The sequence below is a fragment of the Crinia signifera genome, chromosome 6, assembly GCF_055691185.1.
Source record: "Crinia signifera chromosome 6, ASM5569118v1, whole genome shotgun sequence".
NCBI classification, from domain to species: domain Eukaryota; kingdom Metazoa; phylum Chordata; class Amphibia; order Anura; family Myobatrachidae; genus Crinia; species Crinia signifera.
The window spans coordinates 36,360,059-36,564,468 of NC_139222.1; the positions used below are offsets into that span (position 1 = coordinate 36,360,059).

General features: G+C 46.3%; 4 protein-coding genes across 15 annotated transcripts; 1 reads left to right on the plus strand and 3 right to left on the minus strand.

Moving 5' to 3' along the window:
• Positions 1-8,268: 8,268 nt before the first annotated feature.
• LOC146007546 (glycine N-acyltransferase-like) lies at positions 8,269-35,844 on the minus strand. Of its 8 annotated transcripts, none has more exons than XM_083145987.1 (9): positions 35,733-35,844; positions 35,429-35,513; positions 32,458-32,503; positions 31,825-31,866; positions 30,380-30,458; positions 16,150-16,257; positions 14,726-14,802; positions 13,661-13,793; positions 8,269-9,535 (listed from the first exon to the last, which is right to left on the minus strand). In XM_083145987.1, the coding sequence occupies exons 6-9, from the start codon at positions 16,236-16,238 to the stop codon at positions 9,142-9,144; spliced, it is 693 nt and encodes a 230-aa protein (XP_083002113.1). In that variant the 5' UTR covers positions 16,239-16,257; positions 30,380-30,458; positions 31,825-31,866; positions 32,458-32,503; positions 35,429-35,513; positions 35,733-35,844; the 3' UTR covers positions 8,269-9,141. The 8 variants fall into 8 exon arrangements, with proteins under 8 accessions (XP_083002113.1, XP_083002114.1, XP_083002115.1 ...); XM_083145982.1 differs by having other exon boundaries at positions 8,275-9,535; positions 14,726-14,852; positions 35,733-35,842; XM_083145985.1 differs by lacking the exon at positions 35,429-35,513 and having other exon boundaries at positions 8,275-9,535; positions 14,726-14,852; positions 35,733-35,783.
• Positions 35,845-41,231: 5,387 nt separating this feature from the next.
• On the minus strand, positions 41,232-44,121 carry LOC146006913 (uncharacterized). The gene is made up of 2 exons (XM_083145351.1): positions 42,343-44,121; positions 41,232-42,046 (listed from the first exon to the last, which is right to left on the minus strand). Exon 1 carries the CDS (start codon positions 43,758-43,760, stop codon positions 42,828-42,830), a length of 933 nt encoding a protein of 310 aa, XP_083001477.1. The 5' UTR covers positions 43,761-44,121; the 3' UTR covers positions 41,232-42,046; positions 42,343-42,827.
• A 20,234-nt stretch (positions 44,122-64,355) lies between these two features.
• Positions 64,356-189,467, minus strand: LOC146007545 (uncharacterized). The gene is made up of 14 exons (XM_083145980.1): positions 189,246-189,467; positions 180,441-180,519; positions 179,193-179,300; positions 175,311-175,437; positions 174,119-174,251; positions 102,721-102,799; positions 98,952-99,059; positions 96,952-97,078; positions 96,058-96,190; positions 83,089-83,167; positions 80,789-80,896; positions 79,424-79,550; positions 67,298-67,430; positions 64,356-64,974 (listed from the first exon to the last, which is right to left on the minus strand). The coding sequence occupies exons 2-14, from the start codon at positions 180,516-180,518 to the stop codon at positions 64,581-64,583; spliced, it is 1,734 nt and encodes a 577-aa protein (XP_083002106.1). The 5' UTR covers position 180,519; positions 189,246-189,467; the 3' UTR covers positions 64,356-64,580.
• On the plus strand, positions 98,941-151,965 carry LOC146007547 (glycine N-acyltransferase-like). Of its 5 annotated transcripts, none has more exons than XM_083145993.1 (6): positions 98,941-99,075; positions 137,644-137,722; positions 145,456-145,563; positions 147,439-147,565; positions 148,965-149,097; positions 151,462-151,965. In XM_083145993.1, the coding sequence occupies exons 2-6, from the start codon at positions 137,645-137,647 to the stop codon at positions 151,853-151,855; spliced, it is 840 nt and encodes a 279-aa protein (XP_083002119.1). In that variant the 5' UTR covers positions 98,941-99,075; position 137,644; the 3' UTR covers positions 151,856-151,965. The 5 variants fall into 5 exon arrangements, with proteins under 5 accessions (XP_083002119.1, XP_083002121.1, XP_083002118.1 ...); XM_083145992.1 differs by lacking the exon at positions 98,941-99,075 and adding an exon at positions 127,553-127,630; XM_083145990.1 differs by lacking the exon at positions 98,941-99,075 and adding an exon at positions 127,802-128,022.
• Positions 189,468-204,410: the final 14,943 nt, after the last annotated feature.

Genomic DNA, 204,410 nt, shown 5'->3' on the forward strand with positions numbered 1-204,410 from the left:
ACTAGTGCTTTGTCTAAGGCAACCCGACCGTAGGTATAGTTGCCTAGGGAACGATCTAATTCTGCCTGTTTACCTGGGATGTATGGGGAAGAGAACATGCTGTGGTGAACTCTCCCGACCTCTTATCTTTGCGGATATAGTTATATCATTCTCATGATCTGTATTACCCCATTAGGACCATGTTTTAGGATCAAGACTAATTATATCTGATCCACATCATATTATAGAAACATATCACATAAATGTCTAGTTATATCATGATAATTGTATATAATTACACTATGTAGAAGGAGTATTATGTAATGGATTTAATTAATCTACTATATGGCCAAAATTAAATATATGTGCAAGAGAAAGTGTTTTATATAAAAAAACTGTGAAAAAACCTGTGCATAAAAGTGAAAAAGAGTGTGAAAAAATAGTGAAATATTTATAGAGAAAGGAGTGTGTATACATACCTACACTAGATCCGATATATAACGGAATATAGGAAGGAAAATATATGAAGAAAAATATATGTAAATATATTGTAAATTAGAGTGGGGAACACAGGTATGTGGGATTTTAATGTCCCACTGACCTGTGCTTCCAAGTGATAATGTGCATATCTCTATAGGAGGACAGATTCTTAATGGTGGGTCTGTCTTTAGAAGAGTTTTGGGTGACTGTTAGTGCTGGGGGTATGGAAAGTACCCCATTCGTGGGTTTGTGTTATAAATTTTATATACTAATCCAGATTTTAATTAGGTGGTTGTTTATCCATTATTATATTTGGATGACTTATAGATTTTGAACTATGGTACAATGTCAGATGTTAGCAAGGGTATTTACAGGAATACTTGGTAGTTTATGTACTCATTTAATCCTGACGGTGAGAGGGCATCTAATTTGAATGTCCACTCACTCTCTCGCTGTAGGAGGTTCTTCTGGAGGTCTCCACCTCTAATTCCCAGTTTTATTCGTTCCAGGCCAATGACCTGAGTTCCCTTAAATGAGTTCTTGTGATGGCGATGGTAGTGGCGTGCCACTGATGTCAGTTTCTTGAATTTAGCTATACCAGAGATGGAATTCCGTACTGTTCCCACGTGTTCCAATATTCTCTGTTTCAGGGCTCTGGTAGTCATACCTACATATTTCATTTTGCAGGGGCATATAATACAGTATATAACCCCTGTTGAATTACAATTAATAAATTGTTGGATTTTGATCTTATTGCCATATTTGTCTTCCACTTCCCCGCATTTATGCATATATTCACATGCTTTGCAGCTCCCACAAGCAAAGGATCCCTGTGCAGTATCCGGTTTTTGAGTTTTTTTATAATGACTATGGACTAGTTCGTCCCGTAGATTTTTTGACCGGCGCCAGCTCATGGCTACTTTGGGGTCGAGGACTTTAGAAAGGTCTTCATCTAGTAGTAGGATCGGCCAGTGTTGCTGGATGATTTGTTGTATATTCCTCCACTCTCTGCAGTAGTTTCCTACAAATCTGATTTTATTAGTATCTTCTTTTGCCTTCTTTTTGGAGAAGATCAAGGATTCCCGATTAACTTGGGTTACTGCTTTCTTGGCCTTTTTTATAGACCTTCTACTGTACCCCCTTTCCATTAGTCTAATAGTTAGATCTTGACTCTGTTCTTTAAAGATCTTGTTATCAGAACAGTTCCTTCGCAATCGTAGAAACTCCCCTTTAGGCAGGTTCTCCACTGTAGGGGGAAAGTGGGAGCTAGTTTGATGTAATATAGAGTTTGTGGCTGTTTCTTTGCGATATAGTTGGGTCTGAATGATTCCATTAGGCCCTCTATATATCTCCAGATCCAAGAACGGAACTGATTCAATACTTAGGTGGTGGGTCAATTTTATATTGAGATTATTATGGTTCAAATGCTCGATGAATTTGAGCAGCATTGGTTGGTCTCCTTCCCATATTAGCAGTATATCATCGATATACCTCCACCATGCTATCACATGGTTGGTATATCGATCATTTTCCTCGTTGAACACATATTCACGTTCCCACCATCCTAAAAATAAGTTTGCATATGTGGGGGCACAAGCGGCCCCCATTGCAGTGCCCCTGGTCTGCAAAAAATGCTGATCACAAAATGTAAAATAGTTCCGTGTTAGGATGAAATCCAACAACTCCATAAGGAAGGTGTGAAATTCAGTAAAACCTTCCATCTGGAGGAAATATTTGGCAGCAGATAGGCCAAATGAATGTTCTATGCTCGTGTACAGGGACTCAATGTCCAATGTCACGAGTATGTGGTTTTCCTCCAATTTTATATCATCCAACTTGCGCAAGACATCAGATGTATCCTGGATATAGGATGGCAATCCCAATACATGATGGCGCAGATGTAAATCCACAAATCTGCTAGGATTTTCTGATATGCCACCGATCCCCGATACTATCGGGTGACCGGGGGGTTCCAATAGGTTTTTGTGAACCTTTGGCAGCAGATAAAATGTAGGTGTCTTAGGATACTCTGTTTTTAGGTATCCATATTCTTGTTTCGTTATGACTCCATTATTTAGAGCTCTGTCTAAGATTCTCACCAGTACTGTATTGAAATTCTCCGTGGGATTGAATAGTATTTTTCTGTAGCACCCTGTATCTTCAAGCTGTCTCAGAGCTTCTTTTTTGTACATGTGGGTTGGCCATATCACGACATTACCACCCTTGTCTGAGGGTTTGATCTGTATATCTTCCCAGGTTTTTATCTCTTGTAGTGCTCTGATTTCCTCTTTCTGAAGGTTACTCTGATACTGTCTTCTATTGGTTCTTTTATATAAGTGGTCGAGATCACGTGACACTAATTCTTGGAAGACTCTTACTTGTGGACAGGTGGTGTCTTGGGGAAAGAATTGAGATTTTTTTCGGCATTGTGGTCTTGTTGTATTAGAGGTCTCACTACTGTTATTTGATTCTTGTTGAAGTTCCTCTAAGGCTGCCAAACATTCAATATCTCTGCTATCTAGCACAGTGGAGGTTTCACGATCTTCATTACTAGTAGCATAGAATTTCTTTAGCAACATTTTCCTGCCAAATAATCTCAGATCTCTTTCCCAGTGAAAGCGATTGAATGATTTTGTAGGGGAGAAGGAAAGACCCCTTTCCAGTACTGTTATCTGAGGTGGTGTGAGTTCTCTGTCTGACAGATTGATAATCCTGAGGTTGTTTGGTATATTCTCTACGGTTTCTTGGTTCTGGCAGGGTACTTTGATGTCCTTTGATATTCCCAATTCGATCGGTTTTTTCGGTTTCTTCCTGCCCCTCCGTAATTTCCTCTTGTTCTGTATCGGGAGCTGCCTCCCGGTCCACCATCTAAAAAAGAAGATGCCTCAGTACGGGATTCTCTTCTGTATTCTCTTTCAGAATTGCTTGCTTCACTATTGTCAGATAGGTCTTCTCCTCCTGATGATTCAGTTTCTGTCTGACTATAACCCCTATTACCGGGTTGTCTAGTTGTCCTTTTATCCAGTGTTCTTTTCCACTTGAAGATGTTACCAGTTTCAAAGTCCTTGATGTCCCGATTGAACTTTGTCCTTTTCCTGTTAATAATATCCTGCTTGTAATTGTCCAGGTCTCTGTTAATTTTCTCAAAGTTTTTTTGGAATATTTCATCCTTTTCCCAAGCTTCCAACTTGGTACTTAGGTCTTCTAACTCCTTTTCACATGTGCTTAATATAAGGTGGTCATGTTTAATTAGTAAGGACACAAGTTCTTGCGAGCATCTCAAAAGGGCATCTTCCCAATCTTTGACCAGACCTTCACTGGCCAATTGGAAAGTGGGGAAGATCTTAGGTCTCAGACCTCTAGGTGTAATTTGATTTTTAAGATAATTTTCCAGGGTGGTCATATCCCATGTAATTCTTGCTCTTTTTTGAAGTTTATATTTTAGATCCATCAAGTCCTCATTCCAATTTTTTGCACTGCTAGTGCCACTTATCATGTCCGGAAAGATGTTGCCTACATCATCCAAGTTTTTACGTCTGGATGATATTTCATTTTTTAGGGAGAAGGTAGCCATTTTGAGGGAGTGAGTTTAATAGGCCTGGGTACAGTCAATAATTTGTTGGTTGTATTAAACAGCTTTATCCGATGTTAGCTATATGTGGCAAGTTGAGGGTTTAGGTCAGTATTCTTATATTCTTTTAATTTATGAAGTTTATTTCCCTACCTTTGTCGTGCTAAAGTCGAAACTGAAGTATGAATCAGTTATTTTAATATCAGAAGAGGACAGGAAGGACTAGCACAGACTCTCAGCAGGATATTTCACATTACAGTATTCAAGACCAACATATTATATATCACAGGACCTGATGTCCCTTAAAAAAAAAAATTCTCGTTGGTGGTGCTCCCATGAGTCACTGTTTGCTATGTATCACAACAGAAGAAAAAAAGGGGTGACTCTTTTTGTCGGGGCACAACTTAATAAATTTCTATATATTTATAATTTACTGACTTCACCCTATTACCATTATCGTTGGGGAGAAATTATTACAGAAAAAAGATTATAGTTTTTTTCATTTTTTAATGCAGTGTTAGTGTGAGTGGGTGTATATCTAATTTTACTGATATTATTGATCACAGAATCACAAATTAATGTGAATGTATCGGCCTGGATCACTTAATGATCTCAATAAAGGGATATTCTCCCATGAGGCATCAGATGGCCTGGCTGAATTTTTAATGGAGTGACAATAATAAAAATAGTATAAGTGCAAATAAGAAAATGTGCAATCAATTATTGATTGGTGTGAGTTAAAAATTATAACGGCGAAATATCTGTTTATCAGGTGCTTTGTCACAGAGGGATTACCACAACATATGGATCTGTGGTATTTAAGGGTAAATACCCTGATTTACTGGTGCTTAATTCTTGAGGATTTATCCAGAGGTAAGTATTAGTAGATAGAAATTTTAGCTGATTTCCCTTAGTCTCCAATCTTTCCTGCTTTCTGGCCGTGTGTCTCAAGGACAGTGAACGGACCAGATGAGGGGATGATTGTAATGGAGACCTGTGGTCGGATCAGTGGAAGGAAGAGAATAGGGATCTGCTGTTGTGAGCCGGATCCAGTTTCACCCCTGATGGTTTAACCAGTGCAGAGGATCACCCTGGTGCCGGGACCAATGAGAGTCCCTTAGTAAGAAGAGGTGACAGTCCCAGATGGGAAAAGTATATCCTCCACCTGCTTATTACCAATAGTATACAACTATAGAATATGTCCCTCACATAGGCACTGATTGAATAAAGATACTCTTAATTGGTATATTACATCCTAACCACAGGTTTAGTGAAGTCAGTCGTTATAGTGTACATGCTCTAGCATAGGGGGTCAATCCATTAGTACATTGTATCCATCACATAATCAACAGGGTTAATTCCCGCAGCTTAGCTATAACAGCAATAAGAGAAATCAAAGCAAAGAAATTGATACTCAAACAACTTCCACTGGATCATCCTTCGTGCACCAGATTCCCCATCTGTGACATTCAGCCCTGATGCTGGACGCGCGTTTCGCCTGGAGGCTTGTTCACCAGTACATAAAGGTGACTGAATAGCGTGTGTTTATACTAACACCCGTTCGCGGGTAATTCCAACTCCCATTTGATTGGACCTTGCCTCTGTCCTGGCGTCTATGCTATTTGCTGTATATCCTGTCACTCAATACAGAGACAGATTCTAGTAGGCTGCAGTCCCGCCATCAGCTGAGACGCACAGCCACTCCTCCTCAGTGTGGATTCCGTCAGCGTGTGCACCATGGCAGCGGGCGGCGTACCTACGTAGCCAGCTGTCATTCAGGCACGTTAGTGCTCTGACGTCTTGACTCCTCCCCGTTCGGGCGGACTTCATTCATATCCTTCTCATAGTAAATAGTGGTTTGCTATCGGCAGTGGTACGTATTTAAATCATTAAGACACGAAAATACGTGCTGACGCTACTAGTGCTTTGTCTAAGGCAACCCGACCGTAGGTATAGTTGCCTAGGGAACGATCTAATTCTGCCTGTTTACCTGGGATGTATGGGGAATAAAGATAAGATAAGAGTTCACCACAGCATGTTCTCTTCCCCATACATCCCAGGTAAACAGGCAGAATTAGATCGTTCCCTAGGCAACTATACCTACGGTCGGGTTGCCTTAGACAAAGCACTAGTAGCGTCAGCACGTATTTTCGTGTCTTAATGATTTAAATACGTACCACTGCCGATAGCAAACCACTATTTACTATGAGAAGGATATGAATGAAGTCCGCCCGAAAGGGGAGGAGTCAAGACGTCAGAGCACTAACGTGCCTGAATGACAGCTGGCTACGTAGGTACGCCGCCCGCTGCCATGGTGCACACGCTGACGGAATCCACACTGAGGAGGAGTGGCTGTGCGTCTCAGCTGATGGCGGGACCGCAGCCTACTAGAATCTGTCTCTGTATTGAGTGACAGGATATACGGCAAATAGCATAGACGCCAGGACAGAGGCAATGTCCAATCAAATGGGAGTTGGAATTACCCGCGAACGGGTGTTAGTATAAACACACGCTATTCAGTCACCTTTATGTATTGGTGAACAAGCCTCCAGGCGAAACGCGCGTCCAGCATCGGGGCTGAATGTCACAGATGGGGAATCTGGTGCACAAAGGATGATCCAGTGGAAGTTGTTTGAGTATCAATTTCTTTGCTTTGATTTCTCTTATTGCTGTTATAGCTAAGCTGCGGGAATTAACCCTGTTGATTATGTGATGGATACAATGTACTAATGGATTGACCCCCTATGCTAGAGCATGTACACCAGTGATTTTCAACCTTTTTACCTTGCGGCACACTAAATAAGATTTTAAAATTGCCAAGGCACACCATGAGATCCACACAGGAAAAAACACATTGGCCCCCACAGGAAAAAAAACAAACCTATTGCCCCCATATAAAAAACAATCACACTGGTCCCCACAGGTAACACAAATAAAATACATTGGCCTTTTAAATGAAAAGAAGAGACCAGTAAATAACACTTGAACTGGTGGTGGCTGTAAACTAGTTTGGGCATCTCTAGATCTGGGGGCACACTTGAGAACAGCTTAAGGCACACTAGTGTGCCAAGGCACAGTGGTTGAAAAACACTGATGTACACTATAACGACTGACTTCACTAAACCTGTGGTTAGGATGTAATATACCAATTAAGAGTATCTTTATTCAATCAGTGCCTATGTGAGGGACATATTCTATAGTTGTATACTATTGGTAATAAGCAGGTGGAGGATATACTTTTCCCATCTGGGACTGTCACCTCTTCTTACTAAGGGACTCTCATTGGTCCCGGCACCAGGGTGATCCTCTGCACTGGTTAAACCATCAGGGGTGAAACTGGATCCGGCTCACAACAGCAGATCCCTATTCTCTTCCTTCCACTGATCCGACCACAGGTCTCCATTACAATCATCCCCTCATCTGGTCCGTTCACTGTCCTTGAGACACACGGCCAGAAAGCAGGAAAGATTGGAGACTAAGGGAAATCAGCTAAAATTTCTATCTACTAATACTTACCTCTGGATAAATCCTCAAGAATTAAGCACCAGTAAATCAGGGTATTTACCCTTAAATACCACAGATCCATATGTTGTGGTAATCCCTCTGTGACAAAGCACCTGATAAACAGATATTTCGCCGTTATAATTTTTAACTCACACCAATCAATAATTGATTGCACATTTTCTTATTTGCACTTATACTATTTTTATTATTGTCACTCCATTAAAAATTCAGCCAGGCCATCTGATGCCTCATGGGAGAATATCCCTTTATTGAGATCATTAAGTGATCAAGGCCGATACATTCACATTAATTTGTGATTCTGTGATCAATAATATCAGTAAAATTAGATATACACCCACTCACACTAACACTGCATTAAAAAATGAAAAAAAACTATAATCTTTTTTCTGTAATAATTTCTCCCCAACGATAATGGTAATAGGGTGAAGTCAGTAAATTAAAAATATATAGAAATTTATTAAGTTGTGCCCCGACAAAAAGAGAGTCACCCCTTTTTTTCTTCTGTTGTGATACATAGCAAACAGTGACTCATGGGAGCACCACCAACGAGAAAAATTTTTTTTAAGGGACATCAGGTCCTGTGATATATAATATGTTGGTCTTGAATACTGTAATGTGAAATATCCTGCTGAGAGTCTGTGCTAGTCCTTCCTGTCCTCTTCTAGTATTGTACATGCTAAAGCAGCTAGTATGGACCTATGTCCAAACATGGTTTGTTCCACACACAAAATTGTTGCTTTTATTTATTTACTTACAAATATGAATCGGACCCAATCTCAAGGTGTCTGCTAGCTCTGCTTGTCAACTTTGGAAATGGCTGGCTTTTTGCTTGCAATGCATCTCACCATTTTTACAAGCATAGTAGCATCTAATAATGCCATATGCTTAAATAAAATCTCAAAAGGACAGCTCTTTTGGTAGGAGCCATCCTTTGCAATGATAGGATTTCAGGTTTAGGATCTGGAATCCAATCTGTGCATGCATTGGATAATGCATGTGTCATGGGAGGTGCTGGATCCCTCTCAGTGGAGAGGCACAATAGAAGCCCATAGGTGCCCACCACATGCAAGACTAATAATCTATTGCATTCTGGGGTGGATGCATATGCAGTAAACTGCCAAATCTCTTTTGTATTTTTAACAATGCATTTTGCTTTGGCAAAGTGAACTCTGTGACCTTTATGTTATAGGACACTGTAGACAATAACAAATCTTCCTATATCTGGTACAAAAAATATATTTTGGATTTCTGTGACTTTTGTTCTTGATTCAATTCTGAATCAACATTTATTAGTTCCAGGTTTTGTGGCTGTACATCTTAAATTGGCAATTCTGCTTATTATGATAGGGTCACACTCACATATCTGGGTAAACCCCTCCTCATTACAGCTAAAATGCCTTCTTGCTCCTGAATTGATATACCAGCAATCTTTTCTGTGATTATCTGTAACAGTGCTCAGTGACCTCTTACATTTAATTCGATTTTTATTTATTGCAAATCACTTCAAATAAACAAAATCTTTATCCGTCATATTTTTATGAAAGCTAGAGGTATTTCATAAGAAATATAAAGAACTAGGAGGGATGTCACAATGGCTGGAACTTCCATTGTTGCCACCTGCCCACTATCGAGAATCCTGCTGCCAGAATAGCTGCTTGACTACTCTTATTGTCTGGAGCTACATGGCCATAGAGTGGGGCTCCCGTGGAATACACCATAGTAGACAGCCTAACTATCATGGTACGAAACATTCCTTGACTCCTGTAGTGTCTGTCTGTGTACGCCATACGCATTTCCGAAGACTGGTCACACACTATCCAGGCAACAGGTGGTCCCACGCCTCCTTTTCTGGCACATATGGTAGGGAAAGCCTGGATGCATCGTTCCACGTAACGCTCACTGCGGTCATTGCCACCAAATGCCCAGGCTGCATTAACAAGGCGTGCTTCATCAGGGCGGAGTGTAGAGAACTGCAACTCACTGTGTAACATAGAGATAAAACTGAGAAGGGATATAGTAATTTGGGAGACGAATAAGTATTATGATGTTACCGTAACCACATACAAAAAGCAAATGCATCTTTACCTGCATATACACACAAGGGTACTTATTCTGGTTGACACGCTGCGATGCAAAGTTCACAATGCTGCCTGTGTTTTTAAGCCTGTGCGCCATTCGCATTGCCGCACAACCCCCCCATTCGAATGGCACTGGGAATGGATGTTTTGCATAAGCAGCCATTCGCAGTCTGGGGGGGCGGGACCCACATCATTTGATGGTCACCGCCTTCGCTTTCCGTTCACCCTGTGCGAGAACAGGGCAGGCAGCGGTCATCCGGTGATATCAGCCACCCGCCCCTGGCAGCCGCGTCACTGCATCACTTACCTGGGAACGCCCAACGGTTTCACAGGAACACTCATGAAATGCTGGGCGTTCCCATGGGCGCATCTATCCGCCACCACCCCACTCCCCCACCCGCACTGTTGGGAGCGAATGGGACGGCAAACTTGCGCAGGCGCAAAAAAACGCGCTCCCATGAGAATTTGCATGGGAGTGTGTAAACCAGAATAAGATCCAAAAATGCATACTATGTAATTGAGAGAAGAATATACAGTAAATGTATTGATATTAACTAAAACACTAAGAAGTGTGTTACTCTGGAAGGTATTATGCACTAGGCTTTGTAGAACATGGCCGTCATCTTCAGGTTTAACAGTTAAAGGGGGTTATTCTGGTGAATTCGCAACCTTGCGGGTCCACCAGATGCAGACTGTCAAAACCCGGTACGCCCACCCCCCTCGAACACTGTGTCTGCTCATACGGGCTGCAAATGGATGTTTAACATAAACATCCATTCACAGGCTGTGGGGGAACACCCACATCATTCGATGGTCACCAACCATCAAATGATGTGGAAGGACGCATATCTCTAAGGTAAAGGGGATTTGGAGAATCTAGAACTGATGTGCTGCATGAGGAAAGGGAGAACACTCTACAGAAGATCTCTGCCGCTGACAGGAAAACCACTCCTTTTTTACAGACACACATGGTCAGGAATGTTTTTTAGGTAGTGCTTAATGAGCCCCGGGTTCGGAATTAGGGGAATCCGGGACTTCAGGAAATTTTGGTTGGGATTTCAATCCCTGGATTGGATCCTCCAATCCTAGGATTTTGGGATTGATATGCGCATGCACAATTCATCCCTTTCTGCCGGCCAGCGCTGAGCACCAGATGTGCTTGGTTCAGGCGCTGCCCATAAAACATGTTATGCGGCTTTGCAACATTATGTTAGCGTCATACTGCCCAGCCACGCACTGGCCACCCTCTTAACACTTGTCCCTTGTGTCTGCCTGCCCTCTCCAACGCATCTACCTGCCCTCTCAGCTGCCTCCATCCGCCCGCTCTGCTGCCTGCCCTCTCCAACGCATCTACCTGCCCTCTCAGCTGCCTCCATCCACCCGCTCTGCCACCTGCCCTCTCCAACGCATCTACCTGCCCTCTCAGCTGCCTCCATCCGCCCACTCTGCCACATGCCCTCTCCAACGCATCTACCTGCCCTCTCAGCTGCCTCCATCTGCCCGCTCTGCTGCCTGCCCTCTCCAACGCATCTACCTGCCCTCTCAGCTGCCTCCATCCGCCCGCTCTGCTGCCTGCCCTCTCCAACGCATCTACCTGCCCTCTCAGCTGCCTCCATCTGCCCGCTCTGCTGCCTGCCCTCTCCAACGCATCTACCTGCCCTCTCAGCTGCCTCCATCCGCCCGCTCTGCTGCCTGCCCTCTCCAACGCATCTACCTGTCCTCTCAGCTGCCTCCATCCGCCCGCTCTGCTGCCTGCCCTCTCCAACGCATCTACCTGCCCTCTCAGCTGCCTCCATCCGCCCGCTCTGCTGCCTGCCCTCTCCAACGCATCTACCTGTCCTCTCAGCTGCCTCCATCCGCCCGCTCTGCTGCCTGCCCTCTCCAACGCATCTACCTGCCCTCTCAGCTGCCTCCACCCGCCCGCTCTGCCGCCTGCCCTCTCCAACGCATCTACCTGCCCTCTCAGCTGCCTCCATCCGCCCGCTCTGCCGCCTGCCCTCTCCAACGCATCTACCTGCCCTCTCAGCTGCCTCCACCCGCCCGCTCTGCTGCCTGCCCTCTCCAACGCATCTACCTGCCCTCTCAGCTGCCTCCATCCGCCCGCTCTGCCACCTGCCCTCTCCAACGCATCTACCTGCCCTCTCAGCTGCCTCCATCCGCCCACTCTGCCACATGCCCTCTCCAACGCATCTACCTGCCCTCTCAGCTGCCTCCATCCGCCCGCTCTGCCACCTGCCCTCTCCAACGCATCTACCTGCCCTCTCAGCTGCCTCCATCCGCCCACTCTGCCACATGCCCTCTCCAACGCATCTACCTGCCCTCTCAGCTGCCTCCATCCGCCCGCTCTGCTGCCTGCCCTCTCCAACGCATCTACCTGCCCTCTCAGCTGCCTCCATCCGCCCGCTCTGCCACCTGCCCTCTCCAACGCATCTACCTGCCCTCTCAGCTGCCTCCATCCGCCCACTCTGCCACATGCCCTCTCCAACGCATCTACCTGCCCTCTCAGCTGCCTCCATCTGCCCGCTCTGCTGCCTGCCCTCTCCAACGCATCTACCTGCCCTCTCAGCTGCCTCCATCCGCCCGCTCTGCTGCCTGCCCTCTCCAACGCATCTACCTGCCCTCTCAGCTGCCTCCATCTGCCCGCTCTGCTGCCTGCCCTCTCCAACGCATCTACCTGCCCTCTCAGCTGCCTCCATCCGCCCGCTCTGCTGCCTGCCCTCTCCAACGCATCTACCTGTCCTCTCAGCTGCCTCCATCCGCCCGCTCTGCTGCCTGCCCTCTCCAACGCATCTACCTGCCCTCTCAGCTGCCTCCATCCGCCCGCTCTGCTGCCTGCCCTCTCCAACGCATCTACCTGTCCTCTCAGCTGCCTCCATCCGCCCGCTCTGCTGCCTGCCCTCTCCAACGCATCTACCTGCCCTCTCAGCTGCCTCCACCCGCCCGCTCTGCCGCCTGCCCTCTCCAACGCATCTACCTGCCCTCTCAGCTGCCTCCATCCGCCCGCTCTGCCGCCTGCCCTCTCCAACGCATCTACCTGCCCTCTCAGCTGCCTCCACCCGCCCGCTCTGCTGCCTGCCCTCTCCAACGCATCTACCTGTCGTCAAATTCCACCCACTCCAGTTCCTGGCATGGAGCAGCATCGGGAGGCCGATCCCAGGATTGACAATTTTTCAATCCCGGGATTGAAAAAAATGGCCTCCCTACTTCTTACTCTCCAGCAGTGGCTGTTGTTGAAGCTCCCCCATTAATTTTGGACTGAACTGCAGCCCCACCTACAACTGCCATTGTCAAAGAAGTCCATGAACAGAGTATTTTGGACCAGGTGGAATCGGTCATGTTGGAGTGTATGCAAACTTGTGGTTGCACAACATTGTCTCTCCATGAACAAAAAGTAGCTTCATGAGTCAGGAGTGGGGTAAACTGCAAATCATCTGAACTTCATAAGCAAAGAAGATACAAAAGGAGATTGACGGCAGCCTACAACTTAAATCTTTTACTGTTATCCCATGCTCTGTCTCCAATATATCATCAATTATCTCTTTTACTATGACCATTTCAGTACTTTGCTTCACGCTTACTTGAACTGGTTCAATCCCCTCTTTCTTCTATGGAAACGTGGCACATGGAGATGAATATAAGTTTGGAGGCATATATTTGTGTGTCTGATAGCTATGGTGCAAGTTTCCGTGTTGATAATGATGATAACAGAAGATAAATTGGACCAGTAGAATATGGCCTGAGGAACATTTTTATATTTACATGCAAGGGATACCAAAAAAAACTGAGATGGTGAGTAGGGGAATTGGGGCCAGCCAGGAAGGCAGAGGGTACCAGCAATGTGACACACACCTCCCTCCACTACCAGGGGCCTACAACTTGGTGGTCCTCAAGTGGATTCGTGCACATATAAAAAACCTGGAAAAATTTGAATTCTGTCGAGATTTTGTTTAGACTTTTCAGTGACATCATTCTTCTTTTGTTCAGGGTCTGCTTTATCCAACTTGGCCATTTGTATGGTTTATTGTACCTTTTTGTACAGTTCTTCAGTTCCTCTTCCTCTATTCCATCCCTCATGGTTAGAAGGTTACTTGTTGTGTGCATTTTGCTTCCATAAGTGGAACTGACCTCTTGAAGCACCTCCCCCAACTGTGGCTGGCACCCTATGATAGGTATATTAATAAATCATTAATAGGAATACAATATTATACATTAAGTATTATTATTATTAATAAGTAAGCGTGGTTTCCTAAGCATTATCTTACAACTGCAATGATAGCTGCAGGGACTTTGGCAGTGGATTTGGATTGTACATGAAATGACATAAGCTAATATCTGGAGTCTATGAAATGTTGGTAAGATACAGTAGTGGTCTTACTTGTCTTCTTTCTATTCTTTATAACCTCTGTTGTTACAGAACAACCAAGATGACCAATGGTGCAAACACTGCATCATCTTGTTTCTGTGTCGAGTGATAGTGTGGTAGATCTCCCTCTTATCTTCTAGAGACCTGCCTCATATTCACAGTCCCATTGTTCCAGCATCCTGCACCTCTACTGGCATCTTATATATCGTAACCAGTTGGGGGACTGTAATCACCTCACTCAAGCACTAGTGAGCTGTACCAAACCCCCAAACAACCTTTGCTTCATTTCCATAACCAGTGTAACCACAGTAAGTATGGCAGTATTGTACCTACAACCATTGTAAGCTCCAACCTGTTTAGGGGGACTTTCAGATAAAGGAAAAGAAACAAAAGCAGAGACCGACATCTTTTTATCTCCATGCTCAATAGAGAGATGAAGTTGAAGCATATTTATTTTAACTCCAGGAATGTGCAGGAGGCTTCTGAATTGTGGTGAACCCTCCCTGACTCCTGGCATCTGAACAATGCACTCCCATCTACGATAAGTTGGCAGACCAGGACTTGATGATGTGTTTCATTGTGTATTGGTTCACTTAGAACTGGGTGTTCCCAGAGAACCTGTCCGATACAGGCAACTATTGAACTCATTTTATTTTCCTTGTACCAGGAGTGCTGAGGCCATGGTCAAGGCCCATCGTCAAAAAGTATTGATCTCTGTGCCCTACTCACCATGCATTTGTAACTCCTGCTTCCAGTTTACAGCCTGGGGATCGTGAAGCACCTGGTGCAGGCTCTGGGGGTCTTTACTGAAGAGAAAGTACATATTGGTGTAAGGATCCAAGGGGTCTGTCATTTCCTAGGGAGAGGTGCAGATTATAAAATAATCACAAATAAAAATCTTCAAATATATTATAAAACCATGAAGCTTTCCACTGTTGCTCTGTTAAAAGAAAATTATTACCACCATAAGCCAGAGGTGGATTTTCAACAAGGCCAGCCTAGGGCCCAGCAGGTCCCAAGGGCCCCCATAAAGATATCCTGGCCATCCAAAGCGTTCCCAAATTGCTTGACTACTGTGTGACATCATGACATCACATGGACCCGCTCGCACTCCCAAAGTCCCTTTGATGGGATGCTGAAAACGGGGGCTTTCTTTGTGGATGATGCTTTGCCTTTGAATGAGGCAGGTGAAGCAAATCCCTGATAAGCCGTGGCTCGTGGCAGCTTATTGGGGCTATTAGGATAGCCCTGGGTGAGACTATTACCGATGTTGTGCTGCTTACACCAGTGGTTCGCAAACTGTGTGCCTCAGAACACTTGCAGGGGTGCCTTGGATCAGTGGTCCAGGACCAATTCAAAATGATTTATGGTCAATATAACAGGCAAAACCAGTGCTGGTGGCTGCCAATCATATTATATGTGGGCAAATAGAAGCAAATCCTGACCCTTATCACATAACTGAACCTCAGAATGACATACAGTACAGTATAAACACAATTTACTTAATTGAATTTTTTTTTACTAAATTACTCAATAATTATTTTTGTCTCAAAATTTCTGAAACTAGGATTCAAAAAAGTTTGGGAACCACTGGCTTACACACATAATGCCACTGTAGTGCCTCTTACACATATAATGCCCCCTGTAGTGCCACTTATATATGCCCATTTATACAGTATATTTGTTTAATCACCCTTACACCAGGCTTACCTACTTTTAGTGGGATGCCGTTTAAATCCCGGCGTTCGGAATCCCGACCGCCGAAATCCTGACACTTTCTCCCTCCGTGGGTGTCCACGACACCCCGGGAGGGAGAATAAATTAGCGTGCCGAGCGTAGCAAGCCCGCAAGGGAGGGCGATCCACGTCCCCCCCTTGTCGGGATTTCGGCGGTCGGGATTCCGGCATCGGGATTTTGAACGCCGGGATCCCTTTTAGAGTCTCCTCTCCTGATAGGGCTGCTGAATTCCAGTGTCCCACAATAGTGATACCCACCAATGGTCACATTCATACTGATGTTTTCTATCAATGTAAAATACCGATGACACAATTGATGGATACCATCGATGTTGGACCAATCAAGGGCCATCCCTACAAGATGATAATCAAATAACTAACCATTCATATAAACCTCTTCCTTTTATTTCATCTCACCTCCAGTGGGGGGCGACATATGACAGAAGTGAAGTCTGGCCACTGGTCCACCAGAACCTGTAGCCCGAAAGGGTTCTTGTGGATGACATGATGCAAAGCCCCACACACCTGCGTGATGGAAAGGACATTTTCAGACAGGAATCATTCTATTTTATTTATTTGGCATTTATAATTGGTGCAATGTGTGTGGTGCACACGGGCCCCTGAGTGCTAGGGGGCCCCCCCACTGCACTCATTTTTTAAAAATGTACCTGTCCAGAATCCTGTGATGAAGGCAGCTTATATTTTTTTTGAAAAACTGGAGGGGTTACGTATCTGAAAGCGCTGTCTTTAGCTGCTGCTCAGGAGGGAATTGTGGAAACCCTCAAATGAAGCTAAAAGTGGAACAAGGGGGTTTGAGCAGCGCTGGGTTTCACTGAGAGAATCACAATGTAAATTCAAACAATTGATTGTATACAAATATTTTTACAAGTTAAAAACAATAACATATGAAAATAAAACATACAAATAAAATATTGTACGAAAATGAGTATATGGGTCAAGGTTGCAACCAATTATTCCTGTATAGTGGAAGGAAAGCAGAAGTCTCCGTTATATAAGTGGTCTCCGAGAAGGCCCTTGGGATCTCCAATAATTAGGGGTGGAGAAAGTTCATCTCAATGATGTGACAAATGAGATATATCAGTGGATGGGGGGGGGGGGGGGGGGGCAGGGTCCTGTGTTGTAGATGGAGTGCTGGTCCGGAGCTTGGATGGAGAATGGCTCAACGCATTTCGGCACCTAACTGGTACCTTCCTCAGGAGCAGCTTAAAAAAAAATGCACACCGCACCATTTTTTGGGAGGTCCGCGCATGCTGCGCGTCGGGGCGCTATGGCCGGAGGAAAGGAGGGGTCCCGAACGGAGGAGGCTGCACAGGGGCATACTCCACTCTTAAAGTGCTGCTGATTCTGGACACCAACCCAATGGGGACCGGGGACTGGCGGCCTTTTTTTGTGTCGACCATATGCCAGTTGTCCTAAAACTTACCGATCCATACCCTAATCTGCAGCGCTATGTCAATTCCTCTGTAGCAATAGTACCTGGTACACTATAAGTGCCATTGGGGCAGATGTATTAATCCTGGTAAAGTGATAAAGTGGAAGCGGTGATAAAGCAGAAGGTGATAACACACCGGCCAATCATCTGTTTCTGAAAAAAGACAGTTAGGAGCTGATTGGCTGGTGCGTTATCACCTTCCACCCCTTATAAATGCAGCCACAGTTCCGGATTATCCACGGGGCGACAGGGGCGGTTGCCCTGGGGCTCCCACACATCCAGGGGTCCCCACACCAGCCCTGCTGCGGCAGTGGCGGGTGGGTGGCAGGCAGCTGGGCCAGGCAGTGCGGGCAGGGGATCCTACTAGTTCCCATCCACCGCAGGGTCCCCGCCACTGAATGCCCCTCCACCACAGGGACCCCGCTGCCTGGACCCCACGCTGTGCAGCCACAATGCAAATAATACCCAGAATTCAGGAAAAAGTACAGGGATCACTACCAGTGGCTCAGCACTGGAAAGGAGGGTACCGAAGGTGTGGAAAACTTTGTGTGTGGTACCTGTGCCAAAATCATCATGTCCCAAGGATTCGATGACTATAGGCCGGTTGCCTTGACATCTCAGCTAATGAAGTCCCTGGAGAGGTTGGTCCTTAGCTAGCTTCGACCCTTGGTGAGATCTTCTATGGACCCATTGCAGTCTGCTTATCAGCCTGGAATTGGTGTGGATGACGCCATCATATATTTGATGCAGAGATCCCTACCTCATCTGGAGAACCGTGAGAATAATGTTCTTTGACTTCTCCAGTGCTTTTAACACCATTCAGCCCATGCTTCTGGGGGAAAAGCTGGTTGACTCTGGGCTGGATCTTCATCTAATCACCTGGATCCTGGATTACCTTACTAACCATCCACAGTATGTGAGGACCAGGGAGTGCCAGTCCGATACTATTATCTGTAGTACAGGGGCGCCGCAGGGAACGGTCTTGGCACCATTTCTCTTTACTCTCTATACTGCAGATTTCATATATAATTCTTCAACCTGTCGTCTACAGAAGTTCTCTGATGACTCTGCTATTGTGGGCATTATGGTAGACGGGGACGATGAGGAGTACAGAGAACTTGTGCAGAACTTTGCTACCTGGTGTGTGGGGAACCATCTTCAACTCAATACGAGGAAAACTAGGGAGCTGGTAGTTGATTTCAGGAAACGTCAGCATACACCCCCCCCCCCCCCCCCCCCAACTCCTGTGAGCATTCAGAGAATGGATATTGAGATCGTAAGAACCTACAAGTATCTGGGTTTTCATCTGAACAATAATAAAAAAAAAAAAATAGGTGTATTTGTATCCAGAAATACACTTATTTTTGACATTTACTATCCCGAAAATACGGCAATTCGTATTCGTATTGATGTGCTATTAATACGAATTGCCGTATTTTCAGGATAGTAAATGTCAAAAATAAGTGTATTTCTGGATACAAATACACCTATTTTTTACAAATTTCCTTTAGTAAATTCCCCCCTGTGGGTGAGAGGAGAATTATAGGCAAGATAACATCCTTATTGGATAATGCTTCACACCCGCTCAAAAATATTTTGACGGATCTGTGTAGCACTTTCAGTGATAGGTTGCTTCACCCTCGATGCTCAACGGAGAGGTACCGCAGGTCTTTTCTACCTGCTGCAATCAGAATGTACAACTGTCATGGTCTGTAGAGACCTACATGTTCTTACATTCTAGATTTATATTGTTTGGACTTCTTATCTTATCATGTGTGTTCTTATTATCTTATTATGCTCTTTTCACCCTTATCTGTACTTGAACCTTGCTGTAACAATTGCAAATGTCTCCATTGTGAGATGAATAAAGGAATCCAGTCATCCATCCATCCATCCATTCATCTATCTAGCACTACATGGGGCATGTGTAATAGCATTCGGGTCCGCCGGAGGTGGTCGAACTCTGACTTTTTTTTTGGTACTTGTTTCCTAGCACGGCCACACCGATTTACATCGGGGTGGTCGTGTCGGAAAAATCGCGTCGATCGCATCGCATGCGATTTGGTCGCATGCGATGCGATCGACGCGACCGACCCGATTTTTGGATTGAATGAAATGTAAATCGGGTCCCTGGGACCCGATTTTACATTGGATTCAATGTAAAATATTCCCAACCCCCCCAAATTTAACGGCGTAAACCCCACCCCACGATAGACGCCAACCCGAAGCGTGGCGAGCGCAGCGAGCCCGCGAGGGGTGGCGGTGCGCGTCCTCCGACCTTTTCATTCCCCTACTATCCACGTCGGCGTTGAGTTGAGAATAGAATAGTGTGGCGAGCGCAGCGAGCCACCGAGCCTGAAGCGTGGCGAGCGCAGCGAGCCCCTCGAGGGGACGCGTATACCTGTGAAGTTATACGCGTCCCCTCGCGGGGCTCGCCACACTATTCTATTCTCAACTACACGCCGACGTGGATAGTAGGGGAATGAAAAGGTCGGAGGACGCGCACCGCCGCCCCTCGCGGGCTCGCTGCGCTCGCCACGCTTCGGGTTGGCGTCTATCGTGGGGTGACGACGGGGACATCTATAATGTGAAATGGGTCATATTGGCCCATTTCACATTTTTCACAAAAGAAAAAAGTTTGGTACCGTGTTAGCCAGTTGATAAGAAAAGTTTTATTGTTCCTCAGTGAGAAAAACAAAATAGCAATCTAGCAAATATGATACCTTTTAATGGCTAACAAAAATAAATGTTGTTAAAATGCAAGCTTTCGAGACTTCTTAGGTCTCTTCCTCAGGCATGGTATAACAAGGTGTGTGAAGAACCACATATTTATACACAGCAGAGTGGGAACAAGATGTGATGGATGGACATTCTTAAGACCAAAACAAAACAAAATAACAGAATGAGCTTGTAAATTGAGTCCTTAATTAGTTTGTAGATAAGTAGTGTAAAAGTTTTATTGTCTCTAAGTTGATGACAGGCCAGAGTTAGAGCTCCGATGCCCTCATTCTCTCTGGGCCAGATTCCTCAGATGTTGTAGTGGGCCATAAATCCCTCGGATAGATTCAGTCCTGTGTTAAGGGTGTCAAACGTTGTCATTAATTTGTATTCCCAGACCCTCCTGTCTCTTTGTGATTTGAAATTTCCTTTTAGTATAATCACTTTCATATGATCCTGATTGTGTCCTGGGCTGCAGAAATGTTTGGCCACAGGAAAGTGTGTCTTTTTTTCCTTTATTGTGTGGCGATGGGACCTCATCCTTGCCTTAAGTTTTTGTCCTGTTTCTCCAACATACAGACCCCCAATAGGACATTTGGTGCACAGAATCAGGTACACTACATTGGTAGTAGAACATGTGAATGTCCCTGGGATCTTATAGTCCTGTTGTGTGTTGGGGATCCGTACACTGTCTGTAGTGAGGATATGGGCACAGGTTTTGCAGCTCCTTACATTGCAGGGATAGGTTCCTCTTTGTGTAATGGATGGCAGTGAACTTCGGATTATAATATTTTTCAGGTTTGCAGGTTGTCGGTAACATAGTAGTGGAGGGTCTGGGAATATTGTTTTCAGGCGGTCATCTTTGTGTATGATGTGATGTAGTTTTTTTGCAGTTTTTCTTAGCACCTCAAGCTGTGGGTTGTAGGTGACTACCAGGGGTACACGGTTGTTTCTTTCTCTTTCTTTATATTGGAGAAGTTGATTTCTGGGTATCCTGATGGCTCTGATAATCTGATCGTTGATTGATGTGGGATGATATCCCTGATTTAAAAAGGTCCCTTTAAGTTGTTTTAAGTGGACATCTCTATCTGCTGGGCTGGAGCAGATGCGATGATATCTGATGGCCTGGCTGTAGATAATGGATTTTTTGATGTGTTTCGGGTGGAAGCTGTCCCATCTGAGGTATGAAGGCCGATCCACGGGTTTTCGGTATAGGGTTGTCTGTATTGCGTTGTTTTGAATTGTTATAGTGGTGTCAAGGAAGTTTATCTCGGTATATGAGTAATTCATTGTCAGGTTTATTGTTGGATGAAATCTGTTAAATTTTTCATGGAAATGTATGAGTTCTTGTTCAGAATCAGTCCAGATGATCAGGATATCATCGATGTAACGGAAGTAAGCCAAGGGTTTGATTGAGCAGGATGCCAAGAAGTCACTCTCGAGTTTTGCCATGAACAGATTGGCGTATTGCGGTGCCATTTTACTGCCCATGGCGGTCCCGGTGCGCTGTAGAAATATTTCTTTGCCAAAGGAAAAATAATTGTGTGTAAGGATGAATTTTGTAAGCTGTATTGCAGGACCAGGAGCAATCCCATTGGACTCAAGATATATCTGGCATGCTGTCAGTCCATCTTCATGGGGGATATTGGAATATAAGGATTCCACATCCATGGTGGCAAGGATGGCTCCATTAGGGAGGGGACCTAGGGTTGATAATTTATTCAGTAGGTCCGTGGTATCTTGGAGAAAGCTGGTAGTATGTCTCACCAGTGGTTTCAGGACACCCTCTACCCATCCTGAGATTTTTTCAGTGAGGGTTCCCACGCATGAGATGATTGGCCTCCCTGGGTTGCCGGGCTTATGTATTTTGGGAAGCATGTAGAATATTCCAATTCTGGGACTGTCGGGTATCAAGTCCAAAAGTTCTGTAGACTCTGCTGACAGCCCCCTGACAAGCCTTCTCAACTCCCTTAAATATTTTTGAGTTGGATCTTTGTCTAGTTTGGTATAGTATTGGATATCCATCAGCTGTCTATTTGCTTCCTTAGTATAGTCCGATGTGTCCATGATGACTATGGCCCCACCTTTGTCTGCAGGCTTGATGGTGATTTTCTTGTTGTTTCTTAAGGTGTGAATAGCTCTTCTTTCTTGCACACTGATGTTAAAGTATTCCTTTTTATGTTTTTCCAATATTGTTGACTGGACCACATTTCTAAAAGAGTCAATATATAGGTCCAAAATGGTACTGCGGCCAGGTGGTGGTGTCCAGACAGAACTCTTCTTGTGGACTGGTCTAATTTGTGTTTGGCTATTTGTAGGTTCTGTCTCCTCTCTGTCATGGAAGAACTCCTTCAGTCTTAGTTTCCTAAAATATTCTTCCATGTCACTACATAGTTCTGTTTTGTCGAGAGGCTTGGTCGGACAGAATGTAAGACCTCTAGATAGCACACTGACTTCTACTTTAGTGGGTTTGTGAGATGACAAATTAATCACACAGTTAAATTTACCTGTGTCTTGCTGGGAGTTCTGTTCTATCCCTCCAGACTTGGGGTGGACTTTCTGTGTGCTTGAATAAAGTCCTGCTTTTATGCGAAGTCTGTGAAGTTTCTTTTTCTTGTTATTGATTAGACATAGCTGTAGTGTTTTATAATATTGTTGTAGTATCTGTATTGAGTCCTTTGTGAGGGAGCGCTTTAAAATTTGTATTTCCATTTGGACATTTCTCTTGGTGCTGTAGAAGACATGAATAAGGTGGTTTCGCAGTCTCTCAGAAGTCCTGTAGCAGAGATGATGTGCATATTGAGTTTTGTAGGTGTGCAGAATGGGGTTCTTAAGGCAAAGTCCTTTGGGGATTAAGTGTTCCTTCTTGCATCTGGTTAGAAAAAATAAGTTGCTGTCCAATTGAGCCAGTTTCTTCAATAAACCTTTTAGTTCCATGTGTGTGCGGTACATTCTGGTATCCTCCATTTAGTAAATTTAACTGTGTGATTAATTTGTCATCTCACAAACCCACTAAAGTAGAAGTCAGTGTGCTATCTAGAGGTCTTACATTCTGTCCGACCAAGCCTCTCGACAAAACAGAACTATGTAGTGACATGGAAGAATATTTTAGGAAACTAAGACTGAAGGAGTTCTTCCATGACAGAGAGGAGACAGAACCTACAAATAGCCAAACACAAATTAGACCAGTCCACAAGAAGAGTTCTGTCTGGACACCACCACCTGGCCGCAGTATCATTTTGGACCTATATATTGACTCTTTTAGAAATGTGGTCCAGTCAACAATATTGGAAAAACATAAAAAGGAATACTTTAACATCAGTGTGCAAGAAAGAAGAGCTATTCACACCTTAAGAAACAACAAGAAAATCACCATCAAGCCTGCAGACAAAGGTGGGGCCATAGTCATCATGGACACATCGGACTATACTAAGGAAGCAAATAGACAGCTGATGGATATCCAATACTATACCAAACTAGACAAAGATCCAACTCAAAAATATTTAAGGGAGTTGAGAAGGCTTGTCAGGGGGCTGTCAGCAGAGTCTACAGAACTTTTGGACTTGATACCCGACAGTCCCAGAATTGGAATATTCTACATGCTTCCCAAAATACATAAGCCCGGCAACCCAGGGAGGCCAATCATCTCATGCGTGGGAACCCTCACTGAAAAAATCTCAGGATGGGTAGAGGGTGTCCTGAAACCACTGGTGAGACATACTACCAGCTTTCTCCAAGATACCACGGACCTACTGAATAAATTATCAACCCTAGGTCCCCTCCCTAATGGAGCCATCCTTGCCACCATGGATGTGGAATCCTTATATTCCAATATCCCCCATGAAGATGGACTGACAGCATGCCAGATATATCTTGAGTCCAATGGGATTGCTCCTGGTCCTGCAATACAGCTTACAAAATTCATCCTTACACACAATTATTTTTCCTTTGGCAAAGAAATATTTCTACAGCGCACCGGGACCGCCATGGGCAGTAAAATGGCACCGCAATACGCCAATCTGTTCATGGCAAAACTCGAGAGTGACTTCTTGGCATCCTGCTCAATCAAACCCTTGGCTTACTTCCGTTACATCGATGATATCCTGATCATCTGGACTGATTCTGAACAAGAACTCATACATTTCCATGAAAAATTTAACAGATTTCATCCAACAATAAACCTGACAATGAATTACTCATATACCGAGATAAACTTCCTTGACACCACTATAACAATTCAAAACAACGCAATACAGACAACCCTATACCGAAAACCCGTGGATCGGCCTTCATACCTCAGATGGGACAGCTTCCACCCGAAACACATCAAAAAATCCATTATCTACAGCCAGGCCATCAGATATCATCGCATCTGCTCCAGCCCAGCAGATAGAGATGTCCACTTAAAACAACTTAAAGGGACCTTTTTAAATCAGGGATATCATCCCACATCAATCAACGATCAGATTATCAGAGCCATCAGGATACCCAGAAATCAACTTCTCCAATATAAAGAAAGAGAAAGAAACAACCGTGTACCCCTGGTAGTCACCTACAACCCACAGCTTGAGGTGCTAAGAAAAACTGCAAAAAAACTACATCACATCATACACAAAGATGACCGCCTGAAAACAATATTCCCAGACCCTCCACTACTATGTTACCGACAACCTGCAAACCTGAAAAATATTATAATCCGAAGTTCACTGCCATCCATTACACAAAGAGGAACCTATCCCTGCAATGTAAGGAGCTGCAAAACCTGTGCCCATATCCTCACTACAGACAGTGTACGGATCCCCAACACACAACAGGACTATAAGATCCCAGGGACATTCACATGTTCTACTACCAATGTAGTGTACCTGATTCTGTGCACCAAATGTCCTATTGGGGGTCTGTATGTTGGAGAAACAGGACAAAAACTTAAGGCAAGGATGAGGTCCCATCGCCACACAATAAAGGAAAAAAAGACACACTTTCCTGTGGCCAAACATTTCTGCAGCCCAGGACACAATCAGGATCATATGAAAGTGATTATACTAAAAGGAAATTTCAAATCACAAAGAGACAGGAGGGTCTGGGAATACAAATTAATGACAACGTTTGACACCCTTAACACAGGACTGAATCTATCCGAGGGATTTATGGCCCACTACAACATCTGAGGAATCTGGCCCAGAGAGAATGAGGGCATCGGAGCTCTAACTCTGGCCTGTCATCAACTTAGAGACAATAAAACTTTCACACTACTTATCTACAAACTAATTAAGGACTCAATTTACAAGCTCATTCTGTTATTTTGTTTTGTTTTGGTCTTAAGAATGTCCATCCATCACATCTTGTTCCCACTCTGCTGTGTATAAATATGTGGTTCTTCACACACCTTGTTATACCATGCCTGAGGAAGAGACCTAAGAAGTCTCGAAAGCTTGCATTTTAACAACATTTATTTTTGTTAGCCATTAAAAGGTATCATATTTGCTAGATTGCTATTTTGTTTTTCTCACTGAGGAACAATAAAACATTTTTCACATTTTCTCACGATTTCAATGTTAAAAAATATTTTAACATTGAAGCCTATGGAAAAATCGGGGGCATCGCGTCGGTCGCGTCGGGACCAATGTTAATGGTCCCGACCGACGCGATGCCCCCGATATTTTACCTTTCCCGACACGATCCTCACGATTTCAATGTTAAAATATTTTTTAACATTGAAGCCTATGGCAAAATCGGGGGCATCGCGTCGGTCGCGTCGGGACCAATGTTAATGGTCCCGACCTTAGCCGGCAAAATGGACCTGATTTCAAAGGAAATCGGGTCCATCGTGTGGATCGTGTACCTTAACTTAAAGGTACACGATCCACAAGATTGTGGCTGTGCTAGGAAACAAGTACCTTTTTTTTTAAAAGTGGCAATCATTTAAAGGGCACATCAATGTCTTGTGAATAATTGCCGCTTTAAAAAAACTGTCTGAGTTTAGCCAGCATCCTGCACCTCTGGCAAACTCGTATGCTATTACCTGTGCTCCCATATGGTAGGTGAATGAGGAGGACGCATCTTTATTTATGCATCATAACACCCCCGATTGTTCCATGATAATGACGTAGGAGAGCCGGGCTGTGCGCTCATCAGATGGTACTAACCCTTCTCATAAATCCCGGATGTCATAAGGTAGATCAGCGGTTCTCAAACTGTGAGTCCTGACCCCAAAGTGGGTCCCGACCTTCTCAGCATGGGGTCGTGACTCCATGTTGCTGACTATCAGGCTGGTGACTTTTCTAATCTCAGTCACTTATTCAAGGAGCCAGAAAATTCTGTTTCATTGTCTGTTATTTAGACTCCTCCCATCATTTTGTGCCTCCAAAATGCTGACTACACATGTGATGTGATGGGTTGTGGTATATTAGACTCCTCCCATCACTCTGTGCCTCCACAATGCTGACTACACATGTGATGTGATGGGTTATGGTATATTAGACTCCTCCCATCACTCTGTGCCTCCACAATGCTGCCATGCATGGGCTCTCTGCTGGCTACACATGTGATGTGATGACCTTCTGTAGTAATTTGCTGGGTTCCTGTAATTATTTTATTGTCTGATGGGGTCCCAGAGCAAATAGTTTGAGGACCCCTGAGGTAGATGATATGGCTATAAATAGAAAAATGTTTGTGTGGATGTGTGTGGTGTAGACTCTGCCAATGTATCTTGAAGAGGATGCGTTCAGCATCCTGGCGGGCACGATACAGGAAGTCATAGACAGATGCGGGCATTTCCACTCCCGCCAGGAGACTAGCGGTAGAGACCCAACTGCCATCACCCTGGACATAATGCTGTGTGAGTGTGTGTGTGTTTGGGGGGAGGGGGGCAGCATAGGATTAGGCACTTGTGGGGCAACTAGGGATAGGCTGTGGGGAGAGATGGTTAGGCTGTGGGGAGAAAGGGTTAACTTTATGCTACAGGGAGGGAGGGTTAGACACTTAGGAGGGAGTGGTTAGGGTGAGGCTGAGGGGGGTTAGGCTATGAGGTGGGAGGGTTAGGCTATGAGGAGGGAGTGGTTAGGGTTAGGCTGCAGGGAGGGAGGGTTAGGCTACAGGGAGGGAGTGGTTAGGGTGAGGTTGAGGGGGGTTAGGCTACAAGGAGGGAGTGGTTAGGGTTAGGCCGCAGGGAGGGAGGGTTAGGCTACGGGGAGGGAGTGGTTAGGGTGAGGCCGAGGGGGGTTAGGCTACGAGGAGGGAGGGTTAGGCTGCAGGGAGGGAGGGTTAGGCTACGGGGAGGGAGTGGTTAGGGTGAGGCTGAGGGGGGTTAGGCTATGAGGAGGGAGGGTTAGGCTGCAGGGAGGGAGGGTTAGACACTTAGGAGGGAGTGGTTAGGGCGAGACTGAGGGGGGTTAGACTATGAGGAGGGAGGGTTAGGGTTAATCTACAAAGAGGGAGTGGTTAGGCTACGGGGAGGGATTGTTAGGGTTATGCTACAGGGAGGGAGGGTTAGACACTTAGGGTGGAGTGGTTAGGGTAAGGCTACAGAGAGGGAGGGTTAGGCACTTAGGAGGGAGTGGTTAGGGTGAGGCTGAGGTTGGGTTAGGGTAAGGCTACAGAGAGGGAGGGTTAGGCACTTAGGGTGGAGTGGTTAGGGTGAGGCTGAGGTTGGGTTAGGGTAAGGCTACAGAGAGGGAGGGTTAGGCACTTAGGGTGGAGTGGTTAGGGTGAGGCTGAGGTTGGGTTAGGGTAAGGCTACAGAGAGGGAGGGTTAGACACTTAGGGTGGAGTGGTTAGGGTAAGGCTGAGGTTAGGGTAAGGCTACAGAGAGGGAGGGTTAGGCACTTAGGAGGGAGTGGTTAGGGTGAGGCTGAGGGGGGTTAGGCTATGAGGTGGGAGGGTTAGGCTATGAGGAGGGAGTGGTTAGGGTTAGGCTGCAGGGAGGGAGGGTTAGGCTACAGGGAGGGAGTGGTTAGGGTGAGGTTGAGGGGGGTTAGGCTACAAGGAGGGAGTGGTTAGGGTTAGGCCGCAGGGAGGGAGGGTTAGGCTACGGGGAGGGAGTGGTTAGGGTGAGGCCGAGGGGGGTTAGGCTACGAGGAGGGAGGGTTAGGCTGCAGGGAGGGAGGGTTAGGCTACGGGGAGGGAGTGGTTAGGGTGAGGCTGAGGGGGGTTAGGCTATGAGGAGGGAGGGTTAGGCTGCAGGGAGGGAGGGTTAGACACTTAGGAGGGAGTGGTTAGGGCGAGACTGAGGGGGGTTAGACTATGAGGAGGGAGGGTTAGGGTTAATCTACAAAGAGGGAGTGGTTAGGCTACGGGGAGGGATTGTTAGGGTTATGCTACAGGGAGGGAGGGTTAGACACTTAGGGTGGAGTGGTTAGGGTAAGGCTACAGAGAGGGAGGGTTAGGCACTTAGGAGGGAGTGGTTAGGGTGAGGCTGAGGTTGGGTTAGGGTAAGGCTACAGAGAGGGAGGGTTAGGCACTTAGGGTGGAGTGGTTAGGGTGAGGCTGAGGTTGGGTTAGGGTAAGGCTACAGAGAGGGAGGGTTAGGCACTTAGGGTGGAGTGGTTAGGGTGAGGCTGAGGTTGGGTTAGGGTAAGGCTACAGAGAGGGAGGGTTAGACACTTAGGGTGGAGTGGTTAGGGTAAGGCTGAGGTTAGGGTAAGGCTACAGAGAGGGAGGGTTAGGCACTTAGGAGGGAGTGGTTAGGTTGAGGCTGAGGTTGGGTTAGGGTAAGGCTACAGAGAGGGAGGGTTAGGCACTTAGGGTGGAGTGGTTAGGGTGAGGCTGAGGTTGGGTTAGGGTAAGGCTACAGAGAGGGAGGGTTAGGCACTTAGGGTGGAGTGGTTAGGGTGAGGCTGAGGTTGGGTTAGGGTAAGGCTACAGAGAGGGAGGGTTAGGCACTTAGGAGGGAGTGGTTAGGGTGAGGCTGAGGTTGGGTTAGGGTAAGGCTACAGAGAGGGAGGGTTAGGCACTTAGGGTGGAGTGGTTAGGGTAAGGCTGAGGTTGGGTTAGGGTAAGGCTACAGAGAGGGAGGGTTAGGCACTTAGGAGGGAGTGGTTAGGTTGAGGCTGAGGTTGGGTTAGGGTAAGGCTACAGAGAGGGAGGGTTAGGCACTTAGGAGGGAGTGGTTAGGGTGAGGCTGAGGTTGGGTAAGGGTAAGGCTACAGAGAGGGAGGGTTAGGCACTTAGGGTGGAGTGGTTAGGGTGAGGCTGAGGTTGGGTTAGGGTAAGGCTACAGAGAGGGAGGGTTAGGCACTTAGGGTGGAGTGGTTAGGGTGAGGCTGAGGTTGGGTTAGGGTAAGGCTACAGAGAGGGAGGGTTAGGCACTTAGGAGGGAGTGGTTAGGGTGAGGCTGAGGTTGGGTTAGGGTAAGGCTACAGAGAGGGAGGGTTAGGCACTTAGGGTGGAGTGGTTAGGGTGAGGCTGAGGTTTGGTTAGGGTAAGGCTACAGAGAGGGAGGGTTAGGCACTTAGGGTGGAGTGGTTAGGGTGAGGCTGAGGTTGGGTTAGGGTAAGGCTACAGAGAGGGAGGGTTAGGCACTTAGGAGGGAGTGGTTAGGGTGAGGCTGAGGTTGGGTTAGGGTAAGGCTACAGAGAGGGAGGGTTAGGCACTTAGGGTGGAGTGGTTAGGGTAAGGCTGAGGTTGGGTTAGGGTAAGGCTACAGAGAGGGAGGGTTAGGCACTTAGGAGGGAGTGGTTAGGTTGAGGCTGAGGTTGGGTTAGGGTAAGGCTACAGAGAGGGAGGGTTAGGCACTTAGGAGGGAGTGGTTAGGGTGAGGCTGAGGTTGGGTAAGGGTAAGGCTACAGAGAGGGAGGGTTAGGCACTTAGGGTGGAGTGGTTAGGGTGAGGCTGAGGTTGGGTTAGGGTAAGGCTACAGAGAGGGAGGGTTAGGCACTTAGGGTGGAGTGGTTAGGGTGAGGCTGAGGTTGGGTTAGGGTAAGGCTACAGAGAGGGAGGGTTAGGCACTTAGGGTGGAGTGGTTAGGGTGAGGCTGAGGTTGGGTTAGGGTAAGGCTACAGAGAGGGAGGGTTAGGCACTTAGGAGGGAGTGGTTAGGGTGAGAGGTGTAAGGGTTTGGCAGCGGGGAGATAGGGCTAGAGGGGGCAGGGGAAGGTAAGCATACTTTCATGACCCCTGTTGGGATTCCCTCTGTTGGGATGTTGGCATCGGTATTCTGAATGCTGGCATCCCCTCTGCCGGTCAATTATATGTATCCCTCCTGAAGAACACACAGTATACTCAGTACTATTTTTCTGGTAAAATAGGTTCAGGAACTCCAGGTCTGGGGGTGGATCAATTAAAAAAAAAAAAAACATACATAATAAAGAGAGGGAGGAAGAGATAGATGTATATATTGTATTTAGAAACAAAGGCACTCACATGTGACTTTAAAATAAAACATATTTAATTAGAGGTTCAGGAACTGAGTTCCTGCTGAAAAATAGCACTGAGTATACTGTATGTCATTCAGCTGTAGGAATCTACAATGTTATGTTACCTTCAGTGACTCAGGGAAGCTGCTGACCAGGAGTCTTCTCAGTGCGGCCAGCTTGGAGGAACAGGTCAGGTAGAGCATTCTGTAAACACAATACAGAATGTTACATTGAAAGAGTGACCAAGAGCCAGCAATCAAGGATTGATGATGGTAGGAAATATTATGTTTAATCCTCGGCACTTATGCCACCTCACTGATGAGAGTACAGTCATTCCATGTATTCCACCTGCGCACACAGAGGCACCATGACTGCATCTCAGAGGGATTAAGCTGGCTACACCTTAGCTGATTTGTTTTAAATTATATGCATGATAATGGTATCGTTAATGATAACTTCTTGCATATTGGCTAATATGTATGTAATAACCAGCACATGTGGTAATGTTATACATGTATATATAGTAAATACCGTAAGTTAATGAACTATGGTCCCTCATAGAGGGAATAAAATATTAGAAACCAGAGACCTTTTTACAGAAAAGTATGTGAGTGTCATCAGAGACTGTTAGGTGAACTGAAATGCCCCTCACTTTAGGCATCTTGGACTAGTCCGTTTGCTTAGTCCATGCGAAGGAATCACGGACTGAACTATTTCTCCTGCCACATAGGGGAGAAAATCTCTGAGAACAGCCACTGTGAAGTACTAATAAAGTTGGGGAGCTCATGCCACAAATCCGCATGCAGAGGCATAAAAAGAGGCAGGGGGCCGTTTGGAGGTGACAGGTGACCAGTTAGAGAGGAGAGAGACTGCAGAGCGGCACAATATAGCTGAAATGGAGAGCTGCTGTGTAAAGCAGAGTAACGCAGTATAGAGGAAGCGGAGAGCGGCTGCTGGGACAGGAAGGCCGGTGAGAACTTGGAGAGGTGATACTTATCTGCCCGAAATCCGGTGACCGGGTGCCGGAGCCTATCGCACTCTGGTCCGCCAGGAGGCGTGACACCGCTCGCTGAGCGGACCCGGAGGTGTGCTGACGAATAGCAGCATCAGTTAACCCAGCGGTGAGCAGTTGTACCCCTACCCCTGCCTCCATCCCCCTGGCTAGTGAGCTGTCTATAGAAGTTAGCAATTGCAATACAGTGAGGTGTTGGTGAGATTTGCCCAGCATAAGAAGAGCCGGAGTATAAGTACTATTCCAAATAAAGTAGCCAAAGATTTATAGTGCAAAACGTATAGTCTTGAGACCCTGCATAAGGAGATAGCAAAGTATAAATTGCCAGTCGCAGAACTACAAGTGTCATACTAAACAGTTGAGAGGCTGGAGTCCTAGAGAGGAGCACCTTTATACAGTTCACAGTTCCATAAATATTGCAAAGAGGCGAAATAGATAGAGATAAAGTGATGAAGCAGTGGAATAAAGAAAGACGAACTTTGCTAAGGATGTTATACAGTTAGATATTTATTCTACCTATAAAGGAAAGCATTTAGTGATGATTGACAAAACACTTGCCTGCAAGGAAAAGGGTTTTATACTTCAGGGTCTTCTCAGCTTCTGCAAATAAAAGTCAGACAAAGTAAAGCAAAGTCTTGTTCAAAGTGTGGGATTACAAGCTGGAAACAATAGGTTAATATTCCTTCTGTTGTAACCAACAAAGACTAGGAACTCGACATATTATAGGACAAGATAATCCATTGTTGCAAGAGTAGTTCTACCTTAAGGAGAGAATCGTTGTGAGGAGCAGTGCACAGTGTATACTCAGAACTTTGCGAGTTAATAGGATAGACTGTTACAAAATCTTTTGGGACTCAATTTATGCTGTTAGCAGAAGAGTGAAATATGCGTTTTAAAGTGGCAATGCCGACTACAGTATATTTGTTGTAAATGTGTATTGTAATTGAGACGTTAGATGTATGCAAGTGAATTTTTGTCATATTCACTGTGGGTTAACTATTGTTATTAGCTATTTGATCTATAAAAATTCTAATGTATTGCTAGAAAATGGTAAATTTAATTTAATTTGTTTTATGTTGCAATTTCTTGTTGCATAACCTGTTGAAGTGGAACTATTATATACTTCGCAAATATATAAATTTATTCATAAATAAATACTTCATTATAAACTAAAAACCTGTTTATACTTACCGACAATGGAATAATCCTGGAAGTGGAAGAGGAAAGAAGAAGTATCCTGCAAAATAGAAAGGCAGAGAAACATTAGAATAAAATTCCAGTTTATTACATGTACACACCATGGGCCTGATTCAGACCTTATCGCATGGCCGCAAATTCGCAGTGGCATATAAACCCTCCTGACAATGAGCATGTAACTCCACATAGCAATGAGCATATACTGTAATTTCCCCCTGGCAATGAGCACGTGCAGGACATTAGACAGGACAGAACTAGGGTTACCACCCGTCCGGGATTACTCCGGACAGTCCGGGAATCAGACCGGTTGTCCGGAGTCCGGGCGGGTGGCGTTCCCGGACTATACAATGTCCGGGAGCTGGAGGTGAGAGATCATGCGCTGTGACGAGCAGGAGCAGGTCCACCTCAGTGCCGGCGTAACGTGCGGGGATCGCTGGGTCCGGGATGCTGCTAAGCCGACAGGCATCTACAGGAGCTGCCTGTTTAAGTATCAGAGACAGTCATCAGCCGTGCGCCTCCTTCCTGTTCTCTCCCTCCCAGCTTGAGTGCCTTCTCATATGTCCACAGTCCCCCCCGCAGTGCTTGAAATTAACATGGAGGGCACTTGGGAAGCATTTCCCTTTTTCCAGTCTGTCTGTCCCCTCAGCGTAGATCTCCTGAGGCTTCCTGTCTGTCAGGAGTGGACCAGCCAGCACAGGACTGTGCAGTGCATCCCCGTGCCAAGTCCCTGTGGCTTTTTCAAATATCGTGCCTGCCCTGCTTGCGGTCAGCCAGCCAATCGGGTGCAGCAGCTCCTGATTGACAGCTGGACCACGAGCAGGGCGGGCGCGATATTTGAAATAGCCACAGGCAGACCTGCTCTGGTGTCTGATTGATATAGCGGCACCACCAGGCAGGCTGCAGAGCAGCGCAATCTCCGTTGCCCAGCTCTGGCTGTCTGATTAATTTGCATTTCCTTTGGCAACGAGCATCTGTACTCACCCTTAGTAACAGGAATTTGCCCTCCCCTCAGCAACGAGCATTTGCCCTTCACCTTAGCAACAGACATTTGCCCTCCTCCTTGGCAACAAGCATCTGCCCTCCACCTTGGCAACAGGCATTTGCAGTTCCCCTTTTGGCAATGGGCATTTGCCCTCCACCTTGGCAACAAGCATTTGCACTCCCCCATGGCACCAAGCATGAAGGCCCTGGCATTGAGCATAAAGGCTCTGGCATTGAGCAAGAAACCCCATGCAATTAACATGGAGGTAGGCAGCATTAATATGGCATAATATGTAAAAGCCATTATGGTGTGTGGCATATGTAATGGGCATTACATTGTGTTTGGGATAACGTGTAATGGACATTAGATTGTGTGGCATAACGTGTAATGGGCATGTAATATACTTATGTAATGGTTGTGTGACGTATATTAGGTATTCTGGTGTAAGTTTTTGGCACTGTCCCTGTTGTCCTTATTTATTTTAAAATTGTTGAGCCCTGGCATAAATAGTAATGGGCATGATGGCATGTGGTATAATATGGGTGTGTAAAGTGTAATAGTCATTAGGTTTTAATTTTTGAAGCACGTGTCTGGCACGCACTGTGCCTGTTCTTTTTAAGAAAAATTGTTGAGCCCTGGCATAACGTGTAATAGGCATAATGGCATGTAGTAATGTGCAATAGGCACTATGGTGTGAATTTTTGGTACGCGCCTTCGGCTATTATGTCCCTATTTTCTTTTTAAATTGTCCACTCATGGAATAACATGTAATGAGCATCACGGTGTGTGGCATAATTTATAATGGGCATCAGTGTGTGGCATAACGTGTAATGGGCATTACAGTGTGTGATGTGAAGTAACATGTATGTGGCATTACCGTGTGCGAAATCAGGAATAGATTTAAAGCAAATGAAAAAAAAAAACACACCCCCATAAGGCGGGTCAATGGGCGGGGCTGGGGGTCAATGGGTGGGCTGTGGGTGTGTCAAGGGGCGGGGCACTGTCCGGGATTCGCTCAACACAAAGGTGGTAACCCTAGACAGAACACACAGAATGACATGCAGGGCACCAGACAGGAGGACAGAGCACACAGAATGACATGCAGGACACCAGACAGGGCAGAGCACACAGAATGACATGCAGGACACCAGACAGGGCAGAGCACACAGAATGACATGCAGGACACCAGACAGGACAAACAGAATGACATGCAGGACACTGCACACAAAATGACATGCAGGACACTAGGCAGTACACTGCACACAGAATGACATGCAGGACACCAGGCAGGACAGAGCAGGACCAGACACCAGGCAGGACACTGCACACAGAATGACATGCAGGACACTGCACACAGAATGACATGCAGGACACCAGGCAAGACACTGCATACAGAATGACATGCAGGACACTCCACACAGAATGACATGCAGGACACCAGGCAAGACACTGCATACAGAATGACATGCAGGACACCAGACAGGACACCGCACATAGCCTGACATGCAGGGACTATGTAAAAACCGGACCCGGACCAAACTCCGGACTGCCGGACAGGACATCAAAATCTGCAGTCCGGAGCTTGAAGGGTCCGGTCCGGGGGGTGTCCTGTTCGGGGGTGTCTTGTCCGGGGGTCCCTATGATAGCTATCACCAGGGTCATGGGAGAGGGGAGATTAACAGCCTCCCCCTGTGGTCCGGACCGTCCGGTTTTTGCTACATGCCCGGACCATACAGGGAGGCTTTATTCTACCCCCCCTCCTCTATACCTGGTGACAGGTGTCACAGGCAGCCCCCCGGACAGGACACCCCCCGGACCGGACGCTACAAGCTCCAAAATGCAGAGTTTGATGTCTGGTCCGGAAGTCCGGGGGTTTTGTCCTGGTCCGGGTTTTACCATGCAGGACACCAGGCATGCACAGAAAAGAAGAACATATACACAAACACAGATCATAATATGCATGTGACACGACTCTCACATTACCTCTGTCAAATGCAGCCCAGCACCAGGTCACTTTGGTGGGGATCTAGCTCCTAATCCGCCAGTGCTGATGACAACATAGGCATCTCTTGTGGGGAATATTCAGGGAAGATTTTAGAATAATGTTCATTGACAAAAGCATTTGTAAAATATGAAACCAGTTTAAGGCTTACGAAATACCAAATAAGACCCATACACACTTGCCGATTTTCAGTGCAAAGTTTGAGCGATTTTGCGATGAAAATCGACCAGTGTGTATGCCTCAGTGATGAACTGCTAGCGATGATGCGCGCTGGAGCATACTCACGGTTTCACCCTGACAGATTGCGCCGCGCCGCCCGCTCCCCTGCCCAGTCACTCAGCAGTGACACCCACGTTCAGCAATGTGTCCCCCCGCCCGGCCATACATCACTCACATACATTGTCAGCGGGGCGGCACTGACTGAGAACGCCCCGCCCCTCTCCCTCCCCCTGCACGGAGACCAGCAGCAAGGTGTCCTACACTGCCCACCAATAACTGGCACCACTGCCCACCAATGTTTTTTCTAAATTATAAGCCTGCAATATATATACATTGCTGGCACCACCCACTGCCCACCAATGATTAATAGCCAGTTATATATACACTGCTGGCATATGCCAGCAATGTATATATTACTGAAACCACTGCCCACCAATGTATATTTTTTATGGAGGCATCATACACATGGCTGGCTCAAGCAAGCCATGTATACGTTACCGTTGTCACTGACCAAAAATGTATATTTTATTGTTGCGGTAACATATACATGACACAGGTGAATGGATTTCTCCTACATGCACGGCTGCAAATAAAATTGTAGCCGTACACGTGGGTGTGATTTTGCCCTGGCGAGGCGGGGTTTACCTGATTGCTGGGCTCCGAATGTACACAGCCCAGCGATCAGTTCTGAATCAGGCCCCAAGAACAGAAAATGCACTGAATACAATGCCCGCTACTCCCACCCTTGGAATTTAATCCCCGCCCATTATGTAAATACTCCTTTATATGAAAGATTTTCAGTAAAGTCTTTCACCTCCTGAAAATCTTTTGCTCTTTGGGGAAAATAGCTCAGTGTGTACGCACTACTTTGGTGACCGATATATCTATCAGAGATTTTGGCAAAGTCTTTTGAAATGAAAATCTTCTAATGTGTATGGACCTAGTTTAATTCAAATCTGTCCTGAAATCTGCGTAGAGCAATGGGCACATGTACTTGCTGATGTGTGTCTTATGGTTACATATTATTGTTTATTGGATTAATGCCAGTTTTGCTTGTTAAAGAGGATCACTCAGCGCTGCCTTTGTACTGGCCATGTAGCTGGCAGGCACTAGGACCTGGCGTGGCTCACCCTGGGGGCAGAACCTCAGACATATGCATTGTATGTGCTGCTACACTTCTTATCTTTTCTTCAGTGCCCTGAGCTAATGGAGATGCCCCTGACTTAGGGATGCAGTCGGCAGGTCGTCAGTCAAGAGAACGACCACTACTGGTTGACAGGCCATAGGTCGACACATGATAAAAGTCGACACACTTTAGGTCGACATAGTGAAAAGGTTTCCCATGTCGACCTTTTGCTTGTGTCAACCGATTGTCCATAGCCATGTTGTTCTTTTTAATGTGTCGACCTATGACCTGTCAACTTTGAGTGAACTCTATGACCCCTATCCCTGAGTTTCTGCCGTCTCCAGACGGCAGATCGACGGGGCTTAGATCAACAATAACATGGTCGAGCACTAGAGGTTGACAGCGTCTAGTTAGATGTCTATACTTGGTTGACCTCGTTACATACTGTAGACATAGACAGTGTCGCTGGATCGACAGATGGAAGGCATCGACGGGAACCTGGTCTACATGAGCAAGGTTGACACGAGTTTTTCGTCTTTGTTTGGTGCCGGCCCACTTGATTCCTACACTACCATCCAAGTGGAGGAATATAATAGTGTGATTAGTGTAGCGAGGCACCGTGGCTGAAGCACAGGGAGCCATGCGAGGGGACACTGTGCATATACACAGTGTCCACGGGCACCAATCTGACATTTGGCACCAAATAAAAAAAAAACCTGTGTTGAGGCCGTTTCTAGACAATTTAGCTCCCAGGGCAAAGAAATAAAAATGCCCCCCCCCCCCCCCCCCCAATACATAACATGACATAGAAGAAATTACGAAATAGGGGGCGTGGTTTATTTAAAAGGGGTGTGGCTTAATATAATGGGCGTGGTCTAGCAGCAAAACAATTACCTTACATCTCACTTTTGCTACCTGCATGTCCGGACATTGGTTACTGCAGGAATTGTCATTGTCCTTCTGCACTTAAGTTGGCCGGGCTGAAGGCCACACAGTGACATAAAAATATAAAGGCCCACACAGTGACCTAGTACGCCTCACAGATCAAGGCCAAACAATGACAGGCTACTTAAATTATACACTTTTTATCCGTGATGCCAATTACACATTACGCCGCACACTGTGATTACAATTACACATTACGCCGCACACTGTGATGACAATTACACATTATGTCGGACACTGTGATGACAATTACACAATACTCCCCACAACATAATGCCTATTACACATTATGCCCCACGCGTCACTGCCGCACAACTTATGCCGTTTACTAATATGCCCCCACAGTGCCAGATATGCCCCCACAGTGCCATACATATGTGCCCCCACAGTGCCATACATATATACCCCCACAGTGGCAGATATGCCCCCACAGTGGCAGCTATGCCCCCACAGTGCCACACATATATGCCCCCACAGTGCCAAATATACCCCCACAGTGCCACAGATATGACCCTACAGTGCCAGATATGCCCCCACAGTGCCAGATATGCCCCCACAGTGCCACACATATGCCCTTACAGTGCCAGACATATGCCCCCACAGTGCCAAATATGCCCAACTCAGTGCCAGACCTATATGCCCCCACAGCAGAGTCTGGGTCTCCGAGTCCCCCTCCACTCCCCCCGCCGCCGCGGCTTCCCAGGGGAGGGGAGCGCATAACGCCGCGCATCTCTCCTTCCCCTTCACTATGTCCCAGACTGTGACTGGGCTGTCAGCCAATCATACCTCGCGGGCTGGCTCCTGATTGGCTGCCGGCCGGCGAGCTCTGATTGGCTAACAGCCCAGTGACACAGCGAGGGGAAGGAGAGACGCGCTATGCACTCCTCTCCCCTCCAATCGGAATCATCTGTGGCTGGGGCGGCGGATGGGGAGAGGCGGAGGAAGGGGGGGGCAGCAGCGTGGGGGGAGCTGCCGGGCGCCCCGGCTGTTCAACAGAGGCGGACAAGCCGTGCCGCGCCCCGGGCGGCTGCGCGGCTTCTCTGCCTCTAGAAATGGCCCTGCTCTCTATGTAAGCCCAGTCAACCAAGTATAGACTTTTAGGGGTGAGAGTAACTTGAAAATTGAAATATGGGCGCTAGGTGTCAATACAAGGGAAACAGATAGTTTTAAACTGTTTTCAAAAAGAGGCTAGTACTCCCCTGTTAATGTCCTCCTTTTTGTCCTCCTCTCGATATCTCTTCCCGTATTCGTATATGAAAAGACAATACAAAAAGGGAGACATAGGGCAGGTTCCCTCGTGTAATACTGTTTTGACTAGTTTGTCAGATACACAGTTTTATCAGAGAATAAATTGATGAATAAAGTGTGGGGGGTGTAACCCCCTTCCAAATGCACTCACACGATATAGAATTAAAAACGGCTTGTAATATATACCAAATGTGGTCAATCTGGAACTTAAAACAGATGATAATAAGTTGGGGGTAGGTCCCCCTACCCAATTTACTCACTCAGGGTCAAATTATGATTCGCATATCAGAATATTCCTTGAGCCTTGTGTCCTCTGTTTTGGATACAGTATATACAGATTTCCAAAGCAGAGAAAGAAAATAGACACTGTGGGTACTGTATATAATAAAAACAGATATCCCTTTATTTAAATTACAGTGTCTTTTAAAACATAAAACAAAAAGATTTCACTCTGGAGCCACTTGTACTACTAAGGACCGGTGAGACCTGAAGGGTGACATTCTATGGGATGAGATTTGTGTTTTTTGGCGATAAATAGTAAACAAAATGGCGCTATCGCATTTTTCCGTCAAATCGCCAATTTAATAGGATGCGCTAAGGGACTGAAATCGCATATTATGTGCGTTAAGGCATGCGGACCAAAAGTACGAGATTAATTCGCATTTATATCGCATCCAGATGTTTTCGTACAGAAAAGTATACAAATCGCTTATTTAACCCCTTCCCGACATTTGACGTACATTTACGTCATGGTCGGGATGTACTTCCCGACACATGGCATAAATGTACGTCATGACTTTAAACTGTCACCGCGTCTATAGACGCGGTGACAGAGGGACGATGGCTGCTGTCCCTGGCAGCAGACATCTTCCCCCCCATCGGCGATCGCTGCGATTGGCTGTTCAAATGTGAACAGCCAATTGCAGCGTTTTCTGTGTTCTGTGTATAATTTTGTCTCTGCTGCCCCCTAGTGTCCAAAAAAATTAAAAGGAGGTTGAAATAATGATGGTAAAATAAAGTACACATATGGTCTTTACCACTAACTTAAAGTACAATGTGTCACGAGAAAACAATCTCAAAATCACTGGGATAAGTAAAAGCAATAAAAAGTTATCCCCACATAAAGTGATACATGTCAGATTTGAAAAAAAGGGCTCTGTCAGGAAGGCAAAAACAGGCTGCGGCGGTAAGGGGTTAATGCACTGCGTTTTCTCACATCGCACTTTTTAGGTGTCTAATAATCGCACTTATTTCAGACCAGGTTCTGTTTGGCGATTTGGCCCAGAACTCATTTTGGTCAAGTGCACACATGGTTAATTTCAGCACAGGTGCCCTCATTTTCACTCACAAACACCCCTACATAAACCCCAACATCATTAAGGACACCTGTGAGGGTTTCAGACATGGAGATTTTGCAGAGTGGTTTGGAGTTGCTTATCTGTGATGTGGCCCATTTGGAGGAGCTGCGCAGGAGGGAGGAAGCTGCGCGCCAGATCCAGGTAGCCCCCCGACTACTGCGTACCCCACGTATGTATCGTGCTCGGCTGTACCTGGACTCCCTCTCGGTTCAACAGGTTGTGGGGATGTTTAGGCTGAACCGCATTAACCTGTTGGACTTATATGAGCAGGTGAGAGATGATTTGGACCCTTTTGGGGGAGGCAACTATGCAGTGTCTGGGCTGCACAAATTAATGTAATGTGTGCCCTCTACTATTTGGCCACAGGCTCCACTCAGTCTGTGACCTCATGGTCTTTGGGGGTATCACAGGCCACTTTCTCTAAGCATTTTACTTAAGTGTTACTTGCTTTAAAGAAGTTGTGGCGCACATACATCAGATTCCCCAGTTCTGAGTTGGAGTGGCAGGACCACAAGTTGGCTTTCTATAGACTCTCAGCATTCCCGCACGTGAGCCCAACGGATGCAGCTGGTGGTGCTGACCTATCCCTTGCTGGTATCAAGCTTGTAAGTACATTTGATACATGTATGAATTACGTTTGCTGTCAAACATGGCTCACTGGTGTTGTGGAACTACACGTGCCAGCATGCCCTGACATACTATAACCATTACAGTCCAAACCATGAGTGTCAGAGCTTGCTGGAATATGTAGTTCCACAACCTTTGACGGGCCAGGAGTTACCCCACACTACTTTAGAGCAATCCCATTGTCATATACCATTACAATATGTCATAATTCACACAATAATTGTTTTAAAAATAATACACAGACACAGTGGTATGCGGTTAGACATTTTTACTGCAGTCTAATATGTGAGAACCAATCTGCATTTTTGCAAGTGAAACATAAAAACTGTCGGGGGATGTAACAAGATGTATTGCATATGACAAAACTATCAAACATATGAGCTATCTTCTCCCAGCATCAGGCAACCCTACACCACTTCTAGAACCTGCACCCAGCCCACCACGGGTCCTAATACTCCGACGGGGTGGGGAAGTGGGGGAGCCACTTATTGGGGTGCTAGAAACACTGCTGAGGGTTGATGCTGCGCCACCTCCGACATTGGCTTCTAGATGCTGTAGTTGGGCCTGCATACCTATTAAGGCATTGGTCTGCGCTGTGCATGATTGGCTTAGTGCAGCTATACTTTGCGCAAGGCTGCCAATATGGCTATTCTGTTCCCTCACAGCAGAAGTTAGATCTGCAAAACGGGTGTCAATGCTGTTAGCAATGCGCACATGAGTGCCTACACCTACCCGTACACTACGTGCAATTTTTCGTAATTGAAGAAACGTGTCACGCATGTACCCCTGGATGTTACCTATTTGCAGGCTTTGGGAGGCCATGAATTCTATTTGTTTGTCCTTGAAATTGACCAAGGAGTTAGCTACTTGGGAAGCCGAAGCGGCTGTATACCCCATATATGTGTTGGTGGGTGGGGGTGGGTTGGGAGACACCCCACTTGGGGGAAGATCACTCTGTGATGAGGTCTGTATTTCTTCCTCTGCCGCAAAGGTCTCCACCGGTTCAAGAATGATGTCCATTTCGTCCAACACCATCATTGAAGAATCGGTTTGGTCTGTCCCTAGTTGTATAGTACCTGTGGATACAGATGAAGAGGTAAGTACTGATGCATATATAGGCCAGACTCTCTTCTGTACTGTTTTAGAAAGGGCTTTAGATGCTGGACGCACATACCTAGGGGTGTTATGTACTTACACATGTACCCCGATAGAGCATGTAACATTGACATTAATAATAAGTCACATGCCTAGCTCAGATTACATTCATTTCCGTTGCAATGTAGCAGCAGGAGATGAATGTAGTGTGAGATATTGTTGATGTGACATGCGTGTGTGTACTGTATGTGTAATGGCGTGTTTTTTGTTCATTTACCTGCTTCCACAGATTCTGCAGCAACGGGCCTTCTTTTCTTGGATGCGTGAGCACTTCGGGATGGACAATCTGTGCAAGGAAAGATGGCCAGGCATTATGGACCTTGCAATGGATAAGCATTTTCAGCAAACATGCATTGAAATGACAATAATGGACAATACCCTTTGGATAAGGACTGCATTATTTCTTCACCACCTTTTTTTTTTTTTTTAACCAAAAGATTTTTTGGTTAGATTATTATTAAACTATTGTACACATGACAACTATTGGATAATCTGTGGTATGTAGGCATGGCAGCTAAACCACCAGTACACCTCTGTGTTTTTGGCCACATACATGTTAGGCTGCTAGAAAGAATGTTACAGTGTTAATCAATATGAGCAGTTGTGGAACTACAAGGGCCAGCATTATGAGCAATTTGAAAGTAGGAGCAGGCAATTTCTTGTGCATGACCTTGCTGGGCTATGTAGTTCCACAGCAGCACTTTACTTAGCATAACAATTCAAGTGAAGATTACAGTTAGAAAGCATTGGCATGTTTATTTTGGATTGCATGTGGTCACACTTACCAGCTCTGGATGGCGTTTGCGGCCTATCGGTATCCGCCACGTGCATGCCAGGCAGGACCTCAGGGGGTATGATGCGCTTCAACTTCACCTCATACGATGTGTAGCACACAGTGGTGGGGCTTCCTCCGCCAGTCTTGGTGGCCTCCTCCAACTCCATGGCCATTTTACTTTTCAGCTGCCTTTTGATGTCGTTGAATCTCTTCTTGACATTTCTGACCAGGCGCTTGTGCTGACTTACAGCGTTCACCGCCTGGGTGATGTCCTTCCACATAGCCCTTTTGCGCTGTGCAGTGGTCTTGTAGTGACTTTTCCCCAGTAACCCGTCAAACACTGGCATGATAGCCCGGACAAGTGCAGCATTTTCGTCATAGGAGAATCTGACCTTTCGGCCACTTTTTGTGCGGCCAGCTTCTACCTCCTCCTCCTCCTCCTCCTCATTTTCGACTCCAGCCATGTACCCCTCCTCCTCCATGCCAGTGTCTTCCTCCTCCTCACCACCATCTTCCTCCACCTCTGACATGTGGCCCTCCTGCAGCTGCTGTGGGGTATGGTCAAGGGCTTGGCTATAGGATGGGGATGCCAGCGGATCCTCCACCTCCTCCTGCTGAGGCTGGACGGCCAGGGCATGGACTGGGGCTGGCCTTGCTGTGGCCATGCTGCCTGCCACACTGCTGGCTCTCCCACTTGGCTGGCTGCTGCCACTGCTCCCTCTGCCACTGCTCCCTCTGCCACTGCTCCCTCTGCCACTGGTTCCTCTGCCACTCCTCCCTCTGCCACTGCTCCCTCTGCCACTGCTCCCTCTGCCACCAACACCTCTTCCTGTACTCACACTGCCACTGCTCCTCTCCATGCTCCTTACTTCCTATCAAAGAGTGAAATGGCGCCAGTGCCCCTTTATATAGGGGGTGTGATGCATAATGGAGGGGACAGAGGTGGGCCAATAGGTTGGGGGGTTCTTAGTCATGCGGAGACAGTTTTGTAAATCGCACTTTTTTGTGACTTAAATTCGCACCACTTCGCCGCAAATCGCACCACTTCGCACTTTTCAGCCTCCAAAGCGTATCCCATTAAATATGCAAATTATTACCAAAAAATGCGATTTGAAAAAGGGCGAATAGCGGCGATGTGGTGCGCTAAAAAAACATGCGCATTTATCTCATCCCATAGAATGTCACCCCATGTTTCTAGCTCTTAATGAAGTGGACAGGACATGTGGGGCCCCGTTTTACCTGACCACTTGAAGCCTCAGGTGTTTCCGTCCCGTAGACAATAGGCATCCAGGAGTTTGAAAATGTATCAGAGAGGATCGTCCACCGACGCGTTTCAATCCGGACTGGATCTTTATCAAGATGTATCCTCTCTCTGTAGTTGGCTGGTTTAAATAGCTGTCTGAATGGTACTGACTGGTACTGATTGTAGAGCTGTTTAGTCAATCTCCAACAGAAGGGAATGGCTATGGGCACCAGGTTTGCCCCTAGTTATGCAAATTTATTTATGGGACGTTGGGAAGATCTCTACATTTGGAACAACAACCTATATGGGGCAAACCTGGTGTCCTGGCACAGATATATAGACGACATTTTATTTATCTGGAGTGGAGATGAGGAGGAACTCAACCTTTTTTGCACATTTTTAAATAATAATCTTTTTAATATTAAATTACTTTTTAATATTGATAAAACCACCATCAATTTTCTGGATTTAACCATTTTTATCAAAGAAGGATGTATTTGCACAAAAACCTATCAAAAGCCGACTGATTCCGTAGCATACATCCAGGCAGATAGTTGTCACCATAGAAATTGGCTGAACGGAATTCCGGGAGGCCAATTTAAGCGTGTGAGAAGGAATTGCATGGAAAAAGACACTTTTGAAGATCAGTCCAGAGAAATGAAGGAAGCTTTTAAATCATGCGGATATGATAGCCATAATATAGAACAGGGCCTTATGGAAGCAAGGAATGTAGAAAGAGAAACTCTTCTAAAACCACAGCAAAAAAAAACAGAGAAAATGAAAGAATGAAATGGGTTTTTATAACACAATTTAACTCCCAACACCAGGCAATAGAAAAAGCCTTTAAAAAGAACTGGCCCATCCTGAAACAAGACCCGGTTTTAGGCAAACATTTACCAAATAAACCAGTGCATGTGTACCGAAAATCAAAGAACATAAAAAATAAATTGGTACGCAGCCTTTGTCCTACAGATGCTACTCGGCAGAGCTATAACCGCTCAATCGGCTTCTATAGATGTGGACTCTGCTTGGGATGCCGTAACATTAAAAGTTTCAATCAATCAAAATTTGAATCAATTCAAATAAATGGACACAATGTAAAAATAACTGAATTTGTCACATGTAACACTTGTGTATGCAGTCAGATGCTCATGTGACAAGTTTTACATTGGAAGGACATCCAGACCTTTAAAAACATGAATAGGGGAGCACCTAAGAAATATTAGAAAGGGTTTCGAACTACACTCCCTTTCTGCACACTTTAAAAAGGAACATCATTGCTCCACTGACCATATAAAAGGTTTCTGGGGGATAAAACTTGTAAAAACCACAGAGAGAAATAAAAACTTGCCGAAACTGCTGGCTCAAATAGAGAAGAAATGCATATTCAATTACAAAACACTGATACCTTCGGGATTAAATCAGGACTTTGAGATAAAGTGGTTTCTATAGTATAAAAAATCCCCTATCCAAAACCTGGTATCAAAGCTGCTATCCATTCCCCTTTTCCCCTATTTATTCAACAATACAGTTTTTTAAATAATTATTAAAATAATTTTTAACCATTTTATTAAGACAATAGTTTTCTTTCAACAGAGCCACATATTATACACTTTTAGAAATTCCCCCTTTTTTTGTACCGTTTAATTTTTATTAAACTGTTTTGAATATATAAGAACATGACAATGCTGCTAAATACGGTTCAATCCTTTAGGAAAAAAAACAGATGGATCCGGAACCAAGATACAAAGATACAGTCATGCGGGGAAAATTCAATTGAAACGCAAACAGGAAAACGAAGATGGAACGCAAGAAAGAGTATATACCGAGAATGGTCATCGAGACCGGAAGGAGGAAGAAGAAAAAAAGACGGAAGCCAGAGTGAATAGCCGCAATGGCAGAACATGACACGCACGGACCAGGGAATAGCCGGATCTGATGACTAAACGCCGTCAGAGAAGGCCAGAAATGAAGGAGCGTGACGCGACGGAAGTTCCGAACAAACACCGCCGGACACATAGAGAAGAGTCAGGGGAGGTCACGTGATAGAGACCGGAAATGACCTCAAACCATCCCGGGGAAACCTGTATTACACATAACATTACTAGGGATGGGATGGGTGATTTATTGACTAAACAGCTCTACAAATTATGGCGGGAATTTGAAAGGACCCGCCTCCAGTCAGTACCAGCCAACTACAGAGAGAGGATACACCTTGATAAAGATCCAGTCCGGATCGAAACGCGTCGGTGGACGATCCTCTCTGATACATTTTCAAACTCCTGGATGCCTATTGTCTACGGGACGGAAACACCTGAGGCTTCAAGTGGTCAGGTAAAACGGGGCCCCACATGTCCTGTCCACTTCATTAAGAACTAGAAACTTCAGGTCTCACCGGTCCTTAGTAGTACAAGTGGCTCCAGAGTGAAATCTTTTTGTTTTATGTTTTAAAATACACTGTAATTTAAATAAAGGGATATCTGTTTTTATTATATACAGTACCCACAGTGTCTATTTTCTTTCTCTGCTTTGGAAATCTGTATATACTGTATCCAGAACAGAGGACGCAAGGCTCAAGGAATATTCTGATATGCGAATCATAATCTGACCCTGAGTGAGTAAATTGGGTAGGGGGACCTACCCCCAACTTATTATCATCTGTTTTAAGTTCCAGATTCACCACATTTGGTATATATTACAAGCCGTATTTAATTCTATGGGCAGTATTCAATGAGGCTGATTCGCCATGTTTTATGGCGATTTTGTGCTATTTTCGTGCTGTAAGGCGATTTTTTTGACTAAAACGGTGAATCACCCTATTCAATGACCAGATGGCGAATACACTTCAAGGTTTTTATCGCCATGATTCACCGAGTAGCAATCGCTATCTTTTTATGGTGAAGTGGAATGTGAACTTTTAAAATAAAGTGTTTTGTTTTTTACATTTGGTGTCAAAAAATCAGGAATTTTATTCTGAGGAGGGGCATGCTATTTTTATTCATGTGCTGTAAGCACATGAATATATATTTAATTAAAAAAAATATATATATATTTTTTTTACACAGAGCAGCCAGCAGGGGGCCGGGAGCCGAGCCGCTCATTAGATATTCATATATTCACTGCACCCGATCATTACATATGCACGATCGGGTGTAGTGAATACCCGGTCCCCTGTTGGCTATCCCGGGGGACAGTCTGTGCTGCCTGGCTCCCGGGGAGCCCACCTCCCCCCCACAAACGTTCTGGGGCAGGCAGGGAGACTTCTATCTCCCTGCCTGCCGCCGTCCTCAGGCTCACTGCGGCATTGCCGCAGGAGTTAAAATTCGCCGGTCAGGGGCAGTGAGCCCCTGACTCGTTGAATACTGGAGACTGCGAGGCTCCGGAACGCAGCGGGCAGTGGCGAATGTGCAGCGAATCCTAAACAGGATTCGCTGCACATCGTCAAAATTCTCATTGAATACTGCCCTATATCGTGTGAGTGCATTTGGAAGGGGGTTACAACCCCCACACTTTATTCATCAATTTATTCTCTGATAAAACGTTGTATCTGACAAACTAGTCAAAACAGTATTATGCTGGGTAAACACCAGGACGACTAGGGCCCGATCCCCACAATCTAGATCCAATTCCGATCAATTGGATGTAGATTGTGTGCTGATTGGGCCCTTTTCTGACCTGCTGTGGACCGATACCGATCCGATGCGCGGTCCCGCGGGTCGGTCGGTCGTTATTGAGATCCTACCTGCTGCAGGAAGGATCTCAATGACGACCATACAGCCGGGTGCGGGTCGCCATCGGATCGGTCCCTCTCACGGTGCACATCGTGAGCGGGTCGTGCCCCCCCGCGTCACCGTGAGCGGGTCGGACGAGACACTGACGACCCGCTCACGATGTGCATCGTGAGCGGGTCGTCCTGGTGTGTACCCTACATAACACGAGTGAACCTGCCCTCTGTCTCCCTTTTGTTTTGTCTTTTCATATACGAATACGGGAAGAGATATCGAGAGGAGGACAAAAAGGAGGACATTAACAGGGGAGTACTAGCCTCTTTTTGAAAACAGTTTAAAACTATCTGTTTCCCTTGTATTGACACCTAGCACCCATATTTAAATTTTCAAGTTACTCTCACCCCTAAAAGTTTTCTAAAAGGTCCAGGTGGGCCTTTTCACTTGAATAAGAGATACAGGCAGCTTCCTCTGCGCAGATTGGTCTAGACCCCATCCCTCTTCTTTCCTTCCAAAATATGTTTTATTGAGCCTCATGTATCAACATTGTTACAAACATCAGAATTAGATATATAACAGTACTTTATGAGGATCAATTCACAATTTTCAAAATTTTCCAAAAATAAATAACATATAATATAGGTAAAAGAAAAAAAAAAATGGTACAAGGAACATGGCATGGCAGCTTCGGTAGTGGTAAAACAATAAGTTGAGCAATGATTTGCCAAGAATAATTAGTAAGGCCTTAGCATTCAGATAAAAATGCAAGCCACAAAAATAGTAACAATACTAATTCGATAGTACCTAATAGATATCAATTTCGAGATATCCAAATAACTAACTAAACAAATAACAAATAACAGCCCACCTTTAGCACCAGGCCATCCACCCATCCATGGACCGATCCAGCCATCCAGCAGGAGATATATGGGAAAGAGAGTGAAGAGTGGGAGCAGAATGTGGAGTAAAAGTATACAGGGAGAGGGGGTCTCAGGAGATATGGTGTCTAAATGGTGACAGGGGTCTTATTCTGGAGGAGTTGAAAGTTATACCATGAGGTGGATTGGAAACATAATTGGATTGCCGATTTAGTCCTATGTGGTAGGATTTAGATATATTTATCCCAGCATTGGAATAGGGTTGCGGTCATGGATTCCTTGTGGAGGGACGTCTCTAGCCAATCCATGGTAAATAGGAAGAGCAGCCTAGACGTCGCCATCTCTAAGGAGGGGGCCAAGGTGTGTATCCACTGCTGCAGGATGGCTTTTCTGCCAACAGCGGACAGGATCACCAAGAGTTTTTTGTCGTGCTTGGGGACAGAGGATTGGTCTGCAACGTATCCAAACAACGCCCATGCCTTATTACACTGAAAAACCAGTTTCAATGAAGAGGTGGCAAAGTTGTGTAGGGTATTCCAGAAAGCTTGGATATGTGGGCAGGACCAAAAGCAGTGAAGTAGGTCAGCATCATGGGAGTGACATTTGGGGCAATCCGAAGAGTCAGCGGTGCCCATCAGGTAACATCGTTTGGGGGAGAAATAGGCCCTGTGTAGAATTTTGTAAGACATCTCCTGATAGGAACTAGCCGGAATAAGTTTGAGGTTGGATAAGAACGTGTCTAAAATGGTTTCAGGCTCTAGAGTTGTGATCTGCGATGACCATTTGTGTAGTGCCTGGATATCCGAGTCGGGATCCAATTCGGGGCGTATGCGTGCGTATAATGTGGATATGGAGTGTGTGCAGGTGCGGATGACGGAATCAAGGGAATTTGTGATATCTTGGGGCCGCAATTTGGTGAGTATGGATTGCAAGTAGTGTGTTGCTTGGAAGTATGCAAATTTATGGTGTGGCAACAGGTGATAACGTGAGACAGCTTCGTCAAAGGTTAAACGGGGTATGTTGGGTGTTTAGTAGATGTCGTAATGACAGAATGCCATAAGAGCGCCAGGTGGTGAAGGGAGAGGTGGTTTCGCCATTCTGGAACTCCAGATTGCCCACAAGTGGTAGAGATAGGGAGAGGTAACACTGTAGGTGTAATGATTTCCTAGCACGTCTCCATGCGTAAATTGTGGAAGATAGAAGAGGGTTATCGTATTGAGCCGACTTTAGGTGGGATGGTTTAGCGTGTAGAATATAGCTGAGGGAGAGGGGATGGGAGAGCTGGGAGTCTAGAGAGACATCCGTGAATATGTTAGTATTAGCAATCCAATCTACAGCAAAACGAAGGATACATGCCAAGTTGTAATATTTGATATTAGGCAGGTTGACTCCACCTCTCTGAGTAGTTTGCGTTAGCTTGGAAAGGCTAATTCTAGGTTTTTTGGAGTTCCAGATAAACTTGGATATCATGGCATCAAGGGAAGACAAGTCAGATTTGGTGAGTAAGACTGGGGTCATTTGTAGAATATATAATAGTTTAGGAAAACTAGCCATTTTAAAAAGATTACAGCGGCCTATGAAATTTAGAGGTAAATTCTGCCATAAGGTAAGTTCCATTTTAATTTTTTGAATAACTGGAGCTATGTTATGTGTATATAGGGTATGTGGGTGTGGGGGAAGAATAATACCTAAGTAAGTGATGGAAGAGGTAGCCCATTTAAAAGGGAAAGGTGTGGACCATCCGTTGCGTGCCTGACCAAAGATGGCGAGAGCTTCAGATTTGTGGAGATTGATTGAAAAGCCAGCAAAGGAGGATAAGCTATTGATTGTATCAATAAGGAAGGGGACCGAGTGTTTAGGGTTGGAAAGGAAAAGGAGGATGTCGTCCGCGAATGCTACTACCCGTATCTCTCTGGTGCCTATGTTTATGCCCTGGATATGAGATGATGAAGTGATGTGGCGGAGGAGTGGTTCAAGTGCCAGGTTGAAAAGTAGTGGGGAAAGGGGGCATCCCTGACGTGATCTCTTTCAAGGGAGAAGGTGGGAGAGGCAATATTGTTAACCAATACTTGGGCCTTAGGGTCTGTGTATATAGATGTGACGAAAGCCCTAAAGGATTCTCCAAATAGTTGACTAGCTAATATCCTGTGAAGATGAGGCCAAGCTATCTGGTCAAAGGCTTTTTCGGCATCTAAGTTAAGGAGGATATTATCATGGGTTTGATGGAGCCGGGTATGAGTTATTGCGGCAATAGCTGCGCGAATACCCACCACTGACTGTCTTCCCTTAACAAAGCCGAGCTGGGCAGGTGAAATTAGGTGTGGTAGACACTTCTGTAGGCGGTTGGCCATTAATTTTGTTAAGATTTTAAAGTCCTGATTCAGGAGGGAGATAGGGCGATAGGAGCCGACCAGGGAGGGGTTCCTTCCAGGGTTCAGGAGGACTATAATTTTGGCTTCATTAAAGTTGGGCGGTAGGGTTTTGGAGGTCAGGATGTGGTTGAAAAGAAGGGTCAGGATTGGGGAGATCTCAGAGCGTAGCAATTTATAGAATTCAGCTCCGAATCCGTCTGGGCCTGGGCTTTTGCCGTTAGAGAGGGACTTGATAGTGGTGCATACTTCTTCCTCCGTAATGGGGCTATCTAGCATATCCCTTTCCTCCTGTGAGAGTGTGGGTAAATTAGCTGTCTTCAAGAAGGAATCGCTTTCAGTTACATTATCATGAACTCGCTACATATGTCGTTGGGGTCAGTAATGTATGTTCCCGATTGTTTAATAGTGTTTACCCACGTGCGAGAATGTGTCCCCTTAATCAATTTAGCCAAGAGCTTACCAGATTTATTCCCAAATCTATGTAGTTTGTTTCTAAAAAAGTTGTGTTTAGTCTGGGCTTGTTCTGTAAGATAAGTGTCATAGATCAGTTTGGAAGCAAGATACGCTTCTTTGTTAGCAGGAGTGTCAGATTGCTTATAGGTTCTATAAGTCTCAGTCAAGGTTTTACTTAGCTCTTTTAGACGAAGAGCAAATTTTTTGCGTGTAGAATGAACATAGGACATGATATGGCCTCTGAGCACCGCCTTAGAGGCGTTCCAGAATAGTGGAGGGTTTTCTACGTGAGCTGAATTATCAGTGTTGTAGTTTAACCAAGAATGTTTTAGGTGTAGGAGGAAGTCATTGGAGTGGAGGAGGTGAGACGAAAACCGCCAACATCTAGTAAATGTCTGGGGTAGTGATAATCGGATGGATAGTAAAATGGGGGCATGGTCAGAGATAATGATGTCGTAAATGGAAGTGTGTGTCACCTTAGGGAGAAGGTGGTCTGAGATAAATAGGTAATCAATTCGAGAATGTGTCGAGTGAGGATGGGAGTAGAATGAATAGTCTCTCTGTAAAGGGTGGAAGATGCGCCAGGGGTCAATTAGAGTGAGCTGGGAGCATAGAGGAGAAAGAAGGTGAGAGAGGGCTGGAAGCCGGTTTGTACTCACCCCAGACCTGTCCATGGATGGGTCGACAACTGTGTTAAGGTCACCTCCAAATATAAGATTGGTATGGCCCCAGGAGAGTAATTTCTGTAAGAGTAAGGAAAAGAAAGAATCATTGGGGCCTGTAGGAGCGTACACATTGAGCATAGTATAGGTGACATTGTCAATAAGCACATCTAGAAGGATAAATCTGCCCTCCGGGTCAATGAATTTCCTAGCTATGGAATATTGTAAGTTGTTACTAAATAAAATGGCAACGCCCCTGGTTTTGGTAGTGAAGGGAGCGGAGACATATTCTCCGAGCCAGGGAGCCCTGAGTGCTGGTTGTGCACCCTCTACCCAATGGGTCTCTTGCAGAAAAACAATATGTGGGGACATTCGTTGCAGATGTGAGAGAACTTTTCTACGTTTAACTGGGTGGTTGAGGCCCTCTACATTCCAAGATAAGATATTGAATGAGAGAAGAGGGATGTCTTTCCCAGAAGAGGTAGATGGGGGAAGCTGGTCAGTTATGCTAACCAACTCCTGTAGGCGGGATCATAAAGAAAGATAAACATGTTATGGGGAGTCCCCCTTTGTCCCAGCGAGCAAAGGGGGGGAGTCCCACAGAGGGGGTGCGCCTGGGCACCGAGCGGGCAAAAAGTACTAATAACATACAAATTATCAAGTATAACATTAATAACTAATTTCAAAAAAGGCCCAATGGTTGTCTGAACCTAGAACATTATGTTAAGTATTCACACAATACAGCTATTATCGAGTAAATAATATTAAACAGTGAAAGGTGGTATATGCAGTGTTAACTTCGAGTTCGCAGTGTGCATCAAGAAAAAAGGGGGAAGGAGAGAGATTGTCACGTCTTCACCACTGCCCAGCAAGAGATGAAAACGTTGGGTATAACAAATAGAGGAGAGCCTGTAAAAGGGAGGCTGAGCATGTTCAAGTGTCAGGGATGGAAAAATGGGATTTTGCCTCTTCCAGGGTGTCAAAGAAGATTGGTTTTCCATCTACGAACACACGCAGACGGGCCGGGTATAGCAGGGAGAACTTGATGTTAGTGTCGATGAGATGTTTGCAGACAGGTGTGAACTCCTTACGTTTAGCTGCTACCAAAGCGGAGAAGTCCTGAAAGATGAGTACTTGGTCACCATTGTAGGAAAGGTTAGCAGTTTTGCGGTAGTGCTCCAAAACTCTGATTTTATCTGCATAGTTGAGGATCCTCATTATGACAGGGCGGGGGCGCCCCCCGCGGTTTGGTCTTTCTGGGCCTATACGGTGAGCTCTTTCTATGGCAAGTGGAATTCCTTTGAGATCGAGGGCTAGTTGCTCCGGGAGCCAGGTCGACAGAAGGTTTAAGAGCTCGTGGCCCCTCACCGATTCGGGGATGCCCACCAGCCTCAGGTTATTGCGACGGCTCCTGTTTTCCAGGTCCTCAATTTTCTCTTGGAGCGCCTTTATATCCCTAGATTGGGAGTCGATGGTGCCCTGGGCCGTGGTGAGATCATCTTCCACAGTTGAAACTCTTTGCTCTACCTCATCCAGGCATTGAGAGTGGTGGGTCAATTGGGTAAGAGTGGTGTCGATGGCCTCCTTAATACCCGCCAGCTTCTCGTCCAGCAGAGGGCCGAGGACCGCAGCAATGTCGGCTGGTTTCATCTTGGGGTTTTTGGGTTTGGTAGTGGATTTGCGTTTTTTCTTTGAGGATGATCTGGTAGAGGAGTGATCTGAATCAGTGGAATGTCCACACGTGGTAGCCTCAGAGTGGACTAAAGCTGGGTCCACCGCGGACATTGGTAGAGGTATCAGGAACCTCTTCATAAACAGAGGTCCCACTGTAATCCAGATATCAGATGTAGGAGCACTATCAGCGTAGTAGGAGGGCTGTATGCGTGAGATTTAAAATATCAAAGGTTGCATATCGATGGTCACATCATAGAGCAGGTTGGGGTATGGTGGTATCAGACCCGTTGGGAGTCGAAAGATGCAGGCCTTTTACATTACATCACTACAGCAGGCCATAGTCTATATAAAGGTGTATATTCAAAACATGAAGGTGCGGAATCAGAGTCCTGGTAGGCCCAAGGCCTAACAGATGCGTGTGCACAGCGGTACTCCCAAAGAGGGATGCTGGTGGTTCAGGTAGGCTGTGTATTGCGAGGGGGGGCAGCCTTAAACTGTGGGTAAAGGAGGCAGGGTCCAGATGTAATGTGGCTGGCAGAGGTGGTTAGGCCAGGTGGCCAGGGGGGTATTGTATGAAGAGATTGCTGCAGGGTTGGGAGAGTGGAGTGCAGGATATCCCCCTCCAGACCCAGATTACTGGTGTGGTCCCTTCTAGCACCAGCCTGTTGGCCTGCTGCAGACAGCTGGGGGATTTGGAGGTGCCCCCTTTATCATAGGGAGTCACCTGTGCCCACCAGGTACCCCCGTGTGGGCTCCGGAGCAAGTGGTGGGATGTGTGGGCACTCAGTAGTGGAGAGTGTGGGAGGATTGGCCGAGGGCGGGAGGCGGCCAGGCCCCCCCACAGCACTTTGCCCTGGTACCTGTGATCGGGGCCTGAGTGGCGCCCGCAGCGTGTCCCCAGCAAGTGTCCGGGCGTCAGTGAGGAGCCCGCCGTCACCTCCGTCCCCGCGATGCAGCTGGGGTGAGTGTGTGGAACGCCAGCGTCTTGTCGCAGCCGCGCGATGTCCCGGGCGTGGCAGAAATCGAGCTCCCGGCTCTGTCCGGCGGACTAGGCCGCAGTTCACGGAGAGAGTCCCTGACCCCGCAGACCACGCCGCCCGTGTCCCGGAGGCAGAGGGTCCCGGCCGGAGGGCAGCAATCGGTGAGGCTCGCGGTCAGGATGGGTTTCTAAGGGGATTTAGGCTGGAGCCCCAAGAATCTGCTGCCGGTCAGAATGGCTGCCAAGCCACCATCCCTCTTCTTTCCAAGGTTCAACCAAGTATAGACGTCTAACTGGTTATAAAAAATAAGGAAAAAGGGAAATAAAAAAAAATAAAATTACAAAAAATAAAGAAAATAAAACACACATACCTGCACAACATTTTGACGCACTGTCTATGATAATAATGGTGAAATTTCTGATAGATAGAATGTTGAAGTTAATCACAAGCTGCAAATAAAGGTAGTGATAGGCCTAGGGAAGGTGTACTCATACTATATTATAAAATCGGAGTGAGTAAAAGACTATAATTATTAAGTGACGAAGTAAATCTACAAGTTTCCCGTTGTCAAAACCACATGTAATAGATCGATTAGTAGGTGCCGGGATGTCCTAAAAAAGTGATATGTCCAAAAAATTTTGTGTATTGTATTGTAACTGTAATGTATGTCATGTACTAGTAATGTCTAGAAGGAGGGGTTGTTATAATATGCTTTGTTATGGTAATTAACCATTGGGCGTTGTAATAAAACGACGGGAAAAAAAACGGGAGCATAATATGTAAAGCATATATGTTTGTTAATGTAATTTATATGTACGTGTGTTTATCTGCAAAATGAAATAAATTCAAATTTCAAAAAAGTATAGACGTCTAACTAGACGCGGTCAACCTCTAGTGGTTAACTATGGTATTGTCCACCTCAGATCCGTTTATTCGCTAATCTTTACTCCTCCATAACAGAGTCTACAGAAGTCTTATAGAAACCCCCTCGAGATGCTGAGAAGTGTATATTCCTCAAGAACACTAGCCTGAAATTTGAGCTGATGCTTTTTAAATGTACATTTTTTATTTGTTTTTATCTGTTTATACGTATCTCCTTTTGTTTTTATTGTATATTTTTTAATATGAGCAGTGGCGTAACTACTGTAAGGCAGACCCCGTTGCCACTAGTTACGCCACTGAATATGAGCTGTAACTTTGATTACAGAAACCAAATTATTTCTATTGGAAATGAGGTGGTTTAAGACTCTAATATGAGGGCTGGAATAAAAGATCACATGACTTAGCTTAGCCTGGCTAATGTTGTGGCAGGGGGTGTGTCTACGTTGGACATTATTTAAAGATTTGGTGCTGCGGCCCGAGCATTTTTTGTTCCAATATTCCCACTCTGGAAAGCATAGGAATCTTATTGAGGAGTCCAAGCTCCATGTTGGATTAGGAAATCATGATGGCATATCCTGACCGAAGAGTTGTGGATCGCATTTGAAACACAGCAGGAAACACTGTCAGCCATACTCAGGGCCGCATTAAGGTCTGTGCCCCCCCTGACGGAGGCAGCCAACTCCCCCTCCCCGACAGAGGCTGCCAACCCCCCCCCCACCCAATGGAGGCAGGTCGCTCCCCCCTCCCTGGACGGAGGCAGGTAGCCCCCCTCCCCTGGTACCTGGCGGGAATCTGGGCAGCAGGGTCCATGCAGTGCTGGGGAGGCAGCAGGGTCCCTGCGGTGGATGGGCAGTCAGCGGCGGGTTCCCTGCAGTGGATGGGAACTAGTAGCGCTACTAGTTCCCATCTGCCGCAGTGACCCCACCGCTGAATTCACATCGGCCGCATGGACACCTCTGCCTCCACAGTGCTGCACGGATCCCCACACTGGCCAGGTACCAGTGGAGGGGGGTGGACCAGTGTGGGGGCCCGGATGTGTGGGGACCGCCCCTGTTGCCCCGTGTATAATCTACCACTGGCCATACTGTTTCAGCTACCATGATCTAATAACCATATCCAATAACCCGCGGTGTTCAATTATGAATGAGATGAGGCTTTTTAGGGATATGAGGAAGTTAGAAGGGACAAGAGCACACACTTTGAGAACAAACATTCGCTCGAAACACAGACTGGATGGACCTTTGTCTCACTGTTGGTTTGGTCTGATCATAACATCTCCAGAAACCTTTTGGCGGGGGGGTGCAATATTTGAAGTTACGCCACTGGTTTTGCTGCAAATATGTTTACCTATAAAACCAGCAGAAGAGAACTGCTTGTAGATGTTTGGAGAACAGTCTGATGATATTAATGTAGTTGATGAGGATCTTAGCAATGTATTAAAACAACTAGAGTTTAAAATGCTTAAAGAAAATAGACTTTGGTGGGAGAAATACCAGTCTGGAGAAATACCAGATTGAGAGTCTCATACCAAAAGCCTTGCGTATTTATTTGAAAATATAGTCGATAGAGATTTTTTTTTGTTCCATCCGGCCCTTTTTTTCATACTTGCCTAGTCCCCCGATGTCCATGGCGGCCTTCAGGAGCTTCTTCGGCATCTACAGCGGTCCCAGAAGTGCATTGCGCTGGTGCACCGGCACACCTGCAAACTCACGCAATGCACTCCTGGAACCGCTAAAGAAGACCCTGAAGGCTGCCATGGATGCCAGGGATGCCAAGGGACCATCGGGGGACCAGGTAAGTATGAAAAAAATAAATCCCAAAACCGTAAAAATCCCTTATCCGGAATGCTTGTGGTAAGGGGTACTCAACCTGTAGTACCAAAATGGAGATGAAAAAATGCCCCTTTAAAACAAAAGTTCGAACCTAAAGAAGAAATATGTTACAAAACCCAGGATTAGGAGCATTATCCTAGAAAAGGCGACCAATTCTCCACCCCACTGTCTCATAATTATTATGAAAAAAAAAAGAGGTTTAATAAAGATAAGTATAAAAGATTGATGGTGTCCTGAAACCCAAAATAGGTATAAACCCCTGATAGATGATCTCTACTCCCCAACTTTTTTTTAATGGGACAGATGTCCCCAGAGTAGATTTTAATGAAAGCTAAAAATAAAATTAAAACCAAAAGGGGGAAAAAAGGGGTGGAATTAAAAAATGGTAAAAAAGAAACCAGAAACAAAAACACCCCTGAGTGACAGAATAGTTGAGTCATCACCAAATGATACCAATGAAACAGAAATGATTCATAGTTGAAATCATGTTGAAAAGAGTAACTTGTTCAATTTAAGCAATCGACTGCTCAGTGAAGTAGAAAAAATCAGTACTATTGAAAGGTTTTAAATATGCGCCAACCAGTACTGTGGGACCCTTTCAAATGCAAATAGATATACAAAAATTTCTGCGTAGAATCACTGTAAAGAAATTATTCTGTAATAAGGCAGAGACTTCAACTTTGAGCAGTGAGACTGGAGAGCCATCGAGAAACCACTGTTCAAAAATAAGTTGACATTCTATCCGGCTAACCAAAAAGGGAGCTACATAGAATGTTTTACTCAAATGGTTAGTGAAGAATCTAATAAATTGCTGGAAAAAGATACAATAAAAGCCTCAACCATACTAAGAAGGAATATGAAGCCATTCAATCTCTTAAAAATGATATTGATCTAGTCATAAAACCCGCCGATAAAGGCGGGTTTCATAGGCAATTCACTAAAGAGTGATCCGACCCATAGAATTATGGGCCTTATTCTGATCGGTGCGGCCGGATCCGAATATGCGGCCAGGACCGTGCGTGCGAAACCCCGCCTTCCATACGGATCGCCAACTCCGTCCGTACGCGGTAAGAAGCTGGCCGAACGGACCGCACGTGTATTTTTCATGGAATACGCCTCCTCCATCTCAGGGTACCTCCCCCATCATTCGATGGTCGCAGACCTCAGACCACACGGACATTTTTCCGTGCAAAAGCAGGGATCTGGGCGGGCAGCTGACATCCGGCGATGTCATATGTCCGCCCCCTACACGTGCGTCACGGCCGCATTACCATACGTACGCCCAGCGTTTGCATGGGAACGCCCATGAAACGCAGGGCGTATGCATATGGTAATGAGCCCAAATAGCCCTTCACGCCCCTCTTCACCCCCTGTTCGGAGTGTTCACATTTCAAGCGGGATTTGGCCGTACGCCCCGCTCGCACATGCGCAGAGACGCCTCTGCACATGCGCAGACACAAAACATTGGCGGCACGTAAGCACGCGGATATTACCGCACCAACCAGAATAAGGGCCTATGAGAGATTTAATACAGAAAGTGGTTAAAAATTTTTATCACAAGTCAGAGTATGAGTTTATCAATATTGTATAACCTTCAATTCGTACCTAAAAGACACTAAGGATGTACTAATAAAATTAGACCAATATGATTAGGGCCCTGACCAGATGTTAGTACTTTATATACAGTGATAGAAATTGAAAGTGGTTTACAGCCGGTTAAATACTTTTGTCATTTTACGGAGTATAATGAAGATCTTAAAGAATGTATTTAAAAAATTATTACTTTTATCCTTGTCAACAATTGTTTCTATTTTAATGGTAGCTACTACTTGCAGACAAGGGGGACCGCAATGGGCACTAGGTTTGCCCCCAGTTACTCCAACCTGTTTATGGCATATTGGGAATATCTAGTAATATGGCAGAGAGGCATGCTGTGGGCAGACCTAGTGTCCTAGGTCGGATTTATTAACAATATCCTCTCTTTATGAAAAGGTACGAGGGAGTCCTTGACTGAATTTTGCACAATTTTAAATGACAATAATTTTAACATTAAATTGACTTTTAATGTTAGCCAAACTGAAATTCTGTTTTTAGATCTGCTTATTTACATTAAATATGATAAACTATGTACTAAAACCTACAGAAAAAGTACTGACTCCATCTCTTATATACAAGCAAATAGCCAGCATCACAAGAATTGGCTGGAGGGCATTCCTTTTGGCCAATACACAAGGGTCAAGAGGAATTGCTTGGAACCAGCCATATGTAACAATCAGTTGGACAAAATCACAACTCGCTTTGTTAAGAAAGGCTATAATAAGCAGTTGTTAGAAAAAAAAAGCAGAATGAGAATAGATAGAGATAGAAAGGAAAGAACTATTAAAACCAAAAGAGAAAATTCCTGAGGGGAATCAGAGTGGGCGTTTATTAGTCAACATAATGCAAAATTTAAAGGTATGGAATCCATTTTTAGATTAATTGGCCCATCCTAAAAAAGGATCGTGTTATTAGGTCCTTAACCCCTTCAGTGGTGGGGTTTTTTTTTGGGAGAGCTCCCCACTGGGCGAGTTTTTTATGGGGAGCGCTCCCTTTAAAAAAAAACCACCACTACCCCCCTGGGTCCGGGCAGCGCCGCTGAACTGTCAATCAGCGGCTGCCCGGACCTGCGCCCCCCCCCACGCATCGCTGTCCCCGGCAGCCGGCTTGTCATAAGCCGGCGCCGGGGACTTCTATTGAAAACCCGAAGGGGAGGGGGGAGGAGGAGGCGACGCCGCAGAGGGGAGGGAGCCGGGCAGCGCGACGCTGCCTGAAATCAGAGTGAACTCAGCAGCGCTGCCCGACTCCAAACAGTGGCAATCCCGAGAATTTTCCGGGCTTGCCAGACTGGGCACTGAGGCACAGCCCGGAAAATTCTCGGGATTGCCACTGAAGAGGTTAATACCTGAAAGACCCTAAATAAATAAATAATCTATAGGAAGGCACCATCCTGAAGGATAAACTAGTAAGAAGCAGCTTAGAGGATAAGAAAAGATCTAGTAGCAGAAGTTTCGGTTTCCATCAGTCTGGGATGTGTATTATGTGCAGAAATACCAAATGCACAACAAGGAAACAACAGGATTCCACTGTAAATGGGAACATTTACAAAACAAATAATTTTATTACACGTGACTCCAAAAATGTTGTGTACATAATTACAATGTAAATGCGGTCTACTTTATAATCGACTGGAAAGCATGTGGAATGCAAATGAGATCCAGCAGCGGGACCCTCCGCCTGACTTCCGGCCGTGCCAACTTCCGGTGATGACAGCTTTTAGGATGATGACTAACGGCGGAAGCGGACGGTGAGCTCGCAAATTTCCAATCCACGCCATTTTGGCGCCTTTTTCGCCATCCACTGTGGGTGGAGTGATCCAATGCATTATGGGTATAATTAAGAGACCAAGTTACAGTGCAATATTACTTCTGATGGAGAACCCTTGTGGTTCAAAACGCATTGATACACTGTTATTTATTCTCCTGGACTGGCTGTTGACCTGCTGCAGATAGACTTACCTGAAAATCCTGGGAAGTACCTTGTTTTTCCTGGTGGAATTTCTATTCTTAGCCGGGATCCTGGACATTCTTCAGTACCACTCTAGTGGTAGATACGTATGCTTTGTTTCTTTTATCATTGTGAGTGCATTTGTTAATACATTTATTTTTGTTGAAAAGGTAATGCACCAGCGGAGGTATCTGTGTTTCCCTTTTCGGTACTCCTTTATTGGAGCCTAAAAAAACTAATGGGCAACGTTTCATGGAAATTTAAACAACCATCTTCCAATAAATTTTAAACAAGTGATTGGACTTCCATTATTGTAAGCACTTTGTTTATTTCTATGGTTTATATATTTTGGTCCAGGTGATTGTTTGAGCAATCACCTTGTTTCTTTAGTACCTCAGGGGTCTTGGTGGAGACCCATTTGTTCTCACTTAGGGCCTTATTTTGGTTCATTCTTTCTGACAAAATCCTTCTTAGATGGGCAAAACCATGTGCACTGCAGGGGGGGCAGATGTAACATGTGCAGAGAGAATTAGATTTGGGTGAGTAATTTTGTTTCTGTGCAGGGTAAATACTGACTGCTTTATTTATTCACTGCAATATAGATCTCACTTTGAAGTAAAACCCCACCCAAATCTAATTCTCTCTGCACATGTTACATCTGCCCCACCTGCAGTGCACATGGTTTTGCCCATCTAAGAAGGATTTTGTCAGAAAGAATGAACCAAAATAAGGCCCATTGTATTGCCAGTGACTGATTTATTGCACAATTTCACTATTGTTTTAGTTAGGCATATGCTGCTAGCACATAACGGTGCAGTGTTGTTTATATTGCAGATCTTACTGGAGCTTGAGTTGCGTTTCGTCCGTGTCCCTTCTGGCCCAGCTTACACAGTACTACTTAAAGATGGCTGCAGCATACTGGGTCCTAGTGCCTGGCATGTATGCCTTGATTTCTAACAAATAAGCCACAAACTAGGATTTTTGTCACCCTGGAGAAGGCAGTAATTTGAGTCTCTAATTGGAGTCTCTGCAGCAACCTGTGTCCCACCCGCTGGGGCCTCTATAACAGTCTGTGTATTCCCATATTACTGCAGCAGCCCGTGTCTCTCCCCTACACGCCTATATCTCTGCCGAGTGTGATACTTGCCAAAGGCATTTGCACATCAGGTCTGCACATGTGTATTTTCGGTACCCGGAACGAATTTGGGAGCCGACCTGAATCAGACCCTTCATAACAGTCAGCACTCTGTGGGGTAAATTTGCTCTAGTTTCTAAAAATGAAAAGAGTGATGCTGATCACCATAGTAACCAATCCGATTAGGTCTATCATTTTCTAGGATGCAACAGAGAAATGATAGACAGAATTTGATTGGTTGCTATGGGCAACATCACCTTTTCATTTGTAGAAGCTTTTTGAATGTCGATATTCTTTTGTCAACATTACATACCTCCCATCTGTCCCTATTTCCGCAGGACACAAGTTTTGGTGACTGTCCCGCATACCATCAGTTGGGTCTATTTACAGTAGACAGAGGGAAAGGGGGCATGGCCAGGAGCTCTCAGAGCGCTGGTCATACCACCTAGTGTCAAAACAGGGGCGTGGCTTTGCATCCGCAGTCATTTCCGCAAAGCAACGCCCCCTTTATACAAATACACTCCCCTTTTCGGGATCGCATGTGGCAGGGGCACGTGGACGTCCTGATCTTGCAATGTTGGAAGGTATGACATTATGAATGCTGTTAGCTCTATGGCATTGTAGTATGCAGAGGCCCTGTTTATCTATTTGTAGCATATGAACCAACTCACATTCAGCCCGATTCCTTCCAGTGGCACAGAGAGGGGGGGGGGGGGGGGGGGTGTGGTACAAATTACCTGGGCCCAGCAGCAACTCTTCTCAACCCAGTACATACTTCTGTGTACTGGGCTGCAGTGTGGCGAGAGAGATGTTTAAGGCGCTATTTTATCTGTATTTTCTTCTGCATGACCACGCCCCATGCAATTAGACTGCACCTCCTGTGATTAGGCCACACCCCCTGAAATGTACCTGTGCCCAGTCAGGCTCTCATGCTCTGCTTCCTTCTGCTCACACAGACATACTGCAGGTTATACTTTGATACCTACAGTATACATTCAGTGTGATTTATGTTTATTGTAAGTCAAATAAAATCTGGTTTCTGCCATAATCATTGCATTGCTAAAGAGGTAGATGATCAGCAGAGGCGTAGCTAGGGTGGAGCCGGCGGAGCACCAGCTCCGGGCGCCGACATGTCACCTGGCGCCGGAGCTCTGCCGCCGGCTCCCCCCGCTCTCCTCTGTGCCGTGGATCCCCATTGTGCCTGTGTAGGGGGGCGGAACAAGGAGCCCACATTAGCCGTGGAGAGATGTGCCTGGTCCCTGGACAGGAAGAGGAAGCCCGGGGTCGGGGGTCAGCGCGACGAGGAGGAGAAGGAGAGTGAAGCTGCATGGCGAGGGGCAGGAGGAGGAAAAGCAGCAGCGTGGCCAGCAGCGCGTGGTAGCAGAGCAGAGAGAGGACGGAGCGGAGATTGACAGATCCAGTCCCCGGCACCCGACAGCAGCATCACCGCACCAGTCCACGGCACCTGGCTGCCGGGTATCAGGCGCTGCTGTCGGGTGCCAGGGACTGGAGCTGTCAATTTCCGCTCCATCCTATCTCTGCTCCCATGCGCTGCTGGCCACGCTGCTGCTTTTCCTCCTCCTGCCCCTCGCCATGCAGCTTCACTCTCCTCGTTGCACTGACCCCGACCCCGGGCATCCTCTCCAGGGACCAGGCACTTCTCCTCTCCACGGCCAATGTGGCCTCCTTGTTCCGCAAGTCCTGGTGGCCACAGTAGAGAAGGAGAGCCCAGGCCCTGCATCAAGCCTATGTACCCAGCACCTGGCCGCAGTACCCAGTGTCGCCTGGGCAACAGCCAGAGCGGCAGGGAGCCAGCACCTACCTGGCCACAGCAACTGACCCCCCACAGCAGCACCCCACATCAGGCAGCGACCATTGATGGCCCCCAGCATCTGGTGGCACAGAATAGGAAGGTCTGGAACCAGACGACCCCAGACACCAGCCCAGGGCACGTGAGTTGGCCAGTGTGGCCCTATCTCCAAGGGTACCCAGAGGAACACAGGCAGGACTAATCCTTAACCCCATCTGTGCCTTTTACTAGGAGAGGGGAGATTTTCACCCTCATTTTTTACCGCATTATTTATTGAGCAGCTTTATTCAATTTTTTAGCACAGTGTAAACCCCGTGCACGTCTGTGGGGACAGTTAAAACCCGGCGAGCGCTCTCACTGCGCATGCGCCGGTTTGGGACGCAGCGACATGACAACGGGGTGGGGGGGGCGCCAAACATGCACTTGCTCCGGGCACCGTGGAACCAACCTACACCAATGATGATCAGACATATAAAGAACCAGGATAGATGTCACACCGGCTGGAACTCCCACTGTTGCCACCTGCCCACTATTTGGAATCCTGCTGCCAGTGTAGCCGCCTGACTACTCTTATTGTCTGGTGCCACGTGGCAATAGAGTGGAGCTCCTGCGGAATACACCATAGTAGAAAGCCTGGCTATCATGGTGCGACACACTCCTCGATTACTGTATAGACTGTCTGTGTACCCCATACGCAATTCTGAAGACTGCTCACTCACTGCCCAGGCAACAGGTGGTCCCACGCCACCTTTCCTGGCACACACGTTGGGGAAAGTCTGGATGCATCGCTCCACATATCGCTCACTGCGGTTATTGCCACCAAATGCCCAGACTGCATTAACATAGCGTGCTTCATCAGGGCGGAGTGTAGAGAACTGCAGCTCGCTGTGGAAACAACAGAGGGGAAACAGCGGGAAATTAAGTTAATAGTGAGCAGGGATAGGATAATTTGGGAGATGCTTGAGTATTGTGATGTGACTGCATACAAAGAGCAAATACATAATTAATTACAAATACACACACACACACACACAATAGATACTATGCATTTGAAATAAAAATATAATTGTATTGATATTGACCAAAAGCAAAAGGCTTTGGTTAGTGCAAGATGCACTAAGCCTTGTAGAACGTGGCCATTGTCTTTAGGTTTACCAATCACAGATGATTTTTAATTATAGTTAACCAATCATATAATGGAATAATACATGTTCTACAAAATGCAGTTCATATTGCATACATTGTGAAATAAGTAAACCCAACGATCCATAGTTACCTCCCCTCCTGCATTCTGCAGGAGACTCCCTGAAATAGCAGCAATCTCCCTCTCTCCCTGAATAGTCTAGCAATCTCCCTCATTTCACCTAGCCCACATTACACTGTTACATCATAGTTACCTCCCCTCCTGCATTCTGTAGGAGACTCCCTGATATAGCAGCAATCTCCCTCTCTCCCTCATTAGTCTAGCAATCTCCCTCATGTCACCTAGCCCACATTACACTGTTACATCATAGTTACCTCCCTTTCTGCATTCTGCAGGAGACTCCCTGAAATAGCAGCAATCTCCCTCTCTCCCTGAATAGTCTAGCAATCTCCCTCATTTCACCTAGCCCACATTACACTGTTACATCATAGTTACCTACCCTCCTGCATTCTGCAGAAGACTCCCTGATATAGCAGCAATCTCCCTCTCTCCCTGAATAGTCTAGCAATCTCCCTCATTTCACCTAGACCACATTATGCAGCTGTTACATTTTTGGGGAAAAAAAGGAATGAGAGATAGAAACATTTACGCTGAATCATCAGCGCCATTCCCAGCATTGGTGATAAAACACAATGATCCCTATGGCTACATGCATGTCTTGTGGCAAATTATATGGAACCATGTGTAAAACACATTAGATGAACAATCCCTGACACATACCAGTGTCTTTTCTTTACCAAGTATAGCAGCTCTTACTTCGGTCCCCGGCGCAAATAGGCTGGGGACAGAATGATCCTGAATCACCCCCTAAGTCCACTTTTTTATCTGGTTTTACTTTGCTACTGCCTGGCCCTCCTCCTCTGTAGCAGGCAGAAATAGCGGCAGTGATTCCGAACACTAGGTGGTGTGCAGGTCTCAGTCAAAATGGTGCGGCGGCCATTTTGTGGGCATATCGCTAAAGTAAGAGTGCTTCGCTACACAGCAAAGCACTTGCTGTGAAGCCAGGCGCTGTGGTCGCGACGTGGTCACAATTTCAGTGCTCACGCATGCATGTTCTGGCAGATGTATTAAGCCTGGTAGAGTGGTAATAAAGCAGTGATAAAGTGGAAGGTGATAACGCTCCAGCCAATCAGCTGTGTTTGATAGAGGACAGTAAGAAGTCGATTGGCTGGGGCATTATCACCTTACACTTTATCATTTTACCAGGCTTCATACATCTGTAGAAGTTGAGGTGAAATTATATCACCTGTCTGAAAAGTCTGAACTGACTGAAAGGGGGCGGGCGCTAATGTCATGTGACCTCCGCTGCCCGCCTCAGACAGTCAATGACCCGCCTGCATTCCCTGGGGAACGCGCAGCATTTTCATGGGGGCGTTCCCCTGCAGCTGCTGGAGAGGGGCTTGCGGCCTGATCAGGGTCATTTATCATATGCGCACAGCCCCGCATTTCATTTGTGTTCCCATGAAAACGCTAGGCGTGCGTATGGAAATGCGGTTGCGATGTGTGTGTGGGGGGCAGACAGCTGACTTAACTGGATGTCAGCTGCCCGCCCATACCCCTGCTTTTCTTCACTCATATGTACGAGTGGTCTAGACCACTGGTGCGTGGGTGAGCGCTTTCCACATCATTCGATGGTCGCTGACCATCGAATGATGGGGGAGGTTCCCACAGGCATATGAATGGATGTTCACTAAAAAAACATCAGTTTGCATGCCGACAGTCCGAATTCGGCGTGCGAATGGGGGACACCCGCGTTCCATTCGCTAGGCAGGGTTTGGAACATTCGCTTCGGCGTGTGCATAGGTACGCGCAAAGTGATCAGAATAAGGGCCAAAGTGTGGCCACCGCTATGTGGTTCCCGTCTGAGATTATGGTAATCATGGAAGAGAATTGGTTTATAGGTTTCTGTGACATCATTATGTGAGACCCTCTTTTGTTCAGCATCTGTTTCTATCCAACTTGCCCCTTGTATGATCTCGTATAGCATTGTCTGGTTTATTGTACCTTACTGGGCAGTTCTTGGGTTCCGCTTCCTCTATCCCATCCCTCATGTAGAGCAGGTTACTTGTTGTGTGCATTTTGCTTCCATATGTGGAACTGACCTCTTCAAGCACCTCCCCCAACTGTGGCTGGCACCCTATGATAGGTATATTAAAAATATATTAATAAATCATTAATGGTAATATACACAATTATTTACATGAATAAATATTTACTAAGCATTACGACTGCCATGATAGTAAGTGTGGACAAATGGGTGATCACAAAATGTTCAGGGACAAAAACAAAAACACACAGATACCCGTATGTAAGTCTTTGAAAAGTACATAAGGAGGTGGTCCTTCTAGTCATCTAACTGCCTGCCTCTATTGGCCGAGGAATATTAGTGCTCTCTACCATGCAACTATGTAATATTTCATGTACATTTCCTCCCTATAGCAGCAAGTCTGGAAATATGAACATTCAAAATCTCTCAGTATTAATGGTTTGTTCAAAGCCAGCCCTAGCTTATATGATGCCCTAGGCAATATTTTGGTTGGTTCCATTTCTCCTTATTCACATTAATCCACACCGTATTTCTCCTTATTCACATTAATCCACACCGTAGTGGTCCTTATTAACATTAAACCACACCAGATTGCACCTTATTAATATTAAACCACACCATATTGCTCCTTATTCACATTACACCACACTGTAGTGATCCTTATTCATATTATCCCACACCGTATCCTTATTCACATTACACCACACAATGGAGGTTATTCTGATCGGAGCGGCCAAACGTGCGTACGTTCGCCATTACCGCACGCTAGCCGTACGCGGCCGTTAGGGTTAGGTCCACCCACAAATCAGCCGCTTACGTACGGGCAGAAATACCGTAGAAGGGGAGTGGCGTACAAATGAGCGTACGGCAACGTACGCGGACGGCCCAGCCCTTGCACTCCGACAACTGGCGTACAACTGAGCGTACGGCGCCGTTTACGGACGTCTTTTGTCCGTCTTCCCACCGACTTCTTGCGGAGATCTGAGCGTACGCCAGCTTGCACGGACGGGTCCCTATTGTTTTCAATGGAGAACTCAGCTTATGTCACCGCTCGTGAGAGTGAGCGTACGTCCGTGCACGCTGGCATACCCTTCACATATATGGACCTGCAAATCTTGCCTCTCAACTACTAATCTGACAATTGATTAATTAATCTATTTGTTATTCAATTATTGTTTTCTATTAACTCAATTGTCTACCTTAATAAAGACCTAATAAAACTACATTTGAACCCTCATTACATGTATATTTGTTATGTTCTAATGTGGCATTTTAATCACTATCTATGTGTCCCCATATTGCTGTTACATCAAGTTATGTTGGTGTTTCTGTATATGTACTAAATTATGTCCATAATTACTTTGTCCACAATGTGTAACATGTATACCTACCCTGATGTTATGTGTGATGTTTTAATCTAACAACATTAAACATGCATGCATTTTCACTATGTGTTATTTTACTCAAAAGCACACACATTCACACATCAATCATTACCCCTCACCTCAAATTACAAGTATAACGTACAGTACACATCTGTATGTACCTACCCTTACAAGCCCTCTAACATATTTATTAGTAAAAACACAGGCAATTTATAACAGAATCGAAACTTTTATTTGTAACAAACATAATAAGGGGGGGGGGGGGGGATAAAAATAAATTGAGGGCCTCCAGTTGCCCAAAAAGAATAAATAAATAGAGGAGGGTCAGGAACATTTCCCTCATGATTCTGGCGACCTCCTCCTGGTGCTGTTCAGTGTCTGTAGTGAAGGGATAAAAAAAAAAAAATTAATATATAACATACACAAATGTTTGTTGTATTTGTACATAATAAAAAGTTCAGAGTTATGTGTGAAGGCCACATACATTTGTAAACTACATTGAAGATGGGTCTGCTGTAAACACAGTACTAAAAAATAATATGTTAACACACACATACTGTACATAGTAAATAACATTAATTCAATTACTCCTTCATCAATGAATGTATGCTGTATCCCAATTGGTACTTTGGTTTTGGGGGACTGTCCTCTAACCTCACAATTAGCCTGTGCTATTTAAGGGTTATGACATTGTTGTGGCTTAAGCACTCCTTAGTATTTTAAATTTAGGACATTGCTGTACAAATTATAGGCCTACAGCTATGTTTGTAAAGCATGCATCCGCATGGCCTCACACACTATTACCAAAACAATCTCTACATTTAAGTTGCACCAGTGGCAGATTAAGCCTTTGGGGGGCCCGGGGTACTTTAGAGCGGGGGGCCCCCTTGCACTTGTCATTACTGGCCGCACACTGCATGGGCGAATATTATACTGTCAAAACACAGAGTAAAGGCAGAATAAACTTGGTCAATGGTTACCTGCAGGGGATATATATATATATATATATATATATATATATATATATATATATATATATATATATATATATATATATATATACACACACCACATGAAAAGCCTGTGTTTGTCCCTCTGCCCCTTACTCTGGAGGAGACCTCACAGTCCTAGTGCTGCCTCTGATTAAAAACCCTCCTATGACTAAGCTGCTGCTGCTGTTCTCCATGGACCTGAGAAGCATGTAATGAGCTCCACCAATCAGAGCTCAGCACAAACTTCTCAGCCTCTGTCCTCTGGTGCAAAGTGTCATGGGACTTAGTCAACTCCCAGAAATGCACTGCACACTTGTGCAATCAGTGTGCCTTGGCTCCCGATGCTCAGCACCATAAATCATTGTCACATTGGCAGATAGGTGAAGCTGCAGCACTACCCCACCCATGCACAAAACATTTAGCTAAAAAAAAACAAAACATAACTTAAACATTTTATTTTTAAAAAATACATGACAACCACAGGGGGCCCCTAGCTAGAGGGGGGCCCAGGGGCACTGACCCCTTGCGCCTCCATTATAATCCGGCCCTGTGTTGCACATCATGCTGGGAACTGGAGTTACCCAACACCTGGAGCCACATAACTACCACACCACTAATGTCGGATATCTCATTGGATGTACTGTTATGTCAATTATTCAAGGGGTGAGGCATGGCCACACTCAAAAAAACCACCAAGGGGAGCCTTGTTCCTGGAGAAGGACAGGACACACCTCATGGTCGGCCTGCAGTGATATGTTGCAACTAATGTTGATGTTGGATACACATATGTGGTTGTTGTGATTGTTTATGTGTAGAAATGTGTAGGTCAACATTAGACACATTATTTACTTACGGCTACTTGAGCCATCCTGGTCGCCGCTGGTTGGCTGTGCAGTGGTTGGGGGGGTCAGGAGCAAGGGGGATGGTCCTGGAGTTTGGACCGAGGTAGTGGGTGTGAGTGGGGAGTGGAGAGGTTTGGGGGTGGGTGGTGGAGAGGTGTAGGGGGGTAGGAAATGGGGTGGGGAGGGGGGGGGTGGGGGTTGTGGAGGGGGTGGGGGTTGTGGAGGTGGTGGGGGTTGTGGAGGGGGAAGGGGATGGGGAAATTGTGTGGGTCCAAGCTGCACCCAGTGTCTCCAGTGTTGGGGAGGGGGTGTGGGTTGGGGAGGGGGTTGTGGAGGGGGTGGGGTTGTGGAGGGGGTGGGGGTTGTGGAGGGGGTGGGGGTTGTGGAGGGGGTGGGGGTTGTGGAGGGGGAAGGGGATGGGGAAATTGTGTGGGTCCAAGCTGCACCCAGTGTCTCCTCTTCTTCCTCCTCCTCTTCTTCCTCCTCCTCCTCTTCCTCCTCCTCCTCTTCCTCCTCCTCTTTCTTCTCCTCCTCCTCTTCCTCCTCCTCTTCTTCCTCCTTCTCCTCTTCCTCCTCCTCTTCTTCCTCCTCCTCTTCTTCCTCCTCCAGGGCTGCCTGGTCCCGGGCTGCCTGGTCCCGGGCTGCCTGCTCCCGGGCTTCCATGCGTGCCCTTGCCCGTGCTGAAATGTTCATGTTGATGGCATAGAAATCGAAGATTGGGTTTCATAAAAAAGGGGGAAAGAAAAATTCACATTAGTCATGCTCATAACCTTCAAAATTATCATTGCTGTGATATTTCAGACATTTATCATGCAAACTATTTGATATCCTACACCCAAAAACTGATCAACTACTTAAACCCCCCCTATACACCCCCTATACACCCATATACACCCATATACCCCCCATATACACCCATATACACCCATATACACCCATATACACCCCCATACACCCATATACCCCCCATATACACCCATATACACCCATATACCCCCCATATACACCCATATACACCCATATACACCCCCATATACACCCATATACACCCCCATATACACCCATATACACCCCCATATACACCCATATACACCCCCATATACACCCATATACACCCATATACACCCCCATACTCAGGAACATATTTATAAAAAGTACACAAAACATTGCTAAAAAATGCGGACATACTAGTAATCAAAACTTACATCGGGCAATATGGCGGCGAAGGCTGCTGAGTAACACTGGCTGCCGCCTGCGCAGGTCTGACCAGCGCCGCTCAACCTGCCCCAGGCTTCTGCGGACGCCGGTCGTCGAGAAGATCAGGCGGCGGGCAGCAGTATACGCCCGCCGCTTGTCCACATTACTAACATATGGGCCCCTGGGCCCCAGGTGACGGTCCATAACTTCGACCAGGGCCAAAAGCTCAGAGGTGGAAAAGGGCCTAGCTCGAGGACAAGTCATAGTGGCAATGGTGCAGTTATTAATTGCAGGTACATATATCACTTTTGGTGCTTGCTGATTGGTCGAAAAAATTGTTTGTTTGGTATTAACTTTATTAATCCCTCTTACATTAACAAACTGGATGCGAATAGAAACTTACGCGGACCGTTCCGATATACACACACACCACAACCAACAGCATGCATTCAATGAAGAGAGAAGTACTGTATTTACAGTGTGCGGAAAATAATACACGCAACCCTCTACTTACAACTACGCTGCTTAAAGGGGGCACGATACACCGATATCCATGGAGAGGAGTACTGTATTTACAGTGTGCGGAAAATAATACACGCAACCCTCTAGTCATAACTACGCTGCTTAAAGGGGGCACGATACACCGATATCCATGGAGAGGAGTACTGTATTTACAGTGTGCGGAAAATAATACACGCAACCCTCTAGTCATAACTACGCTGCTTAAAGGGCCACAATGCGACATGTTGCTGTATGACAATTTCCTACACATTACATATGTAAGGAAAGCATTGTAACGTGATGTTTTGAAATGTGACTCACAAGGCATACACGAACCTCAACAGATACCAGCTGACAACACTCATCATTGGAATGACAGGTGCACACATTTCACGATGTAGCCCACAATGCTCCACAACCTGTGTATGTGCATATACAGGTGATTGATCAGGTGCGTTGAGACCTGCGTAGTTTAAGCGGGAATTATCGGCGGGAAATATCGGCGTAAATTTGCATCTACATTGCGGGAAAAAATATACGCCCCCTTGTTCATGGCGGGAGATTAACATATAAATATTCAGTCAGATGCAGCCCACAATTGCTGCAAACATGTCTGACTCTGACGATTCTGCAGCTGAGGACGCTCTGCAGAGAGCTACAGCACAATCCCTGCTTGATGCACTGAACAAGAGGGAACAGGAGCGGAGAAGGAGGGCCCAAGAGAGGAGTCGCCTGCAAGATCAAGCGGGCCCCTCAGTAACAGGCCCTGGTGAACCTCCACCAGCTCCACAAGGGCCAAGCAACCAGCCAGAACAAGAGGTTGCATCTCTCCAAACAGGTGTGACCCAGCAGGTGCATGGTGAGAGAACTGGGGCCACCAGAAAACGTGCTGCAACATCTAGGGTGATGACTGAGCAGGATACCACCACCAGAAAGAGAAACCCTGCATTTGTAGAGGCCGAAATGCGAATTCTAGTGCCCAGGGCACGCGAATGGATTGAATTGGCAACCAGGAAGCCGGGTGCCAGTGCAAGGAGAAACCTTTGGGACAAGATCACAGAGGAAGTGAACCAGGTGGCACCAGTGGTCAGAACTTGGGATGCGGTGAAGAAAAGGTTAGTGTGTTTGTCAGGGCAATTTTTCAGCAGTCTCCAGCAGGAACTGAGGCCCTTATTCTAGTTCACTCTTTCTGCCCAAATATTTCTTAGATGGACAAAACCATGTGCACTGCAGGTGAGGCAGGTGTTACTTGTGCAGAGATAATCAGATTTGGGTGGGGTTTTACACCTGCCTCACCTGCAGTGCACATGGTTTTGTCCATCAAAGAAATATTTGGGCAGAAAGAGTGAACTAGAATAAGGGCCTCAGTTCCTGCTGGAGACTGCTGAAAAATTGCCCTGGTCTTTGTCCCCCTGATGTCATATGTGTGTACATATGTTACATGTATGTTTTGAGACTAATAGAAAGGTGTGTTTGTAGATAGTGCTACACTTCAATGTCACATGTGAACACAACCATGTCTAATAACCCACATTGATATATGAAACATGCACCATTGGTGTGATGTGAGGTTATGGGCACAGTTCTGCTCATGTGAAGTATGTGATGGGACAAGAGAAAGTGTGTTTTTGAAAGAGTTGTTGTAACATGTTCCATATGATGCTACTGAAACAAGAATGAGCAAACTGTGCACATGTAGCTGGTGAGAAACTACACATCCCAGTATGCCATTCCATAGTTAAATTACTCCATAATAACCACATTGTCAAGCTATGGTGGAATGTGTAGTTTCACACCAGGTGGAGGTGCCTAATTTGGCCATGGATGATGTCATTTCTGCATAGTGATGTATGTATGTGCATTTAGTGGCCTAATGAATGAGATGAGACACTGAAATGCCTCCTAATTGAGACATGAATGTGTGTGTGGGACACATATGGCAAAAAAACATAAGATCACCCACACTAGGAAATGTCACGTAGCTAGGGGTACCACATAGTACCGTTAATTCCGGACACATATTAATTACACAGGTTCTGTGGCTGGCTGACTTCAAGACTCCACTTCACCTAATTTTAAACTGCCACAGAACCTGTGTAAGTAACATGTGTCCGGAATTAAAGGGACTAGGTGGTAACCCTACACGTAGCACAGTGGTGCACATATCTCATGGTGATATTTGTATTTTTAAACTTGTAGGTGGACTGACTTCAAAAGTACACTGAAGAGGAAGATGACTGACCGGTACAACCACAGCATGTCCACCGGGAGAGGTCCTATGCCTGACCATTTGGAGTATACCCCCCTGGAGCTGGACTCCTGTGACGTGATTGATGTGGGGGAGATCAGGAGGATCTCCAATATGGACAGTGAGCTCCCGGCGGAGGTCTTTGCTGCTGCTTTTGATGGTAAGTCACAGTAATGCATTGTATTTAGAAAGATATTTTTTATTGCGTATGTGATGGTGACATTGTTTTCAATTCTTATCCTAGCAGAAGCAGAAAGCCAGGATGTACCGGCAGCATCTTCCTCTGCAGAGCCACAGGTGGAGCAAGTGGTCCAGCCTCCACCAAGACGTCGCCCCCAGCCCCAGCCACAGGAGACATGGAATGAGAGCCTGTTGGTGACGCTGGACAGGATCGAGCAGCAAGGGGTGGATGCTGCAAACGTCAGCAGCAGGTGGCGGATTTTCTGGCGGAGTGGAAGGCCACAAACCAGCTGCAGGTTGAGGCCTTGAACCGCATTAATGAAACTCTGGCGGCTGGCATAGTAAGCATTGGCCAACACCTCAGCCGCCAGAATGAACTTCTTGCGGAGCAGCTGTCCACCGCCAGGTCCCTAAGGGACAATCCCCCATCTGCTGCCCCACCCCAAGCTGCTCCCCAACCTTCCACCTCGGCTGACCCTCCTGTGTCGACTAGGGGAAGACGCCGAAAGCCAGCTGAGCCAAAGGCCCCTGTCCCCAAGGCCCCATCTAAAAGGGGCAAAAAAGGGCCCAAATGAGACCTGGTTCACTTCCTCTGTGGTTGGAGGCCAAAGGTTTAAATTGCACTGGACATCCGCTTCCTGAGTTGCCCATCGATCCATTTGCATGCCATGGGCATGAAAGTTCGTATTTTGACCTCTACAAATGCAGGATATTTTTTTTTGGTGGTGTGTATCTTGCTTAGTATTCACCCTGGTTGTTGCAGTACGTATTCTGGTGTCCCCATTTCTTTCACCATTGCATTTGCAGGGTAACACATGTTTGGAGATATGCAACCTCTTGTTCTGGCTGTTTTATTATTTGTGTGTCTATTTTATTTGTTTATTTGATTTCTCACATTAAAGTGTCAAGCTGTGATGCTGAACAGCAAATAAATTTATTTTACAAATTAAATCTAAATTGTGGTATGTGTCATTTCTTGTGTGAAACAAATACTAGATTTATGTGTACTTACTGACCAGGGTATTTTTGAACATTTGTTGAAGTGTGGTCGAAGTTTCCCATGTGTAACCCTCTCCATGGCCATTCCCATGTTCCTATCCAACTTTTCCCTGCTAATTAGTTTGTGTCAGCACATGTGCAGAGCAACTTAATAGGTGAGAAAGCAGTTTGTGTGCAGGTGAGGTAGCTCCTACAGTAGTAGGTAAAAGCAGGTCCAGAACAATGCTTTCCTCATGGAGTGGGTGAGGCAGACAAACAAGGGTGAAAAGGTACATTTGTGTAGGAATGCATATGTGTCCTCCCTAAAAAAAGATGTGTGAATGGGCCAAACATGATAAATTAGCTTGTGAACAAACATGCATAACTTTTTAAATATATATGATTTGACAGTGTCATAAGCAGATGTAGGAATCCTTTGTTAGAGAGATGAGAGTGCAATAATGTGATTGGTGGCATCTTACATCCAGAGTGTAGTCAAATCCAAATCATAGCAGATGAGATAGTGGTACAGGTCATTATTTTGGGTACTATACAAAGATTGTGTGGAAAATAGTGGTCATGGGCTTCAAACATTGCTGAAACATCCTTTGTAGGTGTTAGATGTGGTTTATGTTATTGTATCCTAAATACAAAACCTATGTTAGTATTAGAGTGAACACGTTGACACATGTCGACTTGTGTAGATTGAGTGTGCTACTGCGTAAAGTCTATGAAAGCACGTAGTGAATGTGTCTAACTGTTTAGCAAATACCTACCTTAGCGTATAAAAAGATTCTTACCTTAAATTAAACAAACCTTTAAATGTGGAGAAGTATAGAAACATAAGCTTCCAATGTGTTTGCGTGCTGTATGTGTGGCTTGCAGGCAGTGAAATCATGGTTTGGACTTAATAGACTGCAGCATTGCTTATTACATTCAGGTGTATGTGTTTGAGTAGTAATCAGCGTTAATTAGCCAACTCAGGCGCACGCTGGCATGCGGTATCTGTAGGGGTGGTTTGAGCTGGCGGTTGGCGGCCGCCTGTTTGGTGTCCGAAATGAACGGTGCCTTAGTCGATCGTGCGGTAGTAGCACCGCTCATTTTTGGTGCACACCCCCGTGTACGCCCATATTTACGCCCATTTTCCCTCATTATTTCGGCCGCTCCCATCAACACGCCCCTATGCCGCCCCATTACCCGTACACTCGCGTACAGGTTTTTTCGCACGTTGAGAGCCCGGCCGTGAGCGTTGTGGAGTGTTCGCGCCGGCGCATTAGCGTATCTGCACATGCGCAGATCATGAAAAACCCTGGGACGTACGCGTACGGCCCGGCCGCACCAACCAGAATAAGGCCCAATATTTCACATTCTGCTGGACTTTGCATAGGCCCATAGAAGGAGGAGCTGCTGGAGCTGGGCATAAACACCAGCCTTTCTCCAGGGAAGTTGGCTATTTTCATTACCACCTGCTGCTGCCCCCACTGTCTCTGCTCTCAGCACTGGTGCTTCCACTGCTGCTGGCTCAGTTGTATGAGCTGCATGACCCTAGGTATTCTAAATGCCAAAGGCATTTGTCTAGTTTGCCAATGCCTAGGGCAGGCTCTGGGTTTGTTAAGCACTGTGTGAGTTGCAGTGTGAAGTTGTCAAATACATAAATAAAATATTGTATGTGTTCAGGGCGAAGCATACTCACTAGGTGCCAGCCACCGTATTAATATAAGTGCTTTGAGTGAATATGAATGAGCAGGATCAGCAACCAAGTACAGTGGCTGCAGCCAGTAATGATAGTACTACAAAATCTAACAAAGGTGTCAGAAAGTTAAAAAAAGGGCACCTGAAATCTAAATAGTTCACAATGTAAAAAAAAAAAAAAACAATGCCCCCCCAAAATACTAAGGCTGAAGTACAGACTGTATATTCACAACTACCTGAGGAGAGTCTAGTGGATGTCCATATTAACTACAGTGTATATGAGTCTGACATTTATCACACTGTAACTCCTTCTGAATGGCATTACAAGTAAACATGGTTATGATGTCATGATAAAAATTGAGGATGCTAATGTGGAGGAACAACAGGATGAGTGGGATATTTGTGTGCTATCTAACAATCATACAGATATTGATGATGAGGAGGTTGATGAGGTTGTTTCTGTGTCAACCACTAGTGGCAGCAATTCTTTCCTGTGATTACAAAAAGAATGCCATTGTGATGCCTGGGCATAAAACCAAAAAGCCACTTTTTGGGTGTTGGATTAGTTCTATGCAAATCCTGACAACATTTGTAGCAATATAAAATAGATATTGCTTAGTCAATATAGTAATACCCCTCAGGTACTTAAAAGGGAGGGGTTACTCTAAACAAGATAAATACAGTAAATAAATCCTCCCAGCATACCAAGAAGTATTAGTAAAAAAAATGTTCGTCTGCTGATTCCCTTCGTCAGTCCTTCAATTGGTTATTGGTCATCTACTATATTCAATATAAAATACTTTTACTTACACACCATAAACCAAACTACACCAACATACATCTCTTATCTCACAATAGGCGGGATGCTCTAAAGCAAAAATGCGGTATAAACCCCATTATCAGGGATTTTAATGTATTTTTATATGCACTAAAGCCCCTCCGCCAGGGCAGCAGCCTATGGGCTTCTCTCCGCAGCACTGCCAGAGGGATTTGTTGATACTAGGGGCAGTGTTCAGCGGTGTACCTAGAATTTATAGGTCCAATAGCAAATCTTGAATGCCCTCCTCCTACTGCAGGAGAAAAAAGTGACTGGAGTGATAGGCAAAAAGGATGCCAGGGAGAGAGCGAGAGTAACAGCATCAGGGAGAGCAACAGGGAGAGTGAGTGACAGCACCAGGGAGAGCATCAGGGAGAGAGAGAGAGTGACAGTGTCATTAAGAGCATCAGGGAGAGTGAATTAGAGCATCAGGGAGAGAGACTGACAGCATCAGAGAGAGGGTGATAGCATCAGGGAGAGGGTGATAGCATCAGGGAGAGAGTGATAGCATCAGGGAGCAAAAGTCAGGGAGAAAGGGAGGGACAGAGAGTGGGAAAGAGAGCATCAGAATCAAGGAGTGTGGCTGTCAAGGAGAGAGTGACAGCATCAGGGAGATCAATTGACAGTGTCAGGGAGAGATAGAGGGAGATAGAGCATAAGGGAGAGTGTAAGCATCAGGGAGAGAGAGTGACAGCATCAGGGAGATCACCATGGAGAGAGTGACAGCATCAGGGAGATAGAGCATCAGGGTGTGACAGCATCAGGTAAAGATTGACAGCCTCAAGGAGAATGAGTGTGTCAGGAAAAATGAGTGAGAGTGATAGACAGAAGGGGAGAGAGAGAAGGGGGGGGTGAGCACTAACCAGACTCTGCAGAGGTACCTGATGGGGGTGGGCACTTCCCAGTATTCAGCTCCCTTTTAACATTGTCTGGCCCCCCCTCTAGTCCCCATGCCTCTACATCTTCCGTGGTTGGCAGTGCCGGCATCTCCCTCCCTCCCTTCCTCCCCCTTGATCAGCAGCAGCGCTGGCATCATAGCCATAGCAGACGCCTGGAGCCCACACTCCACTCTCCTTGCCATTGCTACGTCCCAGCTCCCAACTGATATCTCTTGGCATATTAAGAACTGTACTCAATAGTAGACTAATACTGCTTCTCATTTGTTTACTATTTTACAACATTTTATTTCTTGGTTCCAGGTCTTGTTTCAAGTAAATCATTAATATGCATCTCCCTCTGTGCCCTACTCACCTTGTATCTGTAACTCCTGCTTCCAGTTTACAGCCTGGGGATCTTGTAGCATCTGGTGCAGGCTCTGTGCATCTTTACTGAAGATATGGTATGTGTTGGTGTAAGCATCTAAAGGATCTGTCATTTCCTAGGATAGGTTAGATAGATAGGGTTTAGAAATGGACACTAAAGCCCCAAATAAAATTATTGAAATATAAACAATGCATTCATTATCCAGTGTGTGTTAAAGTAGCCTTGTAGTAGAATCACGAATCACGTACACGGATTCCTTCACCACTGTTTTATTTCTTTTTGATGACTACAAATCAGCGACTTTAATAGAGTATGCTGTTCAAAGCCCTGACACTCACTAACAGAGATCTACTTCCTAGTCATCAGCCCCTATTTGGGATCGGTTATATTGACAAATGGCTTGCAAATTGCCAGGCCAACCCTCCCAACACACTGGCATCCAATAACATTGCCCCACAGAAGAAAAACCACATATTGACCCAGGGACCACTACCACCACCACCCCCCCCCCCAACACACTGGCCTCATCATAACCGTGCAACTATATCACATGACCCTGCTGCCACCTGAATGCCGCCTGGGCCAGGCTACATGAGTGCAGCAAGGTGGGCATGGGTCAAAGTGGTAGCCACACTGTGCTCACTAAAGGATAGCACCCATGTGAACCCGCTCTGCTCAAATGGATAAGAAAGATTTCTTTCTCTTTTCTCTTTCTCTCGGGTTGCGGACATTGGGGAGTTCATGGAAAGTCTGCCCAATGTTACTGAAGCAAGCTAGCGTTTAACATGTCGTATTGGAATAGAACTTCATAAACCAACCATAGTGCCTAAGTATTTTAAACTTTCTTTGGTTTGCTAGTCATTGTTACTCCCCCTTTCTTCTCTGTTGTTCCCAAGAAGAGTCCTCAAACAGTTTCTGGTGGTAGCAATTTTGTAAGTTAACCCATGAAATGATGTACTGTGCTTGGATCAGTCTCTTGGCAAAAAAAAACCAGCATCAGTAAATATTACAGGATGGGAGGGATGGCTTTTGACCATCAATGGTCATCGATGGTAGAGGTACAATGTTTCTGCACCATTGATGTCAAATACTCGGCAATGTTTTCTTCTAGTTGCATGCTGCTATGTACTTAGCCTATCCCTGATTGAGCTGCTGTGTTACTGTGTCCCAAAAGCCCATCGATGGTTCGACCCATTGATAATTTTCATCAATGGTTTCATGCCGTCGATGTAAAGTACCAATAACACCGTTAATGGAGGCAATCGATGGTCAACCATTCCATGGCCTTCCCTACAAGAATATACTGTATAAAAAAACATTCATACAAACCTCTTACTTTGTTTTTCAACTCACCTCCAGTGGAGGACGACATATGACAGAAGTGAAGTCTGGCCACTGGTCCACCAGAACCTGTAGCCTGAAAGGGTTATCGTGGATGACATGATGCAAAGCCCCACACACCTGCGTGACGGAGATAACAAGAACATATTTAGATAAAATACATATCTCTAATTTATTATATATAGTACCAGAAGGGTTTTTAGAATGGATTTAGTGTGTTCAGTGCACCCAGGTCCATGGGCCAAAGGATTCCTGGACTGCACAGCCTAAAAACAGAATATACTTTGCTTGTGATGAGAAGCAGGTCCCTCTTCCTCCATGGTGCCATCTTCCCAGTGACATCTATGAGAAGATGACACCATGCAGTAAAAGCAAAGACTGGCACTGTACCACGTGCCATCTTCCCAAATGTAATCAAACAAATTTGAGTATTAAAAATAAGATATGAGGTAAAATTTACACAGCCCTATAGAATTAACACCTACACCTGGAATAGATCTTTCCAAAGTGTTTCCTGTTTACAGCTTGGTGCATGTCCATTAAAACCACTACTTGTAAACCCATTACACATTACACGACACATCACAAGACAACACAATATATGGTTACATGCTTGACACAAAACCGCATCATCTGTGGTATCTTCTCATTGGACGTGCAGCACATCCAATGGAACGATGAGTCCAACCAATTAGTCAAATGATGAATTGGGTGGATTTGAGGATATACACTAGTGGCTGAACTTGTGGGTGGTGAGCCCATGTACAAAAATATAATTTGTGCTCCCCTCCACCACCCCAAACCAAGTTTACAATATACAACATGGCAGTGGGTGACAGGGAGAGGCAGAACATGACAGGGAGAGACTGGGAGGCAGAGTGTGACAGGAAAATATAGTGGGTAATAGGGGAAGCAGTTGACCCCTTAGTCCAGTGGCGGATTAAGCACGGGGCAACAGGGGCGGTCGTCCCGGGGCCCCCACACATAAGGGGCCCCCACACCAGCACTGCTGCTGGTGTGGGGCTCCTTTCGAGCCCGTGCTTGAGCAGGGGGATCGGGGAATGCAGGTGCAGTGCAGACGGGCAGGGGGTCCCTGCATCGGTCTGGGCGGTCAGCGACAGGGTCCCTGCCACAGGCAGATGGGAAGTCAGCGGCGTGGTCCCTGCAGCAGATGGGAACACTAGTAGCTAATAGTAGCCAATACTGCTACCACTACTAGTTCCCATCTGTTGCCGGAACCCCGCCGCTAACTTCCCATACACTGCAGGGACCACGGCGCTGACTGCTCAGACCACTGGGACCCCCAGTGCTGCCCAGGTACCAACCTCCCCGGAGGGGGGATGTGTCTGCGTTGGAGGGGGGGGGGGGGGATGTGCGAGTGCGGGTGTGTGTGTGTCTGTGGGGGCTCCCACAATTTTGTTGTCCAGGGCCCCCACAGATCTTAACCCCTGCCTTAGTCCCCAGGGGCCCAGGCTGGTGCACTGCATCTGTGGCACCAATGGTAGTTCTGCCTCTGGTATACACTATACACAATAGTCACTGTGATCTGTCTTGGGTCCCAACATTATCTGATATAAATGTGGCAAGGGATCACGTACACTGGATAGGATGAAGTCTTGGTCTTTATTTTGTAGCAGGGAAACATCTTACCAGGTAATCAGCATAAGAAAGGATGGTTACAGCATTGCTGTATACAGGTGTCACAGCATAGTGCAAACACTCCAGCTCCAGTGGTCCCTACCATAGCCCACTCTCCCCGGCCTATCACCTGGGCAGCTATACCACCATCAGGAGCAATGACCCTCTGCCCTAGAAACCCTTATATCAGAAGAGCACAGGTGCGGCTTAATCAGCCCAACCCTGATTACATCAGTTTCCCTGCTGCTGCTCTAAAACCTGGACCGGGTCCTCCACATTATCTTCATTTGGTAGTATTCTGTCCCTTATTCAGGTCCGTTGGGTAGACCATATATGTTCGCACAGGGGCGATGTTTAGCATCTGCGCATGCCCAGAGGCATTTCTGTGCATGTGCAGACGCTGGGTGCGTGCGCCCACGATGGACAAACTGTTTACTGTTTGTCATTGAAAGATGTGGGAGGTTCCCACTGGCGGTGGGTGTTTATGTTAAACATCCATTCGCATGCCATTTGAACGTAGGCGCTGTGTGAATGGTGGGCGGGTTCTGGTTGACTCGCCAATATGCAAATTCGCATCCGAACGAACCAACCAGAATAACCACCATAGTGTATAGCATATACCCAGCATTACAAAACAAGTACGTCAGCCGTAGGAATCTACAATGTTATGTTACCTTCAGTGACTCAGGGAAGCTGCTGACCAGGAGTCTTCTCAGTGCGGCCAGCTTGGAGGAACAGGTCAGGTAGAGCATTCTAGAATCACAGTACAGAACGTGACATTGGAAGACTACAAAGAGTCAACAACAAGATGTAATTTTGAGATCAATTATTGGTAATAGTAGCAAAAACTTTGTATAATCTTTGGCAACTTGAACACTTCATTGCAGACATTGCAACCACTCCATGTATCCTGCACACACCAAGGCAACGTTCCCATAAACTGCATTTTAGAGTGTTTAAGAGGGGTGCCGAGCCGACAGTCATTAACCCGACGTCGGGATCCCGACTGTTAAAACACCGACGGCCGGGTCCACGACCCCCATAAAAGGAGAATAGAATAGGTGGCCAGCGTAGCTCGCCACCGTGCCCGCAGCGTGGCGAGTGCAGCGAGTGCAGCGAGCCCGCAAGGGGCTTTGTTGCACTGGCCACGCTGTCTGACACCAGCCAGTCGGGATCCCGACGTCGGGATAATGACTGTCGGGATCCCGACTGTCAGTGAAACATACCACACCCGTTTAAGAGTTCCATACAGCAGCGTTGCCTACTTTTAAAGTCTTCTCTCCAGGAGAAGCCCAGAGAGGAGACCGTCAGCAGCACTTTGGAGGGCTTGGCCTAATGTAGATGTCCCACCCCCAGTAAGAAAATTTTGTAATTCACGCGTCTTCGAGGAGGGGTGGGGATAAATGATGAAATTTGCATCTTTAGCCCTGCCCCTCCCCAGAAAAATGGCAAATCGCGGTAATTTACCGCTGTGGCCAGGGAGATTCGGGGGTGTCGCCGGTACCCTGGAGGGTTGCCCACCTTTCCGGGGGTCCGGGAGCTGGACTCGATTTTCGGGAGCCTCCCAGCCATTCCGGGAGGGTAGGCAACCCCGCCATACAGTGGTTAGTAAATACCCAGAACCATCTGCTGAGAGCCGTGTAATGGATATGACAGCATCCTAGCAGAGCATAACTTGGGCATCGGCAGATAAGTCTGCTTGGACTAGTAGTCATTTTTACTGGAAATCGAACGCACTTGAACATACCAGTTCTAAGTCTCATTTTGCATCTTCCCGTCTTGTTCAGATCCGAAAACAAGACAAAATGTCCTCTGCTGGCCTCGGATTGGCTCACATCTAGATCTATGCCAGATCCAATCAGTGGCCACTATCATGGTAACAAGCCACTGGTTTGCAGACAATGGCCGTCTCTCAGCCAACCAGCTGCCTGTTATCAGTGGGTAGCACCCACTGATTGTATATATGACAGATGGAAGTGGATTACTAAATTCTTACCTGTCACTCGGCGCTGCATTCCAAATTTCAGGGTGTAAACATAAAAAAGTGCTTGGGAACAATCTACGGTTTCATCTGTCAGTTTTCTTCTCATACTTTGTGTCACTTTGTCAAAAGTGACACTTTTCTGTTGGACCATATGAGGGATTTTTGGGAAGGCAGAACTCATGGTAGAGAGTGAACTTAAGCTGGCCATACATCAGAAAGATCGATCTTAAGATCGATTGCGCTCATGATTGTGTACAATTTCCCTTGAAATCCCCGGCAGTCCTTGGTGGTTTTTGGACACACAATCTACACACAATCGATCATACAATCAATCATACAATCCATCTACTGCATGATTGTGTACACAAGATGTGCACACAATCTGCATACAATCCATCTTACAATCAGTTGAGATTGTATGATTGGGTACAATATCTTTCTGATGTATGGCCACCTTAACACTTGGGGTGCCATGTAATAGGGTGTGATTTTCAAACATGTGCGGTTTTTGATCAAAAATGGCCAGAAGGTCACATTTACCGCAAATCGCACATGTGATATTGGGCGATTTGTGATAAAAACTGCACGTTTTGCAGTGACCAAAAAAAATCACACAGTAAAAATCGCATCTAAATGTTTTTTGGTACTTGTGTAGTTTCACGGCGCCAGCATGGCGCCGTGCTACTTCCGGGTTCTACGCTCGCCACAAACTATGTTAAAAAAGTAACTTAACTCCATGCCAACATGGATAGTTCATACCCCCACTATCCATGTTGGCATGGAGTTGATTTTAAATAGCGCGGCGAGCGTAGCGAGCCACCGAGCCCGCAGCGTGGGCGAGCAAAGCGAGCCCCGCAAGGGGACTCAGACGCACGGCGCCATACTGGCGCCGTGAAACTACACAAGTACCTGTTTTTTCATACAAAACATCAAAATCGCAATTGTAATAGGGTGCGATTTTTCAAATAACACCCTAAACAAAAAATCCCAAAAATCGGGAGAAAAAAGACCTGCTTCTGGCAGGCGACTTTGACAGAACCAAGCACAGATCAGTGAGCTCTGTGTATGGTTCTATTCTATCGTCACATGCGGCTCCTCCACGATACTGACTCTCCTCAACCAATTAGGCCTGAACACCAGAGGAGCTCCCCACATGATTGGATATAGCCATCCCCAAGGAGGACCCAATTTCTGAGAGCCTCCTGGCCATTCTGGGAGGGTTGGCAAGTATGACATGCAGGACACCAGACACCAGACTGCACATCAGGGTTGGCTACCCTCCTGGAATGGCTGGGAGGCTCCCAAAAATCGAGTACTTCTACTAGCCCACATGAAAAGGTGGGCAACCCTCCCGGATACCGGTGGCACCCCTCAAATCTCCCTGGCTGCAGGGCTAAATTACTGTGATTCCTGGCTTTTCGAGGGGCGGGGCTAAAGACGTAAGTCACGTCATTTACATGACATCTACATCAGGCCCCGCCCCCCGGAACTGCTGCAGACAGTCTCCTCTCCAGGCTTCTCCCGGAAAAGAGACTTTAAAAGTATGCAACCCTGCTGCACATACAGTAGCATGACATGCAAGTGACCAGACAGGACGGGTGTGGTATGGGACTCCGACAGTTGGGATCGCGACAGTCATTAGCCCGACGTCGGGATCTTGACTGCCTGTACTCAGACAGCATGGCGAGCGCAAAAAAGCCCCTTGCGGGCTCGCTGCGCTCGCAACACTGCGGGCACGGTGGCTCGCTACGCGTGCCACCTATTCTATTCTCCGTCTATGGGTGTTGTGGACCCCCACGAGGGAAAATAGTGGGTGGCCGTCGGGCACCCGGCTGTCGCCGTTTTGACAGTAGGGATCCCGACGTCTGGTAAATGACTGTCGGGAACCCGACCGGCACCCGACAGGACAGAGCACACAGAATCACATGCAAAAGACCACAGAGGACAGAGCACACAGTATCACACGCAGGACACTGCATAGAGAATGCAGGACACTGCACATAGCCTGACATACAGGACACCAGACTTCAGAGTTTGGTTGGATCCGCACCGACAAAAAAAACATATTTTATGCAATTATATGGAACAAATGTGAGAGACTACTTTTGGATAGTTCTTGTAGTCATTGATTGGTGGTGCGCCATTATACAGGACACCAGGCATACACAGAAGAAAAACATAGACAAACACAGATCATGATATGCATATGACACGACTCTCACATTACCTCTGTCAAATGCAGCCCAGCTCCAGGTCACTTTGGTGGGGATCTAGATTATAATCCGCCAGTGCTAATGACATAGGCATCTCTTGTGGGGAATATTCAGGGAAGATTTAAGAATAATGTTCATTGACAAAACCATTTGTAAAATATTAAACCAGTTTAAGGCTTACGAAATACCAAATAGAGTTTAAGTCAAATCTGTCCTGGCATCCAGATAGTAATCTGCGTAAAGCTATGGGCACATGTACTTGCTGATGTGTGTCTTATGGTTACTTATTATTGTTTGTTGGATTAATACCAGAATTGCTTATTAAAGAGGATCCCTCTGTACTGGCCATGTAGCTGGCAGGCACTAGGACCTGGCGTGGCTCACCCTGGGGGCGGAACCTCAGACATATGCATTTTACACAATGTGCTGCTACACGTCTTATCTTTTCTTCAGTGTTCTGAGCTAATGGACATGCCCCTGATTTAGGGATGCAGTCGGCAGGTCGACAATCAAGAGAACGATCGCTACTGGTTGACATGCCATAGGTTGACACATGATAAAAATCGATATACCTTAGGTCAACATGGTGAAAAGGTTTTCCATATCGACCTTTTGCTTGTGTTAACCTCTTGTCCTAAGCCATGTCTTTTTAATGTGTGGACCTATGACCTGTCGACCTTGAGTGAACCCTATGACCCCTATCCCTGAGTTACTCCAGTATCCAGACGGCAGATCGACGGGGCTTAGGTCAAAAATGCAAGGGTCCACCACTAGAGGTTAACAGCGTCTAGTTAGCTCAGTCGACCAAGTAGACCTCTAACTAGATGCTGTCGACCTCTAGTGGTTGACTATGGTTTTGCCAACCTCAGACTTGTCGATCTGCTAATCAATACTCCTTCCTAACGGAGTCTTACAGAAACCCCTTTGAATCTCGAGATGCTGAGAAGTGTATATTCCTCAAGAACACTAGCCTTAAATGTGAAATTTGAGCTGAAACGGATCCTTACCTGATGTTTTTTAAATGTAAATTTTTTATTTGTATTTATCTGTTTATACCTACCTCCTTTTGTTTTTCTTGTATATTTTTGAATATAAGCTATAACTTTGATTACAGAAAACAAATGATTTCTATAGGAAATGAGTTGGTTCAAAACTCTAAAATGAGGGCTGGAATAAAAGAAGATCACATGACTAAGCTTAGCCTGGGTAATGTTGCGGCAGGGGGTGTGTCTATGTCGGACATTATTTAAAGGTTTGGTGTTGTGGGCCAGATCCTTTTTTGTTCCAATATTCCCACACTCTCTCCCTTATAGTTGGTGATTGTTTGTTGCCTATTCTGAAGCAGAAAAGTATGCCATCTCACCCGTTTTGGTGCAGTAATTTATTTTGGGTGCATTCCTTTCATTGACTGATAGTTGGCTGTACCACCGTAATGGGGGCAGGGTGGAGGCAGTATCATCACCTCAATGGGTGGGTAATCAACCCTCCCAGAAAATACTGCCCCATAACTAATGACTAATAACAGAATTTGGAATGCATACGAATCTTATGGAGGAGTTGAAGCTCCATGTTGGATTAAGAAATGATGATGTCATATCCTGATCGGAGAGTTGTGGAACGCATTTGAAAAACACAGTAGGAAACACTGGCAGCCATACTGTTTCAGCTACCATGATGTGATAACCAGATATAATAACCCACGGTTTTCAATTATGAATGAGACATTGAGGCTTTTTAGGGATATAAGGAAGTGAGAAGGGACAAGAGCACACACTTTGGGAATGACCGTTCGCTCGAAACACAGACTGGATGGACCTTTGTCTCCCTGTTGGTTTTGTTTGATCAGAACATCTTTGCCAACTTTAAGTGACTTTCCTGCCATGAACCTGAATTAACAGTGTTCAATCTCTCCAAGCTTTTATAAATCTTGATCTTACCAATAATACCAATATGCTCATGTGAAAAGTTTGTACGAGTAAGGAGGTTTTTTTAAGGAACCGTTGTGTTTTTTCTTCTCTTCGGGATTCAAGGGACATTTTTTTCTCCCAGTATTTGCGCTCAGCCACATTTGGGTATAAATAATGTTGGGAATGATGTGTGTGCAGGCAGGTGTTGTTATCTGCAGAGTTATGTAGGCACACAATAGAGGATTACTCAAGCTTTGAACGGCCTATTTACTTAACAAGTGGTGTTGAAGTCAGCAGTTACAGCCGTACTCACTGTTGTATGCACATTGGTGATGGAGGAAGACGAGCGAGTGGGATTCTATACATCTCCCAAGCTGCTAAGTGTATGTTTTTGCTGCAAATAGGTTTACCTATAAAACCAGTAGGAGAGAACTGCTTCTAGATTTGTTTGGAGAACAGTCTCATGATATTAATATAGTTGATGAGGATCTTAGCAATGTATTAAAACAACTAGAGTTAAAAATGCTTAAAGAAAATAGACTTTGGTGGGAATCATGGGTGAGATTTAATAGGATGAGATATTCAGAAAGTGAGAGATTTGGGAAGAAATCTACAGGGTTTTTTTAAAGCGGCAATCATTTACACTTCAAAATCAAACTGGTTTTGCAGTGTAAATGATTGCCGCTTTAAAAAAACCTGGAGATTTCTTACCAAATCTCTCACTTTTTGAATCTCTGATCCTATTAAATCTCACCTCATTAGTCTGCAGAAATACCAGATTGAGGGTTTCATACCAAAAGGTTTGAGAATTTACAAGCCTCCCTCTTTTGCCTCTTTGAATACTACATTTAAGAAAGAGTGGGAAAGTATACTATGTAACTGCTCCCAAATAGTTATTGGGTACTTGGGTACTTGGGTATTTTGGCGGCGCCCCCGATTTCCATCGCGCGATGTTTTAATCGCATCGCATGCCATGCACCCGATGGCATGCGATGCGACGTGATTTTTGCCCCCTATACGATGAAAGATTGTATAAGCACCCTAAAGGGTGCTTTTAAGCACCGTAATGGGTGCTTACAATGTTAAATGCACCCCCACGCCACCCCCCCACTATAAACGTGAACCCGAAGCGTGGCGAGTGCAGCGAGCCCGTGAGGGGCAGCGGTACGCGTCCTCCGACCTTTTCATACCCCCACTATCCACGTCGGCGTGGAGTTGAGAATAAGTGGTACTTGTGTAGTTTGGCGGCGCCCATCGCATCGCATACCATAAGGCATACGATGGTATGCGATGCGACGCGATATCGCGCGATATTGTACAATGCCATACAATTTTAAAATTGTATGACATTGTATATGGCATACAATGCCATACAATGCGATGCGATGCGATTAAACATTGTATAAGCACCCTAATGGGTGCTTACAATGTTAAATGCACCCCCCCCGCCACTTCCCCACTATAAATGTGAACCCGAAGCGTGGCGAGCGCAGCGGTACGCGTCCTTCGACCTTTTCATACCCCCACTATCCACGTCGGCGTGGAGATGAGAATAGAAAGTGTGGCGAGCGCAGCGAGCCACCGAGCCCGAAGAGTGGCGAGCGCACGCGGATACCTTCACAGGTATCGGAGTCCCCTCGCGGCCTTCACAGGTATCCGCGTCCGCTGCGCTCGCCACACTTTCTATTCTCATCTCCACGCCGACGTGGATAGTGGGGGTATGAAAAGGTCGAAGGACACGTACCGCTGCGCTCGCCACGCTTCGGGTTCACGTTTATAGTGGGAGGGGGGGGGTGGCGGGGGGGGGTGCATTTAACATTGTAAGCACCCATTAGGGTGCTTATACAATGTTTAATCGCATTGCATCGCATTGTATGGCATTGTATGCCATATACAATGTCATACAATTTTAAAATTGTATGGCATTGTACAATATCGCGCGATATCGCGTCGCATCACATACCATCGTATGCCTTATGGTATGCGATGCGATGGGCGCCGCCAAACTACACAAGTACCACTTATTGAATTAAATGTTGAAAGAAAGGAGACATACCTTTGATACTCTTAATGAAGAAATAGAAAACGTACATGAGAATGTCATACCTTTTAAAAATGTAGAAGACTGTAATGAAAAAGAAACACAAATTATCAATAAGTTGGAAAAAGAAACCAAATTTTTGAGTGACAAAAAATCCCAAAAGTTTCATAGAGAGTCACTGAGTCCAAACAGAGCAAAAAATCTCCAAATAAAAAAGTTGAAAATATAGTCGATAGAAATACACAGTTTAGAAACAGGAAGTGGACTAATAATAATAAAAATCAAAATCGGGATACAGTAGTACCAAAATGTAGACGAAAAAAATGCCCCTTTAAAACTACAGTTTGATCCTAGGGAAGAAACAGGTTACAAAATCCAGGATTAAGCATTACCCTAGAAAAGGCGACCAACTCTCCACCCCACCGTCTTATAATCATTATAAAAAAAAGGAGGTTTAATAAAGATATAAAAGATAGAGGGTATCCTGAAACCCAAAATTGGTATGAACCCCTGATAGATGACGCCTCCTCCCTGATTATTTTTTTATAATGGGACAGACGTCCCCAGGGAAGATTAATGAAAACCAAAAGGGGTGGAATTAAAAAAATGGCCACCCCCCCAAAAAAACTGACCTGAGTGACAGAATAGTTGAGTCATCACCAAATGATACCAATGAAACAGAAATGATTCATAGTAGAAATCATGTTGAAGAGAGTCAATTGTTCAATTTAAGTAATAGACCACTCAGTGAAGTAGAAAAATCAGTACTATTAAAAGGTTTAAAATATGCGCCAACCAGTTCTGTAGATCCCTTTCAAATGTATATAGATAAACATAAATGTGTGCGTAAAATCACTTTAATGAATTTTTTCTGTAATAAGGAAGACACTTCAACTTTGAGCAGTGAGACTGGAGATCCATCCAGACCACTGTTCAAAAATAAGTCGACATTCTATCCGGCTTACCAAAAAGGGAGCTACATAGAATGTTTTAGTAAAATGGTTAGTGAAGACTCAGATAAATTGCTGGAACAAAGAAACAATTACAGGCCCAACCTTACTAAAAAAGAATATGAAGTCACATAGTGATCCACCCATAGAATTATAAGAGATTTAAAAACCTTGACAGAAAGTGATTTATCAAAAAAAAATTTATCACTAAGTCATAGTATGAGTTTATCAATATTGTAGAACTTTCGATTCCCACGATCTATGTGCTCCCAAAAATATACAAGGATGAGAAGAATCCCCCTGGGTCGCCCTATAGTGTTTGGTATGAACAGCATAACATCTAACCTTTTGGCTGTAGTTGATGTTTACCTACAGCCGATAGTGAAAACAACTAAAGCGTACCTAAAAGACACTAAGGATGTACTAATAAAATTAGACCAATATGATTGGGGCTCTGATCAATTTTTAGTAAGTGCGAATGTTAGTACTTTATATGCAGTGATAGAAATTGAAAGTGGTTTACAGGCGGTTAAATACTTTTTGGATTTTATGGAGTATAATGAAGATCTTAAAGAATTTATTTTAAAAAGTATTTAATTTATCCTTGTCAACAATTATTTCTATTTTAATGGTGGCTACTACTTGCAGACAATGGGGACCGCAATGGGCACTAGGTTTGCCCCCAGTTACTCCAACCTGTTTATGGCATATTGGAAAAATCTAGTAATATGGCAGGGAGGCATTCTGTGGGCAGACCTGGTGTCCTGGGTCAGTTTTATTGACAACATCCTCTTTTTATGGACGATCCTCTTTTTACGAAGGAGTCATTGACTGAAATTTGAACAATTTTAAATGATAATAATTTTAACATTACACCATCACGGATGGTGTAATGGTTAGCATTACTGCCTCACAGCGCTGAGGTTATGGGTTTGATTCCCACCATGGCGTAACTGTGCGGAGTTTGTATATTCTCCCCGTGCTTGCGTAGGTTTCCTCCGGGTACTCCAGTTTCCTTCCACAATCCAAAAATATACTGGTAGGTCAATTGGCTTCCAACAAAATTAACCCTAGAATGTCTGTGTGTGCGTGTACATGTGGTAGGGAATATAGATTGTAAGCTCCACTGGGGCAGGGACTGATGTGAATGTTCAACTATACTCTGTAAAGCGCTGCGGAATATGTATGCGCTATATAAGAAACTGTTAATAAATAAATAAATAAATAAATAAATGGTACTTGTGTATTATCTGGGCGCCCGATTTTTTCATTGCATGCCACTACTTAAGGCATGCGATGCGATGCAATGCAATGCAATTTTTCAATGTAAAAACCCAATTTTTAATTGTATAGTCAGCCATGGGTGATTTCATACCCCCAGTATCCAACTACGCATGGAGTTGATTTTATATAGTGTGGCGAGCGCAGCGAGCCACCAAGCCTGAAGCGTGGCGAGCGGATTACTTTACACGTATTCTGCGTCCCCTCGCGGGGCTCGCCACGCTTCTGGCTCACCACACTATATAAAATCAACTCCATGCGTAGTTGGATAGTGGGGGTATGAAATCACCCATGGGTGACTATACAATTAAAAATCAGGTCTTTACAATGAAAAATCGCATTGAATGAATTGTATGCCACTATATTGCATGCATTGCAATGCGATGCGATGCGATGCAATGTGATGCAATACAATGACAAAATCGGGCGCCCAGATATTACACAAGTACCAAATAAATCCCTGAAGGATAAACTAGTAAGAAGCAGCTTAGAAGATAAGAAAAGATCAAGTAGCAGCAGTTTTACAATTTGCAAAACTTATATAAATGATTTTATTACATCTGACTGCATGTGGAATGGAAATAAGATCTGACAGCTTGTCCCGCCGCCTGACTTCCGGCTGTGCCAACTTCCGGTGATGACAGCTTTTGGGATGATGACTAACGGCGGAAGCAGACGGTGAGCCCATGAATTTCCGGTCCACGCCATTTTGGCGCCTTTTTCGCCATCCACTGTGGGTGGAGTGATCCAATGCATTATGGGTATAAATAAGAGACCAGGTTACAGGGCAATATTACTTCTGATGAAGAACCCTTGTGGTTCGAAATGCGTTAATACACTGTTATTTATTCTCCTGGACTGGCTGTTGACCTGCTGCAGATGGACTTACCTTAAGTTCCTGGTAAGTACCTTGTTTTGCCAGGTGGTCATTCGATTCTTAGCCGGGATCCTGGACATTCTTCAGTACCACTTTAGTGGTAGATATGCTTTGTTTCTTTTATCATTGTGAGTGCATTTGTTAATAAATTAATTTTGTGCACCAGTGCGTTTCCCTTTTCGGTACCCCTTTATTGGAGCCTAATTGTTTTATTTATTAGGCATATGCTGCTAGCGCATAACGGTGCAGTGTTGTTTATATTACAGATCTTACTGGAGCTTGAGTTGTGTTTCCTCCATGTAGATTCTTTAGATTCTTATATAGTACTGTGTAAGCTGGGTCAGAAGTGACAAGATGGCTGCAGCATACTGGGTCCTAGTGCCTGGCATGTATGCTTCGATTTCTAACAAATAAGCCACAAACTAGGAATTTGGTGACCCTGGAGAAGGCAGTAATTTGACCCCCCCCCCCCCCCCGCCCCGAAGGCATTTGCACATCGGGTCTGCACATGCGTAATTTTACTCATACGCAACATCGGTACCCGGAACGAATTCGCTAAAGAGCGAGCCAACCTGAATCAGGCGCTTCATAACAGTCAGCACTCTGTGGGGTAAATTTGCTAAAGCTTCTAAAAATGAAAAAAGGGGAAGTTGCCCATAGCAACCAATCCAATTATATCTATTATTTTGTAGGATGCCATAGAGAAACGACAGACAGAATTTTATTGGTTGCTACGGGCAACATCACCTCTTTTAATATTTAGAAGCTTTTTGGATGTCGATATTCTCTTGTCGACATTACATACCTCCAATCTGTCCCTATTTCCCCGGGACACGAGTTTTGGTGACTGTCCCGCATCCTGCCCTCGGCTGGCAGTGTCGTCCTGCGGTGAGGGGGGGTAGTTGGGTCTATTCACAGGAGACAGAGGGACAGGGGGCATGGCCAGGAGCGCTCAGAGCACTGGCCATGCCGACCAGCAGCGAAATGGGGCATAGCTTTGAATCCGCATTAATTTCTGCAAAGCAACGCCCCCTTTATACAAAAAGACTTTACACTTTGAGACCTACAATATACATTTAAAGTGATTTTTGTTTATTGTAAATGAAATAAAATCTGGTTTCTGCCATATTCATTGCTAAAGAGGTAGATGATCAGACATATAAAGAACCAGGAGGGATGTCACACCGGCTGGAACTCCCACTGTTGCCACCTGCCCACTTGTGGGAATCCTGCTGCCAGAGTAGCCGCCTGACTACTCTTATTGTCTGGTGCCACGTGGCAATAGAGTGTGGCTCCCGCGGAATACACCATAGTAGAAAGCCTGGCTATCATGGTGCGACACACTCCTCGATTCCTGTATTGTTGGTCTGTGTACCCCATACGCATTTCTGAAGACTGCTCACTCATTACCCAGGCAACAGGCGGCCCCACGCCTCCTTTTCTGGCACACACGGTGGGGAAACTCTGGATGCATCGTTCCACATATCGCTCACTTCGGTCACTGCCACCTAATGCCCAGACTGCATTAACAAGGCGGGCTTCATCAGGGCGGAGCGTAGAGAACTGCAGCTCACTGTGGAAACAACAGAGGGAAAATAAATTAATACTGAGCAGGGATAGGATAATTTGGGAGATGCGCTATGATTGTGACTGGCCAACGCAGGCAGCCGGACCCGGGCCAACGCAGGCAGCCGGACCCGGGCCAACGCAGGCAGCCGGACCCGGGCCAACGCAGGCAGCCGGACCCGGGCCAACGCAGGCAGCCGGACCCGGGCCAACGCAGGCAGCCGGACCGGGTCCAACACAGGCAGATGGCTAGACTGACAGGGAGTCAGGGAGATTGCTAGTAAATCAAGGAGTCTCCTTGATTATCAGGGAAAGTTGGTAAGTATGATTATAATTAAGAGCCTGATTCAGTACCATTCGCTGCTTAGTGAGTGGCTTAGCGCCGCCCAGCCGAACACCGCCTCTCTCATCACCAAAACCCCTCGGTATCATGCGAGGGGATGTACGCGAACACATCCCCTCGCATGCGTTGCCAACCATTGAATGATTTCTCTCCCCTTAACAAACTGACTTTTATTTCCGTCGAAGACCGCCGAAGAGGTGGCGGGCGCTGATGTCATGTGACATCAGCTGCCCTCCCCTGGCAGGCATCGACCTGCCTCCGTTCCCCTGCACCAGTCCCCTGTCCACCCCTGCCTGTGTGAATGCCTCAGCAAGTGTGATACTTGCCTGAAGGTGTTCACTTCACACAGGGGGTCTGCACATGGTACACGTCTGAGATTATGTTAATCATGGAAAGGAGAATTTGTTTATAGGTTTTTGTGACATCATTATCCAACTTGCCCCTTGTATGATCTAGTATAGCATTGTCTGGTTTACTGTACCTTACTGGGCAGTTCTTCAGTTCCGCTTCCTCTGTCCCATCCCTCATGTAGAGCAGGTTACTTGTTGTGTGCATTTTGCTTCCATGTGTGGAACTGACCTCTTCAAGCACCTCCCCCAACTGTGGCTGGCACCCTATGATAGGTACATTAATAAATATGTAAATAAATTATTAATGGGAATGTACACAATTATTTACATCAATAAATACAGTATTTCCTAAGCATTACAACTGCCATAATAGTCAGTGTGGACAAGTGTGTGGCATGGGTGATCGCAAAACGTTCAGGAACAAAAACAAAACAGCCCGATACCCGTCTGCAAGACTTTGAATGAGTACATAAGGAGGTGGTCCTTCTAGTCATCTAACCGCCTGCCTCTATTGGTCGAGGAATATTAGTGCTCTCTACCATGCAACTATGTAATATTTCATTACCAAAATCAGACTCTTACAGACAGTCAGTCCTTCAATTGGTTACTGGTCATCTACGATATTCAATATAAAATACTTTTACTTACACACCATAGACCAAACTACACTAATGTACAGCTCTTCTCTTATTTCACACTAGGCGGGATGCGCTAAAGCAAAAACGCAGTAAAAACCCGTTATCGGGGATTTTAATGCATTTTTGTATGCACTAAAGCCCCTCCACTGGGGAAGCGGCCTATGGACCTCTCTCACTCTATCTCTCCCTGATGCTGTCACTTGATCTCCCAGATGCTGTCGCTCCCTGACACTCTCACTCCTTGATTATGATGCTCTCTCCCACTCTCTCTCCCTCCCTTTCTCCCTGACTCTCACTCTTTACTATTTTGCTAGAATTTTATGTCTTGTTCCAGGTCTTGTTTCCAAGTAAATCATTAATATGCATCTCCCTCTGTGCCCTACTCACCTTGTATCTGTAACTCCTGCTTCCAGTTTACAGCCTGGGGATCTTGTAGCATCTGGTGCAGGCTCTGTGCATCTTTACTGAAGATAAAGTATGTATTGGTGTAAGCATCTAAAGGATCTGTCATTTCCTAGGATAGGTTAGATAGATAGGGTTTAGAAATGGACACTAAAGCCCCCCAAAATGATTGAAATATAAACAATGCATCCATTATCCAGTGTGTTAAAGTAGCCTTGTAGTAGAATCATGAATCACGTACACGGATTACAAACTCCTTCACCACTGTTTTATTTATTTTTGATAACTACAAATCAGCGACTTTAATATAGTATACGGTTCTAAGCCCTGACACTCACTGACTACTTCCTAGTCATCGGCCACTATTTGGGATCGATATATTGACAAATGGCTTGCAGATTGACAGGCCAACCCTCCCAACACACTGGCAACAATAACATTGACCACACAGAAGAATCAAAACCGAAAATTTACCCAGGTACACCCCCCCCCCTCCCCTCAACCACACCGGCCTCACTGTGCAACTATATCACATTACCCACTGCCACCTGGGCCAGGATACATGGGTCACAGTGGAAGCCACACTGTGCTCACTAAGGGATAGCACCCATGTGAACCTGCTCTGCTCAAATGGATAAGAAAGAGTTGTACGCTTGAATTAAAGAGGTTCCATAGCCTGCGGCTTGCGGACATTGGGGAGTTCATGGAAAGTCTGCCCAATGTTGCTGAAGTAAGCTAGCATTTAAAATGTCGTACTGTAATAGAACTTTATAAACCAACCATGGTGCCTAAGTAGTTTAATCTTTCTTTAGTTTGCCACAGTCATTGTTACTCCCCCTTTCTTCTCTGTTGTTCCCAAGAGGAGTCCTTAAACAGTCTCTGGTGGTAACAATTTTGTAAATTAACCCCTGTAATCATGTACTGTGCTTCCTCTTTCTTGGATCAGTCTCTTGGCAAAAAAACAGCATCAGTAAATATTACAGGATGGTAGGGATCAGGGCTGGATTAAGCCTTTGGGGGGGCAAGGGTGACTTTAGACAGGGGGCCCTCTTCCTTTTTGTCATTTCTGTCCGCAAACTGCATAGGAGAATATTACACTCTCAAAACACAAAGTAAAGGCAGTATACAATTGGTCAATGGGTAAATGGGTAAATGGGTAACAGCAGGGTGGGGGGTGGTGTATTATATATATATATATATATATACACACACACACACACACACACACACACACACTACATGAAAAGCCTGTTTTTGTCCCTCTGTACCTTACTCTGTAGGAGACTTCACAGGCTCAGCGCTGTCTCTGATTAAAAACCCCTCCATGACGATGCTGCTGCTGCTGCTGTCCTCCAGAGACCTGAGAAGCAAGTGATAAGCTCCACCAATCACAGCTCAGCACAAGCCTATCAGCCTCTGACCTCTTGTGCAAAGCCGCATGGGACTTAGTAAACTCCCAGTAATGCACTGTGCAGTTAGTGTGCCTTGAATCCCGATGCTCAGCACCATAAATCATTGGCACATTGGCAGATAGGTGAAGCTGCAGCACTAAACCACTGCCATGCACAAAATCTTTAGCTAAATAAAAAAAAAAAAAAAAAACATGGGGTACTGAGCCCCTAAGCCCCCACTTAATCTGGCCCTGGGAGGGATGGCTTTTGACCATAAATGATCATCGATGGTAGAGGTACAATGTTTCTTCACCATTGATGTCAAATACTAGGCAAAGTTTTCTTCTAGTTGCATGCAGTGTAGTTCTGCCCCTATTCCTGATTGACCTGCTGCGTTCCTGTGTCCCACAAGCGCATCAGTGGTTCGAACCACTGATCATTTTCATCAATGGTTTTATGCCATCAATGTAAAGTACCAGTAACACTGTTGATGAAGGCAAATCGATGGTCAACTATTTTATGGCCTTCCCCACAAGATGACACTGGATAAAAAAAACATTCATACAAACCTCTTACTTTGTTTTTTCCACTCACCTCCAGTTGGGGGCGACATATGACAGAAGAGAACTCTGGCCACTGGTCCACCAGAACCTGTAGCCTGAAAGGATTATTGTGGATGACATGATGCAAAGCCCCACACACCTGCATGATGGACATGGTGAGAAAGCTATCAGAAAGGAAACATTTGTGCTACTTTATTATATATAGTACCAGAATTGTATTTGTAATGGATGTAGCGCTTTCAGTGCACCCAGATCCATGGGTCAAAGGAATTCCTGGACTGCACAGCCTGTAAACAGAATATACTTTCCTTGTGCTGAGAAGCAGGTCCCTCTTCCTCCATGGGGCCATCTTCCCAGTGACATCTTTGAGAAGATGACACCATGCAGTGAAAGCAAAGACTGATACTGTACAACGTGCCATCTTTCCAAATTGAATAAAACAAACTCAAGAGTTTAAAGATAGATATGAGGTAAAGTGTTTCCTGTTTACAACTTGGTGCATGTCCAATTAAACCGCTGCTTGTAAACCCATTACACATTATGGGCGGGATGTATTAATATACCCCCCATGATTCCTGTAATGTGGTGCGCGGGGGCAGAGGCGTAACTAGTACCATGTGGGCCCCATAGCAAAGTTCTGAAAGGGCCCCCCCCCCCCCCATTGTCACTTCATTGCAAGAATGAAGGAAGGGTAGGAGCTGAGAAAATGTCAGAAAGGGAGGGAGAGAGAAAGTGGGGAGCAAAAGATAGCTAGAGGGTGTCAAGGAGAGAATGAGAGAAAGACAGGTAGAGAGTGCAGGTGTGTGAGAGGGTGCCAGGGAGAGAGAAAAAATATGTGAGAGAGAGGAAGAGAAACAGAGTTAGAGGTAGAGTGAGAAAAGTGTCAGTGAAAAAAGGGAGGGAGAGACCGTGTCAGGGATAGAGTGCAAGGAAAATAATGAGTGTGTAAGGGAGAGGGAGAGTGTCAAACAGAGAGACAGTGAGGAAGCGAGTGAGGGACAATATAAGAGAAAGAGAGAGGGGGTTCAGAAATATTGTGTCATTGGAGAGTGTGTGTGCCAGTAAGAGAGAGAGAGAGTCATGGACAAGTTGAGGGAGAGGAGTAGGCAGGGGACACTACCTGACTACAGTAAAGGATTGGGGGGGAGAATAGAAGGAGCACTATATGGGTACGTAGACAGGCAGACAGACCATATGGGGGCATTGATGGGCAGTCGGACAGATGGGTGGAATATAAACAAACGAACAGAGGCATAAATGGAAGAACCCACTGTCACACACAACAATTCAATAACCATTGTGTGAATGCACCCACTGTCTCATACGCAGCCACTGTCACACATACTGTAACTCTCACACACGCAGCAGCATGCACTTACTGTTACATATGCAGCCACTGTCACACATGTAGCATGCACCCACTGTTTACATACGCAACCAGTGTCACACATGCAGCAGGCACCCACTGTTACATACACACTCACAGCCACTGTCACACAAACAATGCCCACAGTGCTCACCAGCCTAGACGCAGGTGTCTCCCGTGGAGGTCCGTGTGTGTCCTCCAGGAAGCAGTGCAGATCTCTAGGTCCCAGCGCTGCTGTGCTTGATTATGCCATACCGCACCACTTGAAGCACAACTTCCACCCGACCCGCTGCCCATCTCCCACAAGCGTAGAAGTTGTAGCGACGAGTCCTGAAGTGCCATGGGTCCCTTTGCCCGGTGTCCCCACAGGCGCCGGAAGTAGAAGCCCGAGGTCACGCTGCAGGTCCCTCTGCCCGGCATCTCCTACAATCACAGGATCATAGTAGCGCGGGGTCACGCCGCGGGTCCCTCTGCCCGGCATCTCCTACAATCACAGGATGTAGTAGCACGGGGTCACGCCGCGGGTCCCTCTGCCCGGCGTCTCCTACAATCACAGGATGTAGTAGCGCGGGGTCACGCCGCGGGTCCCTCTGCCCGGCGTCTCCTACAATCACAGGATGTAGTAGCGCGGGGTCACGCCGCGGGTCCCTTTGCCCGGCGTCTCCTACAATCACAGGATGTAGTAGCGCGGGGTCACGCCGCGGGTCCCTCTGCCCGGCGTCTCCTACAATCAAAGGAAGTAGGAACTAAGGAAGTACTGTAGTAGCGCGGGGTCACGCCGCGAATCCCTCTGCCCTGGGTTGGTCTTCCACAAGTGCAAAAAGTAGCGACGCAACACTACACTATTTTTTATTAACAAAAGAAGACAAACTTCAAAAGGGTGCAGGGGATAATTTGCTGCGATCCTCGGGCCCCCCAAGCGACCGGGCCCCATAGCAACTGCATCCCCTGCACCCACTATAGTTACGCCACTGCGCGGGGGGTCTCCGTCACCTCCCTGCCGCCGCCTGCTCCCCACATGCCGGGACAGCTCAGCGTGGCTATCCCCGGAGCCTCCTGCTCCCCCCTGCAGCCAGAAGGAAGGGTTTACCTTCCGGGGGTCCAGAATGACCTGCAGCAAGGTAAGCCGGAGGGAAATGGGAGGGGGGGGGGGGCTGGTGGTGAAAGGTAGCGGGTTTGCGGCGGGCGGTGAAAAGAAGCCCACGGAGAACAAACTGTTCGATGGTCAGCGACCTTTGAAAGATGTGGGAGGTTCCCACTGGCATGCGTACGGATGTTTATGTAAACATCTATACGCATGCCATTTGAACGTACGCGGCGTGCAAATAGTGGGCCGGCGTACCATCATTCGCAGGGCGGGTTCTGGTTGACTTTTACCCTTCAGGTAATCTCAACCCTTTTATAGCAGGCATGTCCAAACTGAGGCCCTCCAGCTGTTGTGAAACTACACATCCCAGCATGAAATGGTCAAGAGAATGGCAACTACAGTTTAATGCCAAAAAATGCAAAATCATGCACTTGGGTCTCAATATAGTATAAATGGCACTATAATGGAAACTACTGAGGAAGAGAGGGATCTAGGTGTCACTATTTCAGGGGACTTAAAAGCAGGTAGGCAATGTAACAAAGCAATGAAGAAGGCAAGTCAGATGCTTGGTTGCATAGGGAGAGGTATCAGCAGTAGAAAGAAGTAATAATGCCACTGTATAGGTCATTGGTACGACCTCACCTAGAGTATTGTGTTCAGTTCTGGAGGCCATATCTCCAGAAGGATATAAATGCATTAGAGACTGTACAAAGAAGAGCGACTAAAATGGTGCATGGCCTACATCACAAAACGTACCAGGAAAGACTAAAAGATCTTAATATGTATACTTTAGAGCAGAGAAGGGAAAGGGGGGACATGATAGAAACTTTCAAATATATCAAGAGCTTTAACAAGGTACAGGTGGGAGACATTCTTCACAGGAAGAGGAGCAACAGAACACGAGGACATGCACTGACACTAGAGGGAGGAAGATTCAGGGGAAATGTGAGGAAATTTTTTTTCACAGAAAGAGTAGTAGATAAGTGGCATAGCCTCCCAACAGAGGTGGTAGACGCAAATACAGTAGTACAATTTAAACATGCTTGGGATAAGCATATTGATATCCTTACAAAAAAATAAGGATCAAATATGGTTTGAGGTAACATGTTTAAAAAAAGGGGCAGACTAGATGGGCCAAGTGGTTCTTATCTGCTGTCAAATTCTATGTTTCTATGCCTTGCCATAGTTTTAGCATACCCCAATAGCAAAACTGTGGCAAGGTATGATGGGACTTGTAGTTACACAACAGCTGAAGGGCCATAGTTTGGACGTGCCTTGTGTACAGAAACCCAGCATTACAATACAAGTAAGTCAGCTGTAGGAATCTACAATATTATTGTAAGTTACCTTCAGTGACTCTGGAAAGCTGCTGACCAGGAGTCTCCTCAGTGTGGCCAGCTTGGAGGAACAGGTCAGGTAGAGCATTCTAGAAACACAATACAGAATGTTACATTGGAAGATCAACAACAAGATGTAATTTTAAGATCAATCATTAGTAACAGTAGAAAAAAGTGTGTATAATCTTTGGCTATATATATATATATATATATATATATATATATATATATATATATATATATATATATATATATATATATATATATATATATATATATATATATATATCAATCAAAAGAATGACCCCAAGTGCGCCCTCGTGGTGTGAGCAGCTACTCTAAAACCCCCCCTGTTAGTGGGAGGCAGTATTAGAAATAGAGAAAGCAAGAATTAGAGAGCGCTTGAGCCACCAGCTCAGACTTCCACCAATAGCAGTTAAATGTAATGCAATACAAATAGTAATTGTAAAACCAGTGTGTTTTTTATTAAAAAAAAAATTATTTTCTCAAGTATCACATCTGGAGATGGTATTTCTTTTGGAAACGAATAGTCAACAACCCCTGGGTTGTTGACTATTCGTTTCCAAAAGAAATACCATCTCCAGATGTGATACTTGAGAAAATAATTTTTTTTTTAATAAAAAACACACTGGTTTTACAATTACTATTTGTATTGCATTACATTTAACTGCTATTGGTGGAAGTCTGAGCTGGTGGCTCAAGCGCTCTCTAATTCTTGCTATATATATATATATATATATGCCGACACTAAGGGCTTACTTGAGCTGCAATCACAACAGCTTGCTCCGTTGCCGTAGGTAGGGTGGCTGCATTGGACACACAGCCAGCAATGTAGGTAGTGGGGATACAAAGGAACTCGGAGACTGAGCAAGGTGGAAAATATGGACCAAGTTTTAATCCATACTATGAAGGCCTGTCTACGTTTTGGGGGTAAAGCCCCGTCGTCAGGACAAATAGGCCCCGAAACGTAGATAGGCCTTCATAGTATGGATTAAAACTTGGTCCATATTTTTCACCTTGCTCAGTCTCCGAGTGCCTTTGTGTATCCCCACTATATATATATATATATATATATATATATATATATATATATATATATATATATATATATATATATATACAGTGGTCGAAGTGGGGCGGTATACGGGGGTATGGCATACCCCCACTTTAATCTGAAGATAAAAAAAAAAAGGTTTTTTTTCCCCTCAGAATGCTCTCTGATCACTCAGCAGCACATATTGTGCTTTTGTAATACCCCTGTACAACGGGGCAGTCTGGCAGGGGACGTTGATGGACAGGGGGGTGTCCGAAGGTGCGCACTATATTCACTCTTTACTTTTCCATACCCCCACTTCAAAATTTCCATACCCCCACTTCAAAATTTCCACTTCGACCACTGTATATATATATATATATATATATATATATATATATATATATATATATATATATATATATATATATATATATATATATATATATATATATATATATATATATATATATATATATATATATATAAAAATATACATATATTTTTATACATACACATACACACACATAGAGGGGCGTCAACAACAGTGTAGACCCCTGGGCATAGCAATGTATTGGCGCCCCTACCGATCCTCCAGCGGTAGGGGAAGCTTTGATGTCCCGCGGGTGGTAGGGGGTATTATATCAAGCGCTCAGCATGTAGGGCCTGGATCAGTAATTTCCACTAATTACCCCTTTACTGCACAGATGGTGGGAGATTGGGTGGGAGAAGGGGGCATTGGGCTAAATGAAGGGGCCCTGATACATAACTTCCAGGGTTGTACAGGATGTTTAATATGCAGAGGAGGGGTGTATAGTGGAGTGGGCTTATTATTTATAATTTTCTGGTAGGAGGACAGCTTGCTTGACTGCAGATATCTCCAGTTCCCGGAAATAGAACTAGAGAATCCCGCCTACCAAATGGTATTGGGGACTAGGGGATCAGATTTCAGGAGACAGAGCAATCTACCAACGAGTATATAAAACTACATACCAGGTATGTGGAGCTGGAGCAGTAACCAGCTGCTGGAAAGCTGATATCTCTGGTTCTGGGAACAGTAGAGACAAGCTACTAGTGTCTATCAAAGGGGGAGTGTCCCAGCTTTTGGAATATACCCTCAGAAAAACTCTAATGCCCCTTTCAGACCGCACTTTGTAAACGGTATATTGCCGTTTTTTTACCGTTTTAAAACGGTAATCTGTGCGGTCTGAAAGGTGCAGGACCACTTTACCGGTTAGAAAATACAGTTTTTTCTAACCGGTTAAAATGCAGGGTCCTACCCGTTTCAGAACCGGTATTTTAGGCTCAAAATCGGGTCTGAAACGGTATTAAGGACCCAGCCAATGAGCTGGGTCCTAAATTCAGCGCAGTGAATATTTAATGAGCGCTCATTAAATATTCACAGCACTGGAGCCGCCCCGCGCGCGTGTCGACACCCCCCCCCCCCCCGTGTCGACCTACTATAAGAAAAGGGACTTTTGGAAAATGGCTGCCCCCATACGAAAGACAGTTTTTTTAAACAGGTTCCTATGGGGCAGCCATTTTCTGAAAGACAATTTTTTTCATAAGTGCTTCCGACCATACTGAACTGCAGTGCCGGGATCCACAACGGAGGTACCGGCTGCACGGGGGGTAGGTCGACACGGGGGGGGGGGTGTCGACACGCGCGCGGGGGGAGGGGGGAGCTGCACGGAGGGGAGGGCTGAAGGCTGCACTGGTTTTGACCCTGTATTTGGAAAGTTTCCAAAAACGGGTCTGCCAGTGTCAAAAAATCGGCACTTAAACAGTAATATACCGTTTAAGAGCTGCGGTGTGAAAGGGATTTTATCTGGCAGACCCGTTTTTGGAAACGTTTTCAAATACAGGGTCAAAGCCAGTTATGCGGTCTGAAAGCAGCATTAGTCAGACAGAACCTGAAATATCTGACTGGGAAGAGCAATTAACAGGCTTGGATGGGACCACTGTTTTGAAGTCAGATATCTCTGGTTCCCAAGGGCCGATTTTTTAAATTCTTGTACCCAGGGAAAGAGGGGACCCTCAGCTTTCAGCGTAGGGCCCTTAAACTCCTGGGGGACATCCGACAGGACACTGCACACAGAATGGCATGCAGGACACCAGGCAGGACACTGCATACACATACCTCCCAACTTGTGTCGCGAGCGCCCGAAAAGGGGGCGGGGCGTATGCAAATGAGGGCGCGGCTTATGCTAATTAGCCGCGACCTCATTTTCATACGAGAATAGACGCTGTGCGCATGCGCACAGCGTCTATTCTACTAGATTGGGGGGTCTCCCAACTGCCACCCCCCGCAGCGGGACAATGCCTGCCGCGGGTGGGACGTCGGGACAGGACCCGAAAATCGGGACTGTCCCGACGGAATCGTGACAGTTGGGAGGTATGCATACAGAATGACATGCAGGACATCAGACAGGAAACTGCACACAGAATGACATGCAGGACATCAGACAGGAAACTGCACACAGAATGACATGCAGGACATCAGACAGGAAACTGCACACAGAATGACATGCAGGACATCAGACAGTACAAAGCTCTTTCATGTTACCTCTGTCATATGCAGCCCCGCACCAGGTCACTGTAATGGTGATATAGATTACTTACCACCAGTGGTAACATGCTGTATAGGCATCTCTTGTAGTAAAACATTCAGGGAATGCTTGTAAAATATTAAACCACTTTTAGGTTTCCGGATAGCAAACACACGATTAATGCAAAGCTCTGTTTCATCTTTAGTGTAATCTAAGTAAAGCAAAGGGGAGATCAGAGCTGGTGTGTGTTCTGTAGTTATAGTTTAGCACAGGCATGTCCAACGTTGGCCCTCCAGATGTTGTGAAACTACACATCCCAGCATGCTTTGCCACAGTTTTGCTATTAGAGAATGCTAAAACTATTGCAAAGCATGCTGGGATGTGTAGTTTCACAACATCTGTAGGGCCAACGTTGGACATGCCTGGTTTAGCATCTATCGGAATACTGAGAATTTGTTGTACCTGTACTGGTCATGTGCCCCAGATGCATCGGGGACATCAGTGCTCTTGGACGGGTACCAGCTAGATCCCCTTTGCTGGGAGGACCTTTTCCATTATGCACTGGTTTCACGCCTACTTGGAGGGGAATATAAACCTGTGGTGAGCAAAGCAGGCCCTCAAGGGAACAATGCAGCTGAAACAAAAGAAAATAAATATGCTATAAGGGCATCTAACAACTTCCACCCTCACATGATATCACACCCTAGTCCTTTCTGCGAAGGGAAAATATTCACAACCCTCAGATTCTGCCCTGTAACATTACTTGCAGCACCTGGCTTCTATCACTGTGTAGGAGACAGCACTGAAGCTGAAACAGCCATCGGGGAGGGAGCCCGAATCTCTCAGACAAATCAAGTGACAAAACTGGAGGTTCAGAGTGCAAAGCCATGCCTTTCCTGCAAAGCCAAACCCCTTATACTAAGCCACATGTGAAGGGACTTTATTCTTATTGCATATTTGCTTGTGCCTGATACAGATTTATACACAAAACACATAATTGACCTCTAGTGTCTCAAAGGGAGCACAGTGCTGCAGTGCTACCCAGAAGTGCCAGGAACGCTTAGTGCTGGTGCAGCTTTCGGCAAAGCTGCATCTTCTACCATGTTTTGCTCTGGCAATGAGCGTAAACCCCTGGCAACAAGCGTTGAACACTGGCAATGAGCATTAACCCTGGCAATGAGCATTGATCATTGGAAGTAAGCATTGACCCCTGACAATGAGCACTGCAACCCTGGCAATGTGCATCGACTCCTGGCATAGGGCATTGTACCCCTGGCAACGAGCAGGTAATTTAAAATTGATTAGAAGCCTTACTGTGGGACACAGTGTGCGGAATATCGAGTCAGGAGCATTGCAGTGTGTGGCATATTGTGTCAGGGGCGTTACAGTGTGTGGCATAATTTGTAATAAGCATTACAGTGTGTGGTGTAATGTGTAATAAGTAGTACGGTGTGTGGCAGAAAGTATAAGGGGCATTTTGTTAGGCAGATTTTTATTTTTTTGTAGCTCTTCAGGAGGTTTAGTTTGTCTCAAGTTGCTCATGTCCAATTATGGTTGGAGACCACTGGTGTAACTAGTACACACAGGCTATGATATGTATGTTTCACGGCGCCACTAGATAGGATACGATTTAGTATGCGATTTGACATAAGATATCGCATAAGATATAGTATAAGATTTACTATCCATTTCATTACCCCACTATCCACTAGGGCAGGGGTGGCCAACCGGTCAGAGGCAAAGAGCCGAAAAATATCGGTGGTCAAGCCAAAGAGCCAACATCATGCGTGCGCCGAAGGCGCGCGCGCCAAAAAGGGGTGTGATCGGGAGAGTGGCCCAGGACGTGGTCATATGACACAAGGGGAGTGGCCACATGACAAAACTTTATGCCCCTAGTGCCAGATATGCCCCCCACAGTGCCAAACATCATATGCCCCCACAATGCCAAACATCATATGCCCCCCAGTGCCAATCATATGCCCCCCAGAATGCCAAACATCATATGCCCCCCACAGCCAATCATATGCCCCCCAGAATGCCAAACATCATATGCCCCCCACAGTGCCAAACATCATATGCCCCCACAATAACAAACATCATATGCCCCCCACAATGCCAAACATCATATGCCCCCACAATGCCAAACATCATATGCCCCCCACAGTGCCAAACATCATATGCCCCCCACAGTGCCAAACATCATATGCCCCCCACAGTGCCAAACATTATATGCCCCCCACAGTGCCAAACATTATATGCCCCCCACAGTGCCAAACATTATATGCCCCCCACAGTGCCAAACATTATATGCCCCCCACAGTGCCAAACATTATATGCCCCCCACAGTGCCAAACATTATATGCCCCCCACAGTGCTAAACATTATATGCCCCCCACAGTGCCAAACATTATATGCCCCCCACAATGCCAAACATTATATGCCCCCACAGTGCCAAACATTATATGCCCCCCACAGTGCCAAACATCATATGCCCCCCACAGTGCCAAACATCATATGCCCCCACAGTTAGGAAGCTGGGCCCTCCAGCACAGGTGTTGCCCACAGTGCAACAACTATGCTGGAGGGCCCAGCTTCCTAACTAAAAGCCCCACCTAGAGGGCCAGGAGGGGCCGAAAAATATCGGTGGTCAAGCCAAAGAGCCAACATCATGCGTGCGCCGAAGGCGCGCGCGCCAAAAAGGGGTGTGATCGGGAGAGTGGCCCAGGACGTGGTCATATGACACAAGGGGAGTGGCCACATGACAAAACTTTATGCCCCTAGTGCCAGATATGCCCCCCACAGTGCCAAACATCATATGCCCCCACAATGCCAAACATCATATGCCCCCCAGTGCCAATCATATGCCCCCCAGAATGCCAAACATCATATGCCCCCCACAGCCAATCATATGCCCCCCAGAATGCCAAACATCATATGCCCCCCACAGTGCCAAACATCATATGCCCCCACAATAACAAACATCATATGCCCCCCACAATGCCAAACATCATATGCCCCCACAATGCCAAACATCATATGCCCCCCACAGTGCCAAACATCATATGCCCCCCACAGTGCCAAACATCATATGCCCCCCACAGTGCCAAACATCATATGCCCCCCACAGTGCCAAACATTATATGCCCCCCACAGTGCCAAACATTATATGCCCCCCACAGTGCCAAACATTATATGCCCCCCACAGTGCCAAACATTATATGCCCCCCACAGTGCCAAACATTATATGCCCCCCACAGTGCCAAACATTATATGCCCCCCACAGTGCTAAACATTATATGCCCCCCACAGTGCCAAACATTATATGCCCCCCACAATGCCAAACATTATATGCCCCCACAGTGCCAAACATTATATGCCCCCCACAGTGCCAAACATCATATGCCCCCCACAGTGCCAAACATCATATGCCCCCACAGTTAGGAAGCTGGGCCCTCCAGCACAGGTGTTGCCCACAGTGCAACAACTATGCTGGAGGGCCCAGCTTCCTAACTAAAAGCCCCACCTAGAGGGCCAGGAGGGCCCAACAAACAAATGAGCCACGGGCCAAGAAGGCCCGACTAATGCGCCCACAGGCCGGAAGGGCCTGAATGTGCCCACGGGCCTAGTGCCTGACACCCGGTGGTCTAGGGTGGATGGGGGGTAGGAGACCAAAGGCCCCTACCTGGTGTTGGGAGAGGCCGCTGGGGGGAGCTTCGTTAGCTCTTTTGCTTCCCACCCCCGCTGGCCTCTCCGGGAGCCATCTTCTTTGTTCTTCCAGAAGGCGCCGGAGATCTTCTGTCTTGATCCCGGCGTCTTCTGGCCTCTTCAGCGGCGCCGGAACTGTTCTCCCCGCCGCCGTCTTCTGCGCCGTCCTCCGGCGGCATCTCGCCTCTTCAGGAGCGCTCCTGCGCTCCGCCGGCATGGAGACATCTCGCCCTCCCGCTGGCGTCTGATGTCAGACGCCGGGGGCGGGGTGGAAACGGTGCGGCGAGCGCTGATTGCCTCGCCGCGGCCGTTTCCTATTGGCTGCCGATGCGGCGTTTTGAATTGGCAGCCGAATTGGCGCCAAATTCAAAACTCCGATGGGAGCCACAAATTTCAGCGTGGCGAGCCGCGGGTTGGCCACCGCTGCACTAGGGCGTGGAGTTGATTTTATATAGCGTGGCGAGCGCAGCGAGCCACCGAGCCCGAAGCATGGCGAGGGGACACGGATGTTGTTTCAAAGCTAGTCACCAATATCGCATGCCATTTGCATGCAATTCCATAAAATACATTCCGTGTGCGCTTGCCACGCTTCGGGCTCGGTGGCTCGCTGCGCTCGCCACGCTATATAAAATCAACTCCACGCCCTAGTGGATAGTGGGGTAATGAAATGGATAGTAAATCTTATACTATATCTTATGCGATATCTTATGTCAAATCGCATACTAAATCGTATCCTATCTATCCTATCTAGTGTGCGCCGTGAAACTACACAAGTACCTTTTTTTCCTTTACATGAATTAAATCTAGAAAAACCAGTAAAAGTGCCAAAGTGGAATTATACATAAGAAGAATCAGGTCCACAGGATCAGTGAAGTCTATTCTTCAATGTCACTGAAGATAGACCAAGAGGGTGTAGATAGTCAGATGTGCGATGTCAGAGACACAAAATAACGACTGGTCACGCCTACATTTTTTTTCAAACACACCCAGAAAACAGAATGATTCCATCCACAAACGACGGCTTCCTGTCAGTCAAACTTCAGCTCCATTACTTTTACAATCCAATCCATTTTTAGTCACTTATTGCCCTCACGCATGGCCAGTTGTCCGATAATCACTCGATTTGCAGATTCTCTAATTAGGGCCTCAGTGTATTATTCCTGCCAGTCATGCACCTGTGCCCTGTTGGGTCCCATTGGTACCTGTTAGTCTGTGTCCAGTCTCCAGCCAAGTATCTGTATATACGGGATACAGTCATTGGGTCACCAGCAAGTTGTTATACAGTCATTAGGTCGACACCATTAAAAAAAAACAGTAAAAAAAATCCATGTCAACCTTTTCACTGTCGACCTAATGACCCTGACGACCTTATGACCCTGCCAGTTCAAGTTCTGGTTCAGTGCAGCCTGTGGATCCTGTACCAATCTACTAAGCCAAGGGATATCTGATATCAACCGCATTCCTGCATACATACATCCTGAGCAGCTGGTGCTGCTCTTCGATCCTGATTCAGATCTGTTCGTTCCGTTGTGTTCACTCGCAGCCTAGTGAACAGGTCAGCACCGCCCACCAAAAGACGACCTTTTGATATTCGACCTAGACACTGTTGACCTGATGACCCATACCCCAGTTAACCATCACCTGACTGAGTTGAGATCAGCAGCATCAGTTACCACCTAACACCCATGATATTCAAATATGGGTCTTCCACCCAAAGTGGGTGTCATTTGCTCGATCTCCCAGCTGACCTGATGATCGCACTCAAGAAAACCAACTTCCAGGTAAAGAATTGTAAAGGTGCTTCCTGTAAGGGCTTAAAAGGAGTTGGTACCTGTTGACCAAGTCCTCTTTTGACAATTTTTTTCCAAAGTACAATGAGAATGGATATTTGTATCTTTATTGTTGAGACAGCAAGCCCTTTTATAAAACCATCATGGAAGAACAAAATCTGAGAAGTATTTGCTTTCATAGGGTAAATTTACTAAGACCAAATGGGTACGAAGGACCCAGGAATCACTTGGCGGCTGCACTTATCAACGCGATTTCAGGACGAGGCGCCGAAAGATTCTTTGTGTGCTGAATTATACGGTGACCCAGCAGTTTGGCCAGGGGTTTGGAGGATGGAAAATGTGAAAAAGAGAGTGGATATGTGTGGACTGTACAGTGGGGGTGCGATTGGATAGGAATGGTATATGAACGTTAAGCGGCTGGTTCTGGAATTTCATAAGCTTGTCTGAAGAAGTGAATTTTCAGGGAACGCTTGTAGGTTTGGAGACTGGAGGGAGTGTGCAGGGCCGTTTCTAGAGGCAGACAAGCCGTGCAGCAGCCCGGGGCGCCGCACGGCTTGTCCGCCTCTGATAAACTGCTTGGGCGCACGGCAGCTCCCACAGCGCCGCCGCCTCCCGTCCTCCGCCTCTCCGCTCTCCCCGTCCGCCGCCGCCTCCCCCTCTCCCCGTCCGCGGCGCCACAGCTGATTCATTTCCCAGGGGAGGGGAGGGGAGCGCATTGCGCGTCTGCTGGAAGGATATGCATATGCTGGAAGGATCACCCACAGCCTAGTTCCAGATTAGATGCCCCCATTTCCCGCGAGCATGTATTCCCCCTTGGCATGTTATCCCACATGGCAAAAAGCATCATTGGTGTACAGGGAGTAGGCAAAATAGAAAAAAAGAGAAAAGATTGTCTTCTTTTTTTGGCGCACAGAAGAAAAGATAGAGTATTTTAATTGTTTGTTATAATGTTATTTAAAATTTAACTTTTAATTTTTCTGTTTTAAAACTGCTTTTTCTGTGAAATATTAGTGCAGTAAACAAAATTAATAAAATCGGTGTCAGTGTGTCTTTCTTTGATCCTTTAATTTAATTCTTATTCAGAGACGTGTGTTGAGATTATTTCTAGATATCCAAATACTTTATTTTATCATGTGTATGATACAATGTTTCCTTAATGGGTTATAGTTGTATCAAGGTTCCTCTCATTTATTCTTCCTCTATGAGTATATTTTTGTATTAATCTCAGAGGGGTGGAGGGATAGAAAATATAGATAGACAGGTTTTTATATGTTTTAGCTGTCTTATCTTATTTTACACATGTGATAATGTATAAGGTTGGTTTTCTTTAATAACACATATGACTCTGATTTTTGTTTTTATTGTTAATTTTCAGGTTGGGATTTGTGACCTTTTACAGCATCTATATTGCACCGTCCATAAATTTATATGGCGTGAATACACTGTTATTGTTAGTTGAATAATCTTCTGCTAATCCCTTAGTATACTGTATACCTTTATTGGTTATATTTTGGGATTGCGGTATTATTCAATATTTATGAGTGCAGTTTTATTGTTAGCAAATCGATTGATTTCTGCACATCGCTGGATAGATAGCTGTGTTTTATAATATGTCAGCAGCAAGTTCAAATGAATACAGTTTTCATTTAGTAAATGAGAGCGTTGTGTAGTTTAATTTACACAGAACGCTGGGTAACAACTGCCTTTATTGATTTATAGCGTTCCAGTAGCAGATTCACATGAATGCACTTTTGCTTCAATTAGAGGGCAGCGTTATATGATTTTATTTAAGTAATGTCTGCGCTGTTGATTTATAGTGTGCTGGCAATGAATGCAATTGACTGCAGTATTTACATAATTAGTAACAGCGTTGTGTAGTTTAATTGACAAACGCCGTTTGATAATAGCTGCGCTGTTAATTTATCGTATGCTAGTAGCAGATTAGAGTAGATACAGTTTTCCTTAAATTAGTGTTGGCAATGTATAGTTTAATTTATACACGCCCTGCTGGTAGCAGTTGTGCTATTAATTCACAGTGGGCTGACAGCCGGTTCAAGTAAATGCGGTTTTCTTAATTAATGATAGTGTTTGTGTAGTTCAATCAATACACGTTAGTGGATAACGGCTGCGTTATTAATTTGCAGCAGGCTGACAGCAGATTTATATAAATGCAGTTTTTCCTCAATAAGTAACAGCGTTGTGTAGTTTAATTTACACACGCCGCTGGGTAATTACTGCACTACGACTATCGCATTTATGGTATGCTAGTAACAGATTCAAATGAATGCAGCTTTCCTTAGTTAATAACGGCGTTGCATAGTTTAATTTATGCAGGTCGCTGGTAACAATTGCGCTGTTAATTGGTAGCGTACTGGTAGCAGCAAATTCAAATGAAGGCAGCTTTTTCTCAGTTAATAACGGCGCTGCATAGTTTAATTTATGCACGTCGCCGGTAACAATTGCGCTGATGATTTATAGTATATTGGTAGCAAATACAAATGAGTAAGGTTTTTCCTCAGTTGATGACAGTATTATACACTCCACTGGTGATGGCTACGCTATTAATTTACAGCGGGCTGATAGCGAGTTCAAAAAAGATACTGTTTTCCTCTTAATTAGTGACAGCGTTATGTAATTTAATTTATGTGCGCCGCTGGGTAGTAACTGCGTTATTGTTACATAATATGAGTTCAAATGGATGCTTGTACAGGGAGTAGAGCAGGGGTGAGAGTACACAGCCCTGGGGGGGGCTCCCGTGCTGATGGACCGCACTTGGGAGGTGAATTTCCCCGCTTTCACAACAGCCAGAAAGTCCACAATCCAAGAACACGTAGCTTCAGGGACTCCTAGGCAGAGTAGTTTGCACTGGGTCCCGCTCATTGGATATGCACGGAATGGGACCAGCTCAGTGCTCACTGCTGCCTCGGTAGCCTGTCAGCTCAGCCAGCGGCGCCCGTAGTCCATCACCTCGCCTCTTCTAGCTACGCCACTGGATATTAGTGATGCCCTACTGTGTTTTTGCTTTAGTTTTGAACATCTACTGGGGGCAGAAAGCTTAAGAAAGGGAACCTAAACTTGAAATATTTCATAATGCTAGAAAAAGAGGTAGAGTTTTTTAAACCAACAAATCAGTGCCACCCCCCAGAGCCCTTAGCCCTAAAAACAAAACAAAAACAAATCTCTGATGAGTGTCCATGTTAGCGATTTGTGCCTTAAGGCCCCCCATACACAACTCCGAGGGGAGAAGTCACATTCCATCCCCGTTGAGCCGCCCAGGACCTTTCCAGGTGGCATAGATCACATGCAGTCCTTCTGCACAGGGCTGCCATGAGAAATTGTGGGGCCCAGGACTGACAAAATAGGAAGCCCCCCCCCCCATATATAGTATAAAAATATGTTAGTCAGATATTTTGGCCCACCAATATATATTTTTTATATGCCCACTGCCCAGCTACTGTATGTAAATATTTGTATATGCCCACTGCCCAGCAATGTGTATATTTTTATATGCCCACTCCCCACCAAAATATATATATTTATATGCCCACTGCCACCATGTATATTTATTTAAACACCACTGCCCACCAATGTGTATTAATATTAGGCGGTAACATATACATTGCTGGCCTGTGCCAGTAATCTATAAGTTACCACCTATTATTAATTAACATTGGTGGGCAGTGGTGTTTAAATATACATTGGTGGGCAGTGGGCATATAAAAATATACACATTGGTGGGCAGTGGGTGCATACATATATAAACATTGGTGGGGACTTATAATGATTTAAAGATTTAGTACGGTACCTTTTCTCAAATATATCAGGGCGGGCCGGGGCGGATGGCAGCTCCTCTCCAGGCTCATGACTGCTGCCGTGCTGCGCTGTCTGTCAAGCGTGGCGTGACATCATCACGTCACGCTGCGCAGTGGGGGTGTCCTGGCAGCCGGCTTCTTCCTGCTGCGCAGTGACACAAATATGCTGTTGCATGAACGTGGGGCCGGGTGGGCTCACTGCCGGGCCCGGCTGCTGGATGGGAGACGAACGAGTGGGCGTGGGGCGGCTCGGCGGGTCAGGTGGCGGTGTATAAGGTAAGTGAAGGGCCAGGGGTGCTGGGGATAGAGCTGCCCGGGCCCTGCCCTCTGTCAGAGCTGTAGGGCCCGGGACTCAAGCACCCCCAGACCCCCCCTGTCGGTGGCCCTGCTTCTGCATGGGATGTATCGCGTGCGATCCCATTCCCTGCCACCAGAGGGTGTCCAACTTAAAGGTCGGACATGCAACATGTCTGACCTCTGACTCCGGTCCAACGCACATGGGACACTGCATTAGATTGGATGTCATACACATGCAGTTTGGGACGATTTTACAGCGCGATCAAGCAGAATCGTGTGAAATCAGGCCCAAATCGCATAGTGTATGGGGGCCTTTACATTTCTAACACTGCACTCATAGACAAGCCTTCTTCTATTTCTAAACCCTCTGCCAATGAGGCGATGAGCAGTACAAGTATAGAAGGAGATGATGGTACAATAGAAAATGAGGATACTAGTGTGTGCAACAGATCCAATGATTCATACCCAATTAGGGGGATATCTGTGCAGATATTGGCGATTAGGATATTAAAGCCACCAGTGGCAGCATTTCTCGCCCGTGATAAAAAGAAAACCATTGTGATTTTGGATAAGACCAAAAAGGCCACCTCTTAGGTGTGCGAATAACTTTACTCACATCATTAGTAAAGCCATTGGCTCATAGGCTGGAGCAGGCATGTCCAAACTATGGCCCTCCAGCTGTTGAGAAACTACAAGTCCCATCATGCCTTGCCATAGTTTTAGTATTCCCTAATAGCAAAACTGTGGCAAGGCATGATGGGATTTGTAGTTTCACAACATCTGGAGGGCCATAGTTTGGACATGCCTGGGCTAGAGGCTCAAAGCCATTTGTTAGATTTAGGGACACTGACCATCCAAGCATCTGCCCCATATTACGTCATTTGCTGCAAGTTCAAGTTATTTATTTTAGCTACCAGAAATTTGGACCAGCCCATGTAATTTACACTGCCAAAACCCTAATCGTAAACCTCCTCATTAATAATGGGTGTAGCAGTGACCAAACAGAGGGCAAATAGCAGAAATTAATGTTTTTTTTTTTTAAGCTTATGCAATTCATAATAAATTGGGTTCATTTCGATCTACGAACAGGAGTCTTTCCAGCTTTGTAAGAACACTACTCAAACGACTGATGATACATGATTACCTCAGGATAACAAATAACTATCTACCTGGAAAGTAACAGAGATGGGCGACTAAGCTAGTAAAATGTCTCGAATCACTAGAATACAAGGATAGGATAACCAGGCTGAATATGTTTTCACTGGAAAGACGGCGGTTGAGATATGATTAGTATGTTCAAATACAGGATTGGGAATCATATGGAACTGGGAGATGATGTGGAGGGAGGGAGCTGTAAAGACAGAGATTGGAGGTAGGAGCAGATAGGGACTGGGGGTGGGGTGGACCGTTTGTGGGCTAAAAACTGTCACAGCTCAAAGTGAACCAGATTTTCGGGAGCCTCCCGGCAATTCCGGGAGAGTAGGCAAGCCTGCTTTACCCGGGCCCCCCTGTCTTAAGTGCCCTGTAAGGTCAACAAACGCATTAGGTCGACAGTCAAAAGGTGATCATGAGTTTTTCACGTTTATTTTGAGCCAACATGTGCCGATAGGTGGTATATCATGTACTATCATCCACTACAGCATGGTGGGAGAATAAAATAGTGTGCAGACACTTTGACGTGTCCATGTTGACTATGTCCACATTCGGGGGGGGGGGGACATGAAAAACTCATGTCGACCTATCTCAGGTGTCGACCTAAGCCCTGTTGACCATCAATGGTCGACCCAATACATGTCAACTGAAATTGGGTTGACCCAATGAACCATACTTTCCTGCAGTTCCTCTGAATGAAGGAATGCACATTCTGTGGACACATATAAACAAAAAGCAATAAAACACTTACCTAAACAGAAAAGCACACCAGAAGGAGGACTCCTATTCACATCATCAGAATGGGCTGATGACATCATCAGATGGTGCCTAAAGAAGAGACACACCCCTATGACACAATCACACCCTGCTGCCCACTATGCCTAGGAAACCAGAACACATAAAACTAGACACCAAACCACCAAACGCACACCCTCCAACATGACCCATTCCATTAGGTACAAGATGCTCTGTTTCTGGACTTCTTCCTTAATTGATAATCGCAGTCACCTGTGTTGAACTAGTTCAGTGACGATAACGGAGTTCCAGCAAAGGTGAAGGCAATCCTAAATTAAGGAAGAAGTCCAGAAGCAGAGCATTTTGTACCTAATGGAATGGGTCATGTTGGAGGGTATGCAAACAGAATAGTACAGAAGAGTACACAAAGTCGCCACAAATACACTTCTAGGGATGCCAATCCCGGGGCATTTTTTCAATCCCGGGAATCGGGATTGAAAAATGCTCGATCCCGGGATTGGCATCCCTAAAAGAAAACCGCTCCTGTCCCCCTTACTTTAGTGCGGTGGAGCGGGCTGGTGGCGGCTGTCCCCCATGAGTGGTGGAGCGGGGCTTGCAGCGGCTGTCCCCCATGAGTGGTGGAGCGGGGCTGGCGGCGTCTGTCCCCCATGAGTGGTGAGCGGGGCAGGTGGTGGCTGCGACGCCGGACAAATGCTGTGTGCGGCCGTGGCCCGTGAGTGTGTTCTGGCGCCGGAGGTGCAGCGCTGCGGCCTGCGCAGCGTGACCCATAGGTCACGCGGTCACGCTGCGCAGGCCACAGCGCTGCACCTCCGGCGCTGAAACCCGCTCGTCACCCCTCCCCTCCAGGCAGTGTCACGGAACAAGTGAGTGACAGAGGGCAGAATGACCGGAATCCTCTCCCCTTCTGACCCCTCTCGGCCGTACCCCGCGTCGGTAACAGCCGGGCAGCGTCTGAGCGTGTGCTCAGACGCTGCCCGGCAATAGACTGTACAATCCCGAAATCCCGGGGCCAAATCCCGGGATTGGCCACCCTATACACTTCTATAGCAACAATACTAATATGACCCAAAAGCAGCAGAATAAACAGGGCCGGTGGGGGACGCCCCGGTGCTCACCCGCCCCGGCGCTGCCATCGCTTCGTGCGGGGGGGGGGGGGTGCGGCCGTCGCCGCCCCCGTCGTGCGCCCCCCCCGATGGAGCGGAGGTGACCGCGCTGATCCCCCCCCTCTCCTCTCCCCTCCCTGCAATGCCAGGGCTGTACATCACCTCACCCGGCACCCTCCGTCCCCTCCCCTCACGGAGGAGGGGACGGAGGGTGCCGGGTGAGGTGATGTACAGCCCGGGCATTGCAGGGAGGGGAGAGGGGGGGATCAGCGCGGTCACCTCCATCAGGTAAGGGGGTTTGATGTGGCCACTGCTGCATCGCAACATGGGGAGATGGTGCCGGGTGATGCTGGGTGGGCCCCACCGCATCGCACTGGGGGGGGGGGGGGGTTCGGGGATGGGGGGGTAGAGTTGCTTACCTCCATGGGGGGACGGGACCTCCTGCTCCTTTCTTCCACCCTCCAGTGGCCGGCGCCCTAGGCAAATGCCTAAGGCTGCCTAGTGGTGGCACCGGCCCTGAGAATAAATGATTCAAATATTTTTATAAATATGCCTATGCCCGGATCTGCTGTTCGCTGTGTTCCAAACACAGTGCCGGTCGGATACAATGAGGGATACAGAATGGGTTGGACATAGTGTGTGTTGGATACAGTGTGGGATATAGAGCAGGTTGGATACAGTGCAATATATACTGTAGAGCAGGTTTGACACAGCGTGGGATATAGAGCAGGTTGAATGCAGTGCAGGATATAGTGGGTTGGATACAGTACAGGATATAGTGGGTTGGATACAGTGCAGGTTAGATAAGGTATGGGTCGGATATACCAATAGTACACTTAGGGCGAAATTTACTAAGAAGGTAGTTCTTTTTCCATGGGATGTTGCTATGGGATACCAATCAGATCCTGTCTATTATCTTCTAGAGCCTTGATGGCTAACTTTGACACTCCAGCTGTTGTTGAACTACACATCCCAGCAAGCTCTGCATCAGATTTAGCATGGCCAAATAGCAAAACTGAAGCAGAGCATGCTGGGATGTGTAGTTCAACAGCTGGAATGTCAAGGTTAGCCATCAAGGTTCTAGAGGGTGCTAATTAAATAAGAAGTTGATTCTGATTGGTTTCCCATAGCAACATCCCATCTTAGTAAATGTCCCCCTTACTGTGATAGGGCATGTCGGCGGTGTCGGCAATACAGGGGTGCTGGCGTTATCATCAGAGTGGGGTGGAGATTATTACTAAGGGGCATTGCTAAAGGGCTACTTGGGGGCCCCTTAGTAGTCTCACAGCAGCCCCCAAGTAGTCTCCCACCCCAGCGACTTGGTAGTGCTCTTTAGCAATGCCCCTCAGTAATGGTCTCCGCAGCAGCAGACAGACGTTACTGAGACCCACGCTGCATTTTCAGAAGGACAACAGGACGGTGCATAGGGTGCATGACCTGTAATGGAATGTTGTCTGGAAAGGACTTTGCACATCCCCGTAGTGGGAGGAAAATGAGAATACACCGCTGCTTGGCGTGACCCTCGTCATCATTTGTCATTTGTATTTTGCTATGCCCGGTTGCCCATGCGGGTTATATTATGTTGGAAAGAATTCTGTTTTGTTAGAGGGTTTGGCAAAAGGCATTTAGACGGTGATTTTGCTAACAAAGATGTTTTACATACATTTATCACCATCAGTTGCTAAATAGGGGGCCCTTAAAATTTTTTGCTATGGGGCCTACGAATATCTAGGTACGCCTCTGCATTCGATGGTCGCCAACCATCAAATGAGTTCTCCTGCCTTCACAAATAAAAGTCAGTGGGAACTTCCTGTGATGTCAGCTGCCCACCCCCGGCCGGCATCGGTACCCAGGCGTACCCAACACCTGCGTACCCAACGCTGGGCGTTCCATGGGTGACCCCAGTCCCTGGCGCCATCCACCCGGGCCACCACGATCCTTACGAATGGCTTGGCAACTATGCAAGTCGCCAGGGCCGCCAATAGGGGGGTGCTATGGGTACAGCTGTCCCATGCCCTAGCCTCTAGAAGGACATGGGCAGCTCATTTTGCCCACTGGAACCCCCTTGGCTGCCTCTGCTGCGCTGCGCTCAGTGCGCTGAACAAAGCAGGTCCCAGAGCGCAGGTTTATGAAACCTAGGATGCCGGCGGCCAATTAAAATGCTGCACCGGCTTTGGAGACAATCAAAGCTTGCATACAGGCAGCCAATCAGAGCGGCTGCTGGTATGCAAGCTCTGATTGGCTCACCAGCCGGTGCTGCATTTTAATTGGCATACTGAGTTGAAGAAGCCTGCGCTCCGAGACCTCCCAGCTGCAACTCAGTGGAAGAGGAGATGGGGGAGCAGGACCCAAGTTATGGTAAGTCAAGCGAGGAGGGAGGCAGCCATGCAAGTCACCGAAACCATTCGCAAAAGGGAACTGCATAATATACCATATACCATGCGCATGCGTAGAGCCCCAAACATCAGCCCCGTCCGAATAAATCAGAATCACCCCCTTAGTTGAGAAAGGAGATCATACATCCACGCTTATTATGTGCATGGTAATAGATCATACTAGTTACCAGCCATACGAATCTCCTTGATAGAGGGGGTTATTCAGACCTGATAGCTACTCTGATAAATTGCAGAGCCCTGCGATCAGGCATACGCCGCCCGGCCAGAGTAAAATCCGGCCTCGTGCAGGTCTGCGAATTGCTTAGCACGGCTTGGGATAATTAGCTGGATCAGCGATTCGCTGCAAATCCAATTGCAATCCGCTCACCATCTCATGATTTCCCATGTGTGCGCTGCAGTGTGTGTGTGTAGCCCAGGACTTACTCCACGGCTGCAATGGGGCGAGAGATCAAATGCCCGGGCACGCCTGTGTTTTCCCTGACACTCCCAGAAAACGGTGGTTACCACCCACAAAAGATCCTGTCAATCAAGTTGTGCATGGCCAGCATAAAAAAAGAATTAGCAGGATTTTTATCACAGGATCACCTCAGGCATGCGGACTACTATCTGTACTCATGTGAATTCACAGCTGTGCTATCAGGTCTGAATTACCCCCCCCCCCTCCCGAGTGTCTTCCATACACACAGTCTGATGTGAGGGTAATAAATAAAACAAAATATTATTTGTAGCATTAATATGGCTAATATAAAGTCTGTATTTAAGAGGGATATTGGGCTATATGGTTCTGCTAAAAGAGTGTCGTCACACGGTTCTAGTATAAGTGTCGTATATGCTTCCATAAAGTACGGAAATGTAGGGTAACCCTATAATAGCTTATTATGTAACTCCAGAAGGGCGGCATTTTGTTTTCATATCTTGTAATAAGAGCCTGGGAAACCATTGGGTCAGGGCAGTAGCGCACGCAGGGGGGGTTTCTGAGTACCCAGAACCCCCCCCCCCCCAGGAGTCTAAGGGCATTAGCCTGAAAGCTGAGGGTCTCCTCTTTCCATGGGTATAAGAATTTTAAAAATCGGCCCTTGGGAACCGGAGATATCTGACTTCAAAGCAGTGGTCCCCATCCAAGCCTGTTAATTGCTCTTCCCAGTCAGATATTTCAGGTTCTGTCTGACTTAGAGTTTTTCTGAGGGTATATTCCAAAAGCTGGGACTCTCCCTCTTTGAGGGACACTAGAAGCTTGTCTCCAGAGATAACCAGAGATATCAGCCTTCCGGCAGCTGGTTACTGCTCCAGCTCCACACACCTGGTATGTAGTTTTAGATACTGGTTGGCAGATTGCTCTGCCTCCTGTACTCTGATCCCCTAGTCCCTAATACCATTTGGTAGGTGGGATTCTCTAGTTTTTAATTCCATTAAAATCTAAGAAATCTATTTCTGGGAACTGGAGATATCTGCAGTCAAGCAAACTGTCCTCCCACCAGAAATTATGAATAATAAGCCCACTCCACTATACACCCTCCTCTGCATATTAAACATCCTCTACCACCCTGGAAGTTATGTATTAGGTCCCCTTCATTCAGCCCAATGCCCCCTTCTCCCACCATCTGTGCAGTAAAGGGGTAATTAGTGGAGATTACTGACCCTGGCCCTACATGCTGAGCAGTTGATATAATACCCCCTACCACCCGCGGGACATCAAAGCTTCCCCCACCCCTACCGCTGGAGGATCGGTAGGTGCCCCAATGCATTGCTATGCACAGGGGTCTACACTGCTGTTGATGCCCCTGTATGTATATATATTATTATTATTATTCATATACATTTGGTCTATCTATAATACTTAAACTGACCCGGCATATAGTGGGTCACCTAAGTGTCCATCTCCGTGCTTTGCTCCGCCCCTCTGGAAACCCCCTTCTGAAAATCCTGCGTTTGCCACTGCAGGGGGATTATTATGCTAATAGCTTATGTTAGACATCCCCTGACCGCATATCTCATTGGTCTTGGGTCAAAGTGGAAGTTGGTCTGCTGAGAACAGGAGCTCCCGAAGCCCCTCCCACCAGGAAAGATTGATATAAATCAGTGTAATAATCTTGAAAGTGGACAAACCTATCGCAGACCAGAGATCAGGTCTGAATCAGGCCCAATAGCTGGTAGAGTCAGTCCTTTAAATGGTGTCCAGCTGGTACAAATTGAAACACCCCTCCACTCTGGGCACTGTTGTTTATCTCAGCCCCTTCCCTTTTTGTGTAACACACCGCTCCCTGCTTCCTGTAGCTGGCCGCCCTCTCCTGAGGGCAACCTAGAAGTGGGCATCCCTGGATATATAGGGCCTGATTCAGTTTCATTCACAAAAGCAAATTTGGTTTGCTAATGGACAAAACCCATGTGCAGGTGGGGCAGATGTAACATGTGCAGAGAGAGTTACATTTGGGTGAGGTGTGTACTTAAATTGCAGTGTAAAAATAAATCAGCACAGAAGCAAAATAACCCAAATCTCACTCTCTCTGCACGTTACATCTGCCCCACTTGCAGTGCAGCAATGCAAATGTACTTTGTAAATGCACCTAAATCAGGCCCATAGTCACAACCAAGAGCATTGATGTCCCAGCTGCATCTGGGTCAAATGACCAGTACAGGGACAACAAATTCTCAGCAGGGACGTGCAGTCAGGGGAGGCAGAGGAGGCAGTGCTTCCCCTGTAATTTTGTTTAACCCCTTCACGACATTGCCTTTTAAGGTAATTTTTTTTTTTTCCTCCTTGCGTTCAAATAAGCGTAACTTTTTTAATTTTCCGGCTATATAGACACATGAGGGCTTTTTTTTTGCGGGACAAGTTGTACTTTCTAATGGTACCATTTACTATACCGTATAATATTCTGTGGAATCAGGAAATAATTCAATGTGGGGTAAAAAGAAAAAAAAACGCAATTCCACAATTTTGCGCTGGTTACGGTTTTTTGGGAGTTCATAGTTCATTTAAAATGATGGGTTATCTTTATTCTATGGGTCGTTACGATTCCGGTGATACCAAACTTCTATAGTTTTCGTTACGTTTTACGACTAAAAAAAAAAATAGAATATGTTACGGTTTTTCGAATTTGCGTCGCGTCGCCATGTTCTGCGGCTTATAACTTTTTTATTTTTCCACCTACGGACCTGGGTGAGGGCTCATTTTTTGCGGGCTGAAGTGTACTTTTTAATTAATACCATTATGGGATATGGGCGACTTTCTGATCTCTTTTAGCTATTTTTTTTTGGGTAGGCGATGCGACCAAAAAACGTAGTTTTGGCGTTGGGGATTATTTTCCGCTTACGCCTTTAACCGTGCGGGGTAACTAATGTTATATTTTAATAGATCGGACTTTTAGGAACGCGGCGATACCAAATATGTTTATTTTTTTATTTTTTATTTATTTTTATTTGGGAAATGGGGAAAGGGGGGTGATTTGAACTTTTAATATTTTTTTTTTTTTTTTTTTAAACTTTATTTATTTATTTTTTTTACTTTTACTACAAGGCCCCCTAGTGTACTTGACCACTAGGGGGCGCGATCGCCTGTACTAGGTTCAGCCATAGAGCTCTATGGCTGAACGTAGTGATTTTATGCACTTCCTATTACATCCTGCCTGAGGCAGGATGTAATAGGTATGCATACACGGCCAGCACAGGGGTCTACATTAGACCCCTGGCTACCATGGCAACCGATCGGCACCCTCCGATCTCGCTGCGGGGGGCCCCGATCGGCGCCGGAGGGGGGCGCCCCCCCTCCGATCAGCTATTTAAGCACTGCGGGCGCTTTGCCCGCGGTGCTTAAAGGGTTAAACGGCCACGATCGGCGAACTCGCCGCTCGTGGCCGTGAGAGCAGGGACCTGGCTGTAATATACAGCCATTACCTGCTCTCTATCAAGCCAGCTCACTCCGTGAGCTGGCTTGATTCCCCCGCAACCGACATATGACGTATATATACGTCATATGTCGTGAAGGGGTTAAAATACTTCAACGAATAATAATACAAAGAATATACGGTACTTGTGTATTATAGCGGCGCCCATCGCATCGCATACCAAAAGGCATGCGATGGTATGTGATGCGATATTGTACAATGTCATACAATTTTAAAATTGTATGACATTGTATATGGCATACAATGCCATACAATGCGATGCGATTAAAAATTGTATAAGCACCCTAATGGCTGCTTACAATGTTAAATGCACCCCCACGCCACCCCCCAACTATAAACGTGAACCCGTAGCGTGACGAGCGCAGCAAGCCCGCGAGGGGCGGCGGTACGCGTCCTCCGACCTTTTCATACCCCCACTATCCACGTCGGCGTGGAGTTGAGAATAGAAATTGTGGCGAGCGCACGCGGATACCTGTGAAGCGAGCGAAGGGACGCGGATACCTGTATCGGCGTCCCTTCACAGGGCTCGCTGCGCTCGCCACGCTTCGGGCTCGGTGGCTCGCTACGCTCGCCACACTTTCTATTCTCAACTCCACGCCGACGTGGATAAAGGGGGTATGAAAAGGTCGGAGGACGCGTACCGCCGCCCCACGCGGGCTCGCTTCAGGTTCACATTTATAGTGGGGGGGGGGTGGGGGGTGGCGTGGGGGTGCATTTAACATTGTAAGCACCCATTTGGGTGCTTAAAAGCACCCTTTAGGGCAGGGGTCAGGAACCTTTTTGACTAAGAGAGCCATGAAAGCAAAATATTTGGAAATTTATTTCAGTGAGAGCCATATAATATATTTTAAAAGTGAATTCAACTAAATGTCAGTATAAAACGCCTCTGAATTTATTCTTTTAAATAATGTTGTTATAATACTCACCATTAATGCGAGCAGTATAACACACATAATGCCCCCAGCAGTATACCCCACATAATGCCCCCAGCAGTATACCACACATAATGCCCCCAGCAGTATAACACACACATAATGCCCCCAGCAGTATAATAGAAGTGCACAGAATGCCCCCAGCAGTATACCACACATAATGCCCCCAGCAGTATAACACACATAATGCCTCCAGCAGTATACCCCACATAATGCCCCCAGCAGTATACCACACATAATGCCCCCAGCAGTATACCACACATAATGCCCCCAGCAGGAACACAGATAATGCCCCCAGCAGTATAACACACATAATGCCCCCAGCAGTATAACACACATAATGCCCCCAGCAGTATAACACACATAATGCCTCCAGCAGTATACCCCACATAATGCCCCCAGCAGTATAACACACACATAATGCCCCCAGCAGTATACCACAGATAATGCCCCCAGCAGTATAACACACACATAATGCCCCCAGCAGTATAATAGAAGTGCACAGAATGCCCCCAGCAATATACCACACATAATGCCCCCAGCAGTATACCACACATGATGCCCCCAGCAGTATACCACACATAATGCCCCCAGCAGTATACCACACATAATGCCCCCAGCAGTATACCACACATAATGCCCCCAGCAGTATAATAGAAGTGCACAGAATGCCCCAGCACAAACTTACTGCTGTAAGTTACACTCACCGTCAGAGTCCAAAAGCCTCCAGCACCCGTGTGGCGCGCAGTGATTCCCCACGTGTCAGCAGAGGTGGGGAGCCTATCAGCGCGGCGGGCAGCCTGTCAGCACGGCGGGTGTGGGATGTAGCTGGAAGAGCCTACAGTACACACTGCGGCGTATCAGCTCTTCCACCCACATCCCCCCCCCCCCCCCCGCCGCTGCGCTGACGGCTCAATCCATTCCCCCGATGTCAGCCGCGTATCCTCATAGAAAGGGGATAAAAAATCAGGCAGTCTGCGAGCCATATGCAATCATCAAAAGAGCCACACCTGGCTCGCGAGCCATTGGTTCCCGACCCCTGCTTTAGGGTGATTATACAATGTTTCATCACATAGGGGACAAAAATCGTGTCGCATCGCATCTCATGCCATTGGGTGCGATGTGATAAAAACATTGTGCGATGAACATCGGGGGCGCCGCTATACTACACAAGTACCGCATATACCTATGACAAATCTTTTCTTTATACTATTTTAGTAACTTGTACCATTTAAAATAGTTTTGGAGGCACCGATAAGTGTGGGCGGGGCTAAACTGTGGGCTAAAAAAGGCCATAAAAAAATGTCAAAAGAGGCACTTCTAGAAGTGCTTCATTGAAAGGGCTGCTGATCCAGCAGCTGTCCAATCACAGCAGACCCTGTCAATTCAGTTACTAGAAGTGCCTCTTTTATCCTGCTCTCCCCTTCTACTGCCCTGGTGAGTACTGCGTGCAGGGCTGGGAGTCCAAGGTAAGCGATTGGCAGCAGGGGCAGAGACCCAGCCCACAGCGGCGATGTCAGAGGCCGTGGTCAGGGTAATGGCGGCAGCGGCCGAGGGGAGGGTTGTGGTGGTAGCAGTGACAGTGCCACTGTACACAGCCACCACTGCACGTCACTGATTCTCAGTATTCCAATAGATGCTAAACTGTAACTACAGAACACACACCAGCACTGATCTCCCCTTTTGCTTTACTTAGATTACACTGTGTTTGCTACTCAGAAACCTAAAAATGGTTTAATATTTTACAAGCATTCCCCGAATGTTTTACTACAAGAGATGCCCATACAGCATGTTATCAGCACTGATAGTATATAATCTATATCACCATTACAGTGACCTGGTGCGGGGCTGCAGATGACAGGTAACATGATTGATAGAATGCATGTCATGGTCTGTGTATGGTCTGTGTATGTCCATGTTTTTCTACTGTGCTGTGTATGTCATCCTAGGTGCAGTGTCCTGTCTGGTGTCCTGCATGTCATTCTGTGTGCAGTGTCCTGTCTGGTGTCCTGCATGTCATTCTGTGTGCAGTGTCCTGTCTGGTGTCCTGCATGTCATTCTGTGTGCAGTGTCCTGTCTGGTGTCCTGCATGTCATTCTGTGTGCAGTGTCCTGTCTGGTGTCCTGCATGTCATTCTGTGTGCAGTGTCCTGTCTGGTGTCCTGCATGTTATTCTGTGTGCAGTGTCCTGTCTGGTGTCCTGCATGTCATTCTGTGTGCAGTGTCCTGTCTGGTGTCCTGCATGTCATTCTGTGTGCAGTGTCCTGTCTGGTGTCCTGCATGTCATTCTGTGTGCAGTGTCCTGTCTGGTGTCCTGCATGTTATTCTGTGTGCAGTGTCCTGTCTGGTGTCCAGCATGTCATCCTAGGTGCAGTGTCCTGTCTGGTGTCCTGCATGTCATTCTGTGTGCACTGTCCTGTCTGGTGTCCAGCATGTCATTCTGTGTGCAGTGTCCTGTCTGGTGTCCTGCATGTCATACTAGGTGCAGTGTCCTGTCTGGTGTCCTGCATGTCATTCTGTGTGCAGTGTCCTGTCTGGTGTCCTGCATGTCATCCTAGGTGCAGTGTCCTGTCTGGTGTCCTGCATGTTATTCTGTGTGCAGTGTCCTGTCTGGTGTACTGCATGTCATTCTGTGTGCAGTGTCCTGTCTGGTGTCCTGCATGTCATCCTAGGTGCAGTGTCCTGTCTGGTGTCCTGCATGTTATTCTGTGTGCAGTGTCCTGTCTGGTGCCCTGCATGTCATTCTGTGTGCAGTGTCCTGCCTGGTGTCCTGCATGTCATTCTGTGTGCAGTGTCCTGTCTGGTGTCCTGCATGTCATTCTGTGTGCAGTGTCCTGTCTGGTGTTCTGCATGTCATTCTGTGTGCAGTGTCCTGTCTGGTGTCCTGCATGTCATCCTAGGTGCAGTGTCCTGTCTGGTGTCCTGCATGTTATTCTGTGTGCAGTGTCCTGTCTGGTGTCCTGCATGTCATTCTGTGTGCAGTGTCCTGTCTGGTGCCCTGCATGTCATTCTGTGTGCAGTGTCCTGTCTGGTGTCCTGCATGTTATTCTGTGTGCAGTGTCCTGTCTGGTGTCCTGCATGTCATTCTGTGTGCAGTGTCCTGTCTGGTGTTCTGCATGTCATTCTGTGTGCAGTGTCCTGTCTGGTGTCCTGCATGTCATCCTAGGTGCAGTGTCCTGTCTGGTGTCCTGCATGTTATTCTGTGTGCAGTGTCCTGTCTGGTGTCCTGCATGTCATTCTGTGTGCAGTGTCCTGTCTGGTGTCCTGCATGTCATTCTGTGTGCAGTGTCCTGTCTGGTGTCCTGCATGTCATTCTGTGTGCAGTGTCCTGTCTGGTGTTCTGCATGTCATTCTGTGTGCAGTGTCCTGTCTGGTGTCCTGCATGTCATTCTGTGTGCAGTGTCCTGTCTGGTGTCCTGCATGTCATTCTGTGTGCAGTGTCCTGTCTGGTGTCCTGCATGTTATTCTGTGTGCAGTGTCCTGTCTGGTGTACTGCATGTCATTCTGTGTGCTCTGTCCTGTCTGGTGTCCTGCATGTCATTCTGTGTGCAGTGTCCTGTCTGGTGTCCTGCATGTCATTCTGTGTGCAGTGTCCTGTCTGGTGTCCTGCATGTCATTCTGTGTGCAGTGTCCTGTCTGGTGTCCTGCATGTTATTCTGTGTGCAGTGTCCTGTCTGGTGTACTGCATGTCATTCTGTGTGCTCTGTCCTGTCTGGTGTCCTGCATGTCATCCTAGGTGCAGTGTCCTGTCTGGTGTCCTGCATGTTATTCTGTGTGCAGTGTCCTGTCTGGTGTACTGCATGTTATTCTGTGTGCAGTGTCCTGTCTGGTGTCCTGCATGTCATCCTAGGTGCAGTGTCCTGTCTGGTGTCCTGCATGTTATTCTGTGTGCAGTGTCCTGTCTGGTGTCCTGCATGTTATTCTGTGTGCAGTGTCCTGTCTGGTGTCCTGCATGTCATTCTGTGTGCACTGTCCTGTCTGGTGTCCTGCATGTCATTCTGTGTGCAGTGTCCTGTCTGGTGTCCTGCATGTCATTCTGTGTGCTCTGTCCTGTCTGGTGTCCTGCATGTCATTCTGTGTGCAGTGTCCTGTCTGGTGTCCTGCATGTCATTCTGTGTGCAGTGTCCTGTCTGGTGTCCTGCATGTCATTCTGTGTGCTCTGTCCTGCCTGGTGTCCTGCATGTCATACTAGGTGCAGTGTCCTGTCTGGTGTCCTGCATGTCATTCTGTGTGCAGTGTCCTGTCTGGTGTCCTGTGTGTCATTCTGTGTGCAGTATCCTGTCTGGTGTCCTGCATGTCATTCTGTGTGCAGTGTCCTGTCTGGTGCATACCTCCCAACTTTGTAGCTGCAGAAATAGGGACACTCGCGCGGCGAAGCCGCGCAAGTGTCCAAAAAGGGGCACGGCCTATGTAAATGAGGGGCGCGGCTTATGCAAATGAGCTGCATCCCCGTTTTCGGCCGGGAATAGACGCTGTGCGCATGCGCACAGCGTCTATTCTGTTAAATGGGGGGCTCCTAACTGCCCCCCGCAGCGGGACACCTCCGGCCGCGGGTGGGACAGCGGGACAGGACCCGGTAATCGGGACTTTCCCGCTGAAATCGTGAGTGTTGGGAGGTATGCTGGTGTCCTGCATGTCATTCTGTGTGCAGTGTCCTGTCTGGTGTCCTGCATGTCATTCTGTGTGCAGTGTCCTGTCTGGTGTCCTGCATGTCATCCTAGGTGCAGTGTCCTGTCTGGTGTCCTGCATGTTATTCTGTGTGCAGTGTCCTGTCTGGTGTCCTGCATGTCATTCTGTGTGCAGTGTCCTGTCTGGTGTCCTGCATGTCATTCTGTGTGCAGTGTCCTGTCTGGTGTCCTGCATGTTATTCTGTGTGCAGTGTCCTGTCTGGTGTCCAGCATGTCATCCTAGGTGCAGTGTCCTGTCTGGTGTCCTGCATGTCATTCTGTGTGCACTGTCCTGTCTGGTGTCCAGCATGTCATTCTGTGTGCAGTGTCCTGTCTGGTGTCCTGCATGTCATACTAGGTGCAGTGTCCTGTCTGGTGTCCTGCATGTCATTCTGTGTGCAGTGTCCTGTCTGGTGTCCTGCATGTCATCCTAGGTGCAGTGTCCTGTCTGGTGTCCTGCATGTTATTCTGTGTGCAGTGTCCTGTCTGGTGTACTGCATGTCATTCTGTGTGCAGTGTCCTGTCTGGTGTCCTGCATGTCATCCTAGGTGCAGTGTCCTGTCTGGTGTCCTGCATGTTATTCTGTGTGCAGTGTCCTGTCTGGTGCCCTGCATGTCATTCTGTGTGCAGTGTCCTGCCTGGTGTCCTGCATGTCATTCTGTGTGCAGTGTCCTGTCTGGTGTCCTGCATGTCATTCTGTGTGCAGTGTCCTGTCTGGTGTTCTGCATGTCATTCTGTGTGCAGTGTCCTGTCTGGTGTCCTGCATGTCATCCTAGGTGCAGTGTCCTGTCTGGTGTCCTGCATGTTATTCTGTGTGCAGTGTCCTGTCTGGTGTCCTGCATGTCATTCTGTGTGCAGTGTCCTGTCTGGTGCCCTGCATGTCATTCTGTGTGCAGTGTCCTGTCTGGTGTCCTGCATGTTATTCTGTGTGCAGTGTCCTGTCTGGTGTCCTGCATGTCATTCTGTGTGCAGTGTCCTGTCTGGTGTTCTGCATGTCATTCTGTGTGCAGTGTCCTGTCTGGTGTCCTGCATGTCATCCTAGGTGCAGTGTCCTGTCTGGTGTCCTGCATGTTATTCTGTGTGCAGTGTCCTGTCTGGTGTCCTGCATGTCATTCTGTGTGCAGTGTCCTGTCTGGTGTCCTGCATGTCATTCTGTGTGCAGTGTCCTGTCTGGTGTCCTGCATGTCATTCTGTGTGCAGTGTCCTGTCTGGTGTTCTGCATGTCATTCTGTGTGCAGTGTCCTGTCTGGTGTCCTGCATGTCATTCTGTGTGCAGTGTCCTGTCTGGTGTCCTGCATGTCATTCTGTGTGCAGTGTCCTGTCTGGTGTCCTGCATGTTATTCTGTGTGCAGTGTCCTGTCTGGTGTACTGCATGTCATTCTGTGTGCTCTGTCCTGTCTGGTGTCCTGCATGTCATTCTGTGTGCAGTGTCCTGTCTGGTGTCCTGCATGTCATTCTGTGTGCAGTGTCCTGTCTGGTGTCCTGCATGTCATTCTGTGTGCAGTGTCCTGTCTGGTGTCCTGCATGTTATTCTGTGTGCAGTGTCCTGTCTGGTGTACTGCATGTCATTCTGTGTGCTCTGTCCTGTCTGGTGTCCTGCATGTCATCCTAGGTGCAGTGTCCTGTCTGGTGTCCTGCATGTTATTCTGTGTGCAGTGTCCTGTCTGGTGTACTGCATGTTATTCTGTGTGCAGTGTCCTGTCTGGTGTCCTGCATGTCATCCTAGGTGCAGTGTCCTGTCTGGTGTCCTGCATGTTATTCTGTGTGCAGTGTCCTGTCTGGTGTCCTGCATGTTATTCTGTGTGCAGTGTCCTGTCTGGTGTCCTGCATGTCATTCTGTGTGCACTGTCCTGTCTGGTGTCCTGCATGTCATTCTGTGTGCAGTGTCCTGTCTGGTGTCCTGCATGTCATTCTGTGTGCTCTGTCCTGTCTGGTGTCCTGCATGTCATTCTGTGTGCAGTGTCCTGTCTGGTGTCCTGCATGTCATTCTGTGTGCAGTGTCCTGTCTGGTGTCCTGCATGTCATTCTGTGTGCTCTGTCCTGCCTGGTGTCCTGCATGTCATACTAGGTGCAGTGTCCTGTCTGGTGTCCTGCATGTCATTCTGTGTGCAGTGTCCTGTCTGGTGTCCTGTGTGTCATTCTGTGTGCAGTATCCTGTCTGGTGTCCTGCATGTCATTCTGTGTGCAGTGTCCTGTCTGGTGCATACCTCCCAACTTTGTAGCTGCAGAAATAGGGACACTCGCGCGGCGAAGCCGCGCAAGTGTCCAAAAAGGGGCACGGCCTATGTAAATGAGGGGCGCGGCTTATGCAAATGAGCTGCATCCCCGTTTTCGGCCGGGAATAGACGCTGTGCGCATGCGCACAGCGTCTATTCTGTTAAATGGGGGGCTCCTAACTGCCCCCCGCAGCGGGACACCTCCGGCCGCGGGTGGGACAGCGGGACAGGACCCGGTAATCGGGACTTTCCCGCTGAAATCGTGAGTGTTGGGAGGTATGCTGGTGTCCTGCATGTCATTCTGTGTGCAGTGTCCTGTCTGGTGTCCTGCATGTCATTCTGTGTGCAGTGTCCTGTCTGGTGTCCTGCATGTCATTCTGCGTGCTCTGTCCTGGCTGGTGTCCTGCGTGTCATTCTGTGTGCTCTGTCCTGTCTGGTGTCCTGCATGGGCCTGATTCTGGTTCCCTTGCAAAAGCAAATTCTCCCTCTAATGGACAAAATCATGCTGCACTGCAGGTGGGGCTGATGTAACATGTGCAGAGAGAGTTACATTTGGGGGAGTTATTTTGCTTTATGTCTCTGTGCAGCATATACAGGGCCGGCGCTACCACTAGGAAGGTCTAGGCATTTGCAGTTCGCCCCTCACCCCCCGTGCAAAGGGGGTACCTGCTGCCAGAGCCAGATTAAGGTCTAAATGGGCCTGGAGCTGAAAATTATCAAGGGCCTATTATGCGCAATAATAGGGGTTGTGGCCAGCATCTAATAATGTGGGGGACGTGACCAGTGTTCTGTTTGGGTGGTCTGCTCATGGGTGTATCTCTATTTGTGTAAATACTTTCAAATAATTATATATACCTGGAAAATGCAGGGGGCTGGCATAAGAAAAATGTAGGGAGATATATTGGCGGGTGCACTCCAAAGGTGCACCCACATGACGCCGATGGCCTAAGATACTTGCAGGGTGAGATGGCACTCCAGTCATAAAAAAATACTGAAAACCGAAACTTGGTAGACAGTATGTCTTTTATGTGGTCACCTAAGTTTACCACACCATATACCCCTTATACAAATCATGCAACACAATAGTAACACCCTTATACTGTACTTGCTTCTTACACATTATGCCACATGGAATGAGACAAAATTCACACCGATTGAGCAAAAATTCACGTTATGCCACACAGATTAAGGCAAAATTCACATTTTGCCACATGGATTGAGCCAAAATACACACTATACCAGGCATGTCCAAACAGTGGCCCTCCAGCTGTTGTGAAACTACACATCCTAGCATGCCTTGACATAGTTTTAGCATTCCCTAATTGCAAAACTGTGGCAATGCATGATGGGACTTGTAGTTTCACAGCTGGAGGGCCATAGTTTGGACATGCCTGCACTATACCAAACAGATTGAGCAATAATGCACAATATGCTTCATAAATAGGGGCATTGCTCGCCAAAGGCGCACATTAAAAATTTACACCATAATGCTCATTACATGTTAAGCCTCACACCATAATATCCATTACGTATTATGCCAAACACCATAATGCCTATTAAAAATGATGCTACATAAGTGTGGCATACCTACATGTTCATTGCCAGGGGTTCCATGCTCATTGCCAGGGGTTCCATGCTCATTGCCAGGGGTTCCATGCTCATTGCCATGTGGGATTACATGCTTATTGCCAAGGGGGAATACATGCCCGCGGTAACTGGGGGACAGTCGCCGCCGGGCAGAAATGACAGCCATTAACAGCCGAGCAGAGAACAGGGGGCTGCCCGGCTGTATTCAGAGCACTGCATGTCCCGGCTATTTGAAATAATACCCCTTATATACCAGAAAATGCAGCGAATATGGTCCCAGGATCTTGCAGGGACATTCTCGGACTGGCCCCTTTTACACCAGCCTAGTCCATGCATTTTCTGGTCTGAGGGGGAGAGAAAACCACCCCCGCCCCACTTTAAACAACCAGCTAAATCTTCGGAACCAACTGACCCATTTACATGTAGCCTTCGGATGATTTTGGTCCAGTGAAACTGGGCCGTTTGGTTCCAGAGAAATCTGCCCTCAAACAACATGAACAGCCATGAAATTACATTTCAGAAATGAAAAAAAAAAATAGTTTTACCTGCAATATCTCTAGAACCAATGAACCCATGTGGACCAGGTATCAGATTGAAGGCCCAGCGATTTGGGTTCGACTGAGATCAACCTCAAGTTTCTGTGATGCTGTAGGGGGAACTGGCAGCCGTTGGAACCGGGTGGAGGTCGGAATTAGCGGGTCCCATGTTATCTTATGGGGAAAACGTTCCAGGTTTGCCTGGCAGTATCTCCGGTTCCCGGGGGGCTAGCGACGCGGGGCTGGTCTCGTTGGAAAGCGCTGACCCACAGCTGGGCCTATTTGGAGAATGGGCCTGGAGCTATAGCTCCATCAGGCCCATTGTTAATCCAGCTCTGCCTGCTGCGCCATCTGGGGAGCGGGCAGGGTGGTCCATGCCGGCTTCTGACAGGAGCCTAGGTGGCCCTTTGTCGCGCTCGCCATGCTGTCTGGGTCCGGCCAGTCGGGATCCCGACGTCGGGCTAATGACTGTCAGGATCCCGACTGTCGGACCACTGTACCACACCCCTCATCAACATGGGGATGGGGAAGCTGGGGCTGGGGTACAGGTGATGGGAGAGCCAAAGCAGGTCTTCCAGAAGCAAAAGTTTATTGACAGGGCCTGCTGTGATTAGACAGCAGCTGGATCCTCTGTCCAATCACAGCAGCCCCTGTCAATAAAGCACTGCTAGAAGTGCTTCTTCTGCCTTTATTTTTAATGGGCTTTTTCAGCCCATGGCTTATCCCTGCCCCAAGCCCCACCTCTGCTTCATCGCCTTGTACACTAGTAAACTATTTTAAAGATTACAAATTGCTAAAATAATAAGAAAATACTTATGAAATAGAATATGTGTCATAGGTATGTTCTTTGTATGATTTTAAACAGAATGACAAGGGAAGCACTGCCTCCCCTGACTGCACGTCCCTGCTAACAACACTAATGATTTCTTCTGCCATTCAGAAAATTACCTACTGCAGTCTGCTATTCTTTTGTCTGGCCTAAACTTCGTGGAGATTGGTCTGTGCTAGTCCCATACTGTTCTTCAGCTTGTCTTTTAGCCTGAGCACATTATCCTCAATTGAAAATGTTTGTAGTTGTCAGCTTCCTTTACAGCTTCTCATAAGGCAAATTGAGAAAGACATGTACATGTCTTCCTAGAGTAGCTCAAACCAGTCGCCTCATAGAAGAAGACTTCTCCCTATATTTATAGAAAGAGACCTTTCAATCTCCTCATAGTAGGTGGCCTTTCAATTCCTTATAGAAGGTGGCCTTTCTCATAGATGAAGGCTTTTCGATATCCTCATAGAAAGAGGCTTTTCGATCTCCTCATAGAAGGAGGCCTTTCGATCTCCTCATAGAAGGAGGCCTTTCGATCTCCTCATAGAAGGAGGCCTTTCAATCAGCTCATTGAAGAAGGCCTTTCGATCTCCTCATTGAAGGAGGCCTTTTGATCTCCGCATTGAAGCAGGCATTTTGATCTCCTCAGAGATGGAGGCAATACAATCTCCTCATTGAAGCAGGTCTTTTGATCTCCTCTTTGAATGAGGACTTTCGATCTCCTCATTAAAGCAGGCCTTTTGATCTCATAGAAGGAGGCCTTTCAATCTTCTCATAGAAAGAAGCATTTCAATCTTCTCATTGAAGGAGGTCTTTCGATCTCCCCATAGAAGTAGGGCTTCCAATTTCCTCATAAATGGAGGCAATTTGACATCCTCTTTGAAGCATGCCTTTTGATCTCCTCATAGAAGGAGGCCTTTTGATTTCCTCAAAGAAAATAATTTTTTTGATCTCATCATAGCAGAAGGCCTTTTGATCTCCTCATAGAAGGAGGCCTTTCAATCTCCTCATAGAAGGAGGCCTTTCGATCTCCTCATAGAAGAAGGCCTTTTTTCTCCTCCTTTCAAAGTGTTAAAAGCATGAAACACTTGCTTCAGTGTCTCATTGAACCTCTCGCAGCACGTTCTATCCTTAACTGGTCCAAGATATTGTGAGACGTAGATTCAATGCATCATTAATAGACACAACGAAGTATACTGTAGGTTCAAGCTTCACTTGATGAGTCAGCCATACAGGGACAGCTGCAGAAAAAGGAACTAGGAGGACTTAAGTTATGAACAGGATATAGTTTTCAATGACTACAGATCAATGAGGATAGAGGCTCCGGGACTTAAGTTCACAAATTTAAAACATTACCTATTTTTTTTTCTTTTTGGGAACTTCAATTGTACTTAAACACATGACTTAAGTATACTTAAAAATGTGCCATCTTGTGGTGTCAAAATATATTGCAACTTGAAACAAGGTGGCTTTTACTTTGATCATTTGATAATGGGGCACTACGTGCAATTAAGCAGGAACCGTCTGCACATGCTCAGGACATGCACACACTTCCCACCATTGGAATTATACCCAAACCATATGACCCCTCATTCTCAAAAGTAGATCTCTTTGTTGGTTCTTTGTAAATCTTTAACTGTAACAAACTGTTTGTTTCTAGAATGCTCTACCTGACCTGTTCCTCCAAGCTGGCCACACTGAGAAGACTCCTGGTCAGCAGCTTCCCAGAGTCACTGAAGGTACGGCTGCAGATAACTATGAATATTGTATATTTTATACCCTCAAATAGAACAATGCTAGAGACTATGCGGTTTTGTTACATGAAGAACTATCATGGACCTATCATGGAACTATCAGTTCTGTGAGACAGGGGTGCAGAGCCACTGATGGGATGAGAAAGGGGTGGGATGGGGCAGAGCTATGGAGAAGCGTCCTGTTTTGGGGCATGGCCAGTGCAATCGCTTCATTGTGGCAAACTCCCCCCCCCCCGCCGTGCAATGCTGGTATTTCAGGCATTGCACATCTGTGGGCAGGGCTACAATGATGCAATTTGCATACATTTGATTGATGTGTGTGTATTATCTTTGTGCTAATGTGATATGCTGCCATGTTTAATATACAGATGGAGACTGTTATTAGGAGGCTTGTGTGAATAATCCCTAGAGGCATTACATATGCAGCATAACACATTATATGGTGTATACTGTAAATATGCCGGTTTCTGAATGACAGCTTGACAATGATTGATGCTGCAGACAGTATTATACCGCTTTCACACCGCCAAAACGTTTTAAAAACCGGTATTTTTAAACGGTATTTAAAACGGCTCTGAGCCTTCACATTGCAGTAGATGACCGTTTTAAATACCGTTTAAGTACCATTCACATCAGTCAACCTGTTTAATCCCCTGAACACGTTTCAAGGCAGAATGCAGGGGACAGCCTATCACAGGTCTGTAGTCTGTTGTTTTTACTAAATACCGTTTCAGAGCCATTCTCTCTGCATAAAAAAACGGCTCTGAAACGTGTAGGACTCTGCTTTTTAAACGTTTTGAAATACCGGTTATCTTTAACCGGTAAATCAACTCTGGCGCTTTCCCACTGCAGCCTTAAACGTTTTGAAGTGGGAAAAAAACGGCAATATACCGTTTAACAAGTGCAGTGTGAAAGGGGTATTAGATGTGTTATGTATATAAATACCTGAATATAAATATTACTGATTCAGCCTGAACAGTTACTTTGTGGAAACCTTTGCTTTCATCTATAACACATTGTTGCAAATCAGACATCCTCCAGGAGTTCACAGGATTTGGTATAATAGAAGTTATAGAGGGGGAATCATGCAGGTGCACTATTGCAGATAATACTAGCCCATTCCCTTTAAAGAAATTTAGGGCAAGATAAGGCATAAGCAATAGGGGGCAATATTGGGGAGACAGGTGTATATATGTATATATGGAATAATGTACATACTTTATTTGTCTTTTTCAATTACTTTGGCCTATGATTAAATCCTTATCACGAATTAATCGAGTGAAACACTTATGACATTGAGTAGGTATTGATGTTAAGGAGATATGATGGTCAATACACAATAAATATTAGTTATACCAGTCCTTCTTTTGTTATAATCAATATAAATAGTCGCAGGCATTTAGGTAATTTAATTAACACCTCAGATTAACATAATAATTCTATACATAATAATGTAGGCATCAAGGCCCTTTAATTGATATCATAGGCTCACACCAAAGGTGTGTATATATATATATATATCTCCTATATATTTGGCTACATCTGTCACTCAAAGTGGGTGTCTGTGTCTATAACGCTCTGTTCCTGGACTTTCCTCTTAATGGCCCTTATTCTGATTGACGCGGACTTTACCGCATACTTTCGGATCGCGTCTTTACGGCGTCTGCGCATGCGTGGAGAACGCAACGCGCATGTTCCACGCATTGACTCGGTACCAGTTCGGCCAAATCCCGTCCAGAACTGTTCACCGCTATCATTCGGGAAATAGGGGCGTATTATGGGCGTCATGCGGAATGACACATGGGCGTAGTTTCAAAGTGGGCATAACGGGGCGGAAACATGGGCGGACACGGGGGAGTACACTTATGTTGGGGGGCGTACATTCGGAAACCACTCCGAATGCACGCGATTAAAAAGGGCAGAAATGTGCGGTGTCCACAAGTGTACTATTGCTTTGCGGACACCACTCGTTCATGCGGTAGGCGAACGTACGCCTAATGACTACAACCATTAACACCTGAACCCAATAGAATCTACTCCTTTACTCATTACTGACTAATAGGCCGCTTGTCAGTGCTTTAATTGAAACCATTGCTGCTTCAAGGAAACCTTACTAGTCCCCCACATATGCTGTACTTGTCAGACCTTTCAAACTGCTAACAATGGACATGCCAGAATATTAATACTATCAATACACATGTGTATTCGACATGTACTCATGAAACCACACATTTTGGGTAAAGTAAACACATTTATTTATATTCATGTCACACTCAATGCCAGTGTGATGCAATGACCATAAAATAATACATACAAACAATAAACAACATGGCAGGAATGCTGCAAAATAAATAATAATATTATATTGATATTGATATATTGGAATCTAATTGATTCCAATTCCAAATAAGCAGTTTTTTATGAGGATAGGTAATTGAATAAGTGGGTCATGTGATGTATTGCAGAAGTGACTTCATAGTGGGTTGTTTGGCGTAAATACTCCGCTTACGTGCGGTAGCACCGCTTGGCTCCCGTTCGGATGCGGTATTCCCGAGCATACTCTGTAATACTCTGTAATACCGTGCCGAATCGGAGTGTTTCTCCCGCACACGCATGCTTTGTATGTCGTCCGTAAACACGCCCTGTTCTTAAAGAGTGAGTCCGTCCGAATGCGGAGGACACGTGGGCGTTTCTACGGACGACGGCCGCATGCGGCAAAACACCGTGGCGTGCGGACCGCTCCGTAAGAATGCGGGAATATCCGCACAGATCAGAATAAGGGCCAATGTGTGATTGCCTTCATCTGTGCTGAACACCTTTCTGAGAAATGAACCTGTTTAAAACAGGTGATGGCAATCATACATTAAGGGGAAGTCTAGAAACAGAGCAATGTGTCCCTCCTGGAGAGGGTCATGTTGGGAGGTATGTGACAGAGAACCAGCCCAGTGAGCCCACAGACAGTGCCAGACACCCACTGCCTTCCCATGTTGCCCAGCACTGCTACTCCACAGCCACCAGGTGAGCGCCCCCCTCCCGCGATTTGCGGCAAAACCTCCCCCCCGCACGCCCCCCCCCCTCCCGCGATTCGCGGCAAAAACACCCGCTCCCCCGCGACCCCCCCTACCGCGATTCGCAGCAAAAACACCCCCGCGACCCCCCCTCCCGCGATTCGCTGCAAAAAGAACCCCCCCACGACCCCTCCCGCAATTCGCGGCATAACCACCACCCCGCGACCCCCCCCTCCCGCGAATCGCGGCAAACCCTCCCCCGTGACCCCCCCCCCTTGATTCGCGGAAAAAACACCCCCCCCCCCGCGACCTCCCTCCCGCGATTCGCGGCAAAAAGAACCCCCCTGCGACCCCCCCTTGCACGATTGGCGGCACCCCCCCTGCGACCCCCCTCCCGCGATTCGCGGCACCCCCCCCCCCCGCAATTCGCAGCAGCCCCAGGATTAAATGGCACATGCAAAACACTGACATGGCTATGGTCGACAATGAAAAAGGTTGACATGAGTTTTTGAAGATTTATTTTTAATTTTTTTATTTTTTTCATATTCATTGTCATGTGTCAACATGGACACCAATGAAGTGGCACACTTATGTCAACATTTACATGTGTTGACCTTTCTGTGTTGATTTTTTCTTGTGGCGATTCGCGTCACACCCCCCCGCAACCTCCCCTCCCGCGATTCGCGGCACCCCCCGTGACCCCCCACCTCCCGCAATTCGCGGCAACCCCCCACCGGAACCCCTGTGAATCCCGCCCTCCCGCGATTCGCGGCACCCACCCCCGCGACCCCCCCTCCCGCAATTCGCGGCACCCCCCCGTGATTCGCGGCAGCCCCAGGATTAAATGGCACATGCAAAACACTGGCACGGCTATGGTCGACAATGAAAAAGGTTGACATGAGTTTTTGAAGATTTATTTCATTTTTTGAATGTTTTCATATTTATTGTCATGTGTCAACATGGACACCAATGAAGTGGCACACTTATGTCAACATTTACATGTGTTGACCTTTCTGTGTTGATTTTTTCTTGTGGCGATTTGCGTCACACCCCCCCACAACCCCCACTCCCGCGATTTACGGCACACACACACACACCTCCCCCGCGATTCTCGGCACCCCACCCCGTGACCCCCCCTCCCGTGATTCACGGCACACCCCCGCGCCCCCCCCTCCCATGATTCGCCGCAACCCCCGCCCCGTAACCCCCCCCACCCGCGATTCGAGGCACCCACCCCCGCGACCCCCCCCTCCCGCAATTCGCGGCACCCCCCCGCGATTCGCGGCAACTCCAGAATTAAATTGCACATGGAAAACACTGACATGGCTATGGTCGACAATGAAAAAGGTTGACATGAGTTTTTGAAGTTTTTTTTGAAGTTTTTTGAATGTTTTCATATTCATTCTCATGTGTCGACATGGACACCAATGAAGTGCCACACTTATGTCAACATTTACATGTGTTGACCTTTCTGTGTTGATTTTTTCTTGTGGCGATTCGCGTCACACCCCCCACCCCCCCCCCGCAACCCCCACTCCCGCGATTCACGGCACACACACACCCCCCCGCGATTCTCGGCACCCCACCCCGTGACCCCCCCTCCCGTGATTCACGGCACACCCCTGCGACCCCCCCTCCCATGATTCGCCGCAACCCCCGCCCCGTAACCCCCCCCCACCCGCGATTCGCGGCACCCACCCCCGCAACCCCCCCTCCCGCAATTCGCGGCACCCCCCCGCGATTCGCGGCAACTCCAGAATTAAATTGCACATGGAAAACACTGACATGGCTATGGTCGACAATGAAAAAGGTTGACATGAGTTTTTGAAGTTTTTTTTTTCATTTTTTTAATGTTTTCATATTCATTCTCATGTGTCGACTTGGACACCAATGAAGTGCCACACTTATGTCAACATTTACATGTGTTGACCTTTCTGTGTTGATTTTTTCTTGTGGCGATTCGCGTCACACCCCCCACCCCCCCGCAACCCCCACTCCCGCGATTCACGGCACACACACACCCCCCCGCGATTCTCGGCACCCCACCCCGTGACCCCCCCTCCCGTGATTCACGGCACACCCCCCGCGACCCCCCCTACCATGATTCACCGCAACCCCCACCCCCGTAACCCCCCTCCCGCGATTTGCGGCAACCCACCCCGCGACCCCCCTCCCACGATTCTCTGCAATCCCTCCCCTCCCGCGATTCGCAGCATCCACCCCCCCACAACCCCCCCTCCTGCAATTCGCGGCACCCCCCGCAACCCCCCCTCCTGCAATTCGCGGCACCCTCCGCGACCCCCCCTCCCGCGATTCGCGGACACCTAAGTTGCAATACAGGGCATCTTTCATACAATTCTAACCATATTTCTCATATACAAACGTTCACAAATTAAGGGGGCGCAGCCCCTTACGACGGTGTGAAGAGCGCCCGTTGGGCGCGATGAATCACCTAGTATATATATATATATATATATATAAATACAATATGGTCCTCGTCTTGCGCAAAAAGATTTTGATATTAGCTGCTACTCCGACAAGGCTCCTCTGTTAGTGAGAGTCTAACAACAAGTACAAGAAAAATAATTTATCGGAGAGCACTGGACTTTGTACCACCTAGTCAATCATACAATGATTTACTAAATGAGACACCAATCACATTTCAATTGACAATTCTTTGTCCCCTTCCCGAATAATACGTGGAATCCGTTCAAGATAAAAGTTCTTTATTGAAACCCAACGCGTTTCGTCAGAACGACTTCTTCAGGGGTATGACTAAAAGTGGTACAGAAAGAAAACAAGGGGCGTACTTTAAGTATTAAAGCACATTATGTCAATTGTAATACAAAGACATACAAGTTTACATTGTATACACCGGTGAGCCCAATGTTCAAGGACCGCATCCATACAGAAACCATTTAGTAGACCAAGCCAGATAGGCTTCCCCCAATAAATTGCCATCTTAGCGGTATGTAATTGGGTATTTTTTACATAAAAAAACTGTAAACGCCATTGTATTTAAATTACAATATAATGATGATTCTATGTTTTCAGGCCTTATGAGCCCAATTTTCTAGGATCTGATCCTTACTGAAGTTATCCAGCACACTTAGCCAAATTGGCTTCCCCCAAATTCATCATTTTAGGGGTACGTAACTCTCATTTAGAAACTCTAAATCATTTAAAAACTCTAAATCTAATAAATTGTAATTGTATCTCGGTTATAATATAGCGGTGATTTAACGCTTTCAGGTCCTGTGAGCCCTACACTCAAGGACTTAATCTTCACAGAAAATATCTAAAATATCTAATATACTTCCCCATAACTTTTCGCCTTACTGGTATGTAGTCTGGTTATGTGCCAGTCTTTATATCCTCATACATGCTCTTCCTCTCACGTTTATTCTTCATCTTTGTAATCATTGAATTTTTAATACCATTTAGATTTTATCGTTGTCCTGAATGAAATATTGGTTGCCGCACAGGCCTAATAATTATTTTTTTGGTATGTATACAATGTAAACTTGTATGTCTTTGTATTACAATTGACATAATGTACTGTAATACTTAAAGTACGCCCCTTGTTTTCTTTCTGTACCACTTTTAGTCATACCCCTGAAGAAGTCGTTCTGACGAAATGTGTTGGGTTTCAATAAAGAACTTTTATCTTGAACGGATTCCACATATTATTCGGGAAGGGGACAAAGAATTGTCAATTGAAATGTGATTGGTGTCTCATTTAGTAAATTATTGTATGATTGACTAGGTGGTACTAAGTCCAGTGCTCTCCAATAAATTTTTTTTCATATATATATATATATACTATATATATATATTCATAAAAAAATAATAAAATGTATAAATAATAATAAAAAAATAATAATATATTTAAAAAAATAATCCTAACAGCAATATAATAAATCTTACTTCGGGGATCTAGCGTGCACCCCACCCGAGTTTCTTTTTTCTTTCTTTTTTTCTTTAATATGAGTACACTACACACCAGAATGAAGACCCAGGAGTATGGCAGGGTACACATTAGAATGATTACCCAAGGCTATGGCTGTGTATACACTAGAACGAAGACCCAGGAGTATGGCTGGGTACACACTGGAATGATATTGGCACGACATGTAATTTCCAGACAACTAAGAAAAGCATATTGTATTATGCAGATCGTAGTGTAAAATCTCAGAGTGTAGGGCCATATTTATTACCTCCTACAGTATCTGTCTTTTAATACCAATAGTTGATTTTACCTATTGTCTGCAGGACTGCAGCCCCCCAGATAATGCACTGGCTACACTGTGACTGGCTAGAGGAAGTCCTACCTGTCAGTCACAGACACTATAGAAAGTCCTATTGGGAGCTACCAGAGCAGTCAGCAATAAGTAGAGAGCTGGCTTCCTGTAGGCCTCAATAGGCTGCAGTAGGTGTGGTCCATAGAATCTGTTGGACTGCACATTTCCGCAGTCCCAGAACCTGCTGGATCCCTTGCGCAGACCAGGGGCCAAATTAGCTAAGATGTTACTTGGAAATTGGTACTGTGAGGGAGCATGGACCCACTTCTTGGCACAATGCAAGTATAATCTGGGTGCAGGGCTTGCTGTGCAGGGCCACCCTGCCCCCATTCTGAATAGGCCTATGGTATTTAATAATATAGCAAAATGTGTCTTATCTGAAAATGTTCTCATTGTGTCCATCACGTAGGTGTGTGGGTCTTTGCATCATGTCATCCACAATAACCCTTTCAGGCTACAGGTTCTGGTGGACCAGTGGCCAGACTTCACTTCTGTCATATGTCGTCCGCCACTGGAGGTGAGTTAAAAAAAGAAACAAAGGTTTGTATCAGTGGTTCTTTAATTCAGTCCCATCATGTAGGTATGGTGATCGAATGGTACACTATTGATTCAATCAATGGTGTCATCGGTAGTTTGCATCGATGGCAGGAAACTGTTGATTGAAAACCTCTGTGGTTTGGGCCACTGACAGATGTGATTGTTGGAACACAGTAAGCCAGTCAGGGAAGTGGAAGGCTATGTGCCTTGCATTGATTGAGAAGCTAAGTACTGTGTGGCAGAAAAACATCAGACCTCTGCCATCATGTGTGACTGCCAACCATGGTGACTGCGGTCTGACCTATTTACTAAGTTAGCTAACTTCATTATAGAATACAGCAGTAATTTTTAAACTGGCGGGTCTATTTACTAAGCCCTGGAGATGGATAAAGTGAACGGAGATAAAGAACCAGCAGTTAGTCATACTGCTTCCATCCAGCTTGACAGATCACATACAGTATGCACAGCGAAACTGCCATTAAATTCATGTGAATCAAATGCAAACATTGATATGAACATTGTGTCAAAAGCATCGATGTTGGCAAAACATTTACCTCCACCATCAATGAGGTGAATAGGGGTGGACTAAATTGAAACCCCCATTAGCCATTTACCCGGAAGCATCGATGTATGCTACTCATTGATAGGCGATGGATAGCCCAACTGTGGTGTGTTACATCACCAAAGATAGGGAAAGCACACAAGCGATGGTAGCAACTATCCCAATCATGCAACTGAATAGCAAAACCATCATCTTCAGGATGAGTCCCAGTGTCTCAGGTATCTGCATTCTGAGCTGTTTGTCCTGTAGTGGATACTGTCCTAAAGATGTGGGAGGAGCTTCACCTGGTATAGTGGAGGAAGGTGGTGATAATTTACTTGTTACCCTAGCTCTCTTGTCATCTCCCGCCTTGACTACTGCAACATCCTTCTCTCTGGGCTACCTCTCACCCGCCTCGCACCTCTCCAAACCATTCTTAATGCTGCTGCTAGGCTCATCTTCCTCTCCCGCCGCTCTACCTCCGCCTCCCCCCTCTGTCTATCTCTTCACTGGCTCCCCATTCCTTTCCGAGTTCTCTTTAAACTCCTCACCACCACCTACAAGGCTCTCTCCTCCTCCACCGCTCCTTACCTCTCTTCACTGATCTCTATCCACACTCCCTCCCATCCTCTTCACTCCATCGCTGACCGCCGACTGACCTCTCACCTAATCACCTCCTCCCACTCCCGTGTCCAAGACTTCTCTCGCGCTGCCCCCCTGCACTGGAACAACCTCCCGCCACCCATCAGGCTTTCTGATTCCCTTACCTCCTTCAAGCGCTCCCTCAAAACCCACTTTTTTCGACTAGCCTATCCCTCCTCCTAACCTCTTTTGATCCTCCTATCCTGCCTCCGTTCCCCTCCGTTCCTACTTATCCTGTTGTTTTTCGTTCGTTCGTCCACCCACCTATTTTTAGTATGTTAACTCTTATGTGTAGGGTCCTCCTGCCTCACGTACTCACCCTACCTCTTTACCTCACCTGTCCTCCTGTTCTTCCCTTCCTCTACTTCATCTTCAGTCTCCTCGACAATTTTGACACCTACTTCTGAACTGATGCTGATTTTATTTCTACCGGCTATACCCCTATTTATACTGTATTTTTCAACACACCCTGTACGTTACCTTGTCATTTGTTTTTTGTTTGCTATGTACGCCGCTGCGGACACTTTGCGGCGCCTTATAAATAAACGTACTACTACTACTACTACTGCAGTGGGAAGTCAGTATCAACAATGTATAATGGCTGCATGGTTTATATTTGAAGATGTTCATGTGGCTTTAGTGGTCATTTCTAAACTCTCTCTCCCTCCCTAGGAAATGACAGACCCCTTGGATCCTTACACCAATATGTACTTTCTCTTCAGTAAAGACCCTCAGAGCCTGCACCAGATGCTCCACGATCCCCAGGCTGTAAACTGGAAGCAGGAGTTACAGATAAATGGTGAGCAGGGCCAGTGGCGTACGTTTGTCCCAGTTGCCCGAAGGCAAAACAAATATTGGTGCGGGTTGGGATCGTTTGGTCGAATGCATTATGGTCGAATGTCATTACATCGAATCCATTAGGTCGAATTGCTAAAAGGTCGACATGATTCTAGGTCGACATGGGAAAAGGTCGAAATGATTCTAGGTCGAAAGGTCATTAGTTCGACAGGTCATTAGGTCGACAAGGTCATTAGTTCGACATTGTCTAGGTCGACATTCACAAAGTCGACATGTGGTTTTTCACTGTTTTTTTACCTGAATGTCAACACAGTCGACATGGACACAGTTTAAAGTGCACTGCATCCCCTCGCATCGCTCGCTGCGCTCGCAATGCGTCGGGCACGGTGCCTCGCTACGCTCGGCACACTATTTTATTCTCCCACCACGCCCTAGTGGATGGTAGGGCATGAAATACCGCCTGTCAGCACATGTCGGCTCAAAAAACAGTGAAAAACCCCATGTCGACTTTGTGAATGTCGACCTAGACAATGTCGAACTAATGACCTTGTCGACCTAATGACCTGTCGAACTAATGACCTTTCGACCTAGAATCATTTCGACCTTTTCCCATGTCGACCTAGAATCATGTCGACCTTTTAGCAATTCGACCTAATGGATTCGATGTAATGACATTCGACCATAATGCATTCGACCAAATGACCGCATCCCATTGGTGCCCACCCCCCAAAACACACACCCACCACCTTCTATAAATGTGTGTGTATATATATATATATATATATATATATATATATATAAACAATCCAGAAAATATTTCTATACATCTTGTTACATTGCACCACATTTATTTACATTATCATTTATTTGAAACAAATACATTGCTTAGGAGTCATACCCAGGATTAGAACCTGTGACCGTTCTCACTGGAGGCGGACACCTTACCTATATTTACTTATTATAAGTTAGAAGTTCAATTTTTAAAAAAAAATAGACCAAAGAATGATGTCTCCGGCAGCAGGTGGCATGTGAGGGGGTGTGTCTTTGTTACACATCCCCTCGCATGTTAATGGCGGGACTCGCGGTGGTGGGGGGCGGATATTCAGTGGGGTAGCAGGGAGGGCTCTCTGGAGCTTGGTAAGCAGCTTACTGAGTAAACCAGAAGTAGGCCCATTATGTAATGGCATTACGGTGTGCGTAATCATGGTGTAGTGTGTCTACGGTGCTCCAGCTGGAACGGTGTCACTTATATCACTTTTATTGATAGGATCCCCCACACGTTTGTTGTCCAGGGCCCCCACTGACCTTAATTTGGCCCTGCTTAATAATAATAATAATAATAATATTATTAAGGTAAACAGTTAATTCCTATTAATGACTTATTAATATCCCTTTCATAGGGTGCCAGCCACAGTTGGGGGTGGTTCTTGAAGAGGTCAGTTCCACACATGGAAGCAAAATGCACACAACAAGTAACCTGCTCTACATGAGGGATGGGATTGAGGAAGATGAACTGAAGAACTGTACAGTAAGGTACGGTATAAATACACCATCTAAGACCATACTAAAGGGCAAGCTGCATAGAACAATGAGCTCATAAGAACGGTTAACATAAGGATGTCACTAAAACATTAAACTGTAATGTTGAGCTACCTTTTATATATGTGCATGCACATGTAGGGCGTCCTGTTTGGCCAGTATCCACTTTCATCCTTCAATTATGTGAATGGCTGTCAGGCTCGCCAAGATATCCGTCAGGCTGTGGGTGACACGGAGTTGAAGCTGTAGCTGACAGACAGTTGGGTAGAGACATCCCTCGCCCAGGGGCATCTTGCACCAGAGTGGCTTTGCAAGTGTAGCTACTTTCTGGACTTCCTGCCTGGTCCATGCCCATTAGAGGTACTTGTGTCCTACTCACCACCGCTGTTGGTATGCCAAGTAGAATAATGTCCCTCAGGCGATGTTGGAATGGTCTAATTTGGCTTTTGTCATCATCGTCCTCATCATGTCATCAATAATAACAACAAGGAAACTTGCATAAGATCTAACGGACATACAAAGATATACATACATCCAAGACTGGACGCATCGTTATGCACTAAACCAGTGGTTCCCAAACTGTGTGCCGCGGCTCCCTGGGGTGCCTCGGGACACATGCAGGGGTGCCGCGGGTTGGTGGTCAAGGACCAACTCAAATTATTAATGGTTAATTATTTATGAGCAAAACCAGTGCTGGTGGCTGCCAATCATAGAATGTGTACAAACAGAAGCAAATCCTGCCCTTTACCACATAACTGCCGCTAAGATTCGCATATAAACCCCATCTACTTAATTTTTTTGGGACCTAGGGGTGACGTGAAAAAAATTCTGATTCTCTAGGGTGCCGTGAATCAAAAAAGATTGGGAACCCCTGCACTAAACGTCAACTGAAGAAGGGAAATGAAATAATAAAATGAAGAGCGGAGCAATGTACTGATATTTTCTTAGCGAAAGAGACTATGGGCCTTATTCTGATCGGTGCGGCCCGATCAGAATATGCGGCCGCAACCGTGCAGGCGAATCCCCGCCTTCCATACGGATCGCCACCTGCCGTCCGTACGCGGATATGTGGCGATCCGCATGAAATTGGACGGGGATACGCCTCCTCCGTCTTGGGAGCAGCCCCTGCATTCGATGGTCGCCGAACATCGAATGCAGGGCCGCACGCTCCACCAGGTCCCGCAACACAAGACCACAGGGACACTTGTCCGTGTGAAATCATGTATGGGGGCGGGCAGCTGACATCCGGCGATGTCAGATGCCCGCCCCGTACCCACGTGTCACGGCCTCATTACCATGCATACGCCCCGCGTTTGCATGGGAACGCCCATGAAACGCGGGGCGTATGCATAGGGTAATGAGGATAAGTAGCCCCTCACGCCCCTCTACGCCCCCTGTGCGGCGTATAAAGAATCCGTGCGGCGAAATCGCCTGCACATGCGCAGAGTGACCTCTGCACATGCGCAGACGATCAACATCGGCGGTCCGTCCGCATGCGGGAATATCCGCACCGATCAGAATAAGGCCCTAAGGGCCTTATTCTAATCCACTCTTTCTGACAAAATCCTTCTTAGGTGGGCAAAACCATGTGCACTGCAGGTGGGGCAGATGTTACTTGTGCAGAGATAATTAGATTTGGGTGGGGTTTTACTTCAAAGTGAGATCTATATTGCAGTGTAAAAATAAAGCAGTCAGTATTTACCCTGCACAGAAACAAAATAACTCACCCAAATCTAATTATCTCTGCACGTTACATCTGCCCCCCCTGCAGTGCACATGGTTTTGTCCGTCTAAGAAGGATTTTGTCAGAAAGAGTGGATTAGAATAACCCCCTAAATGATGACTGATTAGAGACGGGGGTAATGGTAGAAGTAAAGAGTAAAGCTGGGTACACACTATGCAATATTATCAGTCAACAATATCATTAAAGATTTCACTTAAACTCCCCAGGAAGAATGAATCTAATGCTTAATACATTACCTTCCAGAGTAAACACACTCCTTGTAGCTTTAGTCAGTAGTCAAATGTATAGTACTGTATGCATTTTTTGTGTGTATATGTAGGTAATGATTTATTTGGTCTTTGAATGTAGCCAAGGTCATATCACATTTCTCAAGCCCAGAGCCATTTCTAGGGGAGGGCAAACCGTGCAGTCACATGGTGCACTCTGACCCCTGCTGCCAGTGGCCAGTAAAGCTGTGACATCACAGGTCACTCAGGCAACACAAAGTGCAACCGGCACATCAGTTTGGCCATGACTGTTTTCCAGTGTGACTTTACTGCAAGGGGCCTCTCCCTCCAAAGAATCCACCGTCCCCTGCACAGTATTCATTTATTTTCCCTCTGTTGTTTCCACAGCGATTTGCAGTTCTCTACACTCCGCCCTGATGAAGCCCGCTATGTTAATGCCGCCTGGGCATTAGGTGGGAATGACCGCAGTGAGCGTTATGTGGAACGATGCATCCAGAGTTTCCCCACCGTGTGTGCCAGGAAAGGTGGCGTGGGGCCGCCTGTTGCCTGGGTAATTAGTGAGCAGTCTTCAGAAATGCGTATGGGGTACACAGACAGTCTATACAGGAATCAAGGAATGTTTCGTACCATGATAGTTCGGCTTTCTACAATGGTGTATTCCGCGGGAGCTCCGCTCTACTGCCACGTGGCACCAGACAATAAGAGTAGTCAGGCGGCTACTCTGGCAGCAGGATTCCCACAAGTGGGCAGGTGGCAACAGTGGAAGTTCCAGCCATTGTGACATCCCTCCTGGTTCTTTATATGTCTTAGCAAATAATTCTGATCCTTTCATAAGGAATATGCCAAAACCTGGAATTGTTTTTGTGTCTTACAATAAATATTATCTTATTACATGTATAGATTCCTTCTGCGTTAAAGTGTAGCCCCCAGTATGCCTCAGTGAGCCGAAAGAAGTGGCGCCTTATAAAGATGAGCAGGTTCGATTCCGCTGCACCATTTTTTGGATCCAGAATGAGGCCGAACATCATCAACCCGCTGTCAGATTCTTGCGAGACTCGAACTCTATATATAAGTCTCAGTGATCAGCGCCATCTTCATTCCAGCTGTGGATTTCAGACAGCATGGATGGATGTGTCCATGCTGCCACTGCTGTGGGGCTGCTGACAAGGGGCTGCTGTGAGAAGGGGCTGTGGACCAGGGGCATATGAGGGGATGGCAAAAGTTCTAAGGGGCTGCTTTATAAAAAATGATATATATATAAATATATGTATGCTGTTTTGACAAAAGCCTGAATAAAGGCTGAAACGTTAACCTACAATAGGCAAGCGTCAGTCCTCATTATTTCAGACCCCAGTGCCGCGGTCCTCGCTGTGTTTGTACATTGACCCAGCTGCTGCAGGGTTCCTACTGAAGGCACGGGGCACAAAGAGCTTACTGGAGCTGAGTGCCGGCTACCCCGTCTACCTGAATATATATATATATATATATGGGTGTTAGGGACAGCACTCCAATCTGTACATCAATAAATGTGCTCCGGTGCCCATAGGGTAACCCAAAGGTTCCACAATATAGTACAGATTCAGCGTCACTCAGAGTCAGAATAAGGAGAATCACGCCGAAGCAGGGCCGGCGCCACCACTAGGCAGCTCTAGGCATTTGCCTAGGGTGCCGGCACCTGGAGGGCGGCAGTTCGCCCTTCACCCCCAGCATGGAGGGTTAGCGAACTGTGGTACCTGTGTAAAAAACTTGCGTCCCCGGCGTCCCTGCAGTGCTGGTGCGTGCAGGGGTGTCCGTGCCGCCGGGGGAACCTGCGGTGCTGTTATTGTGAATAAGCTGGCCGTGGCCGGCGGGGTCCCTACAGTTAATAGAAAATAACTAGCGCTATGCGCGGGGCGGCGCGGGAAGCGCTAGTTATTTTCTATTCACTGTAGGGACCCCGCCGGCCGCGGCCAGCTTATACACAACAACAGCGCCGCAGGTTCCCCCGGCGCACGCACCAGCACTCAGCAGGGACGCCGGGGACGCAAGTTTTTTACACAGGCCCAAGAGGTAATGGAGATGGAGTATTTATGTAGTGGTAGCCAGATAAAACATTGATTGATCAATTAAGAATCAAAATAAAAAACAAAACCGAAAGAAACTGTCAAAAAAGCATCTATCCCCGCAAGGGGATTTGTTGTGCTTGCCACGCTGTCTGAGTCCGGTCAGTCCGGATCCCGACGTCGGCATCATGACTGTCGGGATCCCAACTGTCGGAACCCTATACCACACCCGAAAGAGACAGTGTCCACTGCTAATGCTGCTTTGGCAATGGAAACACAGAGGAGGGAGGAAGGAAGCGGGCTGCAAAAATCTCTTACACCTGGAAAAGTACAGCCTTATCCAACTGTGATGGAGAGGAGACGTGACAGGGACAGCAAAACGGGCTTTCCAGTTGGTGTGATTGCACAGGGCGGGACAGCCTAGAGGTGGGACCAGCGGTACCTTCACTCAGCTGCTGCCCATTCCCATTCCAGCTCAAGGCTCCCCCACTGTGTGGGGAGAGACAATATGGGGACCATTGATCAGCGAGTGATAACATTAAATGCGGATGATAAATGTGCTCCAGCCAATCACTTCCTAACTGTCTTTTATCAAACACATATCAAGAGATCAAAAATGACAGTTAGGAGCTGATTAGCTGGAGAAACTCTTATCATATGCAACATGTTTTATCATCCACAAAGAGATTTATTATTGGTTGATAAATAAGCCCCTTAGTCTTCTTCGCTAGTGCTGTAAGGAGTTATTCTGCAGCTTTGAGCATCAGAAATACGCTCGGAACAACTATTCAGTGGATGTATTGAGACCCACCTTCCCGTCCCCTGGTATAAGTAATAATGGCATGAGTAATGACAGTAATGAGGGTGTAGATGTTCAATGTGCTTGACAAAAGTTGATAAATATCATCATGATGATAGTGTTTGTGTCAAATACTAACTGAAGCAACAATGTGGTAACCAGGTAAACTTCATACCTGCCCCTCATATGCTTCAGTGACTGGAGGAACAGTAACAGCCCTCCAAGCTCACACAACAAGCCATGAGATAGAGAGTGGAGACGTATTACTTTGGGACAGCACCCCGGAGAATACTCCTAGCTTTACCCAAGCTACCAAAACCGTTTGAAATTGTAACCAATGAAGGGTCAGATGCACTTAGCTTTAAAAGTGATAAAATGGAGAGTGATCAACAGCCAGCCAATCAGCTCCTGTCTGACATTTTTCAAAAACAGTCTGTGACATGGTAGGTAGGAGCTGATTGGCTGGCTCTTTATCACTCTCCATTTTATCACTTTTGAAGCTTAGGGCATCTGGCCCGAAGTGAGTTCAGACGTTTCCAGCCTTGGCAAAGTCACACCCTTAATTAAACAATTGGAAAAGCTGTAGGGAAGAGGCTGACACTGACTCAAAAAACTCTGAAAAAAATTCTGCCTTCTAAAGACATATCCCAAATCCCCTAGGAGAGTCCTAGGGTGGCGGTGGTTGTGATGCCGGACCTTCCCATCACTGTGAAGAGGTGGCTCCTTCCACCAATTGCAGTACGCCCTCTGCATATGCTGTAAGGATCATCCACAGACTAGTTCCAGATTTTATTAATGAAGGTGATGTTGTACACCAGGAGGAGGATATTGATGTAGCTGGCACTGAGGAGGAAGTTGTCGAGGAGGATGGAGACTTGGTTTGCTTAAATGAAGCACCAGGCGGGAATGAGGCACCTGGGGGGGAAAAGTTGTTGTCCATGGGATGAAAAAGCCCATCGTCATGCCTGGGCAGAGGACCAATAATTCCATCTCTATGGTCTGGAATTTTTTTTATCCGAATCCGGACAACAAATGTATTGCCATTTGTTGCTTATGTAAAACTCCAATAAGCAGGGGTAAGGATCTTGCCCACCTAGGGACATCCTCCCTTATATGTCACCTGAACAACCTTCATAAATCAGTGTTTAGTTCAGGAACTGCGGCTAGCAGTCCAGCGACACCTAAATTTCTTGGTCCTCCTTTTTGAGCCAAGCGACTGAAAAGCACACCACCAACTCCCTCCTCGTCAAATTCCTCCTCGATCCAGATCAGGGGCAGTCCTGCAGGCCATCTCACCTGCATGACTGACTCCATAGATTCCTCCGGAGGATCCTGCAGCGCTACGCCTACTACTACTGTCGCTGCTGTTGCTGCTCCTGAAAGTCAGTCATCAACCCAGAGGGGAAGTCGTAAGACCCACTACGTCTTTCACTAAGCAATTGACCGTCCAACAGTCGTTTTCCATGAGGATGAAATATGACAGCAGTCATCCTATGGCAAAGCGGATAACTGCGGCCTTGACAGCTATGTTGGTGTCAGACGTGCATCTGGTGTCCGCCATCAATGGAGTGGGATTTAAACGGTTGATGGAGGTATTGTGTCCCCGGTACCAAATCCCGTCTAGATTCCACTTCACTAGGCAGGCGATACCCGCGATGTACAGGGACATCAGAAAAAGTGTCCACAGTGCCCTGAAAAATGCGGCTGTACCCACTGTACACTTAACTACGGACATGTGGACAAGTGGATCAGGGCAAACTAAGGACTATATGACTGTGACAGCCCACTGGGTAGATGCATCACCTTCCACAGCAGCAGCATCTCCTGCACGCCAGCTCCTTCCAAGGCAGGCTACGCTGTGTACCACCGGTTTCAGGAAGAGGCACAAGGCCAACAACCTCTTAGAGACTGAGGGAAATCATCTCCCAGTGGCTTACCCCCCTTAGACTCTCCTGGGGATTTGTGGTGTCGGACAACGCCAGTAACATTGTGCGGGCATTAAACATGGGCAATTTCCAGCATGTACCATGTTTTGCCCACACAATAAATTTGGTGGTGCAGAATTTCAGAAAAAATGACAGGAGCGTGCAGGAGATGCTTGCGGTGGCCCGCAAAATTTGCGGACACATTCTGCCACTGCCTGCTGAAGACTGGAGTAGGAGCAAAAACTCCGCAACCTGCCCTGCCAACAGCTTAAACAAAAGGGTGGTGACGCGCTGGAACTCCACCCTCTATATGCTGCAGAGGATGGAGGAGCAGCAAAAGGCCATTCAAGCCTACACGGCCACCTACGACATAGGCAGAGGAGCGGGGCTGCACCTGACTCAAGCGCAGTGGAGGCTGATTTCCGTGTTGTGCAAGGTTCTCCAGCCGTTTGAGCTAGCCAGACGTGAAGTCAGTTCCGACACTGCCTGCATTAGTCAGGTGATTCTCCTGATCAGGCTGTTGTAAAAGCAGCTGGAGAAAGTGAAGGAGGAGCTAAAGCGTAGCGATTCTGCAAAGCATGTCGCTCTTGTGGATGAAGCCCTCCATACGCTTTGCCAGGATACGAGGGTGGTCAGTCTGTTACAGTCAGAGGAATGCATTTTGGCCACCGTGCTCGATCCTCGGTTTAAAGCGTATGTTGTGTCTCTGTTTCCGGCGGACACAAGTCTACAAAGGTGCAAAGACCTGCTGGTCAGGAGATTGTCATCTGAAGGGGACCGTGACACGGCCCCAGCTCCTCCTTCATTTTCTCCCCCACCAGTGCCTGTGAGGAAACAGCTGCGATTTCCCACACAACCCGCTGGCGGGGATGCAGGGCAGGCAGGAGGGAGTTTGGACATCTGGTCCGGACTCAAGGACCTGCCAACGATTGCTGACATGTCTACTGTCGGTGCATTTTATTCTGTCACCATTGAAAAAATGGTGGAGGATTACTTTGGTGACAGCATCCAAGTAGACATGTCAGACAGTCCTTACCTGTACTGGCAGGAAAAAAAGACAGTTTGGAAGCCCCTGTACAAACTGGCTCTATTTTACCTGAGTTGTCCCCCCTCCAGTGTGTACTCCGAAAGAGTATTTAGTGCAGCGGGGAACCTGGTCAGTGAGCGGCGACGGAGGTTGCTTCTGAAAAATGTTGAGAAAATGATATTTTTAAAAATGAATTATAAATTATTCAATGAAGACCAGGAATTGCCTCCAAAGATTATAACGGGACCTGTGATTGTGGAGTCCAGCGGGGAAGAATTGATAATCTGTGAGGATGAGTAAGTACACACTGAAGCGGGCGAGGAATCAGAGGAGGAGGAGGAGGAGGATGAGTGACGATGACATCTTGTTGCTGTAGAGCCAGTTTATACAGGGAGATATTATGATTTTTTTTTTTGTGTGGGGGCCCAAACAAACCAATCATTTCAGCCACAGTTTTGTAGGCACTGTTGCTGAAATGTTTGGTTTGTTAAAGTATGCATGTCCTATTTTCGCAACGTAATCGTGGGTGGGAGGGTCCAAGGACAATTCCATCTTGCATCACCATTCATTTTTCCTACTGCTGAGAGTCATTCATATGTGGGACTTGTCTTTTCAATGCATAAAACTGTTTGCATCCCACTAATGAAAGTAATTGATTGCTGCACCAATCGCCCACTGCTCCTCGGCTAGCTCTCACCCTGCATTAATGTGGGAGTCTGCCACTGCAGCTCTCACCCTGCATTAATGTGGGAGTCTTCCACTGCAGCTTTCACTTTTTTTTTTGAGCCTTGATACTTTTAGGGATGCTGTACTAGCCGACACCTTTAGGTGGACTCTGGTCTGTCTTGTATCCAGCACAGTAGTCTCGTGTGCATGAGATTGTTCTCTGTCCTTTTCTAGAATTGTGTCACCATCACCATCTTCATTCTTGGTGAGAATGTGATCTCCCTGACCCTTCTGGTCGGAACAGCTCTCCAGCTCATCCAGTACCTGTACTTCTTTAGAATAGAATAGAATCAACTTCATTAGCCATGTATGCTTGCGCGCCGCACACTAGGATTTTTTTGTGGATTAGTGCAGCATCAAGCAGGGATGAAAAGGGGGAGGGGAGACATTACATATATTACATAAAGACATTACAAGCTTTTCATTTCTAGCTACGACTATGGTGGTCAGGTCGCCAAGTAGGGACACATTGTTTGGCAGTTGATATTGGGATTGCATTCGCTTTGATTGGATTGTTCAGGTGATGGATGGCTAATGGAAAGAAGCTTCTTGCGGATCTGGACATTTTGACGGGGATGGACCTGAACCGCCTTCCGGATGGTAGAATGTCGAACAGGTTGTGACCAGGATGCAGCTTCTCCATTGCGATCTTCTCAGTGCGTTTCCTTACCCTGGATGAGAACAGATCCCTTATCGGGGGGAGGTCGGTCCCTATGATCCTTTCCGCAGTCTTCACTACCCTCTGTAGTTTTTGTTTGTCGATCTCGCTTGCGCAACCGTACCAGATTGTGATCGAGGAACATAAGTCAGACTCCACGATGGCAGTGTTGAATATGCACAGCAGCTCCTGTGGGATGTTGAATTTCCTGAGTTGCCTCAGGAAGAACAGGCGCTGTTGGGCCTTTTTGATGTTTGTGGTTATGTTTAATCACCATCTTCAGTCGCTGGACATGGTTGTCCCTAGGAATTTGAAGGATTCAACCCGCGACACCACTGCGTTGGCTATTGTTAGCGGGACTAGTGCATTTGTTTTTTTCCTGTAGTCGACAACCATCTCTTTTGGTGGGGTTTTTTCCTGTAGTCGACCACCATCATCTTTTGGTGGGGTTTAGATCGAGGTTGTTGCTGCTGCACCACTGTGTCAGCTTCTCCACTGCATGCCTGTACGCGGTCTCACCGCCATCCTTGATTAGGCCGATGATAGTGGTGTCATCAGCGAATTTGATGATTTTCACTGCAATCTGCATTCCAGTATCCCAGCAGCTGGCAAGTTTGGTCATTTCTCTTAGTTTTAACTCTGCTCATCATCAATCGTATCTTCTCAGTCAACGAGGAATTGCTCAGAATAAGTCCATTCACATTTTTAGAAATATGTCTATCCACAGGTTGTTCAGTCTGCCATTTGAGATTGGGATCGTCCAGCACGGAGACAAACTGCACATCAGGATCAGACAAGGTGTTAAACGGGGTTTCTACCTTGAATTTCTCAAATAATCCTATTGGGCCGCAACAATCATGTTTCTTTGGTGAAACGGCAGAGTTAGTGGGATTCACGTGGTATTCCATCTCTTGACTTTCTTTCATGATCTCCGCACCGCTGTCTCCGGGGCTGTCACTCAGCACCAAAAAGCTGCATTAGCGGCCGCTGTTCTGTCACGTGGATACATGGTGACTTGAGATCACGGGGTCTTCCTACTTCCCAAGATTAAATTTATTAATAAACCATGAATTTCTCAAATAATCCCATTGGGCCGCAACAATCACGTTTCTTTGGTGAAACGGCAGAGTTAGTGGGATTCACGTGGTATTCCATCTCCTGACTTTCTTTCATGACCTCCGCACCGCTGTCTCCGGGGCTGTCACTCAGCACAAAAAAGCTGCATTAGCGGCCACTGTTCTGTCGTGTGGATACATGGTGACTTGAATCCACGGGGTCTTCCTACTTCCCAAGATTACATTTATTAATAATAACACAATCAAGCCAGATATGGGTCTTATTGAATATTAAACTGACCAAAACAGATACACACTCGCAGAACAACTCTGTGCTGCACGAAACGCCCACCGCTCCTTGGCTGCACTGTGTAAACAGTGCACAATCAAGCCAGATAGGGGTCTTGGTACTTGTTTTGAAGTTGTAGCAGGGGAGTGCAGCTACTCGTTAAACCTTGATCGAAGATCAGTACTTGTCTTTCGGGTAAGAACATTCAAATCGACCAAGCGTGCAGCTTCGGTAGGGACGCATGTGAAGCAGTGATGAAAGGGAACAACCGCCTAGCCAGCTAGATAGCTGAATCCACCCTAGCGATCAATTGAGTGACAGAAGTAGCAGCCAGATAGCCCTCACATACCAGATAGGGGTCTTGTTGGCTGCTTACACGTACATGTACGGTTAGGTAGTAAGACACCGGTTGCTGAAAAGCGATACATCTCCAACCCAGGGGTCCTAGAGAGGTGGAGGAACTCTTCCATCTACCACCTTAAAATTGATTAGCCCCCTCCCCTCCACCCATTAGCCAATGATTTAAGAGACGACTGCTAATGAATAATATTCAAAAGATGAAACAATCAGATTAAATTAATTAATAATAATCATAATCACATTGGTAATAAATTAATAATAATCATAAAATTAAACAATCAGATCATTAAATAAATTAATAATAATCATAATCACAATCAAGCCAGATAGGGGTCTTGTTGAATATTAAACTGACCAAAACAGATACACACTCGCAGAACAACTCCGTGCTGCACGAAACGCCCACCGCTCCTTGGCTGAACTGTGTAAACAGTGCACAATCAAGCCAGATAGGGGTCGTGGTACTTGTTTTGAGGTTGTAGCAGGGGAGTGCAGCTACTTGTTAAACCTTGATCGAAGATCAGTACTTGTCTTTCGGGTAAGAACATCCAAATCGACCAAGCGTGCAGCTTCGGTAGGGACGCATGTGAAGCAGTGATGAAAGGGAACAACCGCCTAGCCAGCCAGATAGCTGAATCCACCCTAGCGATCAATTGAGTGACAGAAGTAGCAGCCAGATAGCCCTCATATACCAGATAGGGGTCATGTTGGCTGCTTACCCATACATGTACGGTTAGGTAGTAAGACACCGGTTGCTGAAAAGTGATACATCTCCAACCCAGGGGTCCTAGAGAGGTGGAGGAACTCTTCCATCTTCCACCTTAAAATTGATTAGCCCCCTCCCCTCCACCCATTAGCCAATGATTTAAGAGACGACTGCTAATGAATAATATTCAAAAGATGAAACAATCAGATTAAATTAATTAATAATAATCATAATCACATTGGTAATAAATTAATAATAATCATAAAATTAAACAATCAGATCATTAAATAAATTAATAATAATCATAATCACAATCAAGCCAGATAGGGGTCATGTTGGCTGCTTACCCGTACACCGGTTGCTGAAAGCGATACATCTCCAACCCAGGGGTCCTAGAGAGGTGGAGGAACTCTTCCATCTGCCACCTTAAAATTGATTAGCCCCCTCCCCTCCACCCATTAGGCAATGATTTAAGAGACGACTGGTAATAAATGAATAATAATCACAAGATTACATTAATTAATAATAATCATAATCACACAATTAAGCCAGATAGGAGTCTTGTTGGATGTTAAAGTGATTGAAACAGTTACACATTTGCAGACAAACTCTGTGCTGCACAAAATGCCCACCGCTCCTTGGCTGCACATGGTAAACAGTGCACGATCAAGCCAGATAGGGGTCTTTTTGGGGCCTAGTTTTTTAAACTGCCATCCTGTCTGCCGCTGCAGTGCCACTCTTACATGAGCCATGTGTTTGTGCTGCACACTTGTGTGGCTTAGCATAGTTATCCAGCTACCTCGGTGCAACCTTTTGCCCTAAAAACACGAAAAGTGGCTGGTGCACATCCCTAATTATTATACAGCCTTCAGAAGTCACAAGGGTTTGTACTCCATTAGTAAAGTAGTGGTCCTCGTTATAAAACACCAAGCACCAAAGATGTTTGGAACCTGCATTGTAGAACTACCAATATGTATATTGTATACCAGAGTTGCCTACTTTTAGGGAGAGGGCAGCCAGCTAGACAAGGAAGAGGGTGGCCAGCTGACAGAGGCATAACTAATATTGTGGCGCCCCCCCGCCAAAAAATTACCTTACCCCTCCGCATGCTGCCGCCGTCGCCGCATTCAGTCCGCACCGCAGATAGCCTCCGGGCTCCGTCTCCTGCAGTAATGAAAAATGACACGACAAAATGGCTGCCCCCGTACAGCAGACAGTTTTTTTAGGGATGTTAGAGGAGGCGGCGGCCTCCTCTAGCATCCTTAAAAACTGTCTGCTATTAGGGGGCAGCCATTTTGTCGTGTCATTTTTCATTACTGCAGGAGACGGAGCCCGGAGGCTATCTGCGGTGCCGGACTGAATGCGGTGGCGGCGGCATGCGGAAGGGTAAGGGGGGGTCTGACCAGAGTGCTCGGGCACCGGGGGCGCCCCGCTGGCGCTTGCTCCCCCAAGCAGCCGCGGTGGCTGCCTTACTGTAGCTACGCCTCTGCCAGCTGACATGCCGTGAAAGGGACGGGGCCAGAGGTGGGGCTCAAACGCTGTGCTGTGTATGGGCTTGGCCATTGCAATTGCGGAATTGCAGGAGACTGGGGGGATTTGCTCACCTTCCCAGGAGCGGGAGGCAGACCGATTCTGGGAGCATCGCGGCCATTCCGGAAGGGTAGGTAACCCTGTTGTATACTGCTTATAAAGATGCTCTATATCAGGGCTGGGCAACACCAGCCTTCCAGATGTTGACGAACTACACATCCCAGGATGCTTTGCATTAGTTTTGCTATGTGTCCATGCTGAAACTGATGCAAGGCATGCTGGGATGTGTAGTTCATCAACATCTGGAGGGCCGGTGTTGCCCAGCTCTGCTCTATATACTGTTTTGCAGCTTTTTAAGTGCTTCACTGCATTGTATATGATGTAGTATTCCATATTCATTGGTGAATCGATAATGGGTGCAGGGCAGTGGTGGCTCCAGGGGGGGGGGGGGGGGAGAGACAGCAACTGCCACCAACTGCCGTTCCAAACAGACAGTGGGTGTGGATCCCCTATTTGCATTTTGGACTGTGCTGCAGCACAAAAACCCATGTCGACCTCGCGACCTGTCGACGGAAAGTCATGTTGACTGTTTCACCTGTACATTCTATATGTCGGTATTTTGACCTTGTCGGGATTTTAAATGTCGGGATTTTGTCCTTGTCGGTATTTTGACCGTCGGGATTTGACTGCATCCCTAGTACTGTATGCATTTTCTATCATTAGGGAGAACAGAAAAATGTCTTCTCTGAACACCAGCAAAACATTAATCGGGATAAGCACCGATACGTATAGAGATGCTCATCTGATTCATGTTTGGTTTCAGCAGAATCAGGATCTGGCTTGTGAATTCAGCAGTGACAGCCAGGCAATGATAAGGCAGAAGCGGGCCCATAAAATAATCCAGAGGTCTATACATAAATAATCCAATTAGCAGGTAAAGAAGAGACGAGGAAAACTTTCTTTTTAATTGAGCCACATATCCTAACCTCTAGACCAGTGAGGGTATTTGAATATGTGCATAGACATTATATATAATACATTGGACAGAAACACAGGCTTATACTGTATGTGCAGTGTGCGGTATATACTAATAATATAGATTGTAAGCTCCACTGGGGCAGGGATTGGTGTAAATGTTCGAATATTCTCTGTAAAACGCTGCGGAATATGTGTGCGCTATATAAGAAACTGCTAATAAATAAATACTGTATACTGTAGGTCAGAACTCACAGGTTTTTATATAGAAGACAAGAATACAATACACACATGGTTGCTCTCAGAAATTGTCATCTGCTTGTCACACATGTCCTTATGCACAGCTTGTCACACATGTCCTTATGCACAGTTAGTGCTCATTATTCACTTTATGCAACAAAATATTGGTAAATCACATTATGTCACCCAGTAGTGACCCTTATTCACTCAGTAGTGCCGCTTATTCACATTATGTCACTCAGAAGTGCCCCTTATTCACATTATTCACTCAGTAGTGCCGCTTATTCACATTGTCACTCAGAAGTGCCCCTTATTCACATTATTCACTCAGTAGTGCCGCTTATTCACATTATGTCACTAAGTAGTGCACCTTATTCACTCATTAGTGCCATTTATTCACATTATGTCACTCAGAAGTGTCCCTTATTCACATTATTCACTCAGTAGTGCCGCTTATTCACATTATGTCACTCAGAAGTGCCCCTTATTCACATTATTCACTCAGTAGTGCCGCTTATTCCCATTATGTCACTCAGAAGTGCCCCTTATTCACATTATTCACTCAGTAGTGCCGCTTATTCACATTATGTCACTCAGAAGTGCCCCTTATTCACATTATTCACTCAGTAGTGCCGCTTATTCACATTATGTCACTAAGTAGTGCACCTTATTCACTCATTAGTGCCTCTTATTCACATTATGTCACTCAGAAGTGCCCCTTATCACATTATTCACTCAGTAGTGCTGCTTATTCACATTATGTCACTCAGAAGTGCCCCTTATTCACATTATTCACTCAGTAGTGCCTCTTATTCATATTATGTCACTCAGTAGTGCACTTTATTTACATTATGCCACAGTACTGCCACCTGTGAGGTGTCTTCAGCAGTGCTCCCTACATGTCCCCCTATGCCCCTTTTGCCCACAGCTTTTGTGGCATGCCCCATCCAAAGCAGCATGCTTTTCCTATGCTACCCTGTTTACCCAAAATGTCCCCAGAATATCCCAAAATTGCCCTGTGTTCCCGAAATTCACTAATATATCTTCTGTGCCCCAAATGGTGCCAACGTCTGACCCCCTAGCAGTGTGTTCCTTACATGTCTGTCAGTTTCATACCTTAGTCTCCTCCAAGATAGTGAAAGAAGCAGCCTGAGTCAGCAGAAACTGTGTATACTTAATATGAGCTGTCACATGGTCTGATCATATGATTTGATGACTCATGATAATTTTAGAAGGTACATTTACTAAAGGAGATCTATCTGCTTCCATACAACCACCCATGGCTTCAGCCTGCTAGCCAATAGGTATCAGCCTTAATCTTATTGACTGCTGCACGTCACTCTGATCAGTTTGCAAAACAGTTTGGCTGCAGCCTGCTAGTTGAATAACGCGGCGGGGACCATCGGCGAGGCGGCGGGACTCGCGGGGAAACCCGTCATAAGGGGCCGCACGTGCATCTCGTGCGCACACGTCCCCTTCCGGTGGCTGGCAGGGGCTGGCGCGTGGCAAATCCACCGCAAACCCCTGCAATGATGAGCTGTGCTACATCTGTAGAAGATGTCCATGTAGACTGTGTCAACTTTCGTGACAAAAATGGGAAAAACCCATGTCGATCTTTTGACTGTCAATCTTCCCAATGTCGACCTAATGCTTGTGTCGGTTGGTTGCTATCTGTAACATCCCATCTTCAATAGAATTTCCACCTTAGTAAAATTACCCCCATGTATCTGAATATAAAGAATTATGCATATATCTATTATTAAGGATTTCATACAAGTACTTGTATAATCTCACTTGTTATTTCTGCCTGATATAATTACTGATTTATTGCATCTATTATGATTCCATTGTCTATTGCATATATTTCTGTCTCTGCACTACCCCCTAGTGGAGCCCCAATCTCATATGATCCCCTCTGTCCTTCCCCCTGTTCTCCTCATCTGCCCCTACTTTCAGAAGCATTGTTCTCCCTCCCCTATATCTTATATCTGCACCTGCTCTGTTGTTCTTTTTCCATGTATACGATGCATTTTATATCATTTCTTATACTAATATATCCAGCATTGTACAGACTGATGGAGCCTTATAAACAACGTTGATGATGATTAGGATGGAGAAGAGCTACAGCAGGTCCATAGGGTCAGTGAAGTAGGTTCTCCAATGTCACGTAAGATAGACCAAGATGGCGCACACAGACTCTCCCTACGTTTGGTGGCTCATTGCTCTAATCAGTGTCTGTCTTTATATCATGCACTCAATAAGTTGACAATCACTACTGTATGTCAGTATTCATATTGTGGGCCCTGGGATGGTTAAAAGTTGACCATTACTATCTCGACCTCCAAAAATTGTTGATATGGTCAAGAAGATGTCAACTTTAGCATTAGACATGACTTACTAGAATATAACATTGCCAACATTCTGATTGTTGACTATTGGAACTTAGGAGTGTGCTGCAGCCCCACCCCTGGATACACCACTGGTTGTTACCCACATGCAGCCACACTATGGGCTACACTTTAGCTCAGAGGGGACTATACATTTACTAAGATTTATGTTTATTGTAAGACTCTTCAAATAAAATCAGTTTCTTGCCATATTCCTTTCTAAAGGTTTAGAGATATTTTATAATAAATATAAAGAACCAGGAGAGATGTCACACCGGTTGGAACCTCCACTGTTGCCACCTGCCCAAATGTGAGAATCCTGCTGCCAGATTAGCCGCCTGACTACTCTTATTTTCTGTAGCCACGTGACCATAGGCTGGGGCTCCCGTGGAATGCACTGTAGTAGACAGCCTAAAAATCATGGTACGAAACAATCCTTGACTTCTGTAGTGTCTGTCTATGTACCCCATGCGCATTTCTGAAGACTGGTCACTCGCTATCCAGCCAACAGGCGGTCCCACGCCTCCTTTCCTGGCAGATATGGAAGGGAACGTCTGGATGCATCGTTCCACAAAGCGTTTACTGTGGTCATTGCCACCAAATGCCCAGAATGCATCAACAAGGTGTGCTTCGTCAGGGCGGAGTGTAGAGAACTGCAACTCGCTGTGTAACACAGAGATAAAAACAGAAAATGTAATTATTAGTGAGAAGGGCTATAATAAATTGGGAGCAATGTGATTTGTTACCTACATATACACACAATATTCATAATGAGGAAGATTATTGTATTGCTATTGGCTAAACGTAAAACGGATGTGTTTACTCTCAGTATAATGTGGTACCCATTCTGGGCACAGATAATTTCGGTTTAGTAGACATCTTAGAGGTGAGATGACAGCTCCAGCGGATCTTCCTTCTTCTCTGGCAATGAACACAGGAACCCTTCTAAGGCTGTAGCGGAGAGGCTAGTCCCAAACTCACAGTAAAATGGTATAAAGGCCCTTATTCAGATCTGATTGCAGTAAAAATTTGTTTGAAAAATGGGCAAAACCATATGCACTGCAGGTGGGGCAGATGTAACATGTGCAGAGGGAGTTACATTTGGGTGGGGTGTGTTGAAACTGAAATCTAAATTGCAGTGTAAAAATAACGCAGTCAGTATTTACCCTGCACAGAAACAAAATAACTCACACATGCACTTTTATACAAGGAGCTGATAAAACAGTTTTTGCCCTGATTTGTAAACACCTAAGGACAAGACTTTTCGTAATCCTTTGGAGTACTTGTTGAGGATTCCATCCTCTAGAATAATTGATTTATTCTGGTTCTCACTGCCCATGGAACCATAATGACAAAAAAGGTGACTTCTTCTTTACTCACTTTAATAATTGTATTCTTATTTACTGGCTTTAATAATTCCTTCTTTGAGCAGGTAGTAGAGATTTACCCAAGTGAGAAGGGTGAATTTCTAATACCTGCTCACAGAAGGAATTATTAAAGCCAGTAAAGAAGAATACAACATTAATTTAGTTTATTGAGCAAGATATTACAGGGTTCCATCTCATCATCCATAATCCAATGGCAGAAATGATTGTTTATTGAATATTAAAACTATTAAAGAAGATACATACATTTTCAGTCAAATCCTTGAAAGGATCATTGAAGATCTGTATAATAAATTCATAACCCTGATGAAGTCTCGTAATGAGACAAAACGCGTTGGTTTACGTCATCAATAATCTAAAGAATACTGCTTCTTTGACAAGAAATTCACATAGAAAAATTGTTTTAAAAACTGTTTTAATAAATGTTTTATATATAAAAAGGAATTTTGTATATTTGTAAGTATTATAGGCGACAACCCTTTGTACAATAACCACTAGTGCAATTCTGGGGATTGTGTGTTTTTATATATATATATAGACTTCTGTGGGGTAATATATATATATATATATATATATATATGGCTCACTCCCACGGCGGCACTCCAAGGACGAAATAAAAAGTCGACACACACTGTATGTGTTCAACGTTTCAGTGCTGTGCACTTTTATCAAGAACTTGATACACTGTACTTGATAAAAGTGCACAGCACTGAAACGTTGAACACATACAGTGTGTGTCGACTCTTTATTTCGTCCTTGGAGTGCCGCCGTGGGAGTGAGCCATGGATACCTGACTTCAGGTTTTTTCTGGAAGGCACCAGGCAAGATACAGCACAAAGCACTTTGGAGTGCCGGCCAGACGCCCGGTATATATATATATATATATATATATAAACTTCTGTGGGGTAATGTCCTTTCATGGGAAGAAAAAACAGCCTTGAAACGCTTAGGAGAATGCAGGGACGTCATTTTTAGGCCGGCGGACAAAGGGGGCGGTTTAGTCGTCCAAAACTTGAATGATTATATGGAGGAAATCCAAAGACAATTGGAAGACGAGGACACTTACTCACCCCTACAAGGGGATCCAACAAAGTCATACAAACAAGAACTGGACTCAATTCTGAACCTTGCATTGGAGGAAGGCCACATTTCCAATAAAACACACAAAGCATTACTTCAACCTCACCCAGTGGCCCCCATCTTGTTTACAGTTCCTAAAATCCATAAGGACGCCCTCCACCCCCCCCGGACGCCCTATAATCTCGGCACGCAATTCATTATACCAACCCATTTCACAGTTTCTGGACATTATTTTACAGCCTTTGGTTATCAAACAACCCACCTTTGTAAAAGACACAACAGATTTTTTGAATAGATTACGGCACCTCCCATCAATCCCGGATGGCAGCATTTTGTGCACTCTAGATGTCTGCAACCTCTACACAAGCATACCACACCAAGAGGGTCTCAGAGCTTTGCACGATTTTCTGATAAGGGAGAAATCAGAGGAGTTAAACCTGGATCTGTTTATTCAATTACTGGAATTGACATTAACCAGGAATTATTTCCTATATGACGGAAAATTCTATGTAAAGCGGAGGGGGTGTGCCATGGGCAGCAACGTGGCACCCTCCTTCGCCAATACATTTATGTTCAAAGAAGAGGAGACCAGCTTCTTCACAGATCCCACAATCAAATCGTCGATACTCATATATACTAGATTTATCGACGATATCTTTATGATCTGGACTGGAGGGGAGATCCTGTTGTCCAAACTTATGGAGGACATCAATAAAAATGATCCGATCATCAAATACACCTCCCAATGGAGTTATGAAACTATCCACTATCTGGACGTCACCCTGAGACTCACAGGAGGGAAGATTCAAACAACAGTGTACACAAAACCAACCGATCGGAACAACTTACTCAGAGCTAACAGCCACCATCCTAAATCTTTATTGAAGGGTCTTCCCAAATCACAATTCATCAGAACAGCAAGAATTACAAGCGAGCCGCCAGAAATTGAAGGAGCACTGGACACCATCACCAAGAAATTCATGGAGAGAGGATATGATCAGAAATCCCTACTTAAGATCAAGGAAGAGGTGAAAAATATCCCAAGAGATACTTTATTGACACCCAAGGTCAAAGACATCAAACAAGTAATCCCCTGGAGAAACACTTACAACACATCGAGTCCCGTAATACAACGTGCAGTAAGAGCCTTGTGGCCTATTGTCAAAACGGACAAGGACTTACCGATGTTTAAACACCAGAGACCCATGTCCTGCTTCATGAGAGCCCGTAACATCAAAGATATCATTGTCCATGCAGACATTACAGGGTTCAAAAATTCAGCCAGCAACAGTCACTTTTTAACAAAGGCCCCAGGCTGCTATAAATGTTTGTGATGCGAGACCTGCAAGTTTATGATGGTGGGACCACATTTCAGGCACCCCCACAAAGCTACAGATGTAAAAATAAACCATGTACTCACCTGTTCCAGTACACACATAGTGTACATTATTGTGTGCCCCTGCAACCAATATTACGTAAGCAAAACAACCCGAACCATGAAAGAACGCATGGCGATGCATCATCGCACATCGATCAAGCAGGCATTATCAGGAAAGAGTATAGACCAGCCTGTAGCCAAACATTTCAAAGACAAAGGTCACACTATGGCTCAATTGAAGTACATGGCGATCGACCATATCCGCCCTTCAATACGAGGGGGTGACCGAGGCAATAAATTGCTTCGATTGGAGGCCAGAAAAATCTTTACTTTAAACACCATACATCCGAATGGACTGAACGAGCGGATGCCTTGGAATGTGTTTTAAACACTGCCTGTTTATGGCGACATATACCCCCCTCCCTGTCCAGCACCCTAACCTCCCATTCTATCACCCTTTCAAGAAGACAACGCAGAGCTATCAATGACCACAAGTATTACAGGACTCTTATCCCCGCAATCCCTTGTGCTTCAGCATTTGTTTCCATTAACAACGCAACAGCTGATTGATCCATCCCCGCACAGTTGACATAAACTCTATGGGACTTATTCTAGCTTTTTAAGTACATCCACAACTGTGATTTTGCATATTTTTAATCCATGTTTTATTATCACTCTTCATTTACTTTTCACTACACATGTACCTGTTCGGCTTAAACAGCCCAACAGCCTCTTGATACCTCACGTCCATCACTTGATAGCAAAACATAATGGACAGCTATTCTTTTAACTGCACATCCACCATCTTTAACTTCATATTTTGTTGAAAGTTCATTCACGTGTTTTGCAGACGCACGGCAGCTCCAGACAAAGGACGCTGGCGTCCAGGAGGTTACCACGACAACCAGGCGGTATCTATGGCAACCGGACGCACCCGTCTCTGTCGATTCTCCCAACCCGTGTACCCGGAAGCACTGGGAGGCAGTTCAGCCGGAAGTGCCAGGAGCCTGATGAAAATGCACCTGCATTGAAACGTCGCTGTTTGTCTCAATAAAGAATTGAAAATCTACAAGTTTGGAGTGCCGCGTCATTACCCCACAGAAGTCTATATTACCCAAGGACGAAGGCAACCAACCAGCAATTTACTTGGAGGTTGTGCCCGGCCAAATTCACAAGTCTATATATATATATATATATATATATATATATATATATATATATATATATATCTCCTATATATTTGGCTACATCTGTCACTCAAAGTGGGTGTCTGTGTCTATAACGCTCTGTTCCTGGACTTTCCTCTTAATGTGTGATTGCCTTCATCTGTGCTGAACACCTTTCTGAGAAATTAACCTGTTTAAAACAGGTGATGGCAATCATACATTAAGGGGAAGTCTAGAAACAGAGCATTGTGTCCCTCCTGGAGAGGGTCATGTTGGGAGGTATGTGATAGAGAACCAGCCCAGTGAGCCCACAGACAGTGCAAGACACCCACTGACTTCCCATGTTGCCCAGCACTGCTACTCCACAGCCACCAGGTGAGCGCCCCCCTCCCGCGATTTGCGGCAAAACCTCCCCCCCCGCGCGCCCCCCCCTCCCACGATTCGCGGCAAAAACACCCGCTCCCCCGCGACCCCCCCTACCGCGATTCGCTGCAAAAAGAACCCCCCCCATGACCTCTCCTGCAATTCGCGGCATAACCACCACCCCGCGACCCCCCCCTCGCGGCAAACCCTCCCCCGTGACACTCCCCCCCCCCGATTCGCGGAAAAAACACCCCCCCCGCGACCTCCCTCCCGCAATTCGCGGCAAAAAAGAACCCCCCCGCGACCCCCCCTTGCACGATTGGCGGCACCCCCCCTGCGACCCCCCTCCCGCGATTCGCGGCAAAATGGCACATGCAAAACACTGACATGGCTATGGTCGACAATGAAAAAGGTTGACATGAGTTTTTGAAGATTTATTTTTAATTTTTTCATATTCATTGTCATGTGTCGACATGGACACCAATGAAGTGGCACACTTATGTCAACATTTACATGTGTTGACCTTTCTGTGTTGATTTTTTCTTGTGGCGATTCGCGGCACCCACCCCCGCGACCCCCCCTCCCGCAATTCGCGGCACCCCCCCGTGATTCGCGGCAGCTCCAGAATTAAATTGCACATGGAAAACACTGACATGGCTATGGTCGACAATGAAAAAGGTTGACATGAGTTTTTGAAGTTTTTTTGTCATTTTTTGAATATTTTCATATTCATTCTCATGTGTCGACATGGACACCAATGAAGTGCCACACTTATGTCAACATTTACATGTGTTGACCTTTCTGTGTTGATTTTTTTCTTGTGGCGATTCGCGTCACACCCCCCGCAACCCCCCCTCCGGCGATTCGCGGCACCCCGGCACCCCCCCGCGACCCCCCCCCTCCCGCAATTCGCGGCAACCCCCCACCGGAACCCCCATGAACCCCGCTCTCCCGCGATTCGCGGCACCCACCCCCCGCAACCCCCCCCTCCCGCAAATCGCGGCACCCCCCGCAATTCGCGGCATAACCACCACCCCGCGACCCCCCCCTCCCGCGAATCGCGGCAAACCCTCCCCCGTGACCCCCCCGATTCGCGGAAAAAACACCCCCCCGCGACCTCCCTCCCGCGATTCGCGGAAAAAAGAACCCCCCCGCGACCCCCCCTTGCACGATTGGCGGCACCCCCCCTGCGGCCCCCCTCCCGCGATTCGCGGCACCCCCCCCCCCCCCCCCCGCAATTCGCAGCAGCCCCAGGATTAAATGGCACATGCAAAACACTGGCACGGCTATCGTCGACAATGAAAAAGGTTGACATGAGTTTTTGAAGATTTATTTCATTTTTTGAATGTTTTCATATTCATTGTCATGTGTCAACATGGACACCGATGAAGTGGCACACTTATGTCAACATTTACATGTGTTGACCTTTCTGTGTTGATTTTTTCTTGTGGCGATTCGCGTCACACCCCCCCGCAACCCCCCCTCCCGCGATTCGCGGCACCCCCCGTGACCCCCCACCTCCCGCAATTCGCGGCAACCCCCCACCGGAACCCCTGTGAACCCCGCCCTCCCGCGATTCGCGGCACCCACCCCCGCGACCCCCCCCTCCCGCAATTCGCGGCACCCCCGTGATTCGCGGCAGCTCCAGAATTAAATTGCACATGGAAAACACTGACATGGCTATGGTCGACAATGAAAAAGGTTGACATGAGTTTTTGAAGTTTTTTTTTTTCATTTTTTGAATATTTTCGTATTCATTCTCATGTGTCGACATGGACACCAATGAAGTGCCACACTTATGTCAACATTTACATGTGTTGACCTTTCTGTGTTGATTTTTTCTTGTGGCGATTCACGGCACACACACACCCCCCCCGCGATTCTCGGCACCCCACCCCGTGACCCCCCCTCCCGTGATTCACGGCACACCCCCCGCGACCCCCCCTACCATGATTCGCCGCAACCCCCGCCCCCGTAACCCCCCTACCGCGATTTGCGGCAACCCACCCCGCGACCCCCCTCCCGCGATTCTCTGCAATCCCTCCCCTCCCGCGATTCGCAGCATCCACCCCCCCACAACCCCCCCTCCTGCAATTCGCGGCACCCCCCGCGACCCCCCCTCCTGCAATTCGCGGCACCCTCCGCGACCCCCCCTCCCGCGATTCGCGGACACCTAAGTTGCAATACAGGGCATCTTTCATACAATTCTAACCATCTTTCTCATATACAAACGTTCACAAATTAAGGGGGCGCAGCCCCTTACGACGGTGTGAAGAGCGCCCGTAGGGCGCGATGAATCACCTAGTATATATATATAAACGGTGATTCAGGCATAGGGAAGAAATTCCCAAGGAAGGCACCGGGGTAAGAAATACAAGCAGCAGATTGGGGAGTGCCGGAGTTTGGACTGTATATATATATATATATATATATATATATATATATATATATATATATACCACATGAAAAGCCTGTGTTTGTCTATTTGTACCTTACTCTGTAGGAGCCCTGACAGGATCAGCCCTGCCTCTGATTAAAAACCCTCCCATAATGAGGCCGCTGCTGCCTCCTTTGGCCTGAGAAGCATATGATGAGCTCCACCAAGCAGAGATAAGCACAAGCCTCTGACCCCTTGTGCAAAGTCATGCACTCTAGGCAATGCGACACCTGCGTTCCCAGGGGAGCACCCAGTGGTTTAATGGGGATGTCCATAAAACACTGTGCAATATATAAATGTTTAGCTTTTGTCGGTAATGCATACAAGGCTTACTTAGAAACATTAGCACACCTTACAGTGCAAAGTAATAGTAATAGTGTGGCAATCACTATATGATGCAAGACAGAAAATACATAAAACATGGAAGTGAGAATTTGTGTTTTTGTGAATTTTTTTGTCCAGGGTCTGTTTTTATCGAAATTGCCCATTAGTATGGCAATGTTTGGCTTATTGTACCTTATTGGGTGGTTCTTCAGATTCTCTTCCTCTATCTTATCCTTCACGTATAATGGGTGACTTGTTATGTGCATTTTGCTTCCATAAGTAGAACTGGCCTCCTGAATCACCTCCCCCAACTGTGGCTGGCACCCTATAATACAGAATGTATATTCATATAATTCGTTGAAATATAATAAATTATTTTCATTGATAAATATCAATTTTAACCACTTAACTGACATTTTTTTTTAAATAAAGTGCTCAGAAATTGTTTGAGTGTGAATATGGTGAAGAACATTTACATTTATCAAAATATAAATTACCCCCGGGGGAGCTGGGAGGGGGTCAATTTCTGTTTTCTGAGCAGCTGCTCCTCTATGCAGTCTCCAGGTGGGGGTCCTACCGTTCTAGTAGTAGAGATGTGCAGGTTCGGATTTACCCGGATCTCAAAACAGGATCTTATTGGCTATAGGCTGTCACATGTTTTGGCTTAAAAACATGTGACGGCCGGCTAGCCAATATGATCCCGTTTTGAGATCCAGGTAAATGGGTAAATCTGAACTTGCATATCTCTAGTTATAACCAATTAGCAGTGATTGGCAGCACGGAAGGAACTAAGGGACAATGTAGCAAGACAAATTGTCTGGGAGGTGCCTCCATGTGCTGCAGGCAAATTATCCACCAAAAGAATTAAGTTGGTAAGGGGGTGGTCTTTCTCACCATCATTCTATTCGTCTAACCCTCTGCTGCTATTGGCTAAGGGATTTTAACAGATGAAGGAACCAGATAAAGCAGAAATTCATTTTTTTTTTAAACTGATGCGTTTCGTTGTGGATCGACACACTTAGGGGTAAATTTAGTAATATAGGAGTTCTACTGAAGATAGGATGTCTACTTCTTGTTTATTTAGCTCCTTCTAGAATATAACAGATATAATCTTATTGGTTATTAATGGGCGACATCCCATCTTCAATAGAACTCCCATCTCAGTAAATTTACCCCTTGGTCCTCCAGAGTGGTATCTCCCAGAGGAGGGGTCCTTAAAGCTAAGAAGTATGAAGTGTAGAACTCTAGTCAACGGACAGAGGACACTTCTTTGTTAACAAAGGACTATAGCATTTACCTAAATTGTATTTTTGCAGTATGAACAGTGCTGAGGTCTTGTTTTCGAGTCATCATTAATATGCATCTCCCACAGAAGCCTACTCACCTTGTATCTGTAACTCCTGCTTCCAGTTCACAGCCTGGGGATGCTGCAACATCTGGTGCAAGCTCTGGGGGTCTTTACTGAAGATATAGTATGTATTGGTGTAAGGATCCAAGGGGTCTGTCATTTCCTAGGGAGGGTGAGAGTTTTTTAAATTACTACCATTGTCCTAAATAAAAATATTTTATTGTGTCAACAATGCCCTGCCAACCTTAGGCATCTGTCAACCTTTGCCAACATCGACCTTCTGTAGTGCATATTGACCTTTTGTCAATGTGGCCCTTACTGTGCGGAGTTTGTATGTTCTCCCCGTACTTGCGTGGGTTTCCTCCGGGAACTCCACTTTCCTCCCACAATCCAAAAATATACTGGTAGGTCAATTGGCTTCCAACAAAACTAACCCAACCATTTAGAATCTACTTATTGGAGCCATGGTACACTGACTGCACACGTGTGCAGTGCATTACTGGGCGTTGACTAAGTCCCATGAGACTTTACACAAGAGGTCAGAGGCTGAGAGCCTTGTGCTGAGCTCTGATTGGTGGAGCTCATCACATGCATCTCAGACCCGTCTAGGACAGCAGCAGCAGCCTTCTCATGGGAGGGTTTTTAATCAGAGGCAGAGCTGAGCCTGTGAGGTCTCCTACAGCGTAAGGTATAGAGGGACAAACATAGCCTTTTCATGTGGTGTGTATATATATATAATTAATCCCCCCCCCTGCAGTTACCCACTGAACAAGTTTATACTGCCATTACTCTGTTTTAAAGTGTAATATTCTCCTCTGCAGTTTGTGACCAGTAATGACAAGAGGGAGGGCCCCCCCCTGTCTAAGGTGACCCAGCTATTTCACACTTGGGACTATTTTTACTACAAGTCAATTTTGGTTGATGTTGGACGATTATGATTAATTTAAATATCGATCTTAATTGACGTTGGCCTTACAGGGCTAGAAAACATATTTGCTAACATTTAAGAATTAATATAAAAATTATTCGGTCAGTAAATGTGTGTTTTAGCAATGGAAGCCCAAAATTGATAAATATTGATTTTAAATCCACCAACATCGATCTTTAGTAAATACTGTATACCCCTTGATCTCTGTTCTGACTTCTGAGGACAGTGATCTGCTGGATGGATCAGTTTTGGCAAAACCACCTTTAAGAGTTTTGGTTTGGATTCGATTTTTCGCTACTAAAAATAAAAAAATTATAAATGTTTATAGAAATTTCATACATTTTTTTTAAAATTCAAAACTTGTAATTCCAATTTAAACTCTGAATCTTGAACTATGAAAAGATCTGGACCGGGACTCGGTTCGTGTTAAATTTATTTGGGAGATCCAAACCGAACCGAACTGCACTCTAATAAAAAAAATCCTCACATTTGAGTTCGTGATTTGTATCCGTTTTTTCTATTGTCCTTTGTTTAGTTTAATTTAATAAATCAATCGTCTCATTAATTAATCAATCAATCCACCATTTACATTGCTTCCACTCCATGTACTCCACCTGCCCACTACATGTACTCCCTGTACTGCCCTCGGTCTCTGATCTAGTTCTTGATTAATGAAAACATTCTATGGGTTTGCATAGTTTATTAAATTGCCATCCTGCCTGCCATTACATGGTTTCTAGGTGAGCTCTATTCTTGTAAAATGCTGTGTGTTTGTGCTGCTGCTCTGTCGCTTAGGGCCTTATTCTAGTTCACTCTTTCTGACAAAATCCTTCTTAGATGGACAAAACCATGTGCACTGCAGGTGGGGCAGATGTTACTTGTGCAGAGAGAGTTAGATTTGGGTGGGGTTTTACTTTAAAGTGAGATCTATATTGCAGTGTAAAAATAAAGCAGTCAGTATTTACCCTGCACAGAAACAAAATAACTCACCCAAATGTAATTCTCTCTGCACGTTACATCTGCCCCCCTGCAGTGCACATGGTTTTGTCCATCTAAGAAGGATTTTGTCAGAAAGAGTGAACTAGAATAAGGCCCTTAGTTACAACAGCCAACTTGTTGTAGCCAATATTGTGAGCTGCCGTGTGGTGACAAGAGAGTGGAAATTACTTAAAATTAATGTTTTACCTGGAATTTTAAAGAAATCCAAAACTGAACCAGAACTTAGATTCCGGGGTGGTTTTTGTTGCCAAAATCAAAGCCAAAACCAAAACACTTGAGGCAGGGGCATGACTAGATGTTTGTGAGTTTGTAAGGGCCCCTATTTCACAACCAATGATGGGCAATGTACTGTATATGACACATGTAACTTACACAGTGAGGATGGTCCCAATTCAGTTCTGGGCCCCCTGCCCCTATGGTAGGTATGCCCTTGACTTGAGGGAGGTTTTGCAAAAACTATGCCAAAAACAATGCAAAAGGGTCCATATACATCTGTAACATGAGTCCACCAACCAATGGAGTGCATTGCAGGATATTATTGCATTCCCTTTAGGACACCCCCAGAAACCGGTGAGAAATTCTCATCACTATGCCTCTCCTATACATAATTACCCAATGTTGTGTGCACTCAGGTTAATGCAGTGGTCAGGGAACAGGGGTAAATGACCCCAAATGAGGTAAAAAAAAAACATTCCTGGAGGTAATAGATGGTCGCGCTGCCGAGACACAGCCGGGCATGCATATGAATCTATGCAGCATGACCATCCATTACCCCCAGGAATTTCATTTATTGCATTGCATATATAATCTATATATATATATATATATATATATTCTATATGCATGCATGGCTGTGTGTGTTACAGTACTGTAGTGTACAAGGACCTGACGCAGTGCAGTGCACCAGGCCCTTGTATATAACATGCTTCCCTGCATGATGCCCCGGGCCCCGCCTCCAAGTCCGCCCGCTTCTTCAGAAGAGTCGACTAGTTGCTGTACCATGTCAGCATCGTGCAGTCTGTACTGCCACTGCAGCGCAGAGTTTCTTGCGTAGTTATAGGCTCTCATCAAGGTATACCATCATGTTTGCTATGTACGGTGCTGCGGACACTTTGTGGCGCCTTATAAATAAACGTACTACTACTACTACTAGTCTAGGGGAAAACATTGCACAGACTGTTACTATATCATCTTGTAATACTGACACACACTAATAGCTGCCTGGACGTCACATTATCAATGGCTATACCACACACAGCCCGGCAGCCATTGAAGATGGTAATGATTAGCATGTATGGCTGTGTGTGTCACAAATGTTGTACCCCACACAGCCATACATGGTAATCAACGTCATCATCATCAATGCTGCCAGGCTGTGTACCGTACTAGCAGGATATATCATCAATATCTGGGAGTACAGTATGTATTACAATTATAGGATTTCCTTCCGTTCAAATCAAGGGGGTAACGTCGGCGTATCTAAATATATTTTGTGGTGAAAGCTAAAAAAGTTTCCTGACCCCTGGGGTAATGCATGTGCCAAAGTGGTTTCCATGATATTTAAAATCTGTGCAGTAGCAAATATCAACTCAACAGCACCTACATTATCATTGCCTGTGGTTTGCGTGCACCTCTGAATTAGACCCAGGGTGTTAAAGGTGTAGTTATATATATTGATTGTAATCTTTACTTCATTGTTTAATGATGCAAACCAGGCTCCTGGTCATATCAGTAAGGAAATTGGTGGAACCCAGGAGGGTTCATTGGTCATGAATGGATTGCCACTATTGGCTCATAGTTTTGCCATCGAGGGTGAATGTCTGATGCCCCTCAATGGTTTAAGTCACTGAAGTTTCAATAGATGGTTTCCTGCCATCGATGTTAAGTATGAGTACACCTTTGATGGAGATCATCGATAGTGAACCATTTCAATGGCCATACTAAATTACTGATCCATTGACACAAACCTCTTCCTTTTTCTTTTAACTCACCTCCAGTTGGGGGCGACATATGACAGAAGTGAAGTCTGGCCACTGGTCCACCAGAACCTGTAGCCTGAAAGGGTTATTGTGGATGACATGATGCAAAGCCCCACACACCTGCGTGACAGAGATGATGAGAATATTTTCAGATGAAATACATATCGCTACTTTATTATATACAGTATCATATGTGTATAATTTATAATGTATGAAGGGTGTTCAGTGCACACAGACCTCTACAGGGTCGTATTTCTCTACCGGAATACAGGGTAACTTCCCAGTTGACCAGTCCAGTGGCCCATCTGCCCGGCTGGTTGACATCTGCCCAAAACTTCACTGCAGGCCAGCTGCCATGCTTACTGAATTTTCATGCCACTGTGGTACGCCAAGCACAAGCTCACTTACTGTGCAGTATCTTTGAGCTCTCCTTTGAATACCACCGCCTGTTGACCCCCATGTGTCGGAAGGGTTGTCCGCTCACCCCCATGAGGCTGCTAAAGGTGTAAAATTATCCAGGATACCATGACCATGAGGACAATGGGTCCCAGTTTCTTCTGCAGCTACGGTCAGCGACTGTGGACACACCAGGCCATATCATGGAAACTGAGGCGGCCACGAGAGACTGATCCCGGAACCAGAGCAGTGAGGAGTAAAGAAGCCACTAAAGTACTGTATATGTGCTCAAACCTTAAGAGCCACCCCCAGACACCCCCCATGCAGCCTAACCATAACCATACACACACCGCCACGCAGCCTAACCATAACCATACACCCCCCCTTGCATCCTAACTTTAACAAAAAATACAGCCGCAGCCTAACTCAATTCATACACATGAGCCACCACCTAACTCTAACCATAAACACTGAGCCACCACCTAACTCTAACCATACCCACCGATATGTTACCTAACTCTAACCATACCCACCGAGATGTTACCTAACTCTAACCATACACACTGAGCTAACTCTAGCCATACACACTGATCCACAGCCTAACACTGACCATACAATCCACATCTTAACATAGGTATATGCAACAAAAAAACATCATTTGTGGTATCTTATTAAACATGCAGCTCATTCTGCGACCAACCAATTTAATACAAGATGAATTGGATGGAGATTAAGGTATACAGTATACACTTATGATGATCAATGTAATCAGACACAGATCTCAACAACGTCTTATATATATTGTACAGTGTCTGCCCAGTATTAAAAAAAATGAATCTCTCCGAATCTGCAATGTTATGTTACCTTCAGTGACTCTGGGAAGCTCTTGTCCAGGAGTCTTCTCAGTGTGGCCAGCTTGGAGGAACAGGTCAGGTAGAGCATTCTAGAAACACAATACAACATTTTACACTGAAAGATTTACAAGGAGCCAACAGAGATCTACTTTTGATATCAATGATTAGCAATGGTCAGTGAAATTAGAGGAGAGGTGTGGGCACATGCACAGGAGTCCACATCCAGTGCAGAATACCCATCCACAGGATACCACATACAGTACACAACTAGCTGGGGCACCATACCCGTTCAGCATCCTGACGAAGCCGAGAGGTGAAACTAGTCGATCTGAAGAAGGTTGGATCCCATACAGGACTGTGCAGGACATCGCACACCACCTATTTGGGAAGTCTGCCGGCAGACCCTCAGCCACTACAGCACCCTGGTAAGCACTACAATTTGGACATAGTACCTACTACCCCAGTGCACAGATACTGAAGCGCTAACTGACCTTTTTGAAACCTAAGGACATAAGCTAATTGCAATAGACATTGCTTATCATCCAAGGAGGATCTATATATCCATTCATTTTATATGTTAAATGTGAGTTTGTTTTGTTTTGTCACACCACCCCCTGTGTGTATACCGGTATTAGTATAACCTGTTTTATTATTGTATGAATTAATTTTTTCTGACATCCATTACATTAATTGATAAAACAAATAAATTCTATGGGTGAAATGTAATAGGATGAGAGATTCAGAAAGTGAGAGATTTGGTAAGAAATCTCCAGGTTTTTTTAAACCGGCAATCATTTACTCTGCACATCCAGTTTGATTTTGAAGTGTAATCATTTACACTTCAAAATCAAACTGGCTGTGCAGAGTAAATGATTGCCACTTTAAAAAACACCTGGAGATTTCTTACCAAATCTCTCACTTTCTGAATATCTCACCCTATTACATTTCACCCTATATATTTTTAAAAAAACCAACACAGATTGAAAGTGTTTTATTTTGCTATTAGAACATATGTGAGATCGCGCAGAGTACACCCCTTTTTTCTGTCTAGCATCACCCAAGGTATTCCGCAGTATACCACCTACTCAGCTGCAATCACATATACTGGGATAAGCGCAGTCCTCAAACCCCCTCTTTTTCGACAGTACACAACGCCCATACACATGGGACCACATACAGTACAGAACACCCATACACAGGACACCACATACAGTACATTACAGAACGCCCATACACAGGAGACCACATAAAACACAGTACACCCAGGCACAGGACACCACATACAGTACACAACGCCCATACACATGGGTCCAAATAAAGTACAGGACACCCAGGCACAGGACACCACATACAGTACAGAACACCCATACACAGGAGACCACATACCGTACAGAACACCCATGTGCAGGAGACCACATACAGCACAGAACACCCATACACAGGACACCACATACAGTACAGAACACCCATGTGCAGGATACCACATACAGTACACCACGCCCATACACATGGGACCACATAAAGTACAGGACACCCATACACAGGAGACCACATACAGTACAGAACACCCATACATAGGAGACCACATACAGTACAGAACACCCATACACAGGAGACCACATACAGTACAGAACACCCATTCACAGGATACCACATACAGTACAGAACACCCATACACAGGAGACCACATACAGTACAGAACACCCATACACGGGAGACCACATACAGTACAGAACACCCATACACAGGAGACCACATACAGTACAGAACACCCATACACAGGAGACCACATACAGTACAGAACACCCATACACAGGAAATCATATACAGTACAGAACACCCATACACAGGAAATCATATACAGTACAGAACACCCATACACAGGAGACCACATACAGTACAGAACACCCATACACGGGAGACCACCTACGGTACAGAACACCCATACACAGGAAATCATATACAGTACAGAACACCCATACACAGGAAATCATATACAGTACAGAACACCCATGCACAAGAGACCTCATAGAATGAATATAAAACAGAAGACATAGCAATGTATGCTGGACAAATCATACCAGAAAAATACAGGAAAGAGCACACAGAATGACTTGCAGGGCCAGGGCCGCCATCAGGCAGGGTCTAGGCCTGTGCAGAAATGGGGCAAGGGTGGCAGCTTTGCTACTGTACCAGCCATTATTAAAGCAAAAGTGTCTAAACCACGATACGCGGCATTGCTGCTATTGCAGTCCCTGGACGATATTTTACCACACCCTGCATTCCCCCCAGCAGCTGGAGAAGTAGCTGCCTGATGTCATTGGCCAGCAGCAGCCGTACCCACCTGTGGGGGGACACAGCAGCCGGAAACACAAGGGCTGCCAGCCGCGCACCAACTGCCAGCCACCCAGCACTACACCGACGGCAGCCAGAGCTGCATAAGAAAGGACTTGGCAGCAGGGAGCAGAATGGCCGTCAGCATTCCACCAACCACCGACAGCCAGTCTAGGCCACTGCCATTTATTGTTTATTTCATCCCAACTTTTATTTAATTATTTATTTTATTTTATTCCATATTTTATACTTTTTGTTTCTTCTCTACCTCACTTATCTTATGCACTACCTCACTTATCTTATGCACTACCTCACTTATCTTATGCACTACCTCACTTATCTTATGCACTACCTCACTTATCTTATGCACTACCTCACTTATCTTATGCACTACCTCACTTAACTTATGCACAACGCCTATTTAGCAGTCATGATGTAACTAGAAACGTGGACAGCAACAACATTATGAATGGGGCAGCTGTACTAGCTACTCAGGAGCCGGCGCTTCCGTATGGTAGCCAATCAGTAGCCACTGCCATATTCGTAATGCTGGTAGCACTGTTCTTGTCTCTAGTTACATCATTGTTGCTCCTTACCTGTGCACTCTCTGTGACACTAGCCGCTGGCACTATGTATGGCACTCGATGTAGTCAACCACATTGATCTGAGGTCTACTGATTTTTGGAATGGTGATATATATATATATATATATTAGAGATGAGCGGGTCCGGATCCCCGTCATCCGGCAGATCCAAATCTCGGGATCCGGGTCAGGATCCGAGGCGGCTCGGGAGTTCCCGCCTCAATTCCGGACCGAAAACGAGGCAAAACGTCATCATCGCGCTCGCAGGAGCGGGATCTTATAAAAGACGCACGCGCGCCCCGCCATCTTCACTCCAATCTTGGAGAGGGAAGAGGGTGGTTGGGAAGCTCCGTGTGCCCTGTGCTGTGCTCCGTGCCATGCTGTGCTCCGTGACCTGCCCTGTGCTCCGTGCACTGTGTTGTAGACTTGTATTGAGTGAGAGTCAGTGACTGTTTATACGCCTGAGCCCTGTAGTGTGATTTAACTAACTAGGTGCTGCAGTGCTGACACGCAGGGGATGCAGTGTCCACTGTCCAGGGGCTGTCCTGTGGCCCGTGCCCTGTTGTGATTTATTTAGCCCTAAGCCCTGTGTTGTGATTTATTTAGCCCTGAGCCCTGTGTTGTGTGATTTAACTAACTCAGTGCTGCAGTGCTCACACGCAGGGGCTGCAGTGCTGCTAAGTAGTACACTGTGTACAGGGGCTGTAGTAATACAAGGGGCTGTGTCCAGTGTGACGGCCTATATCCATTGTCCAGTGTCACGAGTCACAACATATATCCTGTGTCCAGTGTGACGACATATATCCTGTGTCCAGTGTGATGACATATGTCCTGTGTGAGGACATATATCCAGTGTCCAGTGTGACAGATATATCCATTGTCCAGTGTGACGACATATATCCTGTGTCCAGTGTGACGACATATATACAGTGTCCAGTGTGACATCTAACCATTGTGTGACGACATATATCCAGTGTCCAGTGTGACGACATATATCCTGTGTCCAGTGTGACGACATATATACAGTGTCCAGTGTGACATCTAACCATTGTGTGACGACATATATCCAGTGTCCAGTGTGACGACATATATCCTGTGTCCAGTGTGACGACATATATCCAGTGTCCAGTGTGACATCTAACCATTGTGTGACGGCATATATACAGTGTCCAGCGTGACATATATCCATTGTCCAGTGTGACGACATATTTCCTGTGTCCAGCATGACATATATCCATTGTCCAGTGTGACGACATATATCCTGTGTCCAGTGTCTCATCCATTCCTATCGTACTTCTTTTTTAGATAGGATGTCCTGGATGGATGGATGGCTGGGTGGCAGGGCCCCAGCAATTATTTTACATGCACCTCTTTCTGCGTCATTTGTTGGCTCTTTGTAGCGTCATAAATTTTAAATCTTTGTTGGATGAATGGAGGGGAGATGGGTGATTTCTCTCTCCACATCATCTATTATGGATGAAAATATGTCGTCATGGACATCCATGGTCTCATCCATTCCTATCGTACTTATTTTTTGGATGGGATGTCCCGGATGGATGGCTGGGTGGGAGGGCCCCAGCAATTCTTTTACTTGCACCTCTTTCTGCGTCATTTGTTGGCTGTTTGTAGCGTCCCAATTTTTTACCTCTTTGATAGATGAATGGTGGGGAGATGGGTGATTTCTCTCTCCACATCATCCATTATGGATGAAAATATGTCCTCATGGACATCCATGGTCTCATCCATTCCTATCGTACTTCTTTTTTTGGATGGGATGTCCCGGATGGATGGCTGGGTGGGAGAGCCGCAGCAAATCTTTTTCTTGCTCTTTTTTCGTCTTTTTTTGGCTCTTTGGAGCAATAAATATTTTTTTGGATATGATGGATGAATGGTGGGGAGAGGAAGTCCAAACAGCTGGGGATGGTCATCCAATTAGACCGAGTGTGTGGCTTTGGGAGGGACACACGTGAAGTTGTGAAGTGGTGAGGGAGGTAAGGGAACACACGCCTAGCCAGTTATATCAAACGAATTAACCTTAGCGGTAAATTGGGTGACAGATGTTGCAGACTGATAGAACTCACAACCTAGATAGGGGTCTATAAGGGTAGACTAGATAGGGATCTCCAAACCAGGGTCCTAGAGAGGTGGAGGAACTCGGTTATCTGCCACCAATTACCCCCCTCCCCTCCACCCATTAGGTGATGGATAAGGAGGCAACTGGTAATGTTTCCAGAGTTCATCAACCTGATCACGACAGATAGGGGTCTTATTAGATTTTAAACTGATCAGAACAGATAAACACTTGCCGCAGATTAGAAGTCAGTCTCTGCACAGACCGGCGGCTGCGCAGGAAACTCATACAGGGGAAATTGGGCCAACTACAGTAAATGAAAACAATTTTGTGAGCTGTGAAGTGATCAAAATTGACTAGAAATGAGTGGAAACTAATGTTATTGAGCTTAATAACACTTTAGGGGCAAAAACAGTCCCAAATTCTGTTATTTTAGCAATTTTTAGCATTTTTCCAAAAAAATTCAGATCCAAAACCAAAACCAAAACCCGCAAGGGTGGTTTTGCCAAAACCAATCCAGATCCAAAACACGAAGAAAGATCCTGTTTTTTTAATATCAGTATTATTATTTTTGGAATGGACAGAGCACACAGAATGACATGCAGGACACCAGACAGAACAGAGCACACAGAATGACATGCAGGACACCAGACAGGACAGTGCACAAAGAATGACATGCAGGACACCAGACAGGACAGTGCACACAGAATGACACACAGGACACCAGACAGGACAGTGCACACAGAATGACACACAGGACACCAGACAGGACAGAGCACACAGAATGACATGCAGGACACAAGACAGGACAGTGCACACAGAATGACATGCAGGACACCAGACAGGACACTGCACACAGAATGACATGCAGGACACCAGACAGGACAGTGCACACAGAATGATATGCAGGACACCAGACAGGACAGTGCACACAGAATGACATGCAGGACACCAGACAGGACACTGCACACAGAATGACATGCTGGACACCAGACAGGACAGTGCACACAGAATGACATGAAGGACACCAGACAGGACACTGCACACAGAATGACATGCAGGACACCAGACAGGACAGTGCACACAGAATGACATGCAGGACACCAGACAGGACAGTGCACACAGAATGACATGCAGGACACCAGACAGGACACTGCACACAGAATGACATGCAGGAAACCAGACAGGACACCGCACACAGAATGACATGCAGGACACCAGGCAGGACAGAGCATACAGAATGACATGCAGGACACCAGACAGGACACTGCACACAGAATGACATGCAGGACACCAGACAGGACAGAGCATACAGAATGACATGCAGGAAACCAGACAGGACAGTGAACACAGAATGACATGCAGGACACCAGACAGGACACCGCACACAGAATGACATGCAGGACACCGCACACAGAATGACATGCAGGACACCAGACAGGACAGAGCATACAGAATGACATGCAGGACACCAGACAGGACACTGCACACAGAATGACATGCAGGACACCAGACAGGACACTGCACACAGAATGACATGCAGGACACCAGACAGGACACTGCACACAGAATGACATGCAGGACACCAGACAGGACACTGCACACAGAATGACATGCAGGACACCAGACAGGACACTGCACACAGAATGACATGCAGGATACCAGACAGGACACTGCACACAGAATGACATGCAGGACACCAGACAGGACACCGCACACAGAATGACATGCAGGACACCAGACAGGACAGAGCATACAGAATGACATGCAGGACACAAGACAGGACACTGCACACAGAATGACATGCAGGACACCAGACAGGACAGAGCATACAGAATGACATGCAGGACACCAGACAGGACAGTGCACACAGAATGACATGCAGGACACCAGACAGGACACCGCACACAGAATGACATGCAGGACACCAGACAGGACACCGCACACAGAATGACACACAGGACACCAGACAGGACAGAGCATACAGAATGACATGCAGGACACCAGACAGGACACTGCACACAGAATGACATGCAGGACACCAGACAGGACACTGCACACAGAATGACATGCAGGACACCAGACAGGACACTGCACACAGAATGACATGCAGGACACCAGACAGGACACCGCACACAGAATGACATGCAGGACACCAGACAGGACACTGCACACAGAATGACATGCAGGACACCAGACAGGACACTGCACACAGAATGACATGCAGGACACCAGACAGGACACTGCACACAGAATGACATGCAGGACACCAGACAGGACACTGCACACAGAATGACATGCAGGACACCAGGCAGGACAGAGCACACAGAATGACATGCAGGACACCAGCCAGGACACTGCACACAGAATGACATGCTGGACACCAGACATGACAGTGCACACAGAATGACACACAGGACACCAGACAGGACACTGCACACAGAATGACATGCAGGACACCAGGCAGGACAGAGCACACAGAATGACATGCAGGACACCAGCCAGGACACTGCACACAGAATGACATGCTGGACACCAGACATGACAGTGCACACAGAATGACACACAGGACACCAGACAGGACACTGCACACAGAATGACATGCAGGACACCAGACAGGACAGAGCACACAGAATGACATGCAGGACACCAGCCAGGACACTGCACACAGAATGACACGCTGGACACCAGACATGACAGTGCACACAGAATGACACACAGGACACCAGACAGGACACTGCACACAGAATGACATGCAGGACACCAGACAGGACACTGCACACAGAATGACATGCAGGACACCAGACATGACAGAGCATACAGAATGACATGCAGGACACCAGACAGGACACTGCACACAGAATGACATGCAGGACACCAGACAGGACAGTGCACACAGAATGACATGCAGGACACCAGACAGGACAGTGCACACAGAATGACATGCAGGACACCAGACAGGACAGAGCACACAGAATGACATGCAGGACACCAGACAGGACACTGCACACAGAATGACATGCAGGACACCAGACAGGACAGAGCACACAGAATGACACGCAGGACACCAGATAGGACACTGCACACAGAATGACATGCAGGACACCAGACAGGACAGTGCACACAGAATGACATGCAGGACACCAGACAGGACACTGCACACAGAATGACATGCAAGACATCAGACAGGACAGTGCACACAGAATGACATGCAGGACACCAGACAGGACAGAGCACACAGAATGACATGCAGGACACCAGACAGGACAGAGCACACAGAATGACATGCAGGACACCAGACAGGACACTGCACACAGAATGACATGCAGGACACCAGACAGGACAGTGCACACAGAATGACATGCAGGACACCAGACAGGACACTGCACACAGAATGACATGCAGGACACCAGACAGGACAGAGCACATAGAATGACATGCAGGACACCAGGCAGGACACTGCACACAGAATGACACGCAGGGCACCAGACAGGACAGAGCACACAGAATGACACGCAGGACACCAGGCAGGACACTGCACACAGAATGACATGCAGGACACCAGACAGGACACTGCACACAGAATGACATGCAGGACACCAGACAGGACAGTGCACACAGAATGACATGCAGGACAGAGCACACAGAATGACATGCAGGGCACCAGACAGGACACTGCACACAGAATGACATGCAGGACACCAGGCAGGACAGAGCACACAGAATGACATGCAGGACACCAGACAGGAGAGATCACACAGGATTATATACGCAGGCAAACTGTAAACATTGGTCATGACATTTATAGGATGCAATTTTCACCTTACCTCTGTCAAACGCAGCCCCACACCAGGCGACTTAGGTCGGTATCTAGATTTTATTCCACCGGTGTTAATAAGTGTCACATATGGTAAAACAATAAGGTAAGTTTTCAGGACAAGAAATGTTCATTGACAAAGACATTTGTAAAATATTAATCCACTTTAATGCTGACGAAGTCTTACGAAATAACAAACACGGGACTAATTCAACTTTGGTCTTGCATCCAGATTGTAATCTATGTAAGTAAAGCAATGGGGAATTCACCTTACCAATGTGTGTTATCTGGTTACAATTTAGTCTTCGTTGGAATAATACCAGAATCATTTGTTAGAGAGGAACACTGACCTCTTCTTCTGTATTGGTCATTTAGCCGATGGGCACTAGGACCTGTTGTGGCTCTCTCCGGCGGTGCGACCTCCAACATGAACATTCACGACTACACTGCCTATCTTGCCCTCAGTGCCTTGATCCAAGAGACGTTCCCTGTGGGCCGATGGGCACTAGGACCTGTTGTGGCTCACTCCTGCGGTGCGACCTCCAACATGAACATTCACGACTACACTGCCTATCTTGCCCTCAGTGCCTTGATCCAATAGACGTTCCCTGTGGGCCGATGGGCACTAGGACCTGTTGTGGCTCTCTCCTGCAGTGCGACCTTCAACATGAACATTCACAACTACACTGCCTATCTTGCCCTCAGTGCCTTGATCCAAGAGACATTCCCCTGTGTCCTCTACCACGGCAACTCTGGGAGCCCTACAGAGACCCCGTTGAAACTCAAGATGCCAAGATGAAGTGAAAATTCCTCTTAAACACACTAGTACCTAGAGGCCTTTGGCATATCTATAATGGATGCAGTGTCCCAGGGGGCCCACACCGTTCATGCTGCATCAATTTTTTTAATACTTTCCGGAGTCCAGTGGTGGACTACCAAATTCGCAGGAAAAATGGCCATAGCCAGGATGGTTCAGTTGATAGAAGAGCAGAAGCGACCCAGAAATAAGTTGTCTATAGGACTTCTTCAACATCTACCCAGTCTTAGGACATCATCAACATCTACTTAAAGAGGTCAAAGGAAAAGAAGATGTAAAACTCACCTCAAAAACTTCTAATTATGCCCAAAAAATGTAATTGCCAAAATGCCATATACGGTACCACGCACAGTGGCACGGAAGTGTCTCAAGCCTTGGCCTTAATAAATGAGTTGTTGTCATGTTTCTGCTCTCTCATACACTGAGGGCCTGATTCGTTAAGGTCCAGAGGGGCCAAAGTCGGCCCCGTAATGATGGTGGTGGGGGGGTCTGCACACATGCGTATTAGCGCATGTGCAGATCCCTGGAGCAAACAGCAGTTCTCCGTAGGGAAGGAGGGCCGTGGGCGTGTAGGGGGTGGCAACAGGGGAACGCCCAGCATTTTATGGTCGTCCCCCTGGAAACGCAGGCGGGGCGATGCCTGCTCAGGACGTCATGACATCAGCGCCCGCCTTCTCTTTGGTGGAATCCAAAATAAATTAAAGTCAGATCGGGGCGGCGCTAACCCACTCGCTTAGCAGCAAATGTACCCTGCTTAGAAAGCGGACCTGAATCAGGCCCAGTGTTTTACTGGAAAACATTGTAACCGGGTATGGATCATTGGGTAGACAGCATGATAGTCGACAAGCATTAGGTTGACATACATTTAGCTTGATATGTAGGAAGGTGGACATGACTGTAGGTTGACATGGGTTAGGTCAACAGGGTCATTAGGTCGATACAGGGTTTTTCACATTTTTTTGTCCCGAATTTTGACATGGACACTGAAACGTAGCACCGTGCCCAAACTATACTGCATGTCGGCTCAAAAAAAAAAGTGAAAAACCCCATGTCAACCTTTTGACTGTCAACCTTCCCCATGTCAACCTAAAGCTTATGGCCAGGAATTCCATGCTCGTAGCCAGGGGAGATGACATGTTTGTTGCCAAGAGGGATTACATGCTCATTGCCCGGGGGGACTAAATGTGCATTGCCCAGGAGGAAATACATTTGTTTATTGCCCGCCCTTCCCCCTGCCAGATTCCAACCGCCCATCCGCCTTGGAGGCTCAATTAGAGACCCTGTGCCCCTCCCAAGATGGCTGCCACTGCAAAGGAGACAGCTGTTAGAGATCTTCCTGCACCTCTAGCGTCTGTCATTGTGACAGACACTAGAGGTACAGGAGTACCATTAGTCTACCCTCGCTATGCCGCTGCTACTGGAGGCTGTGACTCTGCCTTCATTGAAAATCTTTTATTGTCACGCTTCTTGAGGCCTAGTAGCTATCAACTTGTATTAAGTTTTGACTCTGTCTTGATTAATTATTTTGCATTTTCCTGACTCTAGGCCTTTGATTTGCTGCTTAAATCAGTTTATGATTAAGAAATGCCCCTTTCCCACTGCAGCTAAAAAACGGTAAATTGCCGATTTTCAGTGCAATTTACCATTTAAGGCTGCAGTGGGAAAGTGCCAGAGTTGAAATACCGTTTAAAGCGAAATGGTATTTCAACCCGTTTTTAAAGCAGAGTCCTACACGGCTAAATAACGTTTAAGAGGCAGTGGGAATGCCTCTTAAACGTTATTTAGCCTCCAGGCAGTCCCAGTGCCTGATGAGACCTAGTAGTTCTCACTTTGTGCATGTGTAATGAGTGCACGTGCATAATAAAGAGCCGCTCATTACATATGCGCATATGTAATGAGCGGCTCATTAGTATGCACGTGCACTCATTACATATGCGCAAAGTGAGAACTATTAGATCTCATCAGGCACAGGGACTGCCAGTAGCCTGCATGGACCCCCGCTGCCTCCCCACTGCCCTGCATCCCTGTGCAGGTAAGTACAAGGGGAGGGGAGGTGGGGGCACAGGGCAGGTACGGGGGGTTAGGCACTCCTTACACATGGGGTGGGGGGGAGGAGGGATTAGTCACTCTTTACACTGGGGGGGGGGGGGGGTTAGGCACTCTACATTTTACACGGTTCACTGCAATGGGAATGGTACTTAAATGGTATTTAAAACGGTAATCTGCTGCAGTGGTAATGCTAATACCGTTTTAAATACCATTTAAGATTACCAGTACTTTAAACTGGTCTGCAGTGGGAAAGCAGCATTAACTTACAGCAGCTCTCAACATGGACAAAAATTTGACTCTGTATTGATTGAATCTCTTGCATTGCCCTGACTCTTGTTTACTAGTAGTTATCAACATTGGCTAGAATGTGATTCTGCCTTGATTGAATCTATTTTATTGTCCTAACTCTTGAGGCCTGTGATTTGCTGCTTGGATCTATTTTTGGTACTTGTGTCTTAGCAGGGCGCCCACTAAGCAAATTGCTTAGCCGGCGATTCTGTGTAAGAAAATCGCGGACGCGGAATACATGTAACATAATCTGCTGCGCTCGCCACGCTTCGGGCTCGGTGGCTTGCTGCGCTCGCAACACTATATAAAAACAACTCCACGCCGCCGTGGATATTGGGGGTATGAAAAGGTCGGGAGGACACGTTCCGCCGCCACTCGCCACGCTTTGGGGTGGCGTGGATAGTGGCGGTCAGTAAAACCTCATTGTATGTCATACAAGTGTATAGCTAATGGCATGGCATCGCACCCTATAAAATCTCATGCGATTTTGTGGGAGGGGTGATGCGATGCGATCCCCTGGGGCCAACAGAGCAGTGAATAAATTACATTTAAAAAATCGCGGTAGTGTTCGTAAGAAATCTGGGCGCCCTGCTAGGAAACAAGTACCCTTTTTTTAAATTAAATTAAATTTTAACTACATTATCAAGTAACTATAATTTTTAGGTCCCCCTTTTTAGAGTAAACGGTACTAATGATGAATATACAGTATTTGGATGTTAGTTTTATAACAATTTGTTCCATGTCTCCGATTTACTTTTCTTTGTAGTTCTGAATTTTAGTATAACAAATGAATGAATAAAACAATCAATTAATGAATGCTTGACCAGGCTATCACTAGATAAATACTCAGTTTCCATGTAACAGTCTTCAGTCTCATATTTTGAAGGCTTATTTTTGTAATACTAGTTCCATGTTTCTATTTGACTTTGATGATACTCAAATTTAGAACTATAATAAAATCAATAAAACAATAAGTGCTTCACCTGGCTACCAATACATAAACACGTCATCCCTATTTCCCTGTTCTGGCCTTGGGCCTGTGAATCCCTTTGCAACTATATTTTGTACATTTGGTCAGTCTTTGATAAGATGTATTGCATTCACATGGACAGGATCCATCATTTTAATTGAAATGAATAGGCTGGTCAAGTCATAGACTGGTCAGGGTTAAGAAGCTCCTAGAGCGAAACACGTGTTCGAACCAATGTCTATAGAGCTGGATAATGGGCTCTGAATAGATGGTGTAGGAAATGTGTCCTTGATATACTGTAAATGCAAAATAGACTTGTGCCTCATGACCCTAACCTTGTTGAATACTCAAAACTGTATGTAGAGGATTGTGCTCATTAATAAGGAGGAAGTTTGCTATAACACCAGCAGGTGTCAGCATCATATCTGCATTCACCAGAGCTCATTGTAGCTCAGTGAAAAATGCCTACCCCCTTTACACAATATTTGTAATATACAAAATTTGCTGAACATATTATACGGTGTATATGGAGGATTGCCTACAATATTAAGGAGGCAACCGCACATAAGATCCAACAAGTGTCAGAATTACAAAAGCAGCTAAATAGAGCTTATTGCAGCTCAGCATCAAACGCCTTCCCTCTCTACAACATTGTTACATAAAGTAACCCTGGGCAAACGATAACGACACACTGATCAATAATACAGTGTGTCAAATGCAGTAGTGTGTATTTTGTAAGCACGTATGGAATGCTACAAAGGGCACAGAATACACCCAAACGGGCTAATTACTGAAATTACAGTAGAGGCTATTGCCCACCTCAAATTCCTATAGAAAACCACATGAGTGCAACATATATGTCATAATACTAAAAAAGACACTATTATAACACTACTGCGGTATATGCGCTATATTTGGAACCATATCAGTGAACGGGATTCTCCCTGCAGGTGCCATAACCCAGAGACACACAAGTATTTACCAACAAGTGTTTATTAAGGGTCTGGCAGGGATATATTTTACATCTGAGTATGATGTGCATCAAAATAAGCCAATAAGAGGCAGAATATTGACACACATACCCATAAGGAAATAGAAATAATACTACCACCTCCATATATATCCTGGTTATATAAATCCCAAGCAAATAACAAGCACCACATTTCACAGACCTATCTACCTATATTTTAAAAATATATTTAGCACTCAATTCCTACCTTTTTTTTTTCACTTTAATGTATGTATATATATATATATATATATATATATATATATATGTTGTATGTCACAGATTTTAACCTCTTGTATTTCGCAACCGCAGTGGGTGTATCCTGAATCCACAAATCAATAAAGATTAATAGGATTCCCCACTTAATTTGGATAATATTTCCATAAATAAGATAATAAACCTCAAATATTCCTCTTTGGAGTGCATCCGTTACAACTACTTTTTTCTTTCCTTCCTTTGCGACTACTATACTTAGTTGGCAGGATATCACCCCCGCTAGTTGACTCCAATATAGCGGCATATACCCTTACCAAATAGGGTTCTAATCCCCCTCTTTTTTGTGTAAAGATCTCGACCAAACCCCCTCTCTTAAATTAAAAGGTTTATTTAAAAGGGTTAAGCAATGCAACAATAAATCATGGATGCCGACTCTCCCGGAATGTCCGTGAGACTCCCGGAATCCTGGGACATCTCACGGACTCCCGGAAGAGGGCCCCTTTCTCCCGCAGCGGCTGGAGCTCAGCTAGCTGCTGTCCTTGCGTGATCTGCGCCACCCTGTCCCCATACACCGGCGCCCGGTCCCCGCAGCGGCTATCGGCTATATACTGCTGCAGCTGCTGCTGCTGGCTGGTGGTGCGGGGACCAGGCCAACGAGCAGAGTGCAGCACAGCGCGGGGAGAGACTGCTGCCGGGTGGCTGCAAGATAGAGGGGATGCCGTGTGTGTCAGGCTTAGGTAAGGTGAATGGAGAAGAAGAGTTATAGCTGCCTATAACATTTGTACAATGGCTGGTTCCTGTTTCATGTATTTACTGGCCACCTCTCTTCTCATTACGGCAGTTCTGCCCCACTGGATGCTGGGCAGAAACCTCAGCCACCAGGGCAGCTTAATCGTAGCTATACACACACACATGTATAAGGGAAGGTTAGGGTTAGGCAGTGAAAAGGGGGGTTTAGGGTTTGGTACTTCCAAGGGGAGGGGAGGGGGGGTTACATTTAGGGAGTGGGGTAAGGTTCTAGTCCATGCCTTGTTTTTCCTGTCACTTTGCTGCATATAGATTGTCAGTTCTCAAGTTCATATAGACCATTTATTGCACTTTTTTTAGGAATATGACCTAAAATTATTGGTAGATTATAAATAAATGTTATTTCTTAATAAATGCTGACTCTCTATGAATACTGGGACATCTCACGGATTCCCTTTAGAGGACCCCTTTCTCCCGCAGCTGCCACGCATGCGTTAGTTAATGGCAATGGCGCCGCCAACACCCCCTGGTGTCACAAGCCCCACCCCTGGGGACGCAAGGCGCGTTCCCTGGCTTTGACTTTTCTCCCTGAAATGGTTTTTTAAAAGTAGGCAACCCTGCAATAAATTCAGGACTTGAACGGGACGAAAACCATTTCCGAATCATCTTCGTGCCTAAGAACCCACCATTAACACCCTGCCTTTCACCCTTATGCAAAAACACCTCTATATTAGAACATATGTACATATCTTGCATTCTAAGGCCATCACACTGTCACTATGCTGCCTATTTGTATATGTGAGACAGCAATTATAATACCATACTCTGATTTCATATTGTACTACCTGTGTTTGCAAATATAGTCAATGATACCTTGCTACATGAAGCCATACTAGGCTGGTGTCTGCTTAGCCAAATAGAGGGCAACTGTACAACGTTAAACATTGACTTCACTGCAGGTCACAGCATGACCAACTGAACAACACCCGTAAGCAGGTATAAACAATTGCAAGCCTTCGCGCTCTATGCCTCTGTAACTCTTTATTCAAAAATACCATGTACTACAATTATATTCACCCCTCCATAAACATTTCTGCCTCAATTATCCACTCCCCTTTATTAACACTCATGATATTGTTACTTATCTCTCTACATCGACAAAGTCCATGTAGACTCCACAACCTGTTACCATAAGCAACATTCACAAACCTCCTGCAGCTACACCTATCTCTCTCTACTGCTTCTATTAGCTGGTGACATTTTACTGAATCCAGGCCCCAGCTGCTCCCCCCCCCCCCCCCCCCCCACTCGCAGACACCTGACTCTCAGGAACGTTAGTAACCCTGCTAACATCATAAACATGGTGACATGGTTCTAGGTCAACATGGAACAGGGTGGACATGGGTCTAGGTCAACGTGGGTTTAGGTTGAAAGGTCAATAGGTCGACACAAGCATTAGCCTAGGATGACAGTCAAAAGGTCGACATGGGGTTTTTCACAGTTTTTTTACCTGAATGTAGACAAAGTCGACATGGACACAGTTTCCAGTGCATTGCTCGCATTTGCTCACAATGCTTCGGGCTCGGGGCCTCGCTGCACTCGTCACACTATTTTATTCTCCCCCCCATGCCCTAGTGGATGGTAGGGCATGAAATACCACCTGTCGGCACGTCGGCTAAAAAAACAGTGAAAAACCCCATGTCGACCTTTTGACTGTTGACCTAGACACTATTGACCTAATGCTTAAGTCGAACTTATGACCTGTCGACCTAGACCCATGTAGACCTAGAACCATGTTGACCTATCAACTTGCTTTATACCCAATGACCGTATCCCATTTGAAGTACACTCTATCAGAACTTACACTCCTTTCTTGCTGCGTATTGCAGCTATTTATCACCCACCTGGGCAACCAACACCATTTCTGGCAGATTCTTATGCCTGCCCTGGATCCCTTTCTTCCTTTCCTCTGACATCTCTACCATCATCATGGGTCCCTTCAGCATTGCTATTGGTAGCCCAAAATCTGCTGCTCATGCGTCCAAACTACTCTCTCTAACCTCCTCTCTCGGCCTCTCCCAATGGACTGACTCCTCTACTCCTCGGGAGGGCCACTGACTTGAGCTTGTATTCACTAAGCTTTGCTCAGTGTCTGAGTTCACCAATACTACTTTCCCTCTCTCAGATAACAACCTTATCACTTGCATGCTCTTCTCTATTACTTCAAACTCAAAGACTGGACACACTGAAATCCCTCAATCCACCTCAAGCCCTGCAGAAATATCAATGATATTAATTTTGTTGCGCCCTCCCTTCCATAGCCCATAAAGGGACAACTCGTGCTACAAAAAAAGTTTTGTTAGAGTAGCTCTTCCCATCTGATTTTTTTTGTTACAGTACCATACCCTCCAACATTTGAAGGGCAGAAATCGGTACACATGCGAGAAGGGGGCGTGACCATGGGCAAAGTGGGCGTGGTTACACCCCCTTTCCAAATGTGTGTACTGATCTGAACATTTTTTTACAAGATGCCTCCCACCCTCCACATCCACTGCACAGCAACCCAGCAGGCACTGTGTTTAGGTTTAGTTCCGCCACAGAGATCATTTAGAATGATGTGACAACTCACTGACAGGCTGCTCGGGCCGGCCGCTCCAGAGTCCCCTCATGTCAAAGCCAACTCCCACCACAGAGAGAGAAATCATGCTGTAGCGCTGGCTCACTGTGGCACCCAAAAATTAAAAAAGCGCATGTGCCAGGGGCGTCTGAGATGCATCTCTAAGAGCCACTTACAGAGGACAGCCCCAGAGTGACAGAGCTGCGTCTCCGTGGGCCGCGTGACGTCATGATGCGATGCACGCTGCCCAGACCGCAATGCACCCCTGAGAACGGGTGCATAGGCTTAGAGTTCTGCTTTACACCTGCCGGGCCTGTTCCAGACCATCCGCATCACAAGCTCAGAGTGGGAGGTCCTGAGGAATGGGCAGAAAACCTGAAAAAAAATGGTACAATCGGTACATTTTTGTTTAGCCGGTACAGACCGTAAAAAAACGGTACTGTACCGGCTTAATCGGTACAGTTGGAGGGTATGCAGTACCCTTCCCCAGGATTTTTAATGGTTGATAAGTGTTTGTGTCAGTATTTAGAATAAAAATGGCATTTTACTATGAAGAGCCCCCCTCCTATATATGTATATGTATATCCACCCCCACATTATATAGATGAATATAGACAGGCAGATAGATAAAAAACGAAGAAAAAAAAACAAGTTGATAACCCTATCTGCGCACACAGGAGCAGCTACAATACACTAAACCGAGTATGAGGGAGTTCATCAGCTAAATCACTAGACAGATATAGATAGATATAGACAGACAGAGACACAGGAAAGAATACAGGAAACAATTAGGATACATTATAGTTCAGAGAGAGAGATATATCTTTTGATAAATTTGCTATTGAGATATGGCGGATATAAATTGATACATTATATTGCTGGCATAAATGGCATAAATTATTATGGTACTTGTGTATTTTGGCTGCGCCCATCGCATCGCATACCATAAGGCATGCGATGGTATGCGATGCGACGCAATATCGCACCATACTGTACAATGTCATACAATTTTAAAATTGTATGACATTGTACATGGCGTACAATGCCATACAATGCGATGAAACATTGTATAAGCACCCTAATGGGTGCTTACAATGTGAAATGCACCCCCACGCCACCCCCCCACTATAAACGTGAACCCGAAGCGTGGCGAGCGCAGCGAGCCCGCGAGGGGCGGCGGTACGCGTCCTCCCACCTTTTCATACCCCCACTATCCACGTCGGCGTGGAGTTGAGAATAGAAAGTGTGGCGAGCGCAGCGAGCCACCGAGCCCGAAGCGTGGCGAGCGGACGCGGATACCTGTGAAGCCCGCGAGGGGACTCCGATACCTGTGAAGGTATCCGCGTCCGCTCGCCACGCTTCGGGCTCGGTGGTTGCCGCGCTCGCCACACTTTCTTTTCTCAACTCCACGCCGACGTGGATAGTGGGGGTATGAAAAGGTCGGAGGACGTGTACCGCCGCCCCTCACGGGCTCGCCACGCTTCGGGTTCACGGTTATAGTGGGGGGGTGGCGTGGGGGTGCATTTCACATTGTAAGCACCCATTAGGGTGCTTAAAAGCACCCTTTATGGTGCTTATACGATCTTTTATCGCATAGGGGGCAAACATCGCGCGATGAACATCGGGGGTGCCGCTATAATACACAAGTACCATTATTATTATTATATCATTATCCTGTTATGCAGGTGTAGTTGCGCTGAGTTTTTTTCCTGTATTCTTTCCTGTATTTTGGGATATGTGTAGCATACCCCTGGAACTCAGCAGCAACCCATAATCCTGTGTGGTTCCAAGCGCAACTTCTTATACCTACTGTATATCAGAGACAGATATAGACAAACAAACATAGGCCCTTATTCTGATCGGTGCGGAAATTCCCGCATGCGGACGGACCGCCGATGTTGATCGTCTGCGCATGTGCAGAGGTCACTCTGCGCATGTGCAGGCGATTTCGCCGCACGGATTCTTTATACGCCGCACAGGGGGCGTAGAGGGGCGTGAGGGGCTACTTAGCCTCATTACCCTATGCATACGCCCCCCGTTTCATGGGCGTTCCCATGCAAACGCGGGGCGTATGCATGGTAATGAGGCCGTGACGCGTGGGTACGGGGCGGGCATCTGACATCGCCGGATGTCAGCTGCCCGCCCCTATACATGATTTCACACGGACAAGTGTCCGTGTGGTCTTGTGTTGCGGGACCTGGTGGAGCGTGCGGCCCTGCATTCGATGTTCGGCGACCATCGAATGCAGGGGCTGCTCCCACCATGGAGGAGGCGTATCCCCGTACAATTTCATGCGGATCGCCACATATCCGCATACGGACGGCAGGTGGCGATCCGTATGGAAGGCGGGGATTCGCCTGCACGGTTGCGGCCGCATATTCTGATCGGGCCGCACCGATCAGAATAAGGGCCATAGATAGATAGATAGATAGATATACTGTAAATGGATATAGACAGAGAGAGATATAGACAAACAGAGGGAGATTATAGATATAGACAGACAGAGATATAGATGTAGATATAGACAGACAGACAGAGGTAAATAGATATAGACAGACAGAGATATAGATATAGACAGACAGAGATAGAGATACAGATACAGATATACACAGACAGACAGATATAGATATAGACAGACAGAGATACAGATATAAATATAGACAGACAGACAGATATAGATATAGACAGACAGAGATACAGATATAGATATAGACAGACAGATATAGATATAGACAGACAGAGAAATAGATATAGACAGACAGACATAGATATAGACAGACAGAGATATAGCTATACAGTAGACAGACAGAGATAGATATAGACAGACAGAGATACAGATATAGACAGACAGATATAGATATAGACAGACAGACAGAGATAGATATAGACAGACAGAGATACAGTATAGATATAGATAGAGTTAGCAGACAGACGCACAAAAACAAACTCACTCAGTCAATCAGCTTCTCTCCAGCTGGGTCCCAGGAGTCACTCTCCACTGATAAGGGCAGAGCTCCACAGTGGGATCAGCTGGGGGCATCTAGTGGCTCCTGGCAGTACTGCAGTCAGCAGTAGCTCCGGAGCCATCCTCTGCAGATCACACGTCTCTGCCTCCCCCGACTCTCACCCTTTTCTGCGTCACCGTGCAGTACATCAGCAGCACGGATAGGTGCCTCATGTTGCCGGCGCCGCTGTCTGTCATGCAGTGTGACAGGCAGCGGCAGGAGCAGGGTACAGAGCTGGGAGAGAGCCTATACTGGCAGGTGCCTACCTGCTTTGCATCCCCCGCTGAGTGGGTTCCGCCGGCCCTGGTCCCATCTCTCAGCTTCCATGCACCTCCAAACTCGCACAACGTATTGGACCAGCTTCAGTCAGGCTTTCATTTCCAACACTCCACAGAGACAACACTGACTAAAGCTGTGATTGATCTGGTCTAAAGGCCATTACTCACTACTTATTCTCCGAGATCTTTCTGCTGCTTTGACACTGTTGACCATACACTTCTCATACAAACACTACAATCCAGAGGTCTTAAAGACACAGCCCTTATTTGTTTCTCATCCTACCTATCTACCAACTCCTCCAGTGTTTGATTCTCTGATTCTACCTCCACTTCACTACCTCTAGCAGTTGGAGTACCACAAGGCTCAGTCTTAGGTCCTCCTAGGTTTTTCTCAATCTATGCCTCATCTTTTAGCAAACTAATCAGCTCTTTTAGATCTCAGTATCATTTGTATGCGGATGATACAGAACTCTACCTATCCTCCCCGAACCTGTCCCCATCTGTATTGGGCCGTGTCTCTGAATGCGTTTCTGCTGTTTCATCCTGGATGTCATCTCGCCACCTCAAACTGAATATTTAAAAAACAGAATTCATTATATTTCCACCAATCTCCTATATATTTGGCTACATCTGTCACTCAAAGTGGGTGTCTGTGTCTATAACGCTCTGTTCCTGGACTTTCCTCTTAATGTGTGATTGCCTTCATCTGTGCTGAACACCTTTCTGAGAAATTAACCTGTTTAAAACAGGTGATGGCAATCATACATTAAGGGGAAGTCTAGAAACAGAGCATTGTGTCCCTCCTGGAGAGGGTCATGTTGGGAGGTATGTGACAGAGAACCAGCCCAGTGAGCCCACAGACAGTGCCAGACACCCACTGCCTTCCCATGTTGCCCAGCACTGCTACTCCACAGCCACAAGGTGAGCGCCCCCCTCCCGCGATTTGCGGCAAACCCCCCCCCCCACGCGCGCCCCCCCTCCCGCGATTCGCGGCAAAAACACCCGCTCCCCCGCGACCCCCCCTACCGCGATTCGCAGCAAAAACACCCCCGCGACCCCCCCTCCCGCGATTCGCTGCAAAAAGAAACCCCCCACGTCCCCTCCCGCAATTCGCAGCATAACCACCACCCCGCGACCCCCCCCTCCCGCGAATCGCGGCAAACCCTCCCCCGTGACCCCCCCCCCGATTTGCGGAAAAAACACCCCCCCGCGACCTCCCTCCCGCGATTCGCGGCAAAAAGAACCCCCCCGCGACCCCCCCTTGCACCATTGGCGGCGACCCCCCTCCCGCGATTCGCGGCACCCCCCCCCCCCCCCCCGCAATTCGCAGCAGCCCCAGGATTAAATGGCACATGCAAAACACTGACATGGCTATGGTCGACAATGAAAAAGGTTGACATGAGTTTTTGAAGATTTATTTTTATTTTTTTTAATTTTTTCATATTCATTGTCATGTGTCGACATGGACACCAATGAAGTGGCACACTTATGTCAACATTTACATGTGTTGACCTTTCTGTGTTGATTTTTTTCTTGTGGCGATTTGCGTCACACCCCCCGCAACCCCCCCTCCGGCGATTCGCGGCACCCCGGCACCCCCACGCGACCCCCCCCCCTCCCGCAATTCGCAGGAAACCCCCCACCGGAACCCCCATGAACCCCGCTCTCCCGTGATTCGCGGCACCCACCCCCCACAACCCCCCCCTCCCGCAAATCGCGGCACCCCCCGCGATTCGCGGCAGCCCCAGGATTAAATGGCACATGCAAAACACTGGCACGGCACCAATGAAGTGCCACACTTATGTCAACATTTACATGTGTTGACCTTTCTGTGTTGATTTTTTCTTGTGGCGATTTGCGTCACACCCCCCCCCCCACAACCCCCACTCCCGCGATTCACGGCACACACACACCTCCCCCGCGATTCTCGGCACCCCACCCCGTGACCCCCCCTCCCATGATTCACGGCACACCCCCGCCCCGTAACCCCCCCTCCCGCGATTCGCGGCACCCACCCCCGCGACCCCCCCTCCCGCAATTCGCGGCACCCCCCGCGATTCGCGGCAGCTCCAGAATTAAATTGCACATGGAAAACACTGACATGGCTATGGTCGACAATGAAAAAGGTTGACATGAGTTTTTGAAGTTTTTTTTTTCATTTTTTGAATGTTTTCATATTCATTCTCATGTGTCGACATGGATACCAATGAAGTGCCACACTTATGTCAACATTTACATGTGTTGACCTTTCTGTGTTGATTTTTTCTTGTGGCGATTCGCGTCACACCCCCACCCCCCCCGCAACCCCCACTCCCGCGATTCACGGCACACACACACCCCCCCCCCGCGATTCTCGGCACCCCACCCCGTGACCCCCCCTCCCGTGATTCACGACACACCCCCCGCGACCCCCCCTACCATGATTCGCCGCAACCCCCGCCCCCGTAACCCCCCTCCCGCGATTTGCGGCAACCCACCCCGCGACCCCCCTCCCGCGATTCTCTGCAATCCCTCCCCTCCCGCGATTCGCAGCTTCCACCCCCCCACAACCCCCCCTCCTGCAATTCGCGGCACCCCCCGTGACCCCCCCTCCTGAAATTCGCGGCACCCTCCGCGACCCCCCCTCCCGCGATTCGCGGACACCTAAGTTGCAATACAGGGCATCTTTCATACAATTCTAACCATATTACTCATATACAAACGTTCACAAATTAAGGGGGCGCAGCCCCTTACGACGGTGTGAAGAGCGCCCATAGGGCGCGATGAATCACCTAGTAAATAATAATTACCAACCTGATATCTCTATTGCTGTTGAGAAGATGACAATCACTCCTACCTCTCAAGCTCGCTGCCTAGGTGTTATCCTTGACTCAGAACTTTCCTTTGTACCTCACATTCAATCTGTCTCAAAATCATTCCACATACACCTAAAAATATAATCTTATTAGAAATTCGCCCTTACCTTACACAAGACACTGCTAAAACCCTAATCCATTCTCTCATCATCTCACGCATTGATTATTGCAATAGTCTCCTTATTGGTCTTCCCCAATACAAACTCTCACCACTACAGTCCATCATGAATGCAGCTGCGAGGCTAATCTTCCTAGCCAGACGTTCATCGTCTGCAAATATACTCTGTCAGTCACTTAATTGGTTACCTGTATTCTACCGTATTC

Excerpts from the sequence above, each read along its gene's own strand:
- LOC146007546 (XM_083145982.1), bottom strand. The coding sequence starts at position 30,457 with ATGCTCTACCTGACCTGTTCCTCCAAGCTGGCCGCACTGAGAAGACTC. Across the intron at positions 14,853-16,149 it reads TATGTCGCCCCCCACTGGAG|GAAATGACAGACCCCTTGGA; the intron begins GTGAGATGAAAT and ends ACCTCTCCCTAG. Across the intron at positions 13,794-14,725 it reads GCAGGAGTTACAAATGCATG|GGTGCCAGCCACAGTTGGGG; the intron begins GTGAGTAGGGCA and ends TACCTATCATAG.
- LOC146006913 (XM_083145351.1), bottom strand. The coding sequence starts at position 43,760 with ATGGAGAGGAGCAGTGGCAGTGTGAGTACAGGAAGAGGTGTTGGTGGC.
- LOC146007547 (XM_083145993.1), top strand. The coding sequence starts at position 137,645 with ATGCTCTACCTGACCTGTTCCTCCAAGCTGGCCACACTGAGAAGACTC. Across the intron at positions 145,564-147,438 it reads TATGTCGTCCGCCACTGGAG|GAAATGACAGACCCCTTGGA; the intron begins GTGAGTTAAAAA and ends CTCCCTCCCTAG. Across the intron at positions 149,098-151,461 it reads CTGAAGAACTGTACAGTAAG|CGATTTGCAGTTCTCTACAC; the intron begins GTACGGTATAAA and ends TTGTTTCCACAG.
- LOC146007545 (XM_083145980.1), bottom strand. The coding sequence starts at position 180,518 with ATGCTCTACCTGACCTGTTCCTCCAAGCTGGCCACACTGAGAAGACTC. Across the intron at positions 174,252-175,310 it reads GCAGGAGTTACAGATACAAG|GGTGCCAGCCACAGTTGGGG; the intron begins GTGAGTAGGCTT and ends TCTGTATTATAG. Across the intron at positions 67,431-79,423 it reads GCAGGAGTTACAGATACAAG|GGTGCCAGCCACAGTTGGGG; the intron begins GTGAGTAGGGCA and ends TACCTATCATAG.